The 253,216-nt window shown below is 34.4% G+C and overlaps 2 protein-coding genes across 5 annotated transcripts in view; one reads left to right on the top strand and one right to left on the bottom strand.

Annotated features, from left to right (window-relative positions):
• The first annotated feature begins 101,017 nt into the window (after positions 1-101,017).
• On the top strand, positions 101,018-233,578 carry LOC147075627 (uncharacterized). Its single transcript, XM_085941926.1, has 6 exons — positions 101,018-101,422; positions 220,637-223,388; positions 225,165-225,868; positions 228,321-228,660; positions 230,157-230,550; positions 231,733-233,578. Exons 2-6 carry the CDS (start codon positions 220,676-220,678, stop codon positions 232,139-232,141), a joined length of 4,560 nt encoding a protein of 1,519 aa, XP_085798052.1. The 5' UTR covers positions 101,018-101,422; positions 220,637-220,675; the 3' UTR covers positions 232,142-233,578.
• Positions 233,579-248,452: 14,874 nt separating this feature from the next.
• Positions 248,453-253,216, bottom strand: part of SCCRO4 (DCN1-like protein SCCRO4) — a 13,538-nt gene continuing 8,774 nt past the window's right edge. Inside the window, exons 1-5 of one of the 4 annotated variants that reach the window (XM_085941901.1) lie at positions 251,995-252,219; positions 251,241-251,341; positions 250,905-251,033; positions 250,611-250,735; positions 248,453-249,436 (exon numbers count right to left, since the gene is read on the bottom strand). In XM_085941901.1, coding sequence (XP_085798027.1) covers positions 249,140-249,436; positions 250,611-250,735; positions 250,905-251,033; positions 251,241-251,341; positions 251,995-252,008 — 666 coding nt within the window. In that variant the 5' untranslated portion in view covers positions 252,009-252,219 and the 3' untranslated portion in view covers positions 248,453-249,139. Of the gene's footprint in view, positions 249,437-250,610; positions 250,736-250,904; positions 251,034-251,240; positions 251,342-251,994; positions 252,220-253,216 lie in introns of those variants that run through there. The other 3 variants (XM_085941902.1, XM_085941898.1, XM_085941900.1) reach the window with 3 other exon arrangements.

Here is a 253,216-nt window from a genome sequence, read left to right as displayed (position 1 = left end):
CCTCACGAACGCTGTGCCAATTATGGAGATCAACTTTTTTTCGAAATTTCGTCACCTAATTCTAACAATATTGTAGCTTTTTCCAGGACGAAGAGAGTGCCAGCACTTCTTCAAACAGTTATGTTATCATCAATGTTGTGAATGATATTTCTCGTCTCCAAAATTCTAGAGAAATAATGAGAAAATCGATTCTTTTTTCTCGAGATTTTTTTCAGAAATTTCGAGATTCTAATTTCTCAAGAAACCATCGATGAGATGAAAAAAAATGAGATTCGAAAGTAGCGCTGCCAACGTAGTAAGTATTATGCTACCGATAAAAATATCTCATAATCGATCCGTAATACAAAAAAAGAGATAATATATCATGATTTTTTCCCCGATGACCTATGTAAACTTCTCGACTTTTATTTTAAACGAAATTTTTAAATTCATTGGCGCAAAAAAGCTTTTAAACTATGAATTTGGACGGGGAAAAAATGTGAAAGAGATTCAAAATTATTCACAAAAGAAAAATGGTTTGGGGGGGAGCATTTGAAAAGAATATCTATAATATTTTTTTTTAAATTTAAGTGGCAGAGGGAGGGGTTGGGGTTAATACAATCTAGTAGGTGCCAGTGACTTCTACATTTGCCTCGTCTATTAGGTACTTATAGCTTCCCGTTGCTTTAATTACAGCTCTCGCACTTTTCCAGGTATATTCCTTATACCGGACCCGAATATTCTTATTAAGCGTTTAAAATTTCCGATCTAGAACTAATTATTCATACAATCGTGTGCATAATCACCAAACAGAATTCACCAAAGTCTCAATAGGATGTGTTGGTGTTGTAGCATAATAAATAAAGCGTGTCTGCAAACATAATAATATATTAATATATTTGTATGATAGGGCGCCAAAAAGTCATGCGAGTCCTGCTCGGAGTATATTTAAGCTCACCATTGCCTCCTGCAACAGTATCGAGAGATGAATATACTTGTCGCCTGTTATTTCGTGGACTATGAAAAGGCATTTGACAGCCCTCATTGTGAATCTCTGTGACAAATTCTGCCAGGCTAAGATGTCCCACGGAAACTGGTCGCCATGATAAATTCTCTCTACACCAATACAGAGTGTTGCATGAGAGTAGCTGGAACGTCCTCTGACCTCTTTGAAATCACGTCAGGAGTCAAGCAAGCGTGTGTACTTGCCCCCCTTTCTTTTTATCATCATGATGGATTTCATAATGCGTAAGATGGTTTGCCCCGATAGTGGGATACGCTTACATCATGATGACACAACCGAACTATGCGAAGAAAGACTGTGCGATTTGAAGCATGCAGATGATACAGTCGTGTTTGACTCGACGATGGAACAGTTGGAGGTAAATGTGAATAGGCTCGCCGCGAACTCGAAACGTGTGGGTCTTCATCTGAATGTGGCTAAGACCAAATCCATGTGCAGTGCTGCATGCATTGACGCTGACACTCCTCTGTGGGTTTCCGGTCTGCCCGTCGAACTTGTGTCTAGATTCAAATACTTGGGTGCCACGGTTGCCGACAATGGTGGTATTTTTAGTGCGCTTGAAATCCGCATGGGTATGGCGGGGTCTGCATTCAACCAACTTGGAGTCGCATGGAGATCAAGGCTGTATTCTGCAAGGACCACATGTCATTTGTTTAACGGGTGCGTGCTACCTGTGCTCCTGTGTGGCTGTACGACATGGCACCTTACTAAGCTTCAAGGGTCTCGGCTTTTGAGCTTTGAGAATCGATGTCTCCGCCGAATCTTAGGGGTACATTGGTACGACCGCGTTACAAACACCCGAGTTCGTGAGCGGACACAGCAGCCTTCGGTGATTGAGGTAATCACGAAGAGACGCTCTACGTGGCTGGGACACGTGTTCCGGATGCGGCCAAAAAGTGCGACACTTCGTACTCTCGTGGCACAGCCTTAAGGGTTCCGTCAACGTGGCCGGCCATCCCTCACCCTGCAGCGGTGCCACAAAAGTGACCTACGAGCTGCAGGTCTGACATGGCGGGAGGCGCAAGAGTTGGCTATGGACCGAGGGAAGTGGCCCGAACTTGTGTTACCCCTATACCCCAATGCTGGGTCGTGAATCGTGACAGGGCGAAAGAAGAAGAAGAAACAGATTTACAACATTATTTGAAGAAAAGCAATTTGGCTCATGAGTTTGTTTCGCAGTTATATTTTATCTCATAAGGGTTTTTTTTCAATAAATGATGCTGGATTTGGTTATTTTAAATTGATACATACATACAGGGGGCAATTTTCAGCTGGCATCCGTGAGTAGAGTTGGGTATTTCCCGAGAAAATCTCAATCTCGAGATTCGGGATTTTCCGAAATGTGAAATATTGAATTCTCGAGATTCGGGATTTCCAGAAAAGAATTCTTGAGAATTCTCGAGATATCGGGAAATTAAAAAAAAAAACCTCTAAAAAATCCTAAAATCAGTGTAAAATATGATTTTTTTTATTTATGTAAGAAGAAAAACAATAATAGAAGTAAAAAACAGAATAATTCAAAACATTACGTATTAAAATAGAATTTCAAAAAACTCAGGTTGTCGCTGCGTCTGACAATCGCATACGCTTTTGAGACACAAAATTCCCTGATGTTGAAAAATTGCGCTCATTTTGACATACATGTTTATGGTTTTGTTAGGCAGGGCTTAATGGATTTTTAAAAACTAACCAACACCATAGGTAATAATATGTATCTAATCTTAATTCAATGAAAACAAATACCTAAGTATGACTGAAAAGAGTGCACTATTTTCATCGGATCGCCCATATCATATTATGGGTTGGTTTAGACCATGGGTGGCCAACCTTTTCAGCAGCCGGGCCGGATTTTAAAAATGAGATTTCCTACCGGGCCGCACAACCAATTTTTTTATTATACAAAACAAAAAAGAAATATATAAGTATTATATATAAATAAAATGAGAATCAAACATATTTATTAGGTTAGACTTTTTTTTAAATATTAAAAAATAAACAAAATAATATAAAAATAATAAATTTTAGTGAGAAGTTTGATTTTGTATGGCAGAACTAAGCGCATCAATATCGATATCGAGTGAGGTTATTCCTACACGCAAACAGTTTTGCCAGACTCGTGTTCTCACTCGGGATTTGATATGCTTCTCAGGATATTTCTCCTTGTCCAAATATGTTTTGTAAAACTCTTCCAAACCAACCTGATGGAATTTCTTACAATCGTCACAACATATTTCAGGTAATAAATTCACGTCTACGGAAGCAGCAAATGAAGCAGCAAATGCAGCATTTGCAGCAAAAGCTACAAATTTTTAAATTTTGAGCCCATATCGAATCTGAATTTTCGAAATTAGCACATCTAGCGGCAGCGTTTGGTATTATTTTTATTTTCTCACTGCTCCACGGGCCACAAGTTGACACGCATGCGGCCCGCGGGCCTTGGTTTGGCCACCCATGGTTTAGACAGAGTTTAATTTAATTAAAAAAAAAAGTAACCAGCATCATCTTCAAATAGTATTCTTCAATGAAAACAAATAAGTATGACTGACAAAGTTTACTGTGCACTACTTATGTCAAATCTCAATATTCTACCTCCACCCTTCACCATTTTGACACAGAATACATTTCAGGGACCTCTTGTCTCTGAGTCATATGCCTGTGTGTACCTAATACAAATCCAAAGTTACGACACCGACTGCAATGTGTTAACATCGTATTTGTTAATACCGGTAGGTACCTAATAATAATCATTATAAATATACATATTATTATCTATGTAGTACTAAGTGAATTTTGTAATGTAAATGTTTCACCGACGAATAATTCTATGAATGATGTGTTTATCTGCCAATCTAAAATTAATGGCAGCCAAGTCAAACACAAAATGAAGAATTGCCGCGCGTGCGTTTCAAATCATACGGATATCCTTTATTTAATAATTTTTATTGCAAATTTGAGTCAAGGTTTTCTTTGAATATCATTATACGCATATATGTTGGTAGTTAGTTACAATGTTATAAACATGCGATTCGCTTTTTACACATGTGGAGACGACACAGACGTGTAAATTTGATTACCCACAGATTAAAATTACAGGTATTTATCAAACTTATACTTATTTCTTAGAGTCCCTAGCAAAAATATTACACAGAATAATTTGTAAAACCTAAAACACATACTTATTATTAAAAACTCTGTAAAAAATATGGCCCCGGACAAGACTCGAACCTGCATCCATCGAATTATGGCCAACAAAGACGCGCCAAGGATGACAGTCGAATTTGCTCATCGCCCCTCCAGATAACAATGGAAATATGACAAAAGTCAAAGAAAATTTGAAACAATTATTTTATTCTCATCAAAATATTCAAAGTATTAACAAATAATATTAAAAAAAAAAAAAAAAAATGACTTGGAAGAAAATTGCGCCACACGTGATTTTTGTCCCTACATAACGTCGCTGTAGGATTGGTTTGTTGAATAGACCAAATATTAAATGTTCAGGAGATAAAAACAAATTTCATTATCTTATATTTAAATAGGTACTCGTACATGGAGGTATTTAAATTATTGTTTTTGCAGCATATGAATGCTGTATTCATTACAATGTAATTTAAAGAAAAGGATGGTTCTGATCCATTTAGATACCAAAAATCATTCTGCATTAAAAGGTCGATTTCGACAAAAACGGATATTCGACAAACCAATATATAGTGTCCGAAATCGAACCCAGAACTCCGGGCTGGAACGCCAGTGCCTTACGCACTCCACCACGAGTGCCGATATATAGAAAATATTTGTACAATTATTATTCTCGTCTTGGTCTTTCGATTCTCCGCCCTTGTAGTAAGTACCTCTCTTAGTAGGTAGGCAACGTACGTGGTAACATATGTATTTCATTAAAACATTCAGTTAATATATTATGTAATTGAATAACAAATATTTTTTTAATAAAATTACATTTATGACTTTTTCCGTTCTCGTGTTTCGCACCTCTAATGCCCCCTGATTTGGTGCGTCCCTGCTGGTTAATGGACATTACCAATTTAACCTAATTCAATCTAACAATTCTACCTATTTACGACAAAACTCATGTAACTGGTGAGCTTTATTCGATGTATTTTGTTAAATAAAAATGGTAACATAACACTGAAGGAAAGATAAATACAGAAACTGGATACATTAATTGAATTGTGGATAGGCGAATGTTGAGAGTGTCAATATTCCAAAACCATCTAAAACATTCTTCAATGAATTAAAACTAAAGTAGTTTTGATTATGAAATGAATTATTGTGCTATAGGGGGTTTCGGAATTTGACGACTGAAATAATAATTATAATATCCAGACATGTATCCAACGATTTGCACAATGTGTGCTGCAAAAATACTAAACGACGTTATGTTTGTAACAATCTAATTTGCAGCTTGCATATTATTATTGAGAAGACATATTAGGCACACTGACACAAAGTATTGCGAGAATTTAAACAATTTACCAAGATTGCCATTGCAAAATAATTTAAGTTACGTGCAGAAATTGAAGAGTATCTCGTTTCTTTCGTAAACTGAAACATATTTAGTAATTTGTTTGAAGCGGTTAGTGATGGCAAATAAATTTTGAAATAATTAATTAACTACTAGAGCCATTGTCGTATTAGGTTATGTGTAAATTTTACGTAAAATATAATAATTGTTTCATTGGTTTGAACTGTTTCTAGACCCATTTTAAAATCTTTTGACGAATCGATTGCAGCATCTTCGTCGTTCGTCTGCTTCTTCGTTAGCAAAATCACCGCTGATTTTACGGCATGTCAAGGGATGAGCAGTGGTAGGTGTGTAGTTATTCATCACTCATCACTTTCCGTCGGGTTCAACATTTGTAGTTGTTTGGTATTTTAATTTGATCGATGTTTTAATTTCATATGTATACATATTTGAATCCTTAGGCATAAATTCCACTAAAGCGGACTTGTGGGGCGCTCGCGCATATTCTATGTGAATCATCGAAAATACAACGTAGTCAAATACGCCAGCGCACACTGGATTTGACGACGCATTGTGCCCGCCCGCCCCATGAGTCACCGTTGTGTGGCTTCTCAGCGGCCGAATTAACGAAAATACAACGTAGTCCATTCATTGAACACGGCAAACAAAATCACGCTTCTGGCAGCGTCGTCGATAAGACGGGCGAGAAGGCATTATTTAATAACAGTGAACTCTTTGTTTAGTTATTGCGTGCCGATATTTCGCAGGTAGAATGATGTCATCGTGAATATTAATTACAAGCCCCGAGAAATTTAATAATATTTTTATTGCTTTGTTATGAGAGACGCTGATAATAATAGTTATTATGTGCTCCTTGAGCCCCGTATTACATAGGTGAAGGGTAATGCGCGGGTGGGTGGGAGGGGGCCTACTTCGTAGAGAGCGCACCGAGCGCCACTTTGGTGGGCTTTATGCCTTATGCCCGGTCCACACCGAAAACAAGTCGCGCGACAACTCGTTAAATTTTACGATAAGCATGATAATTATCGTAAAATTTCTTAAGCAATTATGATAATTATCATAAAATTTAACGAGTTGTCGCGCGACTTGTTGCCGGTGTGGACCAGGCATTACAGCGCTGATGGCACAGCTGTTGTGACGTAATTAGATGGCCATTAAATATAATTAGCATGTTATTTAAGGTAATTAAACGTAATTAAATGCTCCGCGGTGAAGAAGTTAATAAACACAGAACTGTTTGTTGTTTAGTTGTTTTATTGTATGCACGTGTACACTGTATTACATTTTGAGGATGTATGTTATATTTAGATACTTATTATTAATTTAGTTATCTATGTGAACTTAATTATGTAATTGTTTGACATCATTCTCGCATAAACGCTATGTGCAGGGAACGATTATTCAAATGACAGAATATTTGTGAACTGCTTGATTGAAAAGTTTGATATCGACTGATCATTATACCTATCTTATATCTAATACATTGCAATATGATAAGTTCGAGTGACGAGTACTTAATTATCGTCTGGGATCGTTAGTTCTATTTTATGTCGATAGATATTATTATAAGTGAATACCAGCCATTACGACGGGTCCCCGGGATATATGGACAGAAAAGATATACCTTTCCCTTATTATTCTTATTATGCCATCCCCGTAGCGGAGGTCAGCCACCATCAAGGCGATCTTGGATTTGCCGTCTGCTACCCGGAACAGTTCAGTGGAGCTGTACTCGTACCAATCACGGAGGTTCTTAAGCCACGAAATGCGGCGTCGTCCTCTGCTACACTTACCATTGATTTTCATGATTCCAATCCCGTTGGATTGGTTATGACCTTCACTTCGTTAGCCATCAGCTTTTCCAGTGACGTCCCATGGAGTTGGGCGGATCATGCGTTGAATAGAGGCAGTGCACTATAAAGGGCGGCGAATGAAGAAATGAATAAAAGTATTACAACTCTTGAGAGAAGTGACGGTTTTCAATGAAGCAAACGATGAGGTCTCTTCAGTAGAAAGTATCGACAGCGGACAACAACGCATAGAGTATCCTGATAACATAATTACAGTTGTTTAATGTTAAATTTTTATGGCGGTTTATTGCACAACAGGAAAATTTTTCATAAGTGTGTCTCCAAACCTATTAGCGCCACAGACCTCCACACGTACCCAAAACCACCACAGTTTGTGGAAATTCTTTAATGTTGAGTAGGTGGTGTGTAAGTTAACTTTAAGAGCTTGGGTGTATTTATTTGTTTATGATAGCCGAAAATAAATAATTACAGGTAAGTAGTTACCTAACAACTTTTCAGACAATTTGAAACTAAAAATGAAAAGGCAGCCTTCTAAGCCATAACCCATAAGCCTATAACCGATGGGCGGCAATTTGCTTAGGAACATTACTGCTTTTTTTACCTCTTCAATATTGGTTCATCGAATGGCAAATAACCAATACTTGTACTAATTTAGATGCTTCTATATTTTACTGAATCCATATGATCCATTTGAAGCCGAAATGTAGAAGATAAATAAGACTTTGCAATGAATTTGGAACTGTGCCAACGATGTGCATTCCACGCTTCACCTGACTATTGAATTGCAATGTCCCGAGTGCATGTAGGTGCGTCTGTAAAACGTGACCGAGAACATAGTTCGGGGATTAAAGAACATAATTTTGTTGGAATCAATTTCGTGAACATGACAATATGCCACATGCACAAAAAAAATATATTATGCATTCTCCATAATAAATCGTGACCTTCGAATATCAGTAATGTCGGAAGGTATCTAACTATCAAGCAGTTCGCTAGAACAAAAATGAAATTTAAAAATATATATACTTATTATAATATATTACCTACCTAATCCTTTGATAATATATACAGTAGCTGTTACAATTTAATCGATTAGCTTCATTAGTGCCTAAAACGTTATAATCCGTTTCTCTCTGGTGAAAAAGTAACATTTGACCTTGAAGCCATTAAATTGGCATGTTATTATATATATACGTTATAACGACGACGATCTTATCCAAATAATAAGCAATCCATTTAAAATATGTATATAATAAAAATATACGTACATATTATAATATAACGCATTCACACATAACTGCGATATCAAAATATAGTAAGGGTTTAGGATTTATTGTTTGTATTTATTGTACTGAATTCATGTATAATTTATTATGTTATTATTTTACCTTTGTCAGATGATTCAGTCATTTTAGATATAGTTTTATTTAATTTCTCTACTTTCCTGATTTTTTAAACCGGTATTTCGGTATCGATGTATATACCGGGGTCCCAGTTTTAGAAATACCGGTGTTGCAATCCCTATCAATTACCTACCACTTTTATTTTCAGTGTTTGCATCTAAGAATGATAAAAATAAACGAATTCTTATTAATTCATAAAAAATAATTCCCCTACATAATAGTATAGTGCATTCGCATACAAAGCTCTTGCTGTTGTTAAACACTAGGTTATGATAACGTTAACAAATTTGTGATTATATCCACCAATTCGAGTTAAGTTTGCATATAAAAAAATTAAATCTTATTATATTTCAAAGCTCTATTTCCACGATCCCTGCTATGTCCATTATAACTATCGAAAGTGCTCAATAAAAACGTACAAAATCATAGTATGTACGCACACATTTTTGATTATCATAGGTTTGCAAAATATTATTACTGAATAATCACTAGGTAATAATTATTGTATGTGCGTGTTTAAAAAAGGCGTTAACGTTTAAAAGTAAAAGTGTATTTCATGTACTATTATATCACCTGCTCATTTGATTTAATTAAGTAATATAATATTAAGCCACGTATTTTATATAATATCCGGTGATAATGCGTATTGATTAATTTACCATAATTATTTTAGTTATACCTAGTTAGTTTTTACAATGTCCTTCAACTAACTACTTATATTGTAACTAACACTTTCAAAGTTTCAAATATTACTATGTGGCTTGCATCCTGCAGTTCTCCGCCACATAGACATGTTGGTCAGGTGACAAGTCCAAGCTCAAAGAGCTTTGCAGTGAATGCATCATGGCCAGTGAAAAACTGACTGGTTTAGTGGTCAGGAGTAAATTTGATTATCTCCTATCACCATCAGTGACGTCCCGTGGGGGTTGGCAGACTGAGCGTCGCTTGGGGGCGGCAAATCGAGGTGAATGATTTGGTGTATGTAGAAATAGCTACCTCCATAAAATTAGTAATAATGAAATTATCTTTCCAAAAATCAGCTCACTGGTTTGAAACAAAATGTATTAATTAACATAAAAGGTTCAACGGGACTGTCATTTTTTGTCTGGTTCGCGATGTCTAGTATACTTCGATTGACCTTCAACGTCCATGGTGACCAGAAATGACACGTGCACGGATGATAAAAAAAATACTGTACTTATACAAAAACGTGGCGGCATTTTGGCGCTGTCCAGGAGCGGCATTTTGTCTAGGAACGTCACTGATCACCATTGTACATTGGGGAAAAACAAATATGTGTGCCTGCCCTTGTTGGAAGCATCCCATTTTCGCTACCTAGTTCTTAGACAGGAAGATAGAAAATAATTACTCCATTCATCCCTTGTAACTCTAGCAGTTCAGGGCTCGAAATGGACCGAAGCGCACCGGAGTGCTGATCCTGAAATCTGTAAAATTATCGGTCCGTCTCGTGGAAAAAATAATTTGACCGTCTGAGCTAGACAGGCCATATAATAGAAAATCTAACATAGGTACTTATTTTTATGAAATACACAAAAAATGATAACTATGTCTTCTAACTATGCTAACCATGTATTGTTCTTCAGAAAACTGTCGTGCGCTCCGGGTCGTAAACTTTTCCATTTCGAGCGCTGTAGCATATTGCACCTACTACCCATTGTGGATGCTCATGAAGTCATGAGTGTCATGGCATGACTATGGCATGTAGATAACTTCGTTATGTCGTTACACAGGTGGGTACTTAATTGATACGAATTTTCTTCTTCTTCTTTCTTCTTCTTCTTTGCCCATATCCGATTCCCGTAGGACATCAGCCGGATCGACCTACTGCTAGATTGAGGCTTCCCCTAGTTTACTCTACTCTTCTCGGTCTCTAGTTCTTCACGCGGCGCCTCCAAGAATCCCTGTCTAGCTCTAGTCTAACCCAGAATAGATCATGGCTGCGACCACGTAGGTAATTAACTTCTTCTTTCTTTTGCCATATCCGCCCCTTAACTGGAGCATATGGACACCACGCGGCGCCTCCAAGAATCCCTGTCGCTCGCCAGTCTTCTTGCTTCGTTCCAAGTCAAATCAGCATCCCGTAGCTCCGCCGTATACACTCTGTAGATTGTATTTAGCGGTCTTCCAGGACGCCGGAATCCGGTCGGCTTGAAGAACAGGCAAGCCAGGTTAAAGTTCTCTTCTGGCATCCGCAGCACGTGGCCGAGCCAGGTCCAACGTCGCCTCTTCACTTTCAGCGTGATGAGAGGCTGCTTGGTACGTTCTCTTATCTCCTCATTGCTCCTAAAGTCATACCACCGCACACCCAGTATTCGTCGCAAACATCTGTTTTCGAAGCTCAGTATACGGTTGCTCTGAGCCTTCGTAAGGTGCCATGATTCGCTACCGTAAAGCAGCACTGTCAGAATGCAAGCGTCGAATAGGCGGCATTTGGTTTTTGTTACACGAATTTTATAGACTGTTATCAAAATATTGTCTTTGATTTCCAATATCCGTTTAATTAATAATAAAGTATGGGTAACTTTGAGCGCAGACCGGATGGTTTGGTACTTCATAATAGTCTTTACTGACGCCGATAGCTATCTGTGTATATTATTGGGCATGATTATTACAAAATCTATAAATAATCGCATGTTTGTTTTACCGGCGGATATTATGTATTTGCTTATAGCCACAAATTATTAAGTAGGTATTCGAGAGTAGCTAAATTACACTATGTAAGTAGATATTTATGTAGTAGAAAAGAACATGATGCAGGAGCTTGCAAACGAAAGCCGCAAAGTAAAATTAATGATAAATGTCTCGAAAATAAAAGTAACGATAAACTGATTTGCTGAATCAAAAGCGACCCTCATTAATGGTACTTAAATCGAGCGGGTCAACAACTAAGTATCTTGGACAAAAAATGACAATAATTGACAGTGGTATGTATGACGAGAGGCATTCAGTGCATGTGGGCCACTGTGTCTTAACCTTTCACCTTTCTTAAAAGTGTTCAACTAATGTAGGAATACGCTACCAGGCCTCACGTATGCGTGTGAAATATGGATTCTTAATGTAAAATAAATCCAAAAATTACGAGTAGCGCACGTGGCGTTTATTGTTTGGTGTGCACTTTGTATGTCGAATCTTCACAGCCTACCTCCACCCTTCGCTACTGCCATCTACCAACAAGATAACCAGTGAATATGGTGGAAAAATCAGTCACAAGTTTAGTAATTAAAACCAAATTACTGTAAAAATAACCTACATTACTGTAATTTATTTTAGATACGTATCTAAAGTACAGAACAGATACATACACGTCTAGTTGATTTTTTTATTAGAAGATTTAAAACCAAACAGCAATGCAGGTACCTATTATAATTGTACGTGTAAATTGAATACATTATAATTATTTGCCAGTTACCTGTCGAAATAATAAAGAATCTATAGTGTACATACATTAACTTGTACCTGCCTTCGAGTGGCCCACATAATTAATTATTCGTGAAACAAAATCAAACGGTGTTTTGTCTTTTAAAAATCTATTTCTCTATTCCAGTCCCGTCCGCATACTTCTTTCGTCAGATCGACTCAATACAAAGGCATTTCATTCCTCAAGAAGTTCAATTGTTTGTTTGTTCGCAGCGCGAGCCATGATCATCGTGACAAAATAACTTATTAGCGGTTCAGCTCACGAAGTCACAGCTCATTGAATGTACCGTTTTGGGAAAAAAGAACACGAAGGTGACAAATAAAATCTAAATACGCACTGAGAATTCACTACGGCTGGAATAAAATTACCCGCAGCGTATTCCTTCACTGACTTTCGTATAGGCCTGTCCTTTGTCTTGTTAATAATTTACACTTCCCGATAAAGATAATATCATAGCAGAGCTTTCCTGGTTGAAAGCTCGTGTTTATGTATTCATAAGGGAAGCTTTTTAAAAAATCATTGTGTTCTAATTTTAAATTTAGATGAAATCTTGTGCGCCAATCTACGCGTTGGACTGTTTATTGGTCATTGAAACTACGACGAAGTAACTCTGTTCTACTTTGACGTAACACACGTCGAGCGTAGAGCCTGCAAAGCACCCGGAATTGTGTTGAAGTGAAGTAAATTGATAGCGAGCGCGCAATACTCGCTCTACTCACCTGCGATTACGGCACGACTATTATTTTTTTCGTTACGTTTTCTCAGTTTGTACCGGTAACTACATTAAGGTGATTGTGTTTAAACTGGTTCGAAATTGCCGCCGTCCATTGTTGACCAGACGCAAAAATCAAAAGTGACATATTATCACAATAATAATATGCCGCCCGCGATATTAGCGTATACAAAATCGGGACGCGAGTGTTGATGAGTCGTTTGGAAATAAGTAAAATTAAGTAATAAGTGAAAATGGATGACCAATACTTAGGACTCGTGGAATATAAACGGAATAAATTCAAGAGTTTCTTCACCAGCCGCTGGATTTCGGATGGATACAATTTTCCTGTAAGTTTTTCTTTTCTTTTAACAGTGAACAGTGATTTTACTGTCATACTACTTCTGTGTTATTCGGTTAAACTCCATCAGACGAGTTTTAAAAACAATACATACATAAGTCATCTGTAAATTTTAAACTTTGATTATAAATTAATCTTACGTTGGTTTACACATTAGAATTTACTATATAAAATAATAACAAGCATCTGATTTAGCGATGGATATATTTATTGTACATACTGTCACGAACACGTTTAGTGTGCCCCTGAGAGGACGCTCCCATAAGGAGTGGTACCATCCAACCGCTCGATCTGATCAAAATAGTCAATGTACCACCGGTTATATAGCGAGAAGCTCACGACCCCCGACAAAGACGAGCCATATATGATGTATGAGGAAGTCCTACAGTTGCCCCAGCAGGTTCCACTGCTCCTCAGGGTGAACTGTAGAAGAGATAAGTCGGTCATAAGGACCATGAAGAGTGATGGTAAGAATGTAAATAACGACGGAGTAATAATGAGGTAGTAATTAAAATTCAATTAATAAGATGTTAGCAATAGGTATATAATGTTAGTAATAGATATTTTACCATGTTAAATAAATAATTGATAGGTATATAAATGTTAAATTAGCATAATACTGTATTGGACTTCGAGTAGATATAATAATGTAATTAAGATAAATGGATCTAATATTGTATAATTGCGATGATTAGGTATTGTCAGCGTGTGTAATTGTAAACCGACATTAATATATAAATCTGTACCTATAATTAGAATATAATGTTGACATAGTTCGATCCACGAAATTAAGCTAGATAATAATTAATCAATATTTTAATTAATTTAATTAGACGAGAATCGGTCCAGACCTGGGCTCTGTACGTAGCATCTACATAGCATCTAAGCCACTCACGAGGTACTGTATACCTCTGGCATCTAATTTTCATCACTCTCATATTAATACCATACGCGTGATCCACACATCCAGCGCGAGATTGCCCCGCGGGATTTCTCGCGGATCATGTGTGTCCTATGAGCAGCCTTGGCGCGGCGTTCGCTGGTCGGTAACCGGACAGTTGTCTCCCTCGCACAACTGGATCAATTCCCTATCCCGACCGCGGCCGCAGCCGATTGGCTCATGTATGGAGCGAAAACCCGGTTACGCAATCCATGACAGCCGCGAGATCTCCATACAAACACATTATTAATGATAGCTAGAGCTGCGCGTGTCCGATCAACGTAAAACTTGAAATGACATATGCGTCTATGGACCGCGGAGATTTTAGTTATTTTATAGTACGCGTAACCATAAAGGTTCGCGAGATATAGAGCTCAGAGGCTGGTCAGATTCCATTAATTTTAGCGCCTTAAATATAAGTTAATTAGATATAACATTTATATGTATACGTAGAGAATAAGACCTAGTATTTTAATAATTTTTATTTTTATCATAAATATACACGTAGCGCGTGGGCGGCCCGCTTATAGGTCCGGACTTGTGGCTCCCGCCATTCAATCATGAGGAGACTCACATCACGGGGTGCATACTCAAATGCTAGCGTAAGCAGTAACGAGCAGATTGACGTATCACACTCTTTGATACACTGAGTTTTCGCTTGGTTAATTAAAATCTAAAAGTACAATACCAGCTAAAAAACACATTCATTGTAAGGAGAGCTATATGAAATCGCGCTCTCAGCGGGATGTCGCGAACGAGATTTCATGCCAGCGGCCCGCGCCTACCGAACTCCGTTGATTTCAGCTCGCTCGCGGCTTGCGGTTCCGCGGGGCAATCAATTAAGTCCAAATCTCATAGTGAAAATGATATGTGGATTTTTGACCCGTAGAACGCTCGCCGAGGGGATGAAATCTCCCGATTCGAATAAAAACCCAGGATTTCCGAATTCTGTATCCAGTTTTCTCACTGCTTCCGAGGACGTCACCACGCCGGTGGACGATCCAAATTCGCATCTATTTTCATACATTTGTGCAGTTGCACAGGAGTTTGGGACCACCCAACTCCCCCTTTCCTCCTGCGGGTAAAATACCCTAAGTTGGACTTAGCGTTTCGGCGCGAAAAATCGTTTAGAAGTACCTAACCGGGACTTATAAAAATTTCGTGAATAATTTTCGGGAATAAATACCTATCTGGTACTTTAATATTTTCGGTGTGAGAAATAAATTATAAATACCTAACTGGGACTTATAAAAATTTCGTGAATAATTTTCTGTCATAAATACCTATCTGGTACTTTAATATTTTGGAACAAATTGTGAAGTTTCTCTCTCGAATCAATATCTTTTTTTTGTGTTGCGAGTGTTAATGTACTTTATCATCTGACGGATGACCGTATACTGTGCTTCGAACATTTATGTGAATAATATTAACTTTTTTTTGAACACTAATAATTATAATATGATGAACCATTGTGAACTTTGTGAACTTTTGTGAACTTGAACAATATATGGACCATCTACCAACTATGAGTTTTTATTCTGACTTCCAACCATACGAAGACCTTGGCCTGTGACTCCTCTTGGCATTGACAACCTTCACTTCCATACCCCTGGAACTAGCCGCGGCAGTGGAGGGCCCCGTCAATACATAATTTTGAAAAACACTTCTGAGAAAATATATTATAACCAATAGAAAAAATCTTTTTGAAAAAAGACACCCGGCTGGAAACGAACATGCATCTCTTGGGATTCGCGCCCTGCACATAGACCACTCTGCTACGAGGTGACATACTAATTGCGACAAACTAACTATTGGAACTTAATACTTTGCTCATCGGCGCTCTTCCAAATTGAGCTACTAAGGCTTTTGTATCTTGAATCACAGTACGTACCTTCTACTTTAATTACTAACCGACGTCACGGATCTCTCCAATATTTTATGCTGTAACTAACGCGAACTTGCTAATAATTTTAATTAACTATTTATTTTATTCAACGAATAATTCACAAGATTTAAGAATGTACCATTCTAATTATGGAACAGACATAATATTTTTTTTATTGGTTATAATATATTTTCTCATAAGTGTTTTTCAAAATTATGTATGTTCAATAAGTAGAATGGTACATTCTTAAATCTTGTGAATCATTCGTTGAATAAAAGAAATAGTTAATTATATTTATTTTTGTTTTATTTATGTACAATTGCTTCTAATCATTAAAAAGTAGTTCGTTTTAACCATTCTAAGTGTTTTTTTCTGTGAAGTTATCATTTAACATTACCTATATAGATTTACTGATTACTATTAATTCGCACATTTAAATTACGTGCACACTTATACAGGATTAATGATACCACTACTTTGCGCGATGTAGTATTTCTAATTCATCGATAACCAAGGGTTTCATAGATAATATTATTATATATTTAAAATTGTCTATGCACGATTTTCTATGATATCGCAACGCACATGTTGCACACAAAGATTGTTTTGATTATTTATTATTGTTACACAACAAACTTTAACTATTGTTCGTGGTGTTTGATAACTTGCGTTATTTGTTGTTATTATATAATTTAACCGCAATTGCCTATTATTACTACTAGGAACCTACTTAGAAGAACACACAAAAACAATAAGAGCGATAATTTGATTGTTTTATTTTATTATTAAAACAATATGATTTCGATTTTGGAAAATTCTTCTCATATTGTAACTGTATTGATTATTAGATTCTTATTTTATAAACCTAATATTTAAAATACATTTATTGCATACATAGCGTTATGAATTCCATCTTCTATTTTGCATTATTAATCAAATCGCAAACAAAAAAACATGGATTTTTTTGTTTATTTGCGAAAAAAATGTGTCTATAAAATGTACCTATCTAATATTGGATATCTTGATATTGGATATCAAATATTTATCAGATTTTTTTTGATTGATTGATTGATTTGAGAATGTAACACTCTTTATTGAATACTCATGACTAGATGTTGTGATCGACAAACCTCGAAAAATAATCAGAAAATTCCAATCTCGAATCTCTACAAATTAGTTTTCCGAAATTTCTAAAATTGTCATTTCTCGAGAAATCATTATTGAGATTCACAAGAAATCGATAAATTTGAATAACATTTCTAAATAGAAGTTCTAAAAAATGAAAAGAATATTCGATAATTTCGTAATAATGTCGATTTCTCGAGAATCTCGAGTATTCTCGAAAAATCAAATATTTTCTTGATTTTTAGAATTCTCGATGAAATCAGAAGTATCGAGAAATACATTACAAACATATCGTGCTCGGCGTTGTTTTTTGCTGGTAGGTATAGGTATATTAGAAAAAAAATATTGATAGGCTCGTAATACCTACTCTACCGTGGGGAACATTTATGTATTACTCTTTTGTTGTTTTCACTCTATTGATGTTGGAAATCTAAAAATAATTTAAATAAATATATGTATAATCTACATAAATCAAGCTATGCTCTTTAATGGTATTAACTGATCACATTAACAGACAACTTAACACATAATATTATTTTAAAATTAAAAATTAACTAAAGGAATCATTAAATGCAATCAAATGGATTCGTATTACATGATTGGTGTATATATCCATTTGTTAAATATTTTTTATTTCACTAATTAGCCTGTAAATGTATATCTATGTATTAGGAAACGATATAAAACTGCGGTGGCAAACCAACGGCATGCGAATATTAAATCGTATATTAAATCATTCTGGAAAAAAGTCCCTGCTTGATATGACAAAACTGATCATATTATTACTGTGACCTATGTGAACTTCACTTCTCACCTGTCCAATTTGTCGACGCTTCGATGCCATTGAAATAAGACTTATTTTTACTATTACCAATACGTTTGTTATCAAACTAGTAATTCTATTAACCATTACAACTTTTACGACACGTTTCTTAAACTTAACATAACCGTGACCCTCTATAATATGTGTCTGTTGATAATTTTTAAATTTATTTTTACAACAATCCATATTTTTTATTGATTATACTTTACATGCATGTGTGTTCATTATACCAAACGTATCGACAAAACTATAATCAACGAACTCCAGATACGAGACAGCCTTTTTGACTTCGCCGGAGACTTCTTTTGGTCATATAACCTGCAAAGAAGGTACTCGAAATACTCGTAACATTGGATTAGGTCGAATGTCGGAGAAGTGAAGAGATATCTTTAGATGGACAGGCCTAATCGAGAGTGCCACATGGTTTACAGTGCTGCTGAATTCCGAGAGGGATGGAGCAAATCCGTGAAGAAGACTGTCAAATTACCTGGTCACGAGGTCCTGACGAAGAAGAAACTATTGATAACATGTGAGGAAATTAATACTTTACAATGGGAGTTATACCTATAGTTCATTATTTTATCGACGCTATTTACGTTATGTAACGTTGATATAAACCAGGCACGGGCAAAACGCGGCCAGCCGCGTATTTTTCTGCGGCCCGCGAGCAATATTATATTTTTGAAAAAGATTCACGTTTTTATCTTTTTACACCTTTCTCAACTACAAAATTAACACCTGAATTCAAAAAAAATGTTAAAAGACGTAAAACAGTTCCATTCCTCTCATTAGATTGTTTTTTTGTAATATTGTTTTTCATGATAATAAATAGTCTACATAATATACAAATGGTATTTTACTTGCTGCGGCCCGCCGCTCGTTTGAATTCCTGAATTTGGCCCTTCATCCGAAAAGTTTGCCCCCCACTGATATAAACAATGACCATGATGCGCACATATTGTAATCGATAGACTGCGATTACAAATTAATATTTTATAATGCAAGACAATAAAATGCAGCACTGGATTTTATCTCGTTTTATCATATGCTAGAAGGTGGTGACATCTTTTGGTTAGATCCAATTAATAGTAAAACTAATTAATTCAATAAAAATGTACCTATGTAGATTATTAATATGTCAGGAACAATATTTCTATGACTCACTAAATATAAAACGCTATTATACTTATTTCAATGAAAGTAACACCTTTTATAATCAATCATATTAATCATAGTATGATTGTGTATGTAATTTAAATTTAATTTTATTACTTATAATATGTTACATAGTATGAATACTTAGCCGCTTTTGTATTTTTCTTTTCTTTATGATTTGTAACATATAAATATAACATTTATATCAATTATCAATTAAGAGCAATGGTTGATTTGATGGAAATATTATTGAGCAATGATAAAAAGCTTGAATAACATTAGTAAAATAGTGAACGGGTAAGTGGGCACATATCTAATGTTTTCTTTGTTGATTCAAAAATTATGTTCAATCATTCTATCGCCTGAGTACACAGGTATACTTATAAGTTAATATTATAAATTATAACATAACTGCTATGATTGCATTAAGCAGAATCGAATCATTCATATTTTCATGTAATCTTGACGCAACGAGGTATAGAATATAAAATACGTCGATTCGTAATTTCATAATAATAATAATAAACTGTAGGTATTTACTAGTGGCGAAGGGTGGAGGTAGGCTGTTAAGATTCGACATAAATAGTGCACGACAAATTTTGTCAGTCATTCGAATTTGTTTTCATTGAAAAATAAGACTACAATAATTTACATTTACATGTTGTTGGTTAGTTTTTAAAATTCAATTAAAACCTGCGTTAACCAAGCCACAATAAATAAATTGTCAAAAAATACTCGTCTATCTATAAAATATCTAAATTTATGCCATTAAATCATACATACTTTTGGATTTTTTTTATAGATATAATAATATTTTATTTATATAATGGTTTGGTTAGGCAGGGCTAACCAAATTAACTAACAATATGTGTAATATGTATTCTTAATTCAACGTAAACAAATAAGTATGAATGAAAAGTGTGCACAACTTTGTCAAATCGCCCAAAACATACCAAAACTGTTATGGTTTGGTTAGGCAGGATTCAATTGATTTTTGAAAACGAACTAACATCATCTATAAATTATAGTCTTAGTTCAATAAAAACAAATACGTATGACTGACAAATTTTAATGTACACTATTTATGGCGGATCTTAGCAGCTTACCTCCACCATTCAACACTGGTATTTACATATTTAAAGTAATAAATGAGTATTGTTTTAATTATAAAAGAAACAACTGGTAGGCAATGCATGAAAATCGCTTGTTATAAAAATAACAGGCAAAGATTTAATTCGACAGATTTCCTTGCTAGACTTTTTTAAATTATCCTCATCAAAATAAAAACGGCCATTTTAGTTTATTTTATGTGTTTTTTTGGTAATAAAGACCACGATTGTTGCATTTTAATTAATGTCAAGATAATTAATTCATATTATGTCAGTATTGTGTGGTATTGTATTAACGTTTCTATCTCGACTTAGAAAAATACTGTTAAATCATTTACATATTTACAAAGTAACTTTAGGTTAGTGTTAGTACGTACCGTATTGTGGGTGCTACACAGGGTTTTAAAGCCACGTTGATAATTATGTGGGAATTTTTGGATTTTGAAAGTACACCCGATCCTCTTTTTGCACGGTTTCGAAATAACACGGTTTAAAAAAAGTACCGATTATTTTTTAATATCTTTTATTTACACTGATTTTTTGCTTTAACACGGTGTAAAAAAAATAAAAAGAATAAAAATACGTATGTATGTACATATTAATCAAAAAATTGCATTGAAATGGACCGCACGCCACTGGTGCATAAAGATGTTGTCACCGGATGCCGCCCAAACATACATACGTATATACATGGCGCCACTAGTCAGTCACTTCGAGTTCGATATTAGAGACGCGCCACGTGCGTCAGCGTCAATAAATATTTTCAGCAATAAGAATGATTTTTCGCCAGAGAAAAACAGCAGTGAACGGGCACGCTTATTGTCAAGTCACGAGACTGAATGAATATATTTCTCGATGCTAAATTTAATCTAAATTGAGAACTATGCATTTTCACGTATAAATATTTTAATGTATAAATAATAAATAAATTCGATTTATTTTTGAGTTCAATAATTTCGTATTTTGAGTTGATTTTAAGTAATGGAACCTATCTACCATTTTTGTATGGGCACCTTATCTTCTTTTACAAGGTTTTGTTAATTAAAAATTAATGGTTAAATAATATATTTTTAAATACTACAGTATGTATAAATTTAATACAGGTCCAAAATACAAGATTGCCGATTGACCTAAGAATTTGTTTGAATTTGAAAACACAGTAACTCAATAGATAAAATTTAAAAAGATAATCTTTACTGTTAATGCTCTAAATTTTTTTTGCCCAAGATGGGCGAGCGATAATTGACTTTGACAATTCAATGATAATTCGTGGGTAGAATTTTATTTTATAATAAATTTAAGCGTGTTTCTTGACTTACAAAATGGCTTTTTATCAATAACATTATTAATGGACGACGCACTCAGTACAGTAGCTAGCAAGTAAATTCGCCCATAGTGACATTCGCACGTGTATAGGTAGACGTCACGCAATATCCATTATGCGATATCACGCATCGGGAATTTATAGCAATATCACCTTTATTGTAACGGCACTAAAACAGTGTTTCTAGTACCAATGTTCGTTTGAGCGAACCTGTTCAAACCGAATCATTCGGCAGACCCGACAAAAAGTTTCGGGACTTTAAAGCAATATCACCTTTATTGTAATTGCGTTAGAACAGATTATGCCATTCGGCAGACCCGACAAAAAAAAGTGAGTGTCATTTTTTTCCAGATGCTTCGTCCATATTAATGTCATTGGTTTTTATCCAATATGGCGAAGGGTTGCATGTTACTTGGTTACCACAAAAGGAGGTCGCGATCAGTGCTTCATAATATTATAACTCAATAAATCAATTGGATTTATTTAAAAATCACTAAAATTCACGGAATACATTTAACCCTGTGGTTCCGTGGAACACTACTGTAGAAAATCACACCGCCCTTAACATAGCACTGCCCTTAGCGAAGGGTAGGGGGGCCCGCCATAGATCCTGTCCTGGGGGGCCGCGTCAGGATGGGGGGTCATGGTCGTATGTCTCGGATTCGAATTCCGAGTCTGGCAAATTCACACATTACTTTTTCAATGTGTTCTCGTAAAACAAAAATATGTTAATATAACCTTCACTCTGTAATCTGTATAGTATATGTCGATATGATCGAACATGGGATTACTTTAATCGACCTCTCCTCATCTAGTCTCGTTAAATATTTAATTTTAATTCATGAAATAGCATGAATAAAAATTTAAATTTCTTAATAAAGACAGATTTCTTTTATGAAAATTATCAACCATTAATTTCACAATTGATTTGGCAATTTATTAATATAATAACTATATTATCTATGATTATATTTGTTCCAGTCGTCAAAAAACTATTTATTGAATCAACCTTCCCATTTTTTATAATTTAGTTTATTATGTATTCAGTAATGCTTTGATATTTCTTTTCTATAAGCGCAATTATTTTATCATAATAAATCATTATTGTACATCCGTAAACCGCAATGCATTATAAAGCGACGCACTGTGGTCCCAAAGACACGTGTCAGTTATAAAATTGTAATATTTTAGTTATATTCAAAACTAAATTTAAGTGGATAATATGAAAATAAAAATACACTGTCAACTAACAACTTGATAGTTAGATAACATAGTTATTAGAAAATATCTGCAAGGACTTGTAATATTAATAGAGTTATCGCTCCTCAGGTGAATCGATTTTACAATATTTTTCTATGCTTTGACTTTTTAAGGATATTTATTTTCTAAATGTAAGTATATAGTTCCATCCCTTACTTCAAAAGATGAAGCTACATCAAATTCCGCACCATATTTTAAAACTTGTATTTATACACACGTCTTCCTTACTAACATATTTATATTAAAAAACATAGATAGATATTGTAACTATTATATTTTATCCACATACCGACAAGTAAATCCTAACAAGAGTTGAAAGTTTAGATTAACTTTAAAAGTGTCTTATTTCGACGTTCAGTAAATAGGTTTATTAATATATATTGTTTTTTATAATATTAATAAATCGATACCTATATGTATCAATTAAAAATACGAAAAAGTAACATTTTTAAAGATATATGATAAGAAAAGTGCGAATTTTCTCACGTATAACTCGACTGACTAGGTGCCGTAATTTGTGATAATATGACATTTAGATAAGTATATTATACTAGATATTATCTCGTTACTAAACTAAACCTTTTTCGCAAGGCTTGCGTCACTAATTATTCTCGATCCTGGTGAATCCATCTAGACTCTAAAGAGAACTCTTCCTTACATTTTCGTACCTTCAACCTGGCAAAATAATCACCACTCTCATTTTCAATTTGCCAGACTCCCTGCAGACTATATCACCGAAAATTTACTAAATAAAAACATAATAAATTTCAATAAACATAATATTAAAAATCAGATTTTCGGGGGAAAACATTAAATGATTTTATTATGTTTTTGAACTAAACTTGTATGACGCCGTTCCATAGTACGACGCACCAGACAAAGAATTGCACTTCTCATTATGAGAAACTTAAATAGCATTATATTTTTGTGTCGAAATCAGCGCCTCTGCAATATTGTATACAAATTATTTGAATTTAAATTTAAATTGTCATGAGTCATTTATTTGGCGCCACAAATTCAACAAATTATTTTCATATTGATTGCCTGCCTACTAATTTTCATCCTAACTAGTCACCGTACTTATGTAAATATAATCTTCTTTGAATATTATAACATTGAACGAAGCACTATCCAATTATAATCAACTAAGCGATTTCATCTGCGGGAAATACGGAAATAAAACAGATTAAGTTATACAACATGAAGGCATAGATTGATTCGATTTTTTTTAATCAATGATACAGACAACGGTTGGATTTAGGCGCGCATCCTTCATATACACATAGTTTCTTCACTCTACCGCTACCTACTGTCTCACCACTTAATCTATTCCTGAAGAAATGTTGCACATGCGTTATTTTTTATCAATTTTATTATTGGTTATTATAGATTTTATAGTTTGGTCCTGCAATCTGGTGTGGATCACGACAACCTTCAGGATTGCTCTCCATACCTGCCTGTCCTTTGCTGTGCTGTGGTTTTCCAGTGTGATGGAAGATTTAAGGGATATTTTTTTTTTAAACCAGTTGCTAGAGTGAGAAAAGTGCTGTTTAAAAACGTTTTTTATATCGTTAGAGGAAATGTTGGAGATCACAAACTGGTGCGACAAAGGCAACTATCATTATGATCGTGCGTCAGCGCATTTTATTAAGAACGTCCGAAATTATTAATTTATCCAAATAGTCTACTGTGGCGCCCTTGGGATTGATCACGGCACCCCAAGGCACCGCGCCGTACACTTTCAATACCACTGTCATAGATTATGTATGTACCAGTGGCGAAGAGTGGAGGTAAGCTGTTAAGATCCGCCATAAATAGCGTACATTAAACTTTATCAATCATACGTATTTGTTTTCATTGAAATAATACCACAATTTACGTGGTGAAATACAGCTGATGGTGTTGGCTAGTTTTTACAATTCAATTACACCCTGGGAAAACCAAGTTATAATAAATAATAGTCAAATAATACTCGTCTAATATACCTAAACTATTATGGTTTTGTTTAGGCAGGGCTTAATTTATATTTAAAAACTAACCAATAGTATCTGCAAACTGTAGTCTAAATAAGTGTGACTAACAAAGTTTAATGTGCACTTTTTATTGGGGATCTTAACATCCGACCTCCACCCTTCGCCACTTGTAGGTACCTACATATCACCATAATGTGGCGATTTTTTCTTTATTTATGTAAGTGTTAGAATAAGATTACATCAGTAATTAGTGTTTCGAACACTTGTCCGACGGATTCGCCTCCGTTTACTGAACGAATCAAACATAATCTCAATATTTATCATTTTGTAGTGGGCAATGAGTATGTGGAACTTTGGACACGGTCCGCGTGGTGTGCTGGGAAGCCAAGCGCCGCAGCCGCATCGCCAAAAGTGTTTTACTAAGCCAGCTAACTGTGAATGAAATCCGCAACGCGTCATAGTGATAATTATCATAATAATTATTCAAAATTTATCATACCGGCATTTGAAAAACCTCGACTGACAGGAAAATAACAATAAAACAAATTATTCAATTAAAAATGGACAGGGGTAATAAGTAGTTTAGTTAGAATCAGGACCAGATTAAGACTTCGTAGGTCGCTGGCCTATAGCTGGTAGTGTTACCAAGTAATGCAATAAATTACTAAATCCCCCCCCCCCTCATAATCCTATAATCGACAGAGTTAGTAAGAAAAGAACTTATACCTACACTGCTCCCATAGCAAAAAGGCAGCTACTCGCCAGTCACATTTTGAGATAATGAGACATTCACGTTTTTTCAACTTTTTTTTTTTAGATCAATAATTTGGATGAATCTTTTGATCTGTGTTATAAGCAAAAACCGGTACTTATATTTTTAATTGATGCTGTGTTTTTGCTCATGAATCTCTTTATACTGTCTTATTGTTTAGAATAACTACCGTTTATGCGAAAAAAATTAAAAACTATCTGTCGATTTTTATACTGAAATAAATTTTATACTGCTTTTTACTTTATGCCAAATGGTTCAGAATTTAACGTAGAGCATTATCCGTACGCTAACTCAATTTGTGATTTTTGTCGAAAAGCTACCTTTTACAAGTACCTAATAATATTTGTAACTGTAAATCAGAAGATAGACTACCTATAGAGGAATGCTAGAACGGGATGTACAACGAATTAAAGAAGTAAAAAAGTACCATTGCTTATCTCTGCGTGGCTGGGAGGATAGAGGGTAGTCAGCGCTCGAAATGGAAAAGTTTACGAACCGGAGCGCTCGACAAATTTTCTGAAGAATATAGAACATAGTCATCAAATCGTATGTGTATTTTATAAAGATAAGTGTGTCAGATTTTCTATTCTATGGCCTATCTAGCTCAGACGGTCAACATATTTTTTCCACGAGACGGAGCGATAATTTTACAAATGTCACGAGCCGGAACGGCGCTCCGGTGCGTTCCGTTCCATTTCGAGCACTGGCCGGTAGATACTAGGTAGTCGGGAACTACCCCTTGAAACCGCTTAACCTAACACCCGGCCTTTTTTCCCCCGCCAAAATTTTGTTAAGTACTTCAAATAATATATATGTCTTATATCTCGTATGAAAAGCCAAATATACTTTATTTTTAATTTCCCCGAATCTATGATTATAATTATAAGTGAAAACAAACCCTCCCACATAAACCCTTCCACATCAGTAGGTACTGTGACCCTCAATTATTGCATTTAAATTAGTAAAGTGAGATTTAAAAAAAAAAACAGTTTATTACGACTACTTATATTAATTAAATACAACTCTCCCTTGGTTACATACTTATAATATCTCACAAAATTTATCAACATTTTTCAATATAATAAACTAGCCATAAATATAGAAAACAAATACCTAAGTTATACTTGCAAACACGTGTTTTGCATTGTCAATGGTTTTTTTAGCCCGATACTACGGCTTTTGACCAAATTGACGCCCGGGTGCCAGCTTAAAATCTCCCTCCCCCACCCAAATAAGAAACATATTTTTGTAGAAATATGAAAAATATCAAAGCAAACTTGAAATAATGTTTTTATTGTCATCATAGTATAACAATAAAAGCATTATATATTTTACCTATCAAATATTTAATCTACATAAAACATTCTGGATTTTGAAACGATCGAAATATGGTGTGGGTGATCAACGGAGCATGAAAGCATAATTTAAAAAATATATATTTACTAATAAGAAAGAAAATTGCTCCACAGGCGACTGTTTTACTGTCCGTGAAACAATCTCATGATACAAATTGTTTTTATCTTGAAATGACGTACTTTTATGACTTCTCATTTGCGGCGAATTGAATAACATATTATATTTTTATTAAACTAATTAATAAATATTTTTATTTTCGGAGTATTGCCGCCCCCTAAATCCTGCCGCTCAAGTATTTTGGACCCCTAACACCCACGCTCAGTGCGTCCCATATAGAATGAAGCGATATGGAGTAGTAAATATAACATATAGTAAATATAAGTACAAAAAACAAAATCTGTCAATACAAACCTCCACTCTGTGGATCGGACATGGTCGAAAAAAATAAATAAAAAAAAATATAGTCTTTATCATATCAAAGTTTTTATATCCGATTTGGCATTTCTTTCAAGTAATATTACTCAACAGGTGATTGATATCATATTTATATTGTCAACCAATGTAAGGGAGGAAAATGCAGCAAGAGAATAATATTAAAATATGACGGGAGGCTCTCCAGCTGGTGAAAGCCCAGGCATAACCCCGTGCCTTAGGCAGCTCTCGTGGTGCAGTGGGTAAGGCGCTGGCCTTCCACCCGAGAGTTCTGGGTTCGATTCCCGGTCATGACAAACATTTATGTGTTTTTCTCAAAGCCTGGGTGTTTGTGATTGTTCAAAATTACTAACAACCACCTTGTACGAAAAAACAAGGACATGGTTATTAATAATACTAAAAAAAAAACCCCCCGTGCCTTATTGCAGCCCTGGTAAGAACATGCGTCAATATAATCAACTAGAAGTTTTCAAGATTTAATTTTAGACAATCCATTTGTGATATTATCAAGGTTGGGGTTTCCTGTAACCAGACTGTCAGGAAGAACATTAAACTATTTGCAGAAAAATACAAAATCACTAAGACTAGGACAAAAATAAAGCAACCACGGCGTGTTAATTATAATGAAAGCCTTAACAGATAGTTACTACAATATTATATTCTAAAATACCTTGGAGGTCAATATGAGAAATGGAAAACAATATCGATCATCTACGTGAGAGTTTTCCTATTGTTTCAGGACACCGCCTGCTTTTTGACATAATATATTTTTCTGGTCAAAATTGATACAATGAAAAACTTATTCATACATACTGGTTAAAACAAGAGATGTAGACTAGATTATTATATTATGTCCTTTTTGGGTAGCCTAGCGCCACTAAGGGAGTGGTTTTAACCTCCTTGCGAATCTCTGATCTACCCACGAAACATATTAATAAAAATTCTATTGGACTTGATTATTGTATTATTTTATTTGCGTAGTTTTTCATCCCGAAAGGCGAACCCAGGTCGCAAAAAAGCAATACAATTTAAATTCAAATTCTATCAAGTACCCTCGGTCGAGAGTGTTAATACCATATAAGTATCGTTAACAAAGTTAATAAATAATAATTCGAATAACTAATAACAAAAAAAAAAGTTTATGCAGCTTAACTATCTGGTAATAGTAGTGGGCTGGGACAGTGTTTAGTTAGTTCATGGTTGTAATACTTGTAATAAATGGTAATTTATAAAATGAATGTATAACTTGGTATTAACCACATATAAATTATTTTGCGGTGAGGTGTGTAGTTTGTGGATATATTTTAGTATTTAGTGAATAAAGTGATAAACTCATTTATATATTTTAATTTTAATGATTAACTTATTAACACAAGTTAAAGTGCCTATTTTAAACTGTTGTCTTATTTTTATAACCATGACGAATTATATAACTACTGACTATTTGTTTAAATTATAAAATTCAAAATATTGGCGCCGATTTTTGAATACCATGTGATATGACACGCTTTGTGTACGTAGAATTATATTTCATAAACTCTAATTTTCTAAATTTTTGAGCTGCACGTATGTCAATTACCCGACGATAATAGCCTTGCAATTATTATAATTTTCTAAAACCAAATCAGAACGATCGTGATACACATTGTTGTTGGTCGGCAGTCGTGGAATTAGCTATTTTGTTGGTGGCATCTACTCGTAGCCACTAACAAACAACACTCTGGTTGGGTGCTTTGTTGTTCAGTGCTTCGTCGGCAACTCGTTCCCTTTCACCTGTTTAGTTTTTTTTCGTTTATTTATTACATATTCTTGTGCCTATTGCAACAGTAGGCTATCAGCATCAAGTGATAGAAAACCATAGGTAATACGTTATTTAAAAAAAAAATAGAATAATAATGTTACTAATAAAATTCATATTTAAATGGTTAATATGATCGTTAGTAGATACCAGTGGCGAAGGGTGGAGGTAGTTTGTCAAGATCCGACATAACTAGTGCACACTAAGCTTTGAAAGTCATAATTACCTGTTTTCATTGAATTAAGAATACAATTTACAGATGGTATTAGTTAGTTTTTAAAATACAATTAAACCCTGCCTAACCCAAACTATAATAATTGCTAAGGTATGCAATCAGTGATCCGCCAAAAATAATCAACATTTTTTCAGTCACGCTTATAAGTACCTATGTTTTCGTTGAATTAAGAATAAATATTATAGATGGTGTTGGCTAGTTTTTTTAAATTCATTAAGCCCTGCCTAAACCAAACCATAATCGATAAATATATTCTTCTATCTATAAAATATCTAAAATGATGTATGGTTTAATCACATAATTTTAAATATTTTATAAAAAAACCAATATTTTTTGACTATTATCTACTATGGCTTGGATTAGGTAGGGTTTAATTGTATTTTAAAAACTAACAAACACTATCTACACATTGTAGTCTTAGTTCAATGAAAATATACACGTTTGACTGACAAATTTTAGTGTGCAGTATCTATGTCGGATCTTAAGTGCCTACCTCCACCTTTCGCTACTGGCAGATACATATTCATAGCAATAATCGAATAAACGTATGAATAAGAACTATCACTCGAAATCAAGCATTTACTTTTTGTTTATTAGACTGTTTTTACTCATAAATCTTAGGGTGGGTTCCACCTAGGAGAGATGATAGTGGATTCTAAGTTCGACGCTGTTCTGCTGCACATATGATTGACGTTGACACTATCAGCCTACGGAAGCCTCAGACGTCCGACTTTTCTTTGCATATATGGTTTTCGCAAAAATACATACCTACCTACTGTTGCATTGGGGATTATGATAATTTATGGTACCTAAATGACAGAAAACTCGACATGATTTCGATTCTAGTGTAGGTAATTGATAATAAGCACTTAATTTTCAGTCGGATCCAACTAATTAGATGATACTAATTTACACATTTAATAAAGCAAATTAATATGTTGGTTAATCATACATGGTTATTCAATCGATTTTTAACTTATTGACATATTCTCGTCTGAAAAAAACAAGCATGAGTATGTCACATTGGATGATTATCGAAAGGCAACTTTACTACTTACTCTCTTCTCAAGTATATATACAAATTCTAAAGCGCATATATTAGTCGCGTTCGCCGGAGTGTAGCGCGTCTTGCTAAAAAGATACGAATTTCAAACAAAAATCAAACTGGTCTGCTTTGGTCAATCAATAAAGATTGCTATAATGCATCAATTCATATGTGTAACAGATGATCATATGAGAAATGTGAAGGTTCGCAAATGAATACGGAAATACCGAAAAGCTTTGCAGAGTACGAAAATCAGAAAACCACAGTACCTCAACCACATAAGAAAGGACAAAAGTACTTAATACCTCAATTTGTTATTCATGAAAAGATGAATGAAAAACGTAACAGAAGAACCGCTGCATTTCATGGTTTCAGAACCTCCGTAATTGGTATGAGTGTTAGAGCAAAGAATGCCCTGATGTTGACCGACCTCCGTTAGGGGAGAGCACGATAAGAAGTAGAAAGATGGAAGAAAACAGAAGAAGGAAGATAAATAAATACTAGGGAAAAGGAAGAAGATTTTAATCCCGCTTTCCAGTTCAGCATGTATGATTCATACCGTAAGCATATTCATAAGTAAATCCGGCATTTTTTCTCCCAACTAGTTTATTTTTTACACAATCTGAATTATGTTTGTCAGTAGTCGTCAGTAAAGATGGAGATACTATTTACATTTGATTTGATTAATAATTAAGAGTTTTAATTCAAATTCATTAACTAAAATCTTTCATGCAATACAATAAGAATTCCATTTAAGCTGCAAGCTTTTTTTATGTAAGCAAACATAATAGTGTTAGAGCGGAATGCAGAAACATTTGTCATAACTAAAATTTCCTTAGCAGAAAACACTATGCAGAAACATTGTCCTTAGTTAAGATCATTTCTATTGAAAATAATACCATATTTAAAAATTCTCTTTCCCATAGTTTAGGTAAATTATTTTATAATTGTTAAACGATGACAAAAATATGACAACTGCATTTTATAAATGCAATAACTATAAATACATATTAATATTTAATTATAATACTCTTATGTTTCCGTTATAAGTCATTATACGTGATTCGACAGGCATCGCAAGATATTTTTTTAACATGGTAACACTAGCGTCAAGTGTCATTCTATCATCTGGCATCTTGTATTTCTGCGGGCTGGCGTATAAAAGTAAAATAATATTCTGCAAGTACATGCCAAACGAATTAACACTATCAATATCCATATTGCGATACATTGTTAAATGAATTTGAGTGTATGGACTGTTTTATAGACATGCGAATTTATTTTGACAGCAGCTGTCAGTGGTAAATGGTAATATAGAAGGGGGCGTGTTCATAACAAAAGTAGTCTATGGTTAAGGATTCCTTAACTCTATACTCAGTATAGTCTATAGTTAAGTCATGCTTTTCGCCAACTTATCCTTAGGATCGAAATCTTGGATTCTGCATAGGGCTCTTACTCAGTAAATTTCTCATACATCTTTGCATTAGGCTTACTTGCCACTTATTTACTTTCGTTTTTTTACCGCATACTTATGGTTCTGAATCGCTGTGTTTATCTATCGTTATAATCATTAATCGCGCTCATATATCTTGAACTAAAATCGCACACTATTTTAAAGTGTGGCCGCGGGTTGCGAAATAATCATTATTTTTATTTTTTTCTCCAACCTTACACTTTAAAATGGAGCAATACTTGATTGGACTTTTGACAGACTGATTCTAACACCATATAATCTGATAACACATTATTTAATTACCGTTTATATTTTAATAAGTTATTATAGGCTAATAAAAATATTGCTACCGGAAGAGTTTTCACTGCTATTTTCTATAAATAATTACATATTTGTAAATATTATATTAATAAAATACATATACGACCGCGACGGCCGAATTTATAACATCGTGGGTCTCATGTTCGAATCCTGGGTCAAGTAAGAAATTAGAAACTATTTTATTTGCATTATATAGTTGGCAGACTAAATTAGGTAGTCATATATTATTGATCAAGTAACAGTTGATATAACCTCCAACCTGTGGAGGCCTATATGATCTTAGGCCCGTTTCAGACGGGACACCGGTGTCGCGCTCGATATAATATATAAGGCCTATGTATTCAAATAAAGGGGCCTTTGTATTATGTTTATGAACGCTCAGAGCTAATGAGTCAATGCATAATTTCGCGTTGTAAATTAGAACATCAAACTGGCTGCGGTAATAAAAACAAGTGTATCGGCGGCTTGAGAATGTAGCGGCCGACGGAAAAGTGTACCGGACACGCTTTGACTCATTAGCTCTGGGGCGTTCATAAACATAATACAAAGGCCCCTTTATTCGAATACAAAGGCCTCCTATATTATATCGAGCGCGACACCGGTGCCCCGTCTGAAACGGGCCTTAGGATAGAAAATGTTAAAATATAGTATGTGCTCGTAAGTGCCTCAGTTAAATTATTTCGGAAGCTCTTCACCAGGATATTATCACTTTTCAAGGTGGGTACAATAATTACTATCTGTAGTTACTATTTTATTCAAAATAAATTTAATTTTTATTAAAATTAAAACTGCGTTCACGGTCAATGATTGCGGTGGTAGGAACGAATAAATTTTCTTATTGTATCGACAAAAGTAGTAAACAATATTTAATTAACAGCTGAGGTCAATAGTATGGCTTGATGCAGATGAGGACTGACTGGATGATTGGTTTTCGAGTGTTGTGCCGACTGCTAATGTTAATAATTAACATCTTTGATTTTTATTTAATAAATTTGCCGTAGTTATTCGCAGATCGTCGTCTTCTGACGTCGAGGACTTTGAGTTTTAACAATACGTATAATATGCTTCTACATGAGAAAGAACCCAATGAATTGAGATAACAACCATACGTCATAATAAGACTGTTAATACCAACCTTCATGTTCTATACCTACTTTTAAGCGAATATGGTAATTTAACTGGTAGGTTTATGATTCATGTAAAAGGGTTGGCATTAACCAAAACGATTGTTAGTTTTAATTTTTAAGATAAAAGTAAAACCAGCCAACTGCTTAGTACCTAAAGATGATTAACTTTGCGCAGCCGTCAGGGCGCACATGATAAATCCACTGCCGCTGAAAGCTCACTTGAGTTCTAAAACAATAGATTTGCATTTATTTTTCGGCATAAACCCTTTTTCTGAAATTATCGGCATAAATAACCGCATATTTTCTACAACCAACATGTCATTACTGCTATTTCATAGTGCTATTTCTGGAGGGATTTCTAATTCCACAGATTTCCGCTTAGACATTCGCGATCATGATAAATAATGGAAAGACTATAGAATATTTTCTTGTACCTATCTGGTAAGCATTTTTATTTTATCTAAAGTTTTCTAGCTTTTCCATTCATTTCTGTAGATATCGACTGTTAAGAGGCAAATGGACACGTTGTGTGCAAATGATGTAAGCTCCAAATGCTGAATTATGATTTAAATTTAGCTTGTATTTTTTAAAGAAGGAAGTGAAATGGAAAAAGATTTAACCATAATTTATATAAGTTTATCTTTAATTAGCTCAATAATTAATATCACATCGGAATGTATAACACCAAATTATTAATCATCATGCACTTGAAGCTTAATATATATATTTTATATTTTGAACAAAAACGTTTGTTTGCCTCATATAAAATTTGATTTGTGTGGGTTAAGTCTTTTTACCTCTTATTTTATTTTGCCTTATGTATGCGTTAGTTTTTATTCTTCTTCTTCGGACATATCCGCCCCTTAGTTGGTGCATATGGACACCACGCGGCGCCTCCAAGAATCCCTGTGGCTTGCCAGTCTTCTTTCATCGTTACAGGTCATACCACCATCCCGTAGCTCCGTAGTACACAATCTATAGATAGTATTTAGCGGCCTTCCAGGACGCCGGCATCCGGTTGGCTCGAAGAACAGGCAAGCCAGGTTGAAGCTCTTTTCTGGCATCCGCACTCCGCAGCACGTGACCGAGCCAGGTCCAACGTCGCCTCTTCACTCTCACCGTGATGAGAGGCTGCTTGGTGTGTTCTCTGATCTCCTCGTTACTCCCAAAACCATACCACCGTACACCCAGTGTTAATAATAAACGGTGACGTGTAATAATGATTCATGCCTTTCAGATCCAGTGATTGCAGTCATATATGTTAGGATAAAAGTATATACTCAGAATCAGTCCTATGCGACATTTCTTTTACCACGGAAAAAAACTCGGCTATAAATCGCCGTTCTCAGTACCCAATGAATACGACAAAATATTCATCAGAATCACCACCGCCTTGCGCCACAAAGAATTTTCTAGGGTTTTTGCAAGATGGTTTCATAGTACCTACCTGGCCGAATTCAAATTAGCAATACCGGATGGGGGTAAACGAATGACTTTCAATAAGGCATCCTTCTCAGCCGGCACAATTTTCATTTGACTAGCATCAAGTAGAGTAGTTTGCGTGCCAAAGTCCTTAAAAGAAACCTCGATAGAAAAGGCATCTAAAAAAAACTATCCGTCGCGAACATCTGCTCTCGAAGCTCAGTATACGGTTGCTCTGAGCCTTCGTAAAGTGGCATAATTCGCTACCGTAAAGCACCACCCTCACTTTGGGTTTAGACCATGGGTGGCCAACCTTTTCAGCAGCCAGGCCAGATTCTAAAAATGAGATTTCCTACCGGGTTGCACAACCGATTTTTTTTATTATACAAAACAAAAAAGAAATATATTATATATATTAATAAAGTGGAACAAAAATGAAAATCAAACATATTTATATAAAAAATAAACAAAATAATAAATTTTAGTGAAAGTTTGATTTTGTGTGGCAGAATTAAGTGCATCAATATCGATATCGAGTGATGTTGTTCCAACACGCAACAGTAATGTTTTCCAAATGCACATCAGTGATTCGTATTCTCACTTGGGATTTGATATGCTTTATCCGACTAAAAAGCTGTTCACACGTGTAAGTGTTCCTAAATAGCGAAGTCATCATTAGAGCATGTTTGTAAAATGCAGGATATTTCTCCTTGTCCAAATATGTTTTGTAAAACTCTTCCAAACCAACCTAATGAAATTTCTCCTTTAACTGTTCATTGCAACATATTTCACGATGTTTCATTTGTACATTTTCCGGTAATAAATTCACGTATACGCAGAATGGCGTTGTAAATGCAGCAAAAAGCACACGGTGCTTTTTAAAATCTTGAGCCAATATCAAATCTCAATTTGCGAAATTAGCATATCTAGCGGTAACATTTGATATTATTTTTATTTTCTCACTGCTCCACGGGCCACAAGTTGACACCCAGTGGGCCTCGAGTTGGCCACCCATGGTTTAGACCAAGCACAATCGTGAATCCCAGGCACTCCGCATCGAGTTGAATGTTAATTTTTAGTTTATATTTATTCGAAATTCGGCTGAATGGTGCATAAGTCGACTTATCTAAATAAGTACTAGACATAATAGTAAGGCAATATAGCTTACGAATTAAACGCCCTGTACGACCATTACCGATTTGCTAAACAAAACAAATATAAATAGGAAATATCGCGAGGAATGTAGGTGCATTCTTCTCCCCAGATCATAGGTTAATAATACTTAGTTATTGTTATAGCGGTTGTGTGCTTTCACTAGATTTTAGATTATTTTAAAACGCCTGTACTTAAGTAAATAATAACACGTCACATCGCAATCGACAATATAATCGGAAGTAAAAGTTCGCAGCTCTGTGTTTATTTCCTTTGTACGTAGTTTTCAACAAGACCGAGAGGCATGCAATTATTTGGAAAATATCTGACCGTTGATCTCTGAGCTAATTATTTTTGAGTTTCCGCTGGTCTCAGACGTCATCTTGGTTACTTCATGAGTAATTAGACAACTTTCTTCGTAAGATGTTAAATAACGGTATGGAATAATCCCACGTATATTAAGACTACAAAAACTCTCAAGTAATCAAAGGTTCTAGCTTAATACTAATAATGTGCCACTTTAGCTTTTTTTTCGCAACCCTTAGCCATCTCGCACAACAAAACGCCTCTCGTCTGCAACGTGTCGAATATGTCAATGTGACGTCATCGTTATTCACAAAACACACGTTACTATTGCGCAATTTTCACTGTTTGTATTTTTTTATTTTTCGGGATTTCTGCCATTCGGGGTTTCGGCCATTCGGGATTTCAGCATTCGGGATTTCGGCCTTCGGGATTTCGTCCGGCATCCAATCGAAATAACGCCAATTTGTATAGACCAAAATACAGCTGCTAAGCTCTTAATAATAATTAGTGACATCACGTCATAGCGATCGGCCAAAATTATTGTTGCAATATTTAAATTTGTGATTTTCCGATAATTGTTAAAATAGTTTTAAATATCGTACAATGGTATGAAAAAGTTTATCATTTAAAAGAAACGTGTATTCAATATTGTATTTCTTATTATGTGTCTGGCATTTTGGATTTTGGCATGAATCATAAGTGCGGATGAGAAAGCATTCGGCACGTTTATATCTCCGCAATATGCGTTAGATTAAGATAGAATTTCTACGGCTGAATTAAATATTGTTTGTAAACGTCGCCAGTAAATATTGATTTGAATGACTACATTCGTTTAAAAACAGCAAGCACGTGTCGCTGAAATTTATTATTTTTGTGTTCATAAAGTTAGTGGTAAATATGTTTAGTTTAGTAGAAAACGTGGTTAACTATGTTGTACTTAAATTTTGTAGGCGTACTGAAGAGAAATATTGATAACGTTTCATAGTTAAGTTAATAATAATAAAATCGAGGTTCTACTGTGCGTTATTCGCAAGAAACACGGATTCATTTTGCCTAACAATACCCACTCTCTTTATATTATTACTCTGAGGACATGTTCTAGAGCGGAATTGCCTACTGATTACTTTTTATCCAATATTTAACATGGCTTGAGTAATAGCATATTTTATTGTCGCCAAACAAAATGTAGATAGATATCACAAAACCTCCAATTGAGTGAGCAATAATAAACAACAGTGAGAGGATGTTGGAAAATAGACTTGGTACAAAAAATGTGCACCAAATAAAACTTACCCGAGTGTAAAAGTGTGTCTAAAACTGTCACTCAAGCAGTACTTAAGTAAAATGAAGTGACGGAATAAAATTCCCTGCGCTAGATGAGCTTTTGTTTTTGTTGTCTACCGCTTTTAGAAAAGCTAACACGTTATCCCTTAGCTTTTAAATAAAGCACTCGCCCTGACTCAGCACTTAAAATATAATTAGAATTTAAGTGAACTTACTTACTCACATTTTGTGGTACCTACACAAAAATAAATAACAATGTAAGCACATATTAATTAATCATTATGTAGGTAGGTATATTAATATGAATAAATAAATATTGTTTGAGTATATCAAAAAATGGAATTTGCGCAGAAGTATGTGAAAGTGGAAACAATTATTGTACATAATATAGGAAAGTATGTAAATCGGTTAGGCATCCAATTATTCAACGGAAACAAGGGAACACAAAATTAATCAAAAACTTAAGAGCTTTTTTAAATATACCTACCGAAAATGGAAAAAAAGTCGAACAGAAAATCCTGAGTTGACATAGTTGTACAATGCAGAAACTAAAGCCGGGACACTGAATTGCGAGCTACGATGGTAGTGCTAGTTATTGATTATTTTCGAATGCAATGGGGTAACCTGTTCTCAGCAAATGGAAATGTTCTATTGTATATTTTGTTCAAATCAATTAATGTATTGCCATGTTTTTCAATATGAACCAATCATCATTATCGACAAACAGTTTACCGTATTGTACTCTAAATACTGAATAATAACTAACACTACGATCGAAGTTTACAGGTCCGTGTCAAGGCCAGACTATAGTGGGCTTTGGTAGAAACATAGATACAATTTCGGGTCTAGGTACGAGGAGACCCGAAGCACTGACTGATTTTGAGCCCCCCTAATAAAAATAACGATAAATTTCAACGACCATAGTATGTAGGTACATATACTCTAAATTCACTAAATTCTAGTCTAAATTCACATTCTATTACAAAAAATGATTACAGTGATTATTTGGTTAATTTTTTGTATAGGCAAAGATAGATACAAATCTGTTTGAGTGTTTATTTTATTGCCCCTTTGATGTTAGTTGGATATTGCTATGTTTTGGGTAGATAACATTTTACACTCAATTTGTGAGAGATACGAATCTTCTTATGATTTCGGTATAATTAAATAATTATATTACTTGTTTGAACTGTTTTGAGGCTTCCTTTTAAACCCTCTAGCGAATCGATTGCATCATCTGCGTCAGTGAAATTCGTCGCTGCAGTCATAACTGAGGTTCAGGTAGCCAGAGGGAAGAAGAAAGTACGTGTCTTCTACTTACTAGTTCAAGTCGTAATGTGAGAGTATTTTTTACGGCGCCTAGTTGCCCCGTTATCCAGTTGCCATGGCGTCTAATCGTGCATCTTTATATTCCATATTTGGTGCCATATACACTGCATTGATTTTTCTGTGATGAATGATGAATCATTATCATTAGCCGAGGTAGATCCACTGATTAATGAAGGCCTCCCCTAGCTATCTATCTACCTATCACTAGTTTTTTCTGCTACGTACATCTTCCGAATTTGATGATTCCCTCGATCGAGGTGGTTTTAAGGCAGCCATGTGGTCATTTATTCACTCAACTTGGCGACCTCTATCACATCGTGTACACTTACTTGTCTGTATTCTGCTATATTGGGTTATTTTATAGTCTATCCACATTGTACATGCACATTTGTAAGACGCGTTGTGCTGTTTTTAGTTTATTTCTCATACATAATAGGTCCATATTTTATATATTATACGCTAAATTTAATAATGAATAAAAAAATCGTATTAATTAACGTTAAATTTTATTTTATGTAAATAATGTGGTGTTAATTATAATTTTAACATTTAAAAAAAATACAATGTATGTACCTACTTACAATTTATAGAAATCGTAGGTTTTGTCGATTAAAAACAACACTCCGATGTTAATTTTGTTGGTGTAGCCATTTTTATCAGTTTTTTTATTACATACTTAATGTTCCTTATAAGAGAGTTATTGATGTTCATACGGAAGCCCACACACAACTATTTTGTAATGCCAAAAATATGCAGATGAAAATGTTACGACATCAACTGATAAATTTATTATAAACTTATTTGTCGACTTTATTGTCAATAATAATTGATTTTTAAAACATAACATACAAGCGATTTTGTAATACATACATAAAACCGTATTTGATTATGGTCATATATGTAGACACACTTATTAATTATGGCTCGTGCAATTCCTCGGGATCCAGGCCTGTCCAAAGAGGGTTACCTAGAGTTTTCGATTTGTAGCAATCATACCACTCAGCATTACAAGGGTGACACACTTTAATATGTAGGTTTTGTTGTCAAAACAAAACAACGTAGCGGAAACGATGTCAGAATTTCCTCAATCATAACTAGATCGGTAGGGTTAATTATGATTTGTTTAATTGCGACAGTGTCTCTTGTAATATTGTATGAACTTAATTTTGTATGAAAGGTAAGGACAATTCAGAAATCCTCACTCTCACATCGAGTCCGTCACTCATCTTGAATCCAGTCTCTTCGTTATATTAACATCTCAGTACATCGCCAGTCGGTTTAATAATATAGATAGACAATCTCATCAATACTCCCGTACCCGCGATTATAACATTACAATATCACTACAATTACATACTTACTATAAAATATATAATTATAAGATAAAAAGAACTTTTTATATTCCACGTTTTTAAATTTTCTGTTGAATCATATAAACTTGACAATTCTATATATTAATAAATACTTTTTCTTGTACTTGATAGAAATACTGAATAAATATAGAATACTGAAATGTCATTTTGACATTTCATATTGATTTCCATAGTAACGCACGTATATATTAATAATTTAATTGCTAGGACCCCCTTAGCAACCAATAATAGTGTTTTACTTTTTACGAATTTTTTCCGAAATAACTTTCCATACAAAACAGAATTAACTGAAAATGAATTCAATTCTGCTTAAAAATGGCTAAAAGTAGATATTAAAAGAATGCATTGTCGTCGTGTTCTGATATATTCTAAAAGTTTCAAATGTCTAGCTAGTCGGGAAGAAAAAATTTATACTGCACACAAGAAAAAATCTGTACCGGACAAACAAGAATACGAGCTAATAAAAACTTGGTAAAATACATAGTTATCATTAAAGATGATAGTGACGACACATAATATTATTATTAGTGACTTTTTTATGTATCAGAATCTACGTATGTGTTTGAGCGGTTATGGTAAAATCTTTGACTATAGTTCCGTGGATTTGTTATGCTATGAGTAATATATGTATACTCAGTATATGAGAAATACGCATCTTATGAAGATATAAGTATACTTTTATAATAATTGTATGAACGATTTGAATTGTTTCGAGGATCCCTTTCAAATCTTCTGACGAATCGTATGCGTCATTTGCGTCAAACCACAAAAACTTCGAATGTTAGATAGAACGACACCGAGTGAGAGAAAACGATGCAACAGGATTCATGTAAGAGCAGTCGGAAATAATAACAGCAATAAGAAAATTTACCACACGTAATTCGTGCGCAGTATAAGAATTCGCAATCTGCGCAACTTTAAGGTTAAACTGTTGTTCCACTGTAGTAATTTAATTTTATTGTGGTAAATTCAAGGCCTGAACAAAAACGATGCATGAGTGCGAGTGAGAAAGTATTCGACACGCGCTAGAGTAAGATAAAATGTCTACATATGCGTGAGTTAGTTTCCAAAAGTATCGCCGGCAAATCGTGGTGAATCGCTTCACATAGCGTCGATAACCTGCGAGCTCGCGTTGCTAAAATTGCTATTTTTTGTGTTAAACATAAAGTCAGTGGTAAATATTTTTAGTTACTCGTAATTAAGTAGGAAAGATGGTTCTGTGTGTTGTATTAAAATATGGTAGCCGTACTGATAAGCAAGAATATGGTATTACGTTTCATAGGTAAGTTGATACATGTTCGTGATAATTTATTTGTATATTATTATATTATGGTCTATGGTCTCGAACATTTGTAGACGAATGCGTTCGCTAGCCCACAAACCAAACGCACGGCACGCAGCTTCATTTATGCTTCAAATACACTCTATGACGATCGGTCATATATATGTCGAAAAACCCGTTTCTTATGTTGGCGTCCTGTGTCACAGGGTGTCACAGAGTGTAAATACGATGTCATAGCTGTCATACAATATGTATGTATAAATGTCGGAATGGCATAGATTTGATCATAGACACTAAAACGCTCTTAGCATATATGTGCCCGATCGTCATATAGTCTATTTGAACCTTTAGCAATGAAACGGGTGGCGTCTAGATGTATCTATAGTCTATGGGTAAATTGTAAAAAAATCGTAATTTTTAGCAGGAAACAAACAACATTAGAGTTAATTCATCGGCAAACACTTCATGCAAATATTATTCTGTTATCGAAACCGCCATCTTTAGTACCTACCTAACATGTGTGTATGATTGATGACAGAAACGGCGCTTGAGTTTTTTTTTTAAATACTCGTAATAAAATATTATAATATAATATTTATAATATAATATTTATAATATAATATTTATAATATAATATTTATAATATAATATTTATAATATAATATTTATAATAGGTATTAATAAAAAAGCTCCTCAATAAATATCACATAGTATTTAAGTTTAAAGCGACCTTCACAAAATAAAAGTTGGTTAACATTCGAAACATTTTTTTTGATGGGCCACAGTTAAAAGTTCCATTTTTGTACCGTTCCTTATTCTCTGCAAGCCTTTTATGCCAGTTGCAAAATTTAGCTGTAATTATTATCTAATTATAATTTAACGTTACCTCGGTTTATTATGCTTTGTTATTATCAAATCGTAGTACTTTGACGCTTAAGGATGTTTTCGAATAATTATGCAATGTTTAAATGTCTAGTCAGTACATAACGTCTTTGCCGAGGCGGGCTGCTGTTAGATTCTCCTGATTTCTAAACCAACTTATTTGAAATGTGAACTACATATAGGAAAATAACGGTCTGTACTAGGGTTTGCAATCTCGGGATCCCGACATCCTCGACGAATTGTTGAATATAAAATTCAGGGATTTATGGGTTAGCTAGAAAAAACACCTTTAAATTTTCCAATTTTTGAAGCCTGAAATGAGCAGTTTCAATGAAAAATATATTTTTTTTAAAGTCAGATGATAACATGACAGGTCTAAGGTACGCACTGAAAAATATGTATTAGGTACCTACTTACATTACACGAGAATGTTTTGTAGTGGTTCTTTAAAAGAGTGGGGACAATTTTTCAAAGTATGAAAAAGGTTTATTGAAGGTTTTAAAAGTTTAATAATTATTAATTGTGAAAATAATAATATTTTACATACGCAACCAATTTTCCTTGACGATGGTAAAAAATATCATGGGATTTGCTAACAACTTTATAATACTTAGAACTTTATGCAATCTTTTTCTGTTATTTTACATGACATTTTATAGTAATAATTAACAGGAATTTATTTTCGTCTATCTTTGTAGGGCTTTCCACCTAGTTATAAATATATTCATATTAGAGAAAATTAACTTAATCGTATCAGCGCATCTATTCTATACACAAAACTGCTATCGGGGGCTATCGAGGGTAGTTTTTCATATGTTTGTATTGAGGTATTATAATTGTTACAATAAGTTAACCGTCTAAACAGACAAAACTGTCTATATCGCTCTAAAAGTTAGCACAGCCAAGAGAGGTGCTGTTAAAACATATCGCTTATTGTAAAAATTACACCTAACTTATTGTAAAAATTATAATACCTACCTCAATACAAAAAATATGAAAAATATTATTGATAGCCGCCGATAGCGGCCGATAGCAGTCTTGTGTATAAAATAGATGCGCAGGCTAACTGGGTAGCGAAAATATATTTTAATTTAAGACAACGAGAAAAAATACATTTTCAGGGTGATTTTGAAATTTATTTTTTTCGGGACCTGAGGCCCTTGCCGATTTAGAGGGCATGGGCTATAGCCATATGGTAAATCCGGCCTCGAACACAGTAAAGTGATCAATGATCATTTAAGGGAGGATATGCTCGTCGAAGGTCAAAATTGAGTTTTTATTGTATTTTCAAATCATGATCCTAGACACTCCTTAAACGTTGTAGATAATCTATTTATATAATTTTGAAGCCTTATTATCCTTTATAGTTATTTTAAACATTATGTTAACGCGCGTGTTTGAACATGTACCTAACCGAATTTTTTTTTATTTTTTTAAACGGTACATGTTCAAACACACGCGTCAATATCATTTTACTCCCTATTTCAATTATAGTTTGTCAATTTATGGCTACGGCCGTATGTTGTAGCTTAACCACTGGGGAATGACAAAAGAAATGGCGTATTTCAAAAAAACACTACCTTATTCTTAGGTCAATAATTATTATAAAGCAATCATTATTCATAAGATGTTTATCACACTTGAATGGTCAAAGACATAGCTTATAATAAGTATCTTTAGAATCATCTTCAAATGTGTTAATCTTGCCGATTTTTTGAATAATAAAATGCCTAATTCTTGTCAAATTTGGGATCACAGAGATTATCAATATAATTTTTTATCGTGAATATTTTACAAAAATTATCTCGTAATAAATTATACTAATGGTTTCATAAATGTGTTTAAAAATTAATAAACGTAAAAAATCTTAACACCACTGCACAGTTATGTACCGAAATATGACTATATTCTAAAACATTAGAGCGAGAGGTTTAAAAGAATACTATTTTATGTAACAAAAATACTTATGCAGTCATAAAATGTTTAAAATAACTATAAAGGATAATATGGCTTCAAAATTATATAAATATATTATCTACAACGTTTAAGGAGTGTCCAGGATCATGGTTTAAAAATACAATAAAAACTCAATTTTGACCTACGACCAGCACGTGGGCCGTTAATAGGATTATTAGGGACACGTGCAGTAAACGAGCCACAGGTTGTGCACCACTGCAAAAACATGTCACTCAACCTGACAAACATATTTTTTTCTTCTTCAATTGTACAAACGTTTGTTGTCAAGAATACTAATCTTGTAATCCCAGGATCCGGAATTGCAATCCCTGTTTCGCAATAACAGTTCAATTAGTATCAAGTATAGTAAGTTCAAGGGTAACGATCGTGCATATTTTCAATAAGTAATTAATTATTACAAAATTTATAACGGAACCGCATCTGTAAATAATATTTTTTGAACGCCTCTCATACAAATATTTGAATTCTGTTTAGGCTATTGGAATTGTTCGAATGCCAAATTGTGGGCCGAAAGATGTACAAACTTACTGTTTTAGGGGTCACGCTAGGAAAATGGCGTCGGCAAGCGGTGTGTGGGACAACATTGAATGTAAAACACGGCCAGGAGTGGATCTGAATAAATTACCGAACAATACCTGTCCGCGAAACGTGTCGTTCTCCGTTGAAACGGGGACGAATCTTTTTGGGTGTGTTTTTAATTTGAATGTCAACATATGGGAAGGTCTTCATTGCTTCATTAAATTGCGATTATTATAAATACCTATGTGATCAAGCAAAATCTTATTTTGATGTATATATAAATGAAAACGAATATATCAAGTTCAAACGTTTTTTTATTTTCTAAAAAATCGATGTAAAGCTGAATACATATTTTTAAGTCAAATGTATTTTCTACTGTCCAACAAGAAGATCTAGGCAATAACCGGAAGTCGCTGGAGTCGAAGTGCGATTAACTAAATATGAGGGGATCGTTAGTTCACAGTTTTAATACGTGAACAACTCGTCGATAACCGGAAGTCGTTGCAGTCGAAGTGCAGTTAAAAGTAGGAGGGGCTTATTAGTTCACCGTTTTAACACGTTGACAAGAAGATCTTGTTCGATAGTAGTCCACTTTATCAAAATTTGGACGCATATTCCAGGTCCAAACACATCTTGAACAACATATGAATTTTACCAGACCCGGGATTCGAACCCGAGGCCCACGACATTATTAGTCGACACATTACCGTATGGCCATAGTGTGCGTCAAAAAAAGTTAACAAATAACTTATCAACTTCCTTGTAATATTAATTATTAAGCTCAAATTTAAAAGATATCGAACATAAAATTTAATATTAATAATTACAATCACAATTATTCTCTCCAATTAAATAAGTATATAGTTTTGGAGAAAAAAAAATATTCTTTGTCAAAAGTTTGTGACAAAGATCATTCTTTTGAATTTGACTGTTTTCTTTGTGAGATCAGTATTTGGATACTGATTTTTATTTATTTTTTCTAAGTAGGTACATATTATGCCATCTAATAGATTACAAAATTTTCCACAAGATGGCATCATTAAGCCATTTTGCAATTTTTGTGGACAATGATCATTCTTTCCGCCTGACCTTCATATTTTTAGAGGCATGGTTATCAGCTATTCGATAAGAAATACATACTATAAAATACAAACACAACAAAATGAATTATGCGCCGGCAGAATTTGTACGTAAGCTCATAATTTTCCTAAAACTACGAAATGGTGACATAATCAGGGGCGGATTGACCGGTTAATAAGGGCTCCCAAATTTCAAAATACATTAAGCAGTATTGGCCAAATCTTTAGCAATTTAGTTTGAATAAAATCGAAATGCAATATTTCATAAATTTTATAGATAATCTCGATTATAATAGGCTATTCAAAAAACACGCGTGTAATAATACTTACCGTACCATACCAAAGAGCTCGGAGCTTTTTAAAAGAAACGAAAATATATTGTGGATAGAACACGGTATATTATGGTAAGGCAGTCGATAGATGGCGATGATCCGTGACACATTAATTGTCGAACTTAATTAGTATTAAAAAATAATGCTTAACTAATCAGAGTATATTGGTAAGGAGGTTAAAAATATTGTTTAAAATATATTTTTAGCTTTAATTGGTGCAGCGGGTAGGGCTTCGAATGATTTAATGTGTGACTGTTGTATACGTCAGTGGCGAAGGGTGTACGTAGGATGTTATGATCCGTGCACACTGAACTTTGTCAGTCATACATATCTGTTTTCATTGAAATAAGACTACAATGTGTAGGTAGTGTTTGTTTTTAAAATTCAATTCAACCCTGCATATTCCAAGCCATAGTTGATAATAGTCAAAAAAATCGTTTATCTATAAAATATCTAAAATTATGCCAACATACTTACATCATTTTCGATATTTTATAGATTGAATAATACTTTTTATCGATTGTGTGTTGGTATAGGCCAGGGGTCGGCAAACTCTTGGACCAAAAGCGCCAAATATGAGTATCGCAACGGTTAAAAAAAATTTCGAGAGCCATACATATATTTTTATAAATATGATTTATTTCAGTAAATGTTATTGTTTATTTATCAAGTGAAGAAGATTTTGCGAGTAAAACTAACGCAAATATAAGTTGTTTTATTGTTGAAATTATAAATATATTTTTTACAGAAAATGAGTAACATACAATTTTCACGCATTCCTTAAAACTAATGTGAACAATGACCTTCCTTGCATTTCTTTGGAGAGTGTCTGTATGTTTGCTATGTAACTTGTGGTTTTCAATTTTAGGTGTGACTGCAAATTCTCATCGGTTATTTGGCTACTCTAAATGCTATTTATATTGTTCATGTTTGAAAAAAATTGTTCACATACATATTATATAGACTCGAATATGAGTTCGGAAAGCTATACCATGTATTAAAAATCGTTGTATCTACCTTATTATGTAGATCTTTTAGAGCGCTCCGCTGTGTTGTGAAATTTAATTGCATTTTTCTCTCTCCAAATCCTCAATTTTGGTGGCAAGACCTACAAATTTGGAGCTACATAACTCTTTGCTTGTTAAATCCACAAAAAAAATCTATTTCAAAAGTGCTCGTGTCAATATGAAATGGAGAAAAATTTAATTTGTGGACTTTTACAATGGGCGGATTTAAAACAACAATCATACCTTTTTGTAAAAAATCTGAATTGGGAATTTGGCAAAGAGCCGCACGCCAATACCCAAAGAGCCGCATGTGGCTCGCGAGCCGCGGTTTGCTGACCCCTGGTATAGGCAGAGCTAAATGAATTTTAAAAATTAACCATCCTATGTAATATGTATTTTTAATTCAACAAAAACAAATAAGTATGACTAAAAAAATCTGCACTATTGTTGTCAGATCACCCATAATATACATAAACTATCATGGTTAGGTGTAGGCAAGGTTTTTTAATTGTAAAAACCAGTGACGTCCCTAGACAAAATACCGCCCCTAGGCAGCGTCAAAATGCCACCCCATTATACAGTATTTATTATTATCCTTTCATGACTTCAATATCTAAGAAATACATTATTAATAAAATATATACTTACCGCAAATTTTAATTTAAATGTCATCTCTACTTCAATAGAAAATATTGCGAGTCCACGGTTTCAGATACATTTAAAAATACAAATGACAACTTTCAAAACTCGCGAATGACTGGCAAAAATATTTGGATACATTAATTAGGTAGATACCTAAGTATGTACCTACCTATAATTCAAATATAATTCGCAAATCTGCGCGTGTCATTGCTGGCCATCAAGGAGTGATGCCCAAAGACAACGGAAGTAAACTAGACATCGCAAACCCGACGAAAAAATACAGTCCTGTTAAGGCGATGTCTTTGGCCTAAATAACACATATATTGTGACTTTTACGCCATCTTTTTATATTTAAAGGCATCTACCATGAATTTCTAAAAATCTGTTACTAAAAACGTTGGTCAATTCTAACCAGATGGCAGTAAGTTACCATAATATGTTGCAAGTATGAAAAAAATCGCTAGACAAAAATTCATTTACATATTATAAGAATATAATAATATATTCAACTATAATATTATTATATATATATACCTATTCAAATAATTATATTTTTTTTAAATAAGTACAATATTTTATTATATCGTATTGACATTTTTATGATTTAAAAGAAAAGTTTTAAATCAATTTATACTTGCCAACTTCTTTTTTTCATTTTGAATAGAAATTTAGAATACAAAAGGCCAATATAGGGCCAAAGGAATGAAAATATGGAAGAGAAGTATTAGTCTATTGACAAATTTTTTATTTTTATTTTATAAAGTAAAATATACTATATGCACATACCAGGTCACACTGCAGATGAATATTACCTACTCTATAAACTTAGGGAAGGTAAAGAAAACAACTTGTTCATAGGAGTGGTCAATTTTAATAGAACATTACACAATAAAAATAATACAAAAACCTTATAAATAGGATAATTAAATATATTTACACTTAAAATTAGTTAAAATTATGAAATAAAACCCTAAATATGTACTTTAAAATTGCTTTGAGCTGCATCCTATACTGTGTGATACAGCTCAAAGCAAAATTGTGTGCACACGTATATATTGCATTTTATGCAAATATACCTGGTGCGGCACTTGCATCCAGGGTATCTGCACACGGATGCTGAATGGTGGCCAACGCTGTCCAAACATACCTCAGCGATCGGTTGGGGGACAACCGTTCTCCTGCGAGCTGGTGGCTCTGTGTCTACCTGCGATGTCGACATGTTTCTTGGCCGACCTCGTGCTGGCAGTGTTAAAATGTTGGCTACCCGATCTTCATACCGAATAATAGCTTTTGCTAATCTGATTCAGTACGACAACAGTCCCATAATATCCTTTCGGGGTACATTTTCTAGTTTACAATTCCGCATATACATTAGCCAACAGTTTACCACCGCCAAGTCCACAAAGTGGTTAAAAGCCCTCACAGGCCATTTGCATGTCTTCATCGCAGTCCTGTAATAAGTAATTATCCGATCGCAAAGATCAATGCCACCCATCGACATATTGTAGTGCTTTACAATGGCCGGCTGAGTGGCACTGATCTTCCTCTTTACTTCCTTCGACCATCGCATGCAGGTACCAACAGGAGTACTGCCGACCGCAGTGGAAAATAATAACACGGATTTATTTTCTTTCCACTTGACTACACAGACTTTGTCATCCTACCGAACCTTCTCATCCCAATCTCCCCTCTGCATTGCCTTATCGTTTTTTTAATTTCTTAATCACATCGCCGAGTCTATTACTTCTGACAGTTCCAGTTAAGAACATTTTGTCGTGAAGTAACGAATCGGCGAGCTTCAAACTAGTGAAAAAACGATCAGTATAGACAATGCAGGAGGATTGGGGAGAGTCCGGCAGAGTAACTTGACCACACTTGCGCCCAGACCGAACTGCTTCATATCTCCATCTGATACCGTTCCCTTCCCTACATATATGTGAAAATCTATCACTAATCCATCTCTGGCCGCGAGAACAAAATTTTTAAGGCCTACAGGATTTGGCTTGTTAAGCACAAATTGCCTGTGTCTACAGCGGCCAGTGAACGGCATCATTTGCTCATCGATGGAGTTATGAGCAGGTCTGGGCAAAGTATGGCATTTTTTTAGAACCTCACTTAAAAAGGGACTAATCTTCCAAAGTTTATCTGTGCAGCCCGTGCGGTCAGCAGTGTTATCTGCAAAATGAAAGTGATTCCGCAGTTCGAAGTACCCGTCTCTGGGCATTGCTTGATTAATGATTGGAATGCTTAGATCATAACACCAGTACATTCGAGTCTGCGGAAACCTTAATGTACCCATCATAATTTTGATGCCGGTGAATACGAATTTCGAATTCGTATTCACCGACCACAAGTCCCTTTTTTGTGCTGAATATAAATTTGTCTGCTCAGCTATTTTTTCGAAGAGAGTGAGGTTGAAGTATTCGAAAAAGGAGCTGAGGACATTGTCAGCAACATGCCCTCTCACCAACAAATCTTCCTCCAATTCCGGACCAGCATTCGGCATACTGAAACAATAGGAAAAAAATATTATTACATTATCCATATTTCCTCATTAATTCAAGTATTTAGCAGTAAAAATACAAATAATGATAGGCAATAATATGTCAACTCCTCATTCGAGACAATCGCTACATCATGTGTACAAGATGTAATGAATTCTTGTTTTTATGCCAAAGCATGTAATGAAAATGAATCTAGTGTATGACCGGATGGTCTATAAAACCAATAAATATATTATTAAGAAAATTGTAAACCTACCATTTTGTGAGCCAGGGAAGATTATTTTATTAAATTCGGTTCTACAATCATATTATGCGAATGAAAGAAATTCACTATCTATTAGATAGGTAATTTACAAAACGTACAAGATGGGCTCGATGACATTTGTCATAAACATAACCTCAAACTAACGTAAAGTATTTATAATTCTACGAAAACGATGAGTCTACGCCTAAAATAATATATATTGATGATAAATGCATGATGGTGATTGAAAATACAGTATATGTAACTCTTTTCAATAATTTTTGAATGTTTGTTTGACAATCAAAACTGCGTGACATAGTTTGTCATTTTGATGTACGATAATAATATTATTTATTATACACTGAAAAGTTTACTTACTTGACAAAAATGTTACTGATGAGTCGATTCCTTCCTGTTTTCAAACAATATACCTAATAATGGCAAAATAAAGAAGAATAATTGTCATAAACCCGATATTCGATCGAGAGCACGAATGCTACCATATGTTAAAATGCGAGATTTGTTTATTATTTTTATCATAAATAATGATAAAAAACAGTTGTAATTTAAGCAAATACTAATTGCAAATAATTCGCAGTTTCAAATTTTGAATATAGGCAGGTTTCTACGTAAATTAAGTTAATATTGTAATTTCAATTATTAAGTTATTTTTATTCATATGGCAATTTCGCCTCAAACTAATAAACTGATTTTTGTCAAAATGCAGAGAAATGTTATTTTGTCTTGTCTATGTGTGAGTTTCATTTTCAACGTCATGTTATGGTTGTGTGTGTATTTTGTATGAAGATATTTTGTTTCCAAATAATTCCACGACGGCAGCACTATACGGCCAAGCGTCGGCTAAGTGTTGTCAGCATGTTGCCAATTCGAGCAATTATTATGGTTTCGATTTCTATCGATTCGTTAATATACAAAAATACAAGATTAAATTTAAATAACTGCCGTAAAAATTAATAAATAATATTTTTAATAGAAACGCTAATCGCTTTTTGCGATAAATTGCGTCTAAACCGACATTTTTCGATTTTAATTGCATGCTTTCTAACCTCTAAATCGATGTTTTTTAAATTTAAAAAAAAAGATATAAGGATATAATAAATTCCAATTTACGTTTAGCGTTTCGCTAGGTAATAGATTAAGGTATATTTTTATCGTAATTTTGATAATAAATCTTATGTCATTCATTCTTACCACCCGATAGAAATGTACCGAATTTGACACGTATTTTTGGTATATAGAACTCCACGATACATCTTAATTTTTTATTTTATTTTTCTCATTACTTTTGAATACATATCTACCGATTAATAAACTTTTCTAGCTATTTTTCGATAACATCTTTACCTAGAGACATCACCTTAAACCGTTTATGCTAATTAATAGGTACATTTTGTTTCCAACCAGTGAGCTGAATTTTTTAATGAAAAGATATTTATGTTATTCCTAAGTTTAGGTACCTATTCCTATATATATATATGTTGATTCTCCTCGATATGCCGCCCTTCGAGTAACTGCCGCCTCCAAGCGACGCTCAATCTGCCTAACCCCACGGCACGTCACTGGTAAAAGCTAATCAGCACCATCTGCGAATTGTATTCTTAGTTCAATGAAAACAAACAAATATGACTGACAAAGTTTAGTGTGCAGTATATTATAATATGTCAAATCTTGACAGCCTACCTCCAGCCCTCGGCACTGGTATACGTTTACCTCATACTAAATAAATTGTAAGTAATTAATAATATCGTTTAGGTACGAGTATATTAAATTTGCTAAATATTCGAAATATTTTTAATATTTTTTGTAAATTATCTATGAGGAAAGATAAAATTAAATTTCACGATTTCACAAAAACCACTTGACGACAACATTTATATTGGCTGCACTTTAGATTGGTAATTAATTAATTACAATTTAATCAGAATAGCTTTTGCAAAAACAAAACTATATCTAATTCTTGATTGTCGCGCCACGAATTTTTTCACAATTAAAACATTTGACGTTTGGAGTCGATGCATATATACTGTAGTTATATTGTAATATGTAAGTACTTGTTTTTGCAATAATTTCCTTGTTGGACAAAGAAAATTCTCACCGAAAAAACCTGTTACATTAAATATTTGGTTGCAATGCTGCAATGCTGCTACAAAACATTTCTTAAAAACTCAACCAAAACGTACATACTATTAAATATAACTCCTTAATAGTTTGCATAGTATTTTTGCGGAGGTCAACAGGTAATAAAAAGGTGGGTGCCAGTTTCCTATGGTAATATTAATATATGCCACCTGTCATCCGAGCAAGTAACAAGTAACTGTCTTACTTACATTTTTTTTATCTGCTTACTGTTTTTTTATAGAATATTTTTTAGCAGGAAATTCATGTGAGATATAATTGCTTACTTGTTTTTTATCGAAGTCAATTGAACAGCGATTGTGGGAAAAAACACCTAAGTCATAGTTTACAATGTGAGAGAAAATGAAAGTATAATATGCTTACTTATATAGACATTATAGAGTTATAGACAATGATTTCTGCAGAATAGTGCATTTTTATAATAGTTCATTATCGTCACGAGCGCGAGACCCCGTGGGGAGTCCTGATTTTCATATTATATCTCTTCTTCGCCACCTTCCTCATACGTAGAGGATCGTCAAAACACTGCAAGTATGTGAATCATTTTTTGTCTTCTATCAGTCCTTTCATCTACAATAAAAATAAAACCAATCAAATTTTAATAAATATATATATATATACAGAGCTTCCAATATTGTGAACATACCGAAATTAGATTTGATATGAATAAAAAGGATTTCATGTTATACACATTTTTATTTCTTATAAAAATCGATGTTTTTTTTAAATAAATAAAAGAAACATTAAAAATTTACAGTTCGAGAAAATATAATAAACTCAATTTTAATAGTAAACATGACCATAGAATAATATGTAATAATAATATGGGGTTCTTTAACGAAATCACATTTTGTAGCATTTTTTAAATTGTAAGTTTATTTTTGACTTTAAATAAAAAATATTTTTAGATACCTATTCATAAAGCACTTTAAAATGTAGATTATCAACACAAATGCGTTGTCCATCAGGTGGCCATTATATATAATTAGCATGTTATTTAAATGTGGTAAATAATTAAAAGGTCCGCAGCGAATGGGTTTTAACACGTATTAATAGAGTTGACAGTTGCTGCAAAAAATTCTTATACTCGAACTTTGGTATGAATAAGCACCTCCTGCATATAAAAAACCTCCACTGGTATTAAATTTGATGGTTTATGATGGTCCATACAGAATGCATGACCTAACTAGCGCAGAATCGATCTTGGTTTGTTAAACAGCACTTTCATAATCATACATACCATCCAGCGCAAGGATTCTGTTATTTTCTACAGAAAAAATAAATGCTGCTTATTACGATATTTCAATCTTCCCAACAAGAATTATTGGAATTAATAAGTATTTTTATTTAATTATTATTGAAAGCATTTAATTATAGAACATTAAATTTGACACCGAAATAAACAATTATCTGCTTGCAATTATAGAAGTCAATTATTTATTTTAAATGACATGGCGGTATATTTCGTGTAGGTAGCTATATTGAATTATTTAAATATGTAATAACATGTACTGATTGGTCCAATTTTCTTTACTAGAGGCCGAGAACATTATAAGATTTCAAATTTCGAATTTATTACATTTACGTTATTTAGTTGGTAATATGTATCAACGGAAGTTTACTTATGATCTCGATGAAAGATTAAGTACCCAATTGATAAATTAAAGAATATGAACTAGTTAATTGTAATAATTGCAGTTTCTAGGTATATTTTCACATGACTTTTTTTAGTTATAACCTGTATTATAAGGTATTAGCCGATCACAAGACCCACGGTCGATCATTATTGTTCTATAATATTTCACTGGCGATGGGTGGAGGTAGGCTGTTAAGGCGATACTTCAGTGAAACGGCAAATAATTTTCGACTATAGGCGCGACGAAATTTTGGACTCACTGGCAGTCTGAGAGCGAACGTCGAGGTGTCAATACGTCATTTTGTTTCGTGATGGCGACAGGGGTATTAATTCTTAAATCTTGTAAAGATGACTAAAAACGTTACCCATTTACTTTAAAAAGAAAACATGTCAATGAATATAATATTATTGTTACTAATAGAACAATAAACAGAATATTAAGTGGGAGCATGTTGGATTTATATGACAAATTATATTTCGGTCGGCATGCGTCATTTGCACCAGCAATCCGCGCATCGCCTAGCCACGATCTTTTTAGACCATGCCTCAACTGAGCTATAGCCTTAAGATATTACATAAACAGTCCACATTAAACTTTGTCAGTCATACTTATTTGTTGTCATTGAAATTAAAATACAAATTTCAGATTGTGTTGGTTATTTAAAAAAAAATCAATTAAACCCTGCATAGCCAAACCATAATAGTTTAGGTATAGGTTATGGGTGATCCGAAAAAATAGTGTACACCTTTTCAGCCATACTTATTTGCTGTCGTTGAATAAATTAAGAATACATAATGTTACAGATGATGTTGGTTAGTTTTTTTTTTAAATTCATTAAGCCCAGCCCCAGCCTTACCAAGCCACAATAAATAAATATTCTTCTATCTATAAAATATCTAAAATTATGTATGGTTTAATGGCATAACTATAGAATTTTTATAGATAAACGAATATTTTTTGACTATTTACCTACTATGGCTTGGATTGGGCAGGGTTTAACTGAGTTTTAAAAACTAACAAACACCATCCACACAATATTGTAGTTCTAGTTCGATGAAAATAAATACGTTTGAATGTCAAAGATTAATTTGCACTATTTAATATGTCGGATCTTAACAACCTACTTCCACCCTTCGCCACTGTAATATTTAATAAATAAACCCTTGAATAAATAAAAAAAAATGTATATTTATTTCGGATCTTAACAACCTACTTCCACCCTTCGCCACTGTAATATTTAATAAATACATCCCTGAATAAATAAATACAAAATGTATAATTTTTAACGTTGTTGGTTCACAATATTATGTTCAACACATATGAAATTTGTTTTAATATGATATGACGTGTTCTGTTAAAATACAAGTTACTGGTTCTTAGTGGATCAGTTAGTTAAATATATCAATAAATCTTTCGTTAAGATCATAACTATCATGTCTTTGATAATATTATAAATTAAATAATGTATACAAAACTTAAAATAATAATAAGATGTTTATGAATATAACGAAAATTGGACAGTGTTGGCTGACTTATACGTTTCTTTCTGTCCGTGTACACTAACTTATAAAATTAATCTGACAGTTTGATTAACTCTCATGGTCCATAATAGTTTTATTCGTGGTTTTACAGTTTTATAACAGGAAAGATAGGAATTATTACCTACACAGGTGTTAATAGATTTACTTAGACATTAACTCAGTTAACTGTAAACATTAGTGCGTTGGACATTACACATTACAAATATAATATATTATAATTTATAATATTCCACTACTAAGTACTTACTTATGAGTGACTGTCTTCTAGCACTTTTCACCAAACAATTTTGGCATCATGTAGATTTGCCGAATCGAGTTATGTGTGACAATCAATTGCAGCTGCTAAATGAGTGACACCGGCGTAAAAACCTTTTTTTTCCTAGATCACTTTATGGATACCACGATTACATGTATTATACATAAAACATTTCACCGTTGCACATTTCGCCGTGTGCTTTCTATCTTTATTCGTGTATATCTGTGATATTACTAAGGTCCAATCACTATCACCGCCTAATCTTAGAGGTACACTGACACGACCACATTGGAAAGCACTCGAGTTCTGTCTGTAGCTGACGAGTCAGTCGTTTGTATCAAATGTGACCACGGAGAAGCGCTTCACGTGGCTGAAAGTGCGACACTTCGATTCCTTGTGGCACAACTGGATGGATCTCGTCACCATAGCCAACCTTTCCTCACAATTCAGCGATGCTGCAGAAGTGATATCAAGTCTCGTGATTACCAAAATTTACAATGTTAGACTGAGATAGAGTGAAGTAAGTAACTTGGTAGGTACCTTGCAAAGTTTAGTTAAATTATCTTACTCAGTTAAAAGACTTCTAGCAATATTCACCATGCAATAATTGTTGGTCATTCCCATTCAAAATGTATCCGATTGCATGCAAGTAGAATAAGTAATTGCGGCAACAGGTTTTAGGTTGGTCAATTCGCCGTTGCAGTTTACTGCTGCAGTTATGCAGGAATTTCCGTTAGCGGCAAGTTGGCGATCAAATGAATAGTTATGTATTTATCTTTCACTTAAGGTCAGACCAAACTATATTTTTTGAATAAATCTCAAACCTGATATCTAACTCCAAGACCGGTTGGTATTTCTTATCTACCGCAGTTAACGGGTTGTGTAACATGACATTACCTCCGATGTCCGCATCTACACACCCGTATACTTATATTATATTCAATAATAATTGCTTTTTGCTTTTACAGTAATACAGGATCAGCTGTATGGATTAACTGTGAGATTGAACGTATAAATTTAACACCGGAACGTAAGTTTTTTAAAGCGCACCCGAAACTTCAGTGGCGTCGTGTTGGGGTAGGCGGATAATGGGAAAATAAAAAGTTTCCGTGTAGAAAATAATCATTCATTTTGGTCCTCACTCCTCACATAATACAGCGGTTACATTCATGCGAATCCGGTTGTTTGAATGCGGATTCCCATGCGGATGTATAATAAGATTCCGTAAAATAAAACTATTTGGATTATTTCAGTATTTTATACTTATAAATAAGCCGGTCTAGATTTGTTTTTGGGAATTGCGGGGAGGCACAATTTGAATTTCACCAGGAAAAAAATGAAATCCTTCTTGCTATATCCAAGAAAACAATCATTTTAATATCTTAACCTCGAAATAATATTTCAATATTATTTTTAGGACTCTCCTCTCAATGATATCCACCCTTCTGTCATCCTGTTTACTGAACGTTAATACTGGATACAGAAGAGTTTTACATATATACAGAGTTGTGTCGACATTGGGAGCGGCATGCACAATCTAAGATTTCGGTCCTAAGGATAAGTCGCCGAAAAGGATGACTTAACTATAGACTATACTGAGTATAGAGTTAAGGAATCCTTAACCATAGAGAACTTTTGTTATGAACACGCCTCTTTCCGTAATACCATTTTACCACTGACAGCTGCTGTTAAAATAAATTCGCGTGCTATAAAACAGTCCATACATATTCATTTATCAATATGGATATTGATAGTGTTAATTCGTTTGGCATGTACTTGCAGAATATTATTTTACTTGTATACGCCAGCCCGCAGAAATACAAGATGCCAGATGATAAAATGACACTTAACGCTAGTGTTACCATGTTAAAAAAATATCTTGCGGTGCCTGTGGAATCACGTATAATGACTTATAACGGAAACATAAGAGTATTATAATTAAATATTAATATGTATTTATAGTTATTGCATTTATAAAATTCAGTCATATTTTTGTCATCGTTTAACAATTATAAAATAATTTACCTAAACTATAAGAAAAAAGAATTTTTAAATATGGTATTATTTTCAATAGAAAAGATCTTAACTAAGGACAATGTTTCTGCATAGTGTTTTCTGCTAAGGAAATTTTAGTTATGACAAATGTTTCTGCATTCCGCTCTGGGTCTCCAAAACTGGAAAGTCGTAGCACATAATAGAAGCGTTTATTTAACAATCCGAGAGAAACCCATCATAATGCCATAATTATTATCTGGCCATTTCTTACGTGTTAGTAATCCGAACATTCAACGACTTACACAGTCTTGCATCCGTGATATTATACAATAGAGGAGAGATCGCAATAATTATTTTTAAGTAAGCGTGATAATTGTTTGAATTAACTAATAGAGCTGACCACTGCACTTGACTAATGAGATCCGTTTAAAATAGTTACGTAGTTACGTACTAAATTGGTTGTAATCTTCATCTGTTCTACATCGAAAGGGTCAATGATCCCAATCATTATATAACTTTATTGAAATGTCTTATCCTTAAATATAAATATATCTGTCGGTAAACAAATAAACATAGTATATATAATATTATAACATAAGTATTATAAACAAGTTTACCGCCTCTACTGGAAATATTTACTATGTAGTTACTGCAAGTACGTATCAGATACGATTAAACATAGATTCTATGACACTAGTTCTGGAGTCCAGAAACATGTAGGTATTATTATATTCAACTGGGTGTAAAGGCCATCCAAGGACATGTGCATGTAATCTATACTATTAATATAAGTACTAACTTGTCGAAAATAACGCACTGGCAACAATATGAGATGAGGTGCGTAAAAAGGAATGGTTATACAAATCTCCTTTTTCTTTCCGTATTTGACGTGGGCGTTTGCTGGTGACTAAATAATACATAGATAAATTATTATGTAAATCTGAATTGCTCTGATTTTGTTGTGGTATTCTTGCTATGGGCTTCCGACTGCAATTTGAGAAAAAAATAATTTTGACCGCCAACTTGGTGCAAAATATCAAGTTTAACTTCGAATTAGTTTTCGGCGTCATAACACATCCCGAAACTGAAAATTAATAAAGGTTGGTTTATCTGTCAAATTTTCATAAATATCCCATGCGCGTATAAGGATTCAATTTTTGGATAATGTAAAATAAAATTATATGTAATAATATACTCATCTTCTCGTATATTATTATTATGACGGCTGAAATAAATATATATATTTTGCGAATGGTTAAAAAAAACAATGTGTTTGCGAGGAAGCAAAATTGTGGGAAAGTGTAATAAAAAATAAAATCATTATTTTTGATTTCCTCAACACATTAAAAACCATGATGTAAAAAAATCCGTGCAATTTAAAAATAAGTATAATATTAAAAACCGATGTGTATAATTAAAGCGGAGTTTAGCTAAGCGCCAATTTTGATTTTATTTCCTTATCGGAATATGAAATGCATCGAATTATAAGTGTGGAGGCATTATGAAATCATTACAAAGATAATTAAATTTTTAGTTGGTTTTAAAAGTGTGTGTTTTAAATATTATTGGGAAAGTTCATAAGATTTTTTTTTGGTGCTTTGACTGGTGGATGTTCACTTCTACTCCACTCCGTGAAATGCTGCCTCAGTCCGACTTAGAATATAAATAGTCGGGATTTTAGTCAGTCGGATGCCTGGCAGGGGCGATGGACCTCCTCTTCCAAGGTCAGACAAACGCATTTTTTTTTTAATATAAAGTGGCGCATGGAGATAACCAGATCGACTGCAGACTAGTGAACTTCTCGATTCTTATCTGGACACGGTGGGTTTGCCTCCAAGCTCTCTCATATTGGACTAATAGAATCACCGACATCCTTATGTGAAGAATTGTAGGGTGCCGATCAAATTTATCACACTCTAGTGCAAGCCAATCAACGTCTCCTGTACAACATCACCCCACGATATATGTGAAGACGTGCGGTGGTAGACGACTAAGTAAGTTCAGCCTCCGGGATTCCAGCCTTTTTCGACTTTCGGTATTTCGGCAATCAGATTTTCAGCCATGCGTGATTTCGACCATTTAGGATTGTGGGATTCAGTATGTCATCCGGTCCTTGGTTTTAAGAAATGCTTTCTTTACTATCTATATCCATGATACTGATTCCATTTCTCATTGCCCCATGTCCCAAAGTATTTATATATCATTTGGTCACGCGTTCAATCTGTTTGCTGTTAATTACTAAAACAGTATCGTTATTTTGGAAACTGTTAATAATTTAATATTATTAAGATTCATCTTTAGGCGAGAAGGATAAGAAAGGTTATATAATATCAATCAATTAAATAATTGCATTCACTGTGATATCAATTGGCAGAGGGTATGGAGAAGACCTTAGAATTTTAAATAATATTATCTGATCATTCTGATCAAGTCATGAATGTGTTAGGGAAAGCTTTTACAAATAAAGTATCGCGTGTGACTTTAGTGATGTGACAATTTTAATGTATCTATCTTTTTTATTGTCTACACGATAGTACTATAATAACATTTTTTTCAATAGAAACACATTGTATTGCAACATTAGTAATTACACAGAAAACAATTTTTCAATTTGCGTTACTTAAATAACAAAGACATTACTAGACATACAGGAACTTACTTAAGTAAAAAGACTTCTTTTCGCAGAGTGATTTCGATAGTGGTGTAATTATAATAATATATTACGCATGTTGACTATGCAGTGACGTCCCGTGAGGTAGGCAGATCATGCATTTCTTAGGGGCGGTATATCCATTGCAATGACATTTGTCATTGATCCATTGTGAGTAGGTTTCGTGAAAACGAGATTGTTTTATTCGTCTGCGTAGCTGATAGGTTTTGGACCATCTGAACATAAATATGGATTAACTATTCCTTTATTCAACGAATAATTCACATTGATTATTGAACATACATAATTTTGAAAAAGTAAGCCACCCCGTCAGGGAATCAAACCCTGCATCTCCTGTCCCCTGCATATACCTCTATGCTACAAGGCGACGTACTAATTGCGACAAACTTTAACTATTGGCCTTTTTAATACCCACTCATCAGCGTTCTTCTAAATCAAGCTACTTTGACAATCGGTTTTCGTTTTAGTAGCAGGGCTATTCTTATAGGTATATCACTTAACTCTAAAATCAATTAAAAAATGATAAATATAATATATGTCGTATTCAGGCACTTAATTATACTGGGAAGTTAATTGCCAGGCGTGATATTTTTTTAAAACGGCCTCCCATGGCTAACCGCGATCTGTCAAATGTCGTATATTTATACTAAATCGTTTTACTCGATTTCAAAAATGTATTCGATTAGAATCAAGTAAGACGCAGTGCTGTTTGTCACTAATTGTTGTAAATATCCGCATTGTTTATGGAATTGCTCCGAGTGATAATCATGCTATTTTTTACTTTTGAGCAATAAAAATACTTAAAATAGTCCCGAAGGGCGACACTTTGTTTAGGGACGTCACTGGGAATATAACTAAATGGATTCATACGATTAACTGTATGTATTATAAAAGATGGCGGCCTGTTTTGACATTTTATTATACTTACTGTACGCATGGCAATATGTAGTGTTTTATGCGCATTTTTGTGATATTAAAATAATAATTGTCAAGATATAATTTTACACATATTTCTTCGAATACATTAATGGAGTTAAGGAAGACATTATGTAGTAGGCGTGTACTAAATTCATATAATTGAAGTTTTTGGTTGAATATGTAATGCTTGGAACACAACATATTATTTTCATCCAAGACTTGGTTACTAAATTGTAATTTCAACGAGATAATGCAAGCTAAGGAAAATGGTATTGCCTTTATAAATTTTTGTAGCGAAATCATTTAGCTATTTAAATCCCCGACACGACAAATAATTATGTTAAAATAGATACATCTTACACAAGGAAGAAATGAAAGCAAAAATTTTGTTTATTTTTTAAGTAGGTCTGTTCATTTCGAGGTCATTGGCACACATAATCATTAATTATTGATAACGATAACAAAAACTCAAGTTCAGAATGCGAAGATATGATGTCCAGACAGATTGACAGACAGACGGGCACAATACGAGACAAGTTACAAGAACTGTGCGAGCGTCGTTCATTAAATATATTATTGGATTATTGCTTTTTATATTACGAGCATTGGGTTCATTCAAGATCACGAGGGTGGTGCAATGTCAACCGGTGTTTTTCTCTGGAACTCCGAAATAATATATACCGTATTGGCGGCTCTCGTGGTGCAGTGCGTAATTCGCTTGCCTACCATCCGAGAGTTCTGGTTTCGATTCCCGGTCAGGACACAATATTTATGTGTATTTCTCAAATCCTGGGTGTTTGTGATTGTTCAAAATTACTAACAACCACCTTGTACGAAAAAGCAAGGATATGGTTATTAATAATTAATATATATATATATATATATATATGTACCGTATGTATTGCGTCGATTATAAGACGTACTTTCTTCTTATTTTGGTGTCTCTGAATTATATGTGTCTTATAATTAATAGCATCTTACAGTCATTGTCAAAAACGATGTTTTGTAGGAAAATGAAGAGATTAATCAACATGAGTCATAATGTGATTTAGAAAAATCAGAAACTCACTTAATAAAGACTGTTAGTGATATTACATATTATTTATTATTATTGTTTTCCTATGAGTTATATTTGGAGTTATTATTGGAAGGTATTTAAAAATAAGGATGCATCTTATAAATTGATACGGTACGGTATTATCCCCTCAAAATTATTTCAAACGGGGAAAACATTTAATGTGTGCTATATTGTATTACATATGAACGTAAGAACACGTTACGATTCTGATTTTGTTAAACTCCAGATATTAGGTTGTTGGCGCTGTTTTGCATCTAGGTAAATCTTATTAAGTATCTACGTATATTTTTTTTATATTTCTCTATTATATCTTTAACTTCTGATTTATAATAATTGAGTATGCATTTAAATATTATTTAATATACATACGTATATTATTTTTGGGATGAATTCGATTTATGAAATTCACATAGATTCGGAACCGCCCTAGACTTAATCAATTTGGATTAAACGCCCTCCAGACGTTCCAATTCGGTTGTCTAATATAAAGTTAATTTAAATATATTGTCATTCCAAGCATCTCAGGTATTGTCTCTAGTAGGTGACCAGAACGCATGGAACCATGCCGTCTAATTTGATCGAAAACTTAAAAATTAATTCACACTTGCGTTGTTCGCTTAAAACATAATATCAGTAAATTAGAAGAAAAAAAACGGATTAAATATGTTTCAAGACTACCTACGCCTATAGTCGACTGATAGAAAACCACTATCACACCAACGTCTCGATTTGGTTTGGGCATAATGACATTGGATGACTCGGCCATCTAAGGGCTTAAGACACTCGGCACTATCGCGTTGAGTGCAGTGCGTCTACGTAGGTTTTACTCAATTCCCAATATGAAACAATAATAATCAAGCAAGATCCACTGCAATTCACGTAAATTTTCTGCCATTTGTCAATTAGCCCAAATAACCTTTTACAGCACTCGAGATAATTATATCACTCGACACGACTAAAAACATCCTTATACCAACCAAATTGGCGCAATGCAAGACGAAATCGGAACGTCTGTATGGTTTATCAGATGCGATCTCAAAAGATGAAAAATAATTCTTTAAAAATTCATTGGTTTCAAAACTATCACTGAATTATACATTAATATCATAACGAAAACTTTTTAAATAATTATGTAACAAATTTAAATAATGCGTAAGTATTGCATTGTTATTTTTATGCGGGGTGCGGACCCCCACAGAAACGGAAAAATACATTTTTTTATGTAAATGGAACATTACTTCTTATTATCCTTCGTCAAGACTAGGGATTCCAATCCCGGGATCCAGAGCTATTTTCGATACCTATGAATCCCGGGATTGATAGACATAATCCCGAAACTTTCGGGATTAATTTTATCATTTTTTATGGAAAATAAAATAAAAACGAAAATATAACAGAAAAAATACTTTTAATAACAAATAACTACATTAGAAATAAACTGAGTTTGAATGAAGTTTGATTTATACCCATGTGTAAGTTGCCGATTCATTTTATTGTTTCACATAAATTAATAAAAATGAGAAAGATTGGAAAAAACAATGCTTCGCACTATCAACAAAGTAATTCCACCGTGATCTCATACGTTTTACGGCAGTTTCATATTTGGCTGACTAATTAGATTTATGAAGCGGAAAGGCCATAAGTACACCATAATTTGCTTTACTATTTTAAATCTCGCTAACCCATTCAATAAGTCTTTACTATCAGAAACAGCAATCTCATATTAAATTCACATTATTATTTATATTACAATATTATTTACTCCATTGAATTTATGTATTTCCAAGATTGAACGTATACAATATTAACAATAAATGTCTTAAATGGTATAAATTATACTAGATTTATTTTAACCGATTTTATCAATGTTATTTGTAAATATAAAATTTTTATATTAACAATCTAAAAAAATGCCAATCCCGGGACCAGACCCGGGATCTCGGGATTGTCAAATTGTAATCCCGAAATCCCGTGATCTGAATTTTGAATCGGGATTGGATTCCTTAGTCAAGACATCATGACTGCGGATCGTGACCCGAATGATTTGTTTGTCGAACAACCTTCTGAACGGGTTGGCCCAACTCCTTTCGGCATTGTATGACGGACCACTTGGAAGAATCGTTTCACTCATAAATTGGTGCAGCCATCGGCCTCCAATGTTTGCTCATGTCTGAAAGACAAATCGGCGTAAACGGCACAAACGTACACTAATGATCCTAATAATTATGACCGCATGGCTACGTGCATTCGATAACCACTTATAGATGCGATAGCACGCAATAACTCAGTTATACATGCAGTAGGTGTTTATCGCTATATATACACTCTCACAGTGCGGAGTGCCTGCATATGGAGAATGTATTCGGAAAATTGCAGGTCGTTAGTTGAATCAACGGCGTTGATGCCTTAAAACTTTAAGTAGATACTAGGCGGGGTATTTTTTTTAACTACGACCTCTTCCGCCGCCTTAAAAATTAATTAACATTTATTATGATTTTTTTTCAAAATATAACCTCCATCCCCCCCACAAACCATGTTTCTGTGTTCGAGCCTGATAGGTCGTCTAATATTATTGGTCCACCAATAAAGAATTCAGTGAAGTCAATGTAATGTATTTATTTTATTGTTTGTGGATCTCGACGTTGATACGGTATGGTTTCAAACTGCACGCCAAACAAAATAATGTAGGTACGTAGCTGTTATTAGACATACATATTATTATAATCATGATATAGCCTGTATTCATTTTTTCAGTTGGCTGCATATGAAATTGAAATGTTATTGCTGGCAGCCACGATTCAATACAAAATTCACTTTTTATTGAGTTTGTAAAGTCAACCACGCCATATTAGTTTAAACATGTCTTCAACAAGATGTTATTAGTTAACAAAAACGCGATTTCGCAATGCTATTGATTATGTATTATAATTAGAGTCAAAACATCAAAAAATAATAAAAATAGTTCTGATAGAAAGTGACTTCACGAGTAAACACTATAAAGCAGGGCGGCTCTCGTGGTGCAGTGTGTAAGGCGCTGGCCTTCCACCCGAGAGTTCTGGGTTCGATCCCGGTCATGACAAAAACATTTATGTGTTTTTCTCAAAGCCTGTGTGTTTATGATTGTTAAAAATTACTAACAACCACCTTGTACGAAAAAGCAAGGACATGGTTATTAATAATTCTAAAAAAAAATAACGCTATAAAGCTATATTTATATTATTTAAGTAAGTTTAGATCAGGTATATCCAACTTTAATTAAGTGGGTTGTGATCGAATTAATATCCAGTAGGTATCAAAAAGGACTGTTATCCAATGGCGAGTTCATTACCCCCACATTCTGAAGCGGGTCCTCAGGCCAGGATATTTGGCGGGCCTCCCTACCTATTGCTAGAATCAAAGGTAGCGTGATGGTTTACAGTAGCGTTTTCCAAATGGTGTCCAGGTAAAATTAAGGGTATTCAGTACATTTTTAACGTTTTTTTTGTATTTTTAATAAAAATTAACTTGAAGTTGTCGAGTATCGACACACAACAATCAAAAATGACACTGCACAACCACATGTTTTAAAATGTTAAAATGTCTCAAATGAAATAGCGCTGCAGGCGACTTTTTTACCTTTAGAGCTAATTTGTGAAGTGTGTTTATCTCACTTCACTGGTCGATCCGCCAAGCCGGGAAATGAGCCCTGTTAGCCCCACCCCCTTGTGGGGGGCCATGGGCGAGTTTCTTTGAGACAGATGATGCAATCGATTCGTTAGAAGATTTAAAAATGGGCCTTGAAACAGCTAACCCAATCACACAATTATTATTACATCATAAATTGAGTATAAAATAGTACCTACTCAAAGCATAACAAATTCAACAGGCATAATAAAGGCCTATAGCACATCCTCACAAACAAATACGTTGGTACTTGTTACATATAAAAATAAACCACTAATATTATGATTGTGTCATCGCTGTTATATTACGGCTATACTTCAGCTGGGGCACGGTTTAAAACGATCGTGACTACGCGACGCGAAGATTGTGCAAATGACGCATGAAGAACAAAACATAATTTGTCATAAAGAGTCAACATGCGTCCATTTAATGTTATGTTTATTGTTCTATTACCTACTAATAATAATAATATATTCATTGACATGTTTTCTTTTTCAAGTAAATGGGTAGGTAACGTTTTTATTCATCTTTACACGATTTAAGAATTAATTCCCCCGTCACCAACACAAAACAAATTGACGTGTTCACTGCTCGACTTTCGCTCTCTGATTGCCAGCCAGTCCGAAATTTCGTCGCACCTATAGTTGAAAATTATTTGCCGTTTCACTGAAGTATCGTCTTAAGGCTATACTTCAGTTGAGGCATGGTCTAAAAAGATCGTGACGATGCGCGGATTGTGCATATGACGCGAGCCGAACGAAATATAATTTGTCATAAAAATTCAGCACGCTTCCATTTAATGTTATGTTATTGTTATATTAGTTATAATAATAGTATATTCATTGAAATGTTTTCTTTTTCAACTAAACAGGTAACGTTTTTTGGTCATCTTTACACGATTTAAGAACATATTCCTCCGACGCCATCACAAAACAAATTGACGTGCTTACACTTCGACCATCCGTCTCCGATTGGCGACGAGTGAAAAATTTCGTCCCACCTACTGTTGAAAGATATTTGCCGTTTCACTTATGTATGCTCTTAATATTTTAGATAGAGGAAAGTTATTTAATTAAAAAAAACGGTATTTTTAAGGAAATTGTGAGTTTACAAAATGTAATGCGATTCTGCCTCCTTTAAAAATAATATAGGTACTTAAACAATTTTTTTATGCATTTTGTTAACCTGTTAAATTATCAATATTTTTGATCACTGGTGTTGTAAAACAATTAAAAAAAAACAAATTTCCCAACCATGAAAGAATTTTGCGAGTATGTACAAACAGTGACGTCCTGTAGGGATAGGCATATTGAGCGTCGCTTGGGGGCGGCAGTTACTCGAAGTGCGGCAAATGAAGAAAATCATTAATTTGGTATAGGCATATAGAAATAGCTACCTTATTTTAGTAATAACGAAATTATCTTAAATTAAAAATTCAGTTCACTAGTTGGAAACAGAATGTATTAATTAACATAAAAGGTTTAACAAGTCTGTATTTTTTTTTGTCGCGGTGTCTAGTTTACTTTCGTTGCCTTTCGACGTCTTTGGTGATCAGAAACGGCACGTGCAGATTTGCAGTTTAGTGCAGGTTTTGTGAAGAAAAAAAGCGACATGGATTGTCCTTAATTCATGAAGATAGATCAAATTAATGTATCGCAAAAATTACATGTAAGAAACCACTGTAATACCAACGTCAAAAAATTCCCACTTTTGGGGAAAAAATAATTATAAATTAAATTTTGTATATGTACATACAACACATTTTTTAGATATTGGAGTTATGAAAGGGTGATAAAAAATACTGATTAAAAAATGAGGCGGCATTTTGTCTAGGGACGTCGCTGGGTGCAAATTTTAATACATTAATTTTAAGATATAATTTTTGTTTCTGGAGAATTTAGAAAATGGACACCACTGCGTGTGGTGCATCCAAGAATCGAGATAGATGGATGGATGGTTACAAAAATAGCAGTACAATAAAAGGCGACCGGATCGAATTCTTGTTTAATGTACTGAGGAAAGGGTCGACGTGGTATTTTGTACCAAGTTGACGTGACGCACACCGTGACTGTCTTCCTTCAATCAACTTTAATAGGTCCCGAATTGTCGCGGTCCTTCCCCTCTTCACTACAACTGTAGGTACTTAGGTTACTGTCTTTAAGTTAATATTGCGTACCCATATCTATAGATAGGACCAGTGATGCCAACCGTACTATATTTATAGTATTTGTACTATAATTTTGGCCCGCGTACTATGTATGATGTAAAACTGGTATAGTACGCCCAAAATACTATAATTTTGAAAATTCGGAAAAATAGATAAATAATGGCGCTAAAGCTGTTCGGTAGAAATAAAATACCTAATTTTTTAACCTTTGTCTAAAAAACGAGACGTTAATCACCTTCTAATTGAATTTTTGTCTAAAAAAAAGGAGACGTTAATCACCTTACATTTCATTTTTTATCTAAAAAAACGAAATGTTATTACTTTACATTTGAATTTTTGTCTAAAAAAGGTGACGTTAATCACTTTACGCGAAATTTTTGGAAAATGGAGAAAAGTATTCGTCATTCAACGCGTACTATATTTTTTGCCAAAATACTATAATTTTGGAGGCTCGGTACTATAATTCCACTTTGAAAATATGGCAACACTGGATAGGACATTCATTCACCTCTCTGCAACGACCAGTGTTACCAACTGTCATTTACAAAATATGCTCGATGGCTAAATAATATGTTAGATTTTCTCTAAATTAAAAAAATTGCAAACTACATAATTTATCGAATTCTTTTCGGAATCAATATCTTTAATAACTGTTATTATAGTAGGTACGGTTGACTACAACACTGACGCAGATACGATGTTTGGTTGTGCAGGTGGAATTTATTTTATTAGTAAACTGCATACCTACATTAAATAAAAAAGGAGCTATATGCCAAATATACAGTTATTTAACAAAAACGTCGTGAACTTATAAAATTCAAAAATTGATAATTTTTTAGTGAATTTGGATACCTCCCCTATCATGAATGCATTATAAAATATAAAAAAATGGTTAATGTTATATTATAACAAATAACTTTAAGTATTAATGGCGATTTGACAAAAACCACGATGTCATTTTTTGTAATGTTTCGTAAAACATGGACTAAGTGCCATCTGAATTCCTTCATGGAAGGGACTATGAGCCTATTATTTTTAACACTAGTCTCAACCATCTTCAACCTGACAACTGACATTTGGCATATAATATTATATTATTTGCATATATATTTTTTTTTAATATTTGGCACATAGTTCCTATTTTATTTCGTGTACTTATTCAATAACAAGCAATTGTATTATTATAGTTATATAGTATTTTTTTAGAATCTTTTGACAAGGTCACTGCTATCACATGTAGGTAATCTATTTTGATATAAATACTGATACCAAGTGACGATACAGAAAAAACGTCAGCTGATATCATTTCATCGTATTGTATCACTGAATGATACAGAACGATGCTACGATACACGAGAGGTACCTACATCAAGTGAATACCGAGCATTCTAATGAATATTTTTATATAAATGAATCAGTGACATGTAAATTGCACGTATTCCATTTAACCATATAACAATTCACCGTGAGTTGTTTTACTGGAAATATATGCATAGCGTTCTTTGTGGAGCATTGCAGACAGTAATATTCCAATTCCATTAGATTTTATAAGAACACTAATTTGATATTGACTGGTATCGAACATCTGATAATAAATCTGTCATTACTATCAGATATTTGATAGGCACAACTTGGTACTTACGTGCACCTACAAGAATTTTATATTAATTATATGATATGATTGTATTTCTAATTTATTTTCCTTGTATTTCGGTGGTTTTTATTATAAATAATTGATCTCAATATTATATGGCCATTTATTTCCACATCTCACGGTGAACTGTGTTACGGCCAAATGGATACGTACAGATTTCCGGACACGAAGTTGAATCATGTGAATTCTGGGCTAGATTTACTCTTGAAGGGACATTCGAAAACGTTTTAATAAAACATAGGTATCTAATATTAAACAATAGGTTGGATCTCTTTTTGCTCTTTTCTTTGGAAATTCACACATTATTTCGTCACTGTTCTGGTAGAAGACACTAATTCGAAAAAATGACATATTGAGTTACTTATACCAAAATGTTCCTTATTTCAAACTTTACCTTCTGGAAACCTTCTTAATAAATAAATAGTCTTTATTTTAAAGTCATCCTTTTTACGATTAATTAATAAACTCACATGATAGACCATTTCAAATATTTTAACAACTTCAAAGTCAAATTACTCAAAACTAATATTCTCCAGTTAGTGTGTTCTGCCAGAACAATTAAAATTTAATAAACCCAATATTTCAGACGTTAGAGAAAGTGAACATAATCAATGTTGACCGATGGTGTACTTACTGTACCTACATGATTTTTAATTCGTGCCAATCTGCAAAAAACCTTTTTCTCATCAATTAATTTATCTTTTGGACCTTGCCAATTTGGGCGGCCTTGGTTATGGCCGTGTCCAGAAACTTGTACGTATTAGTAGTTGACCGTGAAATGTTGTATCGGAAATATATGGCCGTATATTAAAGACCGTCCAACCTCGTTGGGTCGTATAGTACTGACATACAATTCATGTCTAATAGAATAAGGCTCTTAGCGGCAAATAAATTTTGAAAATAGCTGATATACTGGATTTTTTGTTAGGTTAGGTTTTTAATACGTATTGTTTTTCAATTTGTGCGTGAGTCAGGGTATGTACCTAATAGGTTGAGCAAGTGGCTGACATCCATTTCTCGTAAAAACAAAATCTGTTAATACAAACCTCTACTGTGTGGAGGTCCATATGATCCTATTAGGATCGGACATGATCGGAAAAAAGAGGTTTTCATTCTTGAATTCATGAGTTTTGCCGAAATCAGCCATGAAAATTGAATTAATGTTCATATTGAATCTAATAAATTGGAGACTGTATACTATACAGTCATCTCTTTCCGATAAGAAAGCTCACGGCAAAGTGTGCCACGGTGAAATGTTTTACGTACAATTTACATGTATGTAACCGGTTATGGCATCTTTAGCCCTATTGTAAATCGTGTCCGGAAACTTGTAGGTACGTATGCAGTTCGCCGTATCACACTTCACCGTGAAATATTGTATCAGAAATATATGGTCGTATATTAAAGATCGTCCAACCTCTTTGAGTCGTATGGTATTGACATAAAATTCATGTCTAAATAAAACACGGTTCTTGTCGGTTTACGCTTTACAGGAAGTTAACAAAAACAAATTTTGAAAATAACCGATATTACTGGATTATTTTTTAGGTTAGTGTGACACCCCCGTATGGTCCCCATTTGGGGATGTCTTTGTGTATCTGAAGAGGCCCGAATCGGTATCGAAGCCAACAAATAATAAAGCGCTGATTACGAAATTAAATAATAATAACAGAGCCGAGCCGGCAATGCCTTAGAGTAGATTATAATATGTTGAATGGCAACAATGCCATAATATAACCGTTGACGATTTGCAACGTCGCTTTTTTTCGCCAACGGCTCTCGTTGAAAAAAATCACAAGATGGCGCTGAGATCGCGACAAACAGAAAAATCGCGAGCACGCCGATTTCGTACGGATAAAATAAATTATTCAAAATGTAGCCATATAGTATAATATTAACGTAAATAAACTCGTCGTCTTCCATCATAATTCCGGTGGCTTAATTATCCACCTTCCATCCCGAATCCAGACGAAAATAACCAGATAACAAAACACAAAGTGACAGTTGAGAAATTCTCTTACCAAAATGGAGGGGAGTGATAAGTGGCCCCAATCAACGTGGGACTACGCTTCTTGATTTTGATCGTCTGGAATCAAGAAGCAGGTGAAATTTCTTTCACCCGGACACACCCTGAGATACAAACACCGGAATAGGAAACGGCGAGGAAGAAACATCCAGAGGCTTGCCTCTGGTGGCGCTCAACAAAAGTATAATAATAAGCAGTATAAAGAGGATGCTGCCAAAGCCAAGCCAGTGAAGAAAAGAGCAGAAACACCCGGATTGCGAAGTCATGGCTCCCGATGTACTCCCGACCAACTGCATCCGCCAGCGAACTTGGCCCACGGACGAGTGTATCGGGCAAGACCCTGGCTCCAACGAGGGAAAACGGCATCAAATGCCCTGCATCATCAGCCGCTTGAGCCCTCTTCGTCAACAGCAGCGTGTCTGTGAGCCTTGCAATCAGCCCTGGCCCAGATGCACCATGATGAAGAGAGCTACAAAGCGGCCTTCTTCAGCTGAGCAAAGCAGCCTCCATCAGCGGAAAGCAGCCAAGCAGCATCCTCCGCCATTAGCATCATAGATTAGTTAGTTTTAAGTGTTTTGTGTTTGGAAACGATGTATAATAAGTTATTTCAGTGCTCGAAGTGAAAAAATTTACAACCCGGAGCGGTTGTATGAGGCAGAATGGCGTTCCGGTTCATTTCGGGCCCTGATATGTTTTTAAAATTATTTTTATAAACTTTAAAGCCATTTAAGTATTAAATTAAGTTTTCTGCATATTATATTAGTATAATATCAGTGTAGTGCGTGTAATTCGATAGCCGCGGCAGGGCAAGCGAGCAAAAAAGGGGGTCGAGTAATGCGCCGGTATGCATTTTCGTGAGGGATCGACTGATTTTCGGACGGTCGCTGTTGGGAAGGCTGGGTGCGACGTCCTCTCTCAGCATCCGCCCGTACGGTAGACATGGGGAGCCGCGAACCACTACGCCCACAAAGCGGCGTAGTGCTGCATCCGAAACTCTCCGGTTGCCGACGGTCCGAGGGTGTTGAGAGGGCTGGGCGCGACGCCCTCCTCTCTCAGCAGCTTTACGGTAGGCCTGGGAACCGCGAACCACTATGCTACAGTGCTGCATCCGAGTCTCTCCAGCCGTCGACGTACCGGGAGGGCTTCGATCCTTCAACGTCTAGAGACGCAACCACCCCTTATCAAGCCGCCGCACTGTCCAGTTACACACGCTATCGTAATCAGCCCTTAGTTGGCCCGATCCCCATTTGGGCCTTTCCGGAGAGGTACGCTTGTGACACCCCCATATGGTCCCCATTTGGGGATGTCTTTGTGTATCTGAAGAGGCCCGAATCGGTATCGAAGCCAACAAATAATAAAGCGCTGATTACGAAATTAAATAATAATAACAGAGCCGAGCCGGCAATGCCTTAGAGTAGATTATAATATGTTGAATGGCAACAATGCCATAATATAACCGTTGACGATTTGCAACGTCGCTTTTTTTCGCCAACGGCTCTCGTTGAAAAAAATCACAAGATGGCGCTGAGATCGCGACAAACAGAAAAATCGCGAGCACGCCGATTTCGTACGGATAAAATAAATTATTCAAAATGTAGCCATATAGTATAATATTAACGTAAATAAACTCGTCGTCTTCCATCATAATTCCGGTGGCTTAATTATCCACCTTCCATCCCGAATCCAGACGAAAATAACCAGATAACAAAACACAAAGTGACAGTTGAGAAATTCTCTTACCAAAATGGAGGGGAGTGATATTAGGTTAGGTTTTCATTTTTGAATTCATGAATTTTGCTGAAATCAGCTATGAAAATTGAATTAATGTTCATATTTAATCTAATAAAATTGGAGACCGTATAGTATACAGTCTTCTCTTTCCGATAAGACAGTTCACGGCGAACTGTGCCACGGTGAAATGTTTTACGTACAATTTACATTTAACCGGTTATGGCATCTTTAGCCCTATTGTAAATGCAGGCCTGAACGAGGTTACCAAATCGACGCATCTATTTTCTCGAAACGATAATATGAACATAACGCATTTAAACACAATGCTTTCATTCTTGTTTGTGTAACTCATGAGCTGAATCGGATCGAATTGCATATATGAAAACGTCGTTATATTATTTATTTTAGTGATGCATTCAAAAGTAACTGGAAAATATATATTCTGGCGTCCAAACAATGCATCGCCCCGCCATCGTTTACGCGCCGATGCATTTTGTATTTGAATATGGAACGAAATGTAAGGCAGTGGAGGCCTCTCTCCAAAACGATATTGAATGAATACTAAGTACGTCAGTGGCGTTACCGAAATTCCGACACAAACGGTTCCCTCCAGCGCGAACCTTTTCATGAAAATTTACTTTAAAATGACGCATTACAACTTTCCTATAAGATATAATTTCCTCTTCAAAGCAAATTTCATCAAAATTTAAACCAAACCAATAATATAATACATATTATATTGAACATACATAACTCGATAACACCTCAGATAATACCTACAAGAAAAAATGTCATTTAAAAAAAATACAACACCCGACGGGATTTTAACCTACTGGAATCGCGCCAATGTATTTTAACCAATTAAGCTACGGGTATCCTACTTAATTACGATAATTTTAACTGGTAGTTCATACATGAAAACATGGTTATCAAATCGCGTTATAATGTTTGGCTTTGTATGTTTAATTAAGAAAGGTATTTTTTCTGGTATGTATTAGGTATCTGAGGTGTTTTCAAGTTATGTATGTTCAATACTTAGATACTTATATAGAATATTACATTCTCAAATCTTATGAATTATTCGTTGAATAAAAGAAATGGTTTATAAAAATATGATTTATTATTAATTTTAAGGTGTTGACCATTTTTTTTGGTTATTTTATGCTTGCTAATTTAGGAATACATACAAATATATTGGCCGGAGTTACTCATTCGATAGGCCCGTTTCGGGCGAGACACCGGTGTCGCGCTCGATATAATATAGGAGGCCTTTGTATTATGTTTATGAACGCCCCAGAGCTAATGAGTTAACGCGTGTCCGGTACACTTTTCCGCTACATTCTCAAGCCGCCGATACACTTGTTTTTATTACCGCAGCCAATTTTATGTTCTAATTTATAACGCGAAATTATGCGTTGACTCATTAGCTCTAGGGCGTTCATAAACATAATACAAAGGCCCCTTTATTCGAATACAAAGGCCTTCTATATTACATCGAGCGCGACACCGGTGTCCCCTCTGAAACGAGCCATAGACAGTAAATTCTTATTATTTAAATATCTAAATGAGATTCTCCAAACCGTATTTTATTAAACGTTGTTTGTGGGAAACAAACGTCAGTTCGTAATAATTATTGTTTTTTTGTTTAGTATAGTGATTATTAATTTAATGTCTTCGTACTTCTCATTGCGGTAAATATGACCGAAGTGTTAAGCTTATTAAGTAAGCTTTTCTGCGCTTAATCAAAACCTCTTGGTAATGTGATTAGCCTAGAATATATTCATGGTACGCCGATACAGCCACATCTCGAAAGCCTCCAGTCTTCTTATTGTCTGTTGCTCTGCTCCTTTAACATATACTTATACTTTAGCTTCGTAGATGGAATAAGTTTGAATATTTAGTTAGGTATCTACATTTTTTTGTGTAGTTAAAAAGTTCACGCACTGCACTGGGAGACGTCTGTTACTTATTGTTGTTATTAAATTGGCATTCGATTGTTATGAAGTGAGGCGTGCAGGATGTTTGCCCCCGTTCTGGTCATGCCACGCCATTCATACTAACACTTATTGCCAAGCCTTGCCTTTCAAGTCAAACTGAAGATACTTTCAATGATATATTTCGTAAAGCTTTTCCATTTTAGGAACAAAATAACTGAAAATAGGACAACACCGAAAGTACAAGGGTTGAATTAATACATATAACTCATATAAGTATGTATTATAATTTGCTTAGGAAAATTCTAAAACGTTCAAATACTGAAAGTTACTATGTACCTATAGAGTGCGTAAATTATTATGGACTTCTACAGCGTATAGAGGTTAGCTTCATAAATACAGGTTTATGCAGAATATTGTTAAATTAATCTTTTTAACAATACAAAACGACATGAGGATCCATGACAGTATTATAGTAGTACCTACCAGTGGAGCAGTCTCAGTAAACACTAAGTCTATGTGAAAATTACATACGTCATAATATAATATAATATTGTATTGTGATTTGTGACCTAACCGGGAATCGAACACGAATTCCCCTGATGGGAGGACAGTGCCTTACTCATTCATTACAATACGAGTTTTACCAAAGCCACAGTTGTCGTGAACCACTACCTCCGAAACATACTTTTTCGCTTCATTCCCAAAATAAAAAATAGCACCGACACAACCATGCAGATATTATTAAAATACATACGATATAGTAATCTGTTTTTTTTTTTAAATACAGGTATTATGTAAGTACTTATCTAAAATCAATAAAACAGAAAATCAATGATATACTTACAATTTAATATAAACTGTTATATAACAGAAGGACATGTATAATCATAATGAGCTTGATATTGAATATTATTTAATTTTCTTTTTCTTTCGACCATGTCCGATCCTAATAGGATCATATGGGCCTCCACAGAGATGAGGTTTGTATTAACAGATTTTTTTACGAGAAATGGATGTCAGCCACTTGCTCAACCTATTAGGTCCATACTCTGACTCATACACAAATTGAAAAACAATATGTGTACTTTGCCAGACCCAGGATTCGAACCCGGGACCCTCGACACTATAGACCGGCGGGCCATCGTTTAATAGCTATCTCAAAAACAGTGAAAATCAGGTTATCTAGTTGTAGTATTGGGGTGACCATATTAAATATAATTTTATGATTATTATTTACAATAAAAATAATATAGTTTAACAAGTTCTCTTGGATGTGCCAGTCATATCTTTGAATAACTGTAGGTTTTCATTTTTATAGAAAATGAACATGCACATCGAACCGAGCTTTACCCCGGGAACAAAAAAATAAGGGCAGTGCGTTAGATACCTTTTGGTTGCTTCTTAAACTTTCGAGTGCGGGGAAGTGTGAGATAAACCTTATTATTTGTAATCTCCACAATATGTAAAATAATTAAATTGAATTAAAGAATATTTCTATCTCAATATTGACGTCTCTATCATAATATGCAGTGACGTCCCGTAGAGTAGGTAGGCAGGCCATGCGTTGCTTATGGGCGGGAAATTAAGGAATAAATACTTACTACTTACCTATCACTACAACTTTTGAAAGCAGTGTCGATTTTCCAGCGGACGATGCGGACGCTTCGTTAGAAAGTACCAAAATCTTAGTTTAAAGAAATTCTAAGGGGGTCTCCAAACTTGTCAGTGACTCAGAGATTCACGTACATAAACAATATCTCGGTTGGAGAGTAGGTTTTGTAGAAATGCTCTAATTCTCGGTAGATGATACGATATTAATTCGCATCGTGAGTCTAAAACCAACGCATCTGCAAATTTTTCAATATCGAGATCAAATGCAAAACAACTGCAAAAGTCGTTAACCTGATAATGTAAAAGTCAAGTAACTGAAAGAACATGCAATATAATGTAGATATAAACCAAATATTATGGTTTTTTTTAGAAACTCCATTTCTCCTAACAAAACGAAGACTTCAAACCCTAATATATCCAAAATATGTATTTTGCAGTTGCCTTGGTTTTACACTCACGGTGCGTTATGTACCTACCACCATCACTTTTTTCAAGATTTTTGTTGCAATTGTCAGCTCAAGATAGTCCAATAGGTAGGTAAGCACCAAACAATCTTACATACTATTTGACAATAAAATATGGGGAGTCTAGGGACGTAAACGCAAAGTGCATTCAAATTGGTAATGTGCTTTCAGAGGACTGTATTTTTTGCGTTTTATTTTCCAAAACTGCCATCAATGACTTGGTTGATAACGACTAGTGTACACGTTTATGTTTTATTAATCTGTTGGTATGTGGTCACACCACTCAGAATCTTCACTGCAACGAGGTTAAAATATAGAAAAAAATTGCGAATACACAGTGACAGCCCAAAAACAAATTATTATGTTGCTAATTTAATTATTTTTATTCAGACAGCTTACTAATATAATTAATCAGGTATTGTACTACAATTTGTACATGTAATGTACACTCATCGCAGACTGTGATTTTAATAGAAAGTAGGTATCCAATTCATTTGTGTTAATGAGATGAAAACAATCTTCTAAATTTGAAAATAAACTCGTTCTGTAACTAACTTGTGTTAAGAACGGTTTATTCAATTTTTATGGCGTTAAAAGAAATCTCCCTCAGTCGAAAGGCGCGGCGAGTTCAAGAGAAATTAAATATCTCATGATATTGTGTCTTGCATCTGCAGAGTGCCGAGTGCATCTTGTTGTGGAAGTGTTATAATTATTTTAAGGTCATCCGGCGGATGAGGTCTGGAGGCTGGAATGGAACGGTTCTTGACCTTCCGTTAACAGATTATGTTTTTATTTTCTTCGTTCCATTTACTGCGGACGCTCAAGGCTTTTATTAATTAAGTTTAAGACGATATGGCAAATACGCCATTATTTATTAAGTTATGAGTAGGTATTGCACTCTGTCTGTAGTTTTGTTATAAAACATTCAGTACAATATTGATTGTGGATATTTTAGATAATAAGTAGGTAGTATTTAATAAATTAGTTATCACTCAAAGACCGATTTCATCGTTAATCGAGATCGAGATCATTAATTGGTAACGAAAAAGTTTACTAAAATAAAAATAAAAATAAAATAACTAATATTATTAAGTTTCATTATTTCCTGTAGTACCATGTCGTGTTACCAAGAGACGACAGTGAACAAATTCATAGATAATGTATTAAAAAGATAAGTTAAAAACAAGGAACTGAGAAATAATGGAAACTGAAATACCTAACGGGTAAGGAGAAGAAGGCAACCGAAGAATACATCATACGTCGAATACTGACAACTGCTCTCGGTATATGCATTGATGCTCATTTAATATTGGAGTATTACGCACAATATTGCACGTCTATAATGCGTGGTTCATGTTCGTAGTATACTCACACATTCAAAATCCTGCGTCAAAATTTACTGTATTGGTATATATTATAGCCTATCGGAATTATATTTATTATCCGTTTCGTGATTAAAACCTACAAGGTTCTCCATCATGTTTTTCTATCCCGTTCAAAAAGTCTTTTCGTATACCCAGAGATAGCTAAAGCTGTAACAATAATATTCTGTTCAAATTTGGGGCGGTCCGGTACTCAAAACAGCGTTCTTCATTTTGCGTTGGGCCGTGGGTTCTACTGTACTTATATATATTTTTACAACGTTTTTATTAGGTCGTATTCTTATTTGTCCGATGATTGTTTATCCAGTAAAAATCTTGCCATCGATTTTAACTAACTTCCCGACTAGCTAGACATTTGAAACTTTTAGAATATATCAGAACACGATGCCAATGCATTTTTTTATACTTTTAGCCATCTTTAAGTAGAATTGAATTCATTTTCAGTTAATTCTGTTTTGTATGAAAAGTTATTTCGGAATAAATCCGTAATCCAATCCACTATTATTGGTTGCTAGGGGTTTGGGGTCCTAGCAACTAAATTATTAATATATACGTGCGTTACTATGGAAATCAATATGAAATGTCAAAATGACATTTCAGTATTATTTCTATCAAATACATTTTTTTTTTGATCGTTTAAACTAGCCAAGTCAAGTTTATATGATTCAAAAGAAAATTTAAAAACGTTGTAAGTATATAAAAATTTCTTTTTATCTTGTAATTATTAAATTTGAATGTCGAAAAATAAATGAATCGAATGTCTAGATACCTATTTCTGTATGTGCGTTTCATTTGTTTCGAGTCAATCGAGGTTTAAGATTGAATTATTCAAATATTATGTAGGTACCAGTGGCGAAGGGTGGAGGTAGGCTTCTAAGATCCGCCATAAATAGTGCACACTAAATTTTGACAGTCTTACGTGTTTGTTTTCATTGAAATAAGACTACAATTTACAGATGGTGTTGGTTAGTTTTTAAAATTCAATTAAACCCTGCGAATAGATAATAGTCAAAAAATACTTGTCTATCTATAAATTATCTAAAATTTTGCAATTAAATCATACACAACACAACTTGGGATATTTTCTAGATAGAATAATATTTTTTTATCTATTATAGTTTGGTTTAGGTGAATTAAAAAAATGAACCAACAATATGTGTAATATGTATTCTTAATCCAACGAAAACAAATAAGTATGAATGAAGAAGTGTGCACAATTTTATCGTATCTCTCAAAGTATACCAAAACTATTACGGTTTGGTTTATGCAGGGTTTAATTGATTTTTAAAAACTAACCGATACCAGCTGTAAACTGTAGTCTTAGTTCAGTAAAAACAAATACGTATGACTAACAAAGTTTAATGTGCACTATTTATGGCGGATCTTAACAGCCTACTTCCACCCTTCGCTACCGGTAGGTACAATGTTAGAATGTAGACTTGAATAGTATCCCTGACAACAAAGATTTAGTCGAAGAGAGTGCATAATTACATACATTTATGACAACTGATGGCTATTCAAAAACGTCATTTTTAAAATCATATTATTTAATTGAGACACTGTAAAAGTTACATACATTTTTTTTTAAAATTATTTTTAATGAGGATTGATAAAATAATAAATCTGTCGAAGTATCTAATAATTCTTGGCATCTTTTGTTATTGATTCGAGAGAAACTCTATAATTAGAAAAAATATATTTAAATATTCTAGACAACTTCAACTAAAGATACGATCTTATAACAATATTATTTACGACGTATTTATTACATTCGCACCTGGTGCTACCTGGCAATTTAATAAATCTTAATACTTTGCCAATTTAAGTTCAATAATTGTTTTTTTTTATTATTATTATTGATCATGAAATAACTTTCGCGGCTCTCTATTTTATAAAAATATAATATTATAAAGAACGTATGTAGGAATAATTTCGGAAACAATTTATTGTTCAGTATTGGACTCCGGGAAAAAGCATGTATTTATTTTACTGTCTTGTAGTGACATTATACCTACTCTTAATATTATGTTTTTAATTGCAATAATTCGTATTCAATTAATAATACACTTAATCCTTCGTAGCATTAATTATTGTTGTTGAACTCACATAATTTGATTTTTTATTTAAATATTCGTTCTGAAAATTTAGTAATATCCTAACTATATAGGTACGTCGGGATTCTAGATCACAAACAAATTGATGCCAAGGTGTCAGGGTCTGATTTACGCTTGATTGGCTATGGATTAATACATACTGTACTAGTCTATCAATACTCCTTTTATTACATATATATACTCCTATTAATACTATTTTATAAATCGGTATTTTTAACATGTCATTAGGGCCGGTTAACTTAATGATTTTTGACAAATAATGGTACAATGAATAAACATTTTTTGAACGTTTTGAAATATATTTAAAATTGGGCTTTCATCACCTAGATTTAGCTAGAATCTAGAAGCTCGTACATTTCCGCATTCCTTTGCCCCAAGGGACCCCTACTACTGGGCAATAACCCCTTTAACCCTAAATACCTTTGACTCATAGTTATTTATCATATTCGACGTGATTACGTATGTATCAATATTATAATTTTGGGATATGCATAAAAAATCTAAAGCCGCTTTTCCATGAAAAAATATATTTAAGGGAAAACGCATTGAAAATAATATATAGATAGGTAAATAAAATTGTCGTGTATTATGAAAGGTGTATGGTATAGTCGTATAAAATGTAGAAAAGTAATGTAAGTAAATGAGATTATTATTACAAATTATCTGAATAATTTCTGTACCTGAGAACCAACATGGCTTAAAGGCCAAATGGCATTTTGCAGAAACGCAATTTATGTTTTATTTTGAGTATTTTGTTACATATCTTTTTTGTTTTTCATACGTAAAAAGTAAGATTTATATAGTTCGTGCATTATTTAAGACACCTATATTTAAAATAAACCGCATTTTCTCAATCGATACTAATAATTGGACGGTGATCATAATTTTTTTATTAATTTTACACGATTATTTAATTAATAATAAAATCAAAGAAAGTGGTTTCTTATATATTATTTTCAAATTCCGATTATAATAATTGACAACAAAGCAGTCGCTTCTTATTCAATTCATTCCATACATTTTAGAATTAGGATGATACAGCATTCGTTCGCAGAATATTGTCTCATTAGTTTGTACAGATATTTTAATTAAATATTATGACTTGTATGATGAACGTAGTAGCCTTGATGCATGACTAAGTGATTTTATAATAAATTAGATTTCTCAAAGCATACTGGATTAAACTATTAACAATACAACCTTTCATTTTTTTCTGTTGTTTTGTAGGCATGCTGTACAGATTTTTATGGTGTTGCGAACGGTATTAGGTACTCAAAGTGTGTAAATACTAAGGAGAATTCTCCCGCCTACATATTCTTTAGTTTAATTAAATTATTATTAAAAATACTGACACATTCTTGTTTGCGATAAAGTTGGTTGCAAACATCTATTTAAAATTTAACAAGAGAACCAGTTTATAAATTCCAAATTTGAATAAATAATAGGTAAGTATCTCTTTAATAATATAGTCTTTCAAACGAATGCATAATACGCTAATAGTGTATTGTCATCCATTCAAATTTTGAATAAATTGTATGTATCGATTTTATTCACCGCGTCAATGAATACCCACCAAAATATACTCGACGCTTTCTTTGAAAAACAAAACTTTGAAAACGTCTCATGCCTACCTTGGTACTAGAAAAAAATCTTTGAATAAAAGAAAGTTTATTAAAAAAAAACAATACCTATCATGAATGCCAAATTAGAATAAATTTTAAGCACCTATCTAATGAGGTACTTAAATATTTTTCGGTGGGTTCTGGAGACGCCCTTACAAAAAAAAAAACAATCAAATTTGGACTAACCTGCACCTTACTAAATTAAATGTAACCTCATTGGCTGCAAAGCGTTCAATACCAATTTTCAAGCAATTAGCCTACACCACATTGGCTGCATACCGCGTAATACCAATAGGCCGTTCAATAAACGGCTATCATTACGTTACGAAAATTTAAACGAATGCCAATTTAGTTAAAACCTTATCATATTATTAGGCATATTGTAAATAAATATACTTTTATTTGCAGTTTCGCCCTTTTTTCTTTCACCCATCTAAATGATTATAAATAAAAGATAATTTTCCCGTGTTGAATAAAAATAATTTCATATTATAGTTTAATAATAATTGAATAAATAGTAGGATGGCTTTCTGAAATTGAATTTCATAAATATAAATTGACAGTCATATGGTTTTGTGAACTACTTTTCGAAGAATGATTGTCAGCCATTATACCATTCTAAGAATCAGAATTCAAATATTAATTTTGATGTTGATTGCTATTACGTTGTAACAATGTCCTCCTAATACCTAAACGGACTAAGGCCCGTTTCAGACGGGACACCGGTGTCGCGCTCGATATAATATAGAGGGCCATTGTATTCGAATAAAGGGGCCTTTGTATTATGTTTATGAACGCCCCAGAGCTAATGAGTCAACGCATAATTTCGCGTTATAAATTAGAACATAAAACTGGCTGCGGTAATAAAACAAGTGTATCGGCGGCTTGAGAATGTAGCGGACGACGGGAAAGTGTACCGGACACACGTTGACTCGTTAGCTCTGGGGCGTTCATAAACATAATACAAAGGCCCCTTTATTCGAATACAAAGGCATCCTTATTATATACGAGCGCGATACCGGTGTCCCGTCTGAAACGGCCCTAAGTCGGTCCTCGTCGATATTAACATATTTGGACAACTACTGTGTTTTATTGTATTATTATTAACACATTAATTTGAGACAAAAAGATATCTTGTGAGTTATACTCAGTCAGTGGGATTCAAATCCGTGACTCACCCATTACAAGCACAACGCGTTAACCTTTGATGCACATGACGTGGGTATAAAATTAACATGCGAGTATAATATTTATTTGTGAGTAATTTCTAAAAACGTGAGCCTATATAAAACAACTCATTGCCAAAAAAGTTTTGGAACATCTGTCCCGTCAAAATATGCATAGCTGGTATGGCTTGAATAATAATTACTATTTTAAATGTCAGCTGATCCATTTTAACTGGTATCATTTCAATTTAAATCGTTTTATCATGTCCCTGATTTCGATAATTATCTACACTATTATTATTTTACAGTCGGGCCAGATTTTTACATAACAGGTAAAATTTGTACCTACTCAACATTGTTTGTTTCTACCTTGTGGAGGATTTCGTATAAAATTTATTTTAATCCGTCATTATCATGGGCCCCACATCGTGAAGCGGGCCCCCAGGCTATGATCTTTGGCGGGGCCCCCTACCTATCGTTAAGGATAAAGACACTGTGACGCTTTACAGTAGCGTTTTCCAAATGGTGTACGCGGTAAAATGAATGTGTATATTTAGTGGTTTATTGTATATTTTAATACATAGATTTGAATTATGGAGATGTCGAGTATTCATACACATTCGCACAGCGCCGCGGGCGAATTTTGTTTACTATTAAAGCAAATTTGTGATGTGTGTTTATTTCGGTTATCTGGTCGACTCGCCTCGCCGGGCCCCTCCTGAGCCCGAGCCCCCAGGCTAAAGCCCTATCAGCCCCCCCCCTGTGGGGGCCATGGTCATTATAATATAGGTTGGTTTGGTTAGGATAATCACACATATAGTTAAGATAAAGATAATACCTATTAGGTACGAATTTGTATTAAAAACTCGTGTCTGGAAACTTGTACGTATGAAGTTCGCCGTATCACACTAAATCGTGTCGGAAATAATATATCGCCGTATATTAAAGACTGTCCAACCTCTTTGGAACGTATAGTACTGACATAAAATTCATGTCTAAATAAAACACGTTTCTTGTCGATTTATATTTTAAAGGAAGACAGCAGCAAACAAATTTTGAAAACAGCCAATATTTATACTGGATTATTTGTTAGGTTAGGTTAGGTTTTTATTCTTGAATTCATGAATTTTGCCAAAATCAGCTAGGTATGACAAAATTGAATTAATGTTCATATTGAATCTAATAAAATTGGAGACCGTATAGTATAGTATACGATCATCTCTTAATGATAAGAAAGCTCACGGCGAACTGTGCTACGGTGAAGTGTTATACGTAAATTTACGTGTAACTTTAAAAACTACCCTAATTCATTTATTTGTGTTATTTACCAATAATCGGTTGTAGTCTTATCAGGTACTTCTTTAAAATAATAAATAATAGATAGCATGCAGTCAAACGGGTTAGATTAAAAATTACCCCGAATTCGAATGGTAATACAATAATATTATAAGCTGCATGTAATTATGTCGTTAAATTTGTAATTACGGAGAAACCAAAAAAGCTTTCTTCAGCCTGAGGCAATATTAAATCGTTTTAAGAAGTTTAAAAAAAGGTCATTACAATAAATTTCTTATTGTGTGAATACTTTCATCTATATTATTAATAACTAATATTGACATGAAGTTATACCTATACAAACTAAAATACAGGTGCGCGGTAGTCGATGTGATTTATATCATTAGTGATGAATTTAACTGACCATGACCCAATGACAGCGCCAACTTAAGGTGACGCATCAGTGAAACGCCAAATAATTTTCAACTGTACGGGCGACGAAATTTTGGACTCGCTGCCATTCACTGAGAGAAAGTTGACCCAGGAACACGTCACTTTGCTGCGTGATGGCGACGGGTCAATTAATTCTAAAATCGTGTAAAGATGACTAAAAACGTTACTCATTTACTTTAAAAAGAAAACATGTCAATGAATATATTATTATTGTTACTAATAGAACAATAAACAGAACATAAAATGGACGTATGTTGGATTTATATGACAATTAATATTTCGTTTGACAGGCGTCATTTTCACCCGCCACCCGCAATCCGCGCATCGCCTAGCAACGATCTTTTTAGACCGTGCCTCAACTAATGCATGGCCTTAAGATACAAAGCCCGAGCATAACTTTTTGCACAAGCATATTCCACAAACGAGTGGTCCCACTGTTCAGCTGTCAGATCCCATATTGCCTGACATTAAGATTTACAAACCCCTGCAAGCCCTTTCTCGTTTCGAATTAAATTATAAATTTTGTCAGTGTTACTTATAATATTATACATTCCTGTTATTCATCAACTGTCAAAGTCAGACTATTATTTCATACAAAACCGGTGGTAATATCGATTTCCAAAAATTGGTAGCATTGAGCTATAGGTATGTACATTACGTTTGTGGAAGGTGTGTGGCTTTGCCCATGAACATTGTGAAAATTTAAGCAGGTAATCAGTATGTATAGGTGATTAATAATTATGGGGATTTCTTATTATTAATCATTCTTAGTCCATGTCCACAACCTTAATTGGAACATTTGGATACCACACGATGCTTCCAAGAGTCACTATCGTTATAGCACCTGGCGGTTCCGCTACATCGTGTTGATGGTATTTAATGACATGGGGATCTGGATGGCTTTAAAAAGCTGGCCACGATGAGATTCTCTTGTGGCATCCGTAGTACGTGGCCGAGCCAAGTCCAATGTCGCTTCTTCACTTTGTTTGGTCCGATTTTATCATCTCATTAGTCTTAAATGTATACCCACCACACACACAGAATCCGCCACATACATGTTCTCAAAGCTCAGTATGCTTTCTGTTGCCCTGAGCTTTCGTAGAATGTTATGACTCACACTGTAAAACAACATCGAAGAATACATGCGTCCAAGTACACGATAGGTATTTGATTTTAACCGAGTACCTACAGCCGTGAGTCCTAGACAGTCCGCATCGAGTCGAATGTTGTTCCAGCTATTGTTATTTGGACAGCGAACACTGGTGAAATACATTTAAGTAAAAGAAGTATATTACCATATTCGTTTAAAAACCGAACATATGGGGATATATTATTTAAAGACTTTATATTATATCGCGCAATGTCTGGGCATGGGAAAAGTGTGGAAATCCACTGTGGAAACTACGAGGCGCAGTAAGTAGTAGGCAGGGAAAGAGCGGAAGTCAGTGGTACCTATTGGTAATGGTAAGTTGAACTTCGTAGTGAGACGCATTCGCATGCTAGTGCCACAAAGTGCGTATATTTTTTGTACACCCTTTTTCGAATTGTATCCTCCTCTATACCATTCTTGTTAGATATTATTCATTCAAACAAGAAGCACTACATATTATTGTGTACGTGTACATAATAAGAAATTTAGTAACCATCTACCTGTCGGTGTACATAAATAATAATAATGATGTAATAATAGTATATCATTTATCTAACCACAGATATAACAGGTGGGTATATAATCCATCGAAAGATGACCTACTTATTATTTAAATGCATCCTCTTCAATATATAGAATGTAAGTATAACAAGTAATCGATCGATCTTTAAAAAAATCGATTACATTGGAATTCTGTAACCGAAGAACGTAATAATTTTGGTACCTGCCCGTATACATTTTTACCCACAGAAATATAATATGCATCAATGGCGTGCGGTCCATAGATGCCGTAGGTAAATAATGCTAAACATCCTTAAGTATTTTTGTAATAATATTATTTATTTAGAAAAAGAGTATTACGGCATTACAGCGATTGGCCAATACGCCATAATACATAATAAATACAAAATTATAAAAATATCTTAATTACAAATAACAACTAATATAACAAGAAAATAGAAAAGACAGCATGTGTTTATTTAAATATTAAAGAGACATGATAATATATACAATTATAAATTTAACACGTCCACAAATATTATATAGTTAATAAAAAATAAATCAACCTTTATGTTGCCATCAAATAAGTTAATCGCACGATACACAGCATCATGAAACATGACATATTCTGTCCTGCGACGAGGTATCTTGAAGACCGTAGAGTTACGAGTGATATTGGTGGGAACATGAAAATTAATATTTGCCAGTGAACCCACGAAGAAGTAAAAAGAAATGCTTTAAAAGAGCAATCACTCTTCGGGTGGACAGGGATTGCATTGATAGCATACCCAGAAGAAAACGAGTCGGGACATTCATTTTATTATCATTGTCATAAGCAAAGAACCCGTATGTTCTTAAGTAGAGAAATCTAAGAAATCTATTGTGTAGGTATTTACAGCGCAATTTTTACCAAACTTTAGTTCTTCAAAAGCTTTTGCGGTATTAATATTTACGACAATATTTTAAGAAGATAGAAAAGTCATTACTCAGTAATATTACAGAACCAATATTCAATTATTTATTAGTTCATAATAATATTATATAGCAGCTAGTAACAGCATCTTAAAAAGTTAACGTCACCACACGCCACTGCTATGCATTGATAAATAATCATGTATTTTTCATTTTTAGGTAAGTATGTCTGAATACCCGGAAAACCCCTAAAATTCAAAATCGCAAATTTAACTTTTAGAAAATCTGGCGAAAATCTTTATGGTCACACTTATAGCAATATTATCATCATCAGCCGGGGTGGATCCACTGCTGGACAAAGGCCTCCGCTAGCTCCATCTTCTCTTCTCAGTTCCTACTTAGATAGACGAACTCTAAGCGATGGTGCCCATAGAACGCGTCGAGCGGGCGAAGTCGGCGTATGAAGTGTTTATTCATAACCATAATCACACGTCTCTTGCCGCGCATTACCCTTCACCTATGTAATAAGCGGCCCAAGCAGCACAAAATAATTATTATTACAGCGCCTCTCATAACAAAGCAATACAAATATTATATTATTTCGGGGCTTGTAATTAATATTTACGACGACATTATTCAAACAGCGAAATATAGGACACGGAACAAAAAGTTCCCTGTTATTAAATAATTGCTTTTCGCCCGTCGATCGACGACGCCTCGAGCAGCGTAATTTTGGCAGCCGTGTTCAATGAATGGACTTCTTTGTATTTTCATTAAATCGTATCGCCGAGAAGCGAAAAACGGTGACTCATGCGGCAGGCGGGGCGCAAGGCATCGTCAAGTCCAGTGGGCGCTGGCGTATTTGATTACGTTGTATTTTTGATGATTTACGCGCCACTTGTAGAAATTTTGCGCGAGCGCCGCACTCGCTGCGTCAATGGGCTTTATGCCTAAGAGCTCGTCAATCCAGCGGGTTTTAGGGTGTAGGTAGGTTGAGTTATTTTCTACCTGTCTACCATATTAAATATTTTGCAAATAAAATAACAGTTGCAGACTCGTTAGCAAAATATGAAAACATTGCCGCGAAGATATAAACGCGGTATTCAGAGAATAAAATAATTTGTAGGAACATACCCTGATGCCTATGAGCAGGGTTTACATTTACATGGACCCTTTTATTCTTCAGATTCCGAATTCATTGTCACAAACGACACAAACACATTACGTATTCATATTTTTTCTATAGCGGTGATTTTAGGTCCAAAGCTTATAAATATTGGTCCAAAAATAAAGCTTTCCATAACTTGTCTTTCGATCATAAATATGTGATCATCCCAAACGATCAATGAATGATTCGGTGACTTTGAGATTTGTGTAATATACCGGACCCTCGACAATAACATGCGCCGACCACATCCTGTAACTGGGTACTTCTTCGTTTCACACTGTATCATATTACGAGAAACCAACACATACCGTATGTGTAGGTTTCTACTAATTGTCTTCATAGTTTCTCTTCATACTATTTAATTATATCGGGATCTGTACATTTTATCCTCGGGCCACTAATTTCATCCCTGTTTCCTCAAAGTATCTTTGATAATGGATATTGACGGATTGTTTAAATCGGCGCTTCCCAACCTTATTCGTATCATGGCACACAATTGGAATTATAAATTTTTCACGGTACACTTAAGGATACTTACTTACCATATTACTTTTTTCGAACTCTTTAAAGCCCACCAAAAAAGCGTTCGGTGCGCTCACTACTGAGTAGGCCCCCTCCCACCCGCGCATTACCCTTCACCTATGTAATAAGGGGCCCAAGCAGCACAAAATAATTATTATTATCAGCGTCCTCATAACAAAGCAATAAAAATACTATATTATTTCTCGGTGCTTGTAATTACGCAATAACTAAACAATGAGTTCTCTGTTATTAAATAATGACTTCTCGCTCGTCTATCGACGACGCTTCGAGGAGCGTGATTTTGCTTGCCGTGTTCAATGAATGGACTACGTTGTATTTTCGTTAATTCGTATCGTTGAGAAGCCAAAAACGGTGACTCATGGGGCAGGCGGGCACAAGGCGTCGTCAAATCCAGTGTGCGCTGGCGTATTTGATTACGTTGTATTTTCGATGATTCACATAGAAAATGCACGAGCGACCCGTAAGCCTGCTTTAGTGGACTTTATGCCTTAAATTACTTAAATGACCAGGCCCAGATGATATTATTTGTAAATGATATTATTATAAGTAAATAAGTCATAAAGTTAAAAATTGTACGTCAATACTGCTATATTATTTAATACTTGCTTATTGTCAGTTTATTTTAGAAGTAAGACAACCCCTGATTGCATTTATACATACCAGTGTACTCGATAGGTATTTGTACCTTAATATCTGTGCCGCGTCAATACTGTAGTTGGATTTCATCTGTAGAGTCATCTGTGTGCAGGACTAGAAAAATAAATAAACGAAACAAAAAATATAACAGCGTTAAATGCAACGAATCAAGCAATATTTTGTAATGGTTAATATAACTGTATATTACAATACATGAATACACCAATGTTATCCAATGACTCACAGCACATCTGTGTGTCGTGATACATCGGTTGTGAAGCACTGCAATACATAATGTATACCAAAAACAAAAACCCTTTCAGACAGGAAGACTGTGTCTAGAACGGGAAGTGAATTTCAGAAATTTTAATTAGATGCGTACTTAAAATATTATTTACGCCCACAGATATTTCTGAGTTCCCTGTTTACGCCATTTACCTGGTTTCAAGACGCTTCTCTTCTTGTTTTTAATACTAATGTGATAGGTGCTATTGTTTATTTGTGAGAACGCCTCTTTTTTAAGAAGAAAAAGAATTTTAATTAAGCCAAGATCTCATGAAGTGAATAATGAATTTGTATTATGGCGATACCTGAGATCTTAAGATTTAGGAAGTGTTAATACAATGTTACATGTTTAAATAGCTTCCATTGTGAAATATTGTTGTGACTTGTTTATATTAATAAGGTGCATATATCGGTATTCATTGCGCTTAAAAAATAATATATTCCATTAAGATGATTAAAATATAATATTATTCTCAAATTACATTTTCTTTTTCTTTGTTGGGATCTCATGACTGAAGATTATGATCTGTTTGATTTAGCACCATAAGCGATAGTGGGAAACCAGTGAAACTTTTCATTTAGAATGTCGTTCGGGATTGGGAAGGCAATATTCCTCGTCCCTTCCAACCTTTGATTACGAACTCATTCAAGATAAAACCGAGGCTGTGCAGGAAAACCGAGGAAAGTCCGTAGCGAATGTCATTCACACAACTTACGGAGTGGAGATAAGAACAAATAAAGATATCAACAATTTTATTTATTATGTCAGCATAACATTCTATGTTGCTGTCTTTGGTAGGTATACGTTGTATATAATGACTTTGGTATCATAGGTATCGGTTGTTAGAGGTTTGATGTTATGTAATACTACTCTTGGGACTTATAAAATTTCTAGCACACTGGGAAGACACATACGGTACACCGGTTGAAAAACACGACAAGCCTAAAAATCTGACTTAACCAGAAAAGACATCAATGTGATAAACTTAAGCACGTGTTAAAGAATATGTTAATTACAATAGTAACTTCCGTATCATAATAAAAATAACGGAGACGTGTTACTGTGTTAACTATTTACAATACCCCTGCTGAGTGGCATTTCGTACAAATAAACCTTTCGTACCTATATGTTATCTAGTACACTTAGGCATAGCCTGTATGTATATTACCATTAGTATTGTCACATTAAAATGAAAGTATTGATTAATAATATAATAGGTATTATAATACAACACATTGGTGTCATTTCATAGTATTGCTTTCTCTTACATCTGCTTGAGTTTTGATAATGATATACATTTTATCATGTTTCATTCTCCCAAAACCTTGAGTTTTATTTTCTTTCATTTGATTAAGACGTGCATCAGAAAGAGTTTCTCTTAAAAAAGGCTACATAAAACCTTTATTGTCAGCCTTGACCCAATAATTTATATTAGACGGCGAGAAGGTAGTCTGAGAGAAGGGCCTTTCAGAAAACCAGATTTTAATGAATGGTTCGGGGTCCCTATCAGTTGAGCGATCTCTTTACAAATCCCACGAAGAAAAACAAAAAAATATGAGACTTACGATTTATATCATTGTCAGCGTATTTTTGTTCTTGTTTAATAAACATTATAATATATTTATTTATTTATTAAAAAAAACAATATCGACACAACAAATCAGAATTCAGGACGTTCACAACATGAGATCTAAATTGTAAAAAATGCTGGGTCTAATCAAACAGGTTAAATAAAAATTCATACTTGTGAAAAAAAAAAACTTTTATAAGTACAATAAAATAAAATTTCAAAAAGAAATTACACAGTAGGTACATTACTGAAAATGTCTATGTATTGTTTAATTAACTATTTTTTTTATTCAACGAATAATTCACAAGATTTTGAGAATGTAACATTTCATATATTGAACATACATAACTTGAAAACATCTCAGATACCTATATACCCACTAGAAAAAATCATATTTGAAATAAATACGAAGCTCGACGGGATTTGAACTCGTATAACCACTGGTATCTCGCCAACTGTTGCATTAACCAATGATTATGCTACGTAAAACCGGTAGTCAATAATAACGCGATTTGATAAGCATTTCATATACCTATGACCTACTACTACTAGTAGTAGTTTAAATTTTCGCAATTAGAGAGGACGCTCGTAGCATAATTGGTTAATGCAACAGAGCGCGATACCAGTGGTTATACGGGTTCAAATCCTGTCGAGCTTCGTATTATTTCAAATATGATTTTTTCTAGTGGGTATAATATATTCTCTGAGATGTTTTCAAGTTATGTATGTTCAAATGTCTTTATTTTTGGGGAGCGCATTGACTAGTCTTGCACCCCTCGCTAACGGTGCCTGACAAACTAGACACGAGGAAATTGTTCTGGCCCAGAATAGGTCATGGCTGCGACCACGTAGATAATTGACAGGTGCATATATAATAATTATTATGATTTTAACAATAAATGATTGTTTTGATAGTCATATTCAGAAACGGTTTCAATAAAAGATCAGGCACTCTTACTACCGACCTCGGTAAGATCCAAAAACTTATTAAGTATCAGTTTTTTTCACTATCTGAAGTTTTTATATGGTAGTGATTTAGTTAGGTTAAGCATCTCATCTATGACTGCGTCCTACGTAAATTATGTTTATTTCGCGGGATTCTAAAATACATTTCCTACTAAATTTATACATTTTACCTCAACATGCCAGAAATTTTGTTAGCTATTTCTAGTTTGATTTAAACATTTAAAGGTTTGAGAAACTGTATGGTCGAACATGTCAAACATTGACAAATCAAACCAGCGCTCGAAATGGAAATTTTTACGAACCGGAGCACTTGATAATTTTACGAAAATATTAACACTGTTACTTATCTAATGCTATACATATATGTATTTAAAAAAACGATTTGTTAGATTTTTTTATAATATGACATATCTCGCACAGACGGTCAAATTAATATTTACACGAGGCGGAGTGATAATTTTGGGGATTGTATGAACCGGAACGGCGCTCCAGTGCGTTCCGGTCCATTTCGAGCCCTGAATCAAACTATAAATAGCTAACAAAATTTCTAGCATGTTGAGGTTGAGTTGTTTATATAAATTTAGTAGCAGGTATAACCGTGCATAAACGCATTCAATTTATAATATCTGGAATTATATTACCACGTTTTTCTTAGCTCGTATTCTTGTTTGTCCGGTGGTTGTTTATCCAGTACAAATCTTGCAATCGATTTTTAACTAACTTCCTGACTAGCTAGACATTTGAAACGTTTAGAATATATCAGAACACGATGCCAATGCATTATTTTAATACTTTTAGCCATATTTAAGTAGAATTGAATTCATTTTCAGTTAATTCTGTTTTCTATGAAAAGTTATTTCGGAAGAAATCCGTAATCCAATCCACTATTATTGGTTAGTAAGGGGGTAGTCCTAGTAACTAAATTATTAATATATACATGCGTTACTATGGAAATCAAAATGACATTTCAGTATTCTATATTAATAATTGTTTGTTGCAAAATAGCAAAAAAATAATTTGTTGAAAATTGCCTTATTTGTCCTAAATTATTAATACATAGAATTGTCAAGTTTATACGATTCAACAGAAAATTTAAAAACGTGGTATATACGAAGTTCTTTTTATCTTGTAATCATTATCTGTAATTATATTCGCATATCCTGCGGCGACCAAAAGAATTAATCGTGACGCTCCAATAGATACACCTAGACGCATAGTTTAAAAACCGCTGGCAAATATGGCCTTAAAACCTATCATGAAATACGAATACGTACTTATATTAATTTGATGCAATATTGCTAACTTTGTAAATCTTATATAATATATTTTTATTTACAATACCTAAGTTATTTGGTTTTGTTTCTATATTAATGGGCTCGAATTCAGTCGGCGTCTTTTGTATCCACATCTGTCAAGGTTTCTGATCTTTGTCAGCCTATCATGTTTACAGTGGCAGTCATGATATTAATTTGATGATTGATTATTATGCTGAATGGTGTTCCCCACTAATGGCTGTGGTGACCTCGTATTTTTGCATCCCTGCGTTTTTGCCGCGTCTTTATCGCAACGATCACTTCACAACAAGATCATCTCATAACATTAACATACATTGTAGTCATTATACATATATATAATGGATAATTATACTCTCAAACCCGATCGTGTAAATCGCATAAAAATCAACCAATCATTTTAAGCATAAACCAGAAAGAACAATTAATATAAATATAGGATTGGTAAACGATTTATCGTAGGTCAAATGTTTAATAATTATCACGGTCCACATACAGGACATATTCACTCATGTTATTAATTCGATTTCTCGACTTTTAGCGATCCATGAGATTGGTGTATTCTCGAATTTAAAAATATTATTTGATTCTCCAGAATTCGACATTATAGTTTATTGATTTCTCGAGAACTTGAGAATTCCCAAGAAATGTATTTTTCTTTGGTATTAATTATTTGGATTTCGATGAATTGTGAAAACACTCAATAACAAAGACGAGACCCTTTTAAGGTTTTTTTGACAAAAAAATCGTCTGAATTTTAAATTATCCAAGATTATTATATCAGAATCAAAGACAAGACATTTTTTTTATATTTCTCGTAAAAACATTCGAATATCGAGACTCTTTTCGAGAATTCACTAATTTTCTTATTATTTCTAAAGATTTATTGATACGAGAAACTCGATGATAACTTTTACATTTACATCTATCAATATTATGCAATTATCGACTGTAATGTAGGTACTGTTGAATTATATACGGAACATAGATTTTCATGTAAGTAAATCCTTATGTAGGTAAGTCTAACCTAACCTAACCTAACCTAACCTAACCTAACTTTCATAATATAATAAACATCTGATTGATAAGTCGAGTCCTGGGTCTGGCAAAATTCATATGCTGTTTTTTAATGTGTATTTGGACCCAGAGCATAGAGCTATTAGGTTGAGCATGAAGCTAAGATCTATTTCTCTTCAAAACCTCTACTCAAATGAAAAAAAAAACATATTTAGCTATTATATTGACAATGATAGCTAATTAAAAATATCGGAATGACATTCGGTGTAGGTATCCAACTGTATTTCGGTTGTGATTTTAGAATAATAGAATGGACTAGGTAGGTACCCCATTATCATGTAGGTAGATCGTAGCATGGCTATGAAGATAATATTGTTCTCCTTATCGTAAGATGGCATCAAATTTTAACAATGTGTGATAGGTAGTACAATCAGCATTTAGTTTGAATTTTTAAATGATTGGCCTCCGTTCATTTTCTGCCGAATGAATATCTCGTCATTTTACGTCGACTACTGACTTAGTAAAAAATGTAAGTACCTGAAACACATTCATTTACTCCAGAATATCGTGAAGAAGATGTCTCCAATTGTTTACTCGGGGATCGATCCTCTTCGGTGCGTTTGAAACCCAATTCTGAAGAAAAATAACACTTGGTTTGAGCGATAGGTACCATAGTCAGTGGCGTGCTTAGAGACTTGGAGACCCGGGGCACTAAATTGTGATTCCAACTTACAACTACCAATAACGCTAACGTATCTAATAAAAAAATAGCGATGGATCTAAACCCTAGCCAATTATTATTGAAGACTTCTTCTTCTTAGTGTATAGCTTTTTACGTATAAATGGAGCTCCGGGGCTGGGCCCCCTATCTCCTTCATCTCTTGGTAAATTTGGTTTGGTAAGCTTTGGCTGTTAGTAATTTTTTTTTTTTGGGTGTTAGTTATAACATAGTCGTAGTACGCAGTGTACATACATAATAATACAGCACAACACAAAATAATACAACAGAATGCATGTTTCATCTGCACAGTGTGTATATAATCTTCCACCGATGCTTGGTTGTATCACCCGAGCAGTATTTTATCTAAGACGACAGTGACGACACTTAATAATAGTACCTAGTAGGTTATTGTTTTTGTATAACATAAGTGCGCATTTGTTTACATTGTCATGTTCTTAGTTGCAGAGATTTTGTTATGATTTAGGTAATATGTGTATAGGTACACAATTTGTGAGAAATACTCTTTAAGATGTTGGTATAGGTACAGTAATAATTGTATGACTGGTTTGAACTGTTTCGAGGCCCCCTTAGAAATCTCCTAACGAATCGATTGCGTCATTTGCGCCAAAGTAAATCTTCGCCGCATAAGATTCTTCATGAGGTGCCGTAGGTCGCTATCATAAATTAGTTGACTCGTCAAAATGCATTCGTTAAATGGTTAAATAGTCGGTATACTCCGTGGATTTTGAATCACACTTGTTTTGAACAACGCTTCTCGATCGTTACGCCACTGTGACAGGATGTGGATACGTCCGTGTTGGGTTGTAGATAAAAAAAATATGGTTCTGGCATTCCCACGTACTGTTTTAGAACTACTTGCCATTATGCACAATATTATACATGGTAACTCTAATCAGTTCTAAAGTCTTGCTGTAAATGAGATCATTAAATTCATTTAATTTAATTATATCCAAATATAATGATATCCAAATATAATTACATATATCCAAATATAATAGGTATTATGCGATGTTGGTAGTTATGCGCTAATGTAGAATTTCGGGTGGCAAAAATTTAGGTTAACTGATAAAATGCCACCTAATTCGATTTCCAAACTACATACATATTAAATTGTGATAAATTTACAATTTAAGACTGCTACATTTATTAAAAATATATATGGTTTTTATACTTACTTATCAATACAATTCTAAAAATAGTCATTAGTCATTACGAAATTTTAAATGAAATAATTTGGTAGGTAGGTATTATGCAACCGGAATATCTTAAAATTAAATCGAAGATATCATTTCCTAGCAGCCATTTATTACCAATAACTTGTTTCGCCCACCTACAGAAGTTTGAAAATGGCCGTCAGAATGTATAATATTTACATAATATAATTTTATTACACTTATTGAATATTGACAGGACAAGTGTAGTGACATGTACATAAGTAATCCTTTAGCGAACAGGCGCGGACCTAGGATTTTCTATTGTTCCTTATAATTATAAGACTGATCAATGCACTCTCTAGACACGTAATTATTTACGTGCTTTTTTGCTTACACTTTCTTAAGTGTTGTTTAATTTACATATTTTTTAAATTCTTTATAATATTATTATGTACATATATCTAAGGCCTAAGTGTATTGGAATTTGTTAAGTACATAATGATAGTAAGTATTATCACTATGATAACATTATTATGATAATTATAATATTGTTATTGTTTTCAATTTAGACCTAATCAATTAATTACCTAATTATTGTTATTTTCTCGATGTCAAGTAAGTAAGTTAAGTCCAGTATTTCAATAGTGCCACATGTCAATATAAAATAGAGAAAAAATATACGTATTGTCGAACAAGAACTTCTTGTCCACGTGTTAAAACTGTGAACTAACAAACCCCTCCAGTGCACCAATCGCACTTCCGTTTTCAACTGAGGAACGCCCCAAATTTATCATTTCATTTTACGCTCCCGTGGTGAACGAATCTATCAATTATAATAAAATATGTCTAAAAGGAGAGCCGATACAATAACATTTAAACACGCTTTTAGAATGCGTTGCCGCCATGACAGGTACATACTGAGAAGTCGTCTACATGCGATTACAGCGACTTCCTGTTATCGCTGATTTATTTTTGTCGGACAATATTCGATGACATTATTATTGACAGTATTCGTAACTAATAGCGCCTGTTCACGTGTATGGATTTACTTGCACCAATATTATGTATTTTAAACTACTGCGATAATAACTGTTTGCACGCAAAAGTGCTGATTGTCTCTCCAATCTCATTATTCAAGCGTAAGCGAGACGCGATGCTGTCATTGTATGGTGCTATTTGACAGGTTCAGACAGGTTCGGACAGGTTTGTAGATAATCGGTAAACCTCAAAATATTCTGTGAGGTGTAGTTCGTATTTCTTCTAGCAGGTTCGCCACTATAGTTTCACCATGCAAGTACCAATTATTGCGTGAAAATTCAGAAGCTTCTGAACTATTTTGATCTATGCATGCAACTTGCACGATAATACGTGTTTACCCGTGCATTTTCTTGTTATGGGCGCGATAATACATACTGACAGCAGCAAATCCATGCACGTGTATAAAGCGGTATAAAGCTAGGATCGCTTCACTATTTCAAAATTCCAGAAACTTTCGCAAAAAATATTCTCCCATGATTCAAATAGTAATACGGTTAGTTATCGTTTTGAAAATATTATAGTTTTGTATTCGCAATTCATTTTTAATATTTCTGACTGCACGGACATAGCGATTTGCTGTTTTATGCTGATGGTTATCATATCGATATAAATAATATCGAGACTTGCAACCATCTTTATCATCTATAGTCTAAGATCTGTATCAAACGACCCTTGTCCACGAGAGCTTTTCCATTTTAATCGCAAGAGGGAAAAGAAAGTACATATTGTTATGTTACCTGTTACCGGTAGAGGGTAGAGGTATCGAAAGAAAGTGTAGATATTTTTTTCACATCGCTAACCTACACTACAGTCGTGCCGATGTCTTTATATTGTTTATTATTTACCTACATAATTACGGCAGATTGGGATAACTAGATACTATCTTTTTTTAGGAAAAATATCCACCCTAAAAAATTGTTGATAAGTAAAAAAGGGGCTCCAAACAAGTCATGAAATTATTCAACTATACCAAAATCTAAATATTAAAAAAAAGGATGTAATATCCATTTAGACAAAACAGAACAAACACTCAACTATTAGGTATTCATTAATGTTAAATTTAGTGACGTCCCGTAGAAGTAGGCAGGTCATGCGTTGCTAAGAGACAACCAATTATGACAGAAATTGCGAATATTATAAACCTACATCTTTGATAGGAGATTCTGGACGTTTCTGGAAGAAAATTGCTTACCTACACGCGATTAAATCATGTTTGTATCAAATATACAAAATAAAAAGAATAAATCATTCATACACATTAAAAAAAAAGATTGTTATTTTGTAATATTAGGGGGGGGGGTTCAAAATCAGTCAGCGCCTCAGGCCTCTACGTCATTAAACACTTCACTGGATAAGTTTATCGATATCTCTGTCGATTTTCTATTAGAAACGTATCGATTCGCTGTTGACAGTTTTAATAGGTTGGGCAAAATAGTATTTTGTACCGATCGATATAAGTAGGTACCTACGTTAATCGAATAAATTGATATGTTATTTTATTTAAATTGAGGTGCATACTTTCACAAAGGTCGAATATAAATTACATTTCCCCATTTTTAAATTAAAAAATCTGTCTGAAAGCATTCATCGTCCATACAATACTGTCACAATGTTAGAACATTTTTTGAATGTATGCGCGCCAAGCAATCATCCAACACACTTGTGTGAAAACTTTCTACGATCATTTTTCTACTCGCCTATTCAATGCTGCGTCTCTTTTTGTCTAGTTCGCACGGAGTATAGACGTTTCTTTCTAACAATCTTTTTTCTCATGACCGTAGAGCGATGATCTCGCACGGCGTTCGAAAATCACGAACAAAAATCAGTCACGGTTAAGTCGTCGGTCGGTTGTGTCGCGGTCGCTTTGTACTGTTTTTTTTTGTTTATTTTTATTATTTCGAATAAGTAAAAACATAACATTATTGCTGTTCATTGATTTTAAAACATATTAATAATACTGTGCATCGAATTTGTGTACACAGTGTGGAAACAAATTGACAGAATCTTTTTAACGTATCGATTTGTTTTTGAAACAAGGCGTACTTTTACAATAATAAATATTGTAACTTCTGTGTATAAAACAAATGGTGCGGCTTTAAATTATTCAATAGTACCTACACAAAATTTATTTTGAATATTATAGTTGTGAGTCGATGTTTCCTTAGTGCTTTTAAACTGAAAGCAGATATTGGATAACATTTTGCCCTCACGGATTTGTATTGTCATCATGTAAGTATACATTTTAACCTGACCATTTTAATACTTTCTAATGCTATATTATACATACATTTACCATATAGTATATTATATTTATGATACATAATATTAAAGTTCGGAGACTTCCATCATTAATTAGGTATCTACCTTACTTATTTGACATATTAAATAATAAAGTTCCAATATCTTTGATTATCAAATACCTACCCAGTTTTATAAGTGACATTTCTTTGCGTTTCGACAGGGGCGTAACCAACATTTTCCAAACATACAATAGGGGCTGAGTTGTAGATTTGGTATTATAATCATGACCCCACAAAGGGGGGACTGACAGGGCTCTAGCCTGGGGGCCCGGCGTGGCGAGTCGACCAGATAAAGTGATATAATTACACATCACAAATCCTCTCTACTAGTAAAAAAGGCGCTATTTTCCTTTGATAATGCTATTATTTAAAATTATGTGTTTGTACGATACAATTTTTGTTTGTGTATACTCGACAATTCCATATTTCAAATGGATGTAAGTATTAAAATATAAAAAAAAAACACTAGAAACATACCTACATCATTTGGAAAAAGCTACTGTGGAGCATCACTCTGCCTTTATCCTTAGCGATGGGTAGGGGGGCCGCCAAAGATCCTAGCCTGGGGGCCCGCTTCAGGATGTGGGGCCATGATTATAATAGTACCTATATTGCATGAGACTTTCACAGTTTTTTAATATTGTTGTCACCATGACGTGCTATTAAATAATGCTCAATAGATAATGTGTGTTATCATATAATATCATGAGAATAGCCTCTGCAATGAGTTAGAAATCTGTCGAGGAAGGAAGAAGGAACGACATAAGGGAACTCAGAAATAATGGAAACTGAAACCTAGTCACAGGCTACCGATCACAAGTGTGGAAGAATATGAGGTAAACTTAAACACGTGTCAAGAATACGCTTGTCCTTCGTTCTGACACCTGCTCTCGGTTTATGGACTGACGCTTATTCAATATTGGTGTATTTAAAGGTTTATTTGTTGCAACACACGCTATTGCATGTCTATAATGTGTGGTTCATTTTCGTAGGACACTTACACATTCAAAACCCTGCGTCATAATGTAGTGTATTGGGGTATAGCCTATCGGAGTTCTATTTATTAATCTGTTCCGTGGTCAGTCATCAAAAAATACTCACCCATTTCCGAACTTTTTTTTCTATATGAGGCGAAATACGTATTTAGAAAATGCACTGACCACACACTGTGTAAACATGTTTGCGGGATTTTTTACTTTTTCATCGGATGTAAAGGCGCGTGGGCTTGTGGAGTATAATTGTATGCGGGAAAGTGTGTGCCGGTCTATATTAGGATTTATTTTTCGAGAGGAATAGGTACCTATTTAAAATGTTTGTAAATAGTTTTTATATTATAAGTAGGTACCTAAATCTTTTAACCATTTTTTATCAAATATGGCGAAGGTGACCTTCTTGTATAACGTCTTTGTTTTTTATTCATTGTCTATCAGAATTCTGTTTGCTAGAAGATCTAGATAGGTATTTATGAATACGTGTGATGCTACTTGACAAATACACTGAGGAAGGAAGAAGAATAAGGAACACAATATAAAGTCACTCCAAATACCAACAAACATAGTAATTTTAAATAGGTAACCATTTATCAATTGACATAAAAATTTTGACTTTCAAACAAATACGTAATCTAAGTAATAATATTATGAAGATAGGTATTTGGGTAAATTTTCACTAACTTATACCTTATTAGTAACTTATACCACTAATTTTGGAGCATAGATAGATTGAAAATGGGTTGATTTTTAGTATGCAATTTGCATTTTACTGGCAGAATTGTAGTGCGCTATTGTGGGTTATGATTATGAAACAATACAATAAGATGAACCACGATTCTCGGTGAATTTTGTACCTCGTATTTTTGTATAGAAACCATTATAGAAACACCACATCTGTTTACTTCTATACTATTACTTATTAGCGTCAATTTATGCTTTATGGCGTTCATTGTTTCATTAAAAGTATTTTTGATGAACAACCAGAGGAGGTCTCGGTGACCATTACATCAATAACGAGTAATCATTGGTCAATAACATTATATATTGACCTTTTATTATTGTAGTGCATTGCTAACACACATACGTATTAACAGAATTAAAGAAATGAGGTCGTTCTTCGTTCTGATGTGATAATAATGGCCTTAAAAACCCTATTCACACAATTCACTAAGCTAAATGGATGGTTGGCATGTTTACATGCAAACTCTATTGAGGTGAGTGAAATGTGAAATCATCTCCGACTCGAAGCAGTCTTACCTAAATGAACAACTCACATCAGATGAGACACGCGACACGTGAATCATTGGGATGAGACACCAACGTGGACTTTGCAGTCCGGAAAATTCATTGACCAAATTTTTAATGATTGTATTGCAGATACCAATATTTGAACATGACATTTAAAATAAAACGACATAAGATCTACGATGACGGAGGTCATTACAAGGAGACGACAGCCATGTCATGCTTAAGTTTATTGACGATTTTTAGCTTATAAGCAGCGTTGCCAACTTGCAAATAAGGGCAATCTAGCTTTTAAAAGAACTTTTTGTAAACAGTTTAAAATTTCACATGCAATATTACATACACATGCGCAAATATTCTAAACACAATGCTGCTATCGGCGGCTACCGATAGTAGTTTATCATTTTTATGTATTGAGTACTTACCTCTTATAATAATTGTTACAATAAGTAAAACTGTTAAAACTGAAAAAGTTAACACAGCCAAGAGAGGTGCTGTTAAAACATAGCACTTTTTGACAGTCCAGACGGTTGACCATAAACCCGGGGTAGTTTATCATATTTATGCATTGAGGTAATATAATTGTTAAAATAAGTTAGCTCTGTAAACTGTCAAGACTTAAAAAGTTAACACAGCCAAGAGAGGTGCTGTTAAAACATAGCGCTTTTTGACAGTTCAGGCAGCTAACGATTAACCGCCTCAATACTACCCTCGAAAGCCCCCGTTAGTAGCCTTATGTATGAATTGATGCGCAGATTTGCATGAAAGTCACCATGATTTCCGTTTTCTAGTTTATATTTATTGATAGTTACAAAATCAAATCTTCTTCAATCTTTGTTCACGTGAAAACAATGTTCAACATTATGGCATATTTTAAAAATTCCGCTTAGACATTTTTTCACTTTGAGAACATATTTTTCAGTACATTTACGTTTCTCTCTATGGCATATTGTTTACGTTTACGACTAGAGTTTATCACAGATTGCATCTATTCCTATTGGCCGTGATGGCAAAATCACTTTATACATACACTATTTTATTACTATAATTCTATTCATATTTCAGTCAACCTTGGTAACATAATTATTACTATCAGGCCTTTTTGATTTTCCACTGTGTCATGTTTGTGACGTAGGGCCTTATAAATCAGTTATTCACTAACTGACTAACGGAAATAAAACTGTCTTTTCTTAGCGAGATATATACCTACGGTAATTTATTTATGGCTGGATCTAAGGGTTGGACATTTTAGTGATTCTCTTCTTTTGAGATAGATTTTTATATTATATTTTTTTTCAAACATGATGCGACCTTGTTACAATGTTTTGTGTAAAAAAACACAATTGAATATATCAGATTTGATAACGATAATACCACTATCAGGTAAATAACAATAATATGATTATTGCTAATGCTATTACCTACTCCTAATTGTTATCAATGAATTATGTATTATTCATTCATTACCAGTTTTGTTTTACAGTATTTTTTACTACTTACCTAACTTTTACTATAGTGATATTTTGTATTTACTAACTTAATAATTATTGTATTAATAATTTTACCTTCTTATAAGTATTTATATCACTTGTTTTGTATGTTTTTTGATGTATACCAACATGTATTCTGCAATGAATACTACTGACATGACGTATTACATTATTTGTATAAATAATAAGTAAATTTCAATGTACCTACATATTATTTACTATTTATGTAGGTACCCTATTTCTTGACATTTAATTTTTTGCTTGAACAAAGTTATGCAGTCATCAGTGACATTCATTATTTATTCAGCCAATTTTAGAAGAACACTTATCTAATCTAAATAACTCTACGTACTAAATCACACCTACCATCATATTATTATGAAATATATAACTGCATACTTTTTACTAATGCATTTCCTGTTTATGGAGGAAAAAAACTACTGGAATGCAATGTCATAAATTCATTTAGGCGTATCTATGGCGTGTCAGTTTTTATTATGTTACATTTTATTATGTATGTAAAAAAGATTACATCACATGTAATGATTTACACCAAAAAATCCTGTGAAATAATAATAATTATTATAAGTGCTCGAATAAAACTTTCGAAAAAATAAAAGAAGCTTTTTATGACCACTTTCTTCTCGACTATTTTTGTATGCTTGCAAATTTATCGTCCATACAAATTCTTACGGCCATCATTGACCCCGCTTTATCGACCAAGTATGAATACAATTTCAAATGAATACACATTTTACAAATAAAGATCCGTTCGCTGGATCGATTAAAAGTAATATTAACCGTATGAATATGAGGCTGGTTTATAAGTGGGTATGTAGGTACCAACTCTCATACGCACATGAACTTGTATGGCAACTTTCGAGACGTTCATATTATTATTAATGCACACAACTTGACCAACACATTATCAGCGTAATCAATGGGTAAGTTTAGTGTGCATACACTCGCATATAATTTTTAAAATCAACTATTCACAGTAAGTAAAAAAGCACACACTGTTTTCATAATATTTGGAATACATTATTTTACTAAACAAAAGAAGGATGTGTTAAATTTTAAAATTGAATATGGTAATTTGCCTAAGCCTCTTTTCAAAGAAAACCCAGGAAACGTCCTTGGATCAGACGCGAACACCGAAATATGGTTTGTCCATTTCGAAAAAAATAATATAATAATTTATCATTGCATTTAGGGGCGGGGTTAACAAAATCTAGCAGGTACCACTGGCTTCCACACTTACCCTGCACTTTTACATTTACGTTCCCCATACCCAGACACTCCGCACTTTGAGTCTAGCGATAAACACCTGCGCATCTATTATATACACAATACTGCTATCGAGGGTAATTTTGTATCGAAGTATTAGCACTAATTGTAACAATTACAATAAGTTAGTTGTAATTGTTACAATAGGTGCTACGTTTTCACAGCACCTCTGCTAAATGCTGTGTGCTAAATTTTAGATCGAGATAGACAATTGAGTGTTTAGACGGCTAACTTATCGTGACAATTATAGTAATTCGATACAAATATATGAAAAACTACCCTCGATAGCTGCCGATAGCAGTATTGTATATATAATAGATGCGCTCGAGTTATTGGGAGCTGTCGCATTCACAAAAGTAGAAACTGTATGCGTGTGTCTTAACCGTTATAATTATTACGTTCGTTAGTGTCCGTTTGTGTAGTCCACAATCCGCAGAGTGTGAAAGCCAACATTGGATGCCCAAGATGGTTGCAGCAATTCATGAGTGGCACGGGTCTTCCAGTGTCCACATGCAATGCGTGTCATTTAATGTCATGAGGAGTGTGCTCAACGCGTTGAGAAGGCTTTTCGACAGCCAAATAAAATTATCCAAATCATGATTCTCAATCTTGATCATGATCCGAAAATCCCTCTGTTTGTATGTGCGCCTGCCTTGGATAGATCACGAAGATCATACCGATTAAAAAGAACATAAGGATTATAATAATATTTAGCATGGTAAAACAAATTTAATAAAATGTCATACGTGAGAATCTTAATAAAAAAGTCATATTTAGGTACATGAGAATAACCTGGTTCCAAAAATTACTTCCCACCATTTTCATTTTAGATTTTATTTATGGCAATTCACGATGATAATAAGAGATACCTACCTAATTTGTAGTTATATCTACATACCTACTATTACAATAAAACAACTATTAAAATGTATACAATCATTTAGAATGTTTTTGTACTGTATTCCACTGAGGAGAGAAACAAGTGTGCAAATGCTCTGACCAACAAACAAGTGTGGCCATGTTTCGGGGGATTTTGTTACTGCTTCATCGAAAGTAGCGACGCGCGATCTCATGGACTGCTGTTTTGATTAAATTGTACAAATGTACGATTTAAAATGTCCAAATTATTAGGCCATCCATGGACTGAAACCGTATGCGGTTTCGAACCGTATGCAATACTAATCTTATCTTTTCTGGTCATGGAAATATATTTCCACAAAGTATATTATAAGCATCTGATCGTATCCGTTTATACCATACACTTACACTTATAAATTTAGTGAAAATATATTTTCATGAACGAAAATCATAAGTTTAGTATGGCACACAGATCTAAACCGCATACGGTTTCAGTCCATGGATGGCCTCTATATCTGATTTGATAGCAATTCTTGCAGGTGTGGACAATATGCGCTGTTGTTCAAACAGCTGATCAGAGGCATGACAAGCGGGGGTGTTAGGGGGTGCAAAACACCCGGGCGGCAGGATTCAGGGGGCGGCTAAAGTTCAAACAAATATTTTAATGATATTAATAAAAAAATATATAGATATTGGTTAGTCAATAATTGAAAACAAGTTGCCTGCGGTGCAATTTTCTTCCAATTCATTAATTAATATTTATTTATACATTGTGATAGATATTATCGATTTAAGAGGCTTTTTATTATAATTCAGAATGTTATATTATTATTATTTCTTGTCATTATTTTTGTTGATGGTAATAAAATAATTGGTTTAATATTTCTTTGATTTCTATCATATTTCCACTAAACGTTTTTTTTTATTTGAGGGGCACATCAATTTTGGGCTGAACACCTTTGGCGCGTCCCTGCAGATGATTGTGCACGTGAATATGTATTTAAAGTTTGCACACAATTATGTAATTTGTATGTATTCAATTTCAATTTATTTATTTTTTTAACATATTGTGGACATTACAAATTATGAGTTTAAGACGTTCACAACATGACATTTAGAAACAAAGATAAATATAAATATAACAGTATTACATAAAAAAAGAGATAGATCAGTAGATAAATTAGATAGGTACAAGGAAGTATACCGGATGAGTTAAGTAGACCCTATTTTAAGAATTTATAAAACAACATCCACCTAAACTCATTCTCACGTAGGTGGACCATATCAACACACGGAGCAATATACCTATGTAACATATCGAGGTTGATTAGTCGAAAGGGCGTAAGGGACAGTTCGCAACATTACAGGAGTCTAAAATGAATTTTTATTGTATTGGTAACTACACGATTGCATTTTACACTCTAGCAAAAAAAAAAAACTTTGCAATTTCATAATGGAATAGAATAATTAATAGATACTCTTGTTGACAGGACTTTTGGAACGCTGAAAATTTAAATTTTGATAATTTAACCCAATAAGTAAGCTCTACGTATGTAGGTACTTGCGTACCAGCATAGTAATATTCACAGAATTCTGAGTTCCCTGGTAATATTATATTGTACTATTTGTTACCAGGGCTTATAGCTTCACATTTTCGTCGGAAGTGGAAGTAAAAAGTAGTTTAATACGAAAGCGTTAATGGCATAGAATAACGGTTACATCTAGTTACCCCGAAATACTTTCTTTGAAGTGAAATGTGTGAAATCAGAAATCACATTAAATTTAGAGTCTTTGGACGCGATTATTATTATTGCAAACAATAATAATATGCTTTCGTATGACCGTTTCATACATATTTCATTTTATGTTTGTTGTTTTAAAAGTTAGTAAGTTTACTGTTGTAGCTAACGACGTTAATACTCAACACATGTTTCATACAATATAATGTGCTCTAGTATTCCGTTGCACATCCGGGTATAAAATAATAAACTGTTCGAGCGACCAAGTACGTTTTAATAACATTCGTGCTGAAACAAGTAGTGCTGAAATGAATGACTTTATCTTCTTGCGTGCTCCAGCTGCTGTACTCTGGTCACTGGTGATACATTATTATATTATTAAATTAGTCGAGTAGATAGGTCTACTCAACGCTTAATAGTGTTATTAATTCAGTAGCCCAGAGTAGCAACTTAACAGTGGATCGTTTGTTTGTAAATTGGACCTCACAAGTCACACTGCTCTTGAAAAGTAACCCACCACATTTACATTTACATCTACATCACATCACATTTATATATTTTGCAAGAAAAAAATCATTTAGTAAATAATTAATACCTTGAGATGTACAAAGTAAGTTAAACAGGGCACAAATGAAGTAGGTATGTAATAAAAGAAATTACCTAATCAAATTATAATTCAACGTTCATCTAACTAAATTATATATTATATACCTACATTCGCAGTAATTCTGTTACGCACAGCCTGCGTTCACCAATAATTGGAAACACCGATGACTGATTAATTTTACACCTTGAGAGAACGAATTTACCGAAAAAATCATAATCAGAATCATAGTCTCTGTAGTCGCTTATATCGTTGAACAAAAACTTCTTGTCCACGTGTTAAAACTGTGAACTGACAAGCCCCTCCTGTGCAGTTAATCGCACTTCCGTTTTCATATGAGGAACGCCCCCAAATTTATCATTTCATTTTACGCTTCCGTGGTGTACGGATCTATCAATTTACGTAATTTAATGCTTTTTATAATAAAAATATGTCTAAAACGATCAGGAGTGGTGTTAGAATTATTATTAGTAAAATGTTGTTTTATTGCGTTGAAGAAAAGGAGTTGCATCTAAAAAGAGATCCGATACATTATTTAAACAGAGGCGTGTATAATAATGTATCGGCTCTCCTTTTAGACGCTACTCCTCTTCTTTTCGCAATAAAGAAAAAAATACTAATAATAATTCTAATCACTCCTGATCGTTTTAGAAATATTTTTATTATAAAAAGCTTCAGATTACGTAAATTGATAGATCCTTACACTACAGAAGCGTAAAATGAAATGAGAAATTTGGGGGCGTTTCTAATTTGAAAATGGAAGTGCGATTAACTGCACCGGAGGGGATTGTTAGTTAACCGTTTTAACGTGAACAAGAAGTTCTTATTCGAGAATAGACAAAAAGAGGCGGGTGGAGATTGTTATTATTTTCGCATGTTACATTCGTTTACATCCGTAGATAAAATCAACATTTCCCCTTGCACTTAACATTAATATGCATGCCGACAGTATGTCAGCTGCCTTATCACTATGCATACTCCACATTAAAAACTTTCATTCAATTTGTTTTCTGAAAGGTATATGGTATATTATTTGCTTTGGACTCACGAAGATTACGATTTTACCGCGAAGCACATGAATTTACAAAGAGGTTTTCTCACGAATGTCAATATTATCTATGGGTAAATAATATATATACCAATAGCCGTCTCGTTTTCGATAAGACTGTAATGTTTAAAAATACTACTAGTTGTCATATTTTACCTATGTTAGGAATAAGATCTCTATGTAAGCACTGATAATTCTATTTAAGACATTTGCTATGCTTAACGAGAATATAACATCGATTCGAAGCTATGTATTCCCTTTAATCACGGTGTTGGTGGTCCTGATGTTATGTTTGTCTTTCCAAGCAGAGCATTGGAGCTGAGCTCGGAGCTCAGGAGCACGGATCACTGGAGCAATGGGATTTTACCCGGAGCAGGAGCACCAAAAATTTGTAGTGCTCCACTGCTCCGGATGTTTTTTTTTATTATTAAATGTTCGTCCTAAAGTCCAATGAAAATAGTATATTTTGACACTTTGCAACACTGGAATTATTTGAAATATGGCAACACTGCCGAGTGATATATAACTTCACTTTTTTGACAGAAGAGGCAAATAATGAGAGACGATTTGCTTTGGGAAATGTTGTTTAATAGAATTAATAATTAAAATGACGATTATTGTAAAACTTCTTTTTTTTTAACATTTATATACGTATAATACCCGGAGCGGAGCAGACCCTGGAGCGGAGCAACTCAAAAATGGGTCCGCTAAAACGCTCTGTTTCCAAGATATGAGTGTTCAACATTAGAAGTAAAATTTTAACGATTAAAGTTTAACTATAATTATGGATTACAAACCTTTTTCGAGTCGAAACACCCTTTTATAATTATTACCAAGTGACCTGCGATTCCCTCCCTACGTTTGCATACACAAAATCATTTTAATAGATTATCAATCATCACTCTATTACATTATTTCACGTTACGTAGGTACCTACATGCTTTTTTCCAGGCACATTATCAATAAAAGTATTACCATTCAAAAAACATTACACTTTTTACACTGGTTCGTTCTTACTTTTAAATTAACAACAGTTACATCAGGGGGGGGGGGGGGGGGCAAACTTTTTGGATGGAGGGCCAAATTCAAGAATTCAAAATGAGCGGCGGGCCGCAAGTAAAATACCATTTTTAGATATACACTATTTATTATCACGAAAAATAAACATTACAAAAAAATTAATGAGAAGAATGAAACTGTTGTACATTTTTTAACATTTTTTTTAAAGTCAGGTGTTATTTTGAAGTTGATATTTCAAAACTGCTTGTAAATGGGCATCGGAGATATTTGATTGTAAAGAATTTTTATTGAGGTTCATGATCGAAAATTTTTGTTCACATATAGGTTGATCCAAAAATAATGAACATTTTTCTTGCATAATCTTTAAGTTGGTCGAATTTTTCTGAATTAAGGGCATTGTAAAATTTGGAGATTTCTTCACGACGATGCAATTCTCTGAAATCAGTGTCACACTGCAGATCAATAATCTCAAGTTGTAGCTCTGTCGGTACACAATCAATATCTATTGATAATGAATCGCGTACTATTGCTAAACTTGTCTCAATTTTTCGGATGTGCATATATTTTTTTTCCTTGCAACGCGGAGTTAAAAGTATTTAAATGTGTCACGATGTTCAACGTAGAAAACAGTGGTTACATAGTGTGAGACGAGACGCAAGGAAGACGTACTGGGATAATACATTTATGAAACAACAAATTCTTCAAATTTTTATTTACTGTCAATATTTTTTTAAAAAATTATAAAAAGTTATTCGTAATCAGAATTACAATTAATGATGGTGGGCCACAAAAAAATATCCGGCGGGCCACATGCGGCCCGAGGGCCGCAGTTTGCCCACCCCTGAGTTACATTTAGTTTCACTGTTTGTTTACTGTCAAATATTGCAAATCTTCTAGGCTCATGAATATTATTGTTTATCTTTTCCACCGGTTCCTTTTATTGGTAAGTATAATTTTATACAGATACTTGTTTGTATCCACTTTAACTGAATTCTCTGATTTTAGGACATTATTCACATTCGTAAAATACTTAAGGCTATACTTCAGTTGAGACATGGTCTAAAAAGATCGTCGCTAGGCGATGCGCGAATTGTGCAAATGACGCGTGCCGAACGAAATATAATTTGTCATAAAAATCCAACATGCGTCCATTTAATGTTATGTTTATTGTTATATACGTAAAGTTTTTTAGTCATCTTTACACGACTTAAGAATATTTTCATTCGACGCCATGACAAAACAAATCGACGTGCTTACACTTCAGTGTCCGTCTCCGATTGGCGAGTCCAGGCGACGAGTGAGAAATTTCGTCGTACCTACTGTTAAAAATTATTTGCCGTTTCACTGAAGTACGCTCGTAATTAAATGTTACATATAAAGTTAATTCGAAGTGAGCAAGCGAATTGAAATAGTAAAGTGTATTAGACATAATTTACGAATAATTCCACTTGCATGCACTCTGCATTCCTCCAACTTCAACTCTCTGTAAGTCAATACTTAGTCATGCATCTGTTGCAAATTATTGGAGAAGTGTAACTGCAACATGATACTCTTTGTGAGCAAAGTCTTTGCTGTATCAAGTATCATAATTATAAATGTAGCTATGGAATTAGTAGAGTAGTTTCAATGAAATCGTATGTCCATATGGACAAAAAACAAATAATTCTACTGGAATATGAAAGTCTCATTTAATATAATAATCAAATGATAGAGTTACCAAATGCACTTTTTTAATCAACGTAATAATATAAATAGTGGCGAAGGGTGGAGGTAGGCTGTTAAGATCCGCCATAAATAGTGCACACTAAACTTTGTCAGTCATACGTATTTGTTTTCATTGAAGTAAGACTACAGTTTACGGGTGGTGTTGGTTAGTTTTTAAAAATCAATTAAAACCTTCGAAAACCAAGCCATAATAGATAGCAATCAAAAATACTCGTCTATCTATAAAATATCTAAAATTATGCAATTAAATCATACACACCACAACTTTGGATATTTTCTAGATAGAATAATATTTTTTATCTATTATAATTATTATAGTTTGGTTACAAATTAACCAACAATATGTGTAATATGTATTCTTAATCCAACGAAAACAAATAAGTATGAATGAAGAAGTGTGCAAAGTTTTGTCGTATCTCCCAAAGTATACCAAAACTATTACGGTTTGGTTTAGGCAGGGTTTAATTGATTTTTAAAAACTAGCCAACACCGTAAATTGTAGTCTTAGTTCAATAAAAACAAATACGTGTGACTAACAAAGTTTAATGTGCACTATTTATGGCGGATCTTAACAGCCTACTTCCACCCTTCGCTGCCGATAATGCACCTATTATTCATGGGAGTTGTCGTTTTTTTCGGTGCTATTTAATCCGTCTAAAGAACTAGGTACGAGTACTACACAGGTCACCAATTATGAACCTTACATAGGAAAATGTTTCGTTATATAAGGTTATTTGTTTTTGTTACTGCCTAAATATGGTTATTTCCTTACACTTCAAAGACACTTGGCAACACTGACTTGCAACTCCTGCAGATGGTACGACCACAGAACAGATAATAAATAGAATACCGATAGGCAATATTCTATACGCCGCATGGTGAAGCAGGCTTTTGAATGTGTGAGTGACGAAAATGAAGCACGCATTATGCACGTGCAATAGTGTGTGTAATACACCAACATTAAATGAGCGTAAATGCATAAACCGAGAGCAGTTTTTAGTATTCGACGTAAAACGTATTCTTAACACGTGTGTAAGTTTAACCCGCATTTTTCCTTACTCGAGTCGGTCACCTGCTTCGCCTTACCCGTTATGTATTTCAGTTCCCATTATTTCTGAGTTCCCTAGACGTACAATACGTTGTTATTATGAAGAAGCTGTACTTTTGTTATTTTTTTAAAATTGTTAATAATAAAAGAATCATCGATAGGTAGGTATCTTATTTTTAAGGCTTCACAATAATATGAGTGATATATTATGACAAATAATAATATCGATGATTCAACGCTATAAGGCATACCCTTTTTACATTTCTGTGAATATTCCGAACCTGAACACAGATGCATCTCTGTTTGCAATTATTTGCATGCTGTTTTGCATTTTGTGCATTGATTTAATCACTAATCAGATTCCTCGAAATATGACGATGTTGCTGGCGACTTTATGTGATCACTGATCGGACTGTACGAATTTAATGCTTGTGTTCATGCAGTGACGTCCCAAGACAAAATGCCGCCCCATTTTTTTATACTTACCGTATTTTTTATCATCCTTTCATGACACCAATATCTAAGAAATGGATACATTACTAACAAGACCTATATTCTAATTTAAATATCATCTCTGCTTCAATAGACAAATATTGCGAGTCCACGTTTTCAGGTAGGTGAATTTTAAAATACATGTGACAACTTCCAAAACTCACGAGTGACTGGAAAAATATTTGGATAATTTTTAAATAACGTAAGTATGTACCTACCTATAATTCAAATATAATTCGGAAATCTGCGCATGTCATTGCTGATCACAAAGGACGCGACGTCTAAAGTCAACGGAAGTAAACTAGACATCGCGAACCCAACAAAAAAAATCAGTCCTGTTAAGCCTGTTATAGTAATTAATACACTTTGTTTCCAACCAGTGAGCTGATTTTTTAAATGGAAATATATTTCCGTTATTACTAAGTTTAGGTAGCTATTTCTATATATACCTAATGATTTTCTTCGATTTGCCGCCCTTCGGATGACGGCCGCCCCCAAGCGACGCTCAATCTGCCTACCCCCACGGGACGTCACTGTGTTCATGTTGTTTAATTTTATTTTACACTACAATTCATCAAGGATTCTTTACAGTTTCTCGTTCTTGGTCATTCGCGAGTCTAGACATATTTACATTGAAAAATTAAACAATATCTGCCAGACGTAGGTTCGAATCCAACCCAACAGCTTCAGATGCAGTGTTATCAAATATTATTAGATATAAGATATGAATAAATAAGTTAATAATAAACCAAATTCCCACAGTATGATAATGTTATATTGTTGAATATTGCAAGGAATGTTTTTTATATAAATAAATAAGAGATACTTTTAGAATAAGTACTGAATAGACAAGTTAAAATGTATTGTGTAAATTTAAGAACTAGCTACCTATATTCCCTCAATATTGTATATGGTGTCATATCGATGGCTCAATTCCATAGAATGACAAGTCCAAAATTTGATGTTTTGAGTTATATTACCCATTATATTCGAATATTGCTCCTTTTCAGTTCCACAAAAGGACAACTCGTAAAAAATACTGGTTTTCTCTCGTTGGACAGAAGATGTCTGCATATGGAAATAAATAAACCTTAACACTCTCTCAGTTCCATAAAAGGACAAGTTGAGATATCGTTTTGTGAAAATATTGCTTTGTGAATTATTGCATTTCATAGAGGGACGACTCAAAATGGCATTCTATCATTATGCAAGTAGGATCACCGTGTGCTGAGAAGTGCAGATTAAAATGTTATGATAAAATTTAATTCAATCAAAGGGAACAAATCCACCAAAGTTTTTGATGGATCGGAGACGTTGATCGACGACGTGAGTTTATTTATTAAGGTGTATCACGCCAGTTATTCCAAAGTACAGAATTCAAACTCCTGGTAGTACACGTACAGTTTGACAAGGCGTATTGTTTTGATATAAATGGGGTCCAAATAAGAGTGTGCATTTTTTTATGTGAATACTTTGAGCATATCCAAGACAGTGATTGAAACTTCACTTTAAAAAACGAATATGGAGTATTGCATTCAGATTTAAGGGGAAGGCATGGGAAAGGTGGAGTGAGAATTGATGATGAAATAAAGGAAAAAAATCGTAATCACATCAAATCAATTCCAGTAATGCCTTCCCATTATTGTAGAGCTCATAGTGAAAAAATGTATCTCGATGGAAGCCTGAACATTGCTACAATGTACAGGCAATACCAAGAATTTTGTACGGAGAAAGAAATGCCGATTGCAAAAAAACGTTTGTATGATACAATTTTTAGATTTGTATGATATTTTGTATGATACAATGCATAGTCGATATTATCGACTATGCATTGTAATATTCATATTGTATGATGATTGTGTTTAACACCTGCTGTATACAGTGGCGGCCGGTGACAAGAATATGAGGGAGTGCAAAAAAAACTCACCTATTTATGCAAGAAGTCCATCTTCCATCGATTTTGAAAACACGTCGATAAGACGAACATCTATACTAAACATCGCAAGAGCATTTAGCCTGTCTTGAGTCATTGTATTTCTCAAAAATGACTTAACCTTTTCTAAAGTTGAGAAACAACGCTCACTTCCCACTAAAATCATCGGGATTGTACAAATTATTTTTAATAGGGTAACACTTTTGCCAAATACTTCCAGTAAATTATTATTAGTGAAAAGTTGAAGTATCAATAATGCTCCAACAGTAACGTAGAAATCTTCTCTACTGTATAAGACTATTAGTTCATTTTTAAGTTTAAATTTGTACGTTAATAATAATTATTCATTATTTATAATTAAGTATTAAATTACCCGATTTAAAAAAATTCATTTACTAAAATATAAAGCCAGCCGGCTAGGTAGGCGGCTAGCTCTCTTCAGTACACATTTTAATGCAAAACATAGCTGATAATTTGGCATAATTCGGTCGCGTTGTTTACGGAACTCTAACTGTGACCGCCGATTTTTAAAAATTCATTGCGTGCAGCCGCATTGTAGATATGTTTCAGACGATGCATATTTACATATTCCAAAGTTTTAGCGTTGTCCATCGAGTAATAATATAGTTATAATAAAAGTTATAAAAAATAAATGTCACCTCCGCGCATTGCCAATCTGCCCCTATGTTAAACGTCGAACTGCAAAAAATGATATAAACTTTGCAACGAAGGAATTTCGGCACATTTAACATGATGAGTGACATGCTTATTGAACATATTTAAGCCGAAACGTCGATATTGAGTGGGAAAAATCAATGTCTTCGGTATTTTCATTAAAATCAGCCCATGTCAGATTCAAATCGCAGAACGTTCCCGCGACACGACAGTGCTGTGATCTGTCATATAAAATCGCAACTTCGTTTAATGAATGCATTTTCACGATACCTACGATGACGTTATTGAATTGAATCGTCGATTTATGCTCTAAATTCCCATTGATGACATTCTGCCGCTACGACAGCTATCCAAGGTAGGGTTGTATCGAAGTATTAGCACTTATTGTGATCCAAAAGCAGTCTTTATACTTACCCACCTATAGAATAGATGATGCGCCGATGTGAATAATAATTGCTTCATGAATTCGACTCGGAAAATTAATTCCCATTAAACTATAGGACAGTGGGTAGTTATCGACATACTACCTACACAATTACCTACCTAATGATAAGGTTAATGATACCTACCTAATCTCAAAATGACTACAAAAGAAATGGGGCCTTTTTATCGTACTTACTTACCTATCAAAATAGGTACCACCTAATCTCAAATCGACCACGAAATAGGGCCCCATTATCGTTTCAAATAAGAAAAATTATAAATAGGTAGGTAGGTACCGTTCAATGAATGAATACTTGGCTGAGCTAATAATGTCGGCCAATGTAAACTGTCACCCGTCTCGATGTGAATCGCTAATTAAAATAACGATGAACAATAATAATTTCACTTGTAAAATTCTCATTCAACGACAGTACCTATGCTCCATGTTCCTTCTTATTGAATAGATACCTACCTATCTGTACAAAATAAACGTAATAATAGATATTATAAGTCCTATGTAAATAGGTACCTACTTCAATGCGACAAACACTAGGCTAATTAATTGTTAAAAGCTACCCACCCACCTACGTCTACAATTCTACACCTAAGTACCTATTTATTCTCAATAACAGCCTTTCTGTGGAATACCCACCTGATTAAAATCATAATGCACCTAAGTACCAAATTAACAAGCTGAACTGAACTGTGTGTACATCAAATTTAAGATACCTACCTATTGAAACACTAATAGTAATAGGGTAATCTCAAAATGAAAATAAAAAAATTAATCCACCAACGTTAGCATAATAATATCGGCGAAATCGGTGAAACCGGGAGCGGCTTACGTTGAACTAAACTTACTAAACTAACCGTTTGATAAATAAGTCGGGAATATTATGTTTCTATTTTTGCACTGCATGCATCGACATGACATTAGTCATCAATAATTAGGCTTCCAACTATATCTCGACGCGTGGCCTAAGCGCTTGTGTTGGAATATTTATATCGGCCAGTGTATGATTTTATTGTCCGAACGCCGAGTTAAGCTTTGTGTGCTATGGCATTAGGTACAGGTAACCTCCTGAAGAATTAACTTGGAAAACATCATTTCCAACGAAGATTCATGTAGTCTTATAGAACTTTGTTGGTTTTGATTCTACTAGCCTCATTTGTCGATGTAAATTTTTAAATGTATGCGTGAAAAATAGTGTAAATTCAAGGTATACTTTGAATTTTGCTCCTTGGCATGTCTCACCGATGAAGGCATGTGTGTATTGGTCGCGTCTCATTGGTGTAGTTACGTGTGTATTGGTAGACGGTGGCGTTGGCGCGTCGAAATCACTATGGTCGAATACGCGCGGAATTCAAAATGATTGATTTCGTATAAGTTTCCGATATCGCATTTTTCGGAATACATGGGGGTTGTATATTATATATTTTTATTTAATCGATGATGGGAGTGCAGTGCACACTTTGCTCCTTTACTAGAGCCGTCCCTGGCTGTATAATGTATTTAGGTATTGTCACGGTGAACCTTGTCTGTGGGAAGATTCCAATAATCAATAAATCCCTATTCAGTATTCAACCTATATATTAAGCATGTAGTCAATGACTTTTGTTATGTTAAATATCGTATTTTACAATAATTGCCAATTAGATAATTGAATCCCAATTTTTTTTTTAATAAAATAAACTCGTTAATTACTCAGTTTGCATAATTATAGCAGCCTGGTTAAATCGTGCTATAACAGCAGACATGCGACTCGTCAATCGCTTCGATAAACTAAATAAATATTTTAATTAATGTATTTTTTATGGATGGAGGTTGTAATTTTTGAATACTTAGTTTATTATTAGGTACCCCAATAAATTCAATATGTACCCACGTTAATAGATTAGGAATATGAAGGGTAGCATATCCCAGAGTAAAGTTCAATCATTTGTTTAAACAGAAGCACATTATAGGTCTTTGTGCCGTAATTTATTACTCCATGATATTTTTTATTCGAATTGTGTTGGTAACTTAGTTCTCTCCCCCAATCTACCAATCTATATAACCAATACATATTATATTACGAGAAAAAAAACTGGAACATCTAAATTCACTCAGGAGAGTAGAGTAATACTATTTTTTATTATCAGTATTTTGCAATGACGTAGAAAGAATTTCTTTTATTTTGTTAACTATCAATTCATGGTGGAACTGCATTGTAACTATTGTTGTTTAATTTAATAAAACGCATTTTTTTGTAGTACTTATTCCACTTTTAATCAATAAATTAGGACCGGTTTCGTCCGCCTCAGAGGGACGTTTTCAACTCAGTTGACTCAAATTAAACAACAATAAGATGTAGAAAGATATATCTATCATTGATAATTTAGAAATCTACACTAAGTACCTACTTATAGGTACCAACGCGTCCTTTTTTATTGATTTTTTGTCGTATTTTTGCTTGTATGTATTAGTCGTACTACTGTTATATAAGTAAACTTTTTTATCTAATTCTGACGACCATCCCTTATTTTCAATTCCCAAGAGCCCATAAGTACCTACTTCTAATTTTGGCATTCAACCCCAAGTGTTTGTTAGGGTGAAATTAACCTTCCCATGAAATTAATACTATTAACCTTGAACGACGAATGACTTTTAGGGTGTTTTTTTACCTACTCATTTAGCTGTATGGGATTTAGTCACATTCCGAAGCGTAGATACCGAAGTAACGTTATAATGCTTTCTTTCAGTCATCAGTGTTTCACAGTTCAGCATAACTAAATTAACTCCGGATTTAATATTGTGAAGAGATAATAGTGTCACAATCTTAAACCTAAAACTTCCTGTAGTGGCACGTTTCAACCAGCGATGAAAGACATCGCGATCGCAATGCTTTCGACCAGATTGTCGTAACAGACTGGGGGGATTTTGTCGAATTTATAAATGTATCGTGAAAGATATCTCTAATTTTATTCCCCACATTCAATTAATATCTTGCGTAACTATTATTTTTAATTGAATGTAATACAGGGGGTTGAATTGGTTACTTGAGTTTGTGAGCAGTACAATCTGTCACAAATTTGAACACCTGAAGTCGTAAATAACATTTTTTTAAATAATATTAATACTATCGACCGAAGGTACTTGATGGAATTTGAATTCAAATTCTAATAGATTACAGTTTTGCACTATTCTATTTGAGTTGTTTTTGCGACCCGGGTTTCGCCTTTGGTAAAGTAGGTAACATCTACCTATTAAGCCAAGGATCACAATAGAAAATATAACAAAAAAATATTAATAGTTGAAGTGTTTGTAAAAAAAACCCTATCACTAATAATACAATCAATAGACATATACATCGTCAAAACCCTAAATAACAAAACTTAAATCTATCAGAATTTAACATATTTTAAAATATTATATGCGCGAGGTACTGGTTTCTGATACCAGAGTTCTGGGTTCGATTCTCTGTGAGATTTAATCAAGCCTGGGTGTCTGTCATGATGTGTTTCACTGGCAGTGACGCCACTTGGGGGTAGTTAGGTTATGCGGTGCATAGGGGCGGCACATTATAAACTAAAGATAAGCGAATGGCAGTAGCGGATATCTATGAAGTAGACTAGTTATATGGTTGCAATTCTGACAGCATAACTATTTTTGTATTGTAGTACCTATCGCAACAGAAAAATCTCACAAGGGTGCTTCCATACCTGTCAGCACAACATACCTCTATGTATCTAAAACCATCATTGGTTAATTAAGAAATGGTTTCGTGACACTGTTGTTATTCTCAGTATATTATGGTGTGTACGTCAATTCAAAGATTTCGTCTGGTGTATTTTTTCTATAAAATGATTTTTTCTAGTGTGTTCATGCATGAGCTATTATTATTATTACCTTTTAATCCTTATTAGGACATTTTAATTATTATTTAATTACCACAGTTAAATAACATTATAATTATATATAATGGCCACCTGATGGACAACGCACCGGTTGCGTTGGACGTAGTGAATGGGAAAGAGCGTCACCTCTTGAACTTTATTCAATAATGTAAGACGTAAGTATTATCAATCCTTTTAAGACATCATTTAAAATTCTGTTAAGATATTTCCAAAGTGCAGACGTTCATTAATATTCATAGTTTCATCGTGGAATAGATATAATAAATATTAATTTTACGTAAACAAAGAAATAGCGAATACGTGTTACACGATTATCTATTTCAGAGTGATAACTAGATACTTAAGCGGTGGCAGATCATTAGTAGATATTTTTTGCAATCTTGATAATAAAATTGTGAAAAGTCAAAATAGTAAATTATTATCCTAAATCAACTAACTTCTAAACCAGGGTTGTCGAACCTTTTTACGTATGCGTGCCAAATTTTTCCAAATATAATTTTTCGACTGTCACACAATGAAAAATAGTTCTTAAGAATTCTATAAAAATAGTTTAAACATTACAATTGAATTCTTGAGATTCTATCTTTCATCGTGTTTCTAACCGAAGGCATATCATTTATTCTTTGAATATTTTTTTCCTTGTTTTATAAATTTTCAAAGTGATTGTGGGAGCATTTTAACCACACTTCTTTCATATTATATTTCCCATCACTTTTGTTTAAGCATGCGCAACAATATAGTTAACTATCTTAGTTACACGTTTCATCACGTCTTCAAAAGATTTAAGATCATCCTTTGCACACAGTGCCTGTTAGTGTGTGATGCAAACAGTGAATGACCAACAAACTTTGTAAATAATAAAACTTTGTAAAAAAATATATTTTAAATTATTATAAGTAGGTATTTTTTCTCTAAAAAATAAAATATACGCGTGCCATAGGTTCGCCATGACTGTTCTAAACCTACAGTAAGTATATGCCTAAGCCTTAAACTCATCGTTTCATTATTTCAAAATAGAATAGGCCAAGCAAATGCTAACACTGGTAATGAAGTGTTGTTTCAACAATGATTGATTATACCCCATAGAGTTGCAGACAAGATACGGCAACAACATTTTCGTAAATTTAGACAATGGTTCATTTTGGTGACCTAAATTCTTCCCGAGAGTATTTAGATCAGAAATGTTTTACCACTTTTCCTGTCTTTACTCGTCCGCATGAATAACCACAACCACTCGTGTGTGCCATCAGAGACTAGACCACTACAACCAATTATCACCCAACAAAGCAAAATAGGTCTGATGAAAACGAATGCAACTCTACTGTCGACACGCCTCTCTGCACAAACTGATTCCGACTTCCTATTATCATTTTTTATTAATAGAATCGCATTCTTTTCGAATGGGGCTCGTCTGATCTATTCTCTCACTTGCATTGGCCTTGGAATAAATAATTCTCGAAAATTGATTTAATGAAATGTCTTTGATAAAATTCTTCGCTACAGATTGAATTATAAATTTAAAACGGCTGTCATGATTATGATTATGTATAATTAATGGTTGTAAGAGTCAGGTAGTTTAATTTTATACGCTACATACCCAAAAAGTAAATTAATATATTCGTGTACATACTCTATTTTCCACATTAACTATTTAGCACATTTTATAAAAATGGCTTTTTATGGCCTAGAATAATAATATAATTCTATCGTATTTTTAACAACTGTACACATTTCTCTCACCACAAAAATTGTAATAGATACGTTTATTTTGCTTCAGACCAAAATATATACGTCGTTTGGTATATTGGTTGAAAATTGTATTAAAATTGTTTTGGAACACGTGTTCTGATACAAATGACTTTTGATTTTTGTTTGCCGACGCTGATAGGAAACATTGAATATATTGGAACAGACATTTTTGATCTGGACTACGTTTTTAAATAATTATGTAATTGCCGTATATCCAGGGAACACCGAATTAATGGGAATTGAAATACCTAACGGATGTGGAATAACAGGCAACCGATCTCGAGTGTGGAAGATTAGTGTCAAGAATACCGTTATCCTTCATTCTGACAACTGCTCTCGGTTTATGCACTGACACTCATTCAATATTGGTGTATTTGAAGGTTGCAACACGCACTATTGCACGTCTATAATATAAGTATGTTTCATTTTAGCAGGACACTCACACATTCAAAACCCTGTTTCAGTGTATTTAATAGTCTTATCTGAATTCTATTTATGAATCTGTTCTGTGCATCAATCCCAACACAAATATCTGTGCTGCTCAATCATTCGTTTGCTACACATTCAAAGATTGCTAAAAAAAACTTAAGTTTGGACAGTCTGCATCGTACAAAACTACGCGCTTTAACTAAAACAACATTCTACGAGACCACGCGTCGCTACTTCCGGTGAAACACATTTCCCCCCAAAATATGGCCTCACTTGCATGTATGTGGGTGTTCTTGTACATTTACATTTACAAATACAAAATACGTCTGTACAAAAATATTTTAAATATTATTATCTCTGATCTGTAAGTTTTAATATAATATCAATTAATTCGCATTTACGCACAAATGTATCGTGGTCTGAACTAGGTCTAAGTAGGTATATTCAGGGTTTTTTTGGTTAAATTACGTACCCATGTGGTTGGTGTCACAGTGATGGAAATTAATGGACGTTTTAAACTATATTAGTAGAGTATTATAGCTGCTGTAGCTGGTTAAAAATATTTCTAGTAAACCTGTGAAAATATGTGTAGACAGTCTCAACATAAGACAGAAACAATGCAACACTCAAAACACATGTTATCTTCCACAGTCAATTAATTGTATCTTCATTAAGTATAGTAGATATGTTATTAACCTTCCATTTATTATATAAGTGAGTAATGTTTGATGCAATGAAAAAAAAGCGTATGAAGCTTGTTAATATGTAGGTACCTACACCTACCCTCTAAGAAAAATAAATAAAAGCATTTAAATTTAAATAAATAAAAAAAATGTGCGAGAACCAATCTATCGTTCGAAATATTATCTATCGAATAATTAATTAATATTTAAAAAATAAAAACGAGAGCCATCTATCGTCAGAATTTAGAATAAATAAAAAATAAGTGTCAAGCAGCGTCACGTGTTCTCTAGCGAATATTGAAATATCGATTCGTTCGATATGATTTTGGCGTGCTTTTTGTATGAACTGCGTGTCACGGGACATCTAGGTAGTCTGGCTTTTTTCAAACGAATCTATAATCTTAAAAAGCGAAGCCTAAAATCTCCGCATATATTTAGTGTCCATGACTGCCGTTTTATTCAAACAGTAATTATTAATTAATAATGCTATTGAAATTTCAACGATTTAGTTTGACGTTGACATTTTAGTGTGTACCTATTCATCAGTAGTAATATCGTATTATCGTCTTATTTCCCGTAAATATACCTGACAAGTGTGTTCTTTTACTCTGATTTCCACCCCTTTCCAATAGTCACCCTTCGCCACTGATCTACATGACAGTATAATAGAATGATGATCGCGTAGCTTGTGCATTGTCAATATCAATTAAATTGCACAGATAAAATTGATGAGTGTTGTGATTGTGTTGTGTTCGCATGTGCGAGGTCGCTAAGGTGTAAAAGTTGTGAATCGTATCAACATTTTTTTCACAAAAGCTTATAAACTACACAGAGACCTGACAAAATTGATGGAGATAGTCATTCACAGAATAATCAGTGTGGAATAAAATATTTTTTCTCATAGCATCAACACAATGAGGCGTGTAAACAAAAACAACACTCGATTTATGTTCTTCTGTTTGGCGCATAATATTCCGAAAAATGTACTCTAACTTTGAACTTCAGCTTAAAAAAATTCTCACGTGTCGCTTATTATAGTCATAGATCCAATCCAAACCGTATAACAATAAAATACATTAATTCTCACGAAAAAATATACAGCATTGTTTTGCTTAGGTATGGTATGCATAGTGGCTAATTAGTGTTGCCACTAAAGGTGGCAGTGAGACTGATTGTTAGCCTTATAATATAATAATGCAGGTAGGTACCTGCTCAATTCACCAAATTTTTGTGCTTTGAAAGATAGATTTTAATAACTTAATGATAACCTGATCGAGCTTTAGTGCGGTCATTCATAACATTGACTTATTACTAGTTATATATTAACATGTGGTCACAATACCAATGCTTGAATTGATATACTTAAAGGGGAGAGGCATGCCAGCAGAGCACCTAGCGGAAAAATGCGAAGCTTGCAATTTGAGATTTTTTTTTGATAATTTACAATTTCAACTGTACGGCGGACCTCGACTTACGAACGTTCGACTTTCGCACAATTCGCTATTTCGCACATTTAAAAAAAAAATCGTTTTTTTAAAACGTCGCGCTGGCCGTGGGGTTAAGACATAGACTATAGATACATCTAGACGCCACCCGTTGCACTGCTAAATGAAGCTACGTGTCGTGCGTTTGGTTTGTGGGCGAGCGAAACCATTCGCCTACAAATGTTCGAGACCATAGACCATTTCGCTAGTGCTCGCCCAAAGTGCTCGCACTAGACGCTCAGAATTAAAATATAATTTCTGTTTTTTTACGTTATATAGTATTTTTAAGCAGTCAAAATGCAACCAATTAGGTAAAGATATCCATAATTTAAGTTATTTTAAAGAAACACTAGGTCACTGATATTAAAATAAATAATAATATACAAATAAATTGTCACGAACATGTATCAACTTACCTATGAAACGTAATACCACCTTCTTGCTTATCAGTACGGCTACCATATTTTAATACAACACGCAGAACCACCTTTCCTACTTAATTAACTAAAAATATTTACCACTGTTCTATGTTTAACACAAAAAATAGCAAATTTAGCAACACGAACTCGCAGATTATCAATGCTACGTGAAGCGATTCAGCACGAATTGCCGGCGATAATTTTGGAAACCATCTCAAAAATATGTAGACCTTTTATCTTACTCTAGCGCGTGTCGCCGAGATCATAAGGGTGCCGAATACTTTCTCACTCGCACTCATGCATCGTTTTTGTTCAGGCCTTGGGTTAAGATATCCCCTTCTCACTCGCTCACAAGCAAGTGCATTTTTTGCGTCACTTGCATCGTGCTCGCACCCGTCACTTAGCTTAGGATAGCTGATATAGTCTTGCGCAGGAGCGCGTGCGGGCGTGTCATGTTGTGCGTTTTGCTAATTTTTTCATTTGAAATATTTCACCCTAAAAATTTATAAACATGAGTGAGAAACGGAAAAAACTGCAGTGTTGATACGAACAAAAAGAAATCAAGGACTTATAAACTTAACATGACGTTCTAATTGCGGTGAATCTTTTGCTTCAATCGGACGTTCGTATGATACAAACAGGTCTGATACGATATGTTCAATTTTGAAAAATAAAATTAAGGAATACGTTCAAAATTGTGGAAATATATTATCTTTAAAGGTTGTTTCCAAAAGACACGGCATAGTTATGGATGAAATGGAAAAATATTTTGTCATCATGGATTGACGACCAACATCAAAAAGATGTCCCTCTGAATATTTCAATTATTCAAGCGAAGGCTCTTAGTTTGTACAAAGATTGGAAGGCTAGAAAAAGAAGATTCTAACACGATTTTTCAAGCAAGTAACGGTTGGTTTACATTAAATTCACTGGAGAATCGGTTGATGCGGATAAATATGCTGCAAAAGAATTTATTTCCTCATTATCCAAAATTATTGAAGATGGAGAATATTCCTCTAGCCACATATTTAATGTAGATGACACAGGTTTATTTTGGAAAAAATGCCTAGTCGTAAATTCTTATCTAAGGAAGAATCACTTGCCCCTGGGCATAAACCTTCTAAAAACCGATTGACATTGCTTCTTGGTGGAAACTTGGCTGGTGATTTAAAATTGATGCCAATGTTAATTTACCAACCAGAAAATCCCAGAGCATTGAAAGGGAAGGATAAAGAATTGCTTCCAGTAATGAAATAAAAAAGCCTGGGTTTACTGCGTTAATATTAAAAGATTGGTTCACTTTACATTTCGTGCCAGCAGTTAAGCAATATTGTAGATTTACCATTTAAAATAAGAAAAAGAAGAGTGGCAAAGAGTTAACTCTTGATAACTTTTTAAGGGAAACACCCGCAAACCCCACTTAAACATGTCTCTTAAACATCTTATATTTACTTGATAAATATATATTTCAAAATACACACAGTTTAATTTTTTTTACTACCCTCTACTTTCGAACATTCAACATTCGCACACCTTTTCAGGAACCAATTATGTGCGAAAGTCGCTTATTCGTCGTTTTAATATTTTTTATATTTATTTAAAAAAATATTTTTTTTTATAAAAATATAAATGTGTGTAACTTGAAATTTGGGTTACCCCATCTGCACCCGTCACGTATATATGCAGCCGCGAAATCACAGAACAGAAATGAAAAAGTCAGTCGCCATAGATAGACCATTACTTTGATGCCAGTTTTACTTTATGACTAATGAAAGTCTAACCATAAAACGCAAGAAATACAAAATCAGCTGTGTGTCCTACAATATTACAAATGCATGCCAGCTTCGTTTACGTGTGTAACTTGAATGCATACTATTGTATTACAGACGTAACTATTGAAAATTACATAATATTCTCTAACACGTGCTTAAGTTTATCGCAATTATATATTTATACATACTTGGAAATTGTATTTGTTTACAGCCGCACTCAGAAGGTCCCACTTACCTTGTTTCCGTGTTCCCTCATTTCAAGTTATACCTACAAGTTTTCCTTTTCTAGAAAAATCGATGTTTTTAAATAAAAAAAATAATAAGTTGGTACGTATATTAAAACTATTGTTAAAAATATATTTCTAAGACTAGTAATGCTAAAAATAATCATAAAATGAAGAACAAATGCAGATTTTTTAATTATATTAAGTATTGTTTTTATTGATTTTGGACACGTATTGGCTATAGGTAGAGATTGCAATACCGAATGAAAATGTCAATACCGGTTTTTCGGTATTTCTCATTGAATACCGGTATTCGTTAAAATATTAAGAACAACAAAAAGACATAACAGTAAAATATTAAGAAAAACAGAACTGGGTACTTATCAGTAAATATAGATAATTAATTTCTTTAAAACATTATTTATAGCAAAAATCTACCTACCTACATGTATTATGTTGACATTTAAAAAATTGCATTGATCATAATATTGTAGAATTGGTGATTTTTACAAATAATTTCAAATATTGATAATTTTAACAAAAGCTCCCAAAAAGACTAATTCATCAAGTGTAAATAAGTCCGGCTGCAGGAAAAGCTTGTTAAATTGAACGCTTGTACAATGCTTGACATCAATAATTATATAATGATTAAGTATTGAACATTTGTCACGGATGTTTTCTATTTCGAAAAATGTTATGATAATTCATCGCGACAGTTATATAAATATATTTGATGCATTTTGTTTTATTATTATTTCACCTATGTTCGATTAAGTCAATATATTGCATTTTAGCAGCACATAACTTATAATTCATTTTCAAAACCGTAAACAAATGTGCTTTCTTAATACCAACAATTCCGGTATTTTGGATTTTCAAAACCGGTATTTTAGTATTGATAAATACTGGAATACCGGTATTGCAATCCCTAGCTATAGGTACCTACATATTGTGTTAATTTGCAGTTGTCGTATTCTGTAGCTTTTTCTTTAAGTTTTGTCGGTTGTAGCTTTTTTTAAAAAAGCCCATTAGCGCCCTTAGCGCATAAACTATGAACGCGTTAAACATACGCGAACGTAATTAAAAGCTTATTTTAATTGATACTTATATCAATGTGCAAAACCATTAATGCCAATTAATGACTTTTACCCTTATCCTGCGCTCCTGAAAGTGTTAAAGGCCGCGACTGGCTTACCTACCTCATTCATAGTAGAGAGGCAAACAAAATTGATATGCGGCCGGTCATTCCATCGTCCACGTGAGTTTTTTGATCACTGACCAGCCGTGTGCGGTATTTGGGTCAGCAGATTTTTTCGGACCGACTTGTACTCTTGTTGCATTTGTAACGGAAACTTCATTCGCCGTTTGCCCGAGTGTTTACGATAGTGGTAGGTACCTACTAGTCGTGTTACTCCCAAAACCGGAAACAGGTTTTTGTTTCTGCGGTCTTTACGATGGGTGGTCATTGGGCGCTCCGAAAATGGCTGGATTTTGACCACATTATTACTGACTACAACAGGAGGCGTGTCAACAATGGCGGTTAATTGTCATTCTCATGTCTGGGTTTTACCTACTGTTCTTCATCATTATCATTAGATTAAAAGACAATTTTGTGACAACTACAGTTATGTGAAAATACTACACATTAATTCGGCATTTTTTAAAACTGCGACTCGCTGTCATATTGCTTTTTCTCTGAATGAAGATCCGTTGTCTACAATTTTGTTGCAATCAATCGCTACAATCGCACCATTAAATATGTACACATGAATTCAGTTGTGACAATGTAAAAAGCATGTAGGTACCATGTACCTATCTATTCAGTTGTGATATACAGTGACGTTCCTAGACCAAAGTGTCACCCTTAAGCAGACAGAATATCGTCCCATTTTATTTCTGGTTTCAAATTAATTGTCTAGATAATATTATATTAAGTATGTTAAAAATATATTTTTGAATATATTACATAATTTTCATGAGCCGGAGTGCAAAGTTATGAAGTACATAATACCTATATAGGTACTCTAGGCACGTAAGCGTGGAGAAGTTCGGAGGCACACTTGTCTATCATCATCAAAAATGTTTTTAGAATTTTATTACAATTTACAAGATTTAAAAGGCAAATAATATGACGATGTTATAGAAAGATTTTTTCCATAACTTGGCCATTTCAGGGTAAAATTTCGTTCACCGTCTTGTACTAATTCAGACACGTATGATAACATTTACTTATGTACCTACCTAATAATAAATGACAATACACGAAATATATTTAAGTACATACTTACATGCTATTTTTTAATAATTTTGTATTTGTGATTAAATTAAGATTTATATGTAAAACATTTTCATCTCGTTTATCAATATTTTCCTGTGGGCGCAATCAAGTTTATAGTCTGAGCGCTGCTGGTGAATCCTCTTCTTAGGTATTGTTGCCACTAGTTTTCCATATTTATTTTCTCTTAAAGGTTCCTAGAAAACAGTGCTGCCTAACCTTTCCCATGACATGGCACACTATTTAAATTATTTAATTTCTTAATTGACGCATTTCGTATCTGGGTCGATGTTTAAAAGTTCTACCATACACAAAAGATATTAGCGATAAAAATACTTTTATTGTCGACATAATCGCTCTAAATGCAACGAATCTAGTAAAGCAATGATTGTAAGTTGTAAGTAATGTATGTAATAGAAAGTACCACGTCGAAACATCGCCATAGGCCTATATTGACCAAGAGAGTTGAATGCACTTGACGTCAAGTGTGTTTTACTAAAGTCTATTGAACCAGTACCAACCTCGATAATTTTTCGCGTGTATTTTAATCAAACCTGTCTTGTTGTCGCGGCAAGGTCTAATTTTAATAATAAAAAAGCATTTTGATTGGAGTCACCAAGTTATTAACTAGTGTAAATCTAAAATATTATGTAATCCACTTACTACAGACTAGTGTCGTCATGGCTTGATCATGTCCGCCTTTTTAATCAATAAATAGACGCATGCAGGGCGGCTCTCGTGGTGCAGTGCGTAAGGCGCTTGCCTTCCACCCGAGAGTTCCTGGGTTCGATTCCCGGTCAGGACAACGCAATATTTATGTGTTTTTCTCAAAGCCTGGGTGTTTTTGATTGTTCAAAATTACTAACAACCTTACCTTGTACGAAAAAGCAGACATGGTTATTATTTATTAATAATAATAAAAAAAATAGACGCATGCGTGCACACATCCGTTTCGGGTCCGAACCCTCCCTGAAAAGGAATAATAGTAAATTCTTAATCTTCACCAGGACCTCGGGACTAAGGATCGTGACCCGGATGATTTTTCTGTCGAACAGCCTTTTCAGTGGGTTGGGCCCACTCCTCTCGACATTTGACGACACTGGAAGAAAGACTCATGGCACTTATAAATTTGGGCGGCTATCTGGGGTATCTAATATTATTTTAAATTTTCCGGTGCGACATGTCTAAAAGACATGACAGCGCGGACGACACAAACGGACACTAACGACACTAATAATTATGACCGTTAAGCCATGCGCATTCGATATTTATTTGTGGATGCGACACCTCGCAATCACACGTAGGTGAACACCCTTACTTATCTGAAGGCAATGTGTTTATCACTTTAAATGTGGAGTATTTGGGTATGAAGAATGTACATGAAAAAATGCGATATTCCGCGGCTGAGCATTGATAATTGATAATTGGTAGGCGGGGTAAATGTGGAGGTCAGTGGCACCTGCTAGATTTTGTTAACCGTCTTGTAAATCAGTAAAAAACATGAATAATTTTTCACAAAGGACCCTCCCTAAACTATTTTTCTGTGTACGCGTCTGACTAGTGTATATCTATAATACTATGTAATTTTTTTACTAGTAGTATCGTTATACCACCCATACCTATACTTTTTAATCAATAATTAGACCCATGTTCCAAACTTTAATTTACTACTAAAATACTTCACATCAGTTTTAAATACAATTCGCGTTGTCAGCTTTCGAAGTTCCTCTCGTAGACTCATGGGAGAACGTGCAATTAAACTGTTACCTGTCAAAATCGTTCTCAATGTATGATAGCAGGCACATCCATAATATAATTCTAAACATTAATTTTGTGTCAAATGTTTTGGAGCAAGTTGCACAGATTTATTATTTATTGTTGAACTCGTTTTTAAATATTATTTATAGCCGTAGCCTTTTAGAACTTCCGTTTCATTGGGTGTATACTTAGAAAAGAGTTGTAGTTATCAGATAAACTATAATCTCTTATTACAAAACAGGTATAATTTGAACATTTACTAAGTAATTATTAGTAGGTATCGTGTAATGGCTGACCAGTCACTGTTTACCAATTTCATAAAATAAACTATTAATCTGGTATGTACGTAAAGTCTACGATAAGGTAATCGCAGTATGCTGTGTTGAAGATTTATTATCGCACTATGACTGTGCATTAGTGCAGTTCTCCGCAACCTCTTCTAACGCATGGCACACCAAAGGTCTTCCCAGAATTCCGCGGCACACCACACGTAAAACAATTTATACACCAAAACATGGACTCCACATCCTAAAGGGGGGCCCCAGCCCAAGATCTTTGGCGGGCCCCCCTATCTATCGCTAAGGTTAAAGACAGTGTGAGACTCTAAAATAGCGTTTTTCAAATAGTGTTCAAGGTATTGATACAATTATAATAAATTGTGTCCTACAATCACATGTTTTAAAATATTAAGTAGTAAAAAAGCTCCGCAGGCCACTTTTTTGACTCGAAAATGGGAGCTGAACTGCGATAGCCTTGTCGGAAATCTTTGTTGAAATATTTGACTGCATCTAATTTATCAGAGCACGTCAATATATTTTCATTCTGACCTTGCATTGTTTTATTAAGTTCATGCAGGTGCTCAAATATATTACCAGCCATGTATGAAAATTTGTCCATTGCACCGCGGCACACCTAGCATCGTCTGGCGGCACATCAGTATGCCGCGGCACACCGGTTGCGGAGCACTGCATTAGTGCATTCAATTAAGTCTGCCTGGGTATATCCTGGTTTGTCTCGTGGAATTATTAATCTTGACTCTGGAGTAATAATTTTGGGCCAGAAGGAGAGATGTCGCCGATGGCGCAGTCACAAAATAATGGCAGTCGTGAGAAACGCATGTGGAATCGTACACAAGATTCAAATTTATTTATTTTATTACTTATGATATATAAAATAAATAAATTTGAATCTTCCAATCTTTTGATGGGCGAGTGGTTATGAGTCAGGATTATAATGAAGTCCGGATACCGGGTCCGGCAAAAATTCACATATTGTTTTTTAATGTGTGCTTGGACCCAGAGTACGGACCTACTAAGTTGAGGAAATGGCTAACATTAATTTCTCATAAAAAAAAAACTATTAATACAACCTCCACCCGGTGTAGATCCATAATAATATGATGTTAGAATCGCACATGATTTATATAGTATAATATAACTGACTATATAAGTATAATACATTTATACATATACCAAAGAAAATAAGCACAGAACAGATTAATAAATAGAAATTTAAAAACCATCGCCATTGACCAAAGTTCTGAAGCAGGGTAGTTTATGGCCTGACCGCCATAAAGCGCAAGTAACAAAAACCGCGTCGACTGTTTCCAAAGATCCCAAAGATCACGCCATTTACATGATAAATTTTAATGAATATTATTATCATACAGACGTAACTATTGGAAATATCATACCTAATTTTATATTTTAACACGTTTTTAATTTTATCCCATATTTTTCCACACTCGACATCCGTAGTCTGTTAAATCCAATGACATTAATATGGACGAAGCATCTGGGAAAAAAATGACACTCATTTTTTTGTCGGGTCTGCCGAATGGCATAATCTGTTCTAACGCCATTACAATAAAGGTGATATTGCTATAAATTCTCGATGCTTCATGTCAGGTCTGCCGAATAGTTCGGTTCGAACGGGTTCGCTAAACGAACATTGATACTAGAAACACTGTTCTAACGCCATTACAATAAAGGTGATATTGCTATAAATTCCCGATGCGTGATATCGCATAATGGATATTGCGTGACGTCTACCTATGCACGTACAAATGTTACGTTTGAATTTACTTGCTATATAGCTACTGTACTGAGTGCGTCGTGCATTAATAATGTCATTGGTTAAATCACACCCAGTAGGCCGTAGGGTAAGCCAGTTCCTATTAGTGTTTTGTTCCCTAGTGTACACGAAAGAATACAACATAGTGAACTAAAATATTAAACTCTTCACGTAAGTGTAATATATCGATATGCGAAGGTAAAATTCACCTTATTAATATAATGTAATATTAAAATTCTAATGCATTTAAGTTTTGTACTATTCCATTTGAGTCGTTTTCGCGACCCGGGTTTCGCCTTTCGGTATCTTCAGGCACTGAGTACACTCACCAATTCAAATTTTGTTGGTAGTATGCTCTTATTTCTTATGTCTGACGACATCTATGATATACTTAGATATATAAACTTGTTGATTGAAACTAAACTTGTCTATGAAAAGAAATAAATCACTTCCGTATCGTATTCCGTATCAGTATTTGACAACAGAACATGTTTTATTCTTTCCTTACCAAACCGTGATAATTTCATCATACATTTAACAAATTCCATCAAGTACCTTCGGTCGATAGTATTAATATTATAATGCAATATATTTTCTCGAATTTCGTGTATGATATATTTGATTATTTTAACAGCTTTCATCTGTATATCTCAATTCGCCCACTATTTAGTGGTGTCGCTAGTCATACTGGCGATTTCGGCCGCGTAATGTTTGACAGCAGTGGAGTATGACCAAGGATCTGGCACATGTTCTTTTATGGGTTGGTATTATCAATAGAGGTTCTTACGAAACGTGACACAAAACTATGTATCTATTTTGACAGGTGCGCTAATTACGTGCACATTCTCACTTTTGTGTCTCCAAATATGGACTAACCAGGTTTTAAATCTACAACGAAGCTGGATTATAAATGATTAATAAACTCACCAGCTGCTAATATGCAACACTTATGTGTGTTAGTGGCCTTACCGGAAATTAAGACCTCCAACCTATTACTGAATACATTATGACTTTTGGTTTTGATGAGCCGTGCAAATTGCAAATAAGTACCGGCTGCAATGTGAGGTCCATACGATTAAGATTGTAGTTTTTGATTACACACTTTATTATTCGTTCAGCATACAAATTAAATAAATTATGGTTATCTCAAGCTAAATGTGTGACGTTAATGATTGCCAAAAAAATTGTCTCATACTTTTTAATGCAATCTAGTGACCCAGTTTTTTCTGCAAATTTTAACAGAATATTCATATTTTTAGACAGTTTTAATTAAGTAGACACATTAAAAACAATTCGAATTTAATTTTTTATTCTTTTTACCTACTTTCACTGTTTTACATAAGAATAATATAGATACGTATTGTTTAAAAATATGATTTTATTTTTTTCCCTACTCACGTTCCATGTGCATAAACTGAAAATTAATTTGAATAGTTTTAATTTTGTTTTATGAGTTTGTGTAATTCATTATTTAGATTACTGTATTTGGATCTATTTTAATCTAATATTTAAAAAATAATGCATGCATAAATAATAATAGGTACAGATAACCAGGGAACTCAGGAATAATGGGAACAGAAATACCTAATGGGTAAGGAGAAGCAGGCAACCGATCTCGAGTAAGGAAGATGAATTTAAACACGTGTCAAGTATACGTCATACGTCGAATACTGACAACTGCTCTCGGCTTATGCATTGACGCTCATTTAATATTGGTGTATCACACACACTATTGTACGTCTATAATGCGTGATTCAAAACCCTGCTTGAAAATTTACTGAATCAGTACCTATATAGCCTATCGGAATTATATTTATTATCTGTGCTTCAAACCTTTGGTGCGACTTGTATATTCGCGCCTCTGGGGCTACTTGAAAATTGTACGTAATACGATACTATGCAGTTCGTCGCACAGTTCACCGTGAGCTATTTTACAGGAAACAGATGGCCGTATAGTATTGACATTGCGTTGTTATTTATACTAACAAATTTACACATTATTTGTTTTATAAATACTACTTAATTAAAGTTTGGCACACGGGTCAAATCACATTCTATCTCAGTCTATGTATGGTCTCTAAGTCAACACAAAAATAATCGGCGTTATGATATTATAGGGGTTGCCTAATAAATACTATGAACATTATACGTTGTGTATAAACGAAATAACTCAAGAAAAGCCAATGTTTTCTATGTAGGTAGGCATAGCGCAACCTTATCGAACGACATGTTATTAATATAATAGCCTGTTACATGTGTTTATAGACAAACAAATTTAATAATGTATTGGGTCTGTCGATAGTATGGAATTACGCCGCGTCGCAGCAGCGCCATGTAATAAATAACAAGGCAGGTGTTGTGGGCCACGATTTCTCTATTCGGGCGAGATCGCGGAGCCTCAGGCATCCAAGAGTAGCTCTGGTCCAGCACTATAACTGGCAAGTACTTACTATCTATCCGCGACAGGGTTTGGTAAACTGCATTCTCTTGCACAATATGCACTGTGCATGCAGCTACACTTTATTAAATTTTAATTATCAACAGTGATGCGTGGAAGTTATATTTTATTCCCTTGTCTAGTCTAGAGAAAAATATGCATACATCAATATAAAAAAAACAGCTCGTTCCATTCCTTTTTACTTGGGTTTCTAAGTATTAAATTATCCGAATAATAATTATCGCCACTATTATAATAGTATACACAATATTATATGCATGGTTCCCACAAAGGGAGGCTGACAGGGCTCTGGCTAAGGAGAGGCCCGGTGTGGCGGGTCGATCAGATAGTAAGATAAACACTATAGAAATTTGCTCGAATAGTAAAAAAGTCGCCTGTGGCGCTATTTCACTTCAGAAGTACTAACATTCTAAAATATGTAGTTATTCGATACTATATTTGATTATTGTGTTTCGATACTCGACAACTCCATAATTCAAATAAATATTTTCAAAATCGCTAAAATTACACTTAATACCCATAATTTTACCTCGAACACCATTTGGAAAATGTTTGTATAGCGTAACATTGCCTTTTAGCGATAGGTAGGGGGCCCGCTTCAAGATGTGGGGGCCATGATTATATGTATGTATATCTAAATGACGTTATTATCAGTCTGGATTAGTCCATTGTTCTCTTCAAGCTGACTTCATTCCTCGGCCTAGTGCAATGATTTTCTGCAGAAATTAACCATCACGTCAATCTACCGTCTTCAAGGTCTACCTTTGTGCCGCTAGCGGCTAAATGACTAGATTTGTCTTTGACTTACTTCGTCATACGTACTCTTTTTCGTTTCTTATATTTTGTGTTTGTTTTTTTGTTGCCTTACCTTACACGTTATGCCCAGCATACACCTTTCCGTACCACGTTCAGCAACTCTTTGTTTCTGGACCTCTCTTCTATTGAGAAAAATTTTGTCTTTACGTATCTCTAATTTAATATGTAACAATTAAGTTGATAGTATCTTGTTTTATCTTATATGTACTATCTTATCTATTTAATATAATATAATCATATATAAAAATCGTTATTTTGAGCATAGGTCCCGGTCTAAAGTATTGGCTGTTGATTTTTCAATGAACTTCGTAATATATGATTCCAAAGAGTCGCTACGTGTATTTTGTTTTACTTTAATATTCTTCGATTGCCGTTTAGAGAATACACTGAAGATGTCTTCTTAAATTCAAAAGAAAACTCAATAATTTACACTTTGAATCTTAATATTGGTCTCCACTCCTCACGATTACCCGATTACACCCCCTCCCCTTATATGCAATTATTGTAACTTGGTAACTTCCCTCCCTCTGGTCCCTTTCTTACATATATTATAGTTATTTTTCTCATCTCAGGGCGTAGCAGTTTCGTTACTGCGTAGTACTCTTGCATATTATGATTCCATTATCTGAAGTCAAGAAGTTTCATACAAGCTTATTTTTAAAGCGCATCCAAAAGAAATAACACATTGAACAATAATTCGTTATCTATATTTACAATATATTTAAAATCCATAAATTAATAAGTAAGTAGGTACCTAAGTAGTTGTCAATATATATAATTATGTTATAATAAAAACAACTAAAATCAACATATTATTATGTCTTGGTAAATAAATAGTGTATTATATTTTGTTCTAAATTCTGTGATAAAATTGAAGCTTGCACACGAATAAGGGTAGGTATATTATGATCGTTTATGTTTGTGTTATATTTGGGTGTTGCTCGCAAAAAAAAAGTTTTTATATCAAAAAATGCTAAAGAAAACTTTAAAAGCTAAGTTTTATTGCGAACTATTCGTATGTATGCCCTTCTACATTTGTATAAATAATTCAAATAAATTTTCACCTAGTTAACGCCGAATCTCTTGTAAAACACCAGCTTTGCATTGTCAGTTATGTAGTCCATTTCCGTTCTTCTAGGAAACAAAGATCACAATGTAGGAAATTAAGGAAATAACGAATCAGACATTTAATGTGTGACATTGTAGATTCTTATGTTTCAGCATTGGCCCCAACCTTTTCCAGCCCTGCTGCAAGAGTTGGTTTTCTCACAAAGAGACAGGCCTGTGGAGAACTTGGCCTTGAGTCGCGACTCGAGTTTTTTTGTGTCGATTCTTAAAACAGGTGTGTCAGTACTTTACACATAGCAGTTTTTACTCAAGTGTAATACTTACTTACAATTTACAATAAATTATTTATAATACCTACCTCACGACATCCTCTCGCTAATGTGCTTTCTAAAACACTTCCGATAAAGGAGAGGGGATTGTTTTGTTGTGTAATATCTCGTTTAAACCAGAATTTTAAAATTTATAAAGTACTTAGGTAGTATTGAAAGCAGGGAACTCAGAAAAAATGGGAACTGAAATACCTAACGGGTGTGGAGAACTTAACAGGCAATCGATTTCGAATGTGGATGAATATGAGATAAACATAAACTCGTGTAAAGAATACGCTTGCCTTTTGTTCTGACAACGGCTCTTAGTGTATATTATATTATAATTTAGTTAGATGGACGTTGACTTTTAATTTTTGATTCGATAATTTCTTATAAGTACCTATTTAACTTGTGCCATGTTTAACTTATTTTGTATTTCTCAGGGTATTAATTATTTACTTCATTTGTAATGTTTTTTGTTGCGAAACATATGTATACTCAATTGTGATGTTGTAGTGGGTTACTTTCAGGGAACTCAGAAATAATGGGAACTGAAACACCTAACATATGTGGTACTTAAAGTACTTAAACTTGATCTCGAGTGTGTAAGAATATGGGATAAACTTAAATACGTGTAAAGAATACCGACGTTCATTCAATATTGGTGTATTTTAAGGATGCAACACACCATTACACGTCTAAAATGTTTGGTTCATTTTCGTAGGACACTCACTCATTCAAACCTTATTGGAATTAAAAGTATCTTATTGGAAATGGTTCTGTGATTGAAAGTCATATTGTATAAAGTGGCTTGAGTGAAATACTTAGCGATGCAGGCAAACAAATCGACAGCAGTTAATAATTTGTCTAATTATGATTACCGTATAATCAACCCTACGAATCAATTAGTGGGGTAGATCAATTTATCTCAAATTGGGACGAATGTCTCCTTTATCTGTTTATTAATCTGTGGATATACTCGGTGGCTAAGAGTAGAAGTAGGCTGTTAATATCCGACATAAATAGTGCACATTAAACTTTATTAGTCATACGTATGAACTAAGACTACAATAATGTACAGATGATGTCGGTTAGTTTTTAAAATTCAATTAAACCCTGCGAAACTAAACCATAATAGTTTTGTATATTTTGGGCGATCAAATCAAATAGACGTCAGCTTTATATCGGCAATTTTGTTATTTTATTGCTATACAATTTAATAAACAATACCTACTCTTAATTTTTCAATTATTATTTTAACTCGTTTCGAAGAAATTTCGTCATATTCCACCATAAAAAGAAATGAATCAAGGCTTTCCGCAATAGGTTTAAGTAATCCTGTTATCGGTTATTTTTTACAAAGCCCATTTTTACTGATACAAAAAACACATAAATGGATGTGTCATGTATTTGTATTTCCGTCGAACTACACATATTATGATAAGTTCGAAAACCAAGGCTTTTAGGGCACCCCCGTGAGCGTTTATGATGATACTATGGTAACGATATTCTTCTATCGATTATCCACTCGCTGACCAACGTTCTAGCCCATTGGCATTCAGCGATTTGGTTAACACATAACATACGTTTTTGCTTCGTTACACACTGCTGATTTATATATTATGGAATCTTAATATCAATTTTACTTCATTCCATTTAGTGAACAAATCAAACTTTTTGCTTTCCCGATACGAATATGTATTGTTTAATAATATATTTCAGATTTCACAATATATACATCGAATTCATTGAAAAAAAAACGTGCCACAAAATGGGTGCAGGTTTTTAAATTACGACCGGATATCATATAAATATTTAGCGTGCAAGGACAGTCGTAATAATATGATTGATACACATTATAACAGGTAGTGTACAATTATTACTTAGTGTTGTTTACAATGAAAAATCATTGAATATTTCGTATATTATAATTCTTTATCAGTTTATTTTTTATTTAGATTTAAACTGTTATTTATTTTAATTTAATAGTTTAACTGCCTGGATCTTTATATAACTATAATATGTATTAATCGTGTTATTTCTATTTCATTTTCATGATTAGGTAGGGATGCGAGTCTTCTTATTTACTGCCGTATTCATACACTTTTGAACCGCATTCAACGCAGTAAGCGGTTTATCGGCCAGATAAGAAAACTATAAAAAATGCATACGTCACGAAGATGCGTACAGGAATGCGCACCAAATTTAAAATGGCGGCGATCTGCGCGAGCTGTCAGTGTCATTTTAATGTACGTCTAAAATGAGTTCATCACAACAAGCGTTTAGTAGGAGACTTGAAACGTGCCGTTGTGCTATAATCGGATTCATGATGATGCTAAATGCTTGTAAAAATGTATACTGACCGTGGATCGATGGAGATGTATGTAATATTGTCAATGAGTCCGCGGAGCTGTATTGCCATATTATGAAAATATTTACTGGGTATACTTTATCATTTTGTGTATTAAGAAGTATAAAATAAATATGATTTTATAACAAATAAATTATTTAAAGTTTTATGGTAAATTTATATGGTACCGTTTGCACATTTTTACACCTATTCACAATTTCAAAATTTTAAATTGATTATCGGGAAATTTAAATTTAAAAGTTGGTAACATTAGCCACGGCATGACGAGTATTACGTCAGCGACGTGACGTCACTATTTGACAGATTCAAATTAAGTTTATGCATGCAAATTTGCAGTAAATAGGTTGAATGCAGTTTGCTGTTATATGACTATAATTTACTCTGTATGTTCGCAGGCTGCCGTCTTAAACGCCATACTTCCGTCATTTGGGAGGTCTGCATGGAAGTTGAATTTAAGCGAATTATCGTTTTAATAATTTTTTACATTTTATAAACCATACTATTATTTATTCTTCTTAAACATATGTTTTCATTCATATACAGCTACGGTTAAGTGGTCGTCAAAACTCTATGGTCCAGACTTCATGGTGAGCAATGTCAATTATTGTCAATCGTCAATCAAAATTCTCATCATTTGCTGTCAATTGAGAAAGTCGCGAATGAAAATCGCGTCAATTGCATCGGTAAACGATCCATTGGTCGCATCAAGGAGCATCATTGACAATTTTATTGATCGTCTCCAGGGGGGCGAAAGAAAGCAACATTGCGCCCAGTTTTTACCACGTTTTTCTTAGCTCGTATTCTTGTTTGTCCGGTGGTTGTTTATCCAGTACAAATCTTGCAATCGATTTTAACTAGCTTCCCGACTAGCTAGACATTTGAAACTTTTAGAATAGGTATATCAGAACACGATGCCAATGCATTCTTTTAATACTGTTAGCCATCTTTAAGTAGAATTGAATTAATTTTCAGTTAATTCTGTTTTGTATGAAAAGTTATTTCGGAAGAAATCCGTAATCCAATCCACTGTTATTGGTCTAAGGGGGTGGTCCTAGCAACTAAATTTTTAATATATACGTGCGTTACTATAGAAATTAAAATGACATTCCAATATTCTGTACTTATTTGTTTGTTTGTTGCAAAATAGCAAAAAAATGATTTGTTGACAGTTTGCCTTATTTGTCCTAAATTATTAATACATAGGGTTGTCAAGTTTATATGATTCAACAAAAAATTAAAAACGTGGTAAGTATATAAAAAGTTATTTTTATCTTGTAATTATTATTTATTACTGTATCCCAATCGAGACGATTTTCAATGTGCGATATCTACCTTTTAGTCAATTGAATGTAGGTACACGTTAAATAATGTGCAATCGTTCAGTACCGTTTCTTCCACTGATACTATTAACAGTAGACAGGTAGTAGTGTACCTTCTACTATTCAACAGATACCAGATACCTTCCTATTTAAGTAATTAAAGAGTATCAAAAGCATAATAGATAAAGTACAGTACGGAATTCCTCTTTGCGTAACATAACTGAACATTTTATTGTCGCCGCGACATAACGAGTAGAGGAGCGACAATGAATTACGCAGGCCACCTAACCATGACTCCAATTTTACAATACATAATACAATAACAAGCGACACTTTGTGATTGTTCACACAGCGTCCGCTCCACGCGCCATTATCCCCTGTGGAGGTATCCATTACAATGCAAAATAACCCAACTACAAAATTAATTTCATCACGAATAAAATACATATCCAGCAGTTTTTCGTCTTTCAATTAATTAGTCAACTATCTGAGGCCATCGCTTATAGATTTATATCTTGAAAATACATTATTTAAAAAAACACTTTCTGAGAGAGTATATTATTATCGTCTCTGTTCTGGCAGAACACACTAACTGGAGAATACTAGTTTTGAGTAATTTGACTTTGAAGCTTTTAAAATGTTTGAAATGGTCTATCATGTGAGTTTATTAGATAATCGTAAAAAGGATGACTTTAAAATAAAGACTGTTTATTTATTTAGAAGGTTTCCAGACGGTAAAGTTTGAAATAAGGAACAGTTTGGTATAACTAACTCAATATGTCATTTTTTCGAATTAGTGTCTTCTGCCAGAACAGTGACGTTATAACAAATAGAAAAAATCTTTTTTGAAAAAAGTAAGCCACCCCGACGGGGAATCGAACCCTGTATCTCCCGGGCTTACGCCCCATCCGTCGCATTTACCAATATGCTACGGCGTGACATACTTATTGCGACAAATTTTAACTATTGGTCAATTTTAATACCTACTCATCAGCGCTCTTCCAAATCAAGCTAGAAGCTAGCTCTTTGGAAAAAGAAATAGTTAATTATAATTTATATTTTGTCTTGTTTCATATTAAATTTGATTTTGTGTGTCTTATTTATCTGGCAGCTTCCTTTCTTCTAATGGCGTTACACTCCAAATCGAACCTTGACCTCCTCCATCGTATACAGCAGTCCCTACGCGTCTGCAATCACTCCATCGATCCAGTGGTGTCGTGGTCTTAGCACATTTTCCCACCTTTGGATCCAATGCGTTTGGTATACGGTGGACATGTCCTGTCCAACTGGGCTGCAGTAGTTTAATTCAGTGTGTGGACTGCATCGTATGCGCGCAAGCATCGTCAAATTTGTCAAAACTCAATGCTACGTGATACGTGTCTTAAGTTTAATGGACTAGAATGAAAACGGAAGATCACGCCTTGGTATGATGGTTTTGTGGTACCTTCAGAAAGATTTGCGACTACTATGAGTCAGGAAACCGAGTAGAATAGAAAGGTCTGCATGAGACGCAAAGGTCCACCCAAGACTGTAGCGCTACAAAAAGAAGAATTTAATTAATTATGATTCTCCCAAAACTTGATATTTCTCCTTAGTAAGGATTTGTACCTTTGATATCTCACAAACCCAGAAAATCAACTGCAACGTCGTATTGTAAAACTAACCGTCAAACACAATTATCTCCTATATATTATTATCCTAAGAGATTTTGGAAAACGCACCAACAGCCCATTTAAGCGACATTTTATTGTTATTTTTACATCTTCACTTCAAAATGTGCGCTACCGATTCATCAACCGATTGAATTGACCAAATTTCAGAAATTTTCAATGATTTTACAGGTACGTGACGTTTATATCCGATATTTTCTCATATACCGTATACGATTGGCCATATTTCATTTAACGTACAGCAGAATGACGTCTTCGACGCTTAAGACCTTCTAATCCTTTAATTGTCAAACGGAATCGATTATTTTTTATTCAAATATCGTAATGTAGGCATTGGCGCACTTTTTTCCGGTGAGAAAACAATAATCTTGGTACAATTCACTACGTAAATTATAAATATTTTTATTTTATATTATATATATTATAAATTATATTAAACTAACCAAAAGATGGTGCTCTGAAAACTTACTCAGTAAAATTATTATATATTAGTCATTACTTATTACTAATTCTTCACTAATAGCTTGATCAACGACAGTATATTATATCTTTTTTGATAATATGTACAATTGTATGACGATTTACATTCTACAATCTACAACTACATGATAATATGTATTAATATATATATGATTAACATCACACGATTGAGCTTTTAGTTAATCAAGATATTTTTCTCTTCTAAAATCTAAATGTTCACTTTAAAAATTTCGAGGATTGACAATATTGTAATGCCACCAGTATGTTTCCATACGTACGCTTGAAGTGAAGTTATGTAGGTGGCAAAAAAATTAAAATTCCTGATTATTACGTCAAAATAAGGTAATGATTATACTCATTTAGGTAATTGGATATGCATTTAAATTGTATGCTTGCCCTTCGTTTGAACTTCCACCCACGAACTACTTACCCAATTCTTTAGAAACTCTTCAATTTTGAAGTGACCGCCCCCAGACCAGACGTGGATATATATTACTTCCTCCAAAGCGCGTTTGCGAAAGAAAAGATGAGTCAAAAAAATAATGTTATTTAAATAAGATTATTTTATTCATAGTATTGACTCGTATGGAGGCGGGTAAACGAGTCATGTTATGAGATTGCGAGCGGCATTATGGTCAGGTCAGGTGGCCGGTAACAAACTAGACAGGTATTATTGACGATTCTGCCCACTGCTGTGAATATTAATTTTGTTAATTACACAATATGTTATTGGCTATTTTTTGTAGTATCTACGTAAACTTGATCGCCGGTCTACGGTCTCGGGAGGCCCAATGCAGAGCCTTATTTTGAGGCACGATAAACATTTTTTTTTACCATGTCCGATCCTAATAAGATAAATTGGCATCCCGAGTGGAGATTTGTATTAACATATTTTTGTTTTTACGAGAACTGCAACTTAGCCAACCAACTTATTAGATCTATACCCTGACTCCAAACATAAATTGAAAAACAATATGTGTATTTGCCAGACCCATGATTTGAACGTGGGACCCACGACACATCGTGGACAATTTTTAAAAATCCAATTGGAGTTTCTTATCGGATGCATTTGGAATCAAGTATGACGTATTACAAAAAAATATGATGCAGTATTATTCAACGACACTTGATGTCATGAGCGATCGTGTTAAAAAAACATCACGCCTGAACGTTAATTTCCCAAGATAATTAACTGCCTGAGTACGACATTTCATATTTAACATTTTTTGAAGTTATACTTCTTTAGGGGCGTTTGGAAAATCAGATCAGAGTGTATTTACACAAAAATAAATGCACTCGATTGTATTCGAACCACCGATTGTTCGGTTATTAGCCGAACGCACTACCATTATGCCACAGTATGATACTGCAATCGTCAAGATTATACAGTATAATATTATAGTTTAGAATTGTTCCGTTGCCTAGGCAGCGAATTTATTTTTGTCGGCCATTTGAAATTCCTTAAAGTGGGGCCACACCGAAAACAAGTCGCGCGACAACTCGTTAAATTTTACGATAAACATGATAATTATCGTAAAATTTCTTAAGCAATTATGATAATTATCGTAAAATTTAACGAGTTGTCGCGCGACTTGTTGCCGGTGTGGCCCCACTTTTACGTAAACAATTTCAATTTTAATTTCAATTTTAATTTCAATTTCAATTTTAATTTATTTTACATATTTTGGACATTACAAATTATAAGTTTAAGACGTTCACAACATGACATTTAGAAACAAATAAATATTATTAAAAAAGTATTATGTAATATTGTAATTATGCAATATTAAGTTATTCTATAGTATAAATGTGTAAATACAAAAAATATGAAGTATATAGGTACAAGGAAGTACACCGGATGAGTTAAGCAGACCCTATTTTAAGAATTTATAAAATAACGTCCACCTATACTCATTCTCACGTAGATGGAATATATCAACATCCGAAGCAATTTGGTTGAACAGAGTTATTGCTCTACCAATTGGCATCACCAATGGCAGGTTAGTTCTGCTCCTCGGGAGAACAAACAACTGATGCTCCCGATTTCTAAGATAGTTATCAGGGACACACAAGTCAATATTACCAAGAATGGCAGAGTTCTCATTCACACCACGTTTTAGTCGAAAAAAATACGTGGCCAAATATTGATATCTTCTAGCACTTAAACTACAGTATGTTAGCATACCTAAGAGAAAGTCAGTTGGATAAAGCCACGGATAGTATCCATATAACCTCAAATAAAGGAGTCTCAAAAATTTCTTTTGAACTCGCTCCACCATAAGGTCATATTTCAACTGATGCGGGGCCCAAACAATCGACCCACTCTCAAGCCGGCTTCTCACTAAGGAATTATAAAGAATTTTTAATACAGTAACATCCGAAAAGACCCGGGAAGTACGCAAGACGAAGCCCAACATTTGTAGCGCCTTTTTACAAATGATAGCTATATGACCACTATTAAACGTCATAGTGGCAGTTGTTACTTTAAAAATAAAAACAACATTAAATAATTATATAATTTAGTAATATAAGTTAAAGTGTATAGAAATAAACCAACGGCGTTCCAATAAGCGGTCATTTTTCTTGAGTGTGTAATTTAACAAGATAATTAAGAGCTAGTCGAAGAATCTAGGTTATCACAAGTTTTGTTTTTGTTTTGTTACGCCAAAGAAGTATAACTTCTAACGCGCGTACATAAGTACACACATCGATTTTTTATTGATTTTATAGTTAAGTGATATGTTAGAGGCTGCATAATGTATTTAAATAAGGGTGTTCTCGTAAATCATTAGATCTGTTTTTTATTTAAGTATTAATCGTCATTATTTCTCGAGTTTAGGCCATGCCACCAAAAAACCACTATGTGGCACGTGCACTATAAGTCGCCGACCACTGAGCTAGATGATATTGCTCGAAACAACATTGCTTTATTGATTACGCTGCACTGCTGGGTACCTACTGTGAATTACTTAGAATTAAATATTTCTCTCTGTGCGCTTTCTCTAAAAAGTGACTCGATTCACGCCTCCTAGCTTACTCAGTTCATGACTCGTGACTCGTGAGTCATGGGAGAATCATCAAAAAATCTGACTTGTTACGATTAAGTATGTTTAAATCTTAATCGTGACTGATTTATTTGGGATTTAGTTATAGGTTATGATTTAGTAGACTAGACGCGTCGGTATGTGAACCAATTCATCACATGAACTAAACTTTCACCGAGATAATTAATAAAAATATAATATCATTCCCAATAGCGAGTTTAGGGAAGTGGAGGTAAATTTCATTTTCCCAACAATGACCAAATCAGATTAATCTAGTTGTAGCATTTAGGTGACTAATTGAAGTTGAATCGGCCTGACTGGAGCTTGTGATTTCTCGACATTTTTAATTTCTTGAGATTCGAGAATAAAATTCTGAAGTCAAGAATAATTCTTTTCTCGAGAATTCGAAATTATTATTTTTCGTGAATTCTCGAGACGAGATTACTCGACCACAATCTCTAGCCGCCCGTTTATAGTGGGCCAGATTTGCCAACTACTTATCCAATTAAGACTGTGTCTAAATACCTACTCTAAATTATGTGTAAGGTATAAAGCCCACCAAAGCGGCGCTCGGTGCGCTCTCTACGAAGTAGGCCCCCTCCCACCCGCGCATTACCCTTCACCAATGTAATAAGGGGCTCAAGGAGCACAAAATAATTATTATTATCAGCGTCTCTCATAACAAAGCAATAAAAATATTATTAAATTTCTCGGGGCTTGTAATTAATATTCACGATGACATCATTCTACCAGCGAAATATCGGACACGCAATAACTAAACAAAGAGTTCACTGTTATTAAATAATGCCTTCTCGCCCGTCTATCGACGATGCTTCCAGGAGCGTGATTTTGTTTGCCGTGTTCAATGAATGGACTACGTTGTATTTTCGTTAATTCGTGCCGCTGAGAAGCCACACAACGATGACTCATGGGGCGGGCGGGCACAATGCGTCGTCAAATCCAGTGTGCGCTGGCGTATTTGATTACGTTGTATTTTCGATGATTTACATAGAATATGCGCGAGCGCCCCTCAAGCCCGCTTTAGTGGACTTTATGCCCTTGCCTTTTTGTAGCACATCTGTTAAATTCGCATCGTTGGTGTTGTTTTCATTATTAAACAGAGAGCCTATTTTATTGATAGACTTCCTCGTTCTGTGATGAAACGAAATTCATCGTCGATCGTTAATCCTTCAAGATGCCGCCTGTTACTAAACAGAGGCCGACCGCACACACGAAATGAGAAATTAACACCGCTTTCGTATTTTGGACTTCAACTAAATAAACAACGTATTTATCTATCGTCTATCTATATAAATCAACTGAGATAATAAATACTATTTGACTTTTTAAACCATCCTTGTTTATTTTCTAAATTAACGGTAAAATTTATCTACGTTCAGAAATACTTCATGATTTATCAGCGACTGCTTTACTTGTCAATTATTAACTATAGTGTGTTATTTTTTTTATTAAATACAACTTACAAGCGAATCCGGGTTAGTGTCCGGTAAGTTCTACGAAAATACTTGTGCGAAGGAAAATTGACCGAAACCATCAAGTCGATACACAAATGGTAGAAAATGATTAAAGTCGAACTTTTGGAATGTGGTTATTTGTACAAATTTTACTACCAACCTAGTATTTCTTCTTCCGACCATGTCCGATCCTAATAGGATCACATGGGCCTCCACAGAGTGGAGGTTTGTATTAACAGATTTTGTTTTTACGCAAAATGGATGTCAGCCACTTGCTCAACCTATTAGGTCCATACTCTGACTCATACACATATTTAAAAACAATATGTGTACCTGCCAGACCCAGGATTCGAACCTGGGACCCATGACGTGAAAGGCCAACACTTAAGCCGCGCGGCCATCGTGGGTGATTATATATTTATTTCTTGTCTATTCAGTCAATTCAGTGGAAGCCAGCGGCAAACAAATTTTGAATATAGCCGATATACTTACTGGATTATTTGTTAGGTTAGTTTAGATTATCATTCTTGAATTCATGAATTTTAGCTATGTAAATTTCCGCCTGGCTTCCAGTGGACAGACTTGTTACCAATTGACTTACCAATAAGAAATAAACATTTGATTACAATATTACAGTGGGCTCTTACTTACATGTAATGTAAAATGTATGTATACATTTTAGTCAATCTGTATGCTTCTGCTACTTAGGTTTTAATGATTTTGATTTTCTTTATTAATTTTAAATCATTTAGATTATTTAGAATGACTAAACGATTAGTAGATATCCGCCATAACCATTATCAAATATTTATTTCAAATTATGTAATATCCAATTTTATAGTTTAATTTTAGTAAATAAAAGGATAGAGAGTTTCTATACAGATATATGATTAGGTATGTAAATAGTTTGCCAGGGAATTTAAACCAATTTCAAGAATAATTAACAATGCTGAGCACTGTGTGCTACCGACTTTTTTATATTTAAAAAAAATTAATCAATCTACGCTCTGGACTTGCGTTCTCAAATAAATGCTTTTATTTTGAGAATTACTGCTTAGGAAAAATGGTGATCAACGTAGATTCCATTCTACTTGAATTAGGTATATTCTGACTAAGCTGTCAATAGACCCTTTTCTTTATACAAGTGTTTTCGTACAAATTACATTTAACCGGGTTAAACCATACCGTGTCCGGTAACTTGTACGTAGGTATGCAGTTCGCCGTATCACACTTCACCGTGAAATGTTGTATCGTAAATATATGGCCGTATAGTAAGACCGTTCAACCTATTTGGGTCATATAGTATTGACATAAAATTCATGTCTAAATAAAACACGGTTCTTGTTGGTTTACACTTTAGGTACAGGAAGCCAGCAGCAAACAAATTTTGAAAATAGCCGATATAATGGATTATTTGTTAGGTTAAGTTAGGTGAGGTTTTCATTCTTGAATTCGTGAATTTTGCCAAAATCAGCTATGAAAATTGAATTAATGTTCATATTGAATCTAATAAATTTGGAGACCGTATAGTATACGGTCATCTCTTTCCGATAAGAAAGCTCGCGGTGAACTGTGCCACAGTGAAATGTTTTACGTACAATAATTTACATGTAACCAAACAGTATTTTTAACATTCTGTAAGTATGTAATTCTTGTTTATTCATTTTTTGATCTAGACTGTCTCAGTTCAAGTATTTAAAAAATGTTTTGGAAATTCTCTTGACTCTTAATCAATCACCATTATTTTACAAAGCCATCCACAATGTCTGCTTCGGCTCATTGGCTCTCAAAGTATTTTTGTATGGCCTTAAATATTTCTCAAGTGTTCTTTAAAATTCGTGGGTAATTCTACTTAACGGTTGGGCGCCATCTGGTTTCTAAAAAACATTGTCAGTCATTAATTTCCATACCAAAAAGTCTGTTTCATATCACCGATGCAATCTATAACTATTTTGTGATAGGTGCATACTTTTTTAACTACTTAATTGCTAAATTTTGATGAACATGTTGTTATTAATCGATTATGTTATTGATTACTTTATCCATAACTGCTTCGTGCTATCTCGAGTGAGTGACGTATGATATTATTACTATTTCAGGTTTCTTTGCCTACTCTGACTAGATAATAAATAATATATTATAATAAGTATGCTGTGACAGTGCGACTCATACGATAAATTCAGAATTTAATAAAAATAGCCGCAATAAATGTATCATTAAAATAAAACTTCTTTATTTACATTACTTAATATGGTATCCACACCAAGTCAAACGAGTCAAAAATGGTCAAACAATAACAATCAAGGTGGAAACCAAATCAACTAGTGAAAATTCAAACAATGCTTATAATGAATTATTGCCAAATTGTATTACTTATTATTATGTCCGTTTACACGTGCATTGATTTACTGCTGACAGTACGTATTATCGCTGCCATTATAACAAGAAAATGCACGTTTAAACATGTAATATCCTGCAAGTTGCAAGATTGCATACTTTAATCAAAAAAGTTCGGAAGCTTCTGAATTTTCACGCGACAGTTGGATTTGTCATCGATATCTGCGCCTGCGCAATATAAAGATAGTGGCGAACCTGCCGGAAAAAAGTGAACTAACTCATTTTGCGGTTAACCGATTTTCACGACTGTCAATTAATAGTACCAACAAATGACAACATCGCGTCTCGTCTACTCTTGAAGAATGAGATTGGCGAGACAGTCAGGACTTTTACTTGTAAACAGTTATTATCGTGATAGTTTAAAATACACACTATTGGTGCAAGTAAATCCATGCACGAGTACAGGCGCTATTAGATTTTCGACAATATACTGTGCTTATTGAATTGAATACGTGAAGAGTTCATATGGCATACATAAATACTATCACATTGTTACGATCTCATTTCATTAAGGTGACGCATCAGTGAAACGCCAAATAATTTTCAACTGTACGCGCGACGAAATTTTGGACTCGCTGCCATTCACTGAGAGAATGTTGACCCATGAACACGTCACTTTGCTGCGTGATGGCGACGGGTCAATTAATTCTAAAATCGTGTAAAGATGACTAAAAACGTTACCCATTTACTTTAAAAAGAAAACATGTCAATGAATATATTATTATTGTTACTAATAGAACAATAAACAGAACATAAAATGGACGTATGTTCGATTTATATGACAATTAATATTTCGTTTGACAGGCGTCATTTTCACCCGCCACCCGCAATCCGCGCATCGCCTAGCGACGATCTTTTTAGACCGTGCCTCAACTAATGCATGGCCTTAAGCATTCCATTATGAGGGGGGTCTTGTAGCGTCCCTCATTCAACCAATCCGCTGAGGGCTTCGGCTCAGGCAGGAAGCATATTACACAATCACGCATACAGGTCCAAATTAACATATCTATATAATCAACTCCAATAAACGAATATCAAAACTGCTCTCACGTTTCCCTGGTCCACCCACCTACAACTAATCGCACACAAAAGTCCAAGATGGCTACGACATGCAACGAAAAATACATAATGAAAACAATGAATATAATTAATTATTACATAGTATAGATTAGAAAATAAACAGTGTGATAAAAAGTATCACAACGCACACCTAAAATCATCTCACGCAAGTTATCGATCGTTCTGAAAATGGTTTTATAGCCCGAAATAGCTATAAATATGAATAATTCAACTATCGCTGAATTAATAAAAAAAAACTTTGTTGAAAAAACTATGATAGTAATTTGGTTTTATTTTTGTGTTCTCTGGTGGCAAATATTAGATTTTATTTTATTAACTCTACACTGTTGGTACGAGCAAACAAAAGTCTTTACGTCTCCTGAGTTTGTGAATGTTTTAGGTAAATTTTATTTATTCTGAATCTGAAGTCGCAATCGTACCTGCTGATTTCCTGAAAAATTTATTGTAGCTCAGAAACTGTTGACTGATGTACTGATTTCTTAGCTTTTGTATCAAATTAAATTTAATAATTCATAAAACTCTTCTTATCGCAAGAAACGTACTAAATAGATTACCAGTTGGCATTTCCAAAAATGTGAATGCAATATAAAATTATTACTGCCACAGTGATGTTTCAGTGTCGAAGAAGGAACTTGAATAGTTTAAGACAGTTTGTGTATGATTAGCCCACGGATTATTCACACTCCCGCAGATTTAAACCGAAAAGGTCAAGTTGATTATAGTGCATTGTGTAGTACACGGATGATAAGTATACTTGTCTTGTTAAATAAGTATGTTCCCAGTTTACCTCTAAAGTTAAGGTCATTCGTAAATTGAGGGGTGTGGTCGAAAAACTGGATAACCCACAAAAGAGTGTTTTGGAAATAATCAATATCATTTTTTTTTTAATTGTCTTAAACTAAGAGAAATTTTGATAAAATCTAAATTTTATGTTGTTATATAAATAACACACATTCTATTAAATTTTATACATTTTTATTATAAATTCAGTACATTTTATGATGTGGCTTATCCAGTTTTTCAATATATAAAAAATGTATGTATTTAGTAGTAGTATTCTTATTTTACAGGGTAGTTTTGCTCAATTTATTTATGCTCAGTGATCAAGTTTATATATATTAAGTACATATTTTTTTTAAGTTTTTCGTTTTTAAAATTTCTCATCAAAAATTATGCACACATAATAGAGAAAAACTGGATTATTAACATAAAATACAAATTGAAGGAACTAAGTACTTGCTTTATCAGTGAATTTATCAAATAGGACATTATTTTCATTTTGATCTACAGTTTCAACATAAGCTTGAGGTTCACCAGATTGGATGGTCACTGTTTGCTCCACAAAAATCACCTGGATTTCTTTAATATTGAATTCTTGTTATACTCCCAAGAACCTCTAATGGCGACCATCTTGTTGTGGTTTGTCTTGTTTTTCAACGTTAAAGTGGGTAAATGTGGAATGTATTTTTGTGTATTACTGCCATCTACTAATATATGTTTATAATGTTAATGATTTAAGTTATTTAAAAAAATTCTTCTTTAGTCGATACAGTAGTGAATTCAAAATATCACATGCTGTGGGTTATGCAGTTTTTCGACAACACCTTCAATAATTATGATATTATTTGGTTATAACTGTCAAAATGTAGTAGCTCAGTGATAGTCCTTCTTTCATATTCTAAATTGTCTTGTTGGTGCTTGCTTACTTATATTTCTCAAAAGATCCTTGCATTTTGCTGCCTGCACTTTTGAAGATATCAGAGGCCCGTGTTGTCCTGGACTTGTTCGGACCATCGAATACACAGTTAAAGTGACTAGGTGTCGACCGTTTATCATTCTTTTTAATTTATGATACAATGTCTCGTGTATTATTCAGTAGGATAGAAAAGCCTCGATTTTGTTCGGTAGATAACCTTCAGTGTTTTTCTGTTTGGGCATGAAATATTTACATTTACAGTATGCCAAACACACGGGTTCCGAAAATAATTCTAATCGAATACTCAGGTGGGCAGGTCGATCAATGGATTTAAATCCGGATCGTCGACGACTGCTGAAGACTGATTTTTAAATTAAGAAGACCAATTTTTCATTCGGGTTAATGTAAGAAGAAGAAGAATTGAATATGTACTTATTGTAATATATTATGTACCTACATCATGGCCCCCACATCCTGAAGCAGGCCTCTAAGTCAGGATGTTTAGCGGGCCCCCCTACCTATCTCTAAGGCTAATGACAGTGCGATGTTCTACAATAGTGTTCCCAAAATGGTATTCATTGGAACCCCACAGATCCACGAGGTAAAATGAAAAGTATTTTTAGTGCTTTTTTGTATTTTTAAATAAATGTGACCGTTCGCCATATTGGATAAATAGCCATTTTCATTAGTCAATACAATTTAAAATATAATTATAAAATAAAATTCTACATACATTTTAATATCAATTATGACAACATATCAAGTTGCATCGCATAGCAACATATTTTAAAATGTTAATATTTCGTAAATATAATAGCGCCGCAGGTGACTATTTTTAGTATTAGAGCAAATTTGTGTTGTGTTTATCTCACTTAAGGCTATACCTCAGTTTAGGCACGGTCTAAAAAGATCGAGACTAGGCGATGCGCGGATTGCGGGTTGCGGGTGCAAATGACGCATGCCAAACGAAATATAATTTGTCATATAAATCCAAAATGCGTCCATTTAATGTTCTGTTTATTGGTCTATTAGTAAATATACATAACGGGAGCGGAGGTGGGAATTTTACACACCATGGTCTATTAGTAACAATAATAATATAATATTCATTCACATGTTTTCTTTTTAGTAATCTTTAGACGATTTTTAATATTAATTAATATTAAATTAATACCGCCGTCGCCATCACGAAACAAATTGACGTGTTCCCAGTTCGACGTTCTCTCTCCGAATGGCAGCGAGTCCAAAATTTCGTCGCGCGCCTATAGTTGAAAATTATTTGTCGTTTTACTGATGTATCGCCAATGCCTGGCCCACCTAAGCCCGGGCCCCCAGGCTAGAGCCCCGTCAGCCCCCCCCCCCCTTGTGGGGGCAATGGTGTATATGTATCTAATTCAAACCTAATATATTATTCTGTTGTGTCATAGTATTCATAGTCTAAGTTAATTACTATCAAATGATCGGCAACTAGTTTCTGTCGACTTGAGTTTTGCGTATCTGTTTAAAATCAAAGTGAAAATTTAATATACCCACCCACTCCTTCCTACTCACCACAGTGCCGATTGTGTAAAGTAAACTGTAAACTTATAGCGAAAACAGAGTAAACTTCTTTACCATAAACAAAAAGTGTATTTTTAGCATTATTTGGAACTTAGGAAAATGTGTTATCATGAAATAATAATATGTTTGAATAAAGAATAAAATAAAATTTTAATAATTATTACAAAAAGGATCATCGTTTTAGTTTTTATTTGTGTATTCAAATCTTTTTATTCTTATCGTGCGATCATCCAACAGAGGTCAGCTACCATCAGGGCGATCTTTTGCTTTATCATCACTGTTGCCGAGGTTCTTAAGGTCCTATGCTACGTTTACAATAATTGATCTACCCTTGGATGACAATAATAATAACAGTAATTTGAGAATACTATAGGTACTATTGTCCTTTCATAATCTGGCGGAAGTACTGTAGTTTTCTGTTTTTAACACTACGTAGAACTTATCGGTCCTTTCCAATTCGATTGAGAATGACCAACGTTTCTCACCCGGTCAGTCCAAGGAATTTTGAGGATGCGTTTATAGTGTTTATACAGCCACACTTCGAAAGCATCAATTCTCTGTGACATCTCCTGGTTTAGCGATCATATTATCTCTACAGTGAATCATTCGCGGTTTGAAGTTTATGTTAAGGCGATACATTAGTGAAACGGCAAATAATTTTGAACTGTATGTGGAACAGTGATGCCAACCGTACTATAAGTATAGTACAATACTATAATTTTAATTTCGCGAAAAATGTAAAATACTATAGTTTTACGCCAAATATGCCAAAATACTATAATTTTAAAGGATTCAAGACGTAAAATGTTCCTGTACTATATATTTTTCAGAAATACTATAATTTTTACACCTTTGTACTATAATCAGCGTAGAAAAAGATGGCAACACTGATGTGGAACGAAATTTCGCAGTACTCGCCAATCGGAGACCGATCGTCGAGGTGACTGCACGTCCATTTGTTTCGTGATGGCGACGGGGGTATTAATTCTCAAATCGTGTAAAGATGACTAAAAACGTTACCCATTTACTTTAAAAAGAAAACATGTCAATGAATATATTATTATTGTTACTAATAGAACACTAAACAGAACATTAAATGGACGCATGTTGGATTATATGACAAATAATATTTCGGTCGGCATGCGTCATTTGCACCCGCGACCCGCAATCCGCGCATCACCTAGCCACGATTTTTTAGACCATGCCTCAACTGAGGTACAGCCATTTTTGAGGAGGCGTCTCATTTTCAGAAAGGCACTCGTTCCTGTCTCAATTCTTCTTTTTATTTCCTGAGACTGGTGCCATTTAAAATCTACGAAGTTACATACAAAACGAATGCAGTTTTAAGATTAGAAATTGTAATTTCGATGACACTGGCCGGATGACAGTATGTAGATGCCAAACAGTTTGTTCACTTTATGGTAGATCTGTAGATTGGTAGCCACAGAAAAAATATCGTACGTTGGCGCATTGAAACATTTGGCAACTATTTTGAGATTTATATACTTACATAATATACAACTATTATTATCTGTGTTTAAGTTTTTATATTGGTATGACATGCGCGATTTTTGTTTGATCATTTATCCTGCATACTATAGGTTATGCCATTTGCAACCAGTTGCATACAACCATGTTCCACCCACCAAAATTAAATGAGCACATTATGCAATTTACATTTTAAAAAAAGTACTTCCGTTAATGGTAAGTACTTAGGCGGCTCTCGTGGTGCAGTGCGTAAGGCGCTTGCCTTCTACCCGAGAGTTCCTGGGTTCGATTCCCGGTCAGGAGGACACACAATATTTATGTGTTTGTCTCAAATCCTGGGTGTTTGTGATTGTTCAAAATTACTAACAACCACCTTGTACGAAAAAGCAAGGACATGGTTATTAATAATTCAAAAAAAAAAAATGTTAAGTACTTTTATCGCGGCATAATAATTTGACAAGTTCATTTATCTATGCAAAATAGTGAATATTTGCGTACTTACATATTTTTTTAAACAAAATTTACCAGCGTAATGATTTAATGATTCGTACATACATAGAACATAGAACAAATAAAAATGTGTGTATCTAATTCTAATAGGAAGGTACCTAGTTTAAATGTTTATTAAGAAAATGAATTACCTACTTTAAATCAGAAAATTGAGTTCAAGTGAAGATCGCAGGTATTTTTATTAAAATAATATAAATAGGTATGTACCTACTTACCAACCTAAAAGAAGACGACCTTTTTCAAGTAGTCGTTCCAGTGATTGGGTTGACTTTGATGGTTACGGCAGGTGACGCCTCGTAAAAATCGTGATAGCCTCTACAATACTAATAATTGCCAGCAAGTTGAGTGTCAGACAAATTAAAATTACCATTGTCAGTCGCAATTTGCCAAAAAGAGTCCAATGTAACCATGTACCAGTCACTGATTCGTGTCCATTTTTTTTTATAAGATTGTTGTTCTAATGGCCAAATTACACACTGATCTTAAAACGTATTTCGAATGACGCGGATCTTTCTTTTAAAAATGACAGTATTCATTGAAATGCCTTAGAAACATGATACTATGTGCCTATTAGATTTTTTCAATCAGATACCGTACAGTAGATCCACTACAAGATGGAGGCCTACCCAGTCCCACAGTTCCATTCACTATTCTCGATCCTTTGTTCTTTGTCTCACGTACTTCCACTGGTCGTTTAGTCCCCTAGGCTACCACTGTGTGATTGTATTTGTTCAGTGGTTATCCACTTGCCGTGGGACCTATGTATATACTTGACATATCAAATTGCATACCTACCTTGTAAATTTATGGTATGATTCGATTAGTATTCTTATTACACTGCTTCGGATGATTGCAGTTAGAAATACTGACAATATATTGGGTATACGTAAAGAATAAACGCAAACTTAACAAAATCAATTACTTAATTAAAAAACTGTCATTACACTTATTACAGACAAGAAAATTATATTATGCATTAATTTTACATATTTATAAGATGTCTTTGATGCTTGTCAATACATGACAAAAGATATTAATGGTGATCTAAACAGCTGCAACAAACATACCGAGCCGCGGTAAATGTTTCATATCACAGATCAATTTTTCTAACAATAAAATGCCGTGAATCTGCGGCAATCCATTAAGTATCCACCTATGTCTAACATGTGTTTTACGAGATATTAACGAGTTGCGGTTGCGTTGAGTTTATTTGTGCGACTTCGCCAATAAGGTCGCAGACAATACATACCATCATTTATAAAATCGAGTTTTAAGTAAAGTTTGGCGGTGTAATTGGGCCATAGCAGAATTTATCCGTAATTGTTTTGAGATCTAAAGTTTTAACCACAGGTCCTAACAGTTATCGTTTGAGGAACGATTGGTTTGTGATTGAATCGGTCTGCTGGTCTTTTGTCTCGGGTTGTTTAGCCTTACGCAAATACTTTGTTCCGCATCTTTTGACTTAGTAGATTGCAATTGTTTGGTTAACGTAACTTCTTTGTGTTAACGGCTACCTGGCGTCTTTTACATTTCAAATTAATAATAGTATGTTGTATATTGGGTAATTTTCAAATGTAAGTATTGATGTAATTAATTCTAAGCATTTATTGACGGAAACTAATACTGCATAATTATTGTTAGTGCAATTATTAGTGTAACAGAAAAGGCAATATATATAAATGTAATATTGGTTGGTTCAAAATAATTATGGTTCAAGTCCATCAAAATGGATCCTGAGATATTTGGACCTAAAGTTAAAACTCCTTTTGTAAAATTCATGAATGTTTTCACTGTATACTTATACTAATACCTTTTAGAACTCAGGTGTGTGTTGTGGAGTCCTTCATTCGGGTAGGTACTTCAAAGTATTGGTGAGTGAGAGGGGCATACGGGCACAATTATAAAAATGGATAACACAGATGTTTATTTTATAATTCCGCGCAGAATTATGTTTTCTTACACTAAAGCATGGACAAGCATTGGTATTATTACAATTAAGATTTATTACAATTACTGAGAAACCTGTTCGTTTGCTTTTTTAATTTATTTTATAATATTTATCGGGGGCTGCAAACTTTTGCAGGGCATATAGTGATTTTACGGGACGGTAGTCGTTGTTTTATGTAAAGTTTCTGATATGGGATTGGAGACGTCTCTTCGCGAGGGGTTGTATTTGGTATCAATACTTAGCATAATTTGATAGTACCTACATGGAATAATTAAAATAAATAGTCGAAAGATAATGTATATTCAGACTTTATTAATATTAGCAAATACCTCCTTATACTGCTGAAGGAACTGTCAAAATGAACATGATTCACATTCAATTTGATGTCTTATCAATACTAGTATTGCGATTTATGCGGAAAATTGTAGAGCCTACGATTGTGATATTCTTCTTCTTCTTCGATGGCGCTACAGCTCAAGTCGAGCCCTGGCCTCCTCCACCGCTGTCCTCCAGCCGGAACGGTCCTCCGCACGTCTTTTCCAGTTCCTGATTTTTAGTATCTGGTTGGCATCTTTTGTAACATTATCACCCCATCGTGTGCGTGGCTTTCCCACTGGTCTTTTCCCTCCTGGGTTTCCTTCGAGGATCTTCTTCGGTATCCGTGACTCAGGCATGCGCTGGACGTGGCCTGCCCAGTTTAGCCTCTGGAGTTTTATGAAGTTGGAGAGTTTTGAATCTTGGTATAAGCGGTATAGTTCCGTGTTGTACCTAATTCTCCACTCCCCACCAACATTCATGGGTCCGTATATCCGCCTAAGGATCTTTCTCTCAAAGCAATCCACCATTTCAGCTGCTTTCACATTTAGCGTCCATGACTCGCACCCGTATGCAACGACTGTGCGTATGACGGTTTTATAGAGCCGCGTCTTAGTTTTTCTGTGGACATTTCTGGATTTGAATATGGGCAGCAATGAGAAGTACGATTTATTTGCAGCGGTTATTCGGGCTTTTATTTCTTCCAGTTCCTCGTTCTCTTTTGTAATATTGGAACCCAGGTATGTGAACCGGACGATTGTGATATTAACGCACAAAATAAATATAGAAATATTATGTTTTATCTTGTCACTGAAACAAAAAAATCGAATTTTATGAAAATTGGACTTGATCCACCCATATTACCAACATATTATTATCTAAAGTTATAATAAATGAAAAGTAATATTCCCAGTTCGTTCCTGTTTATTTTCGAATGCACAGAAGTTAAGTTTCACAGCCCTTGCAATACGGGTGAAATTCGGAAATCCATGATAACGGTCTTAACGCATTATACCTACAAAGAAATATTAAAGATTATATTTGTAATATCTTCTTTTGTAGTACAGTATTAAAATGACACTTGTATGGTAACTACTCATCCAGTAGAACATCAATATATGCCATACTTTATCGGGGGGTCAGCCACAACCCTGACGATCTATTATTATCAGTATCACATTGTAATATGTGGGCGATGGACCCCAACACTTACAGTTAAAAGTAACCCTTGCCCTGCAAGTATAGTACCTACGTCTAGGCATGTTATACAATAATTTTAATTCTACTTTTGACACGTTTCTGCTAACTTATTAAAATTCTGCTAAATGGAGAATTTATTACTTTGCCGAAATGTAAAGAATGCATAATATATTCTATTTTTATTATGCAGAGAGGTGCTCATTGAGTAATGTGATAGGGAAATCGCTTCTTACGCGAAATGATAATGTGTTGCATGTTAATAGTATACAATGGGTATCTACCTGTTGACTTGTTATGGAAGAATCGATGATTATCTGTTCGCGTAAAAGTGTAGGAAATGTATTATTAAATGTGGAATTTTGTAACAATTAGGAATTAAATACTCCGGTAGCGAGCGCAGTAATCCGAGGAATGATTTGACAGATAAGCATGTAAGTGTTATCTCTCATAATATTAAAATTTGATGAAGTTATTGTGATTATTTAATATAAAAATATATGGTTCTATTTAGCATAAAAGAAAGTATTAAATGAGCATAACTAACGATAAAAATAATACTAGTTAAATTTAATGATTTTAACCAAATTTTCTCACTCTTCAAGTTATATACCTATATTATTTTTAGCACTACAACAGGCCTTAGTGCCGTATATATGAGATTCCCAAATTCTTTATAAGCTATTTAACCGATTTTCCATCATATAGCGTATAGCACTGTTTGTGACGTAAGCAATCTGACGTCAGACGCCATTTAAAATGGCTGCTTCATCTGTCATTTTAGTAGATAACTGATACGATGCCTCGTACCTATTTCGATTACATAGCGCAATATTTCTCATGGAGAGATAAGATGGATTTACGTAAGATTACGATAAAATATCTCCGCTTAACGACCGCAAAAATAGGTACCTACTTCTGTATCTAGCATTAAAATATGCAATTGGAAGCATTCTTCAAAATATTATGGTTAATTATTGTAAGATAACTGTAATAAACAAGGCACAAGTCTCAAATACACTGGATACATCATTAGTGTCATACGGTGATTGGTATAAATGATAATATTATACAGAGATCATTACATATTATTATATAAATTCATTTGCATTTCTGTCATTTATTCTTATTCTGTTTTGACATCTCATAATTGAAGTTAAGTTAGTCATAATAATATGTATGTATTCAGTATTGCCACCAAATGGAAATGTTTACTGGCAATATTTTATCCTTTCGTATAGTAGAATTATAAAATAAATGTGATAAAATAACTCATTAATTATTTAAAGTTCATAATAATTATTCATTTATAATAATTAAATTTATATGGTACCGTTCGCACACTCTCAGACGCATTTACAATTTCAAAATTTTGAATTATTGATCGGGGAATGTAATTTTATAAGATTGCCATTATCTACTAGTCACTAAACAACGAATTACGTTTGTACTCATGCATACAAACGTGCAGATAGCCTATAAGGTTTTTGGGAATCTCATGCATACGACCCTTAGACAGTAATGTAGTAATAATATAAGTGAAACAGTCACACCCAGGCCTTGAGAAAATCACATAAATATATTGTGATCTCACCGGGAATCGTACAGATGAAAGGCCAGCGCCACAGAACCGATTAATAAATATAAATGTAAAGCCATCGCCATGGACCAAAGTTCTGAAGCAGGGTAGTTTATGGCTTTACCGCCATAAAATCCGAGTAGAAAAACCGCGTCGACTGTTCCCAAAGATTGAAAGCACGTTACATTAACGCGACAAACTAAAATGCATATTATTAACTATGAAAATAGCAGAAACTGCTCTCGTTTTATGCACTGACGCTAATTCAATATTGGTGTATTTGAAGGTTGCAACACACTATTGCATGTCTATAATGTATAGTTCATTTTCGTATGACACTCACACATTCAAAACCAGAGCGTTGGAGCAAGAAGAGCACGGAGTAGTGGACCAATGGGGTTTTACCTGGAGCATCGAAAATTTGTAGTGCTCCGCTGATGGGATAGTCCGGATGTTTTTTATTCTTATTAAATTTTCGTCGTAAAATCCGATTAAAATATTATATTTGACACTTTGAACACACTGGAATTATTTGAAATACGGCAATACTACCAAGTGATAAATAACCTCACATTTTTTGACAGACGAGTCACCGAACAGCGGAGCAGACCCTGGAGCGGAGCAACTCAAAAAAGGGTCCGCTCCAACCCTCTGTTCAAAACCCTGCGTCAAAATGTAGTGTATTGGGATATAGCCTATCAGAATTCTATTTAATAATCTGTTCTGTGTTTGCCGTCCTTTATAATGTGCCGCCCCTATGCAGCGCACGACTTACTTATTTACTTCCCCCTCACGGAACGTCACTGCCTGCGTCCGATTATACTTAATATAACCATATAAGTGAATATAATTAATAAATACATAAAAAGCTTTCGATTATACTAAAACGAAATCACCAAATTTCACCACCATGGTTTCAGGCGTCTTGCAAATACAACGATAGTAATGAAATCCTGATTTTAATGGTTTTTGATTTCTCGACAAAGTTGACTGAACCCACTGCATTTTTTGTTTCTTGAAATAAAAAAAATACGCTCGTGATTAACCAAAGACATTGTGAAATCGCGTTGTATTTTTAAAATCTGCATACTATTATTATCTGATTTATTCTTCATACAAGTTTTACTTTCTATTACTCGAGAAGCGGCATTTTATGAGGCTTATTGTCTTTATTGTTTTATAATTTTATGTTATTAACTTTGCCGTTTCGGAGATATGATATTTGCTCGACTGCAAAGACAGATGATTACCAAATTTTCGTCAGACCAAAAGGACTTCATACCTAGTATTCGTGCGTTGATAATATTAAATATTTCGTTAGAATTAATGTTACATTTATAATATAATATAATTTATTATAACTGAAAAATATATTGATGTTATATCTCATATAAATGCTAAGTAGGTACCTACTTATTTTGCATATAACCGTTTCGGCTGATGAAGATTCCATTCGGATTGAATGCTTTTCTGCCTTTCATGAATCGGTTTGACGATTTCAGCGACTTATCATTCGTACAAGATAATAATTACCTCGATTCCTAGCAGACGTGTTAGGACCTCTAAAAATTTAAGTCTTATATTCAACGATTTACATTTTTTTTAATGTAACATTCTTTATTGAATATTGACTGATTTTGAGGCCCCCTACGATAAAAAATAACAATTTGGCGTCCACAAAATCTAATACTTATGAAAGACCTAGGTAGGTATATATAATTATTTGCTCATTCTGTCTTAATTTGCTGTCTCTTAGCAATAGCAATTAAATAATTGTATGACCACGATGGACGAGCGGCTTACGCGTCGGCTTATAATGTCGTAGCTCCCTGGTTCTGGCAAATACACACATTGTTTTTCAATATGTTTGGAGTAATGGGCCTAATAGGTTGAGCAATTTGCTAACATCCATTTCTCGTAAAAACAAAAATCTCTAGGTGGAGGCACACACGATCTTATTAGGATCGGATATGGTACCTATAATAAAAATAAAATAATCAATTTATGACTGGTTTGGAGACCCCTTTTAATTTTTCTGACGAATCGGTTGCGTCATTTGCGTCAATGAAAAACACCGCTGATTTAACATACAAATTTGAAAATACGTCGGAAACATACATATCTATGTAAGTATATTGTTTCTGTTTGTGAATAATTATTGGTTGAATAAGAAGAAATAGTTTTATACCGGTTGACTTGGGAATTTAGATCCAATTGCCGAATCTATGAATGTCTGGTAACAACTGACCGAGAGGCATGCTTTGTTTGGCAATAGGTAGTTATGCAAATTTGCCGATGAATATTTTTTTGTAACTGCTTTTAGCATGCGAAGCGTTTGTATGCATATTAGCCATCACGTTAGACTTTCTACTGCTTGCTTGCTGCCAATCAAGAAATCAAATCAAAATTTCGGCGAAGATTTGGGTCGGCCAGCTTGTCGCATTTTATCATGCAACCTTTGGCCGGCATCAATATTAAGTATTACATTGTAAGTTTTTCTATCACACCTATTTGATAAGCAAAGCTGGTCATCATTTTTTTCTAACCAGACGATAAGAATTCTTTTACCTTTTTTTTCATACATACTCAAACGGCTTTATGTTAACCTAATAGAGTCTCCTACGTGCAGATGTGGTAAATTGAATGGGGGTTATCACTAGGACATTAACAGTCACATCACAACAATGACATTAATATGGACGAATCATCTGAAAAAAAAAATGACACTCACTTTATTGTCGGGTCTGCCGAATGGCATAATCTGTTCTAACGCCATTACAATAAAGGTGATATTGCTATAAATTCCTGATGCTTTTTGTTGGGTCTGCCGAATGGTCCGGTTCGAACGAGTTCGCTCAAATGAACATTGACATTAGAAACACTGCTCTAACGCCATTACAATAAAGGTCATATTGCTATAAATTCCCGATGCCTGATATCGCATAATGGAAATTGCGTGACGTCTACCTATACATGCGAATGCGCGAATTTACTTGCTAGCTGTATTGAGGGCGTCGTCCATTAATAATGTCATTGCATCACAACATTAAAGGTAAAACACTAGCATAAGTAAATAAAACTATAGCGAATTAAGGAGATAAAAGGCATTTAGTAATTATCCAAATCAGACCATAGAAATTTCGTTGTTTTTGTAAATTCAAGACATTCACAATATTACATGACAAAATGAAAGAACACTTATAAGTGAACTCAAAAAATGGAATTAGGTACAATTATTGGGTGGAGAAATATGTTCCCGAATACTAAGACAGTTTTCACTGATTCACAGTTCAATCCACAGAGAGAAGATTGTATTCGAGCTCACTCGGGATTCCCCGTTGCTAACTTATCGTTTTACTTAGGCCATCCTCTCACGCAGAAACTAAAATCAACTGGTTACTGATGGAATTCATAAACTGGCTAGTGACTGATGCTTCGCGCACGTGGCTACCTACTGAAACCCAATAATCTCATAACCTCCAACTGTCAAACCCATTGTCTTTCCTACTTCATTTTAAGCTTTTCCCGTAATATCTTTACGGGAATATTCTGGCAGCCTGTAATTATACAGGGAGGAGTATTTCCCAACATCTTCTTTTTTTCTTTTTGACCATGTCCGGTCCTAAAAGGATCATATGGGCCTCCACAGAGTGGAGGTTTTTATTAACAGATTTTCTCAACATCCACCACATCCACCACATCTACCACATATTTAATATTAAAAATCGGTTCGCCCATCTTTAAATTTTGACGTCTTGGCTTGTTATTGCTTGTGCTTTTCAGTTCAGTGCTACCAATTTTGGTAAGAAAATATGAGTAAGCAACTTAGAGACTGGGAGACTAGCATGTCGCGTCCCCTCGGTTTCCGTTGCGGACGATTTGAAACTGAGAGATTCCAGTCTTGCCGTCAGCGAGCCGCCATTGAAATACATTAGCTAGATACTAGAGTTTCAGTCTCGTCTTTTTTGAGTATTCACATGAGAGGATGGCCTTAGGTACTATTATTTGCAAAATCCGCATCTAGCGTATGGCTTTAAATCTAACGTTTTTCGGCACCACAAACGGCATATAACATTTCATAATAAAGCTAAAATATCTTACCAGATTTGCTTTAAAATCAACATGCTGGCCTTTTGTACCTTATATTTTAAAGGATATCAATACCAGGCGGTAGTGCCACCTGTCAACGTTCTTCTCGATGCGTTCAATGTATTCAGCGCTGTGCTGTATTGCGCTGCGTCACAGCAGTTATATCAAGATATTATCTTATTAAAAACGAAATGACGACTTAATTTCTTACTTGTATTCATTTTTAATTTTATGACATTTATAAATTCCTACTTAAATTCTTTTTTGATCTCTGTTTCTATAAAAACTATGTTAAGTATTATGACACATTTTTTTTAATTGATAGTTTCTAGACACTTTCATTTTTTTAAAGATCCTAAGCGAGATCATAGGTACTATAAGCGTGCCGAATGCTTTCACACTGATGATTCGTTTTTGTTCAGGCCTTGGATCTAGGATTTTTTTCTGTCTAGCTTGTTTTCTTACACTATCTGTCATATTTTTGTGATTCTCAGTTGGCAACACTGACTCGGGTTAAGAGTTTGTTTGGGATTTTTCTAATACAGACGTTCCTTAATTTATTCAAAGTTATGTATTTTCACTATATTTTCGTTCAACAATGTTGTTAGGTGAAATTATGCCACTGTATTTGCATTACTATTGAAGATGTGTCTATAATAATGAAATACTTATATAAATATCAGTGGCGAAGGTAGGAGGTAGGCTGTTAAGGTCAGCCATAAATAATGCATACTAAACTTTGTCAGTCATACGTATTTGTTTTCATTGAAATACTACTACAATTTTATTTACAGACGGTGTTGGTTAGTTTTTAAAATTCAATTAAACCCTACGAAACCAAGCTATAATAAATAATAGTCAAAAATACTTGTCCATCTATAAAATATCTAAAATTATGTCCAACTTGTCCAATTAAACCAGTGTAATATGTACCTATTCTTAATCCAACGATAACAAATAAGTATGAATGAAAAAGTATTAATAATTTTGTCGTATCGCCTAAAGTAGATATACCAAAACTACTATGGTTTGGTTTAGACAGGGTTTAATTGATTTTTAAAAACCACCAATACCATCTATAAATAATTATAGTCTTCGTTCAATAAAAACAAATACGTATGACTAACAAAGTTTAATATGCACTATTTATGGCGGATCTTAACAGCCTACCTCTACCCTTCGCTACTGATAAATAATATATAAGCTCATTTATACAAACCACACTGTGTTTATTAATCACATACATGGAATGTGTGCTCAAGTTTTTAAAGAAGCCCTACTCCTGTGTTATTTTTTTCGGATTCCTTTAGGAATATTAAAAAAATTAAAGCAGCTACCCCAACCGTCTGGTTCGTGAGTTTTTTTTTTTTGGTTTTAACTCAAATAATAATTACGAGGGGTGTGGTATTGAGTTGATGACTGCCGTATCCTGGAATGGTTCCTCAAATAACCAAATTATATGCTAATGTGAGATTTTTTTTTGAGTTCTCTCCGTGAGAGGTGCTCGCATTCTATAACTTATATATAATATAATATTGGTGTCTATTAATGTATCTACGTAGCATGAGTTTCTTGAATAAACTACAATTTACTGATAATCTTCATTTTCAAATGCATTGGTCAATTAGTATCTAAAATCATTAAACGAAATGTAAATATGTTGTTTAAATTCAACTAAATAAAAGTTTAAAAAATTTTCACAATATATTGTAGCGTTTTTTTTTAAAATAATAGTTCATTGTTTATCATTAAATTTAAAAGCATCGATTGTTCTATAAAATAAAAATGTGTAGATATAATTTGAAATTCTTCATATATTATTATCGACTCGAGCTTCATGTACAGACCTGTAAACTTATCTGAAGAATGGGATGGGGAGCCAGTGTCGAAAACAACCCAATCAAGACTTGTAACTGGACAAAATCTGACATCCCAATGAAATTTTCAAAATGGCGTCCTATGGTCGTTCGTAGTTCCATTTTTGGCCATTCTACAGATAAGTTTGTAGGTCTGTACTTACATTTTTATTCTTTCGAATAATCGATTTTTTAAAATTTAAATAAATGAAACTATGGACTACTAAAAACATGTTTTCAGTGTATTATGTATTTTATACTTGTAGTGTACCTACAATATAAAGAGCTTCGGTATTATGACCAAACCGATGCCTCAGTTCGATATAAAGGATTTCAACTTATACCTACATACACATATTTCTTCAATTAAATTAATATACTTAATATATTAAAACTATTAAATTCTATTTATAGGATTAAATTTACTTGTGGTAAATCACAGAACACATTAATATGATAGAAATAAAAATCCTGTTGCTATGGACCAATAATTTCGCACCGTGAGTGTAAAACCAAGGCATCTGCAAATTTTTCAGTTTCGAGATTAAATGCAAAACAACTGCAAAAGTCGTGAACTTGATAATGTAAAAGTGAAGTAACTGAAAAAACATGCAATATAATGTTGATATAAACCAAATATTATAGTTATTTTTAGAAACTCTATTTCTCCTAACAAAACGAAGACTTCAAACCCTAATATATCCAATATATGTCCTTTGCGGATGCCTTGGTTTTACACTCACGGTGCGATTTGCGGCAGTTTTCCTTTATGCCGTAATGACGATCAGGCCAAAAACACAAGAAATACAAGAACGACGGAATATTATAAAATATTACCAATTTTGAATGCGCATTCCGTTTACGTGGCAAACTTTAATGCATTTATTATGGTACAGATGTAAATATTAAAAATAACGATTTTTTCAACATGTATTTACGTGTATTCTATGTTTATCATGTTGATAAACTAAAAAATAAATAGATAACAAAATATTCTTCTACTTATAAAATAATATTCAAAATTATACATGAACGAGAGTCGTATCTTCTTACAGCCACCCACAGAAGATAATGCACTTGTGTTTTTGTGTTTAGTGTGTTAAATAGACGGATAGTGTCTCTAATCTAAATGTACACACCAGACGTGTCGTGCAAATTGAAAAATTTTCATACGGTAATTGTCGTACAAAAAAATATGTTAAAACATTATTTGATTTAATTGGTGAATTTTTTAAACATACATTGTGTAGGTAGTATAATTTTATCCCCAGTAGTAGATGATGATCTGTTTCCAATGGGGGGGGTGTAATGGACTCCTATTGAAGTAATGTCTGACATATCAACGTCATCGTAATGCAGAACTCACCTCACAGTTAACACATACATAGTGTTGTCTCACAAAATTTTTGTTTTGTTTTATTATTTCTTTGAAACAAAATGGCTGAAATTACTGAATTAACGAATATTATAATCAAACAAAGTGCCCTCATAGAAAAACTTATGAATAAAGTGGAGGGAATTGAGGAATTCCTCAAAATAAATTCATTTAAATTAAATAAATCAACTCCCAGTGACTCAAATAGAGTAAATACAGTGTGTACTTCGCCAGCAATTACGTCCGCCGTAATTAGTGATAATACGGTGAAACCAATTAGTACAGCAAGTTCGAAAACGACTGTTGAAACGCGAGCGCAAAGTAAGCGCCGAGCATCGACGAAACAACAAATCGATGCAAATTCAAAAAATGCCGCGTTAGAACAATTGCGTCCTGGAAAAGAAAATTATCCTGCACTCGGGGTTATCCCAGCAGTCGCCCCAGAAGAGGACTCCTCATCGTCACCTGAGGCCTCACAACCGAAACCAGCTGAAGATTTACCTACGCCTAGGATTGTTGATGGATGGGCCACCGTCGCACGGAAGCGGCGTGTTGCGGTTCGGGGAAACCTCGCTGGACGAACAAAAACTGTTGTGAAGCAGTATCACATCTGCCCGCTTCACAGAGATACAACAACGGCTGATGTTTTAACCTATTTAAATAAGTTATGTACCGCTGATTTCACAGTCGTGAAAATCAAATCAAGGGGGGACTATGCATCCTTCAAGGTAGGTATCCCTTCTGATGTCACGGACACTGTTTTGAAGGCGGATAACTGGCCACGTCATTCATTCATAAAAGAATGGGTGTCGAGAGTGGAAACTCCACGGTTGCCGGTTAGCTGACTTCGGAACAGTCACCGTTCAGATAAACTGTTTTTTTACTATCAGAATGTTCGCGGCTTGAAGACAAAATCTGTGGATTTTTTGAACGGCGTGTTAGCTGACGACTATGACGTCATAGCGTTAACTGAAACGTGGTTTAATGGCAGTGTTTTCAGTCGTGAATATTTTGGTAGTGATTATGCTGTCTTTAGAAGGGATCGAGACTCCGGAACAGGCCTCAGGCAGGGAGGAGGCTGCCTCCTGGGAGTTAGAAATATGGAAGGGTTGCAGGCCGAACGTTTTCGTATTTTGGAGACTTCTAACGAGGACCTTTGGGTTAAACTAACCTGTAACGGAGAAACTGTCTACGTTTGTGTCGTGTATTTTCCTCCAGCAAGTGAAGTGGAGGCGTATAAACTTTTTGTTGAAAAAATGTTATCTAGTAACGTCGTATTTGGGGATAAGAGGGTTATTGTGATGGGAGATTTTAACCTAAACTCAGCGCGCAGCGGTGAAAGGGTCAAGAGTGAACTGGAATTTCTGTGTGCTGTTTTTGGATTTTCCCAGTACAATGATATTCTTAACTCTAAAGGTGGACTTCTGGATAGGATTTTCAGTAACGCTATTTTATCAATTTCGAGATGTACATTACCTTTGATACGAGAGGATGTGTACCACCCTACATTGGTTTTTTTACACGTATTTCATACGATTCGCCCGCTGCGAACGGAAATTCCTTCACACGGAGCTAACTGGTGTGGGGGATGGAAGTTTGATGGTGGAAATTTCAAGCTGCTTTACTCTTTAATGAGTGAAGTAGATTGGAGTGAGTTGCGTGAGATTTTTGATGTGAATGAGGCGGTACAATACTTTTATAATGTTGTATATAATGTGTTTAATAAATGTTTTTCAAGGAAGTCACTATGTCGAGGTGGAAGACGATATCCGAAGTGGTTTTCACGGGAAATTATTAAAGACATTAGAGTCAAACACTACTATCATACAGCTTGGAAGGCTAAGCATGGTCAGCATGACTATGAAATGTTTGGCCTTTATCGTATGAGAGTGAGACAAGCTGTTCGGCTGGCCTATCGAACATATATGGAATCGGTAAGGGATTGCATTCGCGAAAATCCTAAATCGTTTTGGGATTATATAAAATCATTAAGAAAGGATGGTGGATTTGCCAATTCGATGACTTGGAAGGGCGAAGAGGTGACTGGACATGGAATGGCAGAAGCATTTGCTGGTCATTTCAGGTCCGTCTACGCAAGTAGTATTCCGAATCTGGATGTCGCCTCAACGTCAAGAAAACGATCGTGCGGTGCCCAATCCGTTGACATCTTCCCAATTGATGAAGGTGACGTGTTTCGATTTATTAAAAAACTTAAGAATACGCGCTCTTTGGGACCGGATAACGTCCCTACATTTTTTTTAAAAGGGTGTGTTGATTTTGTCAAAGGCCCACTTGCATATATATATAATCTTACAATGGAGACAGGTATCTTTCCGGAATTATGGAAGATGTCGAAGGTGACTCCAATTCATAAGAGTGGTACAGAGTCGTCAGTAGAAAACTACAGGCCGGTAGCTGTTCTCTCTACACCAGCAAAAGTTCTGGAGATGATCATGCACAGCATGATTTTTCCAAAAATTGAGTCATTTATAATGAATGAACAGCATGGATTTAGAGCAGGCCGATCAACGGAAACCAACCTGATGGTATTCACTGATTATGTGTCGTCAGTACTAGATAGAGGCAGCCAGGTTGACTGTTCTTACAATGATTTCTCGAAGGCATTTGACAGAGTCGATCACGATATTCTAATGGAAAAACTCCAACTTATTGGATTGTCGGATCGATTTCTAAAGCTATTCGGGAGTTATTTTAGGAACCGTCAGCAATACGTTTCGTACGGCCTTTATCAGTCACAGACCTTTTACACATTTTCTGGTGTCCCCCAGGGCTCAAACTTAGGGCCATTGCTGTTCACGATTTTTATAAATGACATAGCATTGGTAATTAAAAGTGCTATGTTTTTGTTGTTTGCTGACGACTTGAAACTCTTCATGGAAGTTGTCACCTTGGACGATTGTCGTCAACTTCAACTTGATATAGATAATATATTAGATTGGGGCAGGCGTAACAAACTGGACTTCAATATTGATAAATGCAATGTTTTATCGTTTACTAAAGCCTCACGAGTATTGTTTTTCCAGTACTCGATGCATGGCAGAGTTCTCTCGCGAATAGCATCTGTAAGAGATCTTGGAATTACATTTGACGGTAAACTGACGTTTAGTGGTCATATAGATACCATTTGTAAAAAGGCGCTAAAGATGTTGGGCTTTGTCTTGCGTACTTCCCGGGTCTTTTCGGATGTTACGGTATTAAAAATTCTCTATAACTCCTTAGTTAGAAGCAGACTTGAGAGTGGGTCTATCGTTTGGGCCCCGCATCAGTTGAAGTACGGCCTTATGGTGGAGAGAGTCCAAAAGAAATTTTTACGACTCCTTTACTTTCGGTTGTATGGATATTATCCGTGGCTCTATCCGACTGATTTTCTCTTAGGGATGCTTACATACTGTAGCTTAAAATTTAGAAGGGATCTTTATTTAGCTACATATTTTTTCAGACTTATACGCGGCGTAAATGTGAACTCTGCCATTCTTGGTGGTATTGGCTTGTGTGTCTCTGATAATTACCTTAGGAATCGAGGGCATGCGTTGTTTGTTCTCCCACGGTGCAGAACTAACCTGCCATTAGTAATGCCAATTGGGAGGGCAGTAACCATGCTTAATGAAATCGCTTCGGATATTGATATATTCCACTTACGTGAGGGTGAATTTAGGTGGACGTTGTTTTATAAGTTTTTAAGATAGGGTTTATCAAAGTTCACTCTGTGTGCTTCCATCTACTTTTATTTTGTTACTTATTTAATTTATTTTCTTATTTTATTACTTTTTCTCTGTATTTTTTTTTTTTTTTTATTATTAACACTTATTTTATGTCATGTCGTGAACGCTTTGAATTTATAATTTGTTATGTTCATTATATGTAAAATAAATAAATTTGATTTGATTTGATTTGATTTGATAATCAGGCATTATGTTTACCTGCTCCTCTTCAAAACGTAGTCGATGTTTCCCACGCTCAAACCCAAAAAGATCTTTCAAATGATTTTGTTTGGTAAAACGTTAATCCGTTGATGGCAAGATAGTGCGGTGATTTCGTTTCAAACATGGACGACCAACAATATTTACATACATTTTGAATATACATTTAACGAGTAAAAAGTTTGACTAAATCATTTCTTCGTCTGGTTGTTTCCAAATTTGAAAATAAATGTAAGCATGGCATTCATTTGTTTCTACTATCTCGCACTATAGATAGTTGGATATGACCACCGCCATCTTTAGATTAATAAAGCCTGAGCATAACTTTTTGCACAAGAACGAGTGGTCCACTTTTCAGTTGTCAAAATCAGATCCCAGATTGCTTGACATATTGATTCGCCCTTTCTCGTTTCAAATTGAATTATAAAAAGTTCTCAAATCAAATATATTGACTATCAGTGTTATTAATAAATAATATACATTCCTGTTATTCATCAACTGTCAAAGTCAGGCTAGTTCTTCACACAAAAACCGGTGGTAATATCGATTTCCAAAACTTATGTAGCATTGATCTAGGTATGCATTAAATTTGTAGAAGGTGTGTTAATGCTAGTGTATTATTTATCATGTAACTTATCTATTCAAATCAAACCATTCCCTGTGTAAACACGACAGACGCGTCAGTGTGAGCAATATATAGAACAATGACAGTTCATACATATTCAACAACGGGAGGGGCGGAAAAAGTAGGACCAGTCGTTGTGAATGTATCGGCTTTCTACTTGAGTCGGCAATGATATGACATAATATTATGTTGTGATATATTGTATGCTCCGCCTGAAATGGGTGAGCTAAAGGACACTAAGTTGTCGTTTAACTGCTGTCGTGGAAAGCCCCATAGACTATTAATTTATATCAAGGCAATTGGCAGCGGACGTCAGTATCTGATAACTATCTTAGAAATCGGGAGCATCAGTTGTTAGTTCTCACAAGGAGCAGAAGTAACCTGCCATCGGTGATGCCAATTGGGAGGGCAATAACTCTGTTCAGCCAAATCGCTTCGGATGTTGCATATATTATTATCCATCTACGTGAGGATGAGTATAGGTAGACGTTGTTTTATAAATTCTTAAAAATAGGGTCTGCTGGCTCATTCGGTGTACTTTCTTGTATCTAATTTATATATTTTTGTATTTACACTTTTCTACTGTTTAATAACTTAATACTGATCTATTTCTTTCTTATAATATAATACTGTTTTAATAATATTTCTTTGTTTCTTAATGTCATATTGTGTACGTCTTAAATTAATAATTTGTAATGTTAACTATAAGTATGTAAAAATAAATAAAATTTGAATAAAATTTGAATCGCAAAAACGCAGCGATTTAATTATATTGGTTGTAGAATATATACAGTTGATTTTGAATCGTGATAGTAAAAATAATATCTAGTAAACAAGATATTTCTTGTTAATTAAAAAATTGAGAAAAAGTGTCCATGTTTCACATGCATAGGTACGTGAGCCTAGTGGCACACATTGGTTGAAAACTTTACGCTTAAGAAAAAATGGGACAGTCGATTAACAAGTGTGACATACATGGACCCCACAAGGGAAGCAGTGTGGCGGCTCGTCCAGCTAAGTGAGATAAATACACATGACGGATTTGCTATAATAATAAATAAGGGATGTCATTCATTCTACTATCTACGTATGTACTGCATTTAACACACGCAATTAAATATTCTGCAATTACAAGACTATACTTACTATAATATTGTATCGTTATATTGAATTGCATACACATATTATATACAAATCACTTAATTTATTATTTTATATATTTTCAAACATTACAATACAAAAATAATCAATTCTTATTTATGAGAGTTCTGTACCATTCTCGTTTTTGCGATGTTTCGACCTTCGGTGTCTCAAGGGTCCCTGAATGGTAGGTATATATAAAACTAGGTACTGGCAAATTTTCAAGTAAGTATCAACCGTTCGATACCAATCATTCACTACATACCTACCATCTAACTCGCGTCTTTAAAACCGAATCCTATGGAATAGTAAATGCATCTCATAAATTAAATTAAATTTAAACGTCGATAAGTATTTTTGTGTGAAAAAGATAAATATTTCCATTTAATGTTTTTACTAATTATGTTTTTTATTTATTTTCAGGTAAGTTCCTACCAGCTACAATACTTACTTCAATGTTTCATCTCAACAATGGGGTATGTAAGAAAATAAATTTAAAGAATATGGTTACCTAGGTATATAATTTATGAAATCCTGTGAATCTTCAAGGTTCTGTTACCGTATTAACGTTGACAATTAAGAATTTGGGGCCCCTCTGGAACTATGTCTGAATCTTAGACTATAGATACATCCAGACACCACCCATTGCATTGCTAAATGAAGCTGCGTGCCGTGCGTTTGGTTTGTGGGCGAGCGAACGCATTCGTACACAAATGTTTGAGACCATAGACCATTTCGCTAGTGCTCGCCTAAAGTGCTCGCACTAGACGCTCAGAATTAAAATATAATTTTCTATTTTTTTTACGTTATATAGTATTTTGCAACCATTAGGTAAAGATATCCATAATTTAAGTTATTTTAAAGAAACACTAGGTCATTGATATTAAAATATATAATAATATACAAATAAATTATCACGAACATGTATCAACTTACTATGACTCGCAATACCATCTTCTTGCTTATCAGTACGGCTACCACATTTTAATACAACACACAGAACCATCTTTTCTACTTAATTAACTAAAAATATTTACCACTGACTTTATGTTTAACACAAAAAATATCAATTTTAGCAACACGCACTCGCAGGTTATCGACGCTTAGTTAAGCAACAAACTAAGATTTGGCGGCGACACCACAGCAAATCATCCCACACATCTGTAAACCTTTTATCTTACACTAGCGCGTGTCGCAGAGATTATAAGGGTGCCGAATACTTTCTCACTCTCACTTATGCATCGTTTTTGTTCAGACCTTGGTCTGAATAGTCTGTAAACTTTGTCAGGACGATGTACTTATACGTTATAGTGATGCTCTGCACACCTCCTAAAATATTATTATACTTAAATAGTAATTCACGTGAAGAATTTCCTGACTACAGTAAAAATGGTTACTTATCTAATATGGACAATATGGTGAAGGGTCGCATGTTATTTGGCTACAACAAAAGAAGGTCGCGATTAGTTCTTAATTTTTGATAACGTGTGCGAACTCAATAATTCAAGTGGATTTATTTAAACATACTTACAAAAACATCAATTGTTATCAAATCTTTTCTTTTGCAAAATACCATGTGGGAAACGCTTATGTAGAGCATCACACTTACCTAAGGATTGCAATATCGAATGAATATATCAATACCGGTATTCGTCAATACATATTATAGAAAAAAACAAGTACCTATCAATAAATATAACTACTTATTAAAATCTATTTAAAACACTTTTTATAGTAACCTAAAGCACCTACCTACATTTATATTATGTTGACCTTTATAAATACCTATAGATAGATCATAATATTTTAAAACCGCTAATTTTTACAAAATTTCCGGGTAAAAGGAAATCTCTCTCAAATTCAACGTTTGTTTGATGTTCTACCAACGTTAAATCAATAGAAACTTACACAACTAATTGGAAATATTATATTTTTCGAAATATGTTAATTCATCGCAACAATTCTATACTTAAATATATTTGACGGATTTTGTTTTAATATTAATTTGTTGGTTTAATTAATACTTAAGTCGATATATTTGCGTTTTGGCTGCATAAAACTGAACACTAAATTTAATATGCAATAGTAAGTACTTAATGAAAAAATAACATTAAATTCATTTTCGAAAAACATAAACGTGTAAGTATGCGCTTTATCAATACCTAAAATATCGGTATTTTGGATTTTTGAAACCGGTATTTCGGTATCGTAAAGTACAAAAAACACACTGCCCTTAACCGTTCATAGCGATATGTAGGGCGGCTTACTTCAGGATGTGGGGGCCATGTTGACAAGTATTATACTACATTTTCTTTTGATTTATGAATTTATAAATAATGAAATAATGTTGATTATGTTATTGAAAGTCTTGCGACTTGTTACTTTCAAAGGATGTTGATGTCATTGCATAATGTTGTCATATTGCATTGTACCTATTACATCAGGAGTCATTATGTTTTAAAGATAAAAAAATGTCTTTTAGCAAAGACACTTTTGCATCCGTCAAAGTTAAGCAATTTATTTATTCAAAGCCCCCGCAAAAAGAAAACAAAATGTTGCCAATAAAAATGTTAGATAATGTCTTGTCCCATTAAATTTGGTTACGGCCATATGCGATGTGTAGCGTGTAGGTAATAATATAAATAACATTAGCAAATAAGCTTGAACAAAAAAGGAACTCTTATCCAATTTCGGATGAACGAAATTTTGCATGATTGCAGTACAAAAAATCTACTAATTGGTTTATTATGCACAGACTACACATGCGAAATCAGTCACTTAAATGTGAACAGAAGACTTTTTGTCAATAAATTACAATTCATTATACCTACATCATGGGTGGCCAACCTTTTCAGCAGCCGGGCCAGATTCTAAAAATGAGATTTCCTCCCGGGCCGCACAATATTATATATATTTGATATATTTTTATTTTCTCACTGATCCACGGGCCACAAATTGACACGCAGTGGGTCGCATGCGGCCCGAGAGCCGCGCGTTGGATACCCATGACCTACATGCTGTTGCACTTGTTTCAAGTCAGTGATTCATGAACGACACATGTTTAGCACAGACTATTTAGATCAGGGTTGGCGAACCTTTTTACGTACGCGTGCCAAAATTTCTCAAATAATATTTTTCTACCGTCTGACGTGCCGAGCAGTTTTTCATGGAGAAAAGATGATTTTGAAGAATTCTATTAAAAATATGGAATCTAGAATACTAGATAGGTATTACTTATAGAACATAGCATACATATAGCTTTATCCCTTTTTATGCCATACCTACATATCGGTACACCAATTTTGAACTGTTCCTGAAACTGGCCAGAATTACTACTACAAGCTGCACCAACTTTTTGTTTCTTATTTGGTACAGCTATTTTTGTGGCTAGTGTTATTGTATTGGTTAGTTTGATTCTTTACGCAAAAATTGATACCAAAATTGCTCCGATCAGATCAGGAATTCTCTCGCTGTGGTCTCAAGCATTGTAAATCGATAAAAATCAGAGGCTCGTGGCACGATTTCCCCGCCGCCTGATGAGGTTAGTGCGATAATATTATATGTGACGCATAAAGCCTAAAGACCGACCTATCCAATTATATATTTACATGAAACGCAATGTTATTCTTCAAGAGTATTTAACTGCTATTTTTTATACAATGCAACCTGTCGTTTATGTCGCGTGCCATGCAAAATTATCGCCATAAGTTCGCCACCACTGATTTAGATATTCCATTGTGGAAGTTGTTTTTAAAGTTATAGATTAACAGCGGTATAACTAATAGCTTGCAGTGACTGTAACTAGATTTACATCGGGCAGACATTAAGTAACTTCATATGAAAAATTGGCATAGACCTTGAATGAGATTATATGCTTAACATAATGGGTATAAAAAGCTATTCCGTTTCAATTAACGTGTTTAGTTTCTATTCCGTGACTTTAGATTCGCCCACTTGATTACGAGTTTGAGTTCGACAGGTTGCAGCGATTCGTAGGTTAATTATTATCCCACCAGTGTTCACCAGTAAAATCAATTGCGGGGGTGGATGTTACAAATTCAGTAGTCACTTCGAGCGAAACACGCTACGTAGCGTGTGCGGACATCCCATACAGACAGGATGAGAAATGCAATCCGCAGCGTTTGGTTAGTAATCGTGTCTGCATGCAGCATAATAGTATACATCACTGATAGAATAGGTCTGCTGTAATAATGAAATATAAATGTATTCTATCCACATTTACATTCAAAATAGTCATAGCTCTTATGCATAATTTTTCGGTACATTATGTAGTGTTTATTTCAGGACTCGAAATGGACCGGTATGCACCGGAGCACAGCTCTGTTTCATGAACTCCCCTAGGGTCTAGAATTTCCTAGGGTTCCCAACCTTTTTGTACCCTAGAGCACATTTTAAAATATTCGGAGGGTGGCTGGGACCACCTATTTTTTCAAAGCAAATTTATAGTTGGACATAGGTAATAAAAGTATAAAAAAAATATTTCGTAAATAATTCGTCAAAATAAAATTGAAATTAAGAAAAACCTGTCGCGCGCCCGCCCACAAATCGGTAAGCGATATCAGTAGATTTCTGTTTCTCAATTTAGACGAGAAATATAAAAATTTCGCCGCGGGCCGCAAGTTACCAATTTTTCAAAGACGGCTCGTTTTTTTCCCGGATGGTGGGAATTTTATGGAACGAAGAAATATCAGTAGATTTCATAAAATTTCAGTATATTGCCAATAATATCAGTAGATCTACTGAAATTTCAGTAGACATGGCAACAATGGCTTGGTCTCTTGAAAATAAATATTCCACCACCTGAGCTAGATACGCATATCAATAAAATTTAATTCATGTACCTCTTCTATAAAATATACATTATACATGCATAAGTTGTTTCATATTTTCAGAAAATTATCGACTAGCCCGGTTCGTAATATTGTCCATTTCTAACGCTTCAATATATTTACTATACGTGCATATTATATTTGTCTTACTTATCGGCATGTAGATATAATAAAACATATAATGATAATATAACTGTAATTTAATAATATATCATTTTGTAATCTCTTCTCATTTATTTCAACGGTGAAATAATATCATTTGGCTTAGCATAACATGGCTTTCAAAAAAATTTAGTGCTTATCTTAAAAGTTTACGAATTATTAAACATAATCACATTTTAAGTATACTCTCAACTTTTCTATAATAATTATACAGTAGAAATTTATTCTACAGCAAAATGGATGTAAGTGCAGTGGCCAGTGGGTGTATTAAGTTTATTATTCTACTGCATCTTTGCACTTTTCTCACGAATTATTTTTAATGTTTTAATGGAGTAATCTACCACTCTCTTGAGAACGCGCTTTCTTTGTCTAAATTTATTTGGCGGATTTCACCTGCTGTCATTTTATTATTTTACTTTTTACATGGCGACTAATTCCATACATAAATATATTTTTTGTTAAAATAACATAAGAATAAAACTTACAGCTAAGATCCGTGCGAAGTTTGTAATGTCATTTTCATTTACAATGGGTAATCACTTGCGAGAGGTAATAACACAAAATATTATAATATTACTTAGCAGGTATCTCTCACTATCTAAAATAAATAAATGAAAGATCTTCCAGCATTGTAATATAATGTAATGAACTTTGTTTTTCGTCTCCTGAACATTTCACATATTGTCGCTTTGGACAATATAATCCTAGAGCGACGACTTATCTAAAATATCTTTTCCCAATGATTCTGCGATAATCATAATACCTAACTGTAACTCGGAATATAGATATATTTTAATAATGGTTAGGTACAGTCATATTTTTCTTTTTAAAACATGTTTATTATACTGTAGGTAAGTAAGTAATTGATATTTCTTCAAAAATATAAAATTTTACAAATAAAAATAGTCACTATAGGGGATTTTACACATAAAATTTCTTCATTTATACATGCAAATTCGTCACACATTCAAAACCAATGCAAAAAAGTCACTTACCTTGGTCGCGTATATAAACTAGACTGGCCGATCAGTAACGTCATGCGGCTAATCGAAACGAATAAAAAAGCAGCTTTTGCACATGGGGTGATCCGACATTTTGCTATTCTGCCTGCATCTTTTGTCCAGTGAAATTTGTTACACGCGACAAGCAGATATTTTTTGTACGCTATGTGAACAACTCAAAAAAACCTCGTTTTAAGATACGTAACGGTGTTTGTAATTCTTGCACAAAATTTCATTTCAATTTAAAATACTTACTTGATTTTGAAGAAAGTGTGATTTTTTAAAAATACTTTGTCGTCATAGTTTATTAATGTTCAATGAGATTTCACAGTTAAAAAAGGAACCAGTCCAGACATATAGAAAGTAATGAACGATTTAGTCCAGAAAGGGTTATTCGACTTTATGACATATGACAAAACTGTGTATAAAGCGCAGCATTCAATCAGTGTGTGCTTCCCGTAATCACATATGCGCGTGAAACGTGGACCGTAAGTAAAAGAGACATCCAGAAACTTAGAGTAGCACAACGTGGTATGGAGAGGTGCATGCTGGGCATACCGCGAAAGGACAAAAAGAGGATTAGAAAACAGACAAGGGTTTGCGATGTAATAGAGTTCTCTAAAATCCTCAAATGGAAATGGGCCGGACACATACATAGCTCGAAGAAAAGACAATCGTTGGACAAATTTAGTCATCCAGTGGTACCCAAGAGGTACAAAACGTCCGCTAAGTAGACCTAGAGGCCACTGGATCGATGAAATGATTAGTTCTGTGGAAGTACGTGGTAACGCAACGCACAGGACCGATAGAAGTTGAATCAATTTGGAGAGGCCTTCATCCAGCATTGGAAAGATTCAGGCTGATGATGATGACATATTAAAATACAAATTACCTACTTTGTTTCTACATCGATTGGCTGTTTCGGTCCTTGTTTCATACACCATTCGTATGGATAAAAACTCTTTCTGGGTAGACATTGCCGCCTGATAATATGGATTTTTTAGTTTATTATTACCACTTTTTTCTTAGCTACTAACTTCCCGACTAGTTAGACATTTGAAACTTTTAGAATATATCAGAACACGATGACAATGCATTTTTTTAATACTTTTAGCCATCTTTAAGTATAATTGAATTCATTTTCATTTAATTCTGTTTTGTGTGAAAAGTTATTTCGGAAGAAATCCGTAATCCAATCCACTATTATTGTTTGCTAGGGGTCTGGGGTCTATGGAAATCAAAATGACATTTCAGTATTCTATATTTGTTTGTTTGTTGCAAAATAGCAAAAAAAATGATTTGTTGACAATTACCTTATTTGTCCTAAATTATTAATACATAGAATTGTCAAGTTTATAAAATTCAACAGAAAATTTAAAAATGTGGTATATAAAAAGTTCTTTTTATCTTGTAATTATTTTTAATTAGCTGAACATTCCAGAAAGATCCTGGTTTATTCTGAACGTTTGAAAATCGGCGGCAAATCGTAACGTCAATTGGACAAAGTAAATCTTAAAACAAGATTACTTATTCCATTTTCAAAGTTGACAATATACAAATATTATGTTTTGTTTTATGAATGTTACATGATAAGAACACTTGTATCTGTGACATAATGTTATGAATTTGATAACAATTATTGGAGGTGACAACGAAGGTGCGTCACCGTATTATCATCGTTGCGTTGTTTGTCTGCCGCCATTCTGATCCGGATGACACAATTGCATCGCGCTTAGTTTAGGTAGCATTATTTCGACTTGCACAAAAGAGTATTGACGTCCATTAATGATGTCAGCTGATATCAATCACGTGACATTCTGATAGTGTTGTTGCTGGGGATTATCGTTTAACAACTTGCAACACCGATGCAGCACCTAGACCAGGGTTGGCGAACTATTAAAAACTATATTCTAGATACCACTCACAGAACATAGCACGCATATAGAATTATTACTTTTTCAATTACGTCATACACTTTGGTCGACCAATTTTGAAACGTTCTGCCAGAATTACTATTTGGTACCAGCTCCTCCAAATTTTTGTTTCTTATTTGGTGCAGCCATTTTTGTGGGTAGAAATGAAATCAAATGAGGCATTATCTCGCTACAGTGGTCTCAAGCATCGTAGGATCGATAAAAAATGGAGGTTCGCGGCGCGGCATCCTCCGCCGCCTGATGAGGTTAATGCGATAATATTATTATATGTGACGCATAAAACCTAAGAATCGACCTATACAATTATATATTTACATTAAATGCAATGCTTATTCTTGATGAGTATTTTCCTGCTATTTTTTATACAATGCGATCTGTCATTTATTATTATTATTGGCCTTTTTTCTCTTCGAACGCATGCCATAGGTCGCTACCACTGACTTAGACATTTTAACAAATTTAAACAATCTGGTTGGACCCAAAAAGTTGAGAGAACCTTAATTTATAGAGATGGACCACCACAAATCTTGCAATCGATTTTTAACTAACTTCCCGACTAGCTAGACATCTGAAACTTTTAGAATATATCAGAACACGATGCCAATGCATTTTTAAGTAGAATTAAATTCGTTTTCAGTTAATTCTGTTTTGTATGAAAAGTTATTTCGGAAGAAATCTGTAATCCAATCCACTATTATTGGTTGCTAGGGTCCTAACAACTAAATTGTTAATATATACGTGCGTTACTATGCAAATCAATATGAGTGTCAAAATGACAGTTCAGTATTATTTCTATCAACTACAATTTTTTTTGATCGTTTAAGCTAGTCAAGTCAAGTTTATATGATTCAACAGAAAATTTAAAAACATTCCACTGTACATTCAAATTCACACAATTGGTTAATTATAATTTGTACACGATTCTATGTGCAAACATTACCAAAATAAGCCTTTTATACTTAAATCTACAGGATTTGTTAGTGTATTATTAAATTCGACTTAAATTTGACATTTCACTTATATTACATATTGCTGTACCTATCAAAGCAGATATTTGAATTAAAAAAAGGCTACAAAATACCTGTGGACTGTGGAAAGATACTTCATCCGGAAGATGTCAATTGTATGTAGGCAGCCAAAAGCAATACTTCTATCATTATTTTTAAGAAGAATACTCACGTAAAATACCGAAAAATGCGTACGTAGGTTATGCAAACAAAGCAACAGAATTAAAGCCAGAACGAGAGCCTGGGCTAGTCGGGAAGTAGTGCTTGTAACCGCTTAACCTGAGTGACCGCCTTTTTTCCGCGCCAAGTTTTATTACTTCAATAAAAATCTTTGTCTATATCTCGTATGCAAAGTCAACTAGATATACTTCAAATTTAATTCCCCCGAATTGATGATTTTAATTAAAGTGTAAAAAACCCTCCCACATAAACCTGTCCATATCACTCAAAAATATATTATATGTTGATTGTTATTTACTTGTATGGATGCAAAATGATTTTACAAGCAAATTCGATTTACCCGTATTTAAATGCTCTTTGTAAAACTGGGACCTTTAAAAATTATTTCAATGCCATAGTATAATATTATATTTTACGATCAAATGCTTATTTATTAAACATTACCATGTCACGGTTATTTATTTGCTATGTCGATTTTTATCATTATTATTGAAAAAAATAGAAGCATAAACTATAAAATGAATTAATTGTTATTTCATATTATGTACTGTTAATTATTTATTGTAAAAAAAAATGTATTATTTTATGGCTCATAACATTTCGATTATTGGTTTAAAATCTTTCAACTCAATGACATCATTACCATCAGGGCTGCAACCTAATATGGGTCATGGCCATCTTCAGGAAACGTCTAGGTACTTCCTTCTGTCTGCTACAACTTTCATTCACCGCCTTAACTTCAGGGATGCTGTGTATATTTCTACACGGTTCAACCACCGCAGTATATATCTTCCGACCCTCCTTTTCCTTACTAATAGGTAAGTCATAGCCCCCACATTCTGAAGCGGGCCCCCATACCTATCGCCAATGTTAAGGGCAGTGATATTCTACATCTTAGTGTTCCCTAAGGTGGTATCCCCATTAGAACCGGTCAGGGTTTTGCACAAAGTAAAATTAAAAACGTTCCGCGTATTTTTAGCGATTCTTCGTATTTATATATAAATCCACTTAAATTACTACTGATAACATGCGCCCTTCAAACAAATAATTAATATAATTTCTACTGTGAATTATCATTTAATTATTTCAATTTATTTTTCAATTTCAATTTATTTATTTTTAGCATATTGTGGATATTACAAAGTTTAAGACGTTCACAACATGACATGAAACATTATTAAATATACCTATATCAATCATCATATAGCCACAAATTTGTAAATGTTATTATACTTTAAGTTTAATAATTATTCAAATAGCTTTTTTTCTACTATCAGAGCACATTTGCGGTGTGTATATCTCACTTAACTGGTCGACCTGCCACGCCGGGCCCACAGGCTAGAGCAGGGGTAGTCAACCTGGTCCCTATCGCCCACTAGTGGGCGTTCCAGCTTTCATGTTGGGCGGTAGGGGTTTTAAAAACATTTTCATTATGTTTTCATAAAGTTCCTTTTGACAATTTAAATTTCAGAAAAAAATATACTATTTGTATCGCCCTCGCATAACTTTAGGGATCTCATTAATAATTTAATTAATTAAAAATAATTTCACCAGACTTTATGCTTCTATGTATGCAAAGTATAAATATAGATATAACTATAGTAGGTAAGTTGTTTTATAAATACTTATTCTGCCAAACTTAGCGAAAGTCTGACATAAAGTAGTTGGTAAGTAATTATTATTATATGCTTTAACTTGCTGTAACTCTGATTCATACATTTTAGAAACAAAAGTTACTTCTCTACTTTATAAATCACCATTACTGTGGAACCGGTGAGCGATTAGAAAATTTTACTACCAACAGAGATACACAAGTGGGCGGTGGGTATAAAAAGGTTGACTACCCCCGGCCTAGAGCCCTGTCAGCTCTCCCATGGTGTAAGTATCCATCGTTTTGGGAAAAATATATAGGGTTGGATTATTTAGACTATCGAATGATATCTGCAGTGTCCCGAAAGTGCGTTGGCAAGAATCATTCTGTGATAGGGGTTAGGGTAGTTAAAAGTGGAGAATTGTCTCTTGCACCTTTTTTGCTTGCAAATATCTCGATATAGTTAATTTGGGATTTCGATCTTTTGTCTTTATGTATTTTTATCTTATCGTTTCTTCGCTATTGCGGTTGATGCGACTGCAAAATGCGGTCGAGATAATAGACCGTCGCAAAAATAACTTGCAAAACTCGTTAGTATTATAATTTTATTATAAATACCTGTCAAAATATTGATTGAAATTTAACATGCTACATTCGTATCAATCACAAAAACGTGTACACGCTGACAGGTGACGCTGTGAATGCAAATGCTTACAAATAACGACATAGGAAGCTTGAATAATATGTTAGTGGTTAAGTGTGTACTGCGAATTGAAGAAATTTAATTTCTATTGACAGTCTGCGAGCCAAAACGTTTCCAATTGAGAAAGTAAAACGACATTTGTATAATGATATGTTACCGTTAAAACGTAGAATGACGGCTTTTCGATAAACGCCTAGTTAGTAAGTGACGTTTCCAGTACAGATACATAACAGAGAAAGAGAGAATGATAATGTGATAAATCGATGGTTCAGTGCACAGATATTGTAAGTCCAGTTTAGTATGTTTTGAGAAAATCGAAGCTTAAAATTTGAGATGCATGAGAAATGGATATATTGTGTATTTGAATGATAACTGTATCTTCTAAAATATCCTATTTGGGCGTACAATGTTTTTACAGCAATAAGATATGATGCAGACGAACATTTTGTGTATGTATACCTACATACAATATCTTTGCACTAAACAAACCACCGAAATGATGTTTATTTGTGTTAGTCATATTGTATTACATATTAAATTATAAATTATATAAAATACTTCCTATATTCACTGAATTCATTGCGCCCTGTTTTCCAGGCCAAGTCTCTCATGATAGAAGACATCCAACCAGCCACCTAAAAATTGTTTCCCTTAATATAACATACAGGGGGGTTGGATTGGAAGACATTTCTTGGGGTTATTGGTCTTTGTAAAACGAGACACTGCATCTTAGGGTTGAGGTTCTCAAGCCTTTTCCAATAGCGACACACTACAGATATTATGTCGTTCGCCATTACTCCACACCTACGTATAAAGCAGCATTAAAAAGAAAACATTGAAAATATATCAACTTAAGTAATGTTAGATATTTCGCTATATATATATACACACCTTGATATCGACGGTGACATACCGGTTTTGAGTGACTATGTTAAGAACTTTGTTTTAGATACTGGGCAATGAAGAAGTGGTTTAGAAGCAGTAAAAATCCACCCATACGACATGCAGTGAGCTATGTTAAAAAAGGAGATGAGAATTCAAATGAGATTTTAAAATGAAAGAGTATAAGTTTTCATTTTTAGCTTTAGTTATTTGTTTTAGGCGTACTCAACTGATGCAATTCAATATTAGGTTAGGTTAGGTTATGTGTTGCGTACACGTATAATAAGTAAGTTAATGTGTTGGTATAATAAACAAGTCCGATAGTAATATTTACAAGCCGTTTGTCACACCCTATTGCATCCAAATCGTCGAAAGTCAGTTAACACGCTGTCACTCGACTAGACATTTCTTGAAACGCCTTCATTACACATGTCAACGGCAACATTTAAATTGTATAATTACTTTTTTTCGCTAAACAGTCTGCTTTTAAAGTAACATTAAAACGTAGGTACCTCCTCAATTAGAAAACAAAACGGCGGCACTGGATGACGGAGACATCAATTATAATGACCATTTCGTTTACAATTTGTATTATAAGGAGATGTCTTGAAAATGTCATCTGGCTTTAGAAGCACATTGCAGACATTCATTCATACACTCTGTTGAATGAAGTTTTTGAATCCGACATATTAATAAAATTTACAGCTAGGTAGGTTCAGATTTTTTTCTCTTATAATGTGATAATTCAGATACGGAGATGGAGACATTAGCACCATTAATTAATCATTCGATGAAGATGCTAGCATTAATAATGTCCAATGAGAAATATTCATGTATGTTATTTAATAATAAATAGGTACTTACATATTTTAAAAGAAAGTTAAGTTAATTCTGTTATTTTTTTTTCAAAAATACTATGTATTTGAGATTCCTAAATAGTTGCTGTAGTGAAAGTGAGAAAGGATTCCATTTTTTGTGTGAGTTAAATACAAATCGTTTATTTTTGCAGTCTTGATTATCGTGACAATGGAAATGCCTATCAACTAGGGATTCCAATCCCGGTATCCCGAGCTACTTTCGATACCTATGAATCCCGGGATTGATAAACATAATCCCGAAACTTTCGGGATTGATTTTTTAGTAATTTTTATGGAAAATAAAATAAAAACGAAAATATAACAGAAAATATATGTTCAATAACAAATAACTACATTATAAATAAACTGAGTTTGAATGAAGTTTGATTTATACCCATGTGTAAGTTGCTGATTCATTTTATTTTTTCACATAAATTAATAAAAATGAGAAAGATTGGAAAAAACAATGCTCCGCACTATTAACAAAGTAATTCCACCGTGATCTCATACGTTTTACGGCAGTTTCATATTTGGCTGACTAATTAGATTTATGAAGCGGAAAGGCCATAAGTACACCATGATTTGCTTTACTATTTTAAATCTCGCTAACCCATCCATTAAGTCTTTACTATCAGAAACAGCAATCTCATATTAAATTCACATTATTATTTATATTACAATATTATTTACTCCATTAAACTTATGTATATTTCCAAGATTGAACGTATACAATATTAACAATAAATGTCTTAAATAGTATAAATTATACTAGATTTATTTTTTACCGATTTTATCAATGTTATTTGTAAATATAAAATTTTATATGCTATATTAACAATGGAAAAAAATGCCAATCCCGGGATTGTCAAATTGTAATCCCGAAATCCCGGGATCAGAATTTTGGCTCGGGATTGGATTCCCTACTATCAACTAATTAACTATTAAGTAGCTGTAGACTTTATTATATATTTCTATTCTACATTGATAAAAGCTTTAAAATATTTGCAATATTAAATCGTACTAAGATTTACTGTAGTTCATTCAAATAATATAATAGTATAGAGAAAACTGTGATATATGTCAAAAGATGGTATCACTTCCGGTCGAATTTGAGAGAGATGTGTAGTCACCTACTCTCTCCCGATTGTTTGGGCAGTAGACATCTTCTGTGGCTTGGTAGCTTCGGAGCGATAAAAATAAACACGGATGATGGTTTGAAGGAAACGGCGAGGTTTATTGCTGAATACAATTACGGTTGTTACATTTAGATTTTTTTTTGAATTTAGAAAAATACGATTTTTTTCCGGTTAGGTACATGTTCAAACACGCGCGTTAACATGATCTTACTCCGTACTTCATTTATCGTTTGTCAATTTATGGCTACGGCCGTATGTTGTAGCATAACCACTGGGAAATGCCAATAGAAATGGCGTAATTCAAAAAAATACTCCTTATTCTTAGGTCAATAATTATTATAAAACAATCATTATTCGTAGGATGTTTATCACATTTGAATAGTCAAAGACATAGCTTATAATCAGTATCTTTAGAGTTATCTTCAAATGTGTTAATCATGCCCATTTTTGAATAATAAAATGCCTAATTCTTGTCAAGTTTGGGATCACAGAGATTATAAAATATAATTTTTATCGTAAATATTTCACTATATAATGTTAACATAAATTTTACTAATGGTTTTATAAATGCGTTTAAAAATTAATAAATCTAAAACATCCTAACACCATTGCACATGGATGTACTGAAATCTGACTTTATTCTAAAACATTAGATCGAGAGGTTTAAAAGAATACTATTTTATGTAATAAAAAGCAGTCATAAAATGTTTAAAATAAATATAAAGGATAATAAGGCTTCAAAATTATATAGATTACCTATAGTCTATGATAGATTATCTATAACGTTTAAGAAATGTCCAAGATTATGCTCTGAAAATACCATACAATCTCCATTTTGACCTATGTGGCGCACGTGGGCCGTTAAGTAAGAATGACTATTATTTAAAAGTATTAATTAAGTTGTCAAAGGGTGGCTATAAAATCTTTTTACGTGCTAGAAATTGATCCGTTCATAATCCACCCTGATCATACTACTATGAGTCCGCCCGAAAATGGTTCCGGCCTCTATAGGTATCCAGTGGAGACCTCCTCCAAATGGTCAAATTTGGGGGGGAGGGTGACAGTGGCCACAATTACGAAGAATATACCAAAACTGCAACCAATTTGAATGATTTCATAATATATCCAAAGCGACCAAAATACATATCGTCAAATCTCTGGTAGATATGTATAATATTATATTAAAACTTGTATATTAAAATATAATATTATATTAAAATTGAAACTTGAACAGCGAACGTAAGAGACTGATAGAGAATAGATGCATTTAAAATGTGGTGGTGGCGAAGTCTAAGAGTTTCATGTACGGCCGAGAGGGTGAAGTAGTCAATTGTCGACAAGCTGGACATTGGCATTTACCTGCGTCGCACGTCACATTTCAGAAAATACTTGCCAATGCTGCTAGGAGAACTTGGAGCTGATGGGCGAGGAGTCCATCCACTCTGCAATTTTTTACTTGGTTCCCTCGGATTCTTGTTCTGAGTTTTGAAAAAATAACTTCCAGGGAACGATTTTTCAACCGATAATGTGTCAATGAGGCGATGAGGGCCGTCTTTATAGAACTGTAGAATTAATATTAAAACAAAAATGGTTAAACGTCAAGTGCTAAAGTGCTTTTAACTGTTAGTGATCTGTGAATAAATAAACACTTTTAATCTGTCATCGTTTTCCTGTTGATGTAGATAATAATATTATTTATTGTAATGAAAATGAAAGCCCTCGTCTATTACTAGGTAGTACATTATTTTATGGGTTCGTATTCTTGGTTGATGCAACTTTGCAAGTTATGTGACGTGTGCAATATGCAGGTCGTGATCAAACTGTCAAACGCATTAAACTGCAGCTTAGTTTACACAATATTATGGGCTACTCCTCCTGTAATGAAACTCTAAACAATATTGCAGTCATCTTGGAATAATCAAACTGCTGAGCGGATGTCTGCTTTGATGTTTATTATTGCAAATAACGTTATAGTGATGTTTTATAGTCGGAACCATTATGACAGAGATTTGCAGCATTTACGACCATCTTTGCTTCAGTTGCTGATAGAAATTTATCTTCAGCTGTCAATTCAGAGATTCAGAAATCATGTTATGCGAGTCTGCGATAAAATATTACTTATTATTTTATATAGGAACCTTTAAATTTAAAATTTTATTACCTTTGTAAATTCTCAATATAATAATGTCTTATGTATATATATTTTTATTGCTTAGCTTTAATGAACCAACAATATGTGTAATATGTATTCTTAATCCAACTAAAACAAATAAGCTGAATGAAAAAGTGTGCACAATTTTGTCGTATCGCCCAAAATATACCAAAACTATTATGGTTTTGGTAGGCAGGGTTTAATTGATTTTTAAAAAACTAACCATGACCATCTGTGAGTTGTAGCGTTAGTTCAATAAAAATAAATAAGTACGTTTGTTTGACTGAATATATTTAGTGTGCACTATTTATGGCATATGTTAACAGCCTACCTCCACCCTTCGCTACTGGGATCGTGACCCGGATCGTTTGACTGTCGGACAAGGATCCGTGGCACACATTGGTGCAATCATCAGGGCATTCAATGTTTGGTCAAATATTCTGACGCGGCATGTCTAAAAGACAAGATAGCGCGGACGCTACAAACGGACACTAGCGATCCTGATAATTATAAACAATAGGCCACGCGCATTCAATAACCACTTGTGAATAACTAGCCGCAATACAAGTGCAGAGCGTCTGTGTATGGGGCATGTACCAGGAAAAGTGTGGAGGTCCGCGGGTTAAATGCGAAAGTGAGTGGCACCTGGTAGATTTTATTGACCCCGCCCCTTCTTGCCGTCTTAAAAATGCATTATTTTTCGAAATTAACTCTCTCCACCATACCATCTTCATTCTTGTATATGCGCCTGAATTTCATATAACGTGCATTACCTATATTGAATTAAATTATTAATTGATACTTATTTTAAACAGTTTTAAGTCCTAACGTAATTTTAATATCAAAAAGATATCTCCAAATATTAACCCATTTTGTCAGTAGTTAACCTCAGTCACATATTTTATAAACTTTCGGCGTGATTAATGGTTGTCTTGATGGCTTAATCGGTAACGCCCGGCATACGTACTGCCAGTGGCGGCTCTAAGACTTTCTAGGTGGTGGGATTAACCTACCTACATTCTCATATTATTATACATTAACTTATAATAATATATGATTTTATTAAAGAGGAAATGAGTAATTTTTCAGAATAAATAAAAATATGATTTGTGAGTCGTTACTTAATCACATCTAAAAATCGTACTTAAAAATATTAACTTAATTAATAATAATAATTATTATAAATTTACCATAATCAGTTTTGAACAACAACATACAACGAGCGTTTTAACTAACATATGGGGTCATTTGATTCGGTCCCTAGTATGCGTATAGTAACGCTAATGCATTCACATACTTTGTAAAAAGAGATTTGTACCGCAGCCACGTGATGGGACTGAGTGACCCCGATCAGCGAAAAATAGACGCCATAGCTTTCTTAATTTGTACATAGGTGTCACCGTGGCTGCCATGGCTATGGGATTAACTCTCTCCATTCTGTAGGCAGTAGGTACTAGTATTACTACTTACCTTGCATTCTAGCTTAGCATTTATTTTTTTTGCGCCTTTTGGGACCCATGTCTTTCATTCAAGTCATCAAACACCATCAAAAAAAGTTCAGAGGTTTTCGTATAATTCCATACATATAACAATACTTATGTAAAGATAAACCAAATCCCCAAAGCAATTATATCAAATTAAAACATGATTCACATAAAAAAACTGTTTGATATATCTGCCTTAGCGGCACAAAAAAGTTGCATTCGAGCGAAACGTTTTGTCGCGAATTCTCAATTTTACGGCAAATGATTGTTGCTCAAACAAAATTAACCTCTGCCGTAGCGTCGTTAATTAAGTTTTTATTTTATTACATCAGAACACTTTACCTCAAAGTATTCAAATTGAGTTTATAGTCTAGAGCAGTTTTCAAACTTTTTCGACTCGCGGCTCCCCAAAAATATTACCAATAATTTGGAAAGATGATAAATTTTATATAAAGTCATTACGTACTACTACTACATTATTTTGCTATACCTATACGTATTTTTGTTTAAATTCTGATAAATTATACATACTAGATATTAGCACTGCAGGCGAAAAATTGGTTGAATCTACAGGAATATAAAATGTACTCCCAAAAGTATTTTTTCAAAAGGAATTTTTCTAAATGTGTTTTTTAAATTAGCTGCTAAGGTGAGATAAGTGATGTACAAAAACAATTTTAAGGTGTTCTACAGCGCGTTGTACAAGGTCGAGTATATTTAGGCCGTGGCACTGTATTGAGAATTACGGTGGTAGTGCTGGCTATTGATTATTTCAGAATGAAGTGCGGTATCCTGTTTGTAATAAATGAAGATTTTATCGTGCATATCTCGTTAAAATTATTACCATTTATTTGAAAATGCAACATCATTTTTGAAGTTATACTTCTTTAGGCGCGTTTAGAAAATCAGATCAGAGTGTATTTTTAGCGTGTGACACATAATTAATTTTTTCACACAAAACACACTCGATTGGATTTGAACTAACGATTTTTCGGTTATCAGTCGAATGCACAACCATTACGCCACAGAATGATACTGCAATAGTGACGATTATACAGTATAATATTATAGTTTAGAATTTTTCCGTTGCTAGGCAGCGAATTTATTATTGTCGGCCATTTGAAATTCCTTACGTAAACAAACTATTAAACGTCATAGTGGCAGTTGTTACTTTAAAAATAAAAACAACGATAAATAATTTTATAATTTAGTAATATAAGTTAAAGTGTATAGAAATAAATCAACGGCGTTCCAATAATCGGTCCTTTTTCTTGAGTGTGTAATTTAACAAGATAATTAAGAGCTAGTCGAAGAATCTAGTTTATCACAAGTTTTGTTTTTGTTTTGTTACGCCAAAGAAGTATAACTTCTAACGCACGTACGTAAGTACACACACCGAACAACAAACAGTTCAGCGTATTGTAATCGATGTATGAGTGATAGCTAGCATTACCATCGATGTTTACAGCTTGGTGTCACGGCATGATTATAGTGGGCCTTGCGCGTTGTATTAAGATTGTCTGGAATTAATATTTTTGTATAATCGCGAAGCACAGTTTTAATACCACTGGTGTAGAGTGTAAATATTAATAAGTAAGCCTAACCATTAAATTGAAATAAACTACCGAATACTGGATAATTTTTGATAAAAGTTAATTTTATTAAAGATAGTTGAAGATATTATTTTATACCTAATGAAATTGTATCAATTCGTTATTATATACCTACAAACTATTGCTAGCGATAGCATGCGACTTCGTCGACATGAAATATGGAAATAAAAAGTAGACAGGTAGGTATACAGAATGATTAAACATACTTACTGATTCGATTATAATTTCTTCAAATCAATGAGAGTCCCTCTCCCCAGTCACTGTGCTTTTAGAATTTAGATACATACGTTAGTATCACTCGACTCAGCCTACGCCAGGGATGTCGAACCTTTTTACGAACGCGTGCCAAATTTTCCCAAATAATATTTTTCGACTGACGTGCCAAGCAGATTTTCATGGCGAAAAAAAAGTTTTTCAAAGTTTTCTACAAAAATAGTTTTTCGCCGTATTTTTAGCCAAAATCATTCTTTGAATATTTTTGTTTTTTTTTCAAAATTCTCAAAGAGATCGTGGAAGCATTTGAACCACTCTTCTTTCATATTACATCTCCATCACTGAACGGTTTTCCATTTTTAGAGATTATGATCGAGTCAAAATATGTATATGTCAAAACACGCAGTTATTATATTTGAATGACTACCGATAGTTAATTTCATAAGGTTTGTTGATTGAATATTTTTATTTTGATTGCCTGATCCTAAGGACCGACCTATGCAATTGTATTCGTGCATTGTTAAATAGGCATTGTTTTTAAATAGGTATTGGTAATATATAACATAGTAATTTATTTCTTTTTAAAATGAATTTTTTCGCGTGCCATGCAAAATCATCTCGCGTGCCACCAGTGGCACGTATGCCATAGGTTCACCATCCCTGGCCTACGCGATCGACAACGCTTTGGTGTAGGCCCGTGCCTCTCTAGCCGTATCTCACCTCACGACTTCACCGCTGCTATCTTATTTTATTACATTACTTAATCGTGATAAATTATTTCAAGTGCGTTATTTTTTAAAAGAGTTATTTTGTCATTTCGGATCCTTTTAATATATATATATATATATATGAAACTCTCTATATTGATAGTTTACAAATATTTAGAAATTTCAGATGCACTTTAATTTTATTATTAGTAGTATAGTAGGTACTTATGTAAGTATTTATAAAATAATTACAAGATAAAAAGAACATTTTATATACCACGTTTTTAAATTTTCTGTTGAATCGTATAAACTTGACAATTATATGCATTAATAATTTAGGACAAATAAGGCAATTGTCAACAAATCATATTTTGCTATTTTGCTTCAAACAAACAAACAAATATAGAATACTGAAATGTCATTTTGATTTCCATAGTAATGCACGTATATATTAATAATTTAGTTGCTAGGACCACCCCCTTAGCAACCAATAATAGTGGATTGGATTACGGATTTCTTCCGAAATAACTTTTCATACAAAATATAATTAACTGAAAATGAATTCAATTCTACTTAAAGATTGCTAAAAGTATTAAAAGAGTGCATTGGCATCGTGTTCTGATATATTCTAAAAGTTTAAAATGTCTAGCTAGTCGGGAAGTTAGTTAAAAATCGATTGCAAGATTTGTACTGGATAAACAACCACCGGACAAACAAGAATACGAGCTAAGAAAAACGTGATAATATATAGATACTCGTAGTTTCTTGGAAAATTACATTTTTTAGAAAATATATAATTTTTCTGTCAATTAGCTTATTCTCTTACCAAATCGAGCATATGTTTGTGAATGACAATAGTACTTAACATTGTTTACATTAAGAATCCATGTTTTACTTGCATAAATTAATACTGGTTGCACACAATGGGTGGACTTTTCCAGCTTTTCAACTTTTCAAGTGAGCTGTGACTTATCGAAATTGTGTTCAATTTTGGTTCTGTCAGTTCTGCCTTATTTTAGGTTATTATTTACGGGAATATGTCGTTTATGGGGTAAGTAGACATTTATCTGCCAGCTGAAAGTTTTCAGACTGTAATATAATTAAATAACTAATGATTAATGACAATGACGAATGGAATGAATAATTATGTAGTGACGAATAGTAAAATTTGCGATTAGTCAACAAATACAAAATTGTTTATTTATTCATTATGTCAAGTCAGGAAACCAAATTAACGACGTATGCCGCAGGGCCATCGGTATTAACCCAAGACGGATTCGTTGCTTAAGACAATATCAATTATAATTATTGTTCAATGGGAAAGTTAATTGCAAAACAATTAACTTTTATCAATTAAGAGTGTGCTGTCGAATTCAATTAAGTATTGTTGAGAAACACTGAGTTGGTAACGTAGCGTTTCATTGGTTGACAGATTACTCCATCGATCCTTTTATAATTACTGTCCAAAGGCTAGTCCAGTGGATGGTCCAAATTCACGTGCTGTTTCAGCACGGATGTAATCGACCGAGAGAATGGCCCCAATCTTAAGAGTGTACTTCAGTGAAACGGCAAAAAATTAACATTAGGTGCGACGAAATTTCTCACTGTCGCCTGGACTCGCCAATCGGAGACCGACAGTCTAAGTGTGCGCACGTCGATTTGATTTGTCATGGCGTCGGATGAAAATATTCTTAAATCGTGTAAAGATGACTAAAAAACTTTACGTATGTACTTAAAAAAGAAAACATGTCAATGAATATACTATTATTATTAGTAATATAACAATTAACATAACATTAATTGACGCATGTTGGATTTTTATGACAAATTCTATTTCGTTCGGCACGCGTCATTTGCACAATCTGCACATCGCCAGCCACGATCTTTTTAGACCATGCCTCAACTGAGGTATAGCCTTAATAAAATGTTCAATTGCTATTAATTACACGAATATGTAATGGATGGATTTGTAAGTAAATTAATACTCGAAAAAGCATATAGTTATTATAATATCTAATCAGGCATGCACACAAGGGAGGGTTCGGGTCCGGAACCCGCTAAAACAGGAGGTATCACGAAATGTTGAGTCTTTCGATAATTTCTCTACTTGTCATCCAAGGAAAGATGGTAAAAATATCAAAAGACGACGCGGCACTTCGTGGCTTAAGAACCTCCGTGATTGGTACGAGTGCAGCTTCACTGAACTATTCCGGGTAGCAGATAATAAAGCAAAGCTCGCCATGATGGTGCCCGACCTCCGTTAAGGGATGGCACACTAAGCAGAAGAGAGGGGGAACGACTAATCACAATAAACTCTCACAGACCTACCCTATTTATTGACATTTCACAAACTAACTGATTAGAGTGACTAAAGCAGGTGGTCTCAACATTTTTTTTTAAATATTTGTGGCATATCATTGAAACGACGTCCACTATTTAACTGTGAATACAGAACCGAAGTTGGAAAGTTTTCAATTCCACGTTTGCGACACATCTTAAAGTTCACAAAAATGCCAAATGATGATCAAAGGGGACTGATAATGTCATGAAATGGAAACCCCTCTCGTTTCGTATCGAATGGGTATATTCTTACTACATTATTTGTTTCATAAACATTAAACTAATCCTCATAGTATTTTTAAAATATTATAGTAAGACAATATAAGAAACGACACAGTATTACAGATGTTATAAAAGCAGCTATAGTATTTTTTGTTTAATTTCCACGTCACTTGCCGAAACGAATGTTCTATATCTTGTTCACGATGAGAACATCTAAAAAAATACAGGTGCTTTCAAATAATATAGTATCAACGCCTGAACAAGAACGAACCATAAGTGCGTGTGAGAAAGAATTCGGCACGCTTAGTTCACGAAGTGACAATCGATGTTGTGGGTACTATAGTTTGGTTTACACAGGGTTTAATTGATTTTTAAAATCTATCTGTAAATTAACAAAATAAAATATACAGCCTACCTCCACCCTTCGCCACTGTGACATATTATAATAGTTTTATAAGACTACACAATAATCACTTCACAAAATGTGGATATCTATCGAAGCGATCGAGAGAGACAGATGATATATACACAGATAAATATTAGGTTATTCATTGACTGCGGGACATAATTTTAGTGAATGTCTCATGAAATATTTCACGATGCATCTAGCTCAGTGGTTCTCATGTGTGACCCTGGTGACCGTATGTGGCCACCAGAGGATTTTGCTTCGGCCACCAGCGCTTTACAGAATAATATTTAAAAAAAATATTTATAAAATTATGAAATTGGTTGAATACACATGACTTGTCTTAAATTTCTTTCCACGCTCAATGATCCATAATGTGTTTTTGTGATGAGATCATGTGTGATTGGCAACAATTGATTTATTAATATTGTCGATTTTTCCTACTACTGTATACTGTGAAAGATCATTCAGTGTAAGGCACTTCATAAAAAACAAATATCAAAGCCAGTTAACAGATGTAAACTTAGAAGCACCCATGTGCTCGCATTGGAAAAAGGGAGTATTGAGAAATTTCCATTTGCATTATTTTTAAATAAATATAATGTAGGTACTAAAATGTTCAAATGTCTTTTATTAAATGGACTTGTCTATAAATAAATTGATCCATGTTTTTAGTAAATAAACTTTAGCTTTAATTTTTTCAATCACAACAAAAATGAAATTTGGTGCGGCCACCAGACGTTTCCATAGAACTGTCAATGTCAATTGTGCGGCCACAGTTAAATTTATCGTGAGAACCACTGATCTAGCTTCTAGCAACTGCAGGTAGCACACAGGTTTAGAACGCTGGACTAGAGATCCGTTCTCAAGGTAAACGATGATTGACGACCGATGAACACGAATGAAAAATGTTAAGTAGGCATGTCCTGGGCATTGTTATCGATATGCCAAGTGTGATGTCAGGCCTGCGATGTGCTAATTGGGTTTCGCCGAAGCCTCGTCACCTGAATGCCAATTCCGTGACATGAGGTGGCGAATCTTCCAGGCGGAGTGTGTTGACATTTCTATCGAACCATGGACGTAACTGTTTGCTCGTTCTTCGCTGAAACACACGCCAATTGCATACTAAAGAGGCCGATTTCTGTCTCGCCGTACCGAAGTTCATTTCCCGATTTAATTTTAGACAAGTTCAGTTCATAGAGTTGTTTGCACTCGGCAAAAGTGCAATGCATCGATTTATTTGACAGCAAATTTTAAACACGAGTGTAAAATTGTTCCCGTTTCATTGTTGGTCTTGTTATGATTTTATCAATAATTGGTATGTACCGACACTTTTACATATTTGTAAGTATATCGATAAATTATTACAGTATAACCCCTATTTTACGTTTTTTAAGGGACTGAAGAAAAAAAACCTAATTGGAGGGAAAATGTAAAAGGGGGGTATTGAAAAAAAGAACATGTATCTAAAAAAATAACGTTTTATTAAAAAACAACATTCAATTAAAAATTTTGTTGAAATTTTTTTTATTTTTTAATAAAAAATCATGTATATTAGTTTGTTTCATTTTTGTTTTTTTGTTATGTAAAGACCAATCACCGTACGCCGTTATAAAGACACGGAGTTTTCCCTCCAAACACCTTACGCCGTTCGAATGTCACGACCCAATCATTGTCAAGCGCACGTAACTCGCATATTTTGAATATTTCCAACGTAAATCGCGTGAAAGAAAAACGTAAATGCGGGTATTAAATGTACTGAAATACATCGGGACTGAAAAAATTACACGCAATTGCCGGGAAAACGTGAATTCCGGGCACGTAAAAACGAGGTTATACTGTATATACTTTCGAATGCACATAATTATTATGATAATATGTCGCTGCATTTCGTTTTTTAATATCCGGTTTAAAGTAAATACGTATGTTAATAACTGTACCCCATAACTTCTTCTTATTTCACCATATCCGCTTCTCAGCTTAGAGGCTATCCATGGACTGAAGCCGTAGGCGGTTTAGATCCGGGTGCCATACTAAACTTATGATTTTTGTTCATGAAAATATATGTTCACTAAATTTGTAAGTGTTAGTGTATGGTATAAACGAATACAATCAGATGCTTATAATACACTTTGTGAAAATATATTTCCATGAACAGAAAAGATAAGCTTAGTATCGCACACGATTCGAAACCGCATACGGTTTCAGTCCATGGATGGCCTATTAGTTAGAGCATATGAGCACAACACGGTGCCTCCAAGAATCCATATAGCTCGCCAGTCTTCCTGTATCTTATTAGTATGTGCCGTCAACCCGTAGGTAACTACACCGTAAATATACATTCTGTGGATTGGATTGGAGAGGCCTTTCATAATACCGGAATCAGGTTGTTTCGAAGAACTGGCACGTCAGGTTGTAATGTTCTTGAGGGACCCATAGCACATGCAAAAATCAGGTCCAACGTCGCTTCTTGACTCTGTGCGACGAGAGGCTTAGTCTGCCCTCTTCTCGTTACACTATATTACCGCTCGACCAGTAGATATCCGCCGCAAACATATTATGTTCTCAGTATACGGTTTCTCTGATCTTTCGTAAGCTGCCATGACTCACTACCGTAAAGTAACACCGTCAAAATGCGAGCGTCGAATAGGCGGTAGGTATGTGGTTTTAACTAAGTACAGTCATGAGTTTCAGTCATTCCGCATATAGTTGAATGTCTCTTTGCAGAGTGCCATCTCCCCTCACGTCCACCCCCAGGTGTTTAAAGCTGCCAACACTCGATATTGTACACATTTGCAATAGCACATGTCCTGATCGAAATTAGTGAATACTGCAGAATTAGTGTGATTTAAGTCAGACTTTGCCAAAGTACAACATTTTTACCTGCCTAAAAGTATTATATTTTTAAAGTCAATTCGCATTTTAACTATGATACTATAATCATAATAGAAACCTGAAATCGCTAATAATCTTCAGATACATTGACTCGTTATTACAGATATAATAGGTATATCCCAAAACAAAATATATAATACAAGTATATACAAAATAAATGATCTGGTGAATTTTCAAGAATCAAACTATTTTCACACTTGATTTGGATTTTGGGAATGTCAATTGTTTTTTCTTTAAATGCGTACGCATGCTATTCAATTGTTCTTTAAAATTCAAATTAAATTTGAATTTACTTATAATTAATTGTTGTGCGAAATTGTCTAAAATCTAAGCATATTAATATTATTATTATGTCGTTTTAAATCAATTAATAATTACTCGTCAGCGATGCCGATGTCACTGCATAGCCATATTTTCAATATATCAGAACAATTATGTATTTGAAACTGATATTAAAGTAATGTATATTGTAGACAAGGCATGCGTGAAAAATATACTTACCAGAGAGTTTTATTCAGCGCTTGAAATGGAAAAGATTACGAACCGGAGCGCTCGAAAATTTTCTGAAGTTATTAACATAGTTATCAAATTTTATTTGTATTTTATAAACGTAAGTGTTAGATTTTTTGTTATAAGGTATAACTAGCTCAGACGGTCAAATTATTTTTCCCACGAGACGGAGCGATTATTTTACCGATTTTTCGAACCGGAACGGCGCTCCGGCGCGTTCCGGTTCATTTCGAGCCCTGGTTTTATTTATTAAATTTTATTTGTATCTCTATGTTACTATTAAACATTAACTGAGACTGGAAGGTATCCCATAGCCATAGATAGAAGAATTCAAAAACGTGTGTAGACAGACACTATTTCAATAAGGCCCACTTGATAAGTTGCTTGTCACCAAAAATACGTGCATTCGATTGGATATAAAAAGATAAATTTGGCTTCAGTTGAGGAATGCAAATTTAATTGTAAACCAGTTTCTTTCGCTATTTCCATTTATGATTATGATAAAAAACCGGAATGTTTTTTATACCTCCATTTTGTTTTATCTATATTATTTAACTTCTACGCATCGGATTCCGAATGGACACCGTGAATTATAAGAATTGTTTTTTTATAAACTAAAATGTGATATTATCAATAGTCTATTTGGGTGATTCAAGTCAAAACGATGGTGTGACACGCCAAATGAACGTGGTGCAATAATAATTAAACCGAATGTCTTAAAAGGAAGTCAATTTAACGAGAACCTCATGAGAAAATCACCACATATACCATGATATCGATAGCAGCAGGGGGTTAAATTATGCTATAATAATAATGTAATGTTCCCTTGACATTTAGTTATTTCTCAATACCAATGTTTATCTCCCAAGAGGATGATTTGTTACTACCATGTTACTACATCATCATCATCATCAGCCGGGGTCAATCCACTGCTGGATGAAGGCCTCCCCAAGCTTTCTCCAACTCTCTCGGTCCTGTGTCGTTCGCTGCCACGCATTTCCGCCGAACTTTACTAGTTCGTCAATCCAGCGGCTTTTAGGGCGACCCTGTGGCCGTTTCGTGCCCCTTGGGTATCACTGGATGGCGGCATTTGTCCAGCGGCCGTCCTTTCGGCGAGCAATGTGCCCCGCCCATCTCCATTTCAGCTGTTTGGCAACGTCTATTACATCGCGTACTGCTTCCTAACCCATTCGTTTCTCTTACGGTCCTTTCGCGTGATGCCCAACATACACCTCTCCATGCCTCTCTATCTGACTCTTAGCCTTTGGACATCTCTCGTGTTGAGGGTCCACGTCTCGCAGCCATACGTGAGCACGGGTAGCACACATTGGTTGAACACCATACGCTTAAGACATAATGGTAGGTCACTCTTGAAGATACTATTCAGACGTCCGAAAGCACTCCATCCCAGCTTTGTTCTTCGAGCAATTTCATCGTGCATGGTTCCGTCTATGGACACCTGCTATCCGAGATAGACGTAGCTGCTGACTTGCTCGAGTTGGGTGCCAGAAATACAGATGTCTATATAGAATGGCATTATTAACTAAAAACCTTGAAATTTTGAGTTTTTCCCTATAGAACTAGGGTATCGATACCTATGTAAAAATAAATAAATTTGAATTTGAATGTATAAAATCTAGGCGCGTCACATCCATTTCTTGTTAAACTATCTTATAAAGAAACCTCTTCGTAAAGCGGCAAAGATCAACGTCATTTACACTCCAATATAAACAAAGTTAACCAATCGTTTATTAGTATCGAGTCAGTGGCGTTTTTATCGAGAGAAGTCGTAATTGAACATTACTATTCTCCTTCGTAATTAAGTGAAATTGGCGATCTCTTTAATTTGCATAATATTATAGTAATAATGCGTCTCAGTACAATGCACCCGCCCCTGCCGGCTATCAATTCTGTTGACTGATAGGTTATGTATGTCAAGTGTTGAGATTTTCCCAGCGCTGCCGCCGGTTTGTTGATGCCGCAGAATTTCTAATTGCTGGCCTCAACTTGAAACCAACTTTGTCGTGGAAAGCGGTGCTAGATGCCACTGGCTTGAACGACAATGGTGAGATTGTTGTGAGGCATGTCTGCACGATGATCTATTGCCGGATGGCCTTGCTGACATGGAATGCACTCCATCTTCCAGCTATTACGATGGCATGCCTGTCATTCCATGCATTGTCTCATTAGCTAGTAAATTGTTAGTGATTATTACATTACAGAATACAGGTGTCTATCCATCAAATTATTCTATTCTAAGGATTACTAGATACCTACTGACGGACCTTTTTTGCTTTTTTATTGTTCTAAATTCAAAGTGTACCAAACAACTATTTAGACGATTATACATTTCGATATATTATGAGAAAGTATACATAATATGTAGGTATAGTTATAGTAGGTATAAAATATATACATATTATGATTAGCTTTCATTTCTTTGTAAAATAATATCTATTATCTAAAATTTGATGAAGTGTTGATATTTAGAACATAAGTATTATTTAAATTAAAAACATCTCAGAAGTCAGAAATATACTTATTACAAAAAAATCTTGAAAAAAATGTGTTGCCGGGCATGACTCCAGCATTCATCGGATTCTGGCCAATGTAGTTTACCTCTGAATATCAAAGGATTTAGAAAATACACTCAAATGGAATAGTACAACACTTAATCGATTAATAGCTTTTAGTTCAACCTACTGAAGGTTCTTGATGAAAAATTAAATTAAAGTTTTACATTTTCCACTATAAATCAGTTTTTGCGACCCGTTCTGAGGACCCGAGTTTGACGCCCTTTGAAAACAGTACTACTTACGTAATATATGCAACAATATGTAAGTATAAATTGAGTCTGAATATGTCAAAAGGTGAAACCTGGGTCGCTATTTTTTTTAGAAAGTACAAAATTCTATAATAAAATAAATTTTAATTATAATTAATACCTACTTTCGACACGTCATGGCAATGATGGATCGAGGGAATTGTGTAAAAGTATTTCAACAGTAAAGATATTTTGGTATTAATATCTACTTTTCTTTCGATATGATCGATATTATAATGACACCAAGTATTGAAAACTTTTCCATCGATATACATCCCTACACCGTATAATCTTGTAGGTATTTAGTTAAACTGTTAATTTCTTATGTTGTATCATTCATCCAACATACACATTAAATGATTACACGAATACTGTTTGTTTGTATGTCGGACTTGCTGGCCTTAAACACAGTAATAGCCGTTGGCTATAATAAAATAATTGTAATGCATTTTTTGCGATTCATTGTAATGGATAATATCACATGTATTTACTGTTCATTCCTATAGCGGTATATTTTTTTTTATCAAGTTATTTAATTTTCTTCTCATGGTGACGTCTTCTATTGAAGTTGGTGACCAAATTGAAATGATGGTTTTCCATGAAGCAAATGGGGCAGTCGCTTCGTAGAAAATACCATAACCATTTACATAATACTTATACGTATTTTCTACATAATCTGGATGTAAAAATATATAACGAAACTTTTAGCATTACGCGTTAAGCATTAAGCGTTACGAAAAAAATATTCATCTGCATACGTACTTTGCTACCATTTTCATATATTATGAATTTGAGTATTTTTGTATTATGAACACGCCCCCCAGATCCTGAAGCAGGCTCCGGGCCAGGATGTTTGGCGGGTCTCCCTATCTATCGTTTAGATTAAGGGGAGTGTGATGTCCTACCATAGAGGTATTAAATAATGTCCTAAAGTAGTGTTCCCTAAATTGGTATTCCACGGAACCTCAGGATTTCGCAAGGTAAAATTAAGGGCATTCCGTGTATTTTTAGCGATTTTTAGTATTTTTTAATTAAGTTTTCAGTCGTCGGCCTAATCATATTATAAAGCACTGATAGCAGCGATCCTTTTTTGTGGTAGCCAAGTAACATGCGAAGATCAGAAAACACACCAAAAATAATTATAACATAAAATACTGCACATGAATTACCATTTAATTATATAAAAAAATCATGTTCTATCGCAGAGCCACATGTTTTGAAATGTTCAAATTTCTAAAGTAAAATAGCGCCTTTTTTAGTATTAGAGAAAATTATTGTATGTATTTATCTCATTTAACTGTCCAATCTACCACGTCGGAACCCCAGGCTAGAGGCTTGTCAGCCCCCTTTGTGGGGAACAATGAATTGCGAAAATATGGTAGAATATGCATGCATGACGTGTGGTAAATATAGGTTACCTTGGCCGCTTGGCGTATTAGTTCGTTGGTATTATAACGTGACTAGGGAATCCAATCCCGAGCCAAAATTCTGATCCCGGGATTTCGGGATTACAATTTGACAATCCCGGGATTGGCATTTTTTCCATTGTTAATATACAATTTTTATATTTACAAAAAACATTGATAAAATCGGTCAAAAATAAATCTAGTACCTATAATTCATACAATTTAAGACATTTATTGTTAATATTTTATACGTCGAATCTTGGAAATACACAAGTTTAACGGAGTAAATAATATTGTAATTTAAATAATAATGTGAATTTAATAGGAGATTGCTGTTTCTGATAGTAAAGACTTGATGAATGGATTAGCGAGATTTAAAATATTAAAGCAAATAATCATGGCGTACTTATGACCTTTCCGCTTCATAAATCTAATTAGTCAGACAAATTTGAAACTGCCGTAAAACGTATGATATCATGATGGAATTACTTTGTTAAAAGTGCGAAGCATTGTTTTTTTCCAATCTTTCCATTTTTAATAATTTACGTGAAAAAATAAAATGAATCGGCAACCTACACATGGGTATAAATCAAATTTCATTCAAACTCAGTTTATTTCTAATGTAATTATTTTTTATTAAAAGTATTTTTTGTTATATTTTCGCTTTTATTTTATTTTCCATAAAAATTGATAAAAAAATCAATCCCGAAATCCCGGGATTATGTTTATCAATCCCGGGATTCATAGGTATCGAAAATAGCTCGGGATCCCGGGATTGGAATCCCTAAACGTGACCAATCTAGGAATTCCTACAGTTTCTAATGGTCCATTCCTTTAAGTTCAGTTTTCGACTGCGTAGGAATACCAATATGTATTTTAACTGTGACGTCCCTAGATAACATGCTGCTCCTAGGCAGCGCCAAAAAGCTGCCTCATTTTTTATATTATTATTATTAAACTGGCGCTAGGGGCCGTTCAGGTCCATGGCCGACTGCACAACGTTTTTCCAGGCATCTCTGTCCAGCGCTCTCTCTTCCCAGTTGACTATCCCCAGCCTTTCCGCATCCCTTTGAATGTTGTCCGCCCATCTCCGTCGAGGGCGGCCAAGAGGTCGAGTGCCAGCTGGTGTGCCTTTGTAAATCCTATAGAGAGTTCTAGATCGTTCAGATCGTACAACGTGGCCCGCCCATCTGAGCCTTCTTGACCTCAGAATATTAGTGATTCTAGGTTGGTATCGGTCGAAGAGCTCAGCGTTTGTGCGGATGCGCCACCGGTGGTTCTCATTGACGGGTCCAAGTATTCTCCGGAGGATTCTGTTTTCAAACACTTGGAGCGCCTTTTCTTGTTTTTCTGTTAAACCCCACGTTTCACATCCATACATGACGATTGGCTTGATGACCACGTTATACACCCGGAATTTCGTTTTGATGGACAGCATTTTGGACCTGAACAGACGACTCAGCGCGAAGTACGCTGCATTTCCACTTCTCAGTCGGTCAGAGAGCTCTAGGGACATTTCATTTTTATTCCAAGTATTTGAAAATGACAAGAGGCATTGAACCCTCTGGAAACATTGGAATAAGAAACTCCTCGTTCGAGAGAACCTCTCTCTTCAAGTACTTGGGCTCCAACATTACCTCTAAAAATGAAATGTCCCTAGAGCTCATTTTTTATACAGTATTTTTATCATCCTTTCATGAGTCCAATATCTAAGAAATGTGTTGTAGGTGTTAATACATTACTAACAAAATATCTGACTAACTATTCGCAAATCTGCACGTGTCGTTTCTGGTCACCAATGACATCGAAAGGCAACGGAAGTAAACTAGATATAGCGAACCCGATAAAACGAGTGAGCTGATTTTTTTAATGGAAAGATATTTTAGTTATTACTAAGTTTAGGTAGCTATTTTTATATATTCCAAATGATTTTCCTCGATTTGCCGCCCTCCGAGTAACTGCCGCCCCCAAGCGACGCTCAATCTGCCTACCCCACGTGACGTCACTGTATTTTAATCTAATATGTATTTTTACTGTGGATACATTAAAAAACAAAGTTGCCAGGTTGATGGCCGCGTATTGAATTTTATAACTAAGCTGGTATCCGTTTCCACAAGCATTTTCTCAATCAAAATATCTAATTAACATGTGAATGTATTTCCGAAGCGTATCGAGCCAAAATAAGACATCGCTTTTAATTATTTATTCATGAAAACGCATTATTTTTCTCCGTCAACTTTTACCTAACTCTTTTCACTTGAAGCAATTGTTGAGTAGCGATTAATCATTCGGTGAATGCCTGAAGAAATTTTATTAATCTCTTCTGGTATTGTTTGTTATATTCAATGTTGAGAAATACACACATAACTGTATACAAACATTTTAAATTATAATATAAATATAATTGCATCGTGGCAATTATAGTGGAGAGAATTAAATTTCTTTTATTAAAATCTAACACTGTCTTTACAGTGGACAATGTCATGAAGGCCAACTTCTCGAAAGCCGAAATATCGAAATGTTTATCTTTTCAAATTCAAATTTATTTATTTTAAATATAATGAATATGGCAAATTATAAATTCAAAGCGTTCACAACATGACATAAAGTAAGTGTTAACAATTTTCAATTAAAAATACAGGTGTGAGTAAATAATACTTACAATAATAAAATAATAAAAATAAAAGTACCTACATGGCAGCACACAGTGAAGTGAACTAGGTTGATAGATGCTACCTTAAAAACTTATAGGGTATCCATGGAAATAAGCCGAACCGAATCGTTTATGACGGTCTCACCTTAAGCCGGAACCGTTTATTGCCGTAATAAAACTTGTCGAGTGTTCACTCACTTGTCTGCGAATTTGTATATACGGGTGCCGCCGTGTTCCATTATGCTCCATTCAAATAACGGTGTTTGTAGGTACATGCGCGTCTATTTGAAACAAGTATTCCTTATATTAAAACAGAAAAATATTTTTTCTCTATGGTCAGTTTTTGATGTCTATGGGCACTTAACCGTCAATAAATGATAATTTTTCACATTTGCCGCTAGATATCCCTAGTGGTCCATATATTTTGAACTCGCTATTACATTTACTTTCATATTATTTCTTTTATTTTTCGATTAATACTACATTATGGCCGGATAATCCGAGTGCCGAATAAACGTTATTGAATAAATAATCATTACAATATAAACAAATGAAAGTAAATGGTTATCGTGATAGTATACCTACCTACCATATAATTATTATGCATAAATCGATTCCAGCATAATCATGTGAATTGAGTTGTTCAAAATATTATATTACTTATATTTATTTGATTTTCATGAATCTGCGTCTGATGTGTATTTACTAACGAGACTCTTAAATTTGAAAGCGTCGTCGCTTTTACGAAATTTGCGGCATTGTAGATTAGTTTTATCTACGAAAGCAGAGTTTAGTACCTATAAATTAAGCATTCATGATTGAATAAAATGAAGCACCAATTATAGGATCAATTGTGAAATAGATAATACCATTAGACAATAATCAAAATAATTCTACGAAAGCAGAGTTTAGTACCTATAAATTAAGCATTCATGATTGAATAAAATGAAGCACCAATTATAGGATCAATTGTAAAATAGATAATACCATTAGACAATAATCAAAATAATTCACTGAATCATAATGAAATACGGAAGAAAACAAGTACCTATGACAATTATCAACAAATGCGGGCTGTCAGTTGCGATCTGTCAAAAATGGACTCTGCCGAATTTAGCAATCGGTTCGCTAAACTTATGGTAGAGGGGCATTGGGTGTTTGGGTTCGGCGAGATGCTTATGTACAAAATTTCCATGAACGGAATTATACGTTTTGCACGCCATCTGGCGTAAAATCGCATTCGAAAATATTACATGAACAGGGTATTATAAAAAAACGTCCATTTTACCGTCACGTAAGTGAAATAGAATCAATATCCGAAGCGATTTGATTGAACATAGTTATTGCCCTCCCAATTGACATTACTAATGGCAGGTTAGTTCTGCACCTACCACCAATTTCAGGATTTCTACATTCGGAATCATAATCCAAACACACCTTTACGGTGAAAGCAGTAGTTGTGCTTTCGTCTAACGAATTGTTGATTTGCTGCACTTGGCCATTCCCCATTGACAGAACCCACTGATGTGAAGCAGTGGCGAAGGGTGGAGGTAAGCTGTTAAGATTCGACACAAATAGTGCACACTAAACTTTGTCAGTCGTACTTATTTGTTTTCATTAAAATAATAATACAATTTGCAGATGGTGCTGGTTAGTTTTTTAAATTCAATCAAACCCTGCCACCAAACCATAATAGTTGAGGTATATGGGCGATCCGACAACATAGTGCACACTTGTTCAGTCATATTTTTTTTTTTTTTTTTTTTTTGTGATTTTACCGAGGCTTTGACTGCGACTCGTTGTCATATCGCCTCTTCTCTTCTAGAAGGGGATCCTTCGATCAGGTCCTCACTCCTATTCTGTTAAATGGCTTTATAATTATTTTGTCTAGCTCTTCCGTCTTTCTTTCTTTCTTCTTTAGACGCCAGTGTTTTATGCACCAGAATCGCTCTCCTCCGTATCCATCCCTTCTGTATTTTCGATACATCGTGTAATCATTGAATTTCAGATAGTCTAATTCGGACCTCAGCCAAGTCTCTGAGATTAATGCTATTGAAATTTTTTGTCTTATTAAGTAGAGTTCTATATCATCCTTTTTTGCTTCATACTTCTGGCATTCCATTGTAAAATCCTAATTTGTTTTTTATTATCCATTTTGCTCCAGAACCTCCCCTAGAATTTCCTTTAAGTGTCCTTCTTTGAATTGTTTGCATACCCAGTCCACTGCTTTAATTATTAGTTGTTTAATGATCTGCTGCCAGTCTCCCCCTTTCAGCAAGACTTTCATAATTTCTCCCATCGCGTTAACCTCTGTCTTCCCCTTTGAATTTTTCTTATTTTTTGTAGGCTTTACGCTACTACCTGTAGATATGATTGTTGAGCCTGAAGCTTCTACCACCGCTTCTTCTTTCTTTTTGTTTTCCTTAGTTTTTTGAATTGTTTCGCTTTCATCTCTTCCTACGATTTTTTTTTGTTTTAATATGTCAGCATAGCTATTATTTAACATATTTTTTTTTGCTTCCTTGAAAGGTATGTTCATTTTTTTCATTGCTTCTTTGCAATTCTTTTCCTCTTGCCACTTTGGGCATTTTTGGCTGTTTGCCGCGTGGTTACCTTTGCAATTGATGCACGTAATTTCCTCATTTTTTTCGCAGGTTTTGTGGTTTTCACCACACTTAGGGCACGTTTCTACTGTACGTCCGCAATTGTTCGCGATATGCCCATATCGCCAGCATTTGTAGCATTGCATAACCCTGAATACATACGGTTCTACAGCAAAAGAGACTCCATATATGTAAATTGTTCTCGGCAATATTTTCTCCCCAAATTTAATACTGACTGACGAGGTCTTTGTCAGCTCTCCTGTATCACCCTTTCTTGTCAACCTCTTCAGGTTGATTACTTTTGCATCACTTTTGATTTCCATTTGCAGTTCTTGGAGGTCCATATCAATATCGACTTTTCTTATTACTCCATAAGAGCAGGAGTCATTCTCTTTGGTCACAAAACCGAGATCTTTGAGTTCTCCAGCTTGTTTCACTTTATCTGCTTCTTTTTCGTCTTCTACTTGGATGTACGTCTTTAAATTTTTATTGTAAATTTTCTGTACTTTTACTCCTGCCTTATGCAGCATCTGCGCTATTTTCAATTTTAATGGAATTTTACTTCCCGTCGCTATCATGACGATGTTTTGGTTTCCCTTTGGAGTGACCCCAGAGTCTCTTCTGGGTTTTTTTCCAGAGGTCACCGTCTGCCATTCTTCTTCTTTTTCTCCAACCACTTCCTCTTCATCATCGTTTCTTTTCTTCTTCGTTTTTTTGGTTTCATTCACTTCCATCGTGGTGTTTTCCATTTTATTGCTTTTGCCGTTCACGCGGTCTTGGAATTCGCGCAACAGTGTGAACAAAAAACAGTGTGGACAACCCCTCGCTTCACAGCGTTTGACGCCCTCCCCGCACAAAGTGCACTATCCGTGCAACAATAAATATTTTTCACTTTTTCTCAAGCACTGGCACTGATTGTCAAAATCACATGGGACCACACATGTTGAGTTTATTGTCAAATTCATTTACAAACAATATTATTTTTGTTGTATCCCGTATTTATAACCGTTCGCGAGTAACCAGGCGAATAGCGTCCCGAATACGCAAGCGAAGTTGTACAACCTCACTCCACCGCTGTTGGCTTCCGACTGCATATTTATTTAGTTTCTTTGAATTATGAAAACATTAGTCATTACAGATGTTGTTGGTTAGTTTTTTTAATTCATTAAGCCCTGCCTATATCAAACCATAATCGATTAGAAATATTATTCTATCTATAAAATATCTAAAATTATGTATAGTTTAATGGCATAATTTTATATATTTTACTATTTTATACTATGGCTTGGTAGGCAGGGTTTAATTGAATTGAATTGAAACTAACAAACACTATCTACACATTGTAGTCTTAGTTCAATGAAAACAAATACGTTTAACTGAAAAAGTTTAGTATGCACTATTTATGTTCCACCTTTGGTCACTGGTGTGAAGTGTATGACAATTTTGTGTTACTGCATCTTTTTATAAACATCCAATAAGATCTTTTATAATTTACCTACCAATATCTACCAATTTAACCGTACTAAAACATTTTGTAATGGTACGTTTACATTTACATGACACTTACATTGTCATATTTATGTATGACACCATATTCATTTAGTGTAAACAGTAATTATATTTGTACCAGCCACTTATTTTGCGTGTGTCGACACTCACCTGTCACTTATTCAATCTACTTATATACGCAAATGTAAACACCGCGCATTCGACAATTCCGAACTTGCAGCGATATATCACCGAAGTTGGACCACCGTCTACTTTTATGTCAAGTACCTGACACATTATTCGTAGTTTGACAGGTAGTGAATTGCATGGGTATATTTCTAAAACAACGGACAATCAATTATCATACACCATGAATGTATGCCCAACGTTTACGTTAATAAATGTACTGTAGCGATCTGTCAAAAATCATAGACAGTGAGAAATAAATCGGATGTGCCGTGTTCTATGGATTTTGTTCGAAAATAAAATATCGCTTGTTCTCGGCACATACGATTAATTCTGATGCACTCTCTGAAGAAAAAATGCCCTTCAAATGGTATTACCTAATTCATTTTGGCCCACACCTGCACTCGTATTACGATAATATTATATTGAATATGCAATGACGATCAAGTGCTAGATATCGCAATGTTACTGTTAATCGTTCTTCTACTTTTTATGGCATTTCTGAATTGTGTGTCTTGTTTTTTGGCAAAAGGTCCAATCTTGCAAACTAAAGTTCACAAATTGAGTTGGATCTTCGATTTTAAATTCTGACATTAAACGGAAGGCACCTAGTTCTTCTCGTCGCTGAATCCATTCCCGCACCCATCTAGACCACTTTTTCCTCCTTTTTGTTGCCAAAAGACTTAAAATAATAACACTCGCTGCTTTTTTTTAACATTCCCATATTGGCAACTGACATAACGTTTTTGAGAAGTATACGAAATAAGTGTCCGAATAAGTTACAATACCATATTATGTAAACACCGCATATATTTATAGTTTACTTTAATCAATGTTATTGAAAAGAAAAACTGCCAATCTATTTGTTTCAAGTTTACTTTAATCAATGTTATTGAAAAGAAAAACTGCTTTTGACAAATTAATTATCAGGTGAACGGTAAACGCCAACTTAATGTTAATTTATATCGTGAATTTTTGTTTAATAAATAATGGTTTAAAATGTTTAAATAATATTATAATAGATATCTAATTTTATCGCAATAAAACGCGTAGTGTGACCAGATGCAGAACAGATGACATCGTAAAAACAGCAGTCATTCAGAATGAATCAAATTTGATACAATTGAAAATTTTCCGTTCAATGGACTCGTATTCAAATTGTTATCACTTTTCACAGATCGAATCGATTCTGAAGGTTTTCATTTGCGTTTTCTAATCCGTTCAAAAGCCAGCCATGACTCTTATTTAACCCAGATTTATTTTCAATGCAAGTCTCTGATGATTCAGCGAATTTTGCTTTAGAAGAGATTATTTAAATCAGGGCTGGCTCATCGTTCATCAGATTTTGACGGAATCAAAACAACTTCAGGCTACTCAAACATATGTTATCTCCAAAATTACTTTGACCGCTGGTTTCTTCAATCTTCCGTCACGAATGTTTGCAGGTAATCGTCTGGTCACGCTCTTAGAAACTTCCCACACGTGGCCTTATTATAGGCACTTCTTCGAGACAAACTCACTTAGGTTCACATATCTTATGGTTTCCCACATAACGGATTTCGTCTTTTTACTTATTTCAGATTCTTATCGAAGGCCAGCTGTCCACTGACTGAAATTTGTTGAAAGGACGTGTGGTTATGTATAGAAAACCATTAATTCTTTTATTATGCGTAGGTTATTTCGTATTAATTGTTGTATGTACTTGAAGATTGGGTTATTTCCCTGTGAAAGGGTTTCATTAGTTATTACTAAATTTACCATCGTTTCCAGCGCTCGAAATGGATTGGAACGCACCGGAGCGCAGCTCGGGTTCGTGAAATTCCCGAGACCACCGCTCCGTCTCAAATTAATTATTACGACAATTGTTACCTTAGTTTACAGTTTAATAAGAAAGTTTAAATGTCGTACACACATATTTCTACAAAAAATAATAAGTTTTTGTGATGTTTTGTTACAAAGTTTTTAGGGAATCTTATTAGGTACCTACAACATAAATCCTAATTATCGGAGTTTTGTACTATTCCTTTGTTTTCCAGGATTCGCCTTTTGACTTCTTCAGTGTAGGTACGATATATAGATAGTGTATGATATTATTTATTTAACTAATTAAACGCTCGTAAATAATATGGGTAAGCTTTGAAGCTAATTTCGGTTTACGACTTAATACATTGGACGCTAAAGACGCACCCAGCGCGTAACGATTAAGGTGGCCGTTCGATATAATTAGCATGTTATTTAAATGTGGTAATTAAAAAGTAATTATCTAGTCAGCAGTCAAATGACATCTTGAATGTTCTTTATTATTAATAATGTTGAATGTGCGTTTCGTTTACGTGACAGTACACTATAATACAGATATAAATATTGAAAATAACATACTATTTAACGTGTGTTTGCGTTTGTCCCATATTTCTCCACGCACGAGAATTAAACCTTGTTATAACCTCACACAAAAGGCAACCGATTTCCCATTATGGGGTCTCAGAAGGATGGAAACCGGTGGAAGGGTACGGATAGCGATGCAAGAGTTATTAACAATGTCAATGATTGGAGAAGGGTCACAGAGGATTGGGTTGAGCTGTAGCGCCATCGGAATGAGAGGAAGACAGATGAGAGAATGTAAAAAAGTGTCGGAAGCATTAAATTTATAGTGCAATACAGTCTCAACATTATGATTATTATGAATTATGAGTTATGACTTATGACATTCACATCTGTCATCATCACTCTGTTGAGACTATCATAAAGTAATTTGATAATTCGTAAATCGTTCGTTTACTATTGCATTCGATTGTTTCGTAACTACTTTTTAATGAGACAATAATGAGGGAAAGCCGCATTGTTTCTAATCGTAATTTCGCCAACAGTTCACAGACATGGCCGGTCACCGGTCGGCCATGTTTGATCGCTTCGCGCGCGCTTTATAATTGCGGGATCAATTTGATTGACTCTGAGCCGAACCGGTCCGTCTTAACTCATAACCGGTAACCGACCAGCCGTTAACGGAACAGAGCTACGCGACCTCGGCTAGTTTAACTGTTTACCGTTGCCACGTCTTCGCCGGTAGCCCCGGGGGATGTGCGCCGAGATGACTGGATTGCGAGAGGATAGCTTACTGGTTTGGGTGACTTCCTACTCCTATTTCTACGGTATCGGCGTTAGGGTTGCCAACGCACAGATACATAATCGCAATAGTTAAACAATGGGTAACTACATTTTTGAATATGGAATAGACTATATTGTATACTGTCTGTAATATTGTATCCAACATGCTTTGATAGGTGGCTCTCGTGGGGCAGTATGTAAAGCCTAGTACCCACGCACGTTCTTGCTCGACGGTTTTGCTCGATCGAGCATGTTGACTTGGAAGCATGCTCGTCGTTGCGTCCACACAGTCGAGCAACTCGACACAAGACGCTGTGAGGCCACCGTCGCACCGCCACGACTTCGACCACGAGTGAGAGCGAGGCCACACTAGCCTTGCCCGTGCGTCCTCACTCCCTCACTCAATTTACATCGCGCAAGAATTACGGATCTTCAATCTTTTTCGGATAGGGCAATTTGTTCGATGTCGAACAAAACACCATCGAGCCAGATGGGTGTGCACACGTTTAGACATGTTAGAATCAGGGTAAAACCATCGAGCAAGAACGTGCGTGTGTACTTACTATATGACGCCAGCCTTCCATCCGGGAGCTCTGGGTTCGATTCCCAGTGAGGACATAATATTATATTTATGTGATTTTCTCAAAGCCTTGGGTGTTTGTGATTGTTTAAAAATTACTAACAACCACCTTGTACGAAAAAGCAAGGACATAGTTATTAATAATTTAAAAAAAATGCTTTGATAAGTAATTTATTGGAAATTAATTTTTCAAATATTATGTGTACGTACATAATATTATTTCATATTATTCACGTGCACGTATACATTTATCTGATATCTTTTAATAGTTTGTTAGTACCTGCTTATATAGACAGTACCTAAGTAGTTTTTGTCAGTTTCGCATCTATAATTTACCTTCTAAACTTATTATATATTTTATATTATTATATACATTGAAAAATGCTAATCCTAACCGCTAAAATAAATCCATAATATGAAATAAAATTTTCATCAGACGTAATTTTAATATCAATATGTGTTTACTATCTGAATTCCTAATTATGTATATATATTCTCTCTAAAAGGGGGGCTTATTATACAACCATCTTAATGGATTGTTCAAATTAGTTTTTAGTTGATAACTATTTTATTTGTCATTGTACCATTGTTAATTCTACATAAAAAAACGACTTTTTATTATTCATTTATTCCAGAATTATTTAAATGTTTTAGCGAGAGCTCCTTCATTATTTTCGTTCTAGTATTTATTTAATAAAGCAAAAAATAAATAATACCAATATTCCGACAATGTATTTACGCAGTAGATGTAAGTTAATATTGCATGAGGCTATTGGAAGGAAATGTAACAATGTCCCACGCAGTCCCATTGAACTGTGTTGTCTTCACTTCCAATAACCCAACGTTATTATTCTTTACCAGAATAAATTTACTGTGTAATGTGTCCCTGTTTACTGGCATCAGTCAGGTGTTCAATAAAAATTAAAAACCAATTTTGGCTTACTTAAGGCCCGTTTCAGACGGGACACAGGTGTCGCGTTCGATATAATATAGGAGGCCTTTGTATTTGAATAAATGGGCCTTTGTATTATGTTTATGAACGCCCCAGAGCTAATGAGTCAACGCACAAAGGCCCATTTATTCGAATACAAAGGCCTCCTATATTATATCGAGCGCGACACCGGTGTCCCGTCTGAAACGGGTCTAAGGCTATACTTCAGCTGAGGCATCGTCTAAAAAGATCGTGACTAGGCGATGCGGATTGTGCAAATGACGCGAGCCGAACGAAATATAATTTGTCATAAAAATTCAACACGCGTCCTTTTAATTTTATTATTATATTCGTAATAATAATGTTTGTTAGTAATAGAATAATATATAATATGATAATAGAACATGACGTTTTCTTTTTCAAGTACATGCGGAACGTTTTTTAGTCATCTTTACACGATTTAAGAATATATTCCTCCGACGCCATCACAAAACAAATTAACGTGCTCACAAACTCGACTGTCAGTCTCCGATTGGCGACGACTGCGATATTTCGTTCCACCTACTTTTGAAAATTATTTGCCGTTTCACTTATGTATGCTCTTAATCATTTTTTTTTTTAAGTTGGACCCACAGAATAATTTTTATAATAATTAATGTAAATTTCATCTCATAAAAAAAGTGACAGCAAAATGTGATAAAAGAAAGGCAACGAAAAATTATGTTAGGTACTCAATGAATGATGAAGTGTCGGATAGATTAGCCATAGGGGAAAAGCCAGAGGTCGAATAATTATTTTAAAACGTCTTAAAAGCAAATTGCCCGAAAGTAGCACGTGATAATCACCAAATAACCGAATAATCGCAGTAAAGTGTTTAGCGTGACTCCGCTTAATGTTCAATCACTTTAAAGTCAAGTATTGAGATCACGCACTTTTAAAAAAGATGCTAATGATACATGTTTTTGACTTTTCCAAGATAATATTTATCGTTTTGGCAACCCTGCTTAGCTACATATAGATAAAAAATACCTTTGACGTAAATCTCCAATACATCGTTCGCTTTTTGAATGGCAGTATTGGCGCGAAATCGAACAGCAAATTGGTACCTACGTACTTTAAATAAATTATGCACAATAAAGAAATTGTAAAATTGCTTACTGAAAGTTTGCAAGTTATAAATTATATTATGAAGATAATAAATATAAGACTATATTAATAATTAACAGGTTGTCAGTCTTCCATAGGCTATAGGTATAGATAAATAGATAGATAGCTACATACTTATTAACCAACTAGTTTACTACACCATTATTGTACTGTCAAGTGTAAAGATATTTAATACCTATCTAATAAAGTTATTTTTCTCTTGTTTCAGAATGTTGGTACACTAGTTCCAAAGAAGAGCCGCGGCAAGATGTCGGCCGTGTGTCAGGGGTTCGTCCAAAACACCTGGAAGAAGGACTTCTGCTCCAACTGCTTCAAGTCCAAAGACGAGCATTCCAACGAGAAGGTGTCTCATAAAAACAGCTACTTTGCCACCCCGTTTCAAAGCAAGAGTAACTTCTTGTCGAAGAATCAAAAGACCACAAATGGTACTGGCATATTAAAAATGACATCACCTAAGAAAAAACACAAACGGGCCGTGTCTTTTCCACAAGAGGTCTGCCAAGTTATTGGATACGGAGGCGACGTTTGGTCGGACGACGAGGAGTTTCAGATGTCAGAAGAAACAGGGGAAGACGATTATATTCCAGATTGCGATGAAGAAAAACAACTGAAAATTCTCACAAAATCAAATACTGATTTTAACACAGTCAAAGCAAATCTTTTGGGTTCTACAAATGGCGATGCTAAGAAATCTTATACGTCTTTATTGCTAGGAAGAATGCAAACTGATTCAGAAGGAAAGAAGAAGACTCTACTCGTTTCTGTTACTCCTTTCGGCCATGAAAATCCTACTGTTAAAAGTAGCATTGCAAAATTATCCGAGAAGAAACAGTCACCGATATTACCGATGCTCCATAAGAATAAAGACAGTAAATCGTCAGATTATAAAACTAATATTATTTTGACATCGTTTGTCAAAAATTGTGAATCTTCCTTGAATAACAATATTAATAACACTATGAGGAAAGATTCTGAATCAAACAATGTAGTTGCTTCAGAAAAGACTCTCTTGGAAGAAATATCTGAAACTTTAGAAAAGAATCGCATAGGATCCAACATAAATGAAACACCTACAGAAAGTTCTGATGCAAAGAAGAATGGTCATATTTATAACAATAATGTCAGTATGAAATCTGAAGAGAGGACGATAGAAATCACTAAAACATACGAGAAATCAACAGATATTTATGAATTTAAAAAGAATACTCTCGTCAGAAACATTCCAATCAAGAAGGATTCCGAAAAACCTAAAGTCAACGTGCAGACGAAACCAGAATTTACTTTTTGTAAAATTGATATTGAACCTGTCAAGCATTCAAATAACGAACTAGACAATGAAATTGTCACAAACAACTATGCTGCAGATACCATAACTAAATCGATGGCTTCTGATGAAGATTCCGTCAGTACAAAGAGTGACTCGGACAATGACGACCGAAGGTTTGTGGAGACGCGCAACCCTCTCAACAAACCCGATGACAGTTTGAAGATTCAAGTTTTCTCTGATGGCAAAGATTCAGATTCCGATGACAAAACCAGTTCAGACATTTCATTAGAAGACGTGCGTAAAGTCGACGGACAGTCTGACTCTCTTCAAGATACTTATGAAAATCATTACCAGCCTCAGATTTTAGATCTACCTCCGATTATTCCGAATATGGATCGGAGTGTATTTTCTGCGGAGGCCAGTAGGGAGTCCGCCGGTGAACCGGACGGTCGAGCGGACCCTGAAGAAACATCCGAGCCTCCAGCGCTTCCTCGAAGTCCGCCGCCTTCCGTGGATCCCAGACCGTCTTTCCTGCATGGAATGTTTAAGGAATCAAGTATCTGCCGGCCGACTGTTCCTGAGAAACCTAAGCTTCCTATCAAGCCTCTGTCGGTCATAAAACAGATTTCGAAACGACCACAGGCCAATGTCTTTCCTCAACAACAACAGCTCATCATGCAATTGCAGCAAACGCTCAATGGTAACATTGCCAAGAATTGTTTAGCTGAAACTCCAGCAACGAAAGGTGAAGCCACTCTATTGGAGAACACGAAACCTCTCATGATGCCTGAAATTAATGGTGGAGTTATTTATGATGATTGTGATGTCGATATTTCGAAATTACCTCTTGAGAAACAAGACAGTGACTGTTCAGCAAATCTGACTCCCAACAAAAGAAAAGCACCCAAACCCCCACCGGTCGAAGAGAATTCAGGAAGCATTTATCAAAGAAACCCGTCCGCCAATTTGAAATCAGACTCTCCTGTAGTGAGAGAGAAAGAAAAAAGGGAGAGAGCTTCCTCTTGCAGTCCGAAATTTAGACAAGGGGTCAACTCCAATCCTGCAGGTGATCAAATTCAAGTCGTAGAAAAAGTCCCAGAAGCCGCACCCAGAAGATCACTATCGCTGTCTCATGATAACTTAATAGGAATGGATGACAAGAAAAAGGGAAAGCTCAAGTTTTCTCTGAGGAAACTTTTGAGGTTAGGTTCATCGAAAGATTTGGATAAGAAAGATCTGCAAGTAGCCATCGATAGCGAGGGGGCTTTGAGAAAAGAAGAATCGGGCGAGATGACCCCTCGACCCAAGCCGAGACTTGTAATAATACATCCGTTAGAATTGAATGGGTCTTCGGTGGAAGTGTTGACTAGTGCGACAGAAGTGAAAACTATCTCGAAACCGGTAACGAATGACAATATATCACTCTCTGAAGGATCGACGTATAGTGGAAGTTCCGGAGGTGACGTAGAAGAGCCTACTTTCAAAGATGCGCAGACCAAACCGCCACCTCCCCCTCGCAGTAACAGATCTTCGGCTTCGGTCACGGAAGAAGGACGAAGCGTGGTGGATGGAAACCTTTCCAAACCGGCTCGACCTCCCCCTCCTAAATCTGCCCTCCTGTTGAGACAACAAAAGCAACCCACCTGGTCGACGCCACCATCCAGACCAGCAGATAATGTTTATGCTAATTTAGGTAAGTTTCTCATTAAATTTTTTTCAAATTAGAGATGATACTTCAGTGTTAGTATGTTAGTTTGAAAGATTCCAACCATTCGAACATAACGTTATTATGCGTAACATTATTATACATAACGAATTACACCTACATTGAATATACACTTCGTTATAGCATAAAGGTTATTTTACTCAATTTTGGTAAAAACTACACTTTGGGTATCTGTCCACTAACCCAGTGGTCCCCAACCCCCGGTCCGTGGATCAAATGGTACCGGGCCGCCCAAGGAACATTAAATTATTTCCATAGTTTTGGATATCAGTGGAAGATGAATATCCATCTTTAAGCTGTAAAGCTATGAATTTATTAATGTCATATTCAACAACCTATTCATGCAAAAAGCATTTTCGTCTATGTCGTCAATAAAATCGAAACAAAGGAATAGACTGGACGTGAATGCAGCACTTCGTCTGTCAGAGACAGCACTGCAGCTAAGAATATCCAATATATTAGCGAAGATGCAACAGCAAATTTCGCATTAGTTTGTTGAAAAAAACCCATTGTTTTTGTTAAATTTTAATTGGATCAGACTTATATGTATATTTGTTAGTTATATAGTTGTGTCTATCTGTCACAATATAAGATTAAAAAATTATTACATAAAAAAACACTTTTATTTCAGTATTAGTGGTCCGCGAAATTTTTTTCCGCGGTTTCCGCTTTTCTGTAAAAAGGTTGGGGAATACTGCACTAACCCATCGAAATAAAGATTGATTTTTCTTGCTTAGGTGACACAGTTATAGTGAACATTACAAACAATGCTCGCAATGACCGAGCAGTATCGTGTCGGCTTATGAATTCATGGGCCTCGAGCTCCAATCCCGGGATTGGAAAATTAACATTGTTTGTTGGGACTCACAGTATGGACGTAATATGTTGAGCAATTGACTAACATCGATGTCTTGTACAAAAAACAAATCTGTTGCGAAACGTCTTCGTGAGGCAGCCCAGATCCTATGTCAGATTGTAGAGCCAATTAAAAAAAGAACTTAAGAAAGAACTGACATAGGTGTCATAATCAGAGAACCATAAAAAAGTACATCATATTATTATCTTATTAAAAAAATCTTGAAAAAATATGTTGCATGGCAGGACTTGAGTCCTTGGATTCCTTGTAAATTCCTTATCATACATATAAAGACGCCATGAATAAAATTATCCTAACTACCTAGGTCCATCTGTAAATCTTGGTAACCAATTTGGTACTTTCATTTAACTACAAAGCCGGTGTGACACCTCAAAAGCGCGTATATATAAGATTTATGTATGAATCATAGTCAGGTTAGTAGCTCAGTGGATAGAGCATTCATCCAGACAATGAAAAGATGTGAGGTTCGACTCCCACTTGGCCTAACTGTTATTGGGGATTTTTTCCATTTTTTTTCCCGCGATCATGTTCGATCCTAATATGATCATACCACAGAGTGAAGGTTTGTATTAACATTTACGAGAAATGGATTTCAGCCACTTGCGCAATCTATTAGGTCCATACTCTGACTCATACACAAATTGAAAAAGAATATGACGTGTACTTGCCAGACCCAGGATTAGAACCTGGGACCCATGACGCTATAGGTATAGGCCGACGCTTAAGGCGCGCGGCCATTTTGGGGTTTTTTCCAATTTAACATTCTTAAATCTTTTGTCTGAATTGAATAAAAAGGCGCAAAATAAATTTACTTTGTGGATGTCTTCACAATTAATTTATTCACTTTATTTTCATTTTGATTGCAGGAGAGGTGAGATCAGCCATCGCCCCGAGAAAACCCGAAAGGACCGCCAGTATGCGAGAGCGAGAAGCTCAATTGGAACTTCCCAAGAAGCGAATGCCCTCCTCGGAAGACAGCGACTGCGATCTGGACGCTGACCCAGTCCCCGCTCCCCCACCCACCAATCCTCCGCCGCCCGACAATCACAATTATGACGACGTTTACGGTTCAGAGAAGTATGAAACACCAAATGAAAGCTACGAAAACGTTCACAAAAGAAACGGAAGTGACAGTGATTACGAGTTCGTCAGCAATTGCAGTAGCACGCCTCAGGGTAACAATAATCTGATACCGAGAAAAATGTATCCGGCCAGTTCTGCGGTCAGTAGATTGCCTGTCAAAATGTCGGTGCCTTCTCACAGGAAAAGCGATTGCAACATTGACAAGTCGGCCGAGTATCTGAAGTTTAACAACGGCTTCGTCAGATCGACCTCTCTTCAGTACTGTGGAAGCGAGACAGAATCTGAGATATACTCTCCGTACAGCTTCTACAGCTGCAGCGAAATCAATGAGAATGACAGCAGTACCGACTTCAACGACTCCATCAATAATACGACCAATAAATTGAGGGTTAGAAAAGGAAGGAGTGTAGTGCACAAGAATTTAGAGGACAATTATGGGGCTGTTGTTATTGCTAACCACGAGGCGTTGGCACAAGTCCTTGAACAGGTAATACTAATGATGTGCAAGTAACAAGGATAATATGTAATAAAAATGAGTTTGAATGTGTCAAGTTTACTTGATGCTTAGTGGCGGTTCTCGTGTTGTTGGATTGGAAGATATTATTCCTGACTTCCTTGATAAAAGCAGAAATATAAAACAATGAAATATGTGACTTTTCCCCATTGAGTTGGGATATTTTTAGTTATATGGCAACATTGAAATGTCAAATGACTTGTCCTGTCATCGCTGCGATTCTTTCGTCAACATTGTTTATGGTCCAAATAAGCTCTTTTGCCATTTTTCTTCTTCACAATATGACTTATAATCTTCTTACTATCACTTTTCAAAACATTTTGCATTATTAACACATCTAAATGACTTGCAACACACAGATAACTAACTTCAAATACTTTCACAGTGAGGGGAACGAATAGAAAAGTTCAAGCGGGAATTTTAGTAAATCAAGATGCACCTTTCTCATTCTAGGAGCAGTTTTTACATTGATTTAAACTTATAATCGCTTTGTATGAAAAATTATAAATATTTTAGTCATGTTTTTATTCTTTTCTAAGCAATGTATCTAATTTGGATGATAATTGGCATGAATTGGAATTCTTCAAAGACTAAAAACATAAAGAAATAAATATACATATTTTTTCTTAGTAATCTTAATAGTAATAATGGCTCATTTGAGAATAAACCTCATTTACAGATTATTGAGAACAGTTATGTGTAATTTGTAGTTGGATATTTAACTTTGAAGTCGATCTTCTCAACTTGGTTACCAATGCACCTGTATTCCTACAATCCTCTTACTTAATACATTAATGGCCACTAAGTTAAATGAGTCTATAATATTGAAAATTGTTTTAGATAAAAATCGTTTAGATTTGTAACATGAGTATCTCAGTGCAGCCCTGACAAGTAAATCTCAGAGCACAGTGGTGAATCTAGTGTCGTCTAATGAAAGGGCGGCGAATGAAAGAACAAATACAAACGACTTTTGAGAGCTGTGGCAGTTTTTCACGAAGCAGACGATGCTGTCGTATCATTAGAAACTATCGTCATCACAGTTGAAAAAATAATCAAAGCATAAAAAATCCTGACAACATAACTATTAGGTATTGTATTGTAATAGGTACTATAGGATTTTTCTCCATCAATTTACTATGCTACTTGTATAAAATTGAATAAGTAAAGAGTTATGTATTATGTCACACATAAATACTATCACAATGTTATGATCTCATTTCATTAAGCATTTCACTACGAGGGGGGTCTTGTAGTGTCTTGTCTGCGCCAAAAAACCTCCATTTACTTAAAATCAACACTGTTTGAAAGTAGGTTTCGTGAAAATGCTCTAATTCTCAGTAGATGGTGTGTATGTCAATTTAAAGATTTTTCATGTATTTGTCAGTTTAATAATGATGATGAATAATAAAACAGGCGAATTCGAAAATAATTTGAAACTAAAAATGAAAGGGGACAGCATTCTAAGTCTGCCTGGCACTTTGCGTAGGGCCGTCACTGGCTAAATAATATGAACTTATATCCCGTTTGCACATGCTTGGATTTACTGCCTTACTTAGAAAGATAGTGGCAAACCTGTCGGAAAAAAACGAACGACTCATTCTGAGGTTAAGCGATTTTCACGACCTGTCAAATAGTACCATATAATGACAATATCGCGTCTCGCTTAGGCATAAAGCCCACCAAAAAAGCGCTCGATGCGCTCACTACTGACTAGGCCCCCTCCCACCCGCGCATTACCCTTCACCTATGTAATAAGGGCCCCAAGAAGCACAAAATAATTATTATTATCAGCGTCTCTCATAACAAAGCAATAAAAATATTATATTATTTCGGGCTGGTAATTAATATTCACGATGACATTATTCTACCAGCGAAATATCGGACACGCAATAAAATTAAGCAATGAGTTCTCTGTTATTAAATAATGGCTTCTCGCCCGTCGATCGACGACGCTTCCAGAGCGTGATTTTGCTCGCCGCGTTCAATGAATGGACTACGTTGTATTTGTGTTCATTCGTATCGCCGAGAAGCCAAAAAACGATGACTGATGGGGCGGGCGCGCATCATTCGTCGTCAAATCCAGTGTGCGCTGGCGTATTTGATTATGTTGTATTTTCGATGATTTACGCGCCACTTGTGAAATTTTGCGCGAGAGCCCCACTAGCTGCGTTAAGTGGGTTTTACGCCTTACTGTTAAAGAAAGAGTGAGAATGCGAGATAGTCAGCACTTTTACGTGTAAAAAGTTATTATCGCGATAGGTTAAAATACACACTATTGGTGCAAGCAAATCCATGCATGTATACAGGAGTTATTATTAGTATCCCATATTACCTATCGGGTTCACCTGTCTTTATAGAGGCTCCATCTCCATAAGAGAAAGTTTTTGTCTTGGAGCAGATCATAATGTTTTTTTTTATTTCAAAGGTTCAACAAAGTGCAATAATGCAGCCATCACTGAGAGGTTTGAAGACCTGCACAAACTTACGGTGGAGTGACTTCACCGTCACATCCTCGCCGTTGAAAGCGGGCACTGGCAACTCTGTGAGGGTAGGCCGACGGGTGTTCCACTCGGCTGTTTGGAACTCGAGTTCGTCTGGCGGCGCGGTGAATGTGACATTGATGCTTCACAAAGAGCAGATGGCATCGCAGCTGGTCTCTCAGCACATGGGGCAACCGCCTGCGCTCTGCCTCAATGCCGTCACTGAATTCTGCGATCTTATTCCGCTCGAGCAATTCGGGGAGGAAGGAAACCAACTGGTCCAAGGTGAGAGCTACAATTCGATGTCAAATTGAGATATCACAATATCCAAGTGCTGTGAGTAATTTCACACAATATGAACCTAATGGGTCTATAATTTCCAAAATGTTTAAAAAACCCACATGTCCTGTAAAGGTAAAAAAATTAGGAATTTGGGATATCTTTTGGAGCTTATTCTTAGTATTCTGTAGGCTTTGTAGGAACGATGTATATGTTATGTCTTTATTATGCCCTCTCTTCTCATCCTAGGAATCAACAGTTCATGTTCATAAAAAATATCATTATCATCAGCCGGGGTTGACCCGTGGTGGATCACTGGATGTAGTTCTTTCCTAGCTCTTACTCTTCTTGATCCTTAGGTTCTTCCCTGATATGTACATCTACCAAACTTTATGAAGTCTTTTAGTGGCCCATGAGTACCACTGTTTGATAATATTTGTCCAGTAGGTGTCCATTCGCCAAGTGACAAATCCAGCCTATTGCCATTTCAATGTCGTTATTCGAAAGTAAGACTAACGCTATATTTTTGTATATTTGATGACCGTGAGAATGCGCCTACTGGATTCCAACGTCTTGGAAGGCCGTTAAATGCTATCTTTAGAATATGTACGGCGGAGCTACTGGCGAGTGACTGGCGTCATGTGGTGACCATATGCGATATATACTGAGGATTGGACATGGTTGAAAGAGATGTCCTTGGTTATAGCAACATTTATTTTACTATTAATGGATTATTTATTTATTGTTCTGATAAAAATAAATGTCGATTTGTCCAATTTTTGTTTGCTTATTTATTGCATTCAAGGGTTTATACTGTTTATAGGCTAATAAAAATGGCCATTATTATTTTATAATTATTACTTGTTCTACTTGAAATTATGCAAAAACCACTGAACCTATTTTGCTGTTTGATGGTTTGAATAAAAGACCTGGGTCCCAAGATTGCAAAAATAAAATTTATTACAAAAACTAAAGACTAAGCGAGTAAGCAAGGTGAAGATAGCGTGGGGTTACTGCCAAAAGTTGGTAAGTCTCGAAATCATGTTATGGAGTAATTGCAATTTGATGTTTGACATGCCCTCTAAAATCAGACATACTGCTAATTTCTTTATGCTTCGTGTGCATTTTCTATAATATATCAGATGACCTTAGTTTTTTTCTAGCATACATATTTATATATAGACTGCATAATCCATTGCTAACTCTAAATACCTAAATTATCAACTTTTAGCAACTGCAGGTACTGTACCTCTAGATTGGAGCTATTGTCCCAACAAGCTGCTATAATTTTTCTAATTTCAAAATATAATACTATGGGATAAAAAAATGACATTACAATCAAACGATTACGCTTGAAGCACATAAGTCAACTTTTGGTATTTGGAAAGAAACAAACGCTATATTATATATTATCATATCGATGTCTTTTTTGTACGCGTTAATTAAACATGTAGCGATAAGGTTAGTTAGTATACATTGTAATCTTGTATTATTATTTCCAGCTACCGTGGTAGTCCTGGCACGATCGCAAATAGACACGATCCAAACGTTCGGTGAGTACCTGCAAGAGAAAATAAGTCGCAGTCCCGCCAACACGCTGCAGAAAAACGGAAATCCCGTTAACGATAAAGAATTCGAGACGTTATCTCAGGAGAAGCAGCATGAGGCCACATTCATGATGCTGCAACTCATCAACGGACTCAAGTGTCTGCAGGCGCGGGGCGTGGAGGAGCTCCCCGCCGCTCTGTCATCGTTTGTGGTCTGCCGCGATAGCCAGGCGGCACCCGGCAAGCAGACTAGCATGTGTAATCTCTCCGAGAGTGGGACGGATGATGGTCCTCCATCTATACAGACTCCCAAAGCTAACTCCTATGGGCGATTATGTGTCGTACAAGGGTGAGGATTTACTTTTTTTTAGGTTTTTTATATAATTTTGATACTGTTAGCTTATCCTCTATCTATCATATTTAAAGTATTATAGTTATAAAGACAGGACTCATGATTTGAGGGACCTCAACTTTGCAATTTATTTTTATTTAATGCATATCTCAAATCTAATTGTTGTAAAAATGTCTATATTATATAGGTAACGTTAATTATTGGAACGGTGTCATTAAATTGAAAGTAAAGATACCATCACCTAAATGAGTCGCCTGCACTGCCAAAAGAATCTGACACCATTCTACCACTATTAATTATAGTAGAGTTACATTTAACAGGTAGTGTAATAGGTAGGAAATTTATATCTAGTGTTGGATTTATGATAATTGCGATTAAATACAATCTTGTAACTATATATATGTCTCTAATATCTATTACATTGACCAGATCAAGTGACCTAGCCAAACAAATGAGTTATGAAATATTATAACAGTTAAACCTGTATTTACAAATCCAGACGGATAGAAGTTGTGTTTGCCACTTACATATACCTCGGCTTATAATGTCAAGCAAATAAGTATGACTGGCAAAGTACAGTGTGCACTATTAATGTCAAATCTTAACAGCCTACCTCCACCCCTCGCCAGGATACATGTAAATTGTATGTAAAAGATTTCACCGTGGCACAGTTCGCTGTGAGCTTTCTTTTCGGAAAGAGGTGACCATATACTATATGGTCTCCAATTTTATTAGATTCAATATGAACATTAATTCAATGATTTTTATAGGTGATTTTGGAAAAAATTTATGATTTTAAGAATGAAAACGTAACCTAACCTAACAAATATATCCAGTGTATCGGCTATTTTCAAAATTTGTTTGCTGCTGGCTTCCTGTAAAGTGTAAACCAACAAGAACCGTGTTTTCTATAGACATGAATTTTATATGACAGTCTTTATTTTATATGTCGTATATTTCCGATACAACATTTCACGGTGATGCGGCGAACTGCATATGTACAAGTTTCCGGACACGCCCTCGCCACTGGTTGGGCGACAGGCTAACAATCATTCGTCACAAAAAATAATTAAATAGTAATTAAATGCTCCGCGGCGAAGCGGCTAATATTTAAATTTAGTCCTTATGTTCTAATTCATTTTAAAATACTAACTGTATACAATTTCATTGACATTCTAGTCTAAGCGAAGAGAACAGCTGTAACACGCAAACGGACGAGGTGTGCTCTCTATGTGAATGCGCCGCGTCCGCCCTGAAGGTCCTCCTGCCCCGAGACAAGTTGACACCCCTCATCCGTGACCTCCTCCACAAAGAGAAGTCCGTCTCGCTGAGCCAGGTCAAGTCCATCTTGGAATTCACGCTGTGGGGGCCGTGGGACGTGGTGGTGGGGCTGCCCGTCAAGGAGAGGGAGCTCTCCCTGCAGCGGTGGCTGGACCTCGAGCGCGCCACCGTTCTACATGGCCTCGTTCGCAGCCGCGTGCACCTCACCGTCTTCGAGCAGTCACATCTCATGTTCTTGGTTCGCTCCAGCTCCAAGATCATGTGCGATTCGTCCCTCTTATTAGAGTCTTCCAATATTATTTATTGATTATATTTGCCGTGATGGATTTATTGTAGGATACACGCTGGAACTGATTTACTGGACATACAATACTCATATATGCCAACAATCGATATTAAAATCAAGCTGCAATTGTATGCGAACAAATTTAATAATCATTAGTGTATTTAACTATGTATATATACATAATATTGCATTAAATACAAATATCCTTTGTCTAAAGAATAAGCCAATTGAAGCATTATAAATTAGTGGGTGTGGTCGATTTGGTATAATTATAGAAAAGTCAATATTTTCTATATGTAATAATACATTGTAAATAAATTATATAATGGTCGATTATTGTTGACATTCTTGCTTTGGTTACTTATTTACATGTTATTTACGATTTTATGCGATTGTTCATCATAATAATGACGGTTTATCACTTAAAAAATCTGCTAGCAACTAATTTAATCATAACCCTTTATTCTCCTACACTGTCATATTATGGAAATGTCCATTTCCATAGAAGAAGGTTTTAGTTCAATATAAATTAAAATATTAAAAAAAATCAAATTATCTGTTAATCGTGATTCGGTTTCATTGGCTTGTAATATCTCTCCAGCGATCTCCGCCATTCGCATGGTCGAAGGTATTGAGAATCCTGTAGCGTCTTTTGGTCAGAGACCTTTGAATTGAGAACCTTCTTCTTCCTCGTTGACTCTAACGTTTTTGCTGATACAAATCCCCACTAAATAGTCATCATCTCTTCTGAGTTTGTTGTCAAAGAACTGCACAACTCTCTGAAGACATATTGGGAAGGGTTAGTGCTCCTTTATTTAATTTATAAACCCAATCAACTATGAATTAAACGGATCCAAAAGAGGATGCTAATTGTTGATGAGCAATCTACACATTAATGTCACGGTAAAACAGGGAAACTTATATCGTTTTAAAATGTATTCTGTATACACAGTCATTTTGAATGTTCAGTATTATTGGTGAAATGACACAGCGGTATTCTGATATTAACGAAGGTGTTAACTGTAAGATCTTTATTTACTTTTAAGTTTTTTGTTACAACTAACTGCTTTGACAAGTGGTTTTAGCTTTACGAGTTGCATCTTCTGGCATATTTTTTCATTGTAATTTTGTTTAAATACTATTTAAAATCTCATTCTCAAAATGCTAGGGTCACACCGGCTAAAATTAAAATAGTATACTTTCACGTCTCAAACTTAATGATATAACTTTTCACAAATGAGATTAAAATCACTGAGTCCAGACTTGCCGACAAATAAGATAGTGAAATACAATATACAAATAGATTTTGTACATAGACAATATTATCGTGGTTAATTTTTGTATTTTTATATTATACATATTTAAGTTGGCATAAACTACTGTTTGTTTTTTTGTATTCTGGTGCTCATATAAAATACAATTAATACTCATTAATAAAAAGAGAAACATACAAATTTACAGAGATATTTTATTTTGTAAAGATTATCCTATTTCCAATATTCCATTTCCTCTCTTATGACGATATACTACATATCGCACCGTGAGTATAAAACCAAGGCATCTGCAAATTTTTCAATTTTGAGATTAATTGCAAAACAACTGCAAAAGCCGTGAACTTGATAATGTAAAAGTGAAATAACTGAAAGAACATGTAATAAAATGTAGATATAAACCAAATATTATGGTTTTTTTTAGAAACTCTATTTCTCCTAAAAAACGATGACTTCAAACCCTAATATATCCAAAATATGTCTTTTGTAGATGCCTTGGTTTTACACTCACGGTGCGATATATCAATTAAATTGGAGAGATTTCAGAGATCTGTTTTGACAAAAAAAAATGACTCCAAGTCGATCTGCCTGCTATAATAATTATTAGAGACAATGGCTATTTTTTAAATTGTTGACTGTTGAAAGGCAAAATTGCACATCATCATCATCTTCAGGGGCGCGACAACCCGGTGTGGGTCCTGGCCTCCTCCAACTGTCCCTATCCAGTGTGGCCGCTTTCCAATTTGGGGCAAAACTGCACACATGACTATAATATTATTTCAGTGGATCAAAAACAATGAGTTCATCTGAAATTTAAATCATGTGATTGTTGATAAGGCCGTATAAAAAAGTATAGATTTATCTGTACGCTGATTTGACAGACCGTCGCTATAGGATTGGTTTGTCGAATATCCGTTTTTGCGGAAATCAACCTTTTAATGCAGAATGATTTTTTTTATCTAAATGGATCAAAACCATCCTTTTCTTTAAATTGCTTTGTAATGAATACAACATTCATAATATGCTGTAAAAACAACAATTTAAATATAGGATAATGAAATTTGTTTTTCGTCTCCTGAACATTTGACATTTTTGGTCTATTCGACAAACCAATCCTACAGCGATGAGACTGCAAAAGCTTACTTGTGGGGTTTTGCCTTTCAAAAGTTGATATTATGGAAGTTAGTATGCAGTCATTATTTCCCACAATTTTTCTTTATTCCAGTCAAGGATTTCTCTATAACAGGGATTCCCAACCCCCGTGCCCGCTGACAGATTTGTGTGTGCCTGCAACATTTTTTTTAAATTTAAATTTTATTTTGACGAGTTTCATAAATAATTATTACAAACATGTAGCTAAAATGATAGGCTCTGTAAACTCATTTAAACCAAAACTGATTTTGTGGATATCACATTGCAGATGAAGTTTCTCATGCATTTCCAAAATATGAAGAAAATGGCAGGAAATAGTGAATTCAACGTGTCATTTTGTTAAGCACCTTCAAATGCTTCAAGAACAGTTTGAAAAGAGATTTCAACAGCTTACTATTATCGAGCCAACGGTCTCCTTTTTATCAATTCTTTTACTTGCCAAATAGCAGCATACATTGCAGAGCTTGTTCAAGCGAAGTCAGAACTGGAGCTAGAAATTTTGGACTTTCAGAATGATATTATGCTTAAATCCTTTAATATCAGATGAGTGGAATAGTGGACAGAAAAAGTTTCCATTAAAAAAAAAGCGATATAGGTATAAGATAAAATCATTTTTCGATTCCACATACCTTTGTGAATCATTGTTTTCAAAGATGAATTTAATAAAATCAAAATATACATCTCGACTCACCGATGAGCATCTTTATGATTGTTTACTAGTAGGAATATCATACTCTCCGAATTATGAGGCACTGGCCAATACATGCAATGCCAAAGATCACACTGACTTCGAGATTGATATTATAATATTAAAAATATTATAAATATTATATATTTAAATTATAATAAATATTATAAATTATAATTTTTATGCAACATTTACTTTGTATGTGTTGATACCGCCTAAACCATGGCATCCTCAGAGGATCCAAGGCCATGAGGCCTGAATCATCATTGGGCGGATTCATGCAGACATGAGCAGATCGACTATGACACAGAAATTTTTAGCCCGTAAGCTTAGATGTATGAAAATTTATAGTCACCCTTTTGCAACTTCAACAAATAGAATCATTCTAGCCCTTAATGTATGTAAAATCCTGCATTTTTTTATACCTACATTAATTCTAGAAGTAAGCGAAGTAAAACCTAGCGTAATTACAAGCAAGCTGTAATTTTAAAGCCAATAAATATTAAATACGAGGGTGGGTCAATAAGTCCTTAGAAAAGCCGACAGGTGGCGCGACTAGTACTGTAAGCGGTTTGTTTTCATGCAGCGACACTACCGATTCAGTATGCTGCGAAGTTTCAATCAGATTGGTCGGGTTGTTGTGTGTTTCTCGTACATTTAAAAAAAAATTTTGCTTGTGGAAAATGGAAAAATGGAAAATGGAGAAAATTGAGTTTAGAGCTGTTATTAAACATTTTAATATAAAAGGGTTAACAGCAAAGGAAATAAAAAATGAGTTGGATTTAGTTCACGGCATATCTGCTCCTTCACTTGCAACTATTTATAACTGGTTAAATGAATTTAAACGTGGTCGTTCATCAACAAAGGATGAACCACGCTCAGGACGTCCTGTAGAGGTGACTACACCAGAAATGATCAATAAAATCCACGATATGGTGTTAAGTGACCGAAGATTAAAGTTGAGTGAGATAATTGAGGTTACAGGGATCTCAAAAGGTAGCGTCATTTCTATTTTACATGACAAATTGGGCATGAAAAATATTTCTGCAAGATGGGTGCCGCGTTTGCTCACAGTCGACAATAAACGCAATAGGGTGGTGGCCTCTAAAGCCCTGTTGTCGCTCATGCAACGCAATCCGGATGATTTTTCGAAAACCGTAAAATCAGCTGGTAAGGTTATGGCTACTGTATTTTGGGATGCACGTGAAATTATTTTCGTTGACTATTTGGAAAAAGGAAAAACAATAACAGGGGATTATTATGCATCTTTATTGGACCAGCTAAAAAACAAAATTGAAGAAAAATGGCCTCATTTAAACAGGAAAAAAATCCTCTTTCATCAGGACAATGTCCGTGTTCACACATGTTTACGATCAATGGCTAAAATTGAAGAATTGAAGTTCGAATTGGTCGACCACCCACCGTATTCGCCAGATTTAGCCCCCAGTGACTTTTTCCTTTTCCCAAACTTAAAAAAATGGCTAAGTGGACAACGTTTTTTTTCAAATGAAGAAGTCATCGATCGGACAAATGCTTATTTTGAGGACCTTCCGAAAACTTATTTTTCTGACGGTTTAAAAAAAATTGAGAAACGTCTAACCAAGTGTATTGAGCTCCAAGGAGATTATGTTGAGAAATAAAAAAAAAATACAAAAATCAAAACTGTTTTAATGCTTTTTTCTAAGGAATTATTGACCCACCCTCGTAGCAATTGATTTTGTAGTTATCTAGATAACTTAAAACAATCGTCAGCACAACACTTTAGATGACTAAAATAATAATTATTAATATCATTTTTTTAATATTATTACCTACATTAGCCTTCATCCAATTTTGACCAATATTAAAATTCCTATACTTACCTATATTTTATAAATATTGGAAGCAAAGTTCCCAGTCATACAATGTACCTAAGCGTCAATTACATTGAGCTTCTTTACGAGCTGTTTGTTGGCGAATTTAAAAGCGAGCGATACAGCTACTGCGATTTGATGATTACACACAAAACTTTCCATTCGCTGAGAAGCCACAAGCCAGCCACTATTTTGACAGAACATAGTTAATTTTTTTACCGGGAGGTTGCTACTGCGCTCTACTGCGCAGACGCAATAGGCCCACACGCCGGCATGTAGCGTATAAAGTTGACTGGCTTTTCTCGGTAGAGTGTTTACAACCTGCTTATTAGCCTGTTCGATGATTACACTGGGCGACTTTACAGGCAGATTGTAAATTCGCCAATAAACAGCTCGTAAAGAAGCTCAATGTAATTGAAGCCAGCACATCCTACCCCCCCCCCCTCCATTCGGAGATGACAGTATGTATGAGGCAACCATGACGTGTATCCATTTTACAGAATATAAACAATAATTTTTTGTGTATCATTTATTAATTTATTTTATTTTGTTAACTGTCAATTCATGGTGGAACTGCATTGTATTGTTGTTTTTATTTAATAAAACGCAATTTTTTTGTAGTACTTATTCCATTTTTAATCAACAATATTTATCAAACAAAATCGATAGAAATAATATAACAATAGGTACATAAATAATTATCCGCCCAATAATACCTTCCCAATAACAGATTAATTTAAAACTAATGAGGTTGGCCATTAATATTTCATACTACGTCAGGGGCATTAAACAAATTATTTTAAATATTAACAAACCACAAAATATGAAACAATCTACACTCACAATAACATTAATATCAATAAATAATTATGATTAGTCAAAATTTACAATAAAAATTTATAAAAAATAATAAAATAAACAATATTATCAATTGAAAATAATTCTGTACCTCAGAGGCAGACGGATGCAACTCCGTTTTTGGGGAAAATGAGTTTTTTTAAGAATCCTCATGCTAAAGGCTTTATTTATTGGAGGCAGAGAGATGAAAGTCCTAGTTGCTATAATAAAAAAGATAGGCATAATATCATAAAGATGCAAATGCCATACCTACCTTGGAAGCAGATAGATGCAAATCCAATAATCCACTAAGATAAAATTCTCTCAAACCGTCTGCAATATGTACTAGACGAGAACCAGCCAGGAGAACAAGCTTTAGAGGAGGATACAGCACTATGAACCATATCCAAGTCATCAGAGAAATCAGAGCGGTAACAGGAATACAAGCTGCCGCTATCCATGGGTTTTATAGACTATAAGAAAGCGTTCGATTCCTTAAAGAAATTTTCAATACTTGATGCACTCAGAAATCAAGGAATCCACGGGCGCTATTTAAATATTTTCAATAATATATACAGTAGCGCAACAACATCTCCATAAACCATCGCGCATTTCCTATCAGCAAAGGAGTCCGACAAGGTGATACAATCTCACCTAAACTATTTACAGTTTCCATTGAAGACTTATTCAGGCAACTTGACTGGAACGACAAGGGTCCTCATAAATGGAGAATACGTGAGTCATCTACGCTTTGCCGATGACAATGCATAGTAGTTTACAAGACTCAGAATACCTCCAAAGCAGAATGCAGGAACTCGCTGAAGTAAGAAACAAAGTAGGCTTGAAAATAAATGTATCAAAGAAGAAAGTCATGTTCAACTGCTTTGCGGGCCAAAAAGAGATCTTCATCAATGGCATTCAGCTCGAACAGGTGAAAAACTACATCTATCTGGCACAACAAGTGTCTATAGATGGATGTATATTTGATGAAATTATTCGCAGAGTACAGCTAGACTGGAGTGCTTTTGGCCTGAATAATTTCTTCAAAAATTACCTCCCACTGTGCCTAAAGCGCAAAGTGTTCAACCAGTGTGTGCTTCCCGTAATCACATGCGTGTGAAACATTGACCCTAAGTAAAAGAGAGATCCAGAAACCTAGAGAAGCACAACGTGGTTGGAGAGGTGCATGCTGGGCATAACGCGAAAGGAAAAAAGGAAAAAAGAGGAATGAGTGAATAAGGAAGCAGACAAGGGTTTGCGATGTAATAGAGTTCATTAAAAGTCTCAAATAGAGATGGGCTGGACACATAGCTCAAAGAAGAGACAATCGTTGGACAAATTTAGACATCCAGTGGTATCCAAGAGGTACAAAACGTCCGCAAGGTAGACCTAGAGGCCGCTGGATCGATGAAATGATAAAATTCTGCGGAAGTACTTGGCAACGCAACACACAGGAACGAGAGAAGTAGAATCAGCTTGGAGATTAGCGAGGCCTTCATCCAGCAGTGATAGATTCAGGCTGATGATGACGATGACATAATAAAATTTAAAAAAAAATGCTTTGTTATATTTATACCTATAATTTTTTTTAACTTATAAATTGTTTTATTTTGGCTAGGTAAATAAGATACAAATCCACATTAACAAAATATCTTTAGAGGCAGAAGGATGTAAATCTACACTACGTTTTTTATTTTATTGTTTTTAGATATAAAATTGTATTATATTTATTCCTTTCTTACATATTCGAAGTACTTTAATTGAATTAGAATATAAAAAATAATGATCATTCTATGTTTATTTTCTTGGAAGTTATTCCTATTATTGGAGTATTCGTTTAAAATAAAAATTGTTTTTTGGCTCTCCTGAACAATTGGGTATTTGGCACTTGCATCCGTCTGCCTCTGAGGTACAGAATTTAATATTTAAAATAATTTGTTTAATGCCCCTGACGTAGTATGAAATATTAATGTCCAACCTCATTAGTTTTAAATTAATCTATTATTGGGAAGGTATTATTGGACGGATAATTATTTATGTACCTATTGTTATATTATTTCTATCGATTTTGTTTGATAAATATTGTTTTAAAAAAATGTATTCAGTTGAAAATGTCCCTCTGAGGCGGACGAAACCGGTCCTAATCTATTGATTAAAAGTGGAATAAGTACTACAAAAAAATTGCGTTTTATTAAATAAAAACATTAATACAATGCAGTTCCACCATGAATTGACAGTTAACAAAATAAAAGAAATTAAAGAAGCCAGTACGGCAAAACTTATTGTCTTGTATAAGAAATACAAATTAAAACAGAGTTTATCATCACAACACATCTGGTTCAATCGTGAATGTCTTCGCCTTAAGGTTGTGCCAAAGTACGTGAATATAAAAACGAAATCTGGATCTCCGATTGCCTTGAAAGTCCTCAAACTTGCGCAGCTCGCTTGGATCAAATCAGAAATGAAGAAATGGTACAACATCAGGGATTCGTCGAGTGTCTATGTGCTCTTTATTCATAATTTATTGACTAGCAGATTACATCCAATCGAATTTGATACCCTTGATTATAAAATTACATCACACATTAAAAATGTAGTGCATAAAACTTTTATAGCTCAAAAGAGTAAAATTGATCGATTGGTGAATGTAAAAACTACGTTAAGGTGAATTTTAATATAATTGAGGAAAAAATAAAATTTTCTGAACGATTGGTGAACACAACAACTGTGAATTTTAATGAAGATGAAACGACTTTATTGAAAAAAGGTCTTAAATATTGTCCTAATCTTCAGGTAACCAATAAAGGTTTTGAACACTTGGCCATTGATGTTGACATCTCTTTAAAGCCGGACATGGCGACCCGTTACTTGTGCTCTACTGTTTTAAAGAAGGAATTAAATAATATTAATAATTATAATCATCCAGAAATTAGTGCTGTAAAATCGATTAAGAATAAAATAAAATCTTGTAATTTAGTGATTTCAAAAGCAGATAAAGGCAACGCCACAGTGATTATGAATAAGAGTACTTATGTGGAAAAAATGGAAGATCTTTTGTCGGGCCTATCATTTGTTGTCTTGAAACGTGATCCCACTATGGTTAGTGCAGAAACAGTAAATACATTAACAAATGATTGTAATGCATGCCTACTAACTCAAAGGTTGAAAAGAGCATACAAACAAATGAATCCGCAGTGCCCTAGATTGTATGGTTTACCAAAAATCCATAAAGTAAATTTACCACTAAGACCAGTCGTTTCTTTTGATTCAGCGCCTTCATACAAATTAGCAAAATTAGGTAATAACTTGTTCAAACATAAATTAGATTTTATACCAAAATTTACAATAAAGAATTCTTTATATTTAGTTGATAAAATCAAAAATATTGTGGTACCTGTGAATGCAAAACTCGTGTCATTTGATGTTGTGAGTTTATTCACTAGTGTCCCAATAATGGATTTAAAATCAGCAATCTTGGACTTTATAGACATGAAGAATCTTAATCCATTGTTGACAAAAGACATAAAATATGTGATTGATTGTTGCATAGACCAGAATTTCTTTAAATTTAATGGAAGCTATCGACAAATTAATGGTTTGGCAATGGGTAGTCCCTTATCTCCTATTTTGGCAGATTTCTTCATGGATATAGTCGAATCTAAGATTAGCAATTTAAATTCACATAGGAATATCATTTACTGGTATAGATATATAGATGATATCTTAGCTTTGTGGTCAGGCACGGAAAGACAATTGGATGATTTTTTAAAAGACATAAATAGTATTAATAAGTCAATTCAATTCACAATGGAACTAGGGTACAGTACAATTAACTTCTTGGATTTAACAATCAATGTTACAAATAACAAACATACATTTAGCATTTTTAGAAAGGATACCTTCAGTGATAACATTATTAATAACTCTTGTAGACACCATATCTCACATAAATTATCAGTTTTCCATGCTTTTATACATCGTTTATTAATGGTTCCTATGTCCGAAAATAGTTTTGCTTTGGAGTTAAAGACGATTAAACAAATCGCGTTTAATAACGGTTATGACTCACGTTTGATTGATCGCATTCTGGCCAACAAATCTAAAAAATTAGCTTTATTAAATGTGACCTCTGGCTTGGTGATAGATGAAGCCAGTGTTAAAAAACGCTGGGTTAAATTATGTTTCCTAGGAAGAGTGTCTGAGAATATTTCAAGAAAAATAGATAAAAATCTTTTCAATGTAACATTTTACAACACACAAAATTTGAATTCAATACTGGTGAATACTAAAGATAGATTAGAAAAACTTAACCAAAGTGGAATTTATCTATTAAGTTGTGACTCTTGTGATGCCAAATATGTCGGACAAACGGGACGTTCTGTTAACACTAGGATCAAAGAACATTTAGCCTGTGCCAAAAATGGTAATGAATCTTCATCTTTTGGAAATCAAAGTTTAAATAATCACTCTTTTAATATCAGTAAAAATTTTAAAATCCTGCATTTGCATGAGAAATCTATAAAATTGAATAAACAGGAAATCCTAGAAATTAATAGGTATAAATTTTTGCCCAATTCTAATTTGTTAAATGATCAATTATATTTTGTGTCTTCTCCATTATTATACCCTATTTAATATTTGGGATTGTTATAACTTTATATATTGTACATTATTTTAATTTTTATTTAATTTTGACTCATATTTTGGTTGAATTTGTTTTTGTGTTCGATCTCACTTCAATTGATAATATTGTTTATTTTATTATTTTTTATTGTAAACTTTGACTAATCATAATTAATTGTTGATATTAATGTTATTGTAAATGTCGATTGTTTCATATTTTGTGGTTTGTTAATATTTAAAATAATTTGTTTAATGCCCCTGACGTAGTATGAAATATTAATGTCCAACCTCATTAGTTTTAAATTAATCTGATATTGGGAAGGTATTATTGGACGGATAATTATTTATGTACCTATTGTTATATTATTTCTATCGCTTTGGATTTTGTTTGATAAATATTGTTTTAAAAAAATGTCCCTCTGAGGCGGACGAAACCGGTCCTAATCTATTGATTAAAAGTGGAATAAGTACAACAAAAAAATTGCGTTTTATTAAATAAAAACAATATCATTTATTATCTATGTCCAACTATAAATTTGCTTTGAAAACATAAGTGGTGCCCGCCGCCCTACTGATATTTGAAAATGTGCTCTATAATGCAGCACCCACAGTGCAGTACTCGTAGAGCGTTCACCTATGAAGCTGTGGGTTCATATCCCATTTTTAACAAAATTCATATATCGTCTATCAATACATCTTAACAACAAAAAATCCTCACGAGTCACCTATAACCTCCAAACTTATATACTATATACCAGGTATGGCCAACAGATAGATCGACACGCAATTTTTGGTCGATCACAGACGTATTCATAGTTCACGACACGCTTGTCCAACACAGTTGGTAAATCTTTCTTATAAAAATATTTTTTCTTTATATAATAATGACGACCATCTCTATGAAACTCTTGGCCGGCTCTCACATCAAAACTCGTCTCGCCTGCAATGTGTAGAATACATCGATGTGACATAAACGTTATTCACGAAACACACGTTGCCAAATGGAGCTCCGCAGATTGGTCGAATGTCACTTTTTAGCTTGAAAAAAACATCTGGTGCAGCAGACAATAAATTGCATGCGTCCCGGGGTGAGACGATGCCACCAGAACGTGTGTAGACACCTACGAATTGGTCATTCCTATACAGGCTCGCCGCATCCAAATATCTATACCAGGGATAGCGAACCCTTTTTACGAACGCGTGAAAAATTTCCCAAATATTTTGACTATCTGACGTGCTAAGCACTTTTTCATGGCGAACAAAAAAGTTTTCTATAAAAATAGTTTTTAAGAAATCCATTAAAAAATGAGTTCTTGATATTCTATCTTTTACCGTATTTCTAGTCGAAGGCATATCTTTTATTTGTATTTTTGTCTTGTTTTCAAAATTCCCAGAGATCGTGGAAGCATTTGAAATTTGAACTACTCACACTTCTTTCATATTAATATTCTCCATCACTAAACAGTTTTTCATTTTTACAGATTATGTTTGAGTCAAAATAACAAGCAGTTATTATATTTGAATGACTGCCGATAATTAATTTCATAAGGTTTTTTGATTGAATATATTTATTTTTAATTGCCCGATCCTAAGGACAGACCTATGCAACTGTATATAATATTTACATTAAATGTAACGATTATCTTCAAAAGGATTTGCCTGCTATTTTTTATACAATGTGGTTTGTCATTATTTATGCATGAATTTCGTCGTTTACGTTTGCGCATCGATCGACAAAAATTGTTTTTCAATTTGTGTGTGTCAGGGTATGGACCTAATAGGTTGAGCAAGTGGCTGACATCCATTTCTCGTAAAAAACAAAATCTGTCAATACAAACCTCCACTCTGTGGAGGCCCATATGATCCTATCAGGATCGGACATGGTCGGAAAAAAAAAAAAAAAAAAAAAAAATTAAGTATATATTTAGTTGTAAAACTTTTTTATAAAAAAAAACATTTTTTAAATAGGTATAATATATATTATAGTAATTTCTTTACTTTGCAAAATGAAACATTCGCGTGCCATGCAAAATCATCTCGCATGCCATAGGTTCGCCATCCCTGATCTATACGTTTTGAAGGTTATGTGCGACTGTCGCTAGGTAGATGTGCGCGCTCTTCATATGCAACAGATTGACGTTCTTGGAAGGTTTGATTTATGGTTGGAGTGGATCCTTTTTTGTGTTGCTCTGCTCTGGGTACAAAGTTTTAATATGTATTATATGTATACAAATGTTAAAAAAATAAGTATAGTTTTAAAGCAAGGTTTATTATGTCATTTTCATTATTAATTCTATTAAACAAAATTTCCGACAGCAAATAGTCTTTCATTATCTGCTTCTTCTCACTTAGAATTAATTTTAGTACTGAAAATAACCTCTCGACGCTCGTTTGGGTAGTGGGCATACTGGATACGATTCGACACGCCGCTTGAATTCATCTTCGTGTCAATAATAATATTTTCATTGGATTTCCAATGTTTTCCATCCAGTCTTCCAAATTTTCGGTGCTCTGGCTCCGCTCCTGCTCCGGGTAAAATCCCATTGCTCCACTGCTCCAACGCTCTGGTTTCTTCAACATCTTTGAATGAAACACAATTTTTGTTTTGCATATTATATTTTTTTGTTTTTTTTTTTTACAAAATTGTACCTTTATTATGTCTACTAATTCTCATATCAAATTTGGTTATGTACCGGAGAATACATCAAGATGTACTCTCAATAAATACACTGGCTGGCGGAATAATTAATTACACTTTTAAATTTATTACAATACTGACTAACATAACATTATGCATTAATTTTCAACCTGAAGTTTTGATAAATTTTTGTTTTCTCCTAATCTCTGGTAGGTACATGATAATTTTATTACGTATTTTATACTTTCTCGAAAATTATAAACTATTATACAAGAAGGTATGCTCAAATTCTTAAATAATGGCATAACAAAACATACAAATAAGATGGAAATTATTCAATAATGGTAATAGGTACACATATTATTAATATCCTGGGATATCAATTTGAAAAAATTCGAGATGCTTTCAACATAATGTAATATGTATTAAATTTATTAAGCCCTGAGACAAAAAAAAAATTCAAAACAGATGAGTGAAAATCTAGTACATGTTGAAATATAAATAGTTTGCTGAAATTAGAATAATAATATTGTAATCAGGTTAAAAAATATAAGAGACAAATATAAATACAGTTCATTAAAAAGGTAAAGACGTATTGCAAAAAGAAAAAACCTTGAAGATTTCCACTCATAAAAATATGTGAAGTAAAGGCCAGTAACTGGAAGCAACAGGAATCACGGACTTATTAAACATACATAATTTGAAAACACCTCAGATTACTTACCCAAACCCACACCTACTGGATTCGCACCAATGTTCGTTACCAATTAAGCCACTGCGTCCTATCTAATTATGACAAAATTTACAAGTAGTATTTACATCTTGGAAGCTTTTAACAAATTGTGATAATTTTGGTAATCGGCTTTTGTGGTTTAAACCAAGGTATCAGTCGTATTTTTTCTAGCAGGTATAATCTGAGGTGTTTTCCAAATTATACAAACAATAAATGAGTTTCTCAAGACATCGGATGACTTAGTACAATTACATTTGAGGCAATTGTGAACACATACAATGGGATAGAAACAAACTTTTTCCATAGTGTTTGATTGTGATATTGACAAAAAGACTTTCCGTGTCAATCATTGATAAAATGACGAGTATAAATTTAACGATAGAAGTCTAGAAAAGTATGTTATTAATTAATAAAAATATATAATATTCCTGTTACCTCATCTGCGAACCCCCTGCGTCAATAATATTTTGTAACTCATCAATTCTAAACGTATAAAGTGATGCTAATAAAAGAAAGATTACCGGTAAAAAAAAAATATACCAAAAAATTTCATGTTTTGTGCTTTGTCGAAATACATTTATAATATGGTGTAAAAAATGTTCAAAATTACCAGCCTTTACTCTTGGTACATGCATACAAATAATGGATTTTCCTCGATTGCCAGTGAAATAGGTTCCACCGGCAAACAAGAAATGCGTGGTATGACAAGTCTCGGGCAGCAGTTGTGAATATTCTGACTTATCTAAAAATTTATTAATATTGGAAAGTTCTCATTGGCAGTCCTACAATTTATTTAAGCTCTAAGAATACACAGAATCGTTCACTGGAAACCAAACACTTGGCAGAGATGTAAATATATGGATTACTTTCATAATAATATGTTTACATATAAAAAATATAAAATAACAGTCTCAGAGTTGCCACGGGCGAGCGCCGAATCACCAAAAAACCAATATTCCAAATAATACATATAAAGTAACACATACATTACAATGTGAGATAGGTGATAGCATATGTGTCGGTAGAATAGCATCGGCGCAATTAAATCCTAAATTAAATAATGCAGAGTCGACTAACATGCCACTTTAAATTAATCGGTAGGTAGTTATTTACAAAAACTAAATCGGTTAAAAAAATATCATATTATCATGTATTATATTTGCTACACCGTAGGATAGACGGATTAATCCGGGTACTCGGGATAGGTTTAGTGTTTTTGGTGCTTTAACTTGTTGACCGCGGAGCATTTATTGACTATTTAATTACTGCATTTAAATAACATGCTAATTATATCGAATGGGGCCAAATAATGAGGGCACAAACGGGTGTGCCGTCTGCGTGGAAAGGATTGAAGATAATTGGGGGACTGAGGAACTAAGGGGTATAAATGACAACTAAGTATAATTAATTAGACAGTTTTTACATTTGGAACTGCTTTGTATGCCGAGTTATGATCAAGCGTAAAAACTGTACAAAACAATGACAAGTGCAACAGATATTTTTGTGATTTTGAAGTCATTTCATTCCTAACATCAATTTCAGAACCAGCGCATCTATTCTATACACAAGGCTGCTATCGGCGGCTATCAAGGGTAGTTTATCATATTTATGTATTATGCGGTTAACTGTTACAATAAGTGCTATGTTTTAACAGCACCTCTCTCTGTGTTAACTTTTAGAGCGAGAAAGGCAGTTTTGACTTATTTATTATAACAATTATAGTACTTAAATATGATAAACTACTCTCGATAGCTGTCGATAGCAGCCTTGTGAAAATAGATGCGAAGACCTTCCTGTGTGTGAATATTGTTATTTTCATAGCTGCTTTTCTTATTTCAATGTTTTGATTATTAATAAAGAAAAATCTTTACAAACGTTGTTTGCTGAATGTAGAAAAGAGGGGTAAGATTTAAAAGCGTAAAATTAATTTTATAGTCAATTTACTTTGCTTGGTTATCCGTGGATTTGGATCTATCGTGTCTTCAGCCCCTCAGTTGAACAGTAATTAAATGTCGCCCAAAATTATAGTCATAATATATTATGCACGAGAACTTTGCAAATTGATATCGGGAGCACAGAGAATATTCCAATTGTCGGTCCTGTAGGTGTAATTGAGTATTCAACATTTTGATTTATACGTAACTTACAATGTTTATCGATACACGGCACATTGTGTTAGAATAATGCTTTTGGCCAAACTCTAATACTATCCGGAGAACCATGATTAACGTAATTTACATGCTGACTGCTATCTTTTTACGGAGCGTTAGTATATTCGAGATGCTCCCATTTTAAAAACGATCACAAGTGACGTAATGAACCATTTTTACGAACCTCCGATGTGTGCCGAACAGAAAATAATATTATAACAAAACAATGTGAAAATATATTTAGTAATTAAATCATATCATGTGAATATGATGTATAAGAAATAAATAACAAAATTAAAAAAAAAACTAATGAATAAGATAATTTGAGATCATAATAATGACAATAAACTTCTATTAGCAATTTCCATACAATATATTTAATTCTTTCGACACGAAACATTTATTTTATATTTTTTTATTAACTGTGCACATTCTTTGTTAATTTAGAACACGTTTAATTGCCCATCCCAACATAGATATGGGCATTTTTCAATTTCCATTGCAACGTCTATGGCCTGGGTATACAACCATGTCAGGAAAAAATATTAATATTATGTGAACACGACGAAAAGAGAAATCAATTATTGACTGGGTGACCAATAATATAAGTCATCCAGTGTTGCAACAAATGTAATTTTGACATAAGTTAGTTATGTGTTTTTTCACCCTTCTTTCCAAAGGTAAAATAAAGTTTGATTTACGTGAATATACCCAAATGTGTAAAATCTAATAATAATTGATCTATTGAATCAGTTGCAAAACAAAAAAATACAATTCCATGACAGATGTAATTTTACACTCAAGCCTTAGATAATACATAATGGTACTTAAAAAACCTATTTCTTAATACACTGAAGAATGTATTGTATGAAATGAAGTGAAGTCAAGCTGCGATGAGGCAAATAAAAATGAGCTTTCTTGTTGTGTACCGAATAAGTTTCCAGCAAAATAGTCAAAAGTGTGTATACAACGGGTTATTGAAGAGACATGTTAGGCACATCAGACGTAGAGCTGTGAAAATGATTCATCCGTCATCCTTCAGAATAGAAATACAGTTTCAATAAGTGGTGGTTTTCAGCTGTCGGCCTCCGGGCGGTCGCCGGTGGCCGACTGTTCTCTCTCGTGGCGCAGCCACTCCACAAACTCGTCCAGCATGACGGGCCACGCCCCGTCCGCGTCGTAGTTGTCCAGGTGCAGGTGCACCGTGCGACTGAACTCCAGGATGTTGCACCACTGGTCGCGGTTGATGACGCGGTAGCGCGACTGCTGTAGGAAGGACGCAAAGCGCGAGTGCAGCGCCCACGTTCTGCCCAGCAACAGAGCTAGCATTATGCCGCCCGTGCTGGCGTCCATGCTGCGTTGTTCCTTATCCTGTATACCACCACAATAATTAACAATTAATACTAAAATCATTACACAAGTATTCTTATGCAAATCCACATATTACATATTATAATATAATTATGGAATCACACTTCACTCCCCAAAGAAGTAAGCGGTAAAATTACCCTGGCATATTAATGCTACTACGGTTTACGGTCCAGACTTGTTTTGAAGATAACTAAAATGAAAGCCTACGAAAATAATACTTGCCATCTCGCCGTAACAAAAGTCCTTAGGAGTGAATTACCCCATGGTAAAATTAATGAAGTCTGTTAAATGTGTGTAAATTTAAGACAGTCCGTGGCGGGAAAGGTACATACATGAACTGTGTGCATAGCCCCTCTACAATCTCACATGTAAAAACAAAGCAATTCTGTTGAGGTGACCATGTCTTAAGGAAGGAAGACAACCGACCCGACCACCCGAGTGTTATTTAATATAGATACTGGAAAAAAAGATAGTTGGGAGATTTAAGCCGGATCTCCACCGCGAATGAAGAGGCATGAGCTAAACAAGATGAGCTCAGCGAAGCAAGCCACCGCAGCATATTCCCATATCCCGGTATGAGATAGCATCAGAGTGTGGGAGGTAGAGGCTAGCTTAGCTTTGTTCAAAACTCGCTCACTTGTTAAGTTAGCTCTCTTCGTTTTGTGGTGGAGATGAAACTATGAAACAAATCCTTTGCCATGAGAACGAAGCTAAATTCAGTTGGTACTAACTTAGCTTCGTTCGCGGTGGAGATCAGGGGCAATAAGCATTAGCACAGATCATAGATCAGACGAAGAATGTGTTACAGAAAATAGGTCAAGTATGGCTTTTAATAAGAGGCGCACGTATGGTACGGTTATAATTTATCTGTCAATCAGCAGATTTCTCATCAATATCCGATTAAAAAATATATTCTCTGAAAAGTGTAAATGTCAGAAGAGAATAAAGAAATAAAATGTCATTAGAAAACAAATAAAGTGTAGTAAAGTAAAACCTCAATACGTTATTACGATTTATTGAATATTTTTGTCAAAATTCGAGTTAAAAGTATGGTTTTATGTGAAAATAATGTTCGAGGGTCTTTTTTTGGCGAAAATGTTGATTTACGGCGAATTTCGAATTATCCATGTTCTAACGAGGTTTCACTGTATAAATTGATAAAAGCAAAACTCACCCTGGCAAAGTCATAAGCGTATCTATAGATTCCTTTGAAATGGTGTTGATCATTTAATAAATTTCGTAAGTAATCCAATTTGTTTTGAATTTTACTAATGCTGTCACACTGCAACTCCGTTAATCCTGTAAAACAAGGACACATTTAACAGTCATCGACGACGATGATTCTTCTATTACAAGACAAGTTCGCCTAAGAAAGTTGATACCCTAGCACAGAATCTGAAGAGAAAATCTAGACCAAATGAATCGTCTCAGTTTCAGGTAACATTATTTATGATTGATAAGTGATTACCTTTAAGCCATTCTTCTTGGGTGAAGTAGCCCATTTGTTTGGCTCCCATTTTGTAAGCTAATACTAGCATCACTACATTTTCTGGCTCGACACAGATGTCTTCACAGAACTTCTCCATACCCTCTGGACCTGAAATATCAATACAAACTTCATTATTCCAAAACAATTATAACACAGACAGACATACTGATATGTGATATTTGTCAGTAGACAGTAGAAACGTTGCAATTTGATGGTTTTATTAGAGATACAGTTTTTAACAATTGAACCGTATCAAAGAAAGGTATGATGTCGAAAACCAATCGAATACAGTTATAAGAATGAAAATGGGTTTACCGAGTAAATCAGGGTCATCGGGCGAGGTGTATTCTCGGAACCAGGTGAGGCATCGCTTCACACTGAACGACGTCTCCTCCGACTTGGAATATCTTCTGCTACTGGAAACCAAAACATGACTTGCATCATTCGACTACTTTACAATCAATGAAATCAACATAATTAATCCGAGTCAATTGCAATTGGTAATGTTTACAGGCGACGTTGTCACAATAGTTGAGGGGCCAGATAGAAGAACGAAATGTAATTGGGAATCAGTTAAATCGAGGTTCACACAAATAGTGCATTCAAGTTGAAAGGCTAACATTTTTCTTTTTTCATATATTACTATTATTTCACACCTAGAAATTTGACTGCCATGAAATCAATGACATTATTAATGGACGACGCACACAATACAGTAGCTAGCAAGTAAATTCGCATGTATAGGTAGACGTCACGCAATTTCCATTATGCGATATCAGTGGATATCACGCATCGGGAATTTATAGCAATATGACCTTTATTGTATGGCGTTAGAGCAGTGTTTCTAAGGTCAATGTTCATTTGAGCGAACCCGTTCGAACCGAACCATTCGGCAGACCCAACAAAAAGCATCTGGAATTTATAGCAATATCACCTTTATTGTAATGGCGTTAGAACAATTATGCCATTCGGCAGACCCGACAATAAAGTGAGTGTCATTTTCTTTTCCAGATGATTCAATCCATATTAATGTCATTGCATGAAATAAATTAATTGTAAATTGACTCACTCCTCTTCATCCATTTGGCAACGACAGAGACTCAAGTTGACAGGTAAACAGTGGGTAGGTAACAGAGTTACGATACCGACAAACTTAACCACCACACATACAAATTATAATTATACACTTGGAAAGTATCACAGAGTGAATGAAATAACAGATAGTTTTCCGGCAAGATATTGAAAATGTCTAACAGAAAGTCATTGCGAGTGGAGAGATAGAGATACGAGGACTGAAAATAAAATGTATTGAATCTGGCCGGTGTCTCTCCTGCCACAATAATAGTTGCCAAGACGAAAGCACGTGGGCATGGCTGGATAAAAATAAATATTCAGGAACTCTCAAGCAAGATTACATGCATATGTATTGCCAATGAAAGTTTTGAGGTAAATTATATAAATTTATTATCAAAATTGACTTCTGTCTTTCTGCATGAGTAATATTAACACATTTAATGACTACTCCGACCTTCGAATATAAAAATTGTATTTTTTCATAAAAATATGTTTTATTTTTAAAAACAAGTATTCTGTGAAAATCTAATGGGAAAAGAAATGAGGGTGGCAGTTTTTGCAACTGTTAAGTTACGTTATGATTTTCGGTGTCGCGGAAAAATCTTGATGCACTAACGGTGCCTGAGAATTGAATATGTTTGGGAAACCCTGAGTTAGCGAAATCATTTGAAATGGATTGTGCGAAATCATTCATAAAACATTTTCAAAACATCAATTTTAGGTACTATGAATATTATTGAAATCAAATGAAATGAATGTGTTGGCAGTCTCTGTAATCCATTTTTAGAGAAGACAGCTAATTTTATGTCAAGTAGGTGAGCAAAAAATATTACGATTGTTGCGAAATATAAAAATTTCTGATAAAATTCACAGTGTAATAATTTATTGTGGTAGTGAAATATTGGCACATATATAGACATTCAAGTATGATCTCATGGAACATGCCAAATTAATAGTAGACTAGAAGAAATTATCTTTTTCGTGTATGATGACGTAATATGATTGACTGACAAAATGACAGGAATAAGAAGTGAATAAGAATAAATCAAGTATATAAGAAAACATTAGGTTTTTTAAATCGTATAATATGTGTACGGCCTGAGTGGACAGCGTTCGGCGGGGTGTGAGAGGCGTGTGCAACTCAAATGTATAACCGTGTGTGAAAATGTTCGTAGACAATGTCTTTTTTTGGTTATACATTTGAGTTGCGCATGCCG

The sequence above is a fragment of the Rhyacophila brunnea genome, unplaced genomic scaffold, assembly GCF_057557595.1.
Source record: "Rhyacophila brunnea isolate RB1 unplaced genomic scaffold, BYU_Rbru_1.0 scaffold_14, whole genome shotgun sequence".
NCBI classification, from domain to species: Eukaryota; Metazoa; Arthropoda; class Insecta; order Trichoptera; family Rhyacophilidae; genus Rhyacophila; species Rhyacophila brunnea.
Note: the sequence above shows the minus strand (reverse complement) of the source record. Positions and strands in the feature narration are given on the sequence as shown.

What these genes read in the sequence shown, in the direction of transcription:
- LOC147075627 (XM_085941926.1), top strand. Translation starts at nt 220,676, where the DNA reads ATGTCGGCCGTGTGTCAGGGGTTCGTCCAAAACACCTGGAAGAAGGAC. An exon ending in TGGCACAAGTCCTTGAACAG is followed by an intron (nt 225,869 to 228,320) that starts GTAATACTAATG and finishes TTTATTTCAAAG; the next exon opens with GTTCAACAAAGTGCAATAAT. An exon ending in AGGAAACCAACTGGTCCAAG is followed by an intron (nt 228,661 to 230,156) that starts GTGAGAGCTACA and finishes TATTATTTCCAG; the next exon opens with CTACCGTGGTAGTCCTGGCA.